The following is a 288358-nucleotide window of genomic DNA, read 5'->3' as shown; positions in this document are numbered from 1 at the left end:
CGCTTCGTCAGAGGTGTGGGTTCAAGGATGGGCACATGACCCGAGCCAGGCCAACAGAGTCAACAAGATTCATTTCTAGGCCTCTCTCTTAGGCTGCAGAGAAAGAGAAGCATTTATGCCCATGGGCGTTCTCAGAAGATGGGTGTGAGCCTGGAGCCTCCAGCAACTGTCTTGGCACCCCCGTGAGGACAACTTGGGTGAAGATGGAGCTTTCCCAGAGACAAGAGCGAGGCCGGGTCCCAACATCACTTGGAGCCCTGCAGCCACCTGTGCAGGAAGCCACCCTTGGCCTGTTTGGTTACAGGGATCTGCTCAAGCCGTTTGAGCTGGCTTTCTGTCACTTGCCACCAAGAGTCCTGATGAAGAACACAATCCACCCTGTAAGGTAAATATCAAGATTCAAAATGATCGAACACTGTCCATGTCGCTCAGGTGTCAGGAACAGAGCGGGAGCTGGAGCCGTTTGCCCGAGCCACTGGAGGGGACTGTCACCCGGGGCGTCTGCTCCACCTCCTTGTGCTCTGGCTCGGGATTCTGGCTGTTGTAAAGGGGTCGCGTCATTCCTCCCAGGCTGACCTGCTGGGACAGGGACATGAGATCAGCCAGGGCCGTTCTGGACTCTGTGGGCACAGGTGAGCCTCTTTGCCTTGGCTCACAACCCGAGGCCTCCCACCCCCATGCCCAGCCCTGCCTTGCCCTTGGCCAAAGGCCCCTGACCCTCAAACCCAGGCACTAAAGCTGTGTTCACTCAACTCAACCACTTCTAAAACCAGCCCATCTTCGGGCCGGCCCTCTGCACCTCATCCTGTAGGTCTGTGGGGCCGCAACAACCTCCTGTCCAAATTCTAAGCACACGCCAAGCCCCCAGACCGCTGTTCCCAGGCTGTCGCCAAGTCCTCTGCCTTCCTCGAACTCCCTGTCCCCGGCATCCAACCCTCCTACCCTGAGATTATTAAATATAACTCCCATTTGCAGGAAATATGCAAAAACTGTTTATCTTTGGAAACTAAAATATATGAAACTGAGTCATCAGGCAAATTATATGCATCAGTAAGTGATAAATGTTCAGGGCCAGCAATCCTGAAATAGCGCACGAAAGCCTTTTTGCTACTCCTCTTTCTGCCTACAGAGCACTTTTGAGCAAAGTTCATCACTGGCAGTACAAAGTCACGGCCCATGGAGCCTTTCATGTTGTTCCTGCCTGTGCAGAGGGGTGCTGGGGGGCTCTCCGGGCAGGGACAGCCCATGGACCACTGTCTCAGGTCACCATGTCTCCACCCCAGGACAAGACAGTCAGGACATCCCTTCGCTCCATCGGCAGCACCAAGCCCCTACAGCCTGGCTCCGTGGGACTAGAAAGAAGTCCACTCAATGTTCTCTTTCTTGACATTCCCTTGGTCCGTCTCCCCAGGGGCTGGCCACCCACAGCAAGTCCTCATACAGTATGGCCACCCTCAGGCGCCCAGAGCAGGGCCCTGTCTGCCAGCGTTTGCCCCCACTGAGGTCCCAAGAGGAACAACAACAGTGCCTGGCGGTGACCCTCCTGTCCCAGGTCCTCACTTGCTCTTTCTTATCACACAGACATGCACACCCTCTGCTTCCTTCCCCTCCCCTCACACCTGCTGACCATGCACTGGCCCTTGCCAATAAAAATGAAACCCCTTGAGGGATCCCCGGGTGGCTCAGCGGTTGAGCGCCTGCCTTCGGCCCAGGGCGCGATCCTGAAGTCCTGGGATCGAGTCCCACTTCGGGCTCCCTGCATGGAGCCTGCTTCTCCCTCTGCCTGTGTCTCTGCCTCTCTCTGTGTTTCTCATGAATAAATAAATAAAATCTTAAAAAAAAAAAAACGATCTTAGGACCTTCTCTATTTTAATCTATATTCTGAGGCCATCTGGCCTAAATCCCTTGTGGTTCCATTGCAGATTTTCTCATTCTAAGCAACTGGATAATCCAGCCACAGATACAGATGATCGTTCATTCATTCAACAAACACCAGCCGGGCGTCTCCTGTGTGCCACGCATGCACCAGGCCTGGGGGTGCTGCAGGCACCACAAGGTCCGGCCGCCAGGAGCCACTCGCAGTCTAGGCCCTGGGGCGCTCTCCAGTGAGGTGCAGCTGAACTAGAAATCCACGTCACCCCCTGGGCCCCACACTGGCCGTTGCTCCACTCCGTGACCTCTACGGGCCTGCTTTCTGCACAGAGGTCATGATTTCTGATAGCGTGATGGTGAGCATCTCTGGCAGATCCGAATTCCAAGGCCAAGGCCCCCACTTCTCTGAGCCTCTATTTCCTCCTGTGAAAATGAGAATAATAAAGAGTCTCCCAGGGACCCCTCGGATCGCGGGCGCTCATGCATCGTGTGCTGCGCAAAGCTGGCAGCTGAAGAGCGCTGTGGTTGTTGGCATCCCTGGAGGGAGCCGCTCCTCGCTGCCCCGGCGCTGGGCCGCACCGTCGGGGATCTCCAGCTCGGGGCGGCATCTCTCGTACCCTCTGCTGCCAGGTCCCAGGACGGCCCCGTCCTGCCCTCCGCTGTCCTCCAGCCCCTCCCTGCCGAGTCCGAGTTCTGCCTTCGGCCTTGGCTGTGGTCACCCGCTCTGTGGTCGCCACCAGGGCTGATGTGAGGGCATCCACAGAACCTGTCGCACCTTCGGGACCGCAAAGCTTGTGTTCCGTGGAAGCACCGAAGGATCCCGTGCAGGATCCACTGGGATGATCTGGGCTGCAAATAACAGAAAGACCCCGAGGCGGCACCAGCTTCACACCTGGGAGGCCCACCCACCAGCTTCCACATCGGGGGCACTGGGAACCTCAGACCAATCACACCTCACGGAGCCACAGCCGGTGGAGAAGGTGGACCCTGAACAAATCCGCATCCGCCAGCGGGCAGCGGGCAGTGGACAGACGAGGAAGAGATTCTGGGCAGGCAACCACAGTGCCCGCCTGCCACACCTGCTCACGCAAGGGCTGTGGGTGTGAACGTCTTTGTCCACTTGCAAAGCATTCTTGGCCCTTCCTTCGGACGTTGAGCAAATGAGTAATAACAATTGGTAAAACCTTGATTGGAAAGGCTGTTTCATGCCCAAGAGCCTCGGGCTCACATCTACCCAGAAGGAAGCATTTACCGCTCCCCCCTTCCCTGCTGCCCCCCACAACTCCAGTCACGCTCTTTGTCGTCCTGGAAGAGGCCTTCTGGGACCTTCCCCACCCTCCTGGCTCCTGGCGTGCTTCTGCTCTGATCACCCCGAGCGACCCACTCTCAGCCCCACGTCCTTGACAGAGGTGCACTCGCTGTCACCTTAGGGACTGGCTCCTGCACGGGCCTCGCTGGAATTACAGCCTCGGCTCCAGGGACGGCAACAGAGCTTGGCTCTCGGGCCACACTGCCTGGCCCGGGATGCACAGCCCAGCCTCAGCCCGGGACCCAACTCCCACCCGCGCCTGGCCCCTGTTAGCCAGGGCAGTCCCCACTGCCAAGAGCTCCGGAAACTGCCAGCCAAGGCCCCAGGTGTGCAGCCTTCACCCAGAGAACAGTCGGGGCGGCTCCAGAGCCCGGCACCCAGGCAGGGCCCAGCACCTCTCAGTGGTCACGGTTCCCGAAACAGGGCAAACGCAGACGGCCGTCAAGGTGTGCTCCCAGCAGGCCACGCTCCAGCGCTGGTCCCGGAGGTGAGCGAGGAGCTAGGGGTGAGGCCGGGAGCCAGCTGCGAGTGGGGAGAGCAGGCCCCCAGCTGTCCTGGTTTCCGGCCATCAAAGGACAGGTGCATCCTCTTCATAGCTGCCGCAGCGTGGCCACTGGCGCTCCATGGCTCTCTCCTTCTGGAAGCAGCTCCCAGTCTCGGGGCTGACCCTGAGCGGCCACATTTTGGTGTGCCCGCCCTCTCCCAGGAAGGACACCTGGGTGGCTGGGCCAAAGACCCTGCCCCCCAGGATGTGGAAACTGAGGCTTAGACTCATCATAGTGATGCCAAGACTCGGGGTGGGCAAGCCCCCCCCTGCCGCCGCCGCCCGGGTCCCCGTGGCTGCCCTGGTTCCCGGTCTTCCTGGGCCAGGGCTACCTCCCATCCCACAAAAGACCCTCTTCCTGCAGGACAAGTCCGTTTGTGGGGTACAACAGGCAGAGTCAGCGTCTGCTACCCCAAGAGTCTGCGTGAACACAGGGGCCTTAGCCACGCCCTCACTTTCCAGGTGGGAAGCCTGAGACCCAGGAGGCCGTGTGACTTCTCGGTGTCGCCCACCCACCCCCCCAGCATTCCCGGAGTCACATGGGGCTTGGCACCTTGCCCGCCCCCCACCCCGGGCTCTGGCCTCAGTGGGCCCTCCTGGCACCACACGCGCTGCGGTGGGAGGAGGGAAGGGAAGGCCACCGGCTCGCCACCTCCCGTCCCCTCCCCGGGGCCCTGTTGGAGGAGCTCTCCGAGCCCAGGGAGAGGCCCTGGGCGTGCCACGGCCCCAGGGGTGTGGGCACCCTAAGACCCCCAGGTAGAGACCGCGCAGAGGAGCCGGAGGCGGCTTCTGGTGTGCTTACTGCTCCCTTAGCCGGAAGGACGGAGTCGGCTTTCGGGAGTACATCAACTCCTGGCAAAGTTGGGTTTTCCATGGTTTGCTGAACTCCTGAACACAGATGTCCCATTTGTGTTTCATTAGTACATCAGCCGCTCTGCGGCTCTCGACCTCTGCACCAGGCAATAATTACCTGGCTCGGGCCCATCCCCTCACCAGCTGGCTGGGGACCTGCTCTGCCCGACCAGGGCTGTGTCTGCTGTCAGCCCTTTCCAGGCAACCGAACGGCTTCGTCATCACCCACGTCCCAGCTGGGCCCCGCGCTGGGGAGGGGAGGGCGAGGGGGGCCTGTAGCCTTGAGCAGACACCTCCAGAGGGACAGGAGACTTCCAGAGCACAGCTACCCCAGCAGGCTGGAGGAGGAGGGGGGGGGAGGAGGAGGGGGGAGGAGGGGGAGAGGAAGGGGAGGGGAAGGAGAGGGGAAGGAGGAGGAGGAGGAGGGGAAGGAGGGGGAGGGGAGAGGGAGGAGGGGAGGAGGGGAAGGAGGAGGAGGGGAAGGAGGGGGGAGGAGGAGGAGGGGAGGAAGGGGAGACAGAGGAGGGGAAGAGGAGGAGGAGGGGAGAGGGAGGAAGGGAAAGGGAGGAGGGGAAGGGAGAGGAGAGGAGGAAGGGGAGAGGGAGGAAGGGAAGAGGAGGGGAAGGGGAGGAGGAGGGGAGAGGGAGGAGGGGAAAGGGAGGAGGGGAAGGGAGAGGAGAGGAGAAAGGGGAGAGGGAGGAAGGGAAGAGGAGGGGAAAGGGGAGGAAGAGGGAAGAGGGAGGAGGGGAGGAAGAGGAGAGGAGAGGAAGGGGAGGGGGGAAGAGGGGAGGAGAAGAGGGGAGGAGGGGAGGAGGGAGGAGGGGAAGAGGGAAGCCAGAGAAACTGGGTAGGTAGGAGGCTGGAGGAGGAGCGAGGGAAGGGGGGCAGCAGGTAGGGGGAGGGGAAGGAGCAGGAGGGCAGCGGGCTGGAGGCCAGGGTCCTGGTGCCAAGGCCTCCCCTCTGAGCTGAGCAGGCTCAGGAGGACCTGGCCGGGCACGGGCTTCAGGATGGTCAGCTGCAGCCAGTGTGCCGGGGCGCCCTCTCTGTCTCAGGGCTGAGGGCACGCAGGGGAGCCCCAGGGGCACTTCCACCAAATTTCAAGGGCAGGAGAGGGGAGGGTAGGGCTGCCCCAAGCCGACAAACCCAGGCATGGTTGAATGGTTGAGGGAGGTCAGGGAGCCCTACGTCCACCTTCTCCCCCGCTCCCCTCCCCCTTACAGGGGGCCTCCAAGGAGGAGGCCATGGGGTCTAGGCCCCGAGCTCCAGCTCACAGCCTGAGATTCTCATGTGTGACCGGTGGGGATTTGCCGAGGTGCTAAGGCAGCTCCAGCTGGGGCCCCCTCGCTCCCCCAGGCCCCTTCCGTGGCCCTGAGCCTGAGACACAATGCATAGTTTTGTGAGAGGACACCCCAAATTGTTTAAACTCCACATTCCCCAAAACCTAGATCTGCCCCAGGTATACATTTTCAACACCTTTTCATCCACACCGAGGTTGGGGATCCAGACGCTGAAATCAAGAGCACGTCTAAGACGGGACGGACAGAGGCCAGGTCTTAAAATCTGAAAGGCATCAGCTGGGGGCCAGGGCCACACAGAGAAGGGCAGGGAGGGCAAGGGGAAGGGAGGGTCGGCATTCATCAGGCGCCTAATGTGTGCATTGAAGTCATGATCTCACCTGATCTCTCCAACAACCTGAGAGAAGCCGTTCTCCTGTCCGGCAGGTGAAAAGCCCAGGCCCCCAGGGCGTGAGTGGTCCCCGAGTGCAGCAGGGCTCCACGTCAGGCCTGCGGGTCGTGGGGGGCCACGTTCCTCCTGCACAGCTGGGGGGAGGCCGAGGAGACCTGTGCATGATCCGTTGAAAGCACCGGCATCCATGACCCTGACACTCTTCTCATGTGACAACTACCTGGAAATTCACTGTGTGGTACACTTCGTGACTAATGACAACCTGTCAAATGTCTCTGGTCATCTCTTTGGACTGCTGGGGGTTTTGCTTTTTTTTTTTTTCTTTTTACTATATAAATATGTATTTATTTATTTTGGGGGTGGGCAGCAAAGTTTATTTAGTGATAATAAAGTTTACTGAGCGACAGTACAAAGCTCCCAAAGAGGGAGGGGACCTGAGAGGGTTGCCCATACACGTGTGATCAGAGTTGCCCCTTGAACAACACGGGGGTTGGGGACACCGACCCTTCCTCCTAGTCCAAAATCTGAGTATAGCTATAATTTTGACTCCCCAAAAACTCACCTACTGATACCCAATGGTTGACCAGAAGCATTGCCGACTACATAAATAGTGGATTAACACACATTCTGTATGTTATATGTATTACATATCCTATTCTTTTTTTTAAGATTTTATTATTTATTCATGATTTTTTTTAAAGATTTCATTTATTTATTCTTGAGAGACACAGAGAGAGAGGCAGAGACACAGGCAGCGGGAGAAGCAGGCTCCATGCAGGGAGCCCGACGTGGGACTCGATCCCAGGACCCTGGCTTCACAACCTGAGTCAAAGGCAGGCACTCAACCACTGAGTCACCCAGGCACCCCTACATACCGTATTCTTACAATAAGGTAAGCTAGAGAAAAGAGGGGTTATTAAGAAAATCATAAGGAAGGGGCGCCTGGGTGGCTCAGTTGGTTAAGTGTCCAACTCTGGATTTGGGCTCAGGTCATGGTCGTAGGGTTGGGCTCCACATTGAGCAGGGAGTCTGCTTAGGATTCTCTCCCTCTTGCCCTTCTCCCACTCATGCACACACATTCTCTCTCTCTCTCTCTCTCTAAAAAAAATAATAATAAGTAAAAACTAATAAAAAGAAAAGAAAGGAAATCATAAGGAAGAGAAAGTACATTCAACAGGGCTGTGCTATATTTATTGAAAAAATCTGCCTACCGTTCAAGTCCGTGCTGTTCAGGGGTCAACGGCACATCCACAAATTCAGAGTTTTCTCTTGTGGTCTTGCCACCCTTAATACATGTTTCCCATGAGTCCACCAGCCCCCAATTCTCCCCCAGGAGACTTTCAAGCACAAACCCATCACCACCAAGGAGAGGAGAGGGGAGAAATGATATAGCCAACGGTGGCGAATTTCATTTTTTGGCCACCTCCAGTAAGTTGGCTGTGACGTCCTGAAGTCCTGTGTTAGAACGGGCCTCTGGTCTTGGCAGCTGAGGTCTGTTAGCAATGCCTGCCCCAGACGTGGGGAAGGAAGGAAGGGAGGGACCTCTCCGGCAGGGTATTGGTTAGCCCCTGAAAAGCCAACAGAAACCAGAAGGACCACCCTCCAGCCACAAAAAGTGAGTTTTCATCGGGATCTGTGACCAGACTCAAATGCCCTCTGCTGGACGCCTCTTGCCCCAAGGAGCTTCTGAGATGATAGATGCCCTGTTCGCTGGGGCAGCCACAGCCAGAGATGAGCAATGCCCAGCAGGGGTGAGGACAAAGGTCAGCCTTGGACAGCTGGGGAGTTGGCCTCACCCCTGTGTCAAGAAGTCAGCTCAGCCCCAAGCCCTGCCTGAGGAAGATCCACGTCCGCCTCTGTCTCCAGCTGCCCAGCCCCCCAGGTCATCTCACGCTGCGCCACCTTTGCTGTGCTGGCATCTACCTACATACTGAAAGCAGTGCTTCTCCTCCATTTCCACAAGAAAACACTCCCCACGTGAGGCCTTTGTCCGAGTGAGGGACTCTACCAACGTCAGGGCTGCAAGGGACCCCAGCAGCTGGGAGACAGCGAGACGTCCTATGGGGCCTTGGGACCACTGGCTTCCCAGGGCTGGGATCAGGGCCAGGCAAACGGGGTACCCGGCTTGGGCGCAGAATTTAAGGGGGGTGCAAAAAATCAAGATCAGTAATATTTTAATGCAAAAAATAATTGGGAAAAATTTGCATGCAAAATTTCCATGGAAAAAATCCACGATGAACAAAAACCAACATTTTAAACAGAGAAGGATCATTCCTACTGATTTTTCCTTTTGCCTCAGGCGCCAATATGGCTCTGCCTGGTTGATCCTGGCTTTGGAATTTTGATATTTCGTTCATCGTGGCTTTGTTCCCAGCAATTCTGAGGTTAAAATATGGCATTAAAATACTCTTTCCTGGGATCCCTGGGTGGCTCAGCAGTTTAGCACCTACCTTTGGCCCAGGGTGTGGTCCTGGAGTCCCGGGGTTGAGTCCTGCATCGGGCTCCCTGCAGCGAGCCTGCTTCTCCCTCTGCCTGTGTCTCTGCCTCTCTCTCTTTGTGTCTCTCATGAATAAATAAAATCTTTAAAAAAAATAAATTAAATTAAAAAATAAAATACTCTTTCCCTTGATTACTAAGATTTGGGGCAGCGGGGGTGGGGGTGCTTTGCAATCTGTGCCTGGGGCCAGTGCCTCCATCCCACCTCTCAGGAGCATCCACATGTTCTTCCTCCTATTTTCTCCGAGGCAGCTGAGCGCCTTCCATCCCTGAACCTTGGACATTCCTCTTGGCAAAGGACCACCCTCCTGAGACAGGAACGAGGGAGTCGATGCAGGAGGGGGTTCCCGTGGAGGTGAGGCAGCCCGCACACCTAGAGAGCTGTTGGGCAGAAGAGGGTCCACACTCTGGGAAAGGGCTACGAAGGCGGATGGATTGGGTGACGTCCTGAGCATGGAGATGAAAACCAGAGGCCAGTAGATAGGAACATGAGGTCTGGTTTGCATGGCTACGGGGTGAGCTGGAAGGGGAAGTCGAGTCAGGGTCCTGACCTTGACAGCTTTCCCCCGCATCTCCACATCTCAGGTGGGTGCTGCACCCTCTGTGCAGGACGCAGCACGATCCAGGGCTGGTTTGGAGCCAGAAGATCTCTGCTCTGGCTCTGGGACTTGGATTCCCCCAGGGCTCCCAGTGCCCCTCTGCTCTCCTGTTCTGCCCTTGGTGTGGGGGGCAGCCTGAGAGCCCTGAGTCCTGGCAGAGAGGGGTCCCCACATCCACGCTACTGCAGTATGGGCCACACAGACCAAGAGAGAGCCCCTGAGACCAAAGCCTGCACAGGGCCAGGCCCAGGGTCCCGAGGAGCACCTCAGTGTCAGGGCGATCGTCCCTAGTCCAGAGCAGAGGGAACAGAGCAGACCCCAGACTGAAGAACCCAGGCTCCATACCCATCAGGGCCAGCACCCACGTATCAGGTGGAAGAGCTGGGGGTCCCCGTGTGTCGCATCCACACAGACCATCCTCCAGGGGTGTGGGCCACCGAGCTCCAGGTCTCAAAGGCCTTCCCCAAGAGGGAGAGGGGGCTGGCCCTCCAGAGGCTTCCACGGTGCCAGGGAAAGGACTTCACGGATCACAGGCCTGCAGCGGGGTCTTGTCTCTGCTGCTCAGGAGCCGTGTGACCTCGGGCAAGTGCGTCTACCTGCATGCCTCAGTTTGCCCATCTGTAAAACGAGGATCATGACAGAGCCCACTCAGAGCATCGAGGAGCCTCCAAACACAAAGGTGGGAGGGTGGTGGCGGCACATGGCGGGGACTAGTCCTGGCCACACTTGGTAGCATCGCCAACGTGTAGGAAAGGCTAGTCTCGTTGTTGCATTTAATTTATAGTATAGCCTGCCGTTTCAGCCCCCCAGTCTGTGTTACGCTGTTAGAGCAGCCCGAACTAAGACACGCTTGTCTTCCTGGCGCACTCCTGATGTTCACATTCTAGAAGTTAAAGACCTGCTGTGGAAGAGGAGGGGAAGGAGAGAAGAAGGAAGAGCAAGTAGTAAATAACAAGTTCTAGGAACATGCAAGTTCTGCTTCGCTAGGCTGCCCAGCGGAGACCAGGCGGGAGGGCAGAGCTCGGGAGAGCGCCCCCTCAGAGCAGGTGAGAGGTAGGCCAGGTGCAGTTTACCTATGGGGTTGCCAGGTGGGTTTCCGGAGCCAGTAACATGAGCAAGTGTGGCCTCTCTTTTCCCATCTGTAAAATGGGATGATACAAATAGCTTGCCCTTATCTGTTTTATGAGGATGATATAAAAGCTTAAGGCTTCTGTAGATTGTGGCCGCCCTCCCGGAGTGTGTGGCCCGGGGACAGTCTCCTGTGTCATCGTTATCATGAGGGAGCGCCCCGGATGAAGCAAGAGCTAAGAGTCCTAAGTGCCTGAGCTTCTGAATCTCCCTCCCTTCAAAAGCCGTGATCCCGGACGAAGGAAGGGATAGTGAGGATGGGAAGGCAACGAGGACCAGGCAGCCCCAATCCCAGTCGTGGTCAGGTGGACACGTCCACCCAGGATGCGCCTCTTGCGGTTGTTCTGACTGAGATGATGAAACCCTAACCCAGGGCCAAGAGTCTTGGATCTTGGAAACATGACCCAGAACCAAGGACCTGGCAAGAAAATGGGGCTACAGAATACAACGTGCTAAAAAATAAAAATAAAAATAAAAATAAATAAAAAAATAAAAAAAGAATACAACGTGCTGAGGACGTGGAGAGATAGGGCAGCACCACGTCCGCAGCAGGGGAAGCTGCCTGTGGCCCTGGAGGGTCCGGATTCGGCAAACAGCTTGAGCCACTGAAGACATTCCAGGCTCTTCCTCACCCAGATAGCAGGCTCCTGGCCACCCGGCAGACGTGCTGGGGCTCGAGCCTTGAACTGGCCAAGTGACCCCAACAGCCCAGCGCTGGGAACATAGGCTCTGCCCCTTTCCAGAGCCCTGGCGGGGATGTTTCACCAACCTGAGCTGGGTTTCTCTTCTGCAAAATGCAAAAAACGAAATCCATCTCATAGGACCTTGCAAAGGTTAGGAAAACACATCAGGAGCTAGAAACGTTCAGAGGCTAAATAATGTGCACAAGGTTACACGCAGGTGGGGGGAGGACCCGAACACAGGCCTCCCCCCGCAGCCTAGTGTCCGTCCGGTAGGCCACCCCGCCCTCTGTGGTCTGACATCCTGTGGCTTTATTCATCTGCAGGACAGAAGTCACAAACGGTGGTCTAAGGGACAGTGGGTCTCCATAGCATTTAAATTGTCCTATTTTGTTGCCAGAGGTTTAAAAAAAAAAAAGAAGGAAATTTCACGTAAAAACATGGATTTTCTACCTTCCCCCCAAGAAATCATCACATCTATAATGCCAAGCCTATTCCTACATGGTGGCACCTGGCAGGCCCTGAGAGGCGGCCGCCCACCATGCCCCACCATCCACAACTTACACCAGGCCTGCTCCCCCCATTTCCTTTCCCTTCTGGCCCCATGAGCATTTGGACACAGGGACACGCAGCCTTTAGGAGGGACAGCCCCTCGCTGCGTGGAAGGAGCTAGGCCTCTCAACATCAGAGCCGATGAAAATTGCAAAGCATCCCTTGAAATGTGTACACAGTGATTAGCAGGCCGGAGACGTGATTTATGAAGAAGGATGAACACAGGAAATGTGCCGAGCTTGGCTGAACAGGGATGTGGCCAGAGATGCGCTTCGACCACCGGCCTCAGGAAGGGGAGCGGGGTCATTAGAGGAGCCCGAGCGGACGACTCAGAGACGCAGAAACTGAGCCACGGAAATTTTCAGCTGAATTATCAGGTAGGTATCCCTGGAGTCGTGAAGGCCGGGCAGAGGGAGGGAAATGCCTTTCCTGTTTCTGCCGGACTTCTCCAAAGAGGACACCAGATTGTTCGGAGGGCACAGGGGAAGCAGCCGTCCCGCGGAGAAGCTCGTGGACTGGAGGCGGCGGCCCCAGGAGGGATCTGACCAGGCTTCAGTCTTTAGCACCCGGAGGAAGCGGCAAAGCCGGGATCACGGGGCCTGGCCCGTCCAACAGTCAGGGATGGTTGTCAAAACAGGGCCGTGAGATCCTGGTTTTGGAAGAGCAACCCATTGGGTGGGTGTTTTCATCAAGACCCTCTTCGGTTGTGACAAAAACCCAACTCAATCTGGTTCACGTGAAAGGAAAAATTATTGGCTTCCATAAATGATCATTTCAGGGCTAGTACTGATTGCTTCAGGTGTGGCTGGATCTAGGGGTTCCACTGATGCCATCAGGACCTGGTGTCTGTCCGTCTCCAAACTCCGCTTTCTTCTACGTCCCCCTCATTGTCCGGCAGACTCTCCCCTGTGACAGTCAGCGGGAGAGCAGCAGCTCCAGGCTCACACCCCGGAGGCCTCAGGGGAAAGAAAGCACACTTCTTCCCCATGAATCCCAGCCGACGCCCCGAGATCGACTCTTACTGAAACAATTTTGGATCACGTGCCCCTCCCCATGGCAACCAATGAGACTGATCTGGGGGCTGTAATGCCCCGCCTGGTTAGCCAGCACCCTGAACCCATCACGGCACTGGGGTGGGGCGAGGCTGGTCCCTCTCAATCCAGAGGAGCTGCCTGTGGGGGAAGGACTCTCCATCGGATGGTTAACCTTCTGTTCCAGAAGTGGGAGGCGAGGAACCAGGAAGACAGAACCACACAGTAGGGCAGCGGAGCACAGCGGGCAGGGAAGGGGGCCACACAATGAGGCAGCCGTCTGGGGCCCACCCGAGCAGAACCCCCATGGAGGTTCCTGGGGCACACTGGAATTTGGGGATACCCCCACTGGGGTGCCCCAGGTCTCACGGAGGACTCCAGGATCCCCGCCGAGCTCTGAGGGACCGCTGACATTCTAGTCACTCGGTGAGGCTGCCTTGGGTTCTGAGTGAACCCGCTGCTTGAAGAAGTCAATGCTCGCAGCCTCGAGGGGCCTGCGGGAAGGTGGGGTGCAGGGGCTCGGGATTCCGAGCCCAGAAGGGTAAAGTGCACATCCCGAGGCAACCACAGTGCCCCCCACCCCTTCCCAGGTAGCTGTCAGCCTACAGAGGATGAGTCCCCTTCTTGCCAATGACTGGCTTAGGCACTAGCATGTGGGTCTAGCCACGGACAGGCCTGGCCTTCTGGAAAAGGAGGTCCTTGCTGACCAAATAAATAAATAAATAAATAAATAAATAAATAATCCCATTTGAAGAAACAGTTGCTTTTCCACCGTTGGCCTTGCTCGCGTCCAGATGGCATGCCTGGAGTGGGGGGCAGCCAATGCGCCCCGTGAGGGGAGGCAGGCTGGGTGGACAGCCGGAGACAGTCGCGGGTCCTTCGGCGATCTTGCCCAGCGGCTGAACCGGCCAACCTGGAACTGTCACCTCGGGGAATCTGTCATGTGACAGAGTCCGTGTCCTCGCCTTTGAAGCTGGCTGAGCCGGGGTTTTTGTTCCCCACGGCTGAACGCAGGACTGGTGGCAACTTGACTCAGGGCGGGAGAGGGACACGTGAGGCGGAGAGCCACACAGCCCGGGAGGGATGGGGACCCCAGGCCCCCGCTCCTAGGCACCCCGGCCGCGGTCGCCGGCTCCAGCCCCGGGGGGCTTGTCTTACTAAAGATGCCTGTCCCTGCTCAGGTGAAGAATCCGTGTTTTCTAGCCCCTGTGGGCCACAAAGGGAAATTTTTTCTAAGTAACTTTCTTGCTCTGGTTTAAATAGGCCTCCCTCTGAAGGGCCAGGGACACTTCCTTTGTACATGGTCAAAAAAAAAAAAAAAAAAAAGCTCTCACCTCGCTGCCCATCAATGGGAGCAATTAAATTCATTCAACTGCAGCCATCTGATGGCTGTGTGCGGCCGCTGCACGGACGCTGCCAAACGTGCTGGAAGACACAGGAGACGCTTTGTACGCACCATTCAAAGGGGGAAAAGAAGACAAAACAGTAGGTACAGTATGATCCCAATTTCATATATATATATATATTTTATATATATATTTTTATAAATATATATTTTTTATAAATAAATAAATATATATATATATATATTTTTTTTTTTTTTTAATGCACGCCCGTAGAAAAAAAAAGACTGGCAGAAAATCCAACACTGTCTCGCCCTGGACGGTAGAATTGGGGTGATATTATTTTCAACTTCATGCTTCCACGTAGTTTTCAAATGTTCTCCAGTGAACACATACTGTGATCATAGACCCCCGTACGCTAGTGGAACATTAAAAGTACCTAGCAGCATTCCCAAGAAAGCACCGGAAGGAGAGAAAAGTCTCCACTGCTCCCCGCCAAGGTCTGGGGGGGCGCCGCATCAGGCCAGCATGGGGCCATCCATCTGGGAGCTGCTGGGGCTGGCAGGGTCGGGGGGGTGGGGGCCACAAGGCCCAACCTGCTGAATAGAAGGGGACAGAAAATAAAAGAAAATAAGAAACTCGCATTCCTGGGCTCAGAAGCCTCCATCAAATCCACCTCCCGCCCCATCTGGAGAGTTTTCTCCCTGGAACCAAGGAGGCAGCAAAAAACACCCAGAAATGAGCTGGCGTTGGAGCTGACCCTACACCGGCCGGCTCCGGGGGAGCCTCTCACACTCAGGGAGTTTGGCATGCGGGAGGTTAATTCTCTTATCAAAACTGTACAAAATCCTAATTTTGCAGAGTGGCAATTTGGGGGAAAAAAAAAAAAAAACCCCAGCAATGGGAAAATGTTGGTTATGCAGCACTAGACATTCAGTTCTCGGGGGATCAATTATAAAAACACTCATTCAGCTATTTCTATTCAAATGAACACCTGAAGAGGAGGCCTCGATGGTTTTAAAAGTGTGTGGATATTACTGGATAAATGTTAGTCCAATAAAAGAGATCATCATCCGCTATTTGTGTACATTTAAGTTGACACTAAAAAGATCTTTGTGGAGGATGGCTGTGGCTGCTTCTTTTTCTGCACGCATCTTTTTATCTCCTATTCCCTTAACACTTTAGGGACTGAAGGAAACAGACCAAATGCGGCCGGTCACGGGTTTCCTTGTTTTCTCCTTTTTCTTCCTTCCCCGCCCGCGTGATTAAAGGGACACGGGTGCTGGGAAGGCCACACCTGACGTGGGGAGCCGAGGTGCCTCACACTGATGAATATGTAATGTCCTGCTTGGAGGCGCAGTCACGAACTGGTAATAAGAATTCACGAGTCTGTGTTTGAAAACAGACATTTGCATTTGCCCTGCGGTCACAGTACATGGACCATTCTTATTCAAAAATTTATTTTTCCTCCTTTTTTTTTTTTTTTTTTCAAGGCCTGGAAATACTCTCTGCCCTCGCTCCCCACCAGCACCCACACACGGGGCCTTCTTTCTCTGGTGTCTTTTGGCAGAAATTAAAGGAAGGGAGCCTGGGGCCAGCAGCCCCTTCCCCTGCAGCCGCTGGACCTCCGGGAGGGCCCCCCACCACCCAAATAGAGGCCCCCTCCCCAGAACCCGGTTTCAGCAGGTGTTTGTGTGTCCAGGGTGAAACCCAGAATTAAAAGGGGGAGCAAAACAAATGGGGCAGGGCCTGATGGGGCTCAGCCACCCCCAAAGAGCAGTGGGCAAGGCTTGGCTGCTGCCCTGCAGGCACCTGCCCTGGGGGACGGGAGGTGGCTGTGCCTGGGGTACCCGCTGGCCAGGGCGGGGTGTGGTTTCTGGGGTGAACTCCCTGAAAAACAGCAGCCACCTGGTCATTTCTGAAAACATGGACTTTTCAGAAGGAGCCTCTCTCATCCTGAGCACGAAGTTGTCCGTGGTGTGTGAGGGGGTGCGGTCGCCGTCTGAGGTCCCAAGAACGGGGGGGGGGGGGGGGGGAGGAGGGGGGAGGGGGGCACCCCTCTTTACTCGGGCCTCTCCTCCCTTGCTGGCTGCTAAAGAAAGGGAAAGGCGCTCTGTCTCTGCAGCTCAGCATCCCTGCCCAGCCCGGCCCCAGGTCCCCAGGGCCTCCGGGTGCCTCGACTGCATGGACGCGCCTGCAGGCCCACCCCACCCCGAGCGGCCCCCGGGGCTGTGGCCCCGAGGGGCGCCACACTTCAGGCCCCGCTGGTGGCGGACAGGCCCACCGGCCAGCAGCCAGCAGGCTCCTTTGTGGCCGCCCTGGGGCCGGGGAGCCCGAGCCCCCATTGCAGAGCTAACAGTGACACCTGCAGTTGAACGCGCCGCATGTCACGCTGGCGGACAGGCCTCGGGCCACCACTCCTGCACCCCTGAGCCAAACGGCAGGGCTGGCCGGGGCTCTCCAGGGAGGGGGTGAGGGGCCTCGGTCCTCTGGGCCTGCTGAAGGAAGGGGGCGGGGAGCTGGACAGCCACCCGCTGCCCTGGGGTTCCCAGCTCTGCACCCGCCTCCAGAACCCAGGCTGGTGCCGCCGCTGCACCCAGGGCCAGGGTCCCAGCAAGCAGCCCTCCACCCCCCTCCGGGGCAGCCAAAGGAGAGCGTTTGCTGGGCAGGGTGGCAGCAGGCCCCTATCAGGGGCCCCCCCGCAGCCGCCAAACACCCATTTCACAGATCCGAAGACTGAGGACCTCAGAGGGGACGCAGCTTGGTCAAGGTCACCCAAAGAAATGATACCTAAGCTCGGTCTCTGGCCTCTGACCCCAGAGCAGTGCTCGGGACCCCCGAGGGCCCCTCCGCTTTCCATGGAGCCACATGCCCCCTGGCACGGCCACTGCCGGAGAATGCACACGTAGCTCTGTCCGAGGTCATCTCTGCCACCATCCCCCGTCCGCCCTCCATGCTCACGCGCACGTGTGCACGCACGCGGGCGGCAGGTCGTGGTCGGATCACTGCTCGGCATCCAGCGCCTGGTCTCGGGGAGAGGCTGGCTTCCACAGCCCCGGTTCCACTTCCTCCCTTTCGCTCCCTCGCAAAAGTCTGAGCCAGGACTCGGGGAGCTGGGAATGAAAATGAAGCGTCGCGAAGATTTCTTTATAACTTTTCTCAATATTCTGCTGATTGCTAGCTCAGTAGCAGATGTGGTATGCTTAATGATGCATAGACAAGAAGCAGCCCCTAATCCCTAAATGAACTTCTTATCTCTAAATATATACAGGGGAAGCTATATAAACTCCATTAGCCCCTCAGCTCTTCCAGCTATCCGAATTGAGGAGTGGAGAGAGTGGCCGCCTAGGAGACCCGGCAGGGGCGGCTTCGGGGCAGGGAGGAGAGGGCGGGGAGGCAGCGCCCACCACCCCCAGGTGGCCAGCGGCCCTGGCAGACGGGCTGCCCGACTTCCCACCTGTTCCCCCACGGGGACCTGCCACCTTTCCTGGAAAGGAGCTTCGCTGGTGGCTGCAGCAAAAGCAGCACCCTGCACCGGCCCACCCTCTCCATTGAGTCTTTCCTTATCTCAGCCGCTGCAAAAGACACCTGTGGCAAGCTCAGGCAAGGTTTTAAAACTGAATTCTTGGTCAAGGGAGCGACCAGAGCACTGGCTCTGGGTCTTCTTCACTGTGTGCAGACACTGGGGGAGGGCTGGGGAGAGCCCAGGGGCCTGGGACCAGATGTGAGCTCCAAGTGCAGGTGTGTGCCAGAGGCAGACCACTGAGCTACAGGAACACCGAGGGGCCCCATGGGAGGGACAGAGAGAGGGGGAGGAGAGCCAGTGCAGAGGCCGGGAGGCCCGAGAAGGCCTGGCCTGTCTGGAGCTGGCAGGTGAGTCTGGATGAGCGGAGGACAGAGGTCATGGGAGGCCTGGGGGCAGACGGGGGAAAGGCCTCCAGCGCCAGGAAAGGAGCTTGACCTGTGTGCCGCAGGAGGTCAAGGGCCTGGCCCCTCGGGTTACCGCTGGCACACCAGAGATCCCAAGAGGCCCGGCCAGGGCCTGGCCAGGTCACTGCTCATCGTTGTTCAGCCCAGACGGCCTGCTGCTCTAGAAGGAAGCCCAAAGCAGCACAGGGAGACAGTGGGAAAGGGAGTGAAACCGCACTCCACCCACGCCCTAGCCAAAGCGGAGCTTATGCATATGCAACGCGGGCCCACTCAGAAAGCTTTTCCATTAGCCGCGTGGAGGAGCCGTGGCCGGGTTGGGGAATCTATATGTCACCTTACGCTGCACACAGCTGGGTTCAGACTGGCACCCGGGCTAATATGCAAAAAAGGCAGGATCTGTATTCATCAGAACTCCCTTAGAGAAGCCGGGCAGGGCCAGCTCCTTCTCCAGATCCAGAGCCTTCCAACAAAGGGCCATGGGTGGGGCAGGCCAGGGGGAGTACAGGGGCAGGCCAGGGCCTGGCAGGGTGGGAAGAGGCCACTGGGTTCGGAGGAGGGGCCAATTCTTCATCAAGTCACAGTTTTTGGAGGAAAGACATTCTTGATCAAAGAGGAGACTTAGAACCTAACGGAGCTTGGAACCCGAAGCTCCCTCAAGGACCTCAGGCAAACGACCCCCTTTCCTTGATGGACAAACTGAGGCCCAGAGTCTCTAAGAGACACACAGCCAGTCTTCCCTGGGGAAGAGGGGAGGGGAGTTCACATGCAAATACTTTTGTATTTTCTCTTTTGTTCACAGAGGGAAAGGAAGATCCAGCAGATCTTTGGCACAGAAGGTCAGTGCCAAAGCTGTGCTTTTCCCGCTCTGCACTGTGCTGAGAAAACATGAAGTCAAAGACCTGGTTCTCGCCCTCAAGCTGCTTACGTCCAGTGTGGGAGTAAAAGAACTGCAAGGGAGCCAACTGGAAGAACTTAAAATAGGGAACACGCTGCGTGTTCTCGGGGGGAAGCCACGTGACCACGAGCCCGCCAGGTGCGAGGTGCACGGGGACGCCCGAGCTGCGGGGCCCGCAGCATCTCAGGGCCTGGGGGCAGAGCTGTCAGCCGCCCCACTGCACACCCCCGCCTCCACCCTCCCTCCGCCTCACTCTGAGTCCCCCTCTGCCTCCTCTCTCCAATTCCCACCCGTTGGGATTTCTGGGAGAAAAGTGCAGGAAGCTCCCCCTGGGGCCCCAGGGCTGGATGCAGAGAAAGGACAAAGCTCCCGGGGTTCAAATGCTCGTCACTTAAAAAGGCAACAGAGACCCAAAGTGCTGTCCCCACCGGCCCCCCACTCCCTGCGATCAGCAAACCGATTAGCAAAGCGGCTGTGGGTGCTAGAGACACGCATCCTACAAGCTGCACACCTCTCACCTGCGCTCGTTTCCTCACCTGTAAAATGCAGTTAACAAGGCCGGCTTCCCAGGCTTCCTGTGAGGAGTACAGGGGTTCAGGTGTGGACGACGTCGAGGGGCGGACCTGGTGAACCTGAAGCGAGCTTAAGTTCAAGGCATCGAGGATGCCCCGGCGTGAGCTGTGCAAACGGACGCGTCGGTGCGGGTGTTGGCCGTGAATGCCATGTGGGAGCCGCCGAGAGCTGTGCCCCCAGGAGGACTGGGCGCCTTGGTGCGTGGGCTTAGAAGCCCCTCCCGCTCGCCACCCTGTTCAGAGATTCGGGGCTGATCCGGGGGACAGAGTATCTGCAAGTCGGGGGCCCAGGGGCGCGGGCTTCCGCCTGCAGAGGGCCGTCTGCCCTCCCTCCTGGGTCTGCCCTGCACCCCTCCATGCCAACCCCACTCGAGACGATCACCGGGGATCGCTCTAAGGACGAACCGCTGGGGCTGAACGTGAATCCGCATTGCTCTCTCCCGACACTCTCAGCGTCTAAAGATACGAGCATTAGGGCTGTGATAGCACGTTCATTTTTTATACAAATGAATCACAGGCTGAGATAGGGCTTGTTTTTTGTTTTTGTTTTTTTTCACCCATCACATAAATTACAGCTAAATTTCCCCGACCGCACTGGTCAGCCCTGGGCCGTGGTTGCTCTCGCCATACTCGCAAACCTGTTTGGCTCGTGTCATTTTATTCTACGAAGCCTGCCGTAGCCAGGAAGTCGGTGAACTGGAAGCTTTTGGGTAACCAGAAGTTAGCCCTAATCCAAGGAAAGGATTTTTTTTTTTGACAGTGACCCCTGAGATCTAGGAGGACCTTCTAGTTACCAACCACATCCCCATTAGCTGGGCTCCCTGTTGTGGTTTATTCCCTAAATGACCATAAGGATGCTCATGTCAGACAGAGTCTCTTCCCAGAAGGGTGGGAGAGACCACAGGCAGAAACAGCTCCTGCCTTGAGGGGCCCCTTGGCCTTCGGGGTCCTCCTCTCAGAACTGGTCAAAGGGCTTGAATTCAGGCCTGACGGCTCCCTCGCTGGTACCCTTGAACAAGACACCAAATTTCCCCAAACGCTTAGTTTCCAGGCAGCGACACTACTGCCACGGGGCTGCCTTGAGAACTGAGAGCTACAGAAGGTGCCCCCCTCCCCCTGCCCGGCCCTGAAGGCTCCCTTCATAGCTACGGGCTCCGTTCATCTGGGAGGCGTGGGACCTCCAACAAGTATTTAACTGCTCTGTGCCTCAGTTTCAGGGTCGATCGAATGGGGACTATAATATTTTCTGCTTGCAGGATTGTTGATTCCGTGAGGCGCTCAGCAGCATCTAGCACATCAAGAGGTCTTCGCACATGTTAGCTGGGATCCCCCAGGACATCGGGAGCTCCCCCAGGTGGGAATTGATCGGTCCTTCATCCCCAAATGTGCACCGACAGGTATCTACCGCTCTCCTGGGCTGTGACTACAGACCCGGATCAAGAAAAGGCCCCAGCCTTGAAGAGCTCGGTTTCCAGGTGGGGCAGGAAGGCAATCCAGCAGGTGCTAAGAAAGACTTCGCTGGAGGGCACTGTGGGAGTCGGGGGTGGGGGGGGGCGGTGTCTAACCCCAGCCAGAATGATCTTCTGATGTTCGTGAGAAGATGCTCCCCCAGCCGCAGTCTGCAGGGTGAGTGGAAGCCGGCCAGGCACCAAAGGGACGGACACTGAGCAGGTGGCGAGAGCGGGGCGTAGGGTGAGCATGCAGTGGCCGGTGAGACGGGGTGCTGCCTCCTTCCTCTGACACACCTGGAACTCTCGCCAGGCCCCTGGGACTCGGGGATGTGCTTGGGGGCAAGCAGCCAGCCGTGGTCAGTGCCTCCCTGTGTTTGCCTCACATCCCCACTCCCGAGCAGGTGCTGCTCCAGGTCCCCGGGAGGAGATGCGGCGCCCTAAGTAGGAGCAGGGGAGAAGCAGCCCCCGGAGAGCCTGGGGCGGCGGGGGGGCCTCGCGGGATATCCCAGGCCCGGCTGCTGTGGGAAGCCCCCTTCGGAGCCACTCACACGCCCCAGGCCCGGTGGCTCGGATTTGGGAGGAGGCGCCTACCTGGGGACGCAAGGCCCAGGAGGAGCAGGGTCTTGTCCCCAGGCTGTGCTCTCAATACTTTTTCGTGGCAGAGGTGCCCAGAGCTTAGTGCTCATGTCTTCCCTTTCCGTCCGCCCGCCCCCAGCCTCCCACCGCACCCCCCTGCAGCTCCTCCACTGCCGAGAAGTCTGCGGCAAGAGGACAGGCATGGCCCCAAATGCCTGTTAGGCTGTTTTCCCAGTGTCTTCCATTCAGGTTGCAAGTTGCCAAATGCCTCGGGACTGGGGTGCCCTTTGCAGCGTCTCCCACTAGCGGCGAGTGTGGAGGCCCTCGTGGCCGCCCCCCCCCCCAGGCTCGGGCACAGAGGAACCCAGGCTTGGCCTCCGTGACTGTGGGGTGGGCAGGGATCGGACTCTGGAGGTCAGGGAGCAGCGGAGCCCGGGCCGCAAGCAGGCTGGGGGCCGGTGGCGGGGAGGGCAACAGGGGGTCCCCGTGCTTAGCTATGAACGTAGGGAGAGCTGTTTCTAGCCTTAATTAAAGACTCCTCCATATTCAGCCTAGCAAAGCCGAGCCCCCACGGCGATGGGTGTCAAGGACTAGAAGGCCTCATGGGGGAGGACTCCGCAGAGACGCAGCCCGCGCCCTACCAGGTCACATCACGGCCCCCACGCACGTGTCGGAATGGAAGGGCACGCTGCTCGCAGCCGCCGGCGGCTTTGGTGACGAGCTCTTCCTTCCTGCCCTGCAGCCAGATGCACTTGCGTTTTAGGGACCTGGGGCCCCCAGAAGCCGGGGCGAGCTGCTGCTGCAGTCCTGGGGGTCACAGCCGAGGCACCCAGGCAGGGGGTGGGCAGCGCTGGAGCCGCCGACTGCGCCTGTTGGTCTCGGCGCTGGGCCCCACGCTCCGGCTCCGCGGGGGGGCAGGTCTTCAGGACCCGGGAGCTGCCCGCCTGCCGCCGTGGGGCTCTTGCAGGATCACGAGGTGGGCTCCACACAGCACTTGGTGTGAGCCTGGCCCTCGGAAGATCCGTGCTACCCCCTGGAACAGGGCACGGGGACTTGTCGCCGGATGCCCAGATCAGGGTCCACTGACTGGTCCCGGAGCGCAGCTGAGCCAGAAGCAAGCTGGAGGCCTCGGAAGCGGGTGTGGGTGACATGAGGAGCGCGGGGGAGGACATGGGAGCCCCAGGGGCCCGAGTGTCCCTGCACGGCTGGTGCTCTCGGCCACCCACTGGCCCGAAGCACAAGCCCGAGACGGCTGCACCGGGCCACCGGTTCGTTCTTTTGTGCTTTTCCTCCCCCTCTTAGGTCACAGCCTTGCTGAGTTGGGGCCACATCTTGGTCACGCTGAAATGTTTCCTGACCCTCAAGACCCCTGTGGGAGAGCTGCAGACCGCTGCCGGGGAACTGGGCACCATGCGTGCTGGCGCAGATCGCTTTCCCGGCCCTCCGAGCCTTCCCGACCGAGCCGGCCCCTCCTCGCAGAGGGCGCCTCCTGCTTCACCAGCCCCACGGGCTTCCCGTCGACGCACCTCCTCTCCCCCGGGAAGCTGCGATCCCCCGGCACCTCTGGGCCTCGCTGTCACGCTGTGACACCCCGGGGCACTGGCCGCTCTCTGCCCCAGCCCCCACTCACAGAGCTCCCCAGACTCTGGCTCCTTCCCCTTCCTCTGAAGTCACAGCCCCTGGCTGCCCGGGGAGCACGCTGCCCTCTCCCTCCGCACCTGCCTGAGGCTGCCATTCTCGGGATGCGCCTGTCCCTTCGGAAGCACTGGGGTCCTTCGGAGCCTTGGAGTGATGTGCACTTCAGCTGTCGTCTGCCATCCTCACCCCGTGAGCGGTACGCTGTCCCAAGGACCAGGGCGCCTGCCCGTTTTGTTTTCCAACGGACACTCAGGGCCTCTAGAGGACCGCTGAACCAACGAACGGTGGCTGACACCGAATAGGCCGGGCTCTGCAACCGGACGGGTTCGACCTATTGCTTCCTGCTTTAATGGCTCCTTAACTCACAGTTGTCATAGCAGCTAAGTGGGATGTCACCCAAGGCCCCCGAGCACCTAGTACTGTGGACACGGAGTCTCAGCAGAGTCCCTCCTGGCCTGAGTCCCTCCCGTAGCAGCACCCAGCGCAGGGTCACGGGGGGCCGGTGACCCTTGTTCGCCCAAAGAAGGAATCCTCCCAGGAAGCAGAAGGGCGGCGGCCGCTGGAATGACCTCACTACGTGGCAAAGACGAAGCAGGGAGGGACTGAGGGAAGAGCTGGCTAAATTAAGGCTTTCTGAACTTATTTGCTTTTTCCAACCATCTGATAGGGGTATTCATCTCAGCAGGACGCCAGTCGCCAGGGGGCTTGGCCATAATCCAGTTCTCCCCCAAAGAATTCCAAGGTTCCCGACCACTGCAGGGCCCGGCCTCCTCCCTGCTGCCCTCCTGGGTCCGGACACCACCACGTTTCTCCTTCAGGCCACACCACAAAGGGTGGCTCCTCCGGATGCATTCGGGAGATATCCCTGGGTTCCTCACTCAGTTTGTTCAACAGCCATGACAATGTGTAGGGAAGACGCTTATGACATTAAACTGCTTACCTAGTATGAGCTCAACTATGTTTTTAAAAAAAAAAAAGTCTCTAGAAGAAAGAAAATACAGGAGATTTTTATCTATTTATTTTTTAAGATTTCCCTTGCAGGGAGCCTGACGCGGGATTCGATTCCAGGACCCTGGGATCACAACCTGAGCTAAAGGCAGACGTTCAATCACTGAGCCACAGGGTGGGGGAGGGGCTGTGTGTGGCCCTCATAAGAGATTTTTAAAACTAACTTGGAGAGGTCGGATTTTGGATGATTTTTACTGTCTTCTTTATACTTTTACAAGTATTACAATAAATAGATATTCCTGTTATGATCAGAAAAAAAATTTTTTGATAGCATCAGATTTGCCTAAAATCCAATTCACCTAGTAATGAATTTGCTACATGACATGTTCACTCACAATCCATTCTGTGAACAAGGTTTACCATAGTCGTGGCATTTTATATACAACATAACAAAGTCCTGGGCACAAACAATTCATTTTTAGATACTGATTTCCATTTTTACTTTTTTCCTTAAAAAAAAAATTTACTGTTTTTATTTAATTCCTCTAAGGGTGCTGCTTCCTTAATCCTGTGTTTTCCATAAGATTTTTTTTTAAATACCTTCAAATAAGGTAGTTATAGCACTTCCTGAACAACCTATAAAGTATTGGTGTTAATATTTCTATTTGCTCTACTGATGAATTTAAATTTTTTAATCTTTTGTTCTAGGTACTCATCTTAATTGGTTTAAGAAAAATATATGAAAGCAAGCATGCTAGCTGTATGAAAAACATAATTTAAAACTCCAAATTTTTTTCAAAAATTTTATTTATTTTAGAGACAGTGAGCACAAGTGGGATAAGGGGCAGAAGGAGAAGCCGACTCCTCACTGAGCAGGGAGCCCTATGAGGAACTCCAGGATCATGACCTGAGCTGAAGGCAGACACTTAACTGACTGAGCCACCCAGGTGACACCCCCCAAATTTTAGGGAAACCAATCGATAAGTGAATTGGGTGTGAATAGGTCCACTCACCTGAAGTAGCCAGAGCTTTCCCAGTACTAATAAACACACCAGGTCCTGGCAGGTGTCTCCGCCTCCTCACCTGTGGTAGGCCAGCTTTGAGGGCATCCAAACAGCAGAAAGGATTTAGCTGTTCTGAAATTAGAAGCCTACACCAAAAAAGAGTGAATATCCCTGGCCTTTCCAGTGCCGAATTCCAAAGAGAATACTAAAAAGCAACATTGTAGAGCGGGAAAACACAAGGTGATATTTCAGGATTAAGTTTTGGAGGAAGGCAGGTTCAAATTCCAATCTACTGTGTGACCAGGGGTGAGGTGTGTCACAAACCATTCCTGGTTTTCTCATCTGTGGAATGGGGACATTTACTGAGTCAGCACCAGCCTCATGGTTTGCTGTAGCAATTAGACGTATGGCACGACACCAGCTACTGTCAGGAAGTTTACCCTGCTCCCCAAATTCAGTGCTGGAGCCCTCAGTAGAAGCAGACAGGCCGAAAAAAAAAAAAAAAAAAAGAAGCAGACAGGCCCACTCACCATCCCCAAAGCAGCTGTGCACTGCATTGGTCTTGGCACTAAGGCAGAGAGTTTTCTGATGAAGAGGTCACAGCAATTTGAAAAATAAAAAGGGCTTTGCCTGACTCCAGATTTTTTTCCCCCTTACTTTGGCCCTGCCCAAATTTCGTATCTGGAAGACAGCTTTGGGAAGGAGGGGTGGTTTGCAGATACTCCTTCGAAGTCTGCAACTGGCCTATGTGTCTGCCTTCTAACAAATTCAAATTAATTTTAACCTACCACTTAAAAAAAGAAAAATCTGATTCTCTTTACACTCTACTTAGTTGCTAATCCACATAAAATTCCAATAAAAAACAAAGATAATCCTAGAATGTATATGTAACCACAAAAGACCCCGAACAGTCAAAGCAATTTTTTTTTTTTTTAGCAATTTTGAAAAAAAAAAAAAAAGAAGAACAAAATTGGAGGTATCACAATCCCAGACTTCAAGATATACTACAAAGCTGTCGTAATCCAAACTGTCTGACCCTGGCACAAAAAAAAAAGACACACAGATCAAAGGAACAGAACAGAGAGACCAGAAATAAACCCGTGATTATATGGTCAACTAATCTTCAACAAAGGAGGAAAGAATGTGCAATGGGAAAATGTCTCTTCAATAAGTGGTGCTGGTAAAACTGGACGATGACATGCGAAAAAATGAAACTGGACCACTTTCTTACACCATACACAAAAATAAACTCAAAATGGATTACGGATCTAAGTGTGAGGCCTGAAATCATAAAAATCCTAAAAGAGAGCACAGCGATTTCTCTGACATTGGCCATAGCAACATTTTTCTAGATGTTTCCTGAGGCAAGGCAAAAATAAATTGTGAGGACTACATCAAAATAAAAAGCTTCTACACAGCAAAGAAAACAATCAACAAAACTAAAAGACAACCTATCAAATGGGAGAAGGTATTTGCAAATGACCTGATAAAAGAGTTAGTACCAAAATACATAAAGAATCGATAAAACTCAACACCAAAAAAAAAACCAAAAAAAAAAACAAGAATCCAAGACATTTTTCCAAATCAGACATCCAGATGGTCAACAGACACATCTGTTGATCCTCACCACCACTAATCATCAGGGAAATGCAAATCAAAACCACAATGAGATCCCACCTCACACCTGTCAGAATGGCTAAAATCAACACACAAGAAATAACAAGTGTTGGTGAGGACATGGAGAAAAAGGAACCCTTGTGCACTGTTGGTGGGAATGCAAGCCAGTGCAGCCACTGTGAAAAACAGTATGGAGTTTCCTCAAAAAATTAAAAATAGAATTACCATATAATCCAGTAATTCCACTACTGGATATTTATTTACCCAAAGAATACAAAAACACTAATTTGGAAGGATACATGCACTCCTATGTTTATTGCAGCATTACTTGCAATAGCTAAATTATGGAAGCAGCCCAAGTGTCTATGATAGATAAATGGATAAAGATATATATGGTGTATATCTACAATGGAATATTACTCAGCCAAGACAAAGAATGAAATCTTGCTATTTGTGACAACATGGCTGGACCTAGAGAGCATAATGCTAAGTAAGTCAGTAAGAGAAAGACAAATACCATATGATCTCACTCATGTGGTATTTAAGAAACAAATGAACAAAGGAAAAGTGACAAACCAAAAAAAAAAAAAAAAAAACAGATTCTTACTGTAGACAACAAATAGATAGTTACCAGAGGGGGATGGGTAAAATAGAACAAGGGGACTGAGAGTACATGAATCATGAGCACGGAGTAATATATGGAATTGTTGAATCGCTGTATTGTACACCTAAAACTAACATAGTTAACTGTATGTTGACTATACTGGATTTAAAATATATATATATTAGAAAGTAAATAAAATAAAAATGAAAAATAAATAAATAAATAAAAATGATCTATAAAACTGAAGAAAAAATAGGAGTGGTTCCTGATTGGGAACAGGAAAAAGAAAAGGCAGACTGGAGTAGTGATACTCTGAGTATGTATTTTAATATAAATTTGTGGAGACTCATAAATATACGTGCACAATAAAATTTTACAAATAAAAGCTGAATGAGTGATTTTAAAATTAAATAACTAGTTAAATTTTACTCAGAACCTCAATGTTAGTTAGAGGTGCCTGGGTGGCTCAGTCAGTTAAGCATCTGCCTTCGGCTCAGGTCATGATCCCAGGGTCCTGAGATCGAGTTCTGCCATTGGGCTCCCGGCTCGGGTTAAGTCTGCTTCTCCCTCTCCCTCTGCCTGCTGTGTCCCCTGCTTGTGCTGTCAAATAAGTAAATAAAATCTTTTAAGAGACTCAGTGTTAAACAATTTGCCTATGATCACCAGGCCCTGGTCGACAGAAAAGATCCGTCCTTCCTGAGACCTGGGCTTTTTCCTCTAATCACTGGACCAGCTTCACTTCTTAGTGCTAATAAAGCATCACACACTGCTGGTGGCTTCAGAAGCATAAAGCTCAAGACTGGATGCAAAGTGAAGTATTCAACTGACCTAAAAAGCCAAAGTTAGGCAATATTCAACCTATTAATCAGAAAAAAATTATCTACCAGAGTTTGGGGGCTTTTTCCCCTCCCACTATAACCTAGGAACCTTCAGTGAGGCCGGTTTTAGGCTACTTACACCAACTACATAGATAAAAATTTCAAGAAATTGGTGACAGTACTTGGCTGAAATATTTACAAACAAAATTCACCAAGGTGATCTGATAGAAACTTTAATGGAATCTTGGACACTTAACATCTTTCCAATGTTGGATTTCCTAAATCCTAGCTTGGACCAAAGCTCAAATTGCCATAGACCCTTTCGGCTAACCCAGCCAAGAGCTAAAATTGTGAGTAAAAACCTGAAGGCTGACGGGCTTTCCAGGCTGAATGCTGAAGTGCTGAAAGCCAAGGTCTGAATGAATATCTATGAAAACACTCTTTTCACTACCACACAGAAAAGGTGTTGGTTAAATGTTTGGAATTAGCTCAAGTGATAAAATGGCAAAGATGGATGGCTTAATGGACAATTTTGCTCAGTACCGTTTTTTAGCACATGCCAAGCCTGACATAGATCTAGTATCCTAAGGAATTCTCACACTAGGGACTAGGCACCAGATCACAATACTATGTCCTCTCTGGAGTGGCAGCTCAAGCTTTTCACTGAACAAAAAGCCTCGACCTCATCTTTTTCTCCATGGGGCCCCAACCTTCCAGTTGACTTGTGTTCATGCCTCAAACACACCGATGGGATTCTCCTTCCCATTTTCTCATGGCAACCAATATGGCATGTTTCAAGTAAAACACCACGCAACTCAGAGCCCCTCAAATGCTTCTGCTTCTAGTCCTTCATTCATGGAAACTCCATTGCTTTGGATGTTACAATCTTGACTAGTGACCAAAAATTACAAGTGAGAATTCCCTAATAATTCTGAATACAGTTTTCATAATATCTGTGGTTAGGCAACTAGCCATTACTAATAAAAAGATTAACAACAACAAAAAAAACATTAACTTTCCCTGGAATGTTAGTTCCATGGAGCCAGCAACTACACAAGTGTGGACACAATTTGAAAATACTTGAACAAGGGGAGGGCAGTATTATTATTATCTCTAGGTTCCTGGCTTCATTTTACAATACAATAATTTATTTTCCATTTATCTGAAATGCATTACCCTTTTTCAAAATTTCATTCTTAAAATGTGTATACATATAGACACTGGAATATTACACAGCTATGTAAAAGAATGAGAGCTTGACATTTGTGACCATGTGGATGGACCTAGAAGGTATTACGCTATGAAGTAAGTCAGGGAAAAGACAAACACTGTAGGATTTCATTCGTGTATGGAATCTAAAAAACACAAGAGTAGACAAAACGCAGAACCAGACATATAAATACAGAGTGAACAGATAATCACCAAAGGGAGGGAGAATGGGCAAAATGGGTGAAACGGAATGGAAGATGTAGGGTTCCTGTTATGAAACAAGTAAGTCATGGGAATGAAGGTACAGCAAAGGCAAGTTACACTTGTGGTGAGCACAGAGTAACTTGGATGTTGAATCACTTATGTTGTATATCTGAAACTAATGCAACATTGTGTCAATTATACTTTAAAACAATTTTTTAAAATTTAATTCTTAGCCATTTCAAACCCTTCTGGAAACGGGAGAATTTTCATGCTTTTCTACAACCTGTTTAACAATAGCCAAATCTAAAACTCTTCACTAGAAGTACCAGAAGGGCCAGAGGGAGCTAATGGAAAGTACCAGGAGTCCTCACAGCTCACCTTTCTTCCACCCACCACAGCATCCAAGTCTATTTTGTGGGGATCAGTTTACAGTTCTGTGACAGCACCAACCTTGGGAAACCAACCTGGGGAGTGTGTCCAACAAAACTTCTTGGGAGGTCCAGAGGCTAACAATCAACCTGACCTCAGAAAACAGTCTGTGAAACGTGCTACACAATTCAAGGACACCAGGAAGGCTCACTACACCATGGTCCTGCAAATGTTCTCTTTTTATTTCCTCCTCCTAAATCAAAGGTAAGTTGAGAACAATGTAGAATGATGGGGGGGGGGGGAACAAAACTCACTTTAGGGTCAGACATACAGGAGAGAAATTCACATGACCTTTGACAAATTACTTAAGCTAACTGATCTATTGCCAACTACTGGTTTATATCCATGCTCTGTATCAGTGGATTCCTGGCTTAGCAACAGCCCATGCTTAACATTAACCTCAAAAATGCCTACTAAAAAGGAGCTGGCGTAACTCTAAGGACATGTTGCCCCATTACTCCCAGAAGAAATTACTTCACTTGGAGGACTTGTCCTGATTATGAGTTTGAGCTAATTCCCCTCCAGTTGTCCAGTTCCTGGAGAATGCAGGTTAAGGGTTAGATCACCACTCCTCAAAGTTTAAGGAATGAGTGACATGCTAAGATCTTCTGGTCTGGTCTGGTCTGGCTTCACAGTCTTAACGCACTGACCATAAAACACCTGTCAGTGTAAGATTTGACTTGGGATAAACAAACAAAACTATCAGTGAAAATTCAGCCATCTGCTTTAAAGGTCTCCTGTTAAAGTAGAGACTGGTCAGAACTTCCATTAAGACTACCGGGAACAATCAAGGAAACCACCTTGAGTCCAATCTTCAGTTTTAAATAGGGCCCAGCAATGGAAATGATGAAATTTGGACTCCCCTACAGTGGAAATCATTGAGGTGGTCATGGATAGCAATGAACTAGTTATTTCATTAGGTTCCTTCTAACCTTGAGATCTTATGAACATATTTTTCAAGTTAAAAAAATACCTCATGAAAGGTGTATTTATTTATATCCATCCACCTAACAGTCGTGGCAGATGGCAAAAAACACATACTTCCAAAATTACACAAGAATTTTCATTGTCAAGAAACTTGTGTCCACATGTGGCTCACTTTACACGACAAAGGCCACACTGATATAGTAGTCTCTTCAAAAGACATCTGACCAATAACATAATTCTCATATAACCTAGGATGGTTGAAAATTTTTAGGCAAAATCTCTAAAGTCAGTCTTAGTGTGTCAAAAATTCTAGTGGACCATCAGGGAAACCACAAAGAGAAAACTTACCTGAATGGGAGCAGCCTAAGCTTCTAGCAGTGATAGGTGAAAAATACACACAATTACAATCATTATGACTAAGATAAATAACAACATAAACCAGTACTTACTGCAGCCAATGCTGCTTCTGGAGAATGTTAAACCTAACTCAGGATTTTGAAGAGGCTGCTGTCCAGAAGGAATAGGCTTTCTATAAAAATTGTAGTCATATTTTCTAAGTAAAACTTAATCTTACTAAACCAGATTAGGATGAATTATGCGTGCCTTTAAGAATCTGCAAAAATAATTATTGTACAGTGGGAAAGTGTGTGTGTCCTATTTGCAAATATGTCCTGAGCATTCATTTCATGAACTTGAGGATAAAAATGGGAATGGGAAGCAAGTCTAAATTAAAGAGACGTAGTAGTTTAATAGTGCAGTAAAGCTCCTTCTAATAGTCTTGGCACAGTGTCCAGGCACGGTAGGTTCTCTGCTGGGGGCGGCTTTCTTGGCTGTGAAGGCAGATCATGCCCTCTGTCACTCATGGGGAGCAGTTCTGCCCAACTGTCTCTTTTCAACAACTTTATCATCAATCTCTTTATTAACAGCTCCACTGCAGTCAGAAAACGCAAACAAGGACCAATTCTCATGCCAGATTTCTGGAAATCACATAGCACCAGGCACCACACAGTGTGAAAGTTTGTAAGGAGGGTGTTGTGCCAAGACAGAGACAGCATCCACAAGGAACAAGCACAAAGTTGGGACATTTTGCATTATTACAGTAAAATACATATACCTACTTTCTTATGCCTAAAATTTGAAAAGAACCCAAATATCCACATATGTGTGTATATATGTGGGATTCAGAGGGGAACAGCAGTGGCACGAGATCATTTTACTCCCCAGAAATAACTGCTATTTTGCATTTCCATAAGTCTTCTTAAAACAAAAATTGTATTATACTAAAAAAATTTTTTGACGATTTTAGGACTACGTGTCATTATTAGAAAACACACAAGACTCTGAGAACTGTCTGCAAGGAGCTGTAAGAAACCCATAAAACTAAAATTCTTGAATTATTCAAAATACATATTTTCAGATTGAAATCTGTTGAATCAGAAAATAGCATCTTACAAATTAATTAAATGAAATGCTTCTAAAAGGCTTACAAAGTATTTTTAAGAGACTTAGTTTGGGTGTGTTTTTAAAAATCAGGTCATAATCACATGACTAATACAAAATTTAAAACACCTAAGTTAGGTGAAAACAGATATATGGTCTGGATACTTCCAAATATTGAGATACCGAAGACTCACACTAGGTGATACTTCATCGTTTTCACTCTGTTAATTACATTATACTTAGAGCCTGAGACCTAAACCTTAAACTTAATGGTTTTCCGTTTAATCTGTATTTCAATCTACTGATGCAACAGTTTGAAAAGTATTCGGCAACTACAGGCAAAGCCATTTTTATAAAATGTGCTGAAAACTAGGATACTATGTAACTGAATTTATACTGTTCCAAATAATGTATTTTTGCAGTAGTCTGTCTCAGGTCTCTGATCTTATGGCTCTGAGGTCTGTGCTCAGGTGGGAAAAAGCAACTCTGCTGCCAAGACCAAATGTCAGTGGCAAGTTCAAGCCCAGGGTCAATCAGCTCTGGGGCTCCTAGACTCACCATTTATTCCACAATGTAAAACAAAACCCACATGCTCTGGAGCATGGTCCATGGTCCAGAGCATCTGGTCAATTTCTCTGGTCAATTCTGGCACTTAAGAAAAAAGGAGTGTGGAGGGTGTGGTATAAATCCATTCTTAGGGATCCCTGGGTGGCACAGCGGTTTAGCACCTGCCTTTGGCCCAGGGCGCGATCCTGGAGACCCGGGATCGAACCCCACATCGGGCTCCTGGTGCATGGAGCCTGCTTCTCCCTCTGCCTGTCTCTGCCTCTCTCTCTCTCTCTCTCTCTCTGTGACTATCATAAATAAATAAAAATTTAAAAAAATAAATAAATCCATTCTTAGCACGAAAAAACAAATAACACATATTAAACAAAGACCCTAAGCTAGGTGGCAAGGCGGAAACTATTTTTGATTAAGGGATTAGGCTGTACCTTAGAAACATAGCAAAAAACATAAAACTTTGATGAAAGCACACAACAGACTTCTATTTTTCATTTTGAAAGAAGATCCATTTCCCATCTTACTAGTGCAATTTAAAGATACCCCAAACAAGGGCACCTGGGTGGTTCTATTGCTTAAGCATCTGCCTTCAAATCAGGTCACAATCCCAGGGTTCTGGGATGGAGCCCCGAGTTTGGCTCCCTGCTCAGGGTAGTCCTGCTTCTCCCTTTCTCTCTCCTCCTGCCTCTCTGCCTGCTCATGCTTGCTCTCAAATAAGTAAAATCTTTAAAAAAGAAAGAAAAAGAAAGCACCCCAAATGGAAGGAAAGTAAGTGCAATAAAGTCTTATTTAAAGTATAGTATAGTAATCTTCAAAATTAACATTTTAAACAGTTAGTGCTTAAACTATAAACTCTAAACAACACTCACCCTTTGGAGGTATGATTTTTAAAGCTATCTGAAAATGCGAAGCATTTTTAAAAAGGGTAACTGCAGGAAAAAAGCACAATAACTACAATCACCACCTTTTGCACAAATGTGAGCTTTCTGATATGTGAACTTGAGCACAGCCTTAATTTTACCCTTTTGAGGAAAGGCCTGTGAATTGGAAGATGAAGAAAGAAAAAAAGTGCACCTAAAATTCCATCCCATTCAACAAAATACATGTACAATCGGCTGCAATAACGTCTGCAGAACATGGAAACAAAAGTATGTCTCAGGAAGAGAAGCAGAAGTTGAAAGGACTTCCCAAGTATATGAAATCACTTCTACGATAAAGTATATGCAACCACTTCTAAAATATACGGCGCAGAAATACTGATGCCATCTTTCCTGGTGCCAATAAACCTACAAAAGATGTCACAAGAATGTTTATACTGGTAAATACAGAGAAAGGATGAATAAATTGATTACACAAATATGAAAAACAGAATTAAACTGACCACTTGTTGCTATGTGACTGAAAGTCATGTTTATTACAGAACACATTTAATGTTTCATGTACCAAGTTCAGGTCTCAGTTAAGACAGCATCCATTTGTGATTCCGGTTCGAAGAAAAACTAACCGTAAAGGAATAAAGTGGAGAATTAAAAAACAAAACAAAACAAAAATATACAATTGAGGCTAAAAGCAACTAATTTTCCTTGTGCTGTTCTTTTATTAGAAGTAAAATAGGCAAAAGTATATCCAAAGGATTATTCAATGCCTTTTTAGATAAACAGTTTCTCTTTGCTTAAAATGCATTTAAGTGCACAAACAGCATTCCCAGGGCTTGGTCTACAAGCTTGTATAAGTTAATGATTTACCCTTTCATGCATCAATTACTACTTGGAGCTGCTGATCACTTATTGCCACCTTGAGTGCAGCCAGAATTAATACCTCGCAGAGCTCTAAAACATTTTTCTGTATGGAGAAAAAAAATAGGTGTTAATTAGAAAAATACAAACTTCATTCCAGAATATACCTAGAGCCATAAAACACACAACTTTCAAATGTTTTACTAATTCGGCAAGATGCATGAAAAGCCAAAAGACCATGTAGGTGATCAAAGTCTGAAAGTCAGCTATTCAGTACCGTGTTTAGGTGTCTATCGAGGTAGAGGAAGTCCAGCAAGTTCAACTTTGTAGTGTCCGGCAAGTTCAACTCTGTAGGTGTGAACAATGGAGTCATGGGTAATCTGTACGGTATTTTCCCTTTTACTGAATAGTCCCAAAAGCTTGTTAAAAAGTCATTAAGTGTTGCAGTCATATATTGCTTTATATATAAAAAAAGGTATCAGAATTTGGCATTTCAGGAAGGAAATATGCACAACTGCATGTTGTGCATGCAGTTAAGCCCAGTGACTTTTAACGTTAGAAGGTCTACCTCCACTCAAAGCACTTAAGATAGCCATACTCAGGAGTTGGCCATGACAAACATACAAAGCAGTTCCCTCCTAACCCATGACTTAAACATGCAATGTTGAGCACTTGGGGGTTTAAGAAAAGCAATATCTGGTCTGGGTTTAGTAAAATGAGAAACAGAAGATCCTGGACAGTTTGTGGTCTATAATCGTAAATTCACTGAAAAACAACAGTGCCACCTGCTGACAAAGAAATAAAGCACCAACTGCACTGAAAACTTTGAAAAGGGAATCATAATCAGCAGTACATGCACAAAACAATATAGAAAAGGCATAGAGTCTACTGTACACAAAATAAGTACTGTAGACAATGGGACAGCTGAGAGTGACTTATTAACTACATTTATGTTTTCCTCCTAAATGATCTTTTACATGAAAAATAGGGATCACAGAAGTTATCGATTAATACGAGGCTGCCACTAACAGCCTAAATTATCCGGAAGCAAGTCTTTTCTAAATGTAAGTAAATTCTTTTTGCAAACCTTCATTTACGGCCATACTATAAACTCATAAAGTAGAACCAAGTGATCACTGAAAAAAACAAGAGAAATAAGGTAAGTCAAAAGAAACCAGCCAAATGTGTATTGTGCTGTTTTTTTTTTTATTGTGTTTTCAATGGAGAAATACATCATCTGTTTACAAAATAGCTCTTGAAAAATACAAGGAGTACAGATACTATAAAACAAAGCAAACTCCAGTCATGAGACACTACATACATCATGCGAAAGCAACAGTCTGATCTCCAGGTTATGAAAACTAGAATTAAAAAGTCACTACACAGAAAAGGTCCAAGTTTCCAGCTTGGCAAAACTTGGGTGCAGTTACATGAAACGTTTAATAAACTGAATTTTTTTCCCCAATGTGTAAACAAAATGACAAGACTAAATCTGTGCCTGGCAATTTCAATCTAACTCTGAAGCTACACAAAACACACAGACACCTTGTACACTTCACCTGTTAGCATGACCATCTGTTTGTCTTAGGTGGTGGGAGGAAGGGCAAGGTGAGTGTGCGGAGCGAAGATGTGGGAAGCAGAAACACTGTCTACTAGACATCATAAGGTACGGTGAAAAGAAAGCCTCAATTAATGCATAGCCTAAGGGGAAAGACTACACTCCAACTTTGGAAAATTAATTTAGAAGGACAGGGGAAGAGTTTTAAGTAACTGCAGTTTGACATGAAAAATGCACATGTGATAGAATGGAACACAATGGAAGATTCATAAACATGCTCATCAGAAAATCTGTTAGGTCTGCTTTGTCCAGATTAGGAAAGAATAAGTTTATCAACATCTGGCACCCCTCATACTTCGTGAAGATGGATGCTCTGCTGCTTAATTATGAGGACTTCTTTTCTTTGCAGAAAGGAGTTCCTAATCTACTGATCGGATAAAACAAAATGAAAAAGGAGTAGAGAGCTGACTAGATGCCAAGTGCTTGCTAGAAGTGATTTTTAAAATGTTTCTACATGTAAAATTTACTGACAAATTTTGGTCAACCATTTTAAAAATAAAAATCCATTTAAAATTCTTGGAGAAAATGCCTTTTTGCCCACATGTTTAAAATTGAAAATCAACTTTACTACAGAGAGTTCTGTGGAGTGTACAAAATTCCGCATGTCCAGAGATCAAATGGCCGTCCCAGATAGGGCATCATGTTCCACACACATTTCTTTTAGTCACCCTAAAGTTTCAGCCATGGGACTGAAATTTAGTGTTCTCTGCCATGTGGCCACAGGATCATTGGTTTCACATCATGGCTTATGAAAATACTGGCATTTTGTTTCTTATGAAATTAAGTTCTATCTTATGCATACAAGCAAAAGGGAAAAAGAAAAGGGGTAAGGGGGCAAAAAGCTTTGTTTCAAAGACAACAGATTGAAGGCCAAAGAATATAGAGCTTTAATAAGCTCAAAGAAAAATATTTGCTGGCTGATCGCTGATTTGTATGCACTCTAAACAATTCTATAAATAAAACCAATATATCATTTCTTAATCATGACCCCATCAAAACCAACTATTTCCTAATTATCCTTTCAATGTCAAATATATACCCTAGAGTTGACATTTCATTTTTTAAGGGCTGCAGCTCCCACACAGGGACTGAACTAGATGTCCTCTTATCCTTTCTCTGAAGAACAGTACACCACTGCACAATGGTATCCAATTTGAAGACTAATGGTAAAGGAAATCTTTCAGGAAAAAATGAAAATCCATCAAGCTGAAAATCTAAAATTAGTTATACTTTTCTAATAAAAAAATACATAAAAGTGCATCATCGAACAAGGAATTCTTATGCCAGTTTGTATTGCAAATTTTCCAAACAATGCATCAAACATAAACCCAATCCAGATGTCAATTATGGATACAAATATAACTTGAGGTGTTTTTTTTTTAAAGGCAGTAATTTTTTGAAATAGTTAATGCAACTGTTGCTAACACAATAATAATAGTACTCCTGGCTTCACATACTAACCTGGACTTCCGATCAAGTGCTGATTAGCCCAGTAAGGGAGGTCACAAAAAAAACCTAAATCCATATTCAGTCATTTCTAGTCTTGTACCCTCCATGCTCCTTTTTTAGCATTTGAAGACAACAGGTTGAGTTGGCAGATATTGTTTATGGACCCCTGAGGTTGTTTTTACCGATTCAATCTCAGTTTTATTGAATTCTTGATAACAGGAATAGGATTTGCAGGGAGAGCAGGGATATCAGAAAGGTCTGTACTGGATGTTTTCTGAGAACGAAAGCAAAGAACACAACATTGTTCAAAGCACTGTAACTTAAAAATAAGATTTACTTTCCACTGCTTTAGTTTCTAAGACATGGATGGGACCTTACCATAGGAGTATTAAAACTTTAAAGAGAAACAAGAATGAAGTGCAAATAAATATAACTATTACTATAAAATTATTTGTTCTACACTTGTAATTGTCAAATAATAGGAGTATTTTAGCAATATACAGATAATTCCTAAGTAATTTTAAAATGCAGCTTTTACAGACACACTCCTCTAAGAATGACCTGTCATATAATTACTAAAGTCATGTTAAACTGTATTTACTTGTAGTAACACTCACAGCTGTAATATTAATTGGTGCTGGAGCACCCCCATGTGGGAGAACACTTAAGTTCATCTCACACACAGAAGCAGCAGTTACCAGGACATTATTTTCCCACCTTATAAATTATAAAATTAAACCTATACAACTCAGTACTAATTTAGTTATTCTAAATTTTAGGAAAACCCCATGTTAAAAAAGATTAAATTGTATGCCTTCTTTAACATTCAAAAACAGAGATAAATTTTTAAATGTTTTATTATGGGAAATTCCAAGCATCCACATAAGTAGAGCGCATTCTATGGTGAATCCCTTGTAGCCATTACCGAGCTTCGCCAGCAGCCCAACCAGAGCCATCCACCGTCCCCCCACCTTCACTCCCACGCTTACTCTGAAGCAAATCCCAGAGATGCTACCATTTTGTCTGTATCTCAAGTTATCTCAAAACAATAAGGATTCTTTTTTACACACAGCCACATTGTAATCATCTCCCCAGAAAGAAATCTACTCCTTTTAACACCAAATATAGGGATGTATATATATATTTTTTTATTCCATATCATCACTCTTTTTATTAACTGGGTGATTTTTCTCTCAATGGCTCTACAAATCTCTCCATCAGAAATTAAGTTCTACCTCACCATAAAAATACAAAAAGGCAAATACCCATGAGTACTCATCACCATGGGAATGAACAAACTTAAGACAAAACTATGAAAACAGTTCCCTGGAGTAATGTGGCAGGCCAAAAGACATGTAGTCACATACAGGAGCCGAAAACTGACAGACTACTTTGTCCATGTATCAATGCAAAGCACATTTCCTCGTGCTGTTTTAGTTACTTCCTCCATCCCAAATTTGTATTAGATCAAAGTTATGGAAATAAAAGACATTTCAGAAAGTCACCATGGTATTTCTCTCTTTAGAGGCTATGAGGGTTAATAGTTAGCAAAAACACATTTTAAAATTATCACATTAAAATAACTCTGAGAAACAAAGCAGCAAAATATCACTGCCTCAGTTCAGCAGCCTCACTGTGAGCAACAATGATCTGAGGGGTCTTGCAGAGTCACCAGGTCAATGGCTACTTAAAATATCTATTTTGTGTCAGAGTGTGACCTAGACTTTGAAGTATGCTCAATTTAAAAGGATTCAAAAAGAAAACCATTGTTTCACAAACAAAATGAAGGTTCACAATCAGTATTTAAAAAAAAAGAAAAGATTCAAGGTGCCTACTGTATGCAAGAGGGACTATCACAGAATTTCTAGGACAAATGAAAAAAATAATTTGAAAGAATTATGGGTTACATTAAATTAATAATTGAAAATCAGAAGTAAAATGTGAGACAAACACATTTTTAAAAGAAAAAAAATCATTTTAACTTCACAAAAAGATCCACAAAGAATGGTTTTTAGTTCTGTCATGATTTAAAATTCACTCTTTGATCTGTAGAGAAAACCTCTATATGAATACTGCATACTGCGACTAATGAGGATTTAAATAATTTGCAATATCAAATAATATATAAGGGGATGAGTTAAGTATCTTGACAGTGCCAAACAACCGTTCTATCAAATCTCGTGCTCTACCTTTAAACTACGATACACACATTGATAAGCTAGCAATTACTGTTATGGGGATCATTTTAATAGTCTTCTTCTGCATATGCTCATTTTAATTCATTACACCACACTAATCTTAACAACATTTATAAAACTCTCCTTGCTTTTTGCACTTAGTACCTGAGAGGCCAACAGAGAAGCCGCTGTGTGAATAGTTTCTGATTGAGTTGTACTTGTCTCTGTATCAAGTTGTTCCTGTGAGACAAAGAGGACGGGGGAGGAAAGAGACTTAAAAAAGAATAAAAGAACATGACTGGGTTTGGTGGCTAATAAAGAAGACAACTTGGAAGACAGGAGGGTCAAGAGAAAGATGGGACCATATCACAAAATCATCTAGTGAGCCTGGCCGCAGGCCGCCTCACCCTCATCACACACACATATATTTCTATGGGCCTACTTCAATTCTAGAGGCACAGAGTATCTTCTGACTTTCCAATGATCTCCAACTTGGACTTCTGGAGCAAATAATAATTAAAGACACACACAGGCACATTATGAAATGTTGCCCAGACAATAATGAACACACTAGAAGCCCAAGCCTTTAGCAATGTGAAAAAAACAAAACCCAGTAAATATTATAAAATAAAATTACCCACAAGGACAAAAACTGCTCCCACATCTTTAATTAAAAGAAGAAAAAAGCCCCTAAAACATTCCTTTATTTTTGTGGTTTCTATTCCTTTCCTCAATAATCAATACACTACTCTTAAGTATGATCAGAAAATACAGGGCAAACCATGTCATTCCACTACTCTAAATGCTTTTAAAGTTGTGCACAAAACAAAATACTACATATAACACAAACAAATGAAAATAAACATGTAAAAATTTGAATTTCTATAAAATATAGTAATAAAACAATGAAATGTCAATTTTCTCTTATGAAATGAAACAGGGTAAACAGGATGCAGGTAATAGAAATGGCAGTGCAGGCTTCCTGAAGCACAGACTGGAGTTATGTGTCAAGTTTTTTAAAAGTAAGCATACTATCTGCCTCAGTAATTCTATAATTTATTCTATAATTTATTCTAATAAATATAAATGGATAGCAGGGATTTAGCTAAAGTCAATTCTATAGTAAGAAAGAACTTCCTTTTTTTAACAGAAACAACTGCTAACAATTAGAAACTGGTTGAACAAAGTAAGGCAATAGCCCTAAGATAGCTGTAAATATTTTGTAAATCATATTATCAACAGGCACAATTTTTTCTGGTTTACAGTGAATAAAGATTTAAATGCAAAAGCCACTGCCATGTATGCCCAAATAAAGTCTATAAAGACACCAAAGAAATACTTGCAATTATAGGAATAATTTGGGAGGAGGAGGATTTCCAAATTTTCTACAATAAGAGGAAAAATGTTAAAAAGCCTTCAGTACATTTCAATTTCTGAAAAAATAATATTTGAAGTCTAATATAGTTTGGCTAAACCACTCCCTCTCACCTCATCTACCTCATTCTCAAGCCCCATGCACTCCAGAAGGTTCTGGCAAGAACAGATTCTCTAAACATACCATACGCTCACCCCAAGAGTCAGATGACCTCATCTTGGACAGCCCCAAATCCTTACATATCCTTGAAGGACTACATCAAATACTACATGGTCCTTCTACAAAGCCTGTTACTACTCTTTCTTCACTCAGAAATAACATTCCACTGGCTCCTGCCCCTCACCACCCCACAGTAGCCTCAATGATTTTGATCTCTGATAATGTAATGAGTTGCTTCTATATCTTATTTTCTCTACTTAATTATAAGTTTTTAAAGGCACAGGACATGCCTCACTCATCACCTTATTACATTCAGTGTCCACTCGGGCTACCTTGCATTTAGTAACACCTCAAACACTTGAGAAATTAAATTTCAGCATCATAAATTAACATTCAAAAGGGACAAACACTTCTCTAAAAACAATACTGGAAACAGTCTAAAACCTCTACAGAACAAAAGACAGTACAATATTCTAGAGACATTTCTAAAACATCTTCTGTACTCTTAATTGCGTATGTATTCCAAGGCTAAATTAGTATACCTTTGTTTCTGTTTTATCATGTCCACTCAAAGCAAGACAGTTAGCATCTTCGCTTGTTTCATCCTGTTTTTAAAAAAAAAAGCTTTATTCTCTAAAATGAACAATTTAGATTATTTGCCAATTAATGCTTTAATTGATAGAAATTTTTTAAATTATTAAGTAATTTAACCTGTAAGATCAACTATGACCTTAAAGTAGATCACTCGTTCACTTGAAAAAAAATTTTTAATGTAACATATTTAATTTGGCTTTGGTATCTTCCAAACTTAAGAAGAATATGAAGAAAGCGGTTACTATTGATCAACAACACCTAAAGTACATTCCTAAAATCACGAAGTTAATAAAAAAATTTTTTTTTGTAAGGAAGAGGGGAAAAAAAGTTCTTTGATCAAACAATTTAGAAACCTGGAATACTATCACCCCCATTCTAGAAAATTCACATACGTATTAACACATTTTATAAAAGGTTTTGAGAAGTTCTATCAAGAATATCTCTTAACTTTTCCCAAATTTAATTAACCACAGAATCCTCCTGCTTAGTAAAACTTGGTAACATCCTGAAGAATAGGAGGTTTGAGAAATGTTCTCTTCCTGTCTTAATTTTTTAAATTTATCCTTATATTCAAAAATAACTCATTTTCAGTAAAGAAGGGAAAGGAGAAGCCAAAAATGGCTACACTTTCCCATTCCTACAGTGACTTATAATTAACATCCCTTTAAGAAAAACTATTTAAACCTTAATTTCTCTGCTGTATTTACTAGGCAAAACTATCATTTTAAATGTGGCTTTATAACAAGACATAAAAACCATGTGAGATATAACAGTAATATAAACCAATTCTAAAAAGGACCTTATTTGTATCCTGCGAACATTATAAACCACGAACAGTAATTTGTCGTAACTGGGCAAATTTTAACCCTGACTCTATACGTAACACTTTGGAATTATTGTTAATACTGGTAAATACGATGATATATGTGTGTGTGTGTGTGTGTGTACACACACACACACACTCGCATATATATCAATACACACACATATATAGTGATAATATACTGTAGTTTGTTTTTCAGAAGTCTTTATCTTTAGATACACACAGAAATATTTATGGCTGAAATGATACGCCTGGGATTTGCTTCATAACAAGGGGAAAGGAAGTAGATGTGTAGATGAAACAGGCTGGCCGTAAGCTGTTAACTGCTGAAGCTAAGTGATGCAAACAGGACTGTATATTATAATTTCGTACATGTTTGAAATTTTCCATAAGAAAAAGTTTAAAAATACATATATAGCATCATTTAACCATACAATCCAAGGCTAACATTTGTCTATTTTTATTTCACATATTTGTAAAGCCTTCGCACATGATGCAAATTAAGCAGCAATATATGACCTAACCACACCTGAACCCCTACAGGTGTGTGGTGTAATGTCTCTACACATTAGTGCATTATTAATTAAGACCAGTGTTTCTTTCTGGCTTACTAAAATTTCTTATACCAAGTACTCATTAATAGAGAATAAAAGACCTAGTTTGGGAGAGCTCCAAAATGAGGATTCGTAAACAATCTTCTCCTTTAGCACCATGAGATTTAGGCCTGGGTTCTAATCCTGACTTTAATCAGCTTTATAAATGGAAAAGCCACTGAAACTCAAGATCTAAGATCTCTTCTATATCATAAAATTGGTTTTTTTGGTCAACTCCATGGAGCTGTGATAAACAAAACCCAGCCTGAGAGAAAACAAACAAACAAACAAAAAAAACTGCAAGGAAAAAAGGGAGGGAAATCTGTTTTAACGAATACTTAAGAGGAATCAATCAATAGCTGCACAGGGATCTTACCTAATTACAGAATGGAATGAACAAAAAGACTATTAAAAAAAATCAATGAGGGTCGCTTGAGCAGTGACTAGATACTTGATTCTTCTAAGTGGGACAAGTTTATTTTATTTATGCTTTTTTTTTTTTTTTTGTAATCCTTATCTTTTAGATACATGATTTTCAAAAAACTAATGAGATGATACAATGTCTGGATTTTCATCTCCATAGCCCAGGCAGAGGAAGATGGAAAAGGCCCAAAAATGAAGAGTGCAGGGCCTGGCACAGCCCAGTGTAACTGAAGCTGCACAGTGGGTACACAGGCATAGGAAATGACTCTCTACTTGTGCATAGATTTAAAATTGTCCATATGAAGTTAAAACATCCTATTCCTATTGCCTCTCCACCTAGACAGGAAACAGGAGTGTTTTCTATGACGTTAAGTGCAAATGAAACTACCAACATTGTGCCAGGATACCGGGAGTCAGAGCTCTCGGGAGCCATTAAGGGATTAAATCATCATCAGAAGTAGAACGAATAGGCATCTATAGTTATGCTTACGTGTTCTTTACTACAATAAAGAAATGTCAATTCTGCAATGCTGTCACCTCCAAACAAGTATCAATAGACACAATGTGGAGTTCCACCAGAACTAGTACATTGTTAGGTTGCTGCATAACATAGTCATGTAGCACTGAGGGGTCTGAGAAAAAGATTCCCTGGCCTAACTCCTCAAGTCTCTGATTCAGTGTATCTGGAAGAGGCCGTAAAATCTCTATTAGAAGAGGAGAGAAAAAAAATCACTCTGAAAAATTCTGATGTACAAGAGAGGCTTCAAATCTCTGCCTTAAAATAACTATACAGATGGGTTTTCAGAATACATGTTATAAAGTATGATATAATATAATCATTCTTCATTCAGCATCATTAGAGTGACAAAATTCATCAAATTATTCATATTTAGTTAATAATGACTATATCAAAAAAAAAATCTAAACCAAAAGTCTTCAGAATAAGCTGGGAAATAGAACACTTACAAATGAATAACAATGATTTTTTATGATTACAGATCAAAACACTCCTATGAGAAAAATCCAGATTTTTTACCCTTTCTAAAGAAACTTTGGTGACGTGAGTAAATTCATAAGTAACAAATTATCAACCAAAAATCAATGAGATTGGAGTTTTTGGACTGTCACATCTGGGACAACGATGACTGTCCCACTAACAGGAAAACAACTGAGAGTGACTCCAGGGAGCAATGAAATTTTTTAACAATTTAACTTACTTCTGTTTTGTATTTTCAAAGATACACCAGAATCAATGTACACTTTTAATGGTTTTCCTAAAATTATCTGAGACTTTGGCAAGGTAAACTGGCCACTATAAAAAGTTAAAGTATTGCTAAAAAAATTTCCTGAAGGGTTGGAGGAAGTAATCATTCAAGGTCTCAAAATTAGTCTGACTTTGCAAATTTGGCCAGTTATTCAATAAGAATTCCCTAAAAACCTCATATTCAATAACCCTGTAATACCACGTACAGTGTAAGAAACTCCAAAACTCCACTTGGATCACAGAACTGTGCCTGAATGGGCAACCATAGAATCAGTACACCTAAAATATAATAGTTATGAGAGAATAAGAAATTGGGACGACATGCTAAACTGTGTTACAGACTTGATGAGCTAACTTTATGTGAGAGGCACAGCTTTATGGAAGAGGTAGTCATCGAGAAGAGTAGGAAGGGTGAAGAGAGACTATGGCCCTAAACCACTACACTTAAACATTTTCTAAGAACTTTCTTCCTTTTGCTTCTCAATTTTGGCTCACAAAGATTTTCTTCTACTAGACAGGCTGGTATTCCCATGGCTAACTAATATATAGATACCTCTTCTGTTTTGGTTTTCTTGGGACTCTCTTCTTTATGAGGTGAGGATGTCCTCTTGACTCCTACTATAGGATTAGGTATTTTTGTTGCTGCATTTCCTGAAGGTCTAGGTGGTGGGTTTACCAGACGTGTTGAAGAAACAACTCTGGAGACCGTAGGCTTTGGTGGTGGTGAAATGGCTGGTTGTGTGGCAGTTTGAGGAATGCTTTCACTCGATGTACCTAAGTAGATAAGTACATGAACACATAAAAATTACAATAAATCCTATCAACAGAGGGTAAAGTAAAGCTTTAGGTCTCCGAGTTTAATTTCACATCAATGATAATAGCATTAAAAAACTGAATTCAAACCACTTAATCAATAAAGCCATCTTTCAAAATAAAGGCTAAAGCCAAATATGGTGTAAGGATTCTCAAGCCTGTCAACCCCATCTCCTTACCCCCTGAGCTTTCAGTGGAATTTACTTGTGGCACAGAAACTTCAGTAGCCTGTGGGTTGGTCACAGATGCTGCTGTTACAGCTGGAGCAGGACTGTTTCTGCTAAAAAAAAAAAAAAAAAAAGTAAAAAAAGTGACAAAGCAGAAGTATAAAATTCCGTAACAAAATTTAGTATGGGAAGTTATTTTCTAAAGGAAATGATTTTTTAGTTTTACTTCTATGAATACATCAGTAACTGACTTTATTTGATAAAATATAGCCAACAACCAAAAGCACACACTCAAAAGCAGTGCTGTCCAACAGAACCCTCTGGAACAATGTCCTATAGCTGTGCTATCCAGTATGGTAGTTACTATATAGATGCAGCTACTCTGCACTTGAAATATGGCTGGCGAGAAACTGAATATTTAATTTTATTTAATATTAATAAATTTAAATCACCACACATGGCTAGTGACATATTAAACAGTACAGTTCCAGAAACAATCTGTTCATATGATTTGGGGGAACAGACTTAACGGATTTGGGGTATAAGAAAATCCTGTCAAAGGCTATATAAGTAAGAAAATGGTCTGAGAAATAGAAAAAAGTTCTGCATATAAAATCTAAAGGTTTGTGACATCCTAAAAGACCACCTAGTGGCCCAAATAAACAACAAAAGCTTTCAAAGCCATCCCTTCTCTTCTGTGTTCTGGATCCTACTCCCTCCTATCATTTCAGGAAACTCGAATCATCCATCCTTTACTCTCCTTTCTCTTCAACTTTTCTGTCTCAAATAAATCTTATCACAGTTAAATAATCTTGTTTTAATTACTCCCTGAAAGAAAAATAAAAGCAGAAAGTCCTCTGTGGTCTACTCTCATTCCTTTGGCTGCAGCTTGCACTCTCCAACTGTGGATCAGTGATGCCATGAGAAGGTGGAGACATGAAAGGACTTAGACTTTGGATGCCCATGTGCTATTTACATGTAACCAGGGCAGTTTATTAAAGCTTTGGGAGTTCACAGGGCATCTAGGTGGCTCAGTCGATTAAGTGTCCAGCTGGTTTCAATTCAGGTCATGATCTTGGGGTCCTGGGATTGAGCCCCAAATCAGGCTCCATGCCCAGTGCACAGTCAGCTTTACATTTTCCTTCTGCCTCTGCCCTTGTCCCTCTTGCTTGTGCTCTCTCTCTCAAATAAATAAATCTTTAAAAAAAAAAAAAGCTTTGGAGTTCATTGGTACATGAAAATAAATGAAAACAAGCACAGGTGATCCCACTCCCCCAGGGAAAATACCAAGATGGAACAAGGACTGTGAAGAGGGCCCTCAAGGGCACACACATCTAATGATTTGAACAGAAAGGGAGAGCTGGCCAGAGAACAACTATAGATGCAAGAAGAAAACCAGAAAGAGCTAGCAAAATGGCTAGCGAATAAATACTCAAAATTTGCTAAGCAAATATACAATTACAAATTTACAATCCAGAAGTCTTATTTACAGAAGTTATTTAGTATTACATAAGAAACTAATATCATTTAAACTTCTGAAGTTACTTCATACATACACTTATTTTATGTACAGTGCATAAACTCAAAGTATAAGACTTTCTATAAAAATTCCTTTGAAGATCCCCCGGAATTTCCATTAAAAAAAAAAAAAAGATTCAAGGAAACACTAAAAATTTATAGAAGTTAAATATAAAATATGGCTTTTTGCATTCTAGTTGACACCACAGCCATGTATTTCTTTCATAACAAAAATGTTTAGCTTTGTTAAATATTTTTAAAGACACTTAGTTTTTTTTTGTTTTTTTTTTTTAAATTTATTTGAGAAAGAGAGATAGCCAGAAAGAGTATAAGCAGAGGGAGAAGCAGGCTCCCCACTGAGCAGGGAGCCCGATAAGTGGATTGATCCCAGGACCCTGGGATCATGATCTGAGCAGAAGGCAGATGCTTAATGGACTAAGCCATCCAGGTGCCCCAAAAGACACTTAATTCTTAAAAAAAAAAAAAAAAAAAAAAAAGGCAGCTTCCTGTAACTAAAACCAGCCCACAGAGACCTTCACTTTTTAGAAGGCCCCTAGTATTTCCAAAGATCTGTTCCCCTGCTACACAGATATAAGTAGCTCCAGGACAGAAAGGTGATTTTTGTCCCTCTTGTCCATTCCCCTTAGCACACCAGTTCACTGGAAGCAGGTAGAAGCCTCAGTACAGATCCTTCTTGACCTAAGATGGGATTACATACCATTAAACCCATCATAAATGAAAATATCTAAAGTCAAGAATGCATTTAATATATAAAACCACCTACCAAACACCACAGCTTAGCCTAGCCTACCTTAAACATGCTCAGGACACTTATGTTAGCCTACAATTGGGCAAAATCACCCAACACAAAGCCTATCTTCTAATAAAATGCTGTCTATCTCCTGTAATTTATTAACACTATACTGAAAGTGAAAAATAGAATGGCCATTTGGTGCAGAACGGTTTTCAGTATGGCTGCTGACCCTGTGAGCACAGGGCTGAAAGCAAATAGCAGCTCGCTGTTACTGCCAGGCATCACAAGACACTATGGTACAGTATACTGCTAGCCCTGGTCACAATTCAAACTTCAAAGTATGATTTCTACTATGTAGTGCTTTTGCACCACAGTAAAGTCAAAAAAGCTTAAGTTAAACGATACATGTCAGAGACCAACCTTTTATGAAATTTGAGGGATCACGGTACTAACATTTATTCGTATCTGAATTAAGATATACCTGTCCCGAAAAGGGAATACAAGTATGACACAATAGGACAAAAAAAAATTACTTTCCCCCCAAAATAGGTTTAATTGCTATATTTAAAAAAATTAGAAGATGGAATAAAAATAATATTCTAAATAGGTGACTTTAACAAGAGGATTCAGCAGGTATGTTTAGTGAATAGCCACTCCAATTCGTTCCCTTGTTTGCCTTACCCCTGAGAGCTGCCAGAACTGTTCAATGGACTGGTCTTCATAGCACTAGTAGGTGAAGGCACAGACATGCTGTTATCACTGTCCATAGACAAGTCGAGGCTGCTGTCATTCAGAGGTGTCAATCTGACACCTTCCGTCGAATGCTACAATTAATAAAATATTTAGTCAAATATATCTTTATTTTACCCGGATCTTTGAAACACAAACATAGTACTTTGATAAATGATTTCTACTACAAAGCAAAAATCAGTAAGTTCATGAAAACTCACAAGTGTCATGGTGAACTTATAACGCAAAGATTTGGTAGACACATCCTTCCTGACTTCTAAGAGGCCTGACTACACTACAGTTCTTCCAAGGGAGACAAAAAAGGACAAAGGAATGCTACATTAGACATACACACTCTTCATAAAACGGACTGCACACTAAAAAGCACTATAATGTGAAAAGACATGGATCTTAAATCAGAGAACTATAAATATATAGAAACATATATATTAGGAAAAAAGTCTTAATGATAAACACTATACCAGCAATGAGTATTTCTGGCTTTTGGGATTATGACCAATTTTTTTAAATCAATTTTCAATTATTCTACAATCCACATAAAATTGTGTGATTTCAAAAAAAACTATCAAGTAAGTATAGTGTAGTACCACTTCTAACATCTGTAAATCAATTCTCTCTCAAATAACTAACGGCTCTCTCAAAAGCGAGAATTTCTGCTCTTCTGACTGCCAACTCAGAATTCTAACATGGTTACATTTAATAGTATAAATTATCCTGCGAAAATAAAGCAGAAATAATTTTCTGAAAGTAAAATTTAATATCCCCATGTAAATCCTAATGCTAGTCCTGCTTCTTAAAAATCAAAGCATTTAAAATGTTACTTAACCTAGAAAAACCAAAATAAAGCTTAAGTTACAAATGTTTCTGTGAGGGAAAGTTGACTTCTAAAGAACTTAGTTTCCATTTCTACAATCAATCGTACTAAAGTATCAAATTGATTTCATTTTTTTCCAGAATCCTTTTTAGCCTTGATGCTCCGTTTACCTACAGAAACATTTTAATAGAAATGACTGCATTACTGACAAAAACCCATACCCCACACGTGTGTGTGTGTGTGCACGCTCTCTAGTTCCCCAAATTCAAGACATCCTTTGATCTACACTACAGAAATTACTTTTGTACATAAATCAATACTGATCAAATGGGAAAGATGAGATTTGGCAGAAGGGAGAGGAAGAGAGAGTAATGCCACTTGTTTATGAAGTCAGTTGTGAAATGAATTTTCTAATGAGCTTTTTTCCTACACAAAAATGCTACCAATTTCACTCTCCCCAAGACAAGGATTTGTAAAGTAAATTACCCTCAATCCTACATAGTTACCTGCCTGATCATGTGATCAAACATCTGTGAGACAACAGGGCACAGCTGAGGATGATCTGTGAACCTCAAGGTTTTAGCTGGCTGCTCTGCTTTGCCTGTGTTTTTTTTTTTTTTTTTTTTTTTTTTTTTGCCTGTGTTTATATCAAGTTTACCACAAGAGACTTCAATGCCAAAACATCATAAATGTTCTATCCAAACTTTCTAATAAAAGAAGAAGACAGAGCATACTACAGAGAGAAATAAACACACATGCTTTATACTGAGACCTAGGTCCAAATCACACCTACTATACAGCCCTGGGCAAGTTTATTAGCCACTTTGTTTCTTCTATAAAAGACAATACCTGTGGGTTGTTGTATCATTAAATATAGAAAAACATTCATACAGTGCCTTGCAAAGAGCAGCTGACAAAAGAAAGCTATTAATAAGAGTCTCAGAGAAAAGATTCATGGATCTAGATTTCTATATACCACTTCTGAAAATAAGAAAGTGCTGCTTTTCTAGTGGCAACTTAGAAATAATCCAAATGATGTCAAATAAAGGACAGACCTAATCATACTGTAGCCATACAAAGAAATACCAAGCAGCCACGTAGTGTTTGTGACATAATGTAATCTGGAGACATAATAAGCACCCAAAGAGCAGCACCACAATCATCAAAAACCTTTTAAAGATACATATGATATGTGGAAATTTCTATGTAGAAATACACACTGATATGTGAAAAGTAGCTGATGAGAATACAGTTAAGCTTTATTCGATAAATACAATGTTTGGACTAAAAAATTTCTGATCACTAAGAATTCTTTTTATATTCCAAAAGATTGTATTTAGATAGATAATATCTTAATAGAATAAAATTTATTTTAACTATACTTTCATTGTTCCAAATATGAACAATGATGCAAACAGGAATTTTAAAAAGGTAATCTAGGGGTGCCTGGTGGCTCAGTTAGTTGAAGCGTCTGCCTTCTGCTCAGGTCATGATCCTGGAGCCCTGCGATCGAGTCCCACATTGAGCTCCCTGCTCAATGGGGAGTCTGCTTCTCCCTCTGCCCTTTCAAATAAATATTTAATAAAATAAAATATTTAAAAATATTATAAATAAAATATTTAAATATTTTATTTAAATAAATATTTAAAAATTTTCTCAAATAAAATATTTAAAAATAAATTTAAAAAAAAGGTAATCTGAGAATTAAGGGTTCTGGAAAATCTAATTACCTCAGTTATAGCTGTGTTAATACAATAGAAATATACTAGTTAAGTGTTAAAGAATATAACAATCTATTTACATTCACTTCTGAAATCACACAAAAATATTTATATATTTTTACATGTAGAAAATACATACTTAAGTATGGCTGCTAAAACTCGTAACACCAAGGGACAATAAGAGGACAAATGTCTGACTTGACACTTTAGTTTAAAAATAAAATTCCTCAATTGTAAACTTTATGTATATTTTATGACAAATAAAATGGCTTAAGAACAGTACATTTTTGCCACTTTCTAGATTATTTAGTTAACTCCTAAAAACATTAGGTTGAGAAGAAAACAAGCCACATAAAAGCTTTAATGCACTAAGTTACTTTAAAAATGAAAATGCCTTTGAAAACTACATTTTAGAGCAAAATAAAAAAGCAAGTACCTCTACCCCCAAGTTATGGTGATAACAACAGAAACAAATATGAGCATTCGTTATGTGCCAAGCACTAGTCGAAACCATGTTGTATGGGTATTGACTCATTCCATCCTCATAAAATACCTAATGAGGTAGGTAAAAAATGTTATCTCCCTTTTTGAGAAGCAGCTAATCAAGAACATGGTGTTTGTTATATAACTGGCCCAACTCTCACAGCCGGGAAGGGGTGTACTCAAATCAACCCAGCTCTTGCCCTTGACTTAGATGCTTATACCATTATATATGCTATACTTTTCTTTCATATTCTCTTAAATAATATAATCTTTTACATTTTTTAAGCTTGTAAACCTTATAAAATTATTAAATAGTACATATTCATCAGAACCTTAACTGAATATATTAATATGTGCAGCTCTAATCCATTCATTTTCACTGCAGTGTGTAAGTATTCCATTATAGAAATAAGCTACCTATTCTTGAAATCAAGTATGATATAATTGTCATCTCATCTCTGCAGTAAAATTCTAATATATCCTCTCTAAGTCCAACTAAGAAAAACATAGGTGCAAGTTATTCAATAGGAAGCACTATTACCAGGAACAACATACTATAAAACATTAACTCTGGTCACCTCTTTGTGATCTTCTACCCAATAACTGGATTTTCCAATAATATACATGTAGAATTCTTAACAAAATAAAGCCATTTTTCTAAAAAAGCCACACAATTTACTTGATCCACATATAACCTAGGTTTACTTTTTAAAGGAAAGTAAATTAGATACTGATGTATTAAATGGGTAAGAACAGAAGACTTTGAAAGAGACAAAGTTTACATAAAATAAAGAGGAAAGTAAATTAGATACTGATGTGAGTATTAAATGGATAAGAACAGAAGACTTTGAAAGAGACAAAGTTTACATAAAATAAGGATAGGAAGCATCACCACTAATCTATCTGAGGTCTGCAAGTATGTGCAGGAAACACGACTGGGAGCAAGGTTTCACAGAGTGGAACTGCTGCCTGGAACAGATTTTTAAAATGCTATGATGTACTTCAAGCAGAACTTAAAATGATTCTAAGCGCTGGAGCTATTATTGATAGACTGAATACAGTAAAACATGTTACTAATCCTTTTGTTAAGTACATTCTACATTTACCTTTTTCTTTTTCTGGAGAACATGATTAGGTAGTAGTTGATGGAGTTGCTTTCTTTTTACATGCATTGCCGCAATTTTCATGTCCACCTCAAACATCTTGCTGTTTATTGCTTGCCTATAAACTACACAATTAGGAAATTGTTACAAGAAATAGAAACATTTTAACAAAGGCAGTAAAACTCACTCAGGAGAAGCCATTGTAAGTAGGGATCCTTCTCTATCAATCCTGTGCATGAAACTATTAGGCCAAAATTGATCTCTAATCTGACATAATCCATTGCTTGAGCAAACTCTAAGTACCTTTTACCACAAGGTCTATATATTGCATAGAAGCAAAAGTATACTAACTCTTCCAATGTAATTACTCTAAAAATAAAAACGTCAAAGAGTAACTCTTTAAGAAACAACAGGACTGGGGGAAAAAAGGTTTCTTTATACCCTTTTATGCTACCACAATTATTTAAAATTCTAGCCCAATTAGGTAACAAATGCAGCAATTATTGACTAAACCTAAAAATACCTTTTCAAAAATATGCAGGATAAAACTTTAAGACAAGTAGTAACATCTTCTATTATAGAAATAACTCAAATAGGGGTCACAGGAACAAAAAGAAAATGCTAAAAATAAATTCATTCAAGTAAGTTCCGGAGAATCCCCAAATGGAAAAATCCATTCACTCAGTCATATGACAATTTATTGAGCACCTATACTATATCATGCTGTTCTAGCCATAGGGGATACAGAAGAGATTGAGACCAAAAGAATTTCACACTGGGGAGCCTGGGTGGCTCAGTCAGTTAAGCCTCTGCCTTCTGCTCACGTCATGACCTCAGGGACCTATGACAGAGTCCCGCATCCCATTGGGCTCTCTGTTCAGCAGGGAATCTCCTTCTCCCTCTGCCCTTCCCCGCTGCTCATGATCACTCTCTAAAATAAATAAAATCTTTGAAGTATGTATATTTTAAAAAATTAAAAAACTACTTCACAGAGTCTACATTCTAGTAGGACAAACAGTAAACAGGAAAAATCAAAGTAAAAAATTACCCCTATCAGATAATAGTGCCATGGAAAAAAATAGAGTAGGGAAGACAAGCTTAGCCTGGAAACTGAGAAGACATCAAAATGGAGACTGAAATGAAAGTGAGGAAGTGAAAGAGATAAATGGTGGAACAGTATTTCAGCAGATCCAAGGTTAAGGGCAAAATTTCCTCAATTGAGCGGATGTTTGGAATGTTAGAGGAACAACAAAAGGACCACTGGAGAAAAGGAAAAGGCAAGGTGCATAACCCCCTAAGAATAATTCTGAAATCGCCAAAGCTCCAAACACGTAAGTTTTCCCTAAAATTGGCACCAAAACTCATCTGGCAACAACTAGCCTTGATCTAACCTCTTATCACTATTTGGTTTCTACCTTTGCTTAATATGAATCCTGAACAGTTCCCCGAAGAAATGTTACTGTCACTGACTACCAGATGTTGCTGCAAGCCCCACTAGGAATATTACTTACTAGCTTTATTACCTTTCTGGCTCCAAGACATATTGGATAAAGGACTCTAAACTTACAACAGGAAATGAGACCAGACATAATAAGAAGGCCAAATCAGGTAAAATCTTGCACACTAGAGTAAGGAAGGACTTGGACTTCTTTCCAAAAGAAATTGGTAGCCATTACAAGTTTTAACAAAGGAAGGCATGATTTGGCTTAGTATCATTTTGGATGCTGACTGAGAATAACTATTATCCCATTAATAGCTGGGCTAGGGCAAGCCAGGGAAACTAGTAATGCGAATACAACAGAGCAATGACAAATGAGCTTGGACTGTTGTGATAGCAGTAGAAATAGCCATTAGTAGCAGGAATCTCAAAAGACACTAAAAGTAGAGGCAAAAGGATTTTTTAATGCATTAACATCAAATTATGAAAAAAAAAAAGTCAAGGAGGACTCCAAGATTTCTAGCTTGAACAACTACAGGGATATAGCTGCCAATACCTGAGATCAAAAAGATTTGAAGAGAAGTTGGAAGAGACCGGAAGTAAGAATTTGAGTATTGAACTTATTAAAATATTTGTTTTATTAGAAAATCTCACAAAGGGGGTGCCTGGGTGGCTCAGTCAGTTAAGCATCCGCCTTCAACTCATGATCTCAGGGTCTCTGCTCAGGGGAGAGTCTATTTCTCCCTCTCCCTCTGCCCCTCCTCCCACTCATATGCATGCTGTCTCCTTCTCAAATTAAATCTTTAAAAAAAGAAAAGAAAAAGGAAGAAAAGAAAAAAGACAATCCTACAAAGCATTCCATTAAAATGTTTCAAGGTACAGGACAACTCAACATTTCCCTCCCAAAGTAACTAAAAATTCCTTGAAAATCTTGATGGTTCATTAGCACAATCTCTGATAAACAGCTCAATCGAGATGAGATGCACAAAAATTTTCTAATTCAAGTATCTCTACATGATTTGTTTACAGTTTAAGTTGACATCAAAATTTTTACTCTGGAAAATAACAGTTTTGTGATGTTCAGCAAGTGGAGTTACCACCCTCCAAATCACATCCTAAAAAATCTGTGTTTCTGTTGTCACAGCTACTAAGGGTTACTACTTGCTGGGACACTAAATATTCTTTGGTGTTTCTCATGATAAAGAATTGTGCCACATTCCACTTAATATTCCTAAAAATGAAAATCCTACTTATCAATTATTGGAACCAAGAAATCAACTCGATTTTCTATAAGAAAGAGTATTTTTCACCTGAATTTTCCAAGAAGGCAACTACCATGTGTCTCATTTACAGTTACCTTGTTTTAGTTGAAACTTTAACTGCTACTATATCATCAACTGCAAGGCTGCTGATGGTCATTCACAACAGACAGCTACCTGCACAGGAGCAGCTCCCAGATGTCACACTGTGAGGGATTCCACACACAGGTGCACCACCACCACCACCATCACCACCTCCCCCACCAACTACAGAAGTCAGGCCTTCTAGTCACTGGACGTGAGCATTTACATTCTCAAAGGCATACTCTTTTCCTTTTACTTCTTCTTCACACTTAGTATAGGACACTAACTTTTTAACAACTTGTACCACTTTCTGTCTCTCCTCTCAGGAGGTAAAAAAAATTGTTAATGTAAAAAAATTTGTTAATGTTAAATCCAAATGTTCTTAGGGGGAAACTTATTGGGGACAAGTGAAAATGACACACACTAAAAATGTTTTTAATGGGGAGAAAAGGAGAGATGTTCGAAAGAAAACAAGAGTCCCTAAAGAGGATGTATATTCGTAGTCTATGCATTTATGCATAGTCACCACTGCCTTGAAAAGTTGTGCATCTATAAATATAGGCTTAGCTTCTGTGAACTACACCCATTTGTTCTTTAAACTTCTATCTCAGTTATACCTCAGGGTATAGGTCAATCTGAAATGTAGCTCTAATCATCCTATTCTCTACCCATAAATCAATCAATACTTGAGTCTATATTTGACATAGAATAAAATTTCTTCACATCACCAAAAGCCTAGCTTTGTAAATATCTAAGGTTCACGATTATTGTGGCAGTCAGCAGTCAGACACAAATTCACTTTTTTACACAATCAAATACTCAGGTGGTTTCTAATTTCATAAATAATTGTGACCAAATTTAAAATGGTCCTACTTAACTTTAAATTTATAAAACAAAAAATCATATGTATTAGACATTACTAAAACTAGTAACTAATCCAAATTAAGATTATTTTGATAATCATCATTCAATACTCCCAAGTAAATTAACAGTTATTGCAAATATCACTATGGTACACATGAAGACAAATTCAAATATGCAAGTTACATGATCTGATCATCCAAGAAGAGGTATACCTGTATCTGTGAAAGACTGAATATCATAGGTGAGATCAACACTGAGATTTTCAGAGTTTTCTGTTTTTTTAAACACTAACCCAATCACCCACATCGTGCGAAATTCTTCCCTGCAAAGTAAGAAAAGTGTTACTAGTTTATCAAGATTTCATGAAAATGTTGTCAATGTGGTTAACAACCTGACGTATGTGGAAAAACTTGGAATCCAAGTGTATAAGCAAACTAAGTAGAGTTCTAAACTTAAACTCCATCAAAACTCAAAGTCCTCCACCATACATGTCCTTCATATTCCTATTACTATATAAACAAGGTACTGACAACCACTGTTAATGATCTCAAAGTACCAAAGGCACAATAAAAATCATGTTCAAACTAACAAGGGAAAAGAAGTAATACATTTTAGAAAGATCTGAAACAAAAAAAAGATTATTCTAGATAAAAAATTTTAACTAGAATGTAATATATACTCCTTAAAATTTAAAAACTCAATCAAAAAGGTCCCATGAGGGGCGCCTGGGTGGCACAGTCAGTTGAGCATCCAACTTACAGTTTCAGCTCAGGGTGTGATATTCATGGGTTGTGAGAGAGCTCCATGTTGGGTCTACACTCAGCATGGAGTCTGCTTGGGCTTCTCTCTCTCCCTCTCTGTTCCTTTTCCACCCAACCCCTGCCCACGCATGCATGCTCTCTCTCTCTAAAATAAATAAATATTTTTTTAAGAAAAGAAAAAGGAAAAAGATGACATGAGCAGCAATTTGACTACAAGCATAATAACAGAAACCAGGGTGATTCAGCTACTTTTGAACATTTAATAATCTAACTGAATGGATCAGTCTTCTAATAATTATGACTGCAGCAACAAAAAATTATAAAAAGCTCAAATAACAACTCTTTTACAGGACTGCAAAAGGAAATAACCTCTATCAACAATTCAGAGTAATGGCTATACACCAATGCAGCACAATATCAAATGATCAATTTACTTGTATTTTTCAATCTTTCTTTAATGATACATTTTTTTTTAAACAAGCTCATTACTAAAATTCCCCTCGCCATCCAAATGCAAATGAAGTATAGGCAAAGTAGAATCTCAGGTAAATAATTCAGTAACAACTGAACCAGAAATCGATCTATAAAAGACCCTTAAAAGAATAAGGTAAGCCTTTTATTAACATCTCTTCCCAATGTTCCAGAATCTATCACAAATCAGATTTTTGCAAGTTCAATTGAAAGCATGTTCTCTCTTTAAAAAAAAAATTAAGATGAGGGATCCCTGGGTGGCGCAGCGGTTTGGCGCCTGCCTTTGGCCCAGGGCGCGATCCTGGAGACCCGGGATTGAGTCCCACATCGGGCTCCTGGTGCGTGGAGCCTGCTTCTCCCTCTGCCTATGTCTCTGCCTCCCTCTCTTTCTCTCTATCATAAATAAATAAAAAAAAAAAAAATTAAGATGAAAAGCAAGACATATTTGGATAGTAGCTACTCTAATAACCACTGTATAGTATGGGTGAGAAGAAAAAAATTTTAAGAAATGCTAAAAGGCAGATCTGCAGAATTTGAACTCTAATTAATCATCCTTAGATTAGTATCAGAGAAAACTATTTCAGTGTTGATTTTTCTCAAGAAATACTTCTCTTTAATGTTTCTCATCAGGAAAACCTAACCCACTAATATTAAATAGGTTTTGTGTCATATGTGATCAATAGAATGGTGACTCTAGTTACTAAAAAATTGACTATAGAAAGCTTCTATGAGTAAAAGAAAGGAGAGAAGGAAACTAGATTAAATTAGAAGATTGCTTACTTGTCAGGATTTTCTTTGGGTGCTGGAAATGACTGGGGATTCACATGAGCCAGTGTAATAAATTCATTCTTCTCCAAACTTCCAACCAGGATTCGGATTTTTGACTCCACCAAGCCCACCCTGAACAAATGTCACTTAGTATTAATGAAAATTCTGGTTAATTCAAAAAATAAAATGCACAAAGTCAAATATGTTTATGCAAAGCAGTAATATGAAGATCATACTTAAACACGTGTGAGGGCAGTTCAACCATCTGAATTCCCATAGATAAAACCAGTCTTAGGCTCTAAACAAAAATGCTGAAGCAAAAACTGAGGAAGGATAATCAAGTAGCACTTCAAACTAGGAAGGTTACAAAAGACATCCCCACAATGATTTAAAGGAAAAAAAGCAGTAGGCTAAAACAAAGCACTTTAAATATACAGTTAACAATACATGGATATCCGTAAGGGAAACAAAAAACAAAGTTGTATATGAATCCCCAAATTCCTACACTTCCATTACAAATGGTAAAGTTCCATTTATGAATAAAACCAGACTGGATGGGAGGACAAACTTTCTCCCATCTCCTACTGCGTTCTGCAGCTATCTGATTGGATTTTGGCTTATTTTCTCTGTAAAGTCTAATCTTATACTCACCATTCTAGGCGTTGTTTTTCTGTTGGTGCACTTGCTAGAAGTACAATATAATGCCTTTGGAGATAAAGACAACATGCTATTTATTTTATTTAACTGCTTTGTGCTGGATATTAACACCATAATGTAATAGCTTTGTGACAGTTACAGATCAGCAACATTTTAGCAAGGGGGACTGCAAGCTCAAGATGTACATAAAATCATAAAAGCTAAATTCCACAAGTTTCTAACTACTGGTGAGTTTAATTCTTCTGAAAAAGAGTGATTTTATAAAAATTATTCCAAAATAACTTAATCCAAGAACAATGAATAAACATTAATTGATAGTTTGGTCCAAAAACTCCAGTGGAGTGCTTTAGATCTATAAGCTGTTCACTAAAATATATTCTATTAAAACAAAGTTGTTTTAATAGAAATAATGCACCAAGGCTTTAGCACAGAAACAGGATCACTAATTATACATATTACAACAGTAAGCTAAAAAAATAGTTCAAACACATCATGCTTTTTAACTCAAATTAATAGGCATCAAAAATTAAAACTGAATATTGAAGGTAGGCCTAATGATTTTTCTCAAGTAACAGTATAAATTTCTATAAAAAAAAGCAGATATCACTAATGTGAGAGCAAAGAAGAAATCTGATTTTCATGTGGAATCCAATTCCATTAAATTAGAGAAAAGGCAAATTTTATTTCACAAAATGCCATTATAACTATTTTAAGTCTTTTTAAAACAAACTAAAAGTATAATTCATGTTATTTTATATTTAAGAAGTTCAGTCCAATATACTCTTCTACAGAACCCATTTTAGAGGTGCTGCAAGCCAAACTTCTCACCAGAAACTACCTCACAAACGGCAAACTGAGATCACCTAAACACGGACACTAGTCTGAAAAACCAGAGTATGATGAGAATTTTTAAATTGGTTTACTCTTTTTTAAAAAGCCTGAAACTCTTATCTTTCATATCTTATAAATGAGGGTTTGGACTAAAACCAAATGTCTGACCTAGGCAAGAGAGAGAGAAATAGAGAGAGAGAGAGAGAGAGAGAGAGAAGACAATTCGGGAAGGGACAATGGAAATTTGGCAAATTAAGGCATTTTTTAACCATTCTTCCTTAAAATATTCCATTTGATTACTTACTTATGCTCATAAAGCATTTGAAAAATGGTTATGAGTCTTCATAGCTATATAACCTAGGTATGAGACTTGTATGTACCATCTGAACACAGGACAATGCCACTTACTGGTAGCGGGATAAATGAAGCTCAAATGAGCTTAACTTCAAGTACTTATCAACTTAAGGTAACAGATAATACGTATAAACATGAAAACATGTAGACAGATATGTGAATATGCAGCTCAAATCCATACAGACCAATACTTCCTTTACCACCAGTTTAAATTTGTTCAGCATTATTTGGATCGAACCAAATATACAGAACAAACACAGATGGCTCAAATAAATAAAAGTTACAAAAAAGCACTAAAAGCTCATGCATTTTACACACACATAAACCCACTCTCAGAGCCCTCAAATGCTCTTAAATGCATCCAAATCCTAACAAGCTCAGTATTCTGATTTCCAGTCCCTGGGAGATTGGAAATGGGCAGCCGATGGGGGAGGGAAGGAAAGGAAGATGGAGGAAGAGTTCTCTGACAGAAGTGCAACAAGTTACAACAGGAGACAACAAACTGTAAAAAGCAGGCATGTACACAAAAACAAAAAAAGCAAAGTTGTCTGTGTTCCCCTAGTAAAGGAACAAAACAATCTGTCTCTAAACTACTCTTTTATCACACTATTAAAATGGATGTTCTTAATTACCACTCAGTCTTCAACAAATGATGCACAACATTCTCTCTTCACAAAGGCAAAACATACAATCCATTTGAATATAATTTTGTTGGCAATTCAGTTTAAAGTTTTGAAGTCAAAGAGTTCAACTTTGGGTTCTTACTGAAATGAGGGGAACTAGGGGGGTGTGGTAATCTACTCTGTAGTTATGTCCTTTACTCAGCCACATTTAAGCAAATTTGAAGTAGGAGATATAAAATGCAATAAGTAAGTTTAACAGAAATAACCTGTCATTAGGAATCCATTTATAAAACAAAGACTCATCCAGCTAAGAAACTGAAACCAAATCCCACCTGAGTTTGTTAAGTTTTAAGAACCAGAACTTGTATTCAATTCCTAAGATTCCTATCATAGAAGAGAGGCACCAAGTACTTCTAAATTTAGACTCCATGTATTTGTATAGCTGTCCCAAAGAATGTGATCCCCAATTTCCAACTATCATCACCATTTGCTTAAGATGCTCAAATGCCTTAAGGAGACACTTTGAAATGTTAATGTAATAGTCATTAACTTTTCACCAAACTTAAAGATTTTCAGTTTCTAATAAAAAGCTTTTGCTATAAAAATGTATCCCAAATGAATTAAAACCTATTTAAAAATTCCTAAGAACAATTTAGTTGCTTTTATTACCTAATAACTGCTTATCCCCCAAAAAAGTATGTAAGTAGGTTTCCTGGCCATTTCATCACATTAATATTTTTCCCGGGTAGATAGAATATAGCTTAGATATGTGAATGGAAAAATGTAATTATCTTAGAGAAAACTCCTTATAATTCCATCTTTGCAAAACCTGGGACCAAGTTCAGTATTTTAAGTTTTTAAGACATTTTAAGGCTAAATTATTCTTTCACACCTACTCCTTGAAATTATAAGAGAACATGCGGGCCTCTTGCCACTATTACCTTTCCTTCCTTTTTTCCTAGTAAAATGGAATACCTGAAACAAGTATTCACATTTCCTAGGTCAATGATGACTTATTTTATTGCTACGTGTCAACTCGAATTACCTTAAAGGAAAAACATGAAAAATATCTTTAGTTATTAAAAACTGTACAAAGCACCGTTAATGCCTTTTTCTCAAGAACACTGAGATCTTCTCAAGATACTTTTCTGCTTTTTAAGACAAATGAAATTTCTCCTTTCCAAGAATGACACGCGGGCATATTACAACTTAAAATCCAATACATAACAAATGACACTACTTTCAGGATGTACTTCAAATAAGGCTTAACCAACTTTCACTCAAGAGAAAACTAAGAATTTCAATTCAGTTGTACAGCCAATTTGGGGGATATCATATGAAATGCTAAAAGAAAAATTCAAATCTGTGACTACCTCTACATTCTATTAATAATAAGCCCTAGATATTATAAAGAGGAAATTTTTTGGAGAAGTTAAAAATATAAATAAGATTTGGTATAGATAAATCTAGCCCATTACTATCACATTTTCAAATCTGTTTTTCTCAAGACTCACAGATAAAACTTAAAATTTTTCCTATACAATCTCTGCTATTTGTTGCTACTTCCTCATCCTTATTCATGCCTGAAGTTGTTTTTGATCATCTAAAATGATTTGTTTCAAGAGAATTCAGTAAAGAGAATAATCTATCATCTTTTACTCAGTCCACTGAAGACCTTTTAGGTACTGTTTGGCATAAAGATAGCTTAAAACTTCTAAAAGAAGATTAAGCAAGCTTTGAAAAAAAAACCCTTCAAAGTTCTAGTAATGCAAATTTATTTGAATAGATGACACTATCAAGGTTTCTATTTCAACGATTAATCTTTCTTCAAGTGAAGGAAGCCACTTAAGTACTTTCAAGACTTCATTCTACCCAGCTCTTAGTCCTATGAGGAAGTGAGACAGGAAAAAGAAAAACTAGCTTAGTCTTTGATTCTCAGGGATTAAAAGATGCTATTTTTCTACAAAACCAGTTTCTTCCTTATGCTCCATACAAGCAATTATGTATTCTGATGTTGTAGTTTTTTAAAAAAATATCTTAATATATGTTTATTAGTTTAAATATCCAAAGGTACTTCCTCAACACTGGTTAAAATAAAAAACAATAAAAAAATTATCTGCCAAATGGAAAAGCACAACTTATGGGGAATAAGTAATAAACAAGAGCATTCAATGTTATGCTATTTAAATTTTTACTGACAACGCAGTGCTCCCAGAACACAACAATTAAGCTGGCTCCATATTGCTTTTTCATGCAAAAGATACAGAAACAAAACACAGAGACATCATGAAGGTCATCAGTCTTGTTTTTAATTGGGGAAATAGCATAAAGCAATCTTGCTTAGATTATTACAAAACACAATCCAACACAAGATCAAATGGTCAGGAAAGTTTCAAGCATTAAAGAAAAAAAAATTTAAGTGGGACTTTGGCAGGTTTTCAGCTCAGGGCAAATAAAAGTGCAAGTCCATTTTTTTTTAAAAGTAAGATTTATTATAACTTACAATTTTCATCAAGATCAACACAATCAGGCTTTAACCTGTACTAAGGTATTAAATCATTATATTAAAACCATTAGTAAAAAATATTACACCCACTTAGATTCCAAGAAAATTATTTGTAGAAATATCTGAAGGGGCTTTATTAACATTAAGGGAAAACAGTAGGCCAATAGTGTGCTAGAACTACTGTAAACACTTCACTGACTGTTGAATAAAATGTTGACATTTTATTAGCTCTGCCTATGGTTATATATAGAATCTCAATGGTAAGTTTCCAGAACTGGCTGAAAATACTTAGTTTCCTAAGAGAGAACAATACTACATACAGACTTTAACTGCTCACTCCTTTGCCAAGGCATACGGATTGAGAGTTCTTGTGATGACTTAGGACGCCCACAGAACTGACACTGCTACAAACATAGTTTGGTTATACCGGGGAAGCAAACTATAGAGGCTACACTTCACAAAGAAAAAATACAGGGTCTACTAAGAACAGTACACCCTCTGTGACAGGAAGGAAAATTCTACGGAAGATGTTTAAAGAAAAATTAAAAACTCCGTTAGTCTAGCAAGAAGAGATGTCACATATGCTACCATTAAACCATTAATTTAAGAGAGCAACATGTCTGACATGCCTTAAAATACATACTTGTACTTTTGAAAGAAGTTTGGAGCTTCAAAAAGTTTGGACCACTCTGCCTTACTCAGCAAAATTTCATCTGTGATAGCAAGACCTAAATTAAAAACATATTAAAATGTTGGCATGCTTCAGTCTAACAATCTAGAATTTTAAAGATCTTAAACATACCACATGCAGTCACTATAATCCTAGAATCATAATTTTAACATAGCAATTTCATGACTTTGGAGCACAGAGATTTTCACATACATACACACTTTTCAAAAAGCTGGAGGATTTTTTGAGAGCCAGGTTTCTGGTAAATTACCATTACTCTAAATGCCTTGCTCACTGGATGACTCTCTCCAAAAACTGAAGCACTGTAGTTAACCAAGAAAAAAAATTTCCCATAAGCTCTGATTCTTGCCTTTCTAAAACAAGCTTCCTAATATTTCTAAGCAACATTCTCCTACGGAGAGCCTCTTCAGACTACAGAAAACAATTTTACACTTCTGAATTTGAAGTTGGTAGTGGTACAGCTAATTCTGTTTTCTTGACTATTATCAATCAAACAATCCTCTTTCAGCTACTTCCCTCAAAGACCATTTTTGGCAATGAAATTAGAAGAGTACTACTGGAATTCAAAAGTTTAACGGTTCCTCCAAAATAATAGGCACTTTGGCCCCAATCCTGCTCAAAGCTCTTTCCAAGCATATAGCTTGCTAAAAGCACCTCTCATGTCACCCAGTGGAGACAAACTGATAGCATTTTAAAATTTAACATGGCAACCGTATGGCACTAAAGCAGCCCAGCAAGAGCCAGCTAAGGGGATAGCTTTAAATTGGTTAATTTTCCAGTATATAATCAAAAATAATTTGCCTCAAAGGAACTATAAAATGAGTTTTTCAAGTCAGTTCTCAAATATATACTGTAATCAATCCCAACACCCACTTGAGTGAATGCTTTCTTCATTTTAAACTGCACAGCCAACTATGGGTCTACAGGTATGTAGATCCTGCGTGTATAAAGGAGAGCAGAAGGATAAACACTTACCTTGTTTAAACTCCTCAACCATGACCATCCGTGTTGAAACGGACACATTGTACGTGGAGTTCTGTTGTGGGTATGCTGGTGTAATTATAGGCATAAGATGGTACCTATCACTGGGGTTTACCTACATACAACAACAGCCAATCAGTTTCTTCAAGTACATATGCAACAGATACTTGGACTTTTTACCCCTTGTTAAACTGAACCAATGATTAAATTTTAGTTCATTCATAGCTGGGAGTTGAGAAAGAAAAACCATGTAAGGAGACAGTTTTTATAGGAATTCTTCATAGAATCAGAGATTTGGTCTAAACTAAAGATTTGCTTTGAGCATTTGGGCATGACTATTTTGGCAAGCTTACTAGAAAATAGTGTGCCTGTCAAGCAAAAAAGGTTCTAGTTGGGCATCTGTTGATGTTCAGTTTTTCTTTTTTCAACAGAAATGGGGATGCACACACAATTACACTTTTCAGAAATGTCATACTAAATAGTGTTCTGTGCAAAACAAATTTTAAACAAGATGGAAACATGGTTTTTAATATACCATTAACCTATTGGAAGTATAAGCTTCTTGACACATGCTGAGGCTATATTATCCATGTTGCTATCATTTTAGGAAAAAATGGAATGACTGAATAACTTAATCTTACTCTGTATACTAATGGTTAGTGACATATTTCCATGAAGGGAACTGTAAATTCACATTCCTCCAAAATTAAATGCCTGAGGTTTGGAAAACTTGAAAATAGCTTGATGTAATTAACAGACTTAAAAACTGACATTATTTTCGATGTTGTCATAAGATAGCAAATTAATGTAGAAAAATAGACCTTTATAGACCTAAAAGCCTTATTGGAACCTATATTTCTTTTATCAATTAATAAAGTGCATGTTGTTAACACTTAAACTGAGTAAGCAGTAAAGGTCATAACTTCCCAAAAAGCAGAACAGAAGCTCTTCTTTTATCCCAACCAGGTTTTTGTAATCTGAAATATCCAAACCAATTTTTACAATTACATCATAGTAATCAGAGTGATATTGCTTAGAAGTTATCTGCCACATGTAAACATTAAACAGTTTTCCTACTACAACCCAATTTTAACAGAATATTTAGATCAAATAAAAAAATACAGGGATTTTGAGTATCCTTTTATTTTTTTTTTTTTAAGCACAAATGCCCACACAACTTTGACTTACAAGGTAGTTCTATATAGAATTAAAATGTTAGTGAACTTGATATTATAAACTATGTACAATTAAATGGAGTTTACAGGGTACATAATTATGCTTCTCACATCAGAGGACAATTATAGTCGAGGTTATCTAAAAGAAAGTGTAATACGGACATGTCTACTCATACATAAAAGGATGGAAGTCTCCCTGAAGATTATGCAGATGATTTTTACTTGTTATTGCACAGTGCGAATTTGTAGGGGAAAAAATAATACACTAACCCTTGGGTCCCATACAGGCAAATTAAGATTGCATTCTTCAGGCTGTTTCAATAGCACTGGATTTGGCCATTCCCTGTTTAAAAAGATTGTAGCACTTGATAAGACTATTGGATATTACCAACTAAACGTATTTTGTTAAACATACAGCATTTGTGAATGTGATCCTTCTTCATTCATTTTGCCCTCTTGATATATATAAATCTTTTATTCCTATCTTTTGAGGTTAAGACTACTCAAGACTCTAACTATGAAATTAACTTAAACCATTTGGTAGCTTTCTCAGGCTGGTAAGTCAAACATCTTCTCTGCCTCTGAAGAACTGATAAAGCACTATTTAAGTAAAAAAAAAGTACTATCCCAAGACATCTGATGTGTTCACCTCAACCTTCCAACAAAATAAATTTCTCTTAAAAAACAAAAGTCCAATCCTTATACTAGCTATTTCCAAAGACAATTGAGGGTGAAAAAGTTAACTCATTTAAGCAGAAGAATAGGAGTAATTACAGAATTTGATTTAGGAAAATTTTATCTCATGACTTAAAGGTCCTAACATGGGTATGTGTGATGAAACTTTGTGATGTGAATACATTGTTTTCAAGACGCGATCTAGGATGTAGCTACCTCAGTCCTTTATGGAAGAGATCAAAAGCTGGAAAATATTTGCCATCCTTAGTATAGAGCTTAAGTTCTTAGAAATATTATTTTCTATGTATGTGTAGCATTACAGAAATTCTGACATTCTTTAGTCAATCTCACCAAAACTGATCATGTATGATTAAGTGCTATCCTGCAAATAACAGCATGTGTACTGAAAAATGTGGCACAGTTCTAAATTATAAAATTTCCAACTTAAATTTGTATTAAAAAACTAAAAAAGAACTATTTTTGCAGAGGGAGAAGGTACAAGGTTGGCAGGTATAGAGTGGGAAGACAAATCTCGAAGATCAATTTAATTAAAAATAAAAAAAAAACCTAACCTTTTAACCAAGGCAACTAATATGAATTGGAAATAATTCATCTTACTTTTCTTAAAGGAAATAATTGACAAATATGAGTATGCTGAAATGAGGAAGCTTAAAAAAAAAAAAGCTCTTCTGGGTTAATGACTAATCTCAAAAGGAGGACACTCTGCTATTTTTTTTTACACATCTGTAGTTCTTCTTAAAAGTTTTTTATACATACAAGTACATTTTTAATATTTTACCAAAGATAAATGGGCAGCTGAAAGCAAAAAAAAAAAAAAAAAAAAACAAAAACAATTCCAAGAAACTAATGACCTATAGATTTAGAAAAATCCAAAGAGTAAAAGAAGTGGTATATGTAAGTTTTATCCACCTTCCTGAAACTGGTATCAATTCACTGGATTTTAGCAGAAATGACAGCTAAAATTCAGGGTTTATTTAGAGGATAAGGAAGCACAAAAAAGCACCTGCCTTACTATCCTGGGAAAAGGGAAGGGAAAGGAAAGGAATTCAGGTTTGCCATTTTATACACATGATCTCCCCAAGGCTACCTAAATGGCTACATCATGAACTAAAATTTGAATCTGAAACCAGCTGCAGAAATGTCATAGAAATAAGACTAAACTTCAGTGTCTACAATCAATTTTATTTTAATATAATCTAAACACATACCATTTAGAAAATACCAAGAAAAATTTATGTACAAGAGTTGATGCTATTGCATTTGGATAAAGCTGGCAAGTTCTTGCTACTAGCATAGCCCAGGAAACACCACCGAGGAAACCTAATATATTGGAATAGATGTTGTGGCCTGTTGATAAGGGAAAAGCAAAAAGAAGAGTTAGTGCTGAACAAAAGTTGAAACATTTTTAATAAGCTAGCCAACAAATTCTGAACTCACGTTTGGCCCACAGTTTGATAGCTCTCAGAGTTAACCTGAAGTTGTCAATGTTTGGTACTAGATGTAAAATTTCATCGGTTACCCTGCAACCTGATTAACAGGGAGTGGAAAAAACAGAACATTAAATCATCAAAGTTTAATAATGTTTTTCTTCAATTTTCTAAGATTGATGTCAAACTCAAAAACTTATTTCATAGAAACAGTAATATTAATTCAATAAAAAAGGCAAATAAAACTCTTATCTCCTATCACACGCATTACTATAAACCAAAGAATCTGTAATCTGCCTAATCTCATCTCATCATGTAATTAAGACTTCTTCCAGTCCAGACACATTGACAATGGTTTAATCCACTTAAGTTTGCAAGAATTGTTCTTTGAGAGCATGGCAACAGCAAAGTAAATATGAAGGTGTTCAAAAGTAACCCCTTTAAACACAACAGTTGAAAAGGTTACAAAGAATATCATGACCACAGGGTAATGCAGTGAAACCTAATAAAGCACCTAATAAAGCATAAATGTCTTTAAATGTCCCAGAAACAAAAGAAATAACAGTGCAAGATACTAGTAAGATAAATTACCACATACTCCTCTGCAGTCTATTAAGTAAAGCATATTTTATTTAACTCACTATTAGTAAACAGCATGGCTATAAAAGGTTCCATAATCTATTTCATATTTGACAAAAACTGCTACTATGCAAATGGAAGTGGGTTTTATTTTTAACATACCGTTAAGACTTCTTATGCATCTTATATCTAAATTCTTAAGCAGACTATCGTCTCGTAAGTCCAAGTCTTCTGGAATCGTCTGCAGTGCTAATCTTGCAAACAAAATATCAATCTAAAACAAAAAGAGAAGTTAATATTCCATATCCATCAAACTATTTTAAGGCATTTCTTTAACAAAGAAAATACTTAATACTCTTTTAAGCCAGGATCTTCTCATCAACTACAAACATGACAATGCCTCCAGAACTCCAAAGTCCATTAATTTATATCATAGGTATTTTAGTCAGATGTCAAAACATGGAACTATTCAAGAGAACTTGAATACTTACTTATCACTTTAATTATGCTTACTAATTTTGATTTACTAAGTTTATTAATGTATCTACTGGCTATACTAAATTTATTAATGCATCTACTGCAAGACTATTTAAAATTAACTGTTTAGTCCTCCATCTATATAAACTGGAATTGATTATATATTAAAGGTGCCCCAACTATAAGGCCAACATTCTTATATTTAGCCCAAATATACCTCCCAGGAAAAAGGGGGCTCCTTATATTTAAGAACTTACATATCTATAACATTACAGTAGGTTTCCCCAACTTAGCTTTGACTAAATAGAAACAAAACAAAAAATAAACACTACAAATTCTGAAGGCTTATAGAATGCAACTGACCAAAATACCTCCCCTCACTTTTTTTAAGTGGGCTCCACGCCCATTACAGAGCCCAATGCAGGACCCAAACTCCTGACCAAGAGTCTGATGCTTAACCAGCTGAACCACACAGGCACCCCTCCTTTTTTTTTTTTTTTTTTCCCCAAGGAAAGGTGACAGTGTGAAGAAACTTAGCATGGATTTGGTCATTATTCCCGAGGGTAGGATTTCATGGTTCCAAAACTTTGGATGCTACCAGAAGTAAGCCTTCTACTTAGAAGATCACTTTAGAAGGCAGTATTTTAAAAGAGCTTATTGTGAAAACTCATTTAAACCTGCACCTACATAATAGGTGTACACTTTTATAAGAAAAACAGCTGTACACTTTTATAAGTAATTAACTTGTGGTATAGCATTAATGTTCCAATGAAACAGATTCCTAAGTCCAGTAGCTCCCCCAATTTAAACAGAAATAAAGATTATGTGCCTTCAAAAACTGGCAACTCAAAAAGCAAGTCGACAGAGATTGCCATTCCAAGTTAATATAAAATGCTTAAAATGTTCGAAGGTAAAGACATTCCCTAAGATAGTGTTATTTTATTTCAAGTAAACATCTGACTTTTCATCTGCATCCTGAAAAGTTCACTTTTTTTTTTTTTTTTGTGGATCTTCCACAAAAAAACAACCCCCTCTTCTTTGGTAATGTTCTTGTAGGGAAAGCAGGACATTGATACCTTACAGATTATTAAGTATATAAATATTTAATTTTATATTTATTTAAACATTGACAGCAAAATCTACCTGAACTTGACAAACCTTTACTAAGTTTAGCATTTTGTGTCTACTTAATTAAGGTTAATCATTCATATTCAACTTTTTAAGACAGATCTGGGCATCTTTATGCAACAATTATAGAAGTGGTCTTTTTTGCCTAACAGTGACATATTATTCTCCCAGTTTCCAAAATTTTATAATCTTCACTATCAGTGACTTTCCAGCACCATTATATATGACAGAAGTTATGTTAATAACTGAAGTTGCTTCACTGTCCTATCAGCTTTGTTCCAACTGCCTTCACTGTAAATGTAGAGAACAGCAGAAATAAATTCACCTCAAGAATCCGAACTCCTAAATCCTCCCCTATCAGAAAATACCTCAGCACACTAACAGGTCAGTTTCCTCTCAACTTCTTAAATACTTAATTTAAATGAAGTCAAGGCAAAGTTCCCTTTGTAAAAATATGTTGTTATTGCCTTAAGAAGACTAAAAGTATATCAATTTGTAAATGGAAAACCTACCAAATAAACCATTTTGTAGCAGCATTTCTTAGTTAATGTTTCATGGTCTATATGTTGGCTCTTAATTTCATGAGGCTCTTTGGGGTTTTTTTGTTTTTATTTTTGTTTTTTTGTTTTTTCCATGAGGCTCTTTGAAAAAAGACTAAAGGGCTTCTGGGTGGCTCAGTCAGATGATCCTCACTCTTGACCTCACGTCATGATCTCATGCTCATGGGCTCGAGCCTCACATTGGGTTCCAAACTCAGTGAGGAGTCTGAGATTCTCTCCCTCTGCCCCTGCCCCCAGCATGTCTCTCTCTAAAATAAATAAAATATCTTAAAAAAAAAATCCAACACTAAAAGTGTGGCACCTGGGTGGCTCAGGTGGTTAAACATCCAACTCTTGATTTTGGCCCAGGTCATGATCTCGGGGTCATGAGACCAAGCCCAGTGTGGAGCCTGCTTAGTATTCTCTCTCTCCCTTCCCCCTCCCTCTCTCTGAAAAAGTAAAACTAAAAGACTAGAACTGATATTCTACAAAGAATAGGGAGTCACTTCTATTGAAAAAAACTTAATTCTTTCTATCACATCAACTCACCAATTAAAATCATTTTTTAACCTACATCAATCAACATTACACATACCAAGAACTGTCTATTTGAATTATACCTTACCTCTATCCCATCAAAACACAGTTTGATAACTGGTACAAATGCCTCTTCAACAGCCTGTAAGAAAATTAAGTAAGTTCAGTGTCTCTGAAACTATAGATTAGACCTATACTAGTTTTAGTACTTCGAAGTGAATGAGACTTTTGAAATTGTTTAAACATAATTTAGCATAATGCCTGACATAGACTAGGTTCTCAGCAGCTGGCTGTAAGACTCTAGGCTCTTAAATCAGACAAATCTAGGTTCAAAACCTCAATTTCAGCCACTCAGATGTGATTGTGGCCACATTGCTTAATATTTATTTTGTTTGCCTAATTTCCTAACTCTGTGAGATGAAATTTATTTCAGGCTTGTAAAGAGTGAAATGCAAGCATATGTGTTAAGCACTTGAAAGGATCTGGTAAATTGCAAGAGTTCAATAAATGATGTCTATAGCATAAAATTCGCTGAATTTCACTAATTTTCATAATTCCTCCCCTTTCACCCCAAACATTTACGCACTCTTAAATCTTTTACTTCTTCCTGTAATTTCAACTTATCATAGAATGAGGTGAAAAAGTCACTTCGATCAACATGTCTTGGTGCAACACACAACGCATCAATATCGGCACCTAAAAAAAATTAAGCCCATCAACCACTAATTACTATTACAAGAAAATTATTTTGCATATTATGGCAGTACTTGATGTTGAGAATCTGTTAACATTATGCTGGTGAGCCTCTAAAAATGTGCCCTTCCCCTTAAAAAACATTACTGGTCAGTAGAGGAAAAACATGATCCTAATTGTTAAGCTATCTTTTTTCCTGCAGCATCCTATATTTGTAGTGGCCCAGGTGACCTGGGAGTCAAAGAAAGGGGACTCAGATGAGACTTTTATGTTAAAGTGAGGGAACTATTCAAGAATACACCCAACATCTTGATGTCATTGGTTATGACCATGTTCATTAGCAAACCAAATCAACCAAACAAAAACCGTTTTCTTCCACACATTATGTAAGTAGTGCTCACAGGCCTCTATCTGGCCCCTAAGTGGGACCTACAGAATAAACTCCAAAAAAGGATTACTGGCAAAAATCCAAAGAGGCAGACCATGGTAAGATATTTGTTACTAATTTAGTGCTTGAAAGGAGGCCAGCACTGAGTACACCTAGGGGGAACATGACAAAGATGACTTAAATCAATAACTGAGATCATAAAAGAATCAATGTGGAATCAGGTCAACACAGTCGTTTCCCTAGAAGACCCAAGAGCTAAGGCACTACTCTGAAGGCTGTATATTTAGCATGTACGTGAAAGGGAGAAAGGCATAGAGTGCACAGGATACATCAAGAATAAATGCACTAACTGCAGCTGGCACAGAGCAGTGGGACATGGGGAGAAGGAAGGATGCCAGAAAAAAGAGAACACTATCCTGGCAGAGCCTTTTAACATAGAAGCTGGTGGTTTATGGTCGAAGAATCCTAGTTCTGCCAAGAGATGGCTGGGAGAAACTGTTTAAGCCTACTGCCTCTCTTAAGTCTCACACATCTTTTTGTTACATTAGAATAAGAGAACTGAGTAATAAATAAGATAGTAATAAATAAGATAATAAAGACCAAAAGCTTCTTATCAGCTCAGTGCCCAGAAAGAATCCAGTAAATGTTCTCTGCCATGATAACATTTTCACCATGTATTTGCATAAAATAGTACAAGTGTAAGCCAGAAAATATGGACAGTGATCACCAACAGCTGCAGACACTGTCGTGGTTTGGTTTTTGCTCAACTATATTTTACAACTACTAAAAAAAACAAAAAAAAAAACAAGGATGGGGAAAAGAAGATCCACAGGTCTTTAGAAAAAGCTTTCATTCACTTTTTCTGATTTCCAGACTTGATATTCTTCAGGGAGAGGAAATGATACAGAAAGTAGCCCTGTCCAAAAGAACTCTCCAATGGAGAAAAAAGTTCTCTCTCTGCACTCTGCAGCACAGTAGCCATTAGCTAACATTACTGATCGACACTGAAAACGTATCTACTTCTATTGAGGAACTGAATTTACTACTTAAATTAAAGTATAGCTGACATACAATGTTACATGAGCCTCAGGTGTAAAACACAGTGATTCCACAAGTCTATACATTATGCTCTGCTCACCACTCTAAGTGTAGTTACCACCTCTTACTATATAACATCCTTACAATACTATGGACTATATTTCCTATGCTGTACAGAACTGATGTTTAATTTACTTAATACCGTATTAGACAGTGAAGGTTTAGAAGGCATTTTTTTTTATCTTCTTAACCAATTTTAAGCTCCTTGAAGTACTCTACCTTCCATGCAAACCTAAGCTGTATGATACACCACAAGTAATTTAAATGAACGTGTCATTACGATTTTTAGGAACTAAAAAAAGTATTCCTCCAAAATAATTAAAACAGTATTTACCTTTTGTATGTACTCCTAATCTGTAAGATCCAAATGTAAAAATTTTTCCTCCAACATTTTCAATTACAGATTGCGGAAGATTCTGTTTAAACAAAATATGGGTATTTTGTCAGTGGAGCATAAAAGAAACTATTTCAAGTAGCATTGTATAATAATAATAAAAAAAAAAGAATTCAGTGCAAACTTATGAAAGGTAAACAAACTCCATAAGCTCTACCAAATACCAGGTCTTCATATATCAACCAACTTTGAAATTCAAGCAATTTCTAGTGACCCATACCATTTTAGAATTTTGCCGCATTCCTGGAAACTGCTATAAAAGAGGTCTAGTGTACGGGAGAACATGTGGTTCCATACAAGCAATGTTACAAGCAGATTTTATTCGTGACCAAGATGCTGCACATATCATGAATGTTAAAATATAACAAAAACATATTCTGATTGCTTAAAAAATTACATTAAGATTATACTGAATATTCCATACTACATTAGATGTAATTTTACCATATCAAAAGTGACTTTAAGGCCAATACTGCTACATAATAGTTTAGATTCCAAAAGGTTTTGGTGGGATGACTTCGAACCGAACTAAAACTTACTGATAGTGTCTTAGAGTACAAACACCAAAAAAAAGGAGAAAGGAAAGCATTTAAAAATCATCTTCCTGACCCTGGTACTACTGTAAAGTACTATGGTGAGTACTTAATGCCACTGGTGATTAGGATGATACCTGTCCAAACAAAAAACAATTTTAATGTGTGCTTGGTCAATGTTTCTCTTCACTTTCTAATTCCTCAGTAAAGTCTTATTCAGTATCAAAATACCAATCACTCCTCACCTCCCCCAAGTAACATAAATCAAAGTGTTACTTCATATTCCCAAAACCTTAAAAATAAATTGTAATGATTCAGGGACTCCTCTTGTTTTTTTAAGGGCCTATTTAATCATCACTTATAGAAAAAGGACCATATCTATATACATAAAAAACATCTGTCTTCCTACATTTAGAAATCTAAAAACCTCACTTACAAAGTTGGCCTGGTTATTTAAATTAAGACAATAAGATGTTGCTGAAATAGGCCTACACCGGGAGTTAAAAAGAAACAACCTGAAAACAATGATCTACAGACTTCTCTAGTAAAACAGTCTTTTGGATAAGCGTGCTCTAACAAACTATCCAATATAATAGCCACTACAGTATGAAATAAATGAGTAAATAAATAAAAATACACACACACACACACACACCTATTATAGCTAGGCTGGCTGAGGAACGGATAGTAATTTTAGTTCAGTTAAGCTGAAATTAGCCACATGTTATTAATGGCTGTTGTATTAGACACTTTTAGACATTAGTATGTTTTACAGCCATCTCAACAACTGTAACCTATAAATTAAGATTCTTTAATTCAGGTCATAACAAAATATTTTAAATTGCAAAAATCTTTTTTTAAGTCTCAGACTGTTAGACAACAAATGAGACAACTGAAGTAAAATTCAAATTTTTTTTTTTTTTTTTTAAAGGCTGATCTTCTCAAGGCCTAATGTTATTTATTTTCCAGTGAAGGGATATGATTTTTATGCCAGGTACAGTTTTCCTTTAGCATTTTTAAGTGCCTGCTTTTTTTTTTTTTTTTTTTTTTTTTTTTTTTTTTTTATGATAGTCACAGAGAGAGAGAGAGAGGCAGAGACACAGGCAGAGGGAGAAGCAGGCTCCATGCACCGGGAGCCCGATGTGGGATTCGATCCCGGGTCTCCAGGATCGCGCCCTGGGCCAAAGGCAGGCGCTAAACCGCTGCGCCACCCAGGGATCCCAGTAAAATTCAAATTTTATGTAACTTCTCCCCCAAATACTGTAAAAATTAATTGGAACTGTATATTAAATCACTGGTTTTCAACCAGGGATGATTCCACTCCTCCAGGAATATAGGGCAGTGTCTGGAGATATTTTTGGTCATAATTTGGAGACACAGGGGGCAGACAGAGTCTATCTAGGAAAAAGGGGCCAGGGTTGTGTTTTGCTTAACATCTTACAATACACAGCATAGCACCCGAAAAAAAGACTTATCTGATCCCAAAATATCAACAGTGTCAACATCAAGAAATCCTGTATCAAGTCTTAAAACTAAGTAGCTGAGGAAGAAATTCTCTACAAAATGCAGACACAAAGGATCAAAACTTATGAAGCCTAATGTCATTCCCTTCCCTAACCAACTTACTACTTGCAGTTACGCTATAAAGAAAAGGACACCAATAAATGTAAACAGGAATGAGCATTAATTTCATTCATCCAAACACAAATTCTTATGCTCAGTAAAGCCAGCAGGAAGAATTGTATCAAGAATTACTGGTTAAAGAAACTTACTAAGTACCCGAAACAAGACCACTGATGAGGCAGTATTCACGTTTCATATTGAATAAATCTAAGTTCTGGCTTTGTCTACTTGACTATTGTTTTAAACATTTTAAAAATGCCATTAAAATGAAGTTGTATTTCCTATAGAAGGTTAAGGAAACACTAGATTCGATAAATGAGTACCAAATACTTCAATCTGGACATCTGCTGCTCATCTCAAAGAAAATTTCCTTTTTAACATTTCATTCGTGGGGCTCCTGGGTGGCACAGTCAGCTGAGGGGCCAACTCTTGATCTCAGCTCAAGTCATGATCTCGGGGTCCCAGGATCCAGCCCCACATAAGGTTCCACACTCATTCAAAATAGAAGTCCTGTTATCAATAGTCTACAACGGACTTTGCGTTCAAGACTCTAAATCCACTCAAAAAGGAAGAGCTTACTTAAGACTGCTGGTATTCAGTTGGCAAATTATTTCATATACAAATAAGTCATCTTACCTTGCTTTCACTGATTTCTCGTATCCACTCTTTTACCAGGTTATTTAATTTTCCCAAAATTAAAATCCTGTTGATAGAGCAAATATCAATCAAGTATCAAGTGGTTTCATTACTAATTAAAAATGAAAATCAGTTCTCAATAGGTTGCTCCCTAAATTTTAACCAGTTTTTAAGTTATCAGAAAGTAAGCACATAGTAGTTAACTGTATGTAGGCACTGTTAAACTGGATAAGGCATTCCTTTGGCTGAGTAAGCATTCCCCTATTGACAATTCTGTACTTTAATAAGCAAAAAAAGCATCAAAACCCCTTTTTTGGGAATAGAATTCTATGTAGAAAAAAAGGTTTTTTTCTAAGCATCATTCTTGTCTGAAAAAGATTTCAGAGAATAATTCTTAGACAATGTCTCAAAATTAGTTTATTACACTGATAAAAAATTATAAATTAAAAGAAAAATATGTATCTGTGTATTCACCTGCGCTGCAGTTCCTCTTCCTCTTCAAAAACCCCAAAGGGCTTCAGAGTCTCAATTAGTTTTTGTGTAAGCAGGCAGTCAGTCTCCTTGGGGGCTGCTAAGCTGATAGGAGAGGTAATGCCATAGTGCTTCTGGGGCGGCTGAGTTTGTTGTGATCCCTGCGTTGTAACTGGACTACAAACAAAATTAGATAAAATTACTGCCAAAGGATTTCTACAATCTGAAACAAGCTGTTTGACTAGAAAAACGGCTTTAGTAAATAAAATGCATTTCTACACAGTTGGTTTCCTGACATACCTAAAATGACTGCTTTTAAAAGGCATCTTACAACAAAAATTAACCAACTAAAGGCAAGTGACCAAAAAGAAAACTCCATTTCTCTTCCAAGTATTTTAATTTTGCCATGACCTAAATATCTAAATTAGCTGTAAGAATCCAGATCAAATATACTGGTAGAGAAAACACAATCTAGAACATAGTGAACTTCTGAGAAACTTTAGTTCTTGAAAAGGAGCCAAAATCTGTTATACTGTTATTTCTAAAGCAATGATAAACACACTACAAAAACACTATTTAACCAATATAAGAGACTCTCCACAAATAGAATTTAGTAATCTGACTCATAGTGAATAAAATTTGTAAAATAACAAAGATCAATTGCAGAATGGGGGGCACTATATTCATACTAAGCTTAATACACATTTCTGGAGAGATTTGTACTCCAATAGTGTTTTTTTCCCATTTTAAGAGAAAATCTAGATTTTTACAATCAGTATTTTAAATCTGTAATGATTTAAAAAGGCATGGCATGCTTGAAATGCTTTAGGATATTAAATTGACTAGTCATTTTTTTGTTGAATTACATACATCGAATGTATATACATACATACACACCCCTATTTTTCTTTCCAAGTTTTAAGTATGTTTTTTTTTTTTTACACTGAAAAGGGAAAAAATGAAGTGTAATAATCAACTTAAGCAATAATGTGCCAAATCCAAGAATCCTACACAGGAAGTCCCATTATGCATTTAATAACTATCAATTGGGTTCTGGTTTGTACTGTAACTGCTGGACAGTGTTCTATATTTTGTCTTCTGATATCAACACAGAACTAAGAATGCTAGGAAGCCTATACTGCTTGTTTCTAAGTTAGCCATTGGTCCATTTATTATCTAGTCAGTGTTTCCTGATCCAGTTATGCACGGTCTCAATTTTAATCCAGGTTTATAATAACATTTACTAAATAAATGTAAGTCAGATATATTATCTGTTACAGCAATTAATTCATGTCAGATCCTTTCTCCTACTCCTATAACCTGAACTGCAAAGCTATATAAATGCTATGTTAATTCACAGAGCTGGGGATCCACATGACCACCAATCACTGCCTCAGACCACATATATCTTACATTAATGTCCTATTTTTCAAATTCATGTAGCATCTCCCATGATTAAAATATACAAATTAACCTAAGTGTAAAGGCATTCATGTCTTGGCTAGTTCAGATTTTTGTCAATAAACACATAGTTATCGTCAGGTTCCATAAAACTGACCTCAGAAATGTAGCCCTCAAAACTGCCTAACCATTTGAGAATTCTCCTTCATACTCTAATTTCAGATAAATTAGGTACTAAACGGAAGAGTACACTTACTACATATCCCAAAGTGATTTTTCTCTCGTATTTTTCATTGCTTCATAGAAGTTTCTCCAAGTAAACTAGAACCCTTCGTGACTATCACACAGGATTACGAATACTTTAATAAAGTATTTTAACATTGAGTAAAGCCAGAAATGAAAACAAGTGCAAGCTCACTCTAGTCAGACTTCGTTCAAACAAGGAGAGATTTCAAGTCCAGTGTGAAATGAATTCACATTTTCGTAACTTCAGGTAATAAACCTCAACTGGATTGTTTGTTTTGTTTTGTTTTGTTTTGAGCAAGTAGTATGTTTCTCTGCATTCGTTCCTTTTCTGATGGGGAAATCCATTACCAGTTGAGTTGGGTCATCAAAATATGAATACCCACTCTCTGTGAAGTTAAGGCTCACTTATCTTCCCCATTTTTTTCTTTCTCAAATATTCAAGTTTTTCATTGTCACACAAAAAACAATGCTTGGAAAGGCCCTATCTACTTCAAAAATAACACCAGAATATTAGGATACAAACTAATGTTTCTAAATTCACATCAAATCTGCTCACCCTAATTTGAAAAATATGTTGATTTTTATGAGTTTCCACACTAACATTTTGATAGGGAAACAAATCAGATGCAAATTATAGCTTTCTATTTACTTTATTCAAAATATAGTCACATCATCTAAATTAAAATCACATTTATTTGTCCCATCTAATTCAGGAAAGAACATATATAGCATATATCTACACACATATATCTATATAGATAGAGCATATATCTAATTCACGTACACATATAGAATATATACCGATTCAGGGGCAGCCCGGGTGGCTCAGCGGTTTAGCGCAGCCTTCAGTCCAGGGTGCGATCCTGGAGACCTGGAATCAAGTCCCACGTCAGGCTCCCTGCATGGAGCCTGCTTCTCTCTCTGCCTGCGTCTCTGCCTCTCTCTCTCTCTGTCTCTCAAGAGTAAATAAATAAAATCTTTTAAAAATTAAAAAAAATTAAAAAAAGAACATACACGGATTCAAGAACACATCTAAGAGAATAAAAATAAATCAAAATCAAAGGGAAAAAAAGAAATACATGTTCTGAAAATTACAAAATAAAAAGCCAATAAAAAATGGCTTAATCTTAAGAAGCTGGACTAGAAATTCCAGGCTGACATATGCTTTGAATATCCAAAATGTCCCAAGTAGAAACATTAACCATGACAGTACTTCAAATGGAGAAAGTCAAGTTTTCCATTCAATTCTAATATTAGAAATCAAGTAGAGTGATAAAACAACTTAAAGATCTTTTATTTGCTGATTTGTTTCTAACAAAACAAAAATACATACTCCAATAGTGGGTAATTTAAAGGATTCTGCTTTACAGACCTTCTCCTGGAACAATACACCAGACAGCCATCAATCCTAACAATGCAAAGTTATTCCTCCCATTCTCAAACACATTAGAGATCATTTCTATAGACATTTTTACCAGCATTTAGTTTTCTTCAGATATTAGTCCATATTTAAAATAAAACTCTACAATTACATGAAACAAAAACCAGAGTAGATACAGAACTACATACAGTATTTGTGATTCATTAAAATGTCTTTCAGGTTTTTACTATGAAGAACACTTGTGCTTTTTCTGAGCAGCTTATTTTCATCTCACAAATAGGATTTATCTTTACTTTTAGGATACTCTGAATTCTCAGAGTGAAACGGGCCATCCGACAAGTTCTCTACAACAATACAAGTATCACTATCTGTAAGAACTTGTACCCTAATTTCTTGCTGTTTTGTATTTCTATCCTTTTTCCTTTTCACTCAACCTTTTATGCAAAACATTTTGCTGGGTTTTAACATGTGACTAAAGCATTCTGTCTTAATCTTTTCTGGATCAGAGTGAGATATAAATACATACCTACACTTATAGTACATATATGTACTTTGCTCCCTCTCAAAATCAAAAGAGAGGGCAAAACATTACTTCTCCATTCCACCTGTTTTGGTGAGCAGGAGAGTGGAGCCTAGGGCGGAGGCAGGTGGGAACAGTGTTAAGTATTTGCAGAATTTTTCTCTGCCTTAGAAAATGGGATTTTTTTTTTAAGGTTTTATTTATTTATTCATGAGAGGCAGAGAGAGAGAGGCAGAGACACAGGCAGAGTTCTCAGAGAAGCAGGCTCCATGTAGGGAGCCTAACGTGGGACTGGATCCAGGTCTCCAGGATCACGCCCTGAGCTGAAGGTGGCGCTAAACCAGCTGGGCCACCAGGGCTGCCTGGATATTTTCTTTGCAATATTTAAAACACTTTCATCAGGGGTGTCTGGCTAGCTCAGTCAGTTAAGCATCTGCCTTGGGCTCAGGTCATGACCTCGGAGTCCTGAGATTGAGCCCAGTCTGCTTCTCTATCACCCTCTGCCCCTCCCCTCTGCTCGTGCTCTCACATTCTCTCAAATAAATAAAATATTTTCATCAAAGCAAAGCTTACACAGGACATGTGCCCATTTTTCCCTTTCTTTCTTTTTTTAAGTTTTAACACTCTGTAACAATTCCATTCCGACTACACCAGCTTTGACTCTTGGCACCTTGTTCCCATTCTTCTTTCTCCCTTGCCATGCCAGTCCACCATCCACACTCCTACCAAGCATATCTTCCTAAAACAGCTTCCTTAAAAACTTCCATGATTTCTGGTATTGGAATTCAAAATTCTTTTTTTCTATAAGTTTGCTCTTAACTCAGAAGCCATCTGATAAAATAGAAAGAATGCAGACTTGATTTCACAGCTACTAGTTACATATCACTCTGGTTTCACTTCTGTCACTAGTTATAGTATTATCCAGAAGTTGTACCTCTAGGGACTTATATTAGACTTTACTAAATCTCTTCTTTACACTGGATGGCAAACCAGGAATTTAAAAACTATATCATATCTATTAACACTAAAGAGTAGTTTCCAGGGATCCCTGGGTGGCGCAGCGGTTTGGCGCCTGCCTTTGGCCCAGGGCGTGATCCCGGAGACCCGGGATCGAATCCCACATCGGGCTCCCGGTGCATGGAGCCTGCTTCTCCCTCTGCCTATGTCTCTGCCTCTCTCTCTCTCTCTGTGACTATCATAAATAAATAAAAAAAATTAAAAAAAAAAAAAAAGAGTAGTTTCCAAGCACAGTTTTAATCCAATACTCAAAGGAAAAGTCCTTTCCCGATGCTAGGCTGTAGGGTAACACAACTCACTTAGGATAAACATTTAGGTACTTAGAGTAGTACATTTTTGTGAAATTAGTGCATGACTGTAGGTTGCTTATTTCAGCTATATATTTACTTCAAAAGTTTAAGCATCTAACTTAATAGGTATACTTGAAATGTCAAGAACCACTCTGGTACGGTAATGATAGCGCTAATTAATATAAGTTCCTAGGATTTGTTAACTGTAGTTTAGTGGCTATATATACAAAGTATGATCAATCTCTGGATACATTATGCTAATAACCATTTCAAGTCACTGAGGAAAATAAGAACACTCAAATGGGTTTGGTTATCCATTTTAAAATCTAGATTCTAGATGCCATATTAAAGAACTAGAAATATTTCAAAATATTAAAAAATTAACACTATTTTAGAACCACATTTAAGCAAGACACACAAAACTCAAAAGCCATACACAAGATTTACCTACATAAAAAGATTTTAGCTTTTATACAACAAAAATATAAGCAAAGTTAAAACAAACGATAAGCGAGAAAAAATACATGCAATCTATCTCAAAAGACAAATAGTCTCAATGCATAGAGTTCTTAAATCAACTAAAAAAAGTTTCACTGCACATTAGGCAAGGAAACGAGGACAACTATTTTTCTGTCAGATTACAGAAAAACAAAGTTGATATACATCTATTAAAAATGAAAGATATAAACATACAATATTGGTAATAGTGTAAGAAAATGAGCACTCTTATCCAGCACAATGGAAATGAACATAAAAGCAATCTGACAATATTCATTAAAATTAAAAATGCATGTATCAATTTTAAAAGTTTATGTAGAGCAACTTCATCTCTAGTAATCTATCTTACAGGGCAGCCTGGGTGGCTCAGCGGTTTAGACCGCCTTCAGTCCAGGGCGTGATCCTGGAGACCGGGGATCAAGTCCCATGTCAGGCTCCCTGCATGGAGCCTGCTTCTCCCTCTGCCTGTGTCTCTGCCCCTCTCTCTCTCTGTGTGTCTCTCATGAATAAATAAATAAAATCTTAAAAAAAAAAAAAATCTATCTTACAGAAATACTAGGACACAAGATTCAAACCAAAGGACCCGAAGTTAGGGAAGCATTTTTTAATTCACAATACAGTTCCAATATATGAACTGTAACACAAAAATCCAAATTTCCAGCCACTGTAGGATAGGGGTACAATAGATAAGACAGGTCAAATACAGGCCCAAAATCCAACAATAAACTTGAAATAAGTAATGCCTATTATCTCAGAATTATCCTCTTTGAGGGGGTGGAGTAAGTACCTCTGTGACTCCAGAGGTTGTGGAATTTGACCGTTCTCATAGGAATAACACAAAAAGATGCCCAAGGTTGTTCACTGGAGCACTGTATACAATATACTAACTGGAAACCACCTAAATATCCACTAATATAATAGAGGACTGGTTAATTACAGTACATTCTAACAACATAATACCATGCCATATAAAAAGAATGAGGTGATTATTATATGTGAGTAGCATGGAAAGATGCCTACAAACATTATCAGCTGAAAAAAAGCCCTGGAATATAATTATGATAATAGTATTCACTGAAACCTCAACATATTCCAGACAACATGTCAAGTACTTTACAATATTCCCAATTGTTCTTAACAACTCTACTATTAACTGTCTCCATGTTAAAGATGAAGAACGTAGAGAAACAACGGCTTGCCTAAATTCATTGGACCAGATTAAGAACCGAGGCATCTAATCTCTATGCTGAAGTGTCTGTAACATCTTTCCTGATACGTAATTTTATATATTTGAAAAAAAAAATTGGCTATAGATACATAAAAGCACACCAAAAAGAACTAAGATATTTTCACTTTGCACTTTATAAAGGTTTATTTCAACTTGTTAAATTATTTTAAATAAATGATGTCATACAAAAGGTCAAAATCATCTAATTCTACCATTCACCATTAAACTAAGTGGTAGCAAGGAGGCAAAAATAACACCCTAAAATTAGTCCCTGGCAGCAAGGGACACAAAATAAATGTTCAATTTAAAATAATTAGCGTTTTGATTATTAAATTTTTAAAAATCAGTTTATGCTACTCAAAACACATCATTGTAAAAAGAAATAAACAAGACTTTAAAAATGGATTTCTCGGACACCTGGGTGGCTCAGCAGTTGAGCAGCTGCCTTAGGCTCAGGTCATGATCCCAGGGTACTGGAATAGAGTACGCATCCGGCTCCCTGCAGGGAGCCTGCTTCTCCCTCTGTCTATGTCTCTGCCTCTCTCTCTGTCTCTCATAAAAAAAATAAATAAAATCTTTTAGAAAAACTGGATTGATGAAGTTTGATAATCCTGATGCCTTAGCAGTTTCCTGGAGCAATAAATAAAGCATAGTTTGCTTTGCATTTACTATTTCTAATTGTAGTATTGCATGGAGAAATCCATTCTTTTCTTGAAGCACCTTTTTCTCATTTAACTTCATTTTGCCAGAAAGTATAGCATTTATTAGGCTGAAATTTACTGAACTCCTAAATATGTATGAAAGACAACACTAAACTCAGGAATAAAAAGACAGTCTCTGCTCTCAGTGACAATCTTAGATTCGGTCTAGGATTCAGATCCTTAAAACAAGTTAGTGTAACGTAAAAGCTTAAAATAAATACTACAGAAACAAAGAACCAAGGCTATCCCAAAAAATATCCTTAAGGAGGTGTGCACTCCAAATGGCTTTGATGGGGGTGGGAGGGAGAGCATCATCCAGACAGATGATTAACACAGGAAAGGAAAGAACAACAAATCACCAATGGAGTTTTCCCAAATAGCTAATGTTTAATGACTGTGCATCCCAACTATCGATGAATCCCTGCCTCCTCATATTGGACATGTGGAATATGTTGTCCCCTAGGGTATCAACAAAGTCAACTGCCTTAAAATTAATAGCTACTAGCCAACAGAAAACACTTATCATTTCTTCCCAGTTTTAGTCAAGTTAAAATTGAAGCATCACTTGCTGGACAGTCTTCGTTGGAAGCAATCAGACAAATCAAAAAACTAATGTAACAATTCACCGCAATATAATTTGCTGTAAAGAGGCTTTAACCCTAAACATAATGTGCCCACTGGGATTAAGCAGGAAAGAAAGGATACTGGATAGAAGAGGAATAAGAGATCTTTTTCTAAAGTACCTAAATGTACAGTCAATAATAATTCTTAACTCAAATAATACAATCTCTTTTACAAGAAGTTTAACATAGAACTTTTTAATTTTACTAGTAGCTTAGTCAAGCCAATAACCAAGACAATGTATTTGATCACCAAGAAATTTTACAAAGAATCACTAATTCACCCTCCATGTATTCTGTGTAAGTGGTACCAAACATATTTACGACCTCACTATATTCTTAAAAAACGTATTCCAGGGGCAGCCCCGGTGGCACAGCGGTTTAGCGCCGCCTGCAGCCCGGGGTGTGATCCTGGAGACCCGGGATTGAGTCCCACGTCGGGCTCCCTGCATGGAGCCTGCTTCTCCCTCTGCCTGTGTCTCTGCCTCTCTCTCTCTCTGAATGAATGAATGAATGAATGAATGAATGAATAAATAAATAAATCTTTAAAAAAAAAAAACGTATTCCAGGTCAATCAGCCAGTGTTTAATAGGCAGAGGCAGAGGGCCCAGTAATAATTTATGCTCGATGGGACTAAAGTCTAATGAATCTCAGGGCGAAACTTTGGAAATGCAAGGCTGATTATGCAGAGAAAGAGTACTTATTTCTCAGTTATAATAATGGCTAAGTTATTCTTCCTTCCTAAGGCCATTTCCAACTGCCCCCTTGCCCACTCTCCCCAAGGGGCTGGGAGAAGTAAAACAACAACCAGCCAGACTACAATACTCAAGCATCAGTTTGCCAAGTACAACTTGAAAATGAAGAAAATCTAAATAAAATAGAGAACCTGAAAAATTATAAAGATATATTAGAAAAGTATTAATAGTCAAAAATATGTTGTTATAGTATCAAAACACACTAACTCCACGAAATGCAAGATGTTTTTGATGACCAAAATGACAGGAACCCTATTCTGAAACAACCCAAAAACTATAAAAGCCATCATAAAATTCAAGAAGCTGATTTCTGGACAAAACACAGAAGGAATATAAATTTGAAAGACAATTCTGTGACAGAAGAGATAGACAAATAAGATATCTAACAAAATCCCTACTTTTTTCCTTCCCAAATCCTTAAATTTCCACAAATGTGAATCTCTAAATCCTAATTCTGCAGACCTACAACCCAAAGATTAAAAAATAACACAATCCACAGAACGCGGTGGTCACAAAGTGGGAGTATGTAGAGTAGTAAACCTGTACGTGGCTTTAAATAAATAAAACTAAAAATACATTCTAAGATCTTAGGTTCAGTAGTGTTTTATACTTTACATACCCTTCATGTATATAATACATGTCACCAGTAAAAAAAAAACAAAACAAAAAATCTTGAGATTCAAATATTCTACACACAAGAAATGTGATCTTGAAAATTAATTCTACCTAAGACTTTTAAACGGATTCCAACTGAGCTGATCAAACACAGTTCCCAACAAAGCCCACAGGAGACCGTATAGTACTGGAATGAGAACGGAACATAGAACCCACCGTGGAATTAAGTAAACCCCTATCTACAACTAAAGCACCCTTAAGACACTGGACATGTAACTACTTCAAGCCTCCATTTAACCAACTTAAAGGGAACTAATACCTCCTCCAATGCTGTTTTGTGAATCATAAACTGAGAATATGCAATATTTAAAAGCTGCTGAATAATCAGAGCAATGAACATACAGAAAAAAAAAAAAGATGCCTCCCACCCCACCAAAATATGAAAAAATAGGAATCCAAATGGCTTCATTCTGGCCAGAATGCTTTCACCTGGGAGGGGTGAGGGTAGGGGATGGGGGTGACTAGGGAATAGGAATAGGAACTGAATAGGCTCATAAATGTATTCAATTCCAATACCTTATCTTCTAACTTCTCCATCTAAACACATGAACTGACAACAGATTTAAGGTAAAACACTACATTCCAAAACCACAGCCAACATTTATTTGGCACCAAGTAATTCATTACACAATCTCTAAATCCTAAAATCTGAAACCCAAAATCACTGTTACCGTCCCTAAAGGTTATCCAGTTCTGCATCTACAACAACAAAAAAATTTAAACCACATGTGTGTCCATCCCTCCCAACTGTCCAAAAACCACCCAGAAATGCTACAATGACACCACCACTGGAAATAGCAGCTTGAGGCAGCACTTAGCTGTTCCTATATGGCAGCAATTCTCAAGTTCTCAAACTTTTTGGTCACAGACTCCTTTTACAACTCTTAAGACTTATTGAGGGCCCCAAGGATCTTTTGCTTATATGGATTATGTCTGCCAACATTTACTGCACTGGAATTATAATGGAGACCAATTTTTAAGTGTTTATGTAGTTAAGTACCAAGAAATCTGTTACATGTTAACATAAATAATTTTTAAAAACTTTTCTCCAAAACAAAAAATTTAGTGACACTAATCTCACTGTCTTACATTATTGCTAATCTCCTTAATTATAGCTTAATCAAAGACAGCTATATTCCTGTCTGCTTCTGCATTCAATCCTTTTGACAAGTTGTTTTGGTAGACATATATGAAGAAAACCTGATGTCACACTATTTCAATAGCCTTTTCAAATAGTTGTGGATATTCTTTTGATATTACCCCAAAACTCCACAAGTAGTAACTGATTAAAGGTTAATTACAGTATCAAAGATGAAATCACATCAATAAATCCCTTACATAAGTGCACTAAAATCCACCGATGTAGGGGTACTTTGCAGGTAGAGCCTGTAACTCTTAATCTCAGGGCTGTGGGTTCGAGCCCCACGTTGGGTGTACAAATTACTCAAAAATAAAATTCTAAAAAAAAATTCATAGGTCTACACTGCACTTTAAATGTGCCTTTTCTTGTCTGAGGAAAGCATCCTCAACCCACGGACCAACCAACGGGAAAGCGGCTTCTCCAGCCCAGCCGTCCGTGCTGCAGTCCGTCTGCCCCTACTGCCTACGTCCTCCGGTCTTGCCTGTTTCTCCTGCCTAAAGGACATCTGGACATTTCGAATTTTTCCATAAAACTGATCATTAAATCTTTTAGAACCGTTAGGAAACAAGGAAACAAGGCCTTCCCCTTAGACTTTTCCCTGATTCCAATTACCTTAAGTTTGCCCAAATTTGTGGGTGGCTTCATCCCCTCGACTAAACATTTAATCTTTTGTTTGGTTTACATCACAGAAGCACTGAAATCCAGTCCAATAAAATAAGAACCAGCCGTGAAAAAAATAAATAAATAAATGTGCCTTTTACCAATGTATGATTTTATTACATCAAAATTAGGATTATTTTCCAAATGTTGACATATTAGAAAATACGTATTTTTAAAAACATGGATCATTAATATCACTATCAACCTAACCAGAAACATTTTTTTTTTAACTACCAGGAAGCTGTCAGTCTCACAGTGACAGAGACAAGCTTTCCAAAATTCTAGTATTTATCTTAAAGTTCAAATTTATCATTTGGCCACCAATGTTGTCAGCTGTTTTCCTTAAAGAGACAGGCTCACTTCACTTTCAAGTAAATGTTAAATGGTCCAAGTGTCAAGACCCACAGCTCATTTTTTTTCCCCCAGATAAAAGAGCTCCAAGAGAGAAACACTACATTAGCTCACAAATCAATCAGGTGCTTTTCTCAAAACAACCATTCTACTTTTTAGCATACAGCTTTATGTGTACTTCCCATTTTAACATGGCTTATTTAAGACAGTCAGAATTTACTAAAATTAGCATGTCTTACTATTTCCACGAGAACTTTTTAAAATATGTGTGTGATGAATACAATGACTATTAGTCCAATATGGTGCCTCTGCCTCAATTTTCCCTAAGACAAGAACAGCATTATCCACTACTATTTTCACATCATTGATGAAAATGTCAATAAAAAAAGAGGTAACATTTTAGCACTATTATGAACATAGTTTGAATTTTATGTACTCCCTAAAAGGACCTCAGACACCTCCACTGAGACAGACACTCCACTCCTCAGACACACTGAGAATCACTGGTACCCATTACCACCCACCAAAAGGTCTCAGTTGTACCTGTTATGACTTCATGAAACTAATTTTTTCTGACAGCCCCAAGTATTTGGGAGTAAAGCTATTGTCTCCTCTGTTCCCCAAGTCTTGCTAAATATCTCTTCCAATAACTTCAACAACATTCTATGAATGTGGTAGGGATGATAGGTCACTGACAATGATTACTCTCCTCCAAATCTTTTTATTACACTTGTGATAGCCAGAACTGAACTGATTCGAATAATGGCTCTACCCAGTACAAGGTAGGGCAGAAATCAGAACACAGTTCCCAGAAAGGCGTTATACTCTATCAATGCAGTGATTCTCAACAAGGAGAATCTTGCCAGGGTACATCTGCCAACATGTGGAAATATTTTTTTGGTTATCACTACTGGAGAGATGGGGGCCGGGGCTCCTGCTGTTAAATTTACCTTACAACATACAAAACAGCCCCCTTCAAAGAATTATCTGACTGTGAATGTCAACAGTAGCTACAACAGCACCTGTATTAATGGATCCTAAAGACTACCAAAATTTCTGGAAGCTTCATCACTATGGCTCTTAAATCATACCAGTCTTTCAAAATTATATATGCTATTACGTATAACTTTTACACAAAACATGAACACTTGTTCACAATGTTGTAACGACCTAAACTTCAATAATCTATTTTTATTTAACCATCCTGACAGCTCAGCTATGGTCTATGCCACAGTCCCTCCCACCTAGATTTAACAGGACAAGCAAACTAAAATGCAAGTGAAAATCAAAACAATGGTAAGCCTAGAAAACACAATTCAAAACTTCAAAGAAACAAAATGAAAGACAATGTGACACCAGAACATGAAAAACAAAGAAAGCCAATTAATGAGGAAAAAGGCCTATTTAACTAGGCAGCCTGGCATTTTTGAAGTTTATCTAAGAATATTAGGGTTAAAAATGAGAGATAGCTAATGAAAAAAGTGGGCATATTGTTCACATTTCAAGAAACACACTGGAAAGCCAATTATCCATGTGTGAATCTGCTGTCTGAACTCTTCCATTTTATACATTTGAACTTCCAAAAAAATTTATGCTCTGAGGTCTTTAAGGAAAATGTACACCTCCCTTCCTCAAAGAAAACTGGGAAACAGCAGGCATAAAAGTATTTTTATTTTGTAGAGAAAAAGATACAATCACGTTATTTCTAATTAAAACCTCTTAAGGTGAACATTTCCTATCACTGATCAATTTGTAATACTGAGATGATCATCACAAAGTTGTTTTTCAAGCAGAGCAATAAAATGTGAGCTAACACAAAGAAGTCACATGGCATCACTAAAAACATTTAATTGCGCTGAACTGAAAAATGCCATAAAAATCAGTACTCCTAGTGTCTGTCTCCACCAGTCATAAAAGGATGAATGAATCAATTAACAGGGATTGCAGATTCTAAGATTTTAGGTCTGCATAATTAAAACAAATTCTCATTTACAGAAATATGTTGATAGGTCTCTCGAAAATGACAGGAGTGGTTGAGGAGCATGAAATCCTTTTTTAAAAAAATACTGTAAAGAGAAACGTATCAAAAGCTTGTGTCAAAGTTAGAGTCTCACCTGTAAAGAGAGACACACACACACACACACACACACACACAGGTACACAGTCATACAAGTAAAACTGTAAAACTATAATCAGCGATACTTGCTAAAAACAAATGGTCTCTACTCAAAAAACAGGTAACCCGACTGACTTATTTCACTCAGCATAATACCCTCCAATCGGAGAAGAACATTATATATATATATATATATATTATAAATAGTATACATATACATATATATATAATACGGTCTCATTCATTTGGGGAATATAATAAATAGTGAAAGGGAATAAAGGGGAAAGGAGAAAAAGTGAGTGGGAAATATCAGAAAGGGAGACAGAACATGAGAGACACCTAACTCTGGGAAACAAACATGGGGTGGTGGAACGGGAGGTGGGCGGGGGGTGGGGGTGACTGGGTGACGGGCACTGAGGGGGGCACTTGACTGGATGAGCACTGGGTGTTATGCTGTATGTTGGCAAATGGAACTCCGATTAAAAAAAAACAGGTAAACCTGAGGTGCTGCTATATTAGGTGTCTAGACGTCATAAAACCTTTACTTTGCATTTAGGTAAAACTTCGAGTGTCGATTACATAGTTTTGGGACTATTTTGGGACTACAAAGAAGAAAATTCGGCCCCTCGTCTCAAAAGGAAGGAGCACACTCACACTCGCATCTTCAAAAATGGAAGAAATGCAGTCTCACTATTGAGGCCTCTACACGGCTGGATATACGCAGGGAGGGGGAAAAAGAAAAAAAGAAAAGAGAAGAGAAGACAAGCTGTATAATCTACTTTCGGTCCCTTACAATGAGTTCTCAGATTACATCTCCCTCTTTGAAACACAGAAAAAGAAAAACTTTTCTAAAACGCTGCAAGGAAAAAAAAAAAAAAAAGTATAAAACGCAGACCTCGTGAGAGGAGAAGGCAAAAAAGGACGGACCAGCTTTTAAGCCTACAAATCAGAGAAATTAAAAGTACCCGTGGAGAAGGGAGGGAGGAGGCAAAAGGCGTTGAGGATCCTCCCAGGGCAGAACAGGGAGCACACACCCGACGCGACGCGCGGCGGAGGGACACCCCGGCAGGTGCCCCTCTGCGGGCGAGGGGAAGCCTCGGGGGGACCGGACGGAGGATGGGGAGGACGCGGAGGACCCGGGGAAGAGGGACCGGGGAGGATGGAGGGGAGGGCGCGGGGGGGGGGGGGATGGAGAGGACGGCGGGGGGGCTAGGATGGGGAGGACCAGGTGGGGGGAAGATGGAGAGGACCGGGGGGCGAGGATGGAGAGGACGGGGGGGGGGGAGATGGAGAGAACCGGGGGGGCGAGAATGAGGAGGACGGGGGGGCGGAGATGGGGAGGACCAGGTGGGGGGAAGATGGAGAGAACGGGGGGGGGGGTGTAGGATGGGGAGGACCGTGGGGGAGGATCCGGAGGAGAGGATGCGGAGGACCCGGGGGGGGGGGGGAGGATGGCGAGGATCGTGGGGAGGACCTGGAGGGGAGGGAGACCGAGGAGGACCGGGGGGAGGATGGCGAGGACCCGGGGAGGAGGAGAGGACCGCGGGGAGGCGGCGGCGGTGCAAACAGCGAGGCTCCTGGCTCTAAGCCGGGGTGTTAGCTGGAGCCCGCGCGGCCCCGGGCGCGGAGGTCCGTGGCCTCGGGAGCACGCCCGGGGCTTCCCGGGAACGAGAGGAAGCGAGGGGCGCGGCGGAGGCAGACACGCCGCGACGAGCCCGGGAGACGCCGGGAGCGAGCCCGGACCCCGCGCGCGGACCCCGCGGCCTGCCGTCCCCGCCGTCCCCGCCGTCCCCGTCCCCGCCGCCGGGCATTGTTTCCTCCTCCTCCTCTTTCTTTTTGTTTCTGGTTTCCGTCCCCGGACGGGGCGGGGAAGAGGCGCCCGGGGCTCAGGTCGCCCCGGCCCTTCCGGAAGGGGAAGGCCCCCGGCCCGACGGCCGCGCCGCCAGGAAGCGGGGGGGAAGCGCGGCGGCGAGCGGGCCAGGAAGCAGGAAGAGCCCGGTTCCCGCCGGCGTCCCCCGCGGGGCCGCGGCCCGGCCCTCGCGCCACCCCCTCCCTCCCGCCCTCCTCCCCTCCCCCTCCCCGACGCCCCCGAGGCCCCGCGGCGTGCCAAAGAAAACAGAATACACATCACTTACAACGGCATCGTCTCCTGCGCCGGCACCGCCCAGTCACTTCCCCCCCGCAACCGCCGCCGCTGCCGCCCTGGGCATGATCCACTGAGGCGGGAGGGAGGGGGGGGGGCCTGCCTCGGCCCTGGGTCCAACCCCACTCCCGCACCGCTCCCGCCGCTTTAAGCGCTTCTCCTCCTTCCCCTTCGTCCTAACATGGCGCCCGAGCGCTACCACAGCAACGTTCTAGAACCGCTGACGCCGCCACGCACGCCGAGCGCGCGCCTGCGCAAAGGCCGCCCGGCGCCGCGCAGCCTCACGGGAACCGTAGTTCGAGAGGCGGCCGGCGGCGCGGCCGTTTCCGCCCCAGCGCCGTCGCGCTTCCGCGGCGGGTGGCGGGCGTCGGCTGTCGGGTGCGAGCGGCGCGGTAGGCTCCGGGCGGCCGGCCGGCCGTCGAGCGGGGACGCTCCTGTCGCCGATGGGCGCGACGTGGCACCTCACAATGCGCCGCCGTTCCCGCCGCCCGAGGTCGCGGCGGCCGCGCTTCCCGTCGAACGGCGTCCGCGGCGGCGCTCGGAGGGCTCGGCCGACGGGCGAGGTGACGGGAAGCCCTGCCCCCGGGGTCGCGGCGACTGCGGTCCCCCGGGCGGCCTTCGGGCGAGGCGACGGGCGGGCTGCGCCGTGACGGCCGCGGGGCGGGACGCGAGCTGGCCTCCCCGGCAGCCCGGGCGCCGCAGCCTTCCGGTAAGTGGGGCGCCGACACCGCGCGCACCGCGGGGCTGTCGCGAGGCTTGGGGGCGGGGGGGGGGGGGGGGCGGGGCGCCAGGCGAGTACCCCGCACCCGGGGCGAAACCCGGAGAAAGGGCGTCTGAGGCCGGCCCGGACCCTCCCCCCTCCCCCCTCCTCCCCCCCTCCTCCCTCCTCCTCTCCCCTCCCCCCTCCTCCCCCTCCCCCCTCCTCCCCCTCACCCTCCTTCCTCTCCCCCTTCTCCCCCATCCCTCCCTCCCTCTCCATCCCTCTCCCTCCTCACCCTCCCTCCCCCTTCTCCATCCCTCTCCTCTCCATCCTTCCTCTTCCCCCCTCCTCCTTCCCCTCCCTCCCCTCCTCCTTCCCCTCACCCTCCTCCCCCCTCACCCTCCTTCCCCTCCCCCCTCCCCTCCCCCCTCCTCCTTCCCCTCCCTCCCCTCCTCCCCCCTCACCCTCCTTCCCCTCCCCCCTCCTCAGCCCATCCCTCCCCATCCCTCCCCCTCCCCTCTCCCCCCTCCTTCCCCCATCCATCCCCCCTCCCCCCCCCACTCCACGAACTAGAACACGTTCTAGAGTGTCAGGCAGAAGGTTCATGACGGGGTGGGATGGAGAAAGCTCTAAATTGTGCAAGTAAGTAGATTCGGACTTTTCTGAGCTCAGGAAATGCTACCGCGTGTTCACGGAACACCTAGGAGGAGCAGCGGTCCGGGACTTAAAGGCCCAGGGAAGGCCGCCCGGGACCCAAACCTGCGTCTGTCCTAATACCGTAGCCCTTTGTCACAGGTGACTTTTGGGCGCTTGAGAAGAGGCTGGTGCACTTTACGATGTACCGCTAGGTGCCAAAATAAGAGATTTCAGAGACCTCGGTAGGAACAAAATGATGAGATCCCTAATACGCATTCTCTATTCGTTGCACGCTGAAATCGTATTTTTCGGATATATGAAGGATGTCCTCAAAGGTAACGTTTTCTTCATCTGTTCCCTTTTAAAATGTAGCCCCTAGAAAATTTTGAATTATGTACGTGGCCCTCATTCCTCAAACAGCGCTGTTGGGGAGACGGACTGGCCCTAGACACTCCACTCTTCCATGGTTCCCTCACCCTCTTGTCCTCTAGATGGTGTGGGTTGCGGGCCCAGGAGCAGACCTGTCCTTAAAAGTCTGAAAATCTGAGCTCCAAGAGGAATCACTAAAATAAAATTAAGGCTGCGGTCTTAAAATTTGCCCATGCACAGAGGCACTGATGATGTATGTCACAAATTTAAGAATAGGAACTTGTGGGCACCCCCAGTAGCTCCGCGGTTTAGCACCAGCTTCAGAGGTTGGGGTGATCCCAGAGTCCAGGGATGGAGTCACAGGTCACGCTCCCTGCAGGGAGCCTGCTTCTCCCTCTGCCTGTCTCTGCCTGTCTGTGTGTCTCATGAAAAAATAAATAAAATCTTTAAAAAAAAAAAAAAAAAGAATAGGAACTTCTTGGGGTGCCTGGGTGGCTCTCAGTCCATTTCTCGTCTGTCTTCTACTCATGTCCTGGGATGGAGCCCGGGGGTCAGGCTCCCTGCTCAGCAGGGAGTGGGCTGCTCCCTCTCAGTCTGCCTCCTCCCCGCCCCCCCTTCATCGTGCATGTGCTCTCTCTCTATCTCAAATAAATAAATGAAATCTTATTTAAGAGGTGTGGGGGCTTCTGTACACCTGTAACTACAACGTAATCCAACCCAAACTTCACGAGCGAGTAACAAGCCAGGTGGTCACATATCCCCAGAATTTAGAATCCACTTAAGTATATAGCTTGAGCCGAGGAAGGTGGAGCAGGAGATGAAGCCAATGACCCCGAGAGCTGGTTAAGACAGGACCCTTATTGTTAGCTTTGCCTTGCTCCTCCTCAGAGCCCGGCCCCATCCCTCCAGCTGCTGCCCCAGCCCTGCAGCCCTCGCCTCCTTACCACAGTGCCTGTGTTCTACTGGCTGTGAAGACGGAGGAAGACATTTTTCTACCAGTATCTTAAGTGTCATTCAGATTTCATTTTCTATGGAGCAGTGTCATGAGTAGTGGGGAGAATTCCTAAGCTGGCTTTCATAGGTCCACAGTGCATTCAAATTTAAGAAATGCACAGAAATGTTTCTGAGAACAGAACCTCTTCATATATTGGAACTAGCAAGATTGTGTTTCAGTGTCATTTAGGAGGTGCTAATTAGAGATACTACGTTAATATGGAGATTTTTATCCCGATAATAAACTACAGTGATTTGTTTGGCAACTAATGATGCATCTGTTTAAAAACTTTTTAACCAGCATTAGAGACTCAACTCTAGAGAACAGAGGGTTGCTGGAGGGGAGGTGGTGGGGGGATGCGCTAAATGAGTGATGGGCATTAAGGGGAGGGCATTTGTGTTGAGTGCTGGGTATTATATGTAAGTGATGAATCACTGAATTCTGTTCCTGAAGCCAAGTTACACTGTATGCTAACTAACTAGAATATAAATAAAAATTTGGGGAAAATTTTTTTAACCAAGGTTAACTAGATCTAGGAGTTACTCGAGTAAAAATAGTAGCATTTTCATCTAATGAGTACTGTACCTTTTTAAATTCCCCTTAGATGTTTATTTATGAAGAATGTGTCTCCTGCCATTTGCATGAAAGGAAGAACAGCAATAGCACATTGAAAAGAACTAGCCCGAACCTGTGCCTCCTCTAGACTCTGCCTTTAGGTCAATGGCAAAAAAGTATTCCAGACTGAAGCCAAAAGGGCAAGTCAGTCTCCTCGATTCCTTCCTGTGATTCCTAACTATCTCTCGATACCTGTAGCCAACCCATCGCCAACTCCTGTGAATTGCACCTCCAAAATCCATCAGAAGTCACCCCCTTCTCCATCTCCTCTGCCACCACCCTCATCTCAGCCACTGTGTTGTCTAGCGTGGGGTAGCCTCGGTGTTCTTCCCCTGCTTCTGCTTGTGCTTTCCTTCCACTCATCCCCCCATACAGCAGCTGGACTTTGAAAACGTAACTCAGATTTTATCACGCTCCCATAAAATGCAGTTTGATGACTTCCTATTGCTCTTAGAATAAAGCCAAACTTGACTAGCTTACAAAGTCTTGCGTGACTTGGCTCTTGATTTTCCCTCTAACCTCCTCTCAAACTCTGCCCCTTCCTTGCTGTGCTTCAACCCTACTGGCCTTTATTCTTTTCCTTAACCATGTTCAGCTCCTTGCTGCCTCAGAGCCTCCATGCTTCACCCCCGTTGCACTGCTGTCCTAGCCCTTCCCGTGGCTGGCTTGTTCTCAGCCTCTCGAAGCTCAGATGTCAGTGCCTCCCAGATGCCATCCCAGACCACCGTATCTAAACTGTTTACTTGCATTAAAATCTTTATCACATAACCAGAACTTCCTCACTATTTTTTAAAATTTATTCTGTCATCCTCACTAAAATCTAAGCTCTATGAAGAAATAAACCGACTGTATTGTTCAAATTATTCTAAGCCCAAAGCACAGAACCGTGCCTGGCACATATTGGTACTTAAGAATTAAGTTGTTTCTGATTCTTTAAAAACAACTTAGATTTGCTTGGTATTTCCATTCAATTATTTTCTATTTTTTTCCATTTAGTTCTTTTCAATTCTGTAATTAATCTGGCTAGAACAAACAAAAACAGTTGGTAATTATCTTAGCATGAGCTGCCATAAGAAAAAAACCACAGAATTGGTAGTTTAAACAATAGAAATTTATCTCCCACAGTTCTGGAGGCTGGGAAGTCCAAGGTTAGTTAAGGTGCCAGCATGGCCAGTTTCTGGTAAGGACACTCTTCCTGACTCATAGGTGACAGCTTTCTCACTGTGCTCACATGGTGGGGAGAGGGACCCAGGGAGAGGTGATGGGAGGGAGAGGAAGAGAGAGGGAGAATAAGTTCTCTGGAGTCTCTTTTAAGAATATCCTACTGGATCATGGCCCCACCCTTATGGCTCCATTTAACCTTACTTCCTTAGAGGCCCCATCTCCAAATACAGTCTCATGGCTGCAATGGGGGGACGGGGGTAGTACTTCAACATATGAATTTGGGGACATTCAAAAGTTCATAACAATGATCACCTCAGCATCCTAACTCTTAGAAAGTAATGATGTCTATTCAGTGATACTAGTTTAGTGCTCGTAAAAATTTGCCACAAATTTTAAACTATTTAAAACATTTCAAAAAACAGAAAAACACATTTATTACTGAACATTTTCTGGGAGTCAGGAATTTGGCTATGAATTAGCTGTGTCCTCTGATTCAGGGTCTTGAACAAGGCTGCTTTTGTGGTGGGCTGGGGAGTCTCATCTGACGGCTCAACTGTGGAAGGACTGACTTCCACACGCATTTGTTGGCACAATTCCAGCCTTTGGAGCTGTTGGATTGAGGATGTCGGTGTCAGGATGTCAGTGTCTTGCTGGCTGCTTGCTAAGGGCCCTCTCAGTTCTTAGCCATGTGGGTCTCCAACAGCGCAGCTTGCTTCATCAAAACACATTAGCTCAAAAAGCAAAAGATTCTGCTAGCATGATTTCATAGTCTTATGTAACCTAAGATTTGCTGAATTCCATAGCATAGAAGGAAATCATGGGTTCCACCACACTCAGAGTCCAGAAAGGCATGAATTCCATCAGGCAGGGATCATGGAGGGCTGTCTTAGAATCTGCCTTCCTTCTCAACTAACCTGACTTTGTAAATAACACCTAATACAGTGTCATACACAAAAACACTCTATGTAATGAATTTGAATGGTATTGATTAATTTCAATTTTTTTAACAAAAGACTAATGTTTTTAAGTGGGAATTCAAATGGTATTTTTCTTTCCTGCAGTGGATCTAAGGAACTGTATGGGTATGAACAGGTCCACATTTTAAGGAATTGTTTTGTCTTGTTTTTAGTTTAGGACACATGGTATATTTCATTCTTTTAAGGTAGACTACTAATTCTTTTTTAAAAGATTATTAAAGTATAGTTATATAGTAATGTGTACAAGTATTAACTCCTTTGTGCTTGTGCCTCATAACACTGCCTATTGAGCTGTATGAATTTTATCCTGTGTACACTCTCATGTACTCTCGTTACTCATTACCACCACCACCATTGCCATGTAACCCCTATTTTTACCTCTATCACTATGGACTAATTATATCTGTTTCTCAATTTCATATACATGGCATCATATGCTATTCACCCTTGTATGTAACTTCTTTCACTCAGCGGTAGGTCTGTGAGACATTGTTGTGGGAATGAGGATTGATTCTTTTTCATTGCTGTGTACTATTCTCTACTGTCACACTATCTTTCTCCTGTTGTAAATATCACAGTATATCTTTCTCCTATTAAGGGATGTTAGGGTTTTTTTCCAGTTTGGGGCTTTTATGAGTAATATTACTTGTATATTCTTGTACATGCCTTTTTGTAGACATAAGCACTCATCCTTCTTGGGTATATACCCAAGAGTGGAATTGCTGGATCATGTGTATACCCATACTTACCTTTAGTAATACTTCCAAAGGTTATCACAGGGATAGGGCCAATCTGTAGTCCCACCAGCAACATACGTGTGTTCTAGTTGCTCTACATCCTCCCCAACACTTGATGTAAACAGTCCATTTAAATTCAGCCCTCTGGCAGCATTGTGCCCAAATCCCCCTACAGTTTTCATTTGCATTTCTCTCCTGCTTAATGCCTTTGAGCGCCTGTTAATATGCTAATTGTTCATTTGGATATTCCTCTTTATGAAGTAGTTTCTCAAGTCTTATTCCCCTTTTTTTTTTTTTTAAGGATTTTATTTATTTATTCATGAGAGACATAGAGAGGCAGAGACATAGGCAGAGGGAGAAGCAGGCTCCCTGAGAGAAGCCTGATGCGGGACTAGATCCCAAAACCTGGGGATCATGCCCTGAGCCAAAGGCAGACGCTCAACCACTGAGCCACCCAGACGTCCCTTGTTCCTATTTCTAAATTGGATTGTCAAAAAAAAATTTTAAAGGTGTCTTTGTTGTAAATCAGGTGATTTGTTAATGTGTAGATCTGTTTCTAGACTCCTTATTTTTCCATTGATCTTAACTACTGTAGCTTTATAATAAGTCTTGCTATCTGGACAGTGAAGTCCCTCAGGTTTTTGTTGTTCCCTGAGATTATCCTAAGTTCTGTTGTATTACCATATACATTTCTGAATCAGATGATCACTTCCCAGCAAAAAAAAAAAAAAAGAGAGAAAAGAAACACACTGGGGTTTTGCTTAGGATTGCATTGACTCTACAGATCATTATTTGGGGGAGGAATTGAAGTATTAACAATATTGAGTTTTACAAGCCATTAATATAGTTTATCCCTCCATTTCTTTCATTTTACCATTATCAGCAGTGTGTTATAATTTTCAATGTAGAGGCTTTACACATCTTTTTTAGATTGCAGCTGGGTATTTTATTGTAAATGATACCAGTCTTTTATTTTTTTTTCAGTCTTTTAAATAATATAACAAACTATGTTATATATAGTATAATACAAATATAAGTATAGTAAAACTACGGGATATATAATACGTTCATCCAAATTATAGTTCTATCAAGAGGATGCTTAGCAGTGACAAGCTGGATTGCTCAGATTTTAGGAGGAAAATTGCCTTCAGAGACCTTAACTGTAAAGTGACACTTTATGAATCAAACCAGAAAAATGAAAAGTCACCTTAAAGACAACGCCTCCTAACCTAAGACCTGAAAGAATGAATATATTAATATCTCCGAAGAGACAATGTGTCAAGAGGAGTCATGGAGATAAAAACTCACTGCTCATCCAAAGACCAGGTGAGTGCACCTTGTCAGGAGAACCCGAACACACAGGACAGGTATGGTGGGGGTAGTGGATCAAGCTAGTGGAAGCCACTGCCTTGTCCTCGTTTTGCACTCGCCAAGCACTCGGGATCATCTGGCTACTTACCCTGCTTCTAGGAAAAGAAAGTACTGGTGAAACGGGTGCAAATATCCACCCACTCAACAGTTACGTGTCTCATTGTAAGTGTCTCATTGTAAGTTCAGTCGGAATCCTGTCTTCTCTCCTGGTCTCCTAGGAGATTAATTAAGACAAATCAGCATCTCAGGGTCCTACCTGACCTAAGACATGGCTGAGGCTAGACTCAAGCGAGAATTTGCCAAAATCAGTGCCACTTCATGAAGCCTCTTAGTGACCCTCAGAGTTACTCAAGTATCCCATCCCAGCCTATGGAAATGTGTATAATGGACTTCATGAAAAGACCGGAGATTTGAATTAGTTATATAAAAAATAAATAAAAACAAACTTTCAGCTAAATAGCTTTCACTCACTAATATTTATTACATCTCTACTATGTGCTATGTACCTTTTTCATCTCTCGAGATACAGAAAAATACAAAATCCCCACCCCTGTGGAGCTTACATTTTAGTGGAAGAAAGAGCTAATAGTTTTATAAAATGATGTCAGTATAAGCAGAGAAAAGGAACAGAGTGAGATGTCATTGAGAGGATGGTCTGAGGAGGCCCCTCTGGGGCATGATATTTGATCCAAGCCAAGGATGAAGTAAGAGTGAGCCACAGGGTTATGTCTGGGCTGAGGACTCCAGGCAAAGGCCCCAAAGCAGCCTGCACTTGGCAATGAAGAGTGAAGTGAAGGGGCAGTGAAGCCATGAGGGGCCAGACTATCGGGCCTCGTAGGCTAGGTCAGGACTTTGCCTCCCACCCTGCATGAGATGGCAAGGCTTTGGAGGGCTTTGAGGGGATCTGTCATGTTTGAAAAAGATCCCCGTGCTGATATGTTGAGAGCTGTCACAGGAAGAGCAACCTAGTAACAGGTGACAGCAGCAATCCAGGTGGGAGACTTGGCCAGGACAGTAGCGCTAGAGGGGTGAGAAGCAGGCTGACTGGAGTTATGTTGCAAAATTAAGCCAGTACAATGCACTAGTGAACTGAGTATGGAATAAAAAAAAAAAAAAAAAAAGTAAAAGGTGATGCCAAGTGGGAGGCCTGAGCAACTGGAAGGATGAAATTGCCAATCCCTGAGGTGGGGACCTGGGGAGCAGCAGTGGAGGGAAGGGGTGAGTGATTAGAAATTAGATTGGCTATGCTTTAGACATTCAGGTGGAGGGAAGAGAAGGTTGTACAGAGGAAATGATAAAATGCTCAGAGAGGTCAAGTAAGAAGAGAGGTCAAGTAAATGCTCAGAGAAGTCAACTTGTCAAAGGCCAAGATTTGACAGTTGGATTTGGAGGTCACTGGTAACCTTGATCCTCTAAAGAGGAACATGGCTGGAGGAGGATACAGAGGTCTAGGAAGATTTTTGCATTTTAATCATTTTTGTCCTGTTTCGTTTTGAAGTTTAGAAGCTAGTACATTAAGTTGGAAGGAAAGGGTGATAATTCAGAAGAGAGGAAAAGAGCAGACTATGAGAAAGGAGAGACAATTCTAGGAGCAGCATCTGATGATGTGAGACGGGATGTCATCCAGGACACAAGTCAGGGGCTGGTCTCAGGTGGGAGCACAGGAAGGAAACAGCTAGTTTTGCAGTAGGAGGATAGAACAGCTCTTGATCGCTAGGTTTTCTTGGTGAACTAAGAAGCAAGGTCATGAAATGTAACCATCATGAAGGCATGAAAGGTAACTATTATAAAGGCCAATGACTTCAAACCTGAGGAGGTGTTCTCTCCATTAGTGTTTTCGATTAAAGTATAAAGGTCCAAAATAGTGCAGTGGAGCAAAAGAAAAAATAGGTAAATCCAACATCATCAAAATTAAGAGCTTTTTTTGCATTCAAGGGCACCCATCAGGAGAGTGAAAAGACAAGCCACAGAATAGGGGAAAATATTTGCAAATCATGTATCTGATAAGGGTTCATATCCGGAAAATATAAAGAACTCTTCAGTTCAATAGCAAAAAAACAACCCAAATACAAAGTGAGCAAAGGACAGGAATATACATTTCTCCAAAGAAGATACACAGATGGCCAGCAAGCATGTGCTTAGTTACACTGCGACCCACATCAGACCCATTTAGCATCACTGGCGTGTGCGCACACACACATGCACACAATAACAAGTGTTAGTAAAGATGCGGAGAAATTGGAATCCTCATGCATTGCTGATGGGAGTGGAAAATGACGCAGAGAAAGTTTGTTGATTCCTCAGCAAGTTAAACATAGACTTACTGTGTGATAGCAATTCCACGCCTAGGTATCCACCCCCCAAAATTGACACCAGGTGTTCAAACAAGAGCTTGTACACAAATGTTCATAGCAGCATTATTCACAATATCTAAAAGGTGAAAATGACCCAAATTGTCCAGCAATGAACGAATGGTTAAACAGCATGTGGTACATCTGTACAGTAGAATATTATTCAGCCACACAAAGGAATGAAGCCCTGATACATGAGCCTTGAAAATATGCCAGTGAAAGAAGACACAAAAGGCCATGTATTGTGATTCTGTTTATATAAATATCCAGAACAAACCAACCCATGGAGACTGGAAGCAGATTAGTTGTTGCCAGGATCTGTGTTGAAGGCATAGTACAGGGTAAGGATTTCCATTTGGGTGATAAAAAGGTTCTAAAACTAGGTAGTGATGATGAGTGTCCAAGACTGTGAAGCAGACTAGTGCCATCTTGGGCAAATGTGCCATTGATGACAGCTGTGTGACCCAAACTTTCTTGAGCACAGCCCCCCACACACACACACATACACATTCTTTCCTTTTGTTTAACCAGGCCTTTAAGTGATCTGTCCTAGAAATAGGACTATGACACACACCTATTCTTTTTGTTGTTGTTTTAAGGGAGAAGGGGGCAGAGAGAGAGGGAGAGAGAATCTCAAGCAGGCTCCACGCCCAGTGCAGAGCTCTATCTCACAACCCTGAGGTGATGACCTGAGCTGAAATCAAGAGCTCAACTGACTGAGCCACCTGGGCGTCCCAGCACACACTTATTCTTAACCATTCTTCCACTGGGTGGACTCCTGGCCCCTACGACTAGTAAAAGCAGGTCTTTTTTTTTTTTTTTTTAAGAAATTTATTTTATTTTTATTTATTTATGATAGTCACACAGAGAGAGAGGCAGAGACACAGGTAGAGGGAGAAGCAGGCTCCATGCACTGGGAGCCCGATGTGGGATTCGATCCCGGGTCTCCAGGATCGCGCCCTGGGCCAAAGGCAGGCGCCAAACCGCTGTGCCACCCAGGGATCCCGTAAAAGCAGTTCTTAAAGGAGGTGGGGTTTGGGAGATCTACTGGTCTTGGGGCAACCCTGGGATACACTTCTGTCTGTAAGTCTTCTAATAAACCATTACTTGTTAAGCTGGACTTGTCAGCCTTTTTCTTCGGTCTTCCTGCTTTCTCAGCCTTCAGAGGTCATTTTGCATAAACCCCCTTTCATGGAACAAACAGTGAATGTACTTTGCACCACTGATTTATACACTTTTAAAATGGTCACCAAGGTAAGTTTTATGTTATATATATATATATTACCGTAATAAAAAAAAAAAGTTCTGTTATATTCAGATGACATTATTTAAAGAGATGAAATATATTTTAATATATTTCTCATTCAGAGTAATTCTGGAAATTATGGGATTTTTTTCAAGCTGAAAAAGACCATAGGGATTAATGGCTTATGCCTGTATTGTAGTTTATTGAAAATATTCAGCAACTTTTAATTATCACAAATATTAGGATTCATTCTGTTATTGGAACTCTTCTACCAAGAGGTTTACAATTCTCTCTGACTCATTGTTTTGATACTGACTCTGAACTCAAAAATTAACCTAACAGAAACAAATGACATTTGATTAAGTGTGAGTCAGCAAAGCATAAACCATTTTCATTTCTTCCTGACCCCATTGGCATTGGGGCCATCGCAAATTGTGTAAAGTCATTAGCCTATGTGTTCAAATAATATATAGTCTGATTTTCTTCATGCTATAAATTACTGTAAATCCAAGTGTATAGAACACTTTGACTAAGAATATTAAATCAGTATTTGTCCCATGAGCTATGCATACTTTTATCAATTTACCTTTCAAATAAAGTTCTGTAACAAAGTCACTTGTTTGCCATACAGCTTTTTGTAATGATTCTACTTAATAAAACATTTGCAAAATTAATAATAAAGCATTTGCTTGTGGGGAAAACAAAGAATTTTCCAAAAACTGGAAAAGCATTTTTTTCAAGCAAAATTTCAAATTACAGTGTTAATCTCATCTTTAACTCTGTAAAGGTATATCACACACGATCTTTAAAGTTTCACTGCATTTCAGGATTGTTCTTGAAGAGATACTCTGCCTATAATCGAAAGAAAGAAAAAAAGACCAGTCAATTTAGAAAACACTACTACCAATGTTTACAATTTAAAAACAAAAGTACATAAATTTTTACTTTCAAATGAGTAATAAAATCTTACTATAGACTGTAAAGGTTTTAGAGGCTATTTCCCAAATAACCAGACACACATTTTCTCTATCTCAACTAGCTTTTTGTTTGGATTCAGGCATCGTTTCAAATTGATTTTTTTTTTAAAGATTTTATTTACTTATTCATGAGAGAGGCAGAGACACAAGCAGAGGGAGAAGCAGGCTCCCTGCAAGGAGCCTGATGTAGGACTCGATCCCGGGACCCTGGAGTCACACCCTGAGACGAAGGCAGACATTCCACCACTGAGCCACCCAGGTGCCCTTCAAATTGATATTTTTTTAAAAATTATCTCTTACCAGAAAATCAACAGGATCATCCGGTCTGACCTTACAACACTCGTTCAAACCCTGCATCAGTGTTGGCATAACGTGGGTCATCAAATAGTTTCTCAGGGGAATAGACTGGGCCTCTAGTAATTCTCTTTCTTCTCTTTTTACTTCCTCTAGCCGCTTATTCTACAAACAGAACATTTAGGGGTTAGGGTAAACAGATAGAAAGGGGAGAACACACTCACCTGATTCACCCCAGAGTGCATTAGAACCAGATATCTATGTGTGTGTTCACATTATGGTAAAGATGGCATTTCAAACAGTGGAGAAAAGATGTAAATGGTATTAAAACAACTGCTCAGTAATCTGGAAAATAATAAACTGGATCCCTGACTCATTTCTTAAATCAAGATAATTTTTAGCTGCCCAGATGAAGAAAGAGTGAGAAGATGAGTGCTAATAAAAAGTTAAGAAGGTATTTGTCTGGTGGATATGTTATTCCTTACTCAGCATATGGTCCCTTCTCTCTTGGAAATAGTAATTCCAGATTTCCTTTGAGCAGTCTCCCTTTTTAGCCTGGTGGTTTAGGTGGGACTTAAGCCCATCAGTCCAGCCTGCCTCCCAACTGTGGATGTTAGTAAAGGATAAGCACATCAGGTGGAACCTGAAGATGATGCCAACGTGGAGAGCAGAGCAGAGACAGGGACCCCAGGTCTTGGTGACATTTGAGCCACTATATCAAGCCTTGCCTGAAGCCAGCCCTACCCACTGGACTTCAGTGTAAATCCGTAAGTTTTCTTTATTTCTATGCCATTTTGAGCTTGCCTTTCTGTCACTTGCAAGATAAAGAGTCCTAACCAATATTATTTGTTCAGAAAGAGTCTTCCAGCAAGACAGCAAACCCAGAAATCAACATGGAGAAAGATTGATGGATTTGACTACATACAAAGACAGCAAATCCAGAAATCAACATGGGAGAAAGATTGATGGATTTGACTACATATAAACATAAAACTTCTTTATGTCCAGAAGAGACACCATAAATGCTGTCAAAAGATAAGTGATGAGCCAAGAAACACTCTTTGCAACATATTATAAGAAGCGAGGCTATTACGAGATTTGCCGGGCATTGATCACATACTTCTGCACAGGCTGACTCACCACCCCTGTTGCTGTATGAGGCAGGTGCTATCAGCTTCATTTTACAAATGGAAAAACTGAGAGAGAATAACTGACAAGGAGGAGGAGTGGGGCTTGGAGTCCAAGCAGCACAGCTTGGGAAACTGTTATCTCCCTAGGCCATTCCTGTTTCTATTACTTTACCTGATCAGAAGCTGTTCTTGCCAAATACTAAGGAAAGGAGACCCAGCCCAAAGTGAGCAGAGAAAACTTGCAACAGAGGAAGTATAAATGCCAACTAACATAGGAAGAGTTGAACATCCTGACCAGAGAGATGAACATTAAAGCAGTAGGATGGGGTTTTCTTTATCAGGTTGATATTCATGAGCACAACTGACCAAGCAGGGTTGGAGGAGGAGTAGAGAGAGCCACTGGTAGACAAGGTGTGAACTGCTTTACCCTTGCTGGAAGGGACTTTTGAAATAGGTATCAAAAATTAAGCCATGGGGATCCCTGGGTGGCGCAGCGGTTTGGCGCCTGCCTTTGGCCCGGGGCGCGATCCTGGAGACCCGGGATCGAGTCCCATGTCGGGCTCCCGGTGCATGGAGCCTACTTCTCCCTCTGCCTGTGTCTCTGCCTCTCTCTCTCTCTCTGTGTGACTATCATGAATAAATAAATAAAATCTTTAAAAAAAAAAATTAAGCCATGTATAGTCTGACCTAACAAAATTTAGGAATCCATTCTAAGGAGATAACAAGGCAACCCAAGATGTGTGCATAAGGACATCTTTCCTTCATCTCCCCTTCCTTCTGCAAATATTTGTTGAGTGTCTGTTATGTGCCAGGTACCATCCTTGGCATTGGAAATACAGCCACGAACAACATAGACAAAAGTCCTTGTCCTCATGTAATTTAAATTCTGTGCAGAGAAAAGACGACAAGATAAATATATAAAATATTTAGTCCTTTAGAATACGTGCAAAGAGGGAAACTGCAGAGTATAAAAGGAAGTATAACGTACTGTGGGGAGTGGCAGGGGTTGAAATCTTAAATATGGTGTCCGGGAAAGGCTTCATTGGAAAGATGACTGTACCAAAGACTTAAAGCAAGTAAGCAAGTTAGGCAGATGGTGTATTGTTCAAACGCATTGGGAAACATTAGAAGCAGCCAGGTCACCAAGAACCTTGAGAGCCGTGATGATGAGTTTGGACTTTGGTTTCACGGTGAAGGAAGCCTATAAAGTGTTTTCAACAGGGCATGGCCCGCGTGGATCTGTATGTTAGAAGGACTGCTGGGAACAGGCTGGGGAGGGACAGGAGCACGAGTGGCACCGTGGGAAGACCAATGAGTAGGCACCGTAATTCTGGTGAGAACCCCTGCCCCTGATCAGAAGTGAGGAGCTGTGGGTGGATCCGAGTGCAATTTTTGGAAGCAGAATAGATAAGACTCAGTGATTGGGATGAATTGAGAGGGTCAATGAGGCTGACCACCCAGGTGAGATGGGTCAATGGAGGAAAATCAGATGTAATCCTGAGGTTGGCATGAAGCACAATGTGACCCATTTACTAGGATCTGGGAAATCAATACTCCTGGTGATGGCTAGTTACTATTACTGTGATCACTCACACCAAGCAAAAGACCATGGGCATCTTTTAGGAAATGGTCATATGACAAAACAAACCAAAACCAAAAATAAACCAAAACCAAAATGTGTTGGGGTATTTCCATGATCTTTCACTACGAGCAGGATGGCAAGTGCAGCTGGCCTAAGTGGCTGGGCACCCCCACCCCAGACCCCCACACACACTCACTCACCCACTCCTCCCAGCGAGCCATCTTCTCGGCCATTTCCATGGCTTCCTTGTGCTCACGCTCTGCTTCCTCCATCATCTCCCTGGCCAGCCGTTCCTCGGCAGCCCTCCGCTCCTCTTCTGCCTTTTCTTCATCCGTTAAACCATAATTTCGAGGCTCCCCAATCTCTTTGATGAGCTGTTTGATGGCAAGTCTGTTCTGAGAGTCTTCAAGTTTTCCTACATCTTTAAAGACCAGGAGAGAGGAAGGAGGTCACCACATACTTAGATTCTGCAACATCCTCTGAGACCATATTCGGGAAAATTCTTTGTTAATATAAACATCCCATGGTAAGTTATGGAAATTACCACATTGGGCTTTCTTGTCCCAGTGGCCAGCACAATTCAGAATTTCTTATCTTGCTGGTGAGTAATCAGCCCTGTGTCTGGGAGTCATGGGGCGCGGGAAGGCTGAGGCTCAGTCTCTGAGCTGTGACAATGTTGATTTTGAATGGGGATCAGGGAGGGAATGGACCTCCTCAAAACAACCAACCAACCAAAAAAAAAAAAAAAAAAAAAGCTTCTCCATCCCTGGATGCTTCTGTGAGGGTTTCCACAGGAGGAAGTCCTGTACTTGCTGGAAGCCAAGCAGGCTTTCCCCCATGTTTCTTTTGTTTTCTGTTTCTAAGAATCAATGATTCTGGGACACATTTTTAATTCATAGAAAAACAAGCCATTTCAGTTAGCCTACTTGAATAGGCAAAAGTCCAAATTCCAGAATGTCTGAGTAATGTCAATATCAAGACCAAAAAAAAAAAAAAAAAGAAGAAAGAAAAAGAAAAAGAAAGCAGTTGTTGGTAAACAATGGGTTTCTCCACCAAGTAGGTACAGGAAATCCTACATCACCCTCTTGGGTTTGCTTGGAAGGTGCCTGCAAAGAAGGTTTTGCGGTGGAAGATTTTGGTTTTCAGCACCTCAGACCTTCCTACAGGAAAGGACCTTCTTGTCATCCTGCCCCCAGGCACACCCACTGCCATGCCCCCTTCCTATGTTCCTACAGTAGGACCTTGACCCAGACTAGAGGCACCTCAAGCTTCTGTGGGGGAAGAGGTGAAGAACTGAGCCAGTGTATCAGGTGGTGGTTGAGGAAGTAAGCCACCAAAAGCAAACAAAATAAAACTCATATATTACACCTGTTTCCTGCACTATGACATTTAAGTGTGTTTCTCCCGATTTCTCTAACAGAGTAATACAACTTCATGTCCTTGAAAGTGCTCTGAAACACTTTTGAAGAGGCTCACTTTTGGAGAATAGTGCTGCCCAAACCAGTACTTCCTCTGCCCTGACCCTGGTTGGGGGTGGGAATCTGCTCAAACCACGATCTCGGATTTGTCCTTCTAGGGATGTGTTATTAGGGCAGAAAGTCTGGTAGCTCTAGGCTTGGCTCCCAGGGTGATGTGGAAACCCTTGGGTTGTGGGGTGGCCCCCGTCCACTACATGGGTGAGGGAGGAGAGTTGCTGGTCCAAAGAGCCAGGGAAAGAGACTCCCAAGGGAGAAGAGGAGTCCAGAAGTGCAGAGGGAGAATGCAGATGCCAGCCCCGTTCCTGATCCTTCTGAGGCTTGTCTACATTCCTGACCTTGACACCTTCCCCCACATCCATCCCTAAGATCCATTTCTCCCTCCCCTTTTATGTCCTCTCCTGAGTGTCAGGGTGGAGACGAGGCCAAATGTGACAGGCACAGAATGAGACAGGAACATAATGACCACTCATCCATTCCTCCCCATCAGTTCTTTCTCAACACTTCTCCCGCGGGCGGGGGCGTGGCGGGGCGGGGTGGGGGGAGTCTCTTGATTCTCCATAAATAACTTTTTGAGCTTTACGGAAAAGACGGCAATCACTGTTTTTGTGAAATTTGCTCACCATTCTCTCCCAGTTCTCTAAGCAAACAAGGTGAGCTACTTTCCATACTGGTAGATTCAAATCCTAAGGTTTTATGTGTAAAATGTGTGTCCAGGGGCACCTCAGTGGGTGAAGCAACCACCTTCAACTCGGGGTCCTGGGATCGAGCCCCACATCAGGCTCCCTGCTCAGCGAGGAGCCTGCTTCTCCCTCTCCGTTGCTCCCACCACCACCTCCTCTCATGCTTTCTCTCACTCACTGTATCTCAAATAAATAAAATCTTAAAAAAATAAAAATAAAACACATTTCCAATGTGCACAGACACATCCAGATGAGGACAAAACCCACTCACTTCCACAGGTGTGAAGCAGATTTATAAATTGTGTTATCTTTTCATTGCTTAATAGCACACTATTTTGGGATGCCTGGGTGGCTCAGCAGTTGAGCATCTGCCTTTGGCTCAGGGCCTGATCCTGGATTCCCAGGATTGAGTCCCACATCGGGTTCCTTGTGGGGAGCCTGCTTCTCCCTCTGCCTGTGTCTCTGCCTCTCTTTCTGTGTCTCTCATGAATAAATAAATATTTTTTAAATAGCACATTATTTTATGCCTTAGTGTTGGTAGTAAATAACAAAGTTAGTTACCAGTGAATGAATTGTTGAATTTTCCGGTGTGCCAGACAATTCCTATCTCTGAGCTCACATTTGTAACAACTCTTACAGGCCAGGGATTACTTCCCTGTTCCACAGATGAGAACATTGAAGCAGAACCAGATCTGAAATCAGCTCTCCTGTCTCATGCAGACATGGTTCCTTGGCTCTACACCTCCCAGTACCCTAGGGTCAAAACGCTGTCCCATCTGGCTCTTGAGGGTAAAGAGAGACCCTGAGAGCCCCAAGGAGTCAGCCTGGCCACTAGGCTTCCACCAGGCTAGGGGTTTTCTACAAACCCAGGGGAGGAAGAAATGTCAAGATCCAGGAAACCAGAAAGGAAGTTCAGTGGTTCACCAAGCCAAGGGGACAGAAACACCTATGACAGCTGAGATTTGGAGCTAGGAACAATGATGACCACCATGAGGTTGATGACATGTCCTCCTATTTACTGAGTGCCTGCTGGGTGCTAAGATCTGAGTTAAGTGTTTACTGGAAACAAAGAGGAATGCCCTGAAAAACAAATTGCTTTCGGAGTAGTAGCTGTGGGGATCAGATGGCCAGTGTAAAGGCCAGGAGGCACTCTGTGATGAACACCAGTGCCCTACAGTGCTATGGGGACAAAATGCTGCCCCAAAGCAGTCAACAGCAAATACACGTATCTCTGAAGTGTCCTTTTAAAAAAATGCCAACTTGGCATTTGGTTTCATAACATATCCAATACATTTTCATATAACAATACCTGCTCCCCCCCACACACACACACCACCAAATCCTCAAGGAGAAGGATTCTCCAGGAGGAATGCCCTGCTGATCCTGTGACCTCCTGGCCCTGGGGACATAGTTAGGCTTCCCCATCACCCCCCAACCCTGTCAGCCCTATGATAGGCATGCACCAGGGGGTGCCTGGGGGTCCTGACACTTGGCAGTGGTTCTTCACATTCACCTTAGTCTTGGGTTCATTTCATACCAATATGTATCGGGTGGATTTCAATTTCATCGAAATAGTTCAAGACCGTCTCATCTTCAGTATTGAGATCCCGATAGTTGCTCAGAGCCCGGAGGAAGCGGTCCTGGCTGTAGTGGGTCCCCGCCACGATGCTCTCGGGAAGGTTCATCACCCGCTCCTTCAGGAACTCATCCGAGGCGTCCAGCGCACAAACGAACTCTAAGGGAGAGAGGCTCCTGAATTAACCCACAGATGAAAGGGCTGACTAGCAGGTGCTCGTGGCTGGGCCAGTGCTTACCTGAAATGTCTGGTAACCAGCCTGGACCTCATGACAAATTGGCCTTCTTGCTGCCTCTCATGGAGGATAAATAGATAAAAATCACTGACATTTCCAGACACCATCCCCTATGAGGCCCAACCATTGGCCATAGTATTTTATGAGATCTGTTATTTTTCTATTCTCCCCCTTTCTTCCTTCCTCTATCTTTCCTTCCTTCCCTCCTTTTAACAAAAGCAGCAGAAACTAGAAATAGCAAATATCTAATGACAATTAGTAGCAAATCTAATCATTGAATAAAAACAAATCCAGTAAGTAAAAGCAGCAGAAATCAGAATTAGTGCATCTCTGATAACCCTGTGACATCAACCACCTCCTCGTCAACCCCCACCCCACCTCCTTGCCAGCACAGCACCCAAGGCTGCCAGAGACTAGCAGCTGGGTGAACTGATGGCCAATTTGGCAAATTAATAAAAACAAGGACTCCCCTTGGGAATGTAATCCCCCAAGGATCCAGCTCTCTTCTCACTTTCTGCAATTGGCTAGGAAGCACCTGCCTTCCATTTAACACAGCACTTATCTGATGTTTGACGCGGGACTCAGATTAATGATGGGGATCATTTCACCCACCTATGATTTTCTTTTAAAATATGAAGGGGGAGCCCTGGTGGCTCAGCGGTTTAGCGCAGCCTTCAGCCCAGGGCATGATCCTGGAGACCCAGGATCAAGTCCCATATCGGGCTCCCTGCATGGAGCCTGCTCCCCCTCTGCATGTGTCTCTGCCTCTCTCTCTCCCTGTGTCTCTCATGAATAAATAAATAACATATTTTTAAAAATAAATTATGAAACCAGCTGTTCCTCCAGCTTCTAGTATAAGTTCAGTGGACATTTGTTGAGTGAACGAATGATTAAAGTGCACATCAGTGAAAAAGACTTTCTAGGTGAGTTACTATTCTCAGGTGTTCTCAACATGGTCAGAGTACGTGGGTGCCCCGATCATTAACCACGTGTATCCCAAATAACTTGCTACCTGTAAGAGTCACAAAGCATGGGACTGTTTTCATTTTTATCCTAGGATTGTATTGGCTCCCCGTGGGCCAAATCCGGCCCATCATCTGATTTTGTTAATCAAGTTTTATTGGAACATTTAAAGATAAATAAGTTAATAAATTAAATTGTATTAGTTTGCCACCTAATAAATGCCACTTTCACTCAAATGCATTCTAACAAGATTTTTTGAGTGAGTGAGAAAAGAAGAGTATTACTGAGCAGATCCCAGAGCAGAATGTGCCCATGGGGCAAGTGGACACCCCTTGGTACCATCTGCTTCGTGTGAACAATGAAAATAAAGGTTGAGGACAGAACTGGTGGAAAGATCCAATAAATTCATAATTGGTAGTCTGATCCTGCCACTATTCTGACCTATTTTCATTTAGTTTAGATGCTCATCTTTGATCATTTGATTTTCATGAATGGCTATATTTTGAAAAGGAGAGGAGGTAGCTGGACCTCCAAAATGCTGGTATAGTATTTAGATTGAAATTATGTCAATGGGGATGCCAGGGTGGCTCAGTCGGTTAAGCGTCTGCCTTTGGCTCAGGTCATGATCCCGGGATCCTGGGATTGAGCCCAGAGTTGGGCTCCCTGCTCAGCGGTGAGCCTGCTTCTCCCTCTCCTCCCCACTCAATCTTTCTCTCCCTATCTCTGTCGTGATCTCTGTCTCTCTCTCTCAAATAAATAAAAAAATCTTTAAAAAGAAAATATGTCCATAAAATCACTGGAATTTGAATCTAGTTAAGCTCCATGATGCCAGGCATTTAGATGAAAAATTAATAATTCTGGGGGATCCCTGGGTGGCTCAGCGGTTTAGCGCCTGCCTTCAGCCCGGGGCGCGATCCTGGAGTCCCAGGATCAAGTCCCACATTGGGCTCCTGGCATGGAGCCTGCTTCTCCCTCTGCCTGTGTCTCTGCCTCTCTCTCTCTCTCTATCATGAATAAATAAATAAATCTTTTTTAAAAAAAAGAAAAATTAATAATTCTGTTTGTAATCTAAGAATTTTAAAATATGATGCTGGGGGTCCCTGGGTGGCTCAGTAGGGTAAGCATCTGCCTTCGGTTTGGGTCATGATCTCGGGGTCCTGGAATTGAGCCCCTTGTCGGGCTCCCTGCTCAGTGGGGAGTCTGCTTCTCCTTCTCCCTCTGCCTCTGTGTGCTTGTGTCCTCTCTCAAATAAATCTTAAACAAAAAATACAAGGCTGTATTTCTTTTCCCCAGTGATTGGAAGAAGGAAGATTCCAAATAATCAAATAACTATGAACACTGAGTGATGTATTTTGCTTCCAACTTTCAGAGAATTTTAGCATGATGAAATATATTTCCCAATGGATGATTGATTGATTGATTGATTGATAAGCTCTACACCCAAGGTGGGGCTTGAACTCATGATCCCAAGATCAAGAGTTGAGTGCTGTACTGACTGAGCCAGCCAGGTGCCCCCAGATGATATTAAAAGTCCTTTCTCTCTCTCTTTTTTTTTTTTTTTTTAAGTCCTTTCTCTCTTATGATTCAGACAGAACTTCAGGATTTTGCAGTATCTCAAGATAATTATTCAGAACATCTACTGGCTGGCTCAGTCAGTTGAGCATCCAATTCTGGATTTTGGCTCGGGTCATGATCTCAGGATTGTGAGACTGAACCCCATGTTCACTTCCCACTTAGCTCAGAGTGTGCTTGGGATTCTTTTTTTCTCTCTGCTCCTCCCCCTGCTCATGCGCTCTCTCTCAAATAAACAAATAAATAAGTCTTTAAAATATAGGAACATCTATTGTCTTTGTACTGGCTAACTACAAATAGCAAGTAACAGATTTTTGCTTGGTAAGATTGTACTTAACAAGGAGGTCACTGTGTTTGACTATCTAGAGTGATATGAAAATCTGTACTTTTTTTTTTTAAGATTTTCTTTATTTATTCATGAGAGAGACACAGAGAGAGAGAGGCACAGACACAGGCAGAGGGAGAAGCAGGCTCCATGCAGGGAGCCCGATGTGGGACTCGATCCCGGGTTTCCAGGATCACACCCTGGGCCGAAGGCAGGCGCCAAACCGCTGAGCCACCCAGGCTGCCCTGTACTTTTTTTTAAAAAAAGATTTATTTACTTGAAAGGGAGAGAAAGCATCTCAAGCAAACTCCCCACTGAGCTTGACACAGGGCTTGACTTAATGACCCATGAGATCAATGACCTGAGCCAAAATTATGATTTGGACACTTAACCAACTGAGCCACCCAGGTGCCCCTGAAAATTTGTGGGGTTTTGTTTTTGTTTTTTAAATATTTTATTTATTTATTCATGAGAGACATACAGAGAGAGGCAGAGTTACAGGCAGAAGGAGAAGCAGGCTCCCTGCAGGGAGCCTGACGTGGAACTTGATCCCAGGACCCTGGGATCATGACCTGAGTTGAAGGCAGATGCTCAAAAACTAAGCAACCCAGGTGCCCCCAAAATCTGTGTTTTAAAACATTTTTTCCATATTCATCAAGCAGGCACAAATGTACTTATTTATTTATACTTAAAGTAGGCTCCATCTCCAATGTGGAAATCCATGACCCTGAGATCAAGAGTGGTGTGGTCTACCAGCGAAGCCAGGCACCCCAAGCAGGTATAACTTTAATCTTGTCTACTTCAGTGAGGAGATTTGAAAATAACTGAGCTGGATGCAGGCTAGCAGCAGTTGTAAAATGCAATGGTTTATCAAGGAGAGATAATACCACCTATAACTGCATCACCATAGATTCAAATGTTTTGTCACTCAAGTCAAGCATGGAGACTTGTATTAATTATGTTATTTTCTATATCTAATGATATTCTGATTTCAGGGGAGCCTTACAGACCTGGAGGGAGACTGCCCTTTTCAGGACTGGATAATTCCTAAAGATACTCCACTACTTACTCAGGATCATGCCCCTCATATACAGGATGACTACCCCATATTTATTTCTTTTTCTTTTCTTTTTTTTTGAAGATTTTACTCCATATTTATAAGTCACACATACCAAGCCAATATTTACCCTGCCTCAAATCATCCCAGAGCCAGGTACCAGGCAACTAGAGAGCAAAAGCTACTGGAATTGGCTCAAACTAGCCAATCCTCTAAAAAATACTGTTTACTTGGCCCCGCCTTGCCTTTCCCACAGAAACTCCAATAAGGCAATGGCCTAGACATCCCTCCTGCTTCTTCCTGCCTCTTGAGCAAGCCTGGCACTTCCCGCACGCGACAGCATGGTGCGGACCCCCCCCTGCTCTGGGAACCCTCCTTTCAATGGCATTAACCTCTTGTGTTCTCACTTAGCCACATCCCTGTATTAAAATCCCACAGTTACAAATGAGGCAATCCTCTAATTTCTTCCAGGAAGACAGAAAATAATGACAATTTCCAGAAAGAGGATAATTTACTAGGAACAAACTAAACATTCCAAACAGAGGACATGTTCAACACGTTTGGACCACATCCAACAGAGAGAGGGCATCCCAGTGGATCAAGGTTAAGAACCTTTTACCGTTGCACACTTGTGATTCCATTTCCTGGAGGGGTTTCATTAATTCTGTGTTTTGGAGGCAGTGCAAAGAGAAAACCGAGTTTGAATTTAAGCCATTCCATTTACCAGAGCAGTGGCGTTCGGTAAGTCTCTGGGCTTTGGCTTCTGGATCAGGTAACCATGGGAGTAACTCCGGCCTGGCAGGACCGTGCAAAGGTTCAACTAGTTCCTATTTTGTGCAATTCCCAGCACAGGACCAATGAATGGTCAGGTTCACTGCCCCAGTGAGGGTGTGAGGATTTACGATGGGATTTGCAATGAATGAATGTTGCCCAGAAGTGATAGATGCTTATAAACTAGACAGGACTGTGTTATTTAATCAATTTTACTTTTTAACTTTCTCTGAGCCCAATGCATACATTAATGGAACTCCCAAACAACCCACCCCTTTGGTATTGCAAGTTCCCACTCCAGGCTTCAGGGCCCCCAGGCAAACAACCCTAAGTGTCCATCCCGAGGATGACTGCTTTCTCGTGGTCCCCAGTGCTGCCAGAAGCTCCATGGAAAACTGTTCCTGGACCAAGGGGAGAGGATAACAGCCATACACTCACTCCTGTGGGGACTCTGACGTAGGTGAGCAGTGATCCCCGCTGCCCAAGTGATCACCTTGGGCTCAGTTGCTGAAAAAAACTGTTTTTGTGTTTCCTATGATGATACTGCATGCAAACTGATTAAAACAACAACAACAACAACTTTAGGGGCATCTGGGTGGCTCAGTCAGTTGGGCATCTCCCTTCAGCTCAGGTCATGATCCCAGAGTCCCAGATTGAGCCCCCGCATCCAGCTCCCTGCTCAGTAGGGAATCTGCTTCTCCCTCTCCCTCTGCTGCTCCCCTGCTCATGCTCTCTCTCTCTCCCAAATGAATAAATAAATAAATAAGATTAAAATAAAGATTAAAAATAAAATAAATTTTTTTAAAAGATTAAAATAAAGATTAAAAAAAAAAAAAAAACCTTTAGGGTCCCTGGGTGGCTCAGTAGTTGAATGTCTGTCTGCCTTTGGCTCAGGTTGTGATTCCAGGATCCTGGGATCGAGTCCTGCATCAGGCTCCCTGCAGGGAGCCTGCTTCTCCCTTTGCCTCTCTCTCTCTCTCTGTGTCACTAATGAATAAATAAATAAACTCTTAAAAAAAAAACTTTAAAAGTTCAAGGCAAGGTCACAAGAAATGACTGCCGTGTACTCAGCAAATCTTTTTTCATGGAATAAATTGTTTACACTTTACTTCCAAGAGGACATTGTGCAATGTCTATTTACAAGAATAGTGAACTTAGAAGCTCTGCACCTGCCCAGTCTCAATCCTGGATTTGGGAAAGAGGGAGCAGATGATGGCATGGCTAGCACCTAAAACAGTAGGAAGGGTCTAGTCCCTGGTGGTCTTGCCAACTGACTCTGAAGTCAAGATATCAGGGGACCGGCCACCCTGTGCTTTGTTCCTGGAGGCAGCAGCAGAAAAGAACATTCTCAAAGGGGCTTCTGTCCGTTTCAGAATTTGGTATTCCTGATGTGTGCCCTCCATACATTCTCTAGTTTGAGAATTTTGTTTAAGAGTATCGCTGTACCTTTTTTCTTTAAAAGAGAGAGAGATCTGCTAAAAGATGGTTCAGGTATACAATAGCATTCTTTTAAATATGACCTTCAAGAAATACTCTAAACTTACCAGGTATGATTAATTTATCAAAGGGCAACATTTTGCCTCTGACTTCTTCTTCTTCTTCCTCATCTTCTTCTAACAAAACAAAATTTACATCGTTGTGTTTATTACATGTTATCAGTACAGACAGCATGGCAAAAAATTTTAAATATTTTAACTAGAAGTCACTGATGAAAACTAACCATAAATAGAAAAGCATGTATTTCAGCCACAGTCTCTCTCTGATTTTCAATTTTTAACTGAGTATTACGATGATACATTGCAACTAATCTGAATGTAAACACTCAAATGAAGGAGGGACACCTGGTTGGCTCAGTCCACAAAGCAGGGGGCTCTTGATCTTGGGGTAGTGAGTTCAAGCCCCATGTTGGAGGTAGAGTTTACACAAAGAAAGAAAGAAAAGTTTAATAAAAATAAAGAGAACAGGGGGATCCCTGGGTGGCTTAGCAGTTTAGCGCCTGCCTTTGGCCCAGGGCGCGATCCTGAAGTCCCGGGATCAAGTCCTACGTCAGGCTCCCTGTATGGAGCCTGCTTCTCCCTCTGCCTGTGTCTCTGCCTCTTTCTCTCTCTCTATGTCTATTGTGAAAAAATAAATAAAATCTTAAAATAAAAATAAAAATAAAGAGAACACTTAAACTTACGATTGAACAGGTCTTTAGCTTGATCATAGGTCTTTGGGAATCCATCCAAAATATAACCTTGATTCCTGCAAGGCATAGATTTCACTTTTTCTTTAATAAATCGAATTATATATTGATCTTCTAGTCGGCCTGGCAAAAAAGAAAAAAATATATTATTAGGAAGTCACATTCTACATGGGGGTTACATTCAAAGTCATCTCAAAAATTGTTTTGTGGGGGGCACCTGGGTGGCTCAGTTAGTTAAGCCTCTGCCTTTGGCTCAGGTCATGATCTCAGAGTCCTGGGATCAAGCCCCACATTGGGCTCCCAGCAGAGACAGAAGCCTCTGCCTGCTGCTCCCCCTACTTGGGCTCTCTCTTTTCTCTGTCAAATAAATAAAATCTTCTTAAAAAAATTAAAAAGAAAATTGTTGTGCAAAGTTACTACTGAAAATCCTTTATTTTCCCTTAAAGTTAAAAATACGTGGTTTTGTATTTTAAACAAGATCTGTGAATTTTAATGTGACAGCAAAATAGGAGAATCCAATGAGCTCATCTGCAATAAAGAACAGAAGCAATTACTGATGTCTGCAGTTCCTGGTTCTTCTGCAGTCACAACCTCCTGGTGAAGCTGAACAAGGAGCAAGTGGAGACATCTGAGTGCTCCCACTTCTCAGCAGGGTTCACTAAATTCTGTTTTGATATTATGCCTCAATACATAGGCTTATAGCCTTAAGACACAGTAATAATAGCCTCAATACATAGCAATAAATGTTTCTATTATAAGATTTAAGTGAGATAGTATTCATGTGTTGTCAACACACGACCTATTAATAGTGTAATAATAGCAATAAATATTTGCTGCATTAGAATAAAAATCACAGTTGGGGTGCCTGACTGGCTCAGTGGGTAGAGCATGCAACTCTTGATCTCAGGGTTATGAGTTCAAGCTCCATGTTGGGTGGAGATGACTTAAAAATAAAAATCTAAAACATTAAGTAAAAGTAAAAGTCAAGCTTGATCTGTCAAAGGCACTATTCTCTTTAAAGCTGCGGGAAAGAACACCCTTTCCACCCCCGTCTCTCCAAATCCGCATTCTCGACCTTGGCCCTACTACATAGTTCCCTCTCCAGCCTTGGATTCTGGGTTCCTGCGATGGCGTGACATCATGGAGGAGGGAGGAGTCTGTTTTTAAACTGGCCCAATGGCTAAAGGACAATAGGACGCAGCTTCACTAGGATACTCATTTATTGTTCTATCATAATCATCAAACAACTACAGTTTCTGAGACACGGCCCGCCCTTACATGGCTTAACGAATGCATTACAGCACGTGAGTTTAGCAAGTTTGGGTAATTGAGCTACAAATTTCTTTTTAGTTTCATAACATACTTTTAGTTTATCAGTGTGTCTACAATGTAAAATAGTTTTGGTCTCTTCTAAAAAAAATTTTTTTTTGAGAGAGAGAGAGAAGCAGAGGGAGAGAATCCCCAGCAGGCTCCACAGCCAGCACACAGCCCAACACAGGGCTCGATCTCCTGACCCTGAGATCATGACCTGAGTCGAAATCAAGAGTCAGATGCTTAACTGACGGAGCCACCCAAGCAGGAGCCCAGGTTTTTGGTGTCTTTTAATCACTGTATTAATTCAATAAAATGATGTAATTAAAACACCCCCACTTTCTTCTACCTTTCATTGCCACACCACTCATTAGACACTGATTCAAAACTATTTGTGTCTTCCAGAAATTTAAATGTGAGGGCTGAGACAAAAAAAAAAAAAAGAAAAGAAAAAGAAAAGAAAAGAAAATCAAAGGAGTTATCTCACATCATGAAATTCCTCGAAATGATTTGACATTCTTTCCCAGTAGGGTTCACAGTGGTGCAAAGAAATAAAGGCAAATAAAAAAAAAAAAAGTCGGATTCAGCAAAATTCAAAGACCAGTGTTATCTAAGCAGTCTATTTCCGATTTTCTAAGGCTCTGTTGCTGAGGCAAAGGCAAAGGCACATACATACTCAGAAATCAAGCTTAGGCACCTCCATGCATCCCTCGGTTTATTTCAGGCAGCGAGCTCTGCTATCTGTTCCTGTTTGTTCCAGAGCTGACGCGTTCAGGATGCAAGAAGGGACCTCTAGCAGCAGCTTCTGATAATTATGGAATGTGAGTACACAAAGGGCCAAGCCCAAGTGGCTCTCTCTAGAGAAGTGTGACCTCCAAGACATGCACCCATGACCTTGGTAGTGTGGAGCTCCTTGGAAGGGAACTGTCACTTCTGCTTTGAAATGAATGAACACAGAACCTTTGAAACACCACCTGCTTTTTTTTTTTATTCTAAGTCTATCTTTCACATTCAAGTAATATTTAAAATGCTCATCTTAATCCATATTCGTAATTATGAAAACACGGTTCAAAAATAGATAGGTGTATCCAAGGTTTTAAAAGAATCCATGCAGAGGAGGGATACCTGGGTGGCTGGGTAGGTCATGTGTGTCTGCCTTTGGCTCAGGTGCTAATCCCAGAGTCCTGGGGTCAAACCCTACATCTTGAGCTCCCTGCTCAGCGGGGAGCCTGCTTCTCCTTCTGCCTCTGCTGCTCCCCCTGCTATCCTCTCTCTCTTGCTCTCTCTCAAATAAATAAAATCTTAAAAAAAAAAAAATCCATGCACAGTATAAACACGAGGAACTTGGCACATTTACATATATCCTCCCTCTTCTCCCTACCGATTTTTATTTTCAAACTCACAGAAAGGTTCAAAGACCAGTCCAATGACCACCCGGAAGCCAACCAACCAGTTTCATTCATCCCACAATGCTTCTGAAACACATAAAGTGAGCACAAGGGGGATCCTTGGGTGGCGCAGCAGTTTAGCGCCTGCCTTTGGCCCAGGGCGCGATCCTGGAGATCCGGGATCAAATCCCACGTTGGGCTCCCGGTGCATGGAGCCTGCTTCTCCCTCTGCCTGTGTCTCTGCCTCTCTCTGTGTGACTATCATAAATAAATAAAAATTAAGAAAAAAAAATAAAAATAAAAAAAAGTGAGCACAAGGAACCTGCAACTGGTGCGTTCCAGGTTAGGCGAGCCCCTGCTTTGGCCGCATGGTCAGGGGCTGGGCCAGAATGGATTGTCAGGACACGGAGGTGCCCACTGCGGGATTGTGAAATCTGTCCCGCTGGAATCGTTAGGGTTGTTTAGTAACAAATCGGGTCACGGGAGGGGAGAGTGAGCTACCCTCTGTGTCCTTGCTTGGGCGGTGACATTCCTTTGGAGGTCTGTGCTGTGAGTTCAAAGGTCTGGTTTTGTCCAAACACAATAATCAAGATCCATGTTCTAGTTTCAGGTAAATACGAATGAGAAGGATTTGAGGACAAACTTGGGGAAGAAAGAAAGAGAAGGAAGGAAGGAAAGAAGAAAGAAAGAAGAAAGAAAGAAAGAAAGAAAGAAAGAAAGAAAGAAAGAAAGAAGAAAGAAAGAAGAAAGAAAGAAAGAAAGAAAGAAGAAAAGAAAGAAAAGAAAAAAAGAAAAGAAAAGAAAAGAAAAGAAAAGAAAGAAAAGAAAAGAAAAGAAAAGAAAAGAAAAGAAAAGAAAAGAAAAGAAAAGAAAAGAAAAGAAAAGAAAAGAAAAGACCTTCCTAAGGTCAAAGGGAATGGAATGAACTCTTCCAATCTTATAGGAAGCAGGTGGGTGGCCAAAGGCCACCTCCTCTGCCCTCTTCCTATGGCCCCTGAACGCAGACACTTCCGACCCAGGGGCCTCTCTTTACATCGGGGGCGGGGGGGTTAGGGGGTGGGGGAGAACAGAGTCCCCCTGCCAGGGACAGGCCCTTCTCGGCTCGGCTCTGGAATCCTTGTCGGGCGGGCACAGAAAGCCCTGTTGGCACTTCACACCGTCCTTTTCCACACTTGGACACTTTGCATACAATTTTGCAGTTCTTGCAAAGATCAATTACATAAGTCTCGGTCCAATAAATATTGTCCAGTGTTTGTCTCATCCCGTTAGTCTGGATCCTAGATGTCCCCCCCTGTTCCCTTGGGGTGGCATTGTTCACGGTTCCCAGGGCCCTGCTCTGGCCTTACACCTCAGGCCTGAGGTATATACACATGGCTGTGTATACCTATAGATTCCTGAAAACCCCAGCCTTCCGCCTTCTAATGTGGCCTCGCCAGATTTCCTTCCATGGGTGTCCCCACAGCAGGATGTCTTATCTCGGGTTGTTTCCCCTCCCCCGAGGGGTGGGACCCAGGATGCTGTTAGTATCTCAAAACCCAGCACCCGGCACCTGGGTGGCTCAGCCCTTGAGCCACCTTGAGCATCTGCCTTTGGCTCAGGTCGTGATCCCCAGGGTCCTGGGGTCAAGTCCCACATCAGGCTTCCTGCAGGGAGGCTCTGCCTGTGTCTCTGCCTCTCTGTGTCTCTCATGAATAAATAAGTAAAATCTTTAAAAACAAAACAAAAAACCAGCATAACAGCTCCCAAGTATCTCGTAGGTGAGGCAGAGGCAATGTTTTATCTCAAAGTATTAAACTGGGTTTCCTAGAGTCAGTAGAGCATGCTACTCTTGATCTCAAGTTCGTGAGTTCAAGCTCCATGTTAGATGTGGAGATTACTTAAAAAAAAAAAATTAAGGGCTTCTGGGTGGCTCAGTCAGTTGGGCATCTGCCTTTGGCTCAGGTCATGATCTCAGGACCCTGGGATCTAGTCCCTCACTGGGCTTTCTGCTTAGCAGAGAGTCGCTTCTCCTTCTCCCTCTGCCTGCTGCTCTGCCTACTTATGCTCTCTCTCTCTGTGTGTCAAATAAATAAATAAAATCTTTAAAAGATACATTTAAAAAATTAAAAAACAAAAGGGTCACCTGGCTGATTCAGTCAGTAGAGCATGCAACACTCGATCTCAGGGTCATGAATTCAAGCCCTACATTGGGTGTGGAGCCTACTTAATTAAAATAAATGAATAAATAATTTTAATTAAAAAAATTTAAAACCATAAACTGGGTTTTCCGTGTACCTTCCTTTTCCTCTGGGGCATTTCTGGGATTCTCAATTCCATTTCTTCCCGGCCCAGCCCATACCAAAGCAGAAACCAAGCCACAGATAATCAGCCACCTGCTTTAAGTGGACATCCAGGGTGTGATGCAAGCCTATGTTCTCTACCCCTAAAAACCAGACTAGAGCGTCCTGGGCAAGAAGAGGGGAAGAGGCACCCTGACTTCAGAGGAAGGTGTAGAGGGACTAGAATTCTCGAAGGTGAGTGGCTGGGGAGAGGACACCTGTAGGAACGAAGGGCTGAGGCCAGAAGACCAGAGATGGGGAGGGCAGTCAAGAGCTGTGGTCGAAGGAATGCAGTGGGGGAGTCCTCCAGGGCAGGGTCTGTGAAAGACAACACTAGGAAGGGGCCCTCTGTCACCCAGGGCTGGCTTATACCTCTAACCTTCTTCCCTGATTCCCACCTGCCCAGCCCATCCCCGGAAGATCAGAAACAGCCACCAGCAAAGATGAAAAGAGGAGGTAAGAGGAAAGAAGCCGAACGTGCTTGAGAGGGTGGCAAGGGGAGAAACTACGTTGGATAAGTCGCATGTTGGACAACTCTATAGACGATCCCAGTAAAACCAGTTTGATGGAGGATCTCAACTGTCTAACTATCAGAATGAAATGGTTTTAGTTTCTGAATAATTGCTCCTGACTGTTTTTCTGCCAAGTGGCAAGGTCCCTTGGAAATATCTAAATTTACAACCCAGCTTGCAATTATTTGATTGGAATGGACTTCTTCTAAACAAAAAGACTACTTATTTATTATCTAGGAGTTGCAATGGAACCAGCCTGAAACTCTGTCCACAGGTAGGGAAAGAATGAGTCCAGGGTTTGTGTTCAAGGTGACATCTCACTCTGATGAGTTTGTTCAACAAACTGGTTGAAGTTACCAAATGAGTAAGGATATTTTTCCATTTATTTGTATTTCTTCCTGCAGAAATTATGGCTCCACATTATTCGCCCATTTTTTTCTATTGAGGATTGAATGATTTTCTTATTAGCTTGCCTGAGCATTTTATATATGAAGGATATTAAATCTTTATCATATTAGTGGCAAATATCTTTTCCTGGTTTATCCTTTGCCTTTTAATTAATGAATTTTGATGTTTACAAACTATTTATGACTACACATTTGATCTTTTACTATTATTACTTTAAATATTTTAATTTATTTGACAGAAAGAGAGCGTATAAGGGGGGGAGCAGCAGAGGGAGAGGGAGAAGCAGGCTCCCCGCTGAGCAGGGAGCCCCATGCAGGGCTCAATCCTAGGACCCCAGGATCATGACCTGAGCCAAAGGCACATGCTCAACCACTGAGCCTGTGCCATGTGTGCTACCTGCGTTCTGCTCCATGTTTTCCTTGATGCCATCCAAGAGCTCCTGCGCATCTTCCACATTCTCCTCTTCTTCCTCTTCACCTTCCTCTTCTTCTTCCCCTTCATCCTTAGGTGTGACAATCGCCTCCTACATACCACAGGGATATTTAAATTGGATGATGCCCTCCATGGATCTGCTACTCGCAAACTACCTAGCCAGTGATCCTAAAAAGGCTGGTGCCTGAATAGGGAATACGCTCACCCAATCATTGTGCAAGTTGTCAGGATGTGAGTATCTACAAAGATGGATGAGAGCCTCGAGGTTTTTCTTACTCTATTTTAGAAGAATCCATTTCTGTTTTAACACCAGGACTGCTTAAGAATCAACACTTTTCTAGTTGGCAGGTTTTATCTTACTTGAAGAAAACACATTTTGTAGAAATTAAGACTATCAGTAACCATTGAAGGAAATGTATCAGAGTAGCTACCGTTTCCAATAAAATTATAAAAAGCAGTTAGTTGATGGGGAGGGGGATAAATAGGCAGAGCACAGAGGATTTTTAGGGCAGTGAAACTAGTCTGTATGATACTATAATGGTAAATACATGTCATTATACATTTGTCCAAACCCATAGGAATGTATAACACCAATAAAAAACCCTAAAGTAAACAATGGGCTTGGATGATAACCAAGTGTCAGCGTAGATCTATCAGTTGTAACTAATGTAACCACTCTGATGGAGAGGCTGATAATACAAGAGGTTATGCATGCAAAGGGCAGGGGGTATATGGAAAATCCCCGTACCTACCTCTCAGTCTTGCTCTGAACTGAAAGCTTCTCTAAGAAAATAGTCTCTCTCTCTTTCTCTTTTTTAAGAGAAAGTGTGCATGTGCATGCAATGGGCAGGGGATGGGCCAGAGCAAGTCAGAGAGTGAGAGAGAGAGAAAGAAAGAGAGAAACTTAAGCAGGCTCCACATCCACACAGAGCCCGACTTGAGGCTCAATCTCATGACCCCCGAGATCATGACCTGAGCCAAAATTAACAATTGGAAGCTTAATCGCCTAACCCATGCAGGTGTGCCCCAATAGTTTCCTTTTTTAAAAAGTAGTTAATAAATAGTCTGATAATATTCTGAGAAATGTACATCAAGAATTAAAAAAAAAAACTAAAAATTGGGGTGCCTGGGTGGGGCAGTCGGTTAAGCATCCTACTCTTGATCTCAGCTCAGGTGTTGATCCGGGGATTCAGACCCCAAGTTGGACTCCACTCTGGGTGTGGAGCCTACTTAAAAAAAAAAAAAAAAAAAAAAAACTAACTAAAAATGTGCAGTCAACAGAGAGAATACTAGATATATTTTTTAGCAACAGCTGGAGACAGACTAAATTTCAAGGGCACCCCATGAAAGATGCTTCCATCTCCCAGAGGAAAGTTCTGTGGGATGCTTTCTTTTCATAACTGGGGCCAAGAACAAAATCCAATTAAAATAACAAATCTCTTTGCAGGATGCCACCTAAAATTAGTGGCTTCCTTCTTACAAGACCAAGGAGAGTATTTTTAAGATACAAAAATTCCCAGTGAAGTAGTTAGGAACATTACCAGTTTTGCTATGGCTTCAGAAATAACATCCTTCAATTTAATGTGATGCAGCTTGTAGTGCTTTGACAAGGCTTCAGCAATACTGGATTTTCCCACAGCAGGAGGACCAAGAATGCAAATCTTGATCGGCTGCAGAAGGAGCATAAGGACCATACAGTAAGTCATGAACAATCTGTGGCTCGATAGAGTGTTTTTTATTTCAGGGGAAGGGGGGGTCTTTTCTGAATGTCTCTGGATCCTGTGGGCTAATGCTCTTCTCTCAAGTCTCCAGAGTCATTCTTCCACTGCCAGCCTCTGTGGTCAGTGGCACATTGTCCCAACAGCTCAATCTGTTGGGACAATGCTGCTGTCCCATCATCAGGGAGTGGCTATTCATGTCCATTCATTCAGCAGGTACTTAGTGAGCACCTACTATGTGCACTGACCAACCATGGGGGACACAACACTCAACAAGATGTACTTAGGAACGGCCCCAAAAGTACTAAAAAGTAAAGTACTCAAGTGTAGGGACACCTGGGTGGCTCAGGGGTTGAGCATCTGCCTTCGGCTCAAGGTGTGATCCCGGGGTCCAGGGATCGAGTCCTACATCAATCTCTCCAGCAGGGAGCCTGCTTCTCCCTCTGCCTGTGTCTCTGCCTCTATGTCTTTCATGAATAAATAAATATACTCTTAAAAAAATGTACTCAAGTGCTATATACTACCATATTAGTCTTTTTAAAAAATGTTTAATTTAAAATTCAATTTAATTAACATACAGAGGTTAACATTTCAGAGGTAGAGGTCAGTTATCCATCAGTCTTATATAACACCTAGTGTTCATTCCGTCACGTGCCCTCCTTAATGCTCATCACTCAGTAACCCCATCTCCCCACCCCCCTCCCCTCCAGCAACCCTCAGTTTGTTTCCTAGAGTTAAGAGTCTCTTATGGTTTGTCTCCCTCTCTGATTTCATCTTATTTTATTTTTCCTTTTCTCCTCTGTTCATCTGTTTTGTTTCTTAAATTCCACATATGAGTCATATTACTCTTATAAAGACAACAAAGACATAGAATTTCTGGTCCAGTGTGTGGCGGCTTAGATTATGCCTCATGAATCTTGTTTCTGGACTAACTGGATCTTTAATCATACTTTACTATTTAGCACAGTATTTTTTTTCTAGTTTTAAAAAAATATACTCATTAAAATAAAACAAAACAAAAAAAAACAGCCCCACCATTTCTTCTGCTGAAACTTGTTTGAATGTTCCAGAAGCTCTGTGACATTCAAAACCAGGGAGTAAATGTATAATACTGAATTTAAAAAATTGCTAGTGGTCATTTCTTTCAATGTGGTCCCAATAGTTGAACTGAGGCCTCGTACTTTGTAAGGGAAATTAATAACAAAAATCAGGCTGATGGGAAGAATTCCCATTGGCAGAGTGTCCATGCGCTTAAAAGTTATCTAACTTGAGCCACAAAGTTGGTTGTAGTTATTATTACCACCACTTGACAGATGAAGGGACCAAGGCTGTGAAGGAAATAAGCAGGCACACTGCAGGCGGTGCTGGATGACAATGGTGAACATGACTGATCTTAACTGGTGAGAGACACTTTTGGGGTGATGATGATGACCAAGATGGCGGGCAGGGGAGGGCAGGTGTCTGAGAAAGCAGCTCAAACTACTTGAGTCCCAATAGGCAGGGCTGTGCTCCTTGGTGGACCTGGTGTGTTCACCACAGCCTGAGGTCCCCTGTCTACTGAACATGTTCACTAGCACCATTTTGTCCACACACCGATGGCAGATCTGTCTCCTGGGATGGGCGCACCTCAGCCAGGTAAAAAAACAGAATGACAGTGGATCCACTTAATAGTGAGAAGTATTGGGGCACCTGGGTGGCTCAATTGCTTAAGCATTTGCATTTGGCTCAGGTCATGATCGCAGGGTGCTGGGATCGAGCCCCATATGGGGCTGGCTCCCTGCTCAGTGGGGAATCTGCTTCTCCCTCTGCCCTCTGCCCTTCTCCCTTGCTCATGCTTTCTTTCTCTCTCTCTCTTTCTCTCAAATAAATAAATAAAATCTTTTAAAAAATAGAAGTATGACTCCCACTGAACTCAGAACTCCAAGTGCACTTGTCTGGTACATATGCTCCCTCGGAGAAAACAGGCATGGAGGGTTGTTGATGAGCATCATGTGGAACATGAAGAGTTAGAGGAACAGGCTACTTAATGGCATCCAGTCACATTAGCTTGATGCATCAGTCTTCAGCAGGGACCAGCTTGCCTTGCTAAAGGACCCGGAATCGCGGAAGCCCTTGGCTTAAGGCTCCATGTTTTGGGATGTCACTGGTATGGCACTGTCTACCTTACCCTCTATAGTTTCCTGTCCTATGCTTTTACATGACCAATACCCCCAGGGATGTATAGACTGTTCAATTATCAGAGATGCTTGGAGCACCAGGGTGGCTCAGTTGGTTGTGTCTGCCTTCAGCTCAGGTCGTGATCCCAGGCTCCTGGGATCTAGCCTCGCATGAGGCTCCCTGCTTGGCGGGGAGTCTCCCTCACCCTCTGCCCCTCCCTCTCCACCCCCCTCTTACGGTCTCTCTCTCTCTCTCTCTCTCACACTCTCTCTCTCTGTCTCAAATAAATAAATAAAATCTTAAAAAAATTTTTTTTAGATGTGCTTATTCCCTCTATCATGGTCTACCCAGTCTTGTTAATTGGGAACCATGAGATCTCTTTAAGGTGTCTTGTTTTATTTATTTATTTATTTATTTATTTATTTATTTACTTATTAAGGTGTCTTGTTCTTATACTTTAACTGTGTTGATTTACATTTGACCCACAGAAGACAACACTAGTTTCACCATTTGAGTTGGGTCTTGTGCGTCTCAGGATAGGCTCCAGGTACAGCCACCATGGGTATCTCAGATGCTTAAAGAAATCATTGTTCTTTTGCTGAGAGGCACATCTTCTACTTACTCTTAACTAGGCATGTTTTTCAGGAGAATATGGTTCTTAGGACACAATGGTGATACTGTTCTTGCTCATATGGAGCCTCCCATGCACAGTGGTAGCTATGGTTAGGATAGCACCTGTTCCTCATAAGGTCTCCCATAGTTTTCAACACATGTTCTCACGTACGAGCCACTCTTATCTTTGGGATACTTCCCTGGGATAAATCATGGTCCTGGGCAAGGGCTACATATACCTGATTTCAGGTAGGGAGGTGTGAAGACGCTTCAGTTAGGCTCTTCTAGCTAAGTTTGCATGCCAGCTAGTTTGAATCTCTGATTAGCTGTGGGACCTTGAAGAAATTGCTCAATCTCTCTGAGCCTCAGTTTCATCATCTATAATGTGGAGATAAACACATCTACTTTGAAGAGTTTGATGTTTATTTTATTTTATTTTTTTATTTATGATAATCACAGAGAGAGAGAGAGAGAGGCAGAGACACAGGCAGAGGGAGAAGCAGGCTCCATGCACCGGGAGCCCGACGTGGGATTCGATCCCGGGTCTCCAGGATCGCGCCCTGGGCCAAAGGCAGGCGCCAAACCGCTGCGCCACCCAGGGATCCCGAAGAGTTTGATGTTTAAAAAAAAAAAGATTTTAGTTATTCATGAGAGACATGGAGAGAGAGGCAGAGACATAGGCAGAGGGAGAAGCAGGCTCCCTGCGGGGACCCCGATGTGGGACTCGATCCCGGGACCCATAGGTAACCCAGGCTGAAACAGGCCAGGAGGCACCTGTTATTTTTCTGTATATAGACAGTGCTGTGGCAGTCAGCCTTGAGCTTAAGATTGTGTTCAATTTGTGTCAAACATAACAGTCATTATCTGTGTTACCTTTAAAATGTTTAATATTTGATTGACAGAATCAATATAATATACTTACAGATGGTTAGACAGGGACAAGTGGGTCATATTTTTTTTTTTTAAGGAGAGTAATTCTGTTTTGTTTTTTTTTTAATTTTATTTATTTATGATAGTCACACACACACACAGAGAGAGAGAGAGAGAGGCAGAGACACAGGAGGAGGGAGAAGCAGGCTCCATGCACCGGGAGCCCGACGTGGGATTCCATCCCGGGTCTCCAGGATCGCGCCCTGGGCCAAAGGCAGGCGCTAAACCGCTGCGCCACTCAGGGATCCCCAAGTGGGTCATATTTTAAAAAGAACTTGATTTTAGAAATTGGCACATTTGAAAAAGAAAATATTTTCATTGGTGTGATTATACTAAAAGTTTCATCCACATTGCTTAAGTCAGAATTTAAAACAAGAAACGAAATCGTTAAGTTGAATTGAAACAGGAAATCGTTATAGTTACCAATAATCTTCTGCTTTGCTTGTACTCTTTGAGGATATTGTTGATATTTTCCACGAATCCTGTTTGGGCAACCCAGCGAATGTTAAAATTCTCCTTCACAAAAAGTGCTTCCATTCTCAAGTTGACCAGTAAATGGTCAAGGCATTCTTGCTAAGAGATAAAGGAATATTAGAGATTGGAGAATCATCTTGAGATTTTCTTTCATCTTGAAGGTTATAACAGACCCAAATCGCTGCTATTAAAGAAAAATATATACATTCACAAAACATGGAAGCCAGTCAATGGTGGCACCCACAATGGTGTTGACCGAGCACCCCTTGTGGGCATCTGTGACACTTCCAAACTCACCCCACGTCTGCGTCAGGATGGGCAGCATCTTGGTTCTCAGACAAGCAGCTCAAAGAGCTAGAAGATGCTGGAAGCCCTAGTGTAAGGCTTCTTCATCTTTTTTTTTTTTTTAAACAAATTGTAATTGTATCTATTCTTTGAATAGTGGAATCTCATGGCTCAAAATCCAAAAGAAAAAAATACAAAGGAAAGCATTCTCTGTGACCCCCATCACCACCCACCCAGCTCTGCTCCCCGGAGGCAACCAGTGATACTAGTCCTTTCAGAAGCATTCTCAAAGGTAGTGTTTTGATGCAATTTATTCCTAGAAAGAAAAAAAAATTATGTCCTAAAGCAAGTTCAAAGGGCACACTGCTGACAAAAGCTGTTGTAACGGGATCAGAAATCCCAGGTTCCTGTGTGAATTATACAAGGAGGCCAAAGAGAAGGACATCCAGTGTCTGTCTGTAAAGCATTTACGTATCAAACAGTTTTCAAATACATCTTCTGACCAGGACCTCTGAGGGTTTTTCAGAAAAGAAACAGAAGCTCTCAGAAGAGAAGGGGAAATTGCTTTGGGGGAAAATGTTTAGCTGTGCAGGAAGAGCAAAGATGAACCTGGAAGCCAGCTATTCTGACTCCAAATCCCTCAAGAACCAATACATTAGGGAAAAGAATCTCTTATCTACTTACCGTTAAGTCCTTGGTTAGGAAAGCATTTTCTTTGGGTATTTTCTGGATTTTCCCAGGGCCAGTGTTTTTACTGATGCACTGTTGGAGAAAAAATAGAAATACTATAGTTTGCCTGTAAGATTTTAATACACAATTTCTCGAATGAATGACAATATAAGTAAATAATCTCTTTTTTCTTTTCTTTTTTTCTTTTGGCTGAACAGAGGAGGAATACCCTGAGGGTATATATTGATTCATTTCGTTTGCAAATATTCAAGTTCACCACCAGGAGTCAGGGAGGGACTGGAAACAGAGATGAGTCAGGGGGCGATCCCTGCCCTCAAGGGACTCTCAGTCTGAAAGGGAGGGAGTCAGCCTGAGTATACAGATGATTATGCTGGATCCCTCTGCAGTTTGCAGAGGGGCCCCTGGGAAAAGAGGCGCCTGGCCTGTGCAGGATGTGGGAAGGAGGCAGGGAGGTTTTCCGAGGATGAAATCTGAGCTGAATGTTAAAGATGAGTAGGGGGCAGTCAGGGCAAGGCCACACTTGATGGACCAGCAGGGCTACAAGATAACAAGTGGCCTGTATTGGAGAGACAGCTCCCATAGACCTAGAGGCCCTGGAATCTGCCAGTAGGTTTGGGGAACCTGACCGTATCAGGATTTTGGAGCAAGTGTCCAGTACACATTTTAGTAACCCTTCCATGTGATTCGTGTGTGTCTTGGTCCCACAGCGGTCTCTCCTGTTCCCTTCCAGGCACAGACTGCAGAAAGGCCATCTTGATTGTAAATATCCCAACACATACACTGCAAATGCAGACAGTGACTTTGGTTTTAAGAATATTCCATTTGGGGAGTCCCCAGTCTTGTTAGCACACCCAATCCCAGAGCAATATTTTAGAGACGAACACACTTTCAGAAAAGCCATCAAATATGGGATGGAACAGCAGTACCTTGACCAAGTCTTCCAGGGTATGAACAGACTCGTCCACGGCAACCAGGTAATGAAGCTTCGGCACGTGGTCTATTATGTTTTGTATCACTCTGCAGCCCACCAGGAAAAACCATCACCGAGGGAAAAAGCAAAAGGGACGGAGTCAAGTACAATCCACTGATCACCACTGCCAGGGGCCAGACAGCATCTCACTTCATTTCCAACACGGTTAGGGTTGGGACAATGATCTCTGCTGATGGAGAAGCTGGGAAAGTTCAAGCCCCCATGTTGGCTGTACAGATAACTTAAGTAAATAAATAATTCTTTTTAAAGCAACCTATTAGAAAAAATCCGACCGAAAGGAGCTTGGGTCCCTCTGTAATAGGAACAATTGAACTCTGATTTTTTAAAAGTTTTATTTATGTAAGTAATCTCTACTCAACGTGGGGCTCAAACTCACACCCCAAGATCAAGAGTCACATGCTCTTCCAATGAGCCAGTTCAGGACCCCTGAACTCTGATTTATCTCTTTGGAAGAAAGATGTTAAGAAATAATGCTAAGTATTTTGTTTTACTTACTTTAAAGATGTAAAAGATTCTTTTACATCTTTAAAACCTGAAAAGGTAATGCAAAATCTCTGCGGGAAAGAAGGGTACATTTCAGCTCCTCCATGTCCAGTGTTAAATGCTGGCTGGAGTTTGAAGCTTATATTATTTAGAGGACCCTTCTTTAAGAAAAATCATAAAAATTAAATTTGGGGCCTTGGAAGAGACTTATGCAGGGGTGGGTCTTGAAGGTTAAACTTCATTATTTCCCAGCAAATTTGTAAACCTACCTGTGGATGACTAATTTACTAGCCACCAGTGGAATCTAGAAGCCAGAATCTCAGGGAAGTGCCAAAACTGCTCATTTCTTGCAGGGGAGTCATGGGGGTGTTAGAATAAAGTCCCTGGAACCTGAAGTGTGGAACTGACAAACCACAAATATAGCAAACCCTCTCTTTGACACAGTGTCCAAGTCAAGGTCTACAAGGAAAGAGGGTCTTCAGACCTACCTGGAGCCTTTTGCTGGGATACTCTGAGTGTAAAAAAATAGGAGTTCAAGTTCACCCACAATTGCCAAACAAACAAAAAAACGCTTTGGTTTAGATAGAGGTCACTGTCTAATTTCTGGAATTTAAGTCAGTAGGCTGAATATACCAAGCTTACCCAGGACAAAGGTCCCCAGAATGCATGTAACAAATTCTTTCTTTTCCAAAATCGGAAGACATGCTATTTTGCTGATAAACTTTCTAAAAGATGAACTTGAACTTGTCATCCGAAGCACGGTACTTTTAGATGGTGGATACTATTCCACCAGCTGCAAAACAGAGATAATAACCAGACATTGTGCGTAGGATTGTCATGAAGAACAAATAGTGACACACGTAAGGGTCTTGGAGCTTGGTAGGTGCTCTCTAAGTGTTCACTTAAACACAAACATATCAGTCAATTACTTTCGGGGAAGTCCTAGCCGGAAAACACTTACCCTGCTAGATCAAGAACATGAATTGCTGGAATTACATTTGTTCCATCTCCAAACACTGGTAATGCAGGGACCTCACCCAACCAAGCTATCTGAAAGAAAAGCAAAAGCATATTTTTCTCTGGTTGTATGTTAATTATATATTAATTGTCTATTACACCTTACACACAGCTATAGTAAGGGGCGTTCAAAAGACTCTGCTGTCTGTGAAGTCATCGCCTAAAGGGGATTTTTGAGAATCAGTTCTGATGAGATTACGTTGCTGATCAAATTCTATTAAGAGTTGAGGAAGGGGAAAAAAAAAGAGTTGAGGAAGGGGAGGTGGGTTGGGGGATGGGGTAACTGGGTGACGGGCACTTAAAAGGGCACTTGATGGGATGAGCACTGGGTGTTATACTATATGTTGGCAAGTTGAATTTAAATTAAAAAAAAAAATCCTAGTAAGAGAAATAGTGTAACCTCAGGACTGAAATACTTTTCAAGAAGTCTACAATCTCATTGGTGATCTCCAGTGGTCATCTGAATGGTGTCTACAGAGAAATGAAATGCTTTCAAATGCATGACACGTTCCATTATTACAAAAAAAAAATGAGATTGATAGTCTAAAATTACTCCATGGGTCAGGGGTAATTATTATCAGTTCATAGATGAAATGCTTAGTAGATAAATGCAAGAGGTTGTACAAATAATGATTCGCTGAGCCTGGATTTGAACCCTGATCTTCAGAGTCCAAATCCTTGTCTTTTCGCTGCATTTACGTATTTCAGTAAAGAAACAGTCTGGATACTGTTAAGCTGTCAGGTACTAGATGATTTTAAATTGCTTTTCAAGAGTGAAAGAGGTAGGAGTGGGGACCATAGCAGATGAATATTGTAAGATATTTTGGATTTTGGGAAACCATTTAAGGGGTTTTTATTAATTTAAATTCAATTAATTGGGATTCCTGGGTAGCTCGGTGGTTGAGCGTCTCCGTTCCGCTCAGGTCGTGATCCCAGGTCTGGGGATTGGGTCCTGTATCCGGCTCCCTGTGAGAAACCTGCTTCTCCCTCTGTCTCTGCCTCTCTCTGTGTGTCTCTCATGAGTAAATAAATAAAATCTTAAAAAACAAATAAATACAATCAATTAATTAACATTTAATGTATTATTGGTTTCAGAGGTAGAGGTCAGTGATTTATCAGTTGTGTATAACAACACTCAGTGCTCATCACATCATGTGCCCTCCTTAATGCCCATGACCCAGTTACCCCATCCCCCAACCCCCCTCCCCTCCAGCGACCCTCAGTTTGTGTAAGAGTCTGTGATTAAGAGTCTCTTATAGTTTGTCTCCTTCTCTGATTTTATCTTGCCTTATTTTTTCCTCTCTTCCCCTACGATCTTCTGTTGTGTTTCTTAAATTCCACATATGAGTGAAATCATATAATAGTCTTTCTCTGATTGACATTTCACTTACCATAATACCCTCTATTTCCACACATGTCATTGCAAACGGCAAGATTTCAATTTTTTTGATGGCAAAGTATTATTCCATGGTATACATACAGCACATCTTTATCCGTTCATCTGTCAATGGACATTTGGGCTCTTCCCACAGTGTGGCTATGTGGACATTGCTGCCATAAACATCAGGGTGTACATTCCCCTTCAGATCATTACATTTGTATCTTTGGCATAAATGCCCAGTAATACAATTGCTAGGTCATAAGGTAGCTCTACTTTCAACTTTTTGAGGAACCTCCACACTGTTTTCCAGAGTGGTTGCACCAGCTTGCATACCTACCAATAGCATGTGAGGGTTCCCCTTTTTCTGCACCAATATCTGTCATTTCTTGACTTGTTAATTTTAGCCATACTGACCAGTGAGGTGGTATCTCATTGTGGTTTTGACTTGTATTTGCCTGACGCTGAGTGACAAGCATTTTTTCATGTGTCTATTGGCCATTTGTATCTCATCTTTGGAGAAATGTCTGTTCCTGTCTTCTGCTCATTTCTTGGTTGGATAATTTGTTCTTTGGGTGTTGAGTTTGATCAGTTCTTTATGGATTTTGGATATTAATCCTTTATCTGACATGTCATTTGCAAATATCTTCTCCCATTCTGTTGGTTGTCCTTTGGTTTTGTCAACGGTTTTCCCTTGTTATACAAAAGCTTTTTATCTTGATGAAGTCCTAATAGTTCATTTTTGCCTTTGTTTCACTTGCCTTTGGGGACATGTCTAAATAAGTTGTTGTGGGGTTGCTGCCTGTGTTCTCCTCTAGGATTTTGATGGACTTCTATCTCACATTTAAGTGTTTCAACCATTTTGAGTTTATTTCTGTGAATGGTGTGAGGAAACGGTCCAGTTTCATTCTTCTGCTTATGGCTGCCTGACTCCCAACACAATTTGTTGAAGAGATTGTCTTTTTTCCTTTGGATATTCCTTCCTGCTTTGTTGAAGATCAGTTAACCATTTAGTGGTGGGTCCATTTCTGGGTTTTCTATTCTGTTCTATTGGTTTATAGGTTTGTTTTTGTCCAGTACCATACTGTCTTGATGATTACAGCTCTGTAATATAACTTAAGTCCAGAATCGTGATGCCACCAGTTTTGGTTTTCTTTTTCAACATTCCTTTGGCTATTTGGGATCTTTTTGGGTTCCATACAAACTTTAGGATTATTTGTTCCAGCTCTTATTTGTGAAATAAGTTGATGGCATTTTGATAGGGCATTGAAGGGTTCTAAGCAGTGAACTGACATCATTAGATTTGCTTTTGTTGCCTCGTGAAGGAATGATGGGAAGTAAGAATCTAAATGGGCAGCTGGAGGCCAGGATAGTTGTGTGGACAAGAGTTGTCTGCCCTACCTAGCCTGTGGGTAGGGGGTTGGGGGAGTGGGGTTGGAGAGGAGGAGATACTGAGGAGGTTGGCTGTATAGTTCTGGGGGATTTTGTGTTGGATGAGAAAGAAGGAGGAGTTGGATTCTGGTTGGTGAAGCTGGGTGGAAGAAGGTCCCACTTTCTGAGATGGGGTCCTGGAGCAGGTTTGGGGATGACTGTAGGTAGAGTTTGGGTTTATGGAACATCCAAAGTGAGGCGCTAAATAGATAGCTAGATTGACAGAGCTCAGATTCAGGAGAGAGCCCTGCTGTAGAAACTAATGTTTGAGAGTCATTGGTACCAGTCATGGGAATGGACAGACCAACCCAGGAAAGAGCGTAGATAGAGAAGACAAGAAAGAGGTGTCTGTGTGGTGAAGTCAGTTGAGTGTCCAGCTCTTAGTTTCAGCTCAGGTGGTGATCTTAGGATTGTGAGATCAAGCCCTGCATCCAGCTCTCCTCTTGGCAGGGAATCTGCTTCAGATTCTCTCTCTTCTTCTGTCTCTCCTACTTGTGCGCTCTCTCTCTCTCTCAAATACATAAATACATCTTAGAAAAAAAAAGACAAGAGGATCTCAGGCAGGAACCTGAGAAAGCCAACATTCAGTGGTCAAGTAGGTGAGGAGCAGCTGAGAATGGTTAAGGACAAATTGACTTCATCACCTACCAGTCTCCTATAATTTGGCCACACTCATCTATTTGCTGTTCCTTAACACAACCCACACATTTCTGCCTCAGGTCTTTGCACTTATAGTTCCTACCACCTTTCCTCCAGAAAGCAAAGTAGCCAGCTCCCTTGTAACTTTCTGTTCAAATGTCATATCATGGGAAAGGCCTTCCCTGACCATCATAATCAAGATACAACTTGAGAGCCTACCACTGGCTCTGTTTCTATCTTTCTCTGTTTTGTTGCTTTCCATCTTATTTTTCAACATCTGAAATACTCTATGTGTGTGGGTTAATGGGGTTCTTATCTCTGGCTCTCCTCCTCTATGCCACTGGAATGCAACCTCACAAATGTGAGGACTTTATTATTATGGTATCCGATTCCCAGAATCTACAATGTTTTCTGGCACACGATGGGCATCAATGTCTGTCTCATGAATGAAAGGAAATCCAACTTTCTCCTTATTATCCGGAGAGTGGTATATACAGGTTGCTAATAATTAGAAAGAAAAATAGAAAAAGAAAAAAAATCTTCAAATTATATAACCTTACTCTAAGACATTTTTAAAAACCCTCATAGTCACTGAAAAGTCATACCTTAAAAAAATAATGTAAGATGCCTTCTTCTACTCCATATTGAAGTCCAGCAGCAACCACATAAGTCGTGAGTTTTTTGGCCTATTAGACAAAGTAGAGGAAAAAAGCTAAATATAATATTATTACTCATACTGAACCAGATTATTTAGTGGTTAAAATGAATGAATGCCTCTGACCACTACCGAAATTTATTTGGGACTTTTAATTAAATGAAAGCCAGAGATAATAATTTGTGAAGACTTAACACCTGCATGCTCTACACTGGTGTCTATGAGATATAAAAATGAGTCTTTTCACGATGACGTTTAGTTACCCAGTAGGGGAGGCAGACATACATAGGGAATTTTTAGTAATGGGCCTCAATACAAGGTGTGATATTGTGATTCATAATAAGAAATATATATTTGGTCTTCATCTCCATATTTGGCACTGAGATCCTAAAACCATGGCAATTTTCAAGCAAATGGAGTGACAACGGTGCCTTTTATGTTAACCAGGTGATTTTTGGATCCAGCCTGAAGATGTGGGTTAATTGCCAGTTTCCAGTTCCCTCCACTATCTCCAGGGAGCGATGGGGGTGGGGGGCGGTGGTGGAGATCGAGTTCAACCACCAACAGCCAATGATTTATTTAAACATGATGAAGCCTCCATAAAAACCCAAAAGGAGAAGGTGTGGAGAGCTTCTGGGTTGGTGAACATGTGGAGGTTTGGGGAGAGCAGAGAAGCTCCATGCCTTTCTCCAAACCTTGCCCTGTGCATTGCTTCCATCTGGCTATTGATGAGCTATATTCTTTTATAACACACTGGTCATCTAATAAGTAAAATGTTTCTCTGAATTCTGTGAGTCACTCTTAGCAAACTAATTAAACCTAAGGCTCAGGGAGGTGAGAGGGGTCATTGGAACCTTCAATCTATAAGGGTTGGTCAGAAGCCACAGGTGATGGCCTGAGCTTGCAACTGATGAAGGATAGAAGCAAAAAAAATGTCCACCTTTAGCCCAAGAGACTGTCCTACCTTACATAGTTTTGGTAAAGATCAAATACGATCTGGTTGCTACATTTTTTTTTTAAAGATTTATTTATTTTTTTTAAATTTTTTTTTTAATTTTATTTATTTATGATAGTCACATAGAGAGAGAGAGAGAGAGAGGCAGAGACATAGGCAGAGGGAGAAGCAGGCTCCATGCACCGGGAGCCTGACGTGGGATTCGATCCGGGGTTTCCAGGATCGCGCCCTGGGCCAAAGGTAGGCGCCAAACCACTGCGCCACCCAGGGATCCCAAAGATTTATTTATTTATTCATTCAGAGAGAGCGAAGAGAGAGGCAGAGACACAGGCAGAGGGAGAAGCAGGCTCCGCACAACAAGCCCAATGTGGGACTCGATCCCAGGTCTCCAGGATCACACCCCGGGCTGCAGGCAGCGCTAAACCACTGCGCCACCAGGGCTGCCCTTTTTTTTTTTTTTTTTTTTTTTTTTTTTTTTTTAAGTAGGCTCCATGTTCAACATGGAGCTCAAGGTGGGGCTTGTATTTACAATACTGAGATCAAGGCCTGACATGAGAGCTTATTCAATTGAGCCACCCAGATGCCCCCTGGTTGCTACATTTTAAAAGGGTCTCATGACTGCTCATATATTTCACTGATGGTTAATATTGAACTGTATGAAAAACACCAGAGAAATCTTGCAAAAGTAGTTTTACAATTAGAAATTCAAAGAAACATTTATGATCTCATACCCTCTGCACATTCCCTTCCTCTTGAACACGAAGTGTATAAATACCAGCTTCATACAGCAAAAAAGCAGCCCTTTCTTCCCATAAGTCCTGTCTTCATGCTACTTAAAAAAAACTTACTAAGTTATATCATACAATGTCTCAAGAATTCTTTCTTGACTGTTGTGCTCAGCAACCCCACACGTGTCTGAAGCAGGGAACAGTCTTGTAGGACTGAGTCCTAAACCCATGGGATTTAATGGGTTAAATCTTCTTTCTAAGAAGACAGCGTCAGAATTGAGTTGAAATGTAGGATACCGGGCAGGTGCCCAAGAATTGCTTGGTGTTGTGGAAACCCCTCCCAGAGTAGATGCGCACACATGATGGAATTGGGTCCAAAGCCTTTATCAGGAATGTGAGTCTCTCTTCTGCTCCAGGTAATCCATGGCAGATTAAAAAAAATCCAAAACCTAGTGTAAATACTTAGAAATGCCAAATAAAACATTATTAATGTCCTTCTAGGATGGCACAATTCTCAAGGGCATAAGAGCTATCCTTAGGGGCCAGAAACAGAAGTGAAAACAAGAGTGGTGAGAGTGGACAGTGTGGGCACCCTGGGAGGTTGAGGGTCTCAATCTAGGAGTATGCATTTTATTTTATTTTATTTTATTATTTTATTTTTTTTAGGAGTATGCATTTTAAAATCCATGTGAGTAGAGGAGACAAAGCACTCCATCTGGTGAGGTGAGGAGTTGGGTCACTATATGAAAGGATTCATCTACCACAAAAGGGTGAACTAGAAAGAAGTCCACCCTGTGGCGGAAGAAGGTGGCAAGGAATTGTGTCAAACCTAGCCAAGGCTTCCTTGAGAATTTTATCCTTGGCCTTGTACTGCTCAATGGTTTGTCTTTCACATTGAAATTACCTGTTTAGTCCAGGGATTCCAGAACCAAAAATTAACATTAAAAGCATTTCAGGCAGTGAGATTCTTGGGGCATTTTAGGGAGGCAAATACAAAGCCCCCTGTACCCCCACCTAGGGACTTCCCCTTTCCTTAAAAGCCCCAGTAAAGGGATGATAGCTGGGGCAAGGATGGTGACCTCATTGCAGCAGATGGGGTGCTGGTCTGAGGGCACAGCATGGGCTGTCAAGCCAATTACAAACTGTAAGGAATGTTCTTTTTTTTTAAGATTTTATTTATTTATTCATGAGAGACAGAGAGAGAGGCAGAGACACAGGCAGAGGGAGAAGCAGGCTCCCTGTGGGGAGCCTGATGCAGGACTCGATCCCAGGACCCAGGGTTCACAACCTGAGCCAAAAGCAGATGTTCAACCACTAAGCCACCCAGGTGGCCCTGTAAGACATATTCTCATTGTGAATTCCCATTTCACACTGACCAACATGAATTTTGAAGGCATCCGATTCATGAATACACTTGAGACTCTTATAGCAGCCCTTTTGGAAGATACACATTGCACTAGCTCATTTTTCCCTGAGAATTCATTTACGTGAGGTTTTTAGGGGTGATGAGTTATAAAGAAATGGATATTGAAAATTTAAAGAGATGCTATTTTTAAAAATCCATGTCAAATTACAGGATTATTTTTATAAGTGGAGTTCCAGAAATCACAAGAAAATATGCACACTCATAGAGTGTGCACACTACAGATGAGCTCACAAACCAAAATTACAAAATTTATGAGGGCACAAGCTGCTGTGAGTGAAATCAGACTCACATTACCTTCAGAAAAAAAGATAGTAGAGATTATGAAATGAATATGTTTACAATAATGAAAAATTAAGAAATAGGAAACAAAGAAAAAGAACAAGATGATCAGGATGGTGATGATGATGAAGAACAGGCAGGTGGTAGAGCATGGGATAGAGAACAGGAAATAAGGGACCTGACTAAAGGTGGCAGAAGGAGGAGAGCTGACCACATCTTAGCCTCCCTCCATCCTGCATTCATCTGAGCCTGAGTCAGGCTGGGCTGGCAGGAGAGAAGTTGAAAATTAAATGAAAGACTAGTGGCTTTAGTATTAAACTTGTCTGAGCCTTTATAAGAACTAGATAAGACTCTGCTAATCCCTGGGAATGGAATGGTCTGTAAAGCTCTGGACTTGACTACAGGTCAATTATAAAAATTATAAATTTAATTATAAAAAAAAATGATTTTCTAGTTTCATTCTAGCAATGTCTAACACTGTGAAGGGGTTATAGGACTGTGCCTCCAGATGAACAAGGCAAAAATCTAACATGATTTCAAGGAGAGGGGCACCTGGGTGGCTCAGTGGTTGTGTGTCTGCCTTCAGCTCAGGGCGTGATCCTGGGGTCCTGGGATCAAGTCCCACATTGGGCTTTCCACAGGGAGCCTGCTTCTCTCTCTGCCTGTGTCTCTGCCTCTCCCTCGTTGTGTCTCTCATGAATAAATAAATAAAATCTTAAAAAAATAAATCAAAGATTGTAATGAGAGATGAAGAAGGACACTATATCATAATTAAGGGGTCTATCCAACAAGAAGATCTAACAATTGTAAATATTTATGCCCTCAGCTTGGAAGCAGTCAAAATTACAAATCAACTGATAACAAACATAAAGAACTCATTGATAATAATACCATAGTAGTAGGGGACTTTACCCCACTCACAGCAAAAGACAGATCATGGAAGCAGAAAATTAACAAGGGAACAATGGCTTTGAATGATACACTGGAGCAGATGGACTTAACAGATATATTCAAAGCATTTCATCCTAAAGCAGCAGAATACACATTCTTTTTGAGTGCATATGGAACATTCTCCAGAATAGATCACATTCTGGGTCACAAATCAGCCCTCAACAAGCACAAAAAGACTGAGCCTATACCATGCATATTTTCAAACCACAATGCTATGAAATTTGAAGTCAATCACAAGAAAAAATTTGGAAAGACCACAAATATATGGAGGGTAAAGGACATCCAACTAAAGAATAAATGGGTTAGGGGACCTGGGTGGCTCAGTCAGTTAAGCATCTGCTTTCAGCTCAGGTCATGATCTCTGGGATCCTAGGATCCTAGGATTCCATGTCCAGCTGCCTGCTCAGCAGAGAATTTGCTTCCCCCTCTCCCTCTGTTCCTCCTCCCTGTTCATGCGCTCTCTCTCTCTCTCTCTCTCTCTCACTCTCTCTCAAATAAACAAAAAATTTGGGATGCCTGGGTGGCTTGGTGGTTGAGCATCTGCCCTTGGCTCAGGGTATGATCCTGAGGTCCCAGGATCGAGTCCCACATTGGGCTCCCTGCAAGAAGCCTGCTTCTCCCTCTGCCTGTGTCTCTGCCTCTCTCTGTGTGTCTTTCATGAATTAATAAATCAAATCTTCTAAAAATAAACAAAAAAATTAAAAATGAATGGGTTAACCAGCAAATCAAAAAAGAAATTAAAAAAAATACATGGAATCAAATGAAAACGAAAACTTAACAGTCCAAAGCCTTTGTGATGCAGCAAAGGCAGTCCTAAGAGGGAAGTATATAGCAATATAGGTCTACATCAAGAAGCACAAAACGTCTCAAATACACAACCTAACTTTACACCTAAGGGAACTAGAAATGAAACTGCAAATAAAGCCTGAAGCCAGCATTAGAAGGGAAATCATAAAAATTAGAGCAGAAATAAATGAAATAGAAACAAAACCGGTAGAACAGAACTAAGAGCTTTGAAAGAATTATTAAAATTGATAAACCCCTAGCCAGATTTATCAAAAAGAAAAGAGAAAGGACCCAAATAAATAAAATCATGAGTGAAAGAAGAGAGATTGTGGGGCGCCTGGGTGGCTCAATCAGTTAAGCATCTGCCTTCGGCTCAGGTCATGATCCCAGGTCCTGGGATCGAACCCCAAGTCAGGCTCCCTGCTCAGCAGGAAGTCTGTTTCTCCCTCTCCCTCTGTGCTCTCTCTCTCTCTTGCTCACTCACTCTCTCTCAAATAAATAGATCACAACCAACATCACAGAAATGCAATCATGAGAATATTATTTTTTAAAAGAGTTTATTTATTCATGAGAGACATAGAGAGAGAGAGAGGCAAAGACACAGGAAGAGGGAGAAGCAGGCTCCCTGCAGGGAGCCCAATGCAGGACTCCATCCCAGGACCCTGGGATCACGCCGTGAGCTGAAAGCAAATGCTCAAGCACTGAGCCACCCAGGCATCCCTAATTATGAGAATATTGTGAAAACTTATATGCCAACAAACTAAGCAGTCTGGAAGAAATGGATAAATTCCTAGAAACATGAAAACTACTAAAACTGAAACAGGGGAGAAATAGAAAATTTGAATAGACCCATAATCAGCAAAGAAATTGAATCAGTAATCAAAAATCTCCCAACAAACAAAAGTCCAGGGCCAGATGGCTTCCCAGGGGAATTTTACCAAGCATTTAAAGAAGAGATGATACTAATTCTTCTCAAACTGTTCCAAAAAATAGAAATGGAAGGAAAACTTCCAAACTCATTCTACAAAGCCAGTATTACCTTGATTCCAAAGCCAAAGGCTCCATTAAAAAGAATTAAAGGCCAATATCCCTGATGAACATGGATGCAAAAAGTCTCAACAATATACCAGCAAGTAAAATCCAACAGTACACCAAAAGAATTATTCACCATGATCAAGCGGGATTTATTCCTGGGCTGCAGAGGCAATTCAGTATTTGCAAATCAATCAGCGTGACGCACCACATCAATAAAAGAAAGGATAAGAATTATATGATCCTCTTAATAGATACAGAAAAAGCATTTGACAAAATACAGCATCCATTCTTGTTAAAAACTCTGGACACAGTAGGGATAGAAGGAACATACTTCAACATCATAAAGCCTATATAAGAAAGACCCACAGCAAATATCGTCCTCAATGGGGAAAAACTGAGAACTTTTCCTCTCTGCTCAGGAACAAGACAAGGATATCCACTCTCATGTTATTTAGGATAGTACTGGAAGTCTTAGCCTCAGCAATCAGACAACAAAAAGAAATAAAAGCCATCCCAATCAGCAAGGAAGGGGTTAAACTTTCACTATTCACAGATGACATGAATATCATGTCATTTCAGAAAACCTGAAAGACTGAAAGACTCCACCAAAAAATTACTAGAACAGATACACAAATTCAGCAAAGTTGCAAGATATAAAATCAATTATAAAAATCTGTTGCATTCCTTTATTATTATTTGAGAGAGAGAGAGAGAGCAGAGGAGCAGAGAGAGAGGGACAAGCCAACTCTGCACTGAGCATGAAGCCCGACACAGGCTTGATCTCATGACCCTGAGATCATGACATGAGCCAAAATCAAGAGTTGGATGCTTAAATGACTGAGTCACCCAGAAGCTCCTGTTGCATTTCTATACACCAATAATGAAGTAGTAGAAAGAGAAATCAAGGCATTGATCCCACTCAAATTGTATCAAAAAGCTACCTAGGAGTAAACTTAACCAAAAAGGTCAAAGATCTGTACTCTGAAAAGTATAGAATGCTTATAAAAGACATTGAGGAGGACACAAAGAAATGGAAAAACATCCCATGCTCATGGATTAGAACAACAAATATTGTTAAAGCGTCCATACTACCCAAAGCAACTATATATTTAATGCAATCTCTACCAAAATACCACCAGCACTTTTCACAGAGCTGGAACAAACAATCCTAAAATTTGTATGGAACTACAAAGACCCCAAATAGCCAAAGGAATGTTGAAAAAGGAAAGCAAAACTGGAGGCATCAAATTCTGGGCTTCAAGCTCTATTATAAAGCTATAGTCATAGTCATCAAGACAGCGTGATACTGGCACGAAAATAGACACATAAACCAATAAAATTGAAAAGAAAACCCAGAAGTGGAGCCACTGTTAAATGGTCAACTAATCTTCAACAAAGCAGGGAAGAATATCCAATGGAAAAAAGACAGTTTCTTCAACAAATGGTGTTGGGAAAACTGGACAGTGACATACAGAAGAAGGAAACTGGACCACATGCTTATACCACAAAAAATAAATTCAAAATGGACAAATGATCTAAATGTGAGACAGGAATTCATCAAAATTGTAGACAAGCAGCAAACTCTTTGACTTTGCCTGTAGCAACTTCTTATTAGACACACCTCTGGAGGCAAGGGAAACAAAAGCAAAAATGAACTATTGGGATAATAGATAAAAAGCTTCTGCACAGTGAAGGAAATAATCAACAAAACTAAGGGACAGCCTATGGAATGGGAGAAGATATTTGCAAATGGCACATTGGATTAAGGGCTAGTCTCCAAGATCTATAAGAACTCATCAAACTCAATACCCCCAAAATAAGTAATCCAGTTTAAAAAAAAAGGGGCAGAAGATATTAGCAGACATTTTTCCAAAGAAGACATACATATGGCTAGTAGACACGTGAAAAGATGCTCAACATCCCTCATCATCAGGGAAATACAAATCAAAACCACAATGAGGTTATCACCTCACACTTGTCAGAATGGCTAAAATTAACAGCGCAGGAAACAACAGATGTTGACAAAGATGTGGAGAAAGGGGAACCCTCTTGCACTGTTGGTGGGAATGACAATTGGTACAGCCGCCCTAGAAGACATTATGGAGGTTCCTCAAAAGTCAAAAATATAATTACCCTAAAAAAATAGAACTATCCTATGACCCAGCAATTGCACTGCTAGGTATTTACTGAAAGGATACAAAAATACTAACTCAAAGGGGCAAATGCACCCCAATATGTATAGCAGCATTATCAATAATAGCCAAATTATAGAAAGCCTAAATTTCCACAGACTGATGAATGGATAAAGAAGACATGGTACCTACATATACATATCCATATATGTATGTGTATATATATATATAATGGAATATTACTCAGGCAACAAAAAGAATGAAATCTTGCCTTTTGCAAAGATATAGATGGGGCTAGAGTGTAAAATGTTAAGTGAAATCAGTCAGTCAGAGAAAGACAAGTACCATATGATTTCACTCATATGTGGAATTTAAGAAACAAAACAGATGAACATATGGGAATAAGGAAAAGAGAAAAAGCAGAGAGGGAAACAAGCCACAAGAAACTCTTAATGACAGAGAACAAACCAAGGATTGACGGAGGGAAGTGGGTGTGCAATGGACATGATGGGTATTAAGGAGGGCACTTTTTATGATGAGCACTGGCTGTTGTATGTAAGTGAAGAATCACTGAATCCTACTCCAGAAACCAATATTGCACTGTATGTTAATCACCTAAAATTTAAATAAAAAAAATAAAAATAAAAAAAGCCCAAATTTTCATGTTAGTAGACATGGAACAGATAAAGATTTCAAATAAAGTCCTGTATTGAGAAAGAAGAAGAAGGAGGAGGAGGAGGAGGGGGAGGAGGAGGAGGAGGAGAAGGAGAAAAGAAATAAAGGAAGGCACTTGTGATGAGCACTGAGTGTTATATTTAAGTGATGAATCACTATATTCTACACCTGAGACCAAAAAGAAGAAAGAGAAGCAGAAGGCATTACTATCTTCACTAAAAAAGGAGTCTTTGAATGGTTAAATCACCAGCCTAACGTAAAAAAAAAAAAAAAAAAAATCATAAGTGGCTTAATGTGGACTTGAACCCAGATCACTCCACACCATATACAATGCTCTTTCTACAATATCACAATTGCCTTATAAGGGTTTTCTGTGTTTTACACAATATAAACACTCTAGAACCAAAAGGTATAGACATACCTTATAGCCATTAGCTCACTAAAGAGTAATTAGTATAGAGCTGAGCTTTGGATCTCTACTTTCATAAGAATTTAATTTAGTTATATTACATTAGGTAAATATAAAACAATTACAAATATAAAAAAGAACAAAAAGGTAACACCTTTTCCAGATGTTTGGAAATTAAAACAAAAATTTCTCAATAATTCGTGGCCCCCCAAAAATTCTAAGGGCCACTAGAAAATTTGTAGAAATTAATAACAACTCAAGTAGCATTTAGGGCACTTCAAAACTTGGGGAATGCTGCCGAAACCATACTTGGCAAATTTGTGGCATGAAGTGGTTATATCAGAAAAACAAAGACTTGAATATTAATGATCTTAGCGTCTAACCCCAAGCAGCATAAACCCGAATTAGAAGGAAGAAGAATAAAGACAGAGACATTGGGGGATCCCTGGGTGGCGCAGCGGTTTAGCGCCTGCCTTTGGCCCAGGACGCGATCCTGGAGACCCGGGATCGAATCCCACGTCGGGCTCCCGGTGCATGGAGCCTGCTTCTCCCTCTGCCTGTGTCTCTCTGCCTCTCTCTCTCTCTCTCTCTCTGTGTGACTATCATAAATTAAAAAAAAAAAAAAAAAAGACAGAGACATTGGTTTATTAGAAAACAAAGATACAGACAGAACACACACAGCAAAAGCCACTTCTTGAATAATAATAATAATAATATTAATAATAATAGTAAAACTGGAAAAAGGATTCAGAGTGATGAAGAAAAGGGATGGGACACAAGTAAACATGGAATTTTTAAAATATTCTATTTATTTATTCATGAGAGACACACAGAGAGAGGCAGAGACACAGGCAGAGGGAGAAGCAGGCTCCACGCAGGGAGCCCGAGGCAGGACTCGATCCCAGGACCCTGGGGTCACGACCTGAGCTGAAGGCAGCTGCTAAACCGCTGAGCCACCCGGGCGGCCCTAAACATTGGCATTTGAGGCGCTGAAACGGACACTCTTTTCCTTTTTGGGGTTTGGAAGATTTACAAAAAGAGTTAAGAGTTCTCAATATTTAAAGAAGGCAGGTGGAGCCCCAAGCCTCTCCCGTTTGCTAAAGACCTGGTTCAGGCTGCAGGACAGGCCTCAAGCGGGCAGTGATGCGGGGCTTCCCGTCCCTGAACCCCAGAACAAGACAAGCTTTCCCAACCAGTCACAGGCAGCACCCGAAAGCCATGGGGTGGCTCTCCCGTGGGGGCCTGCGCCCGCGACCCAGGGCACGGAGCCGCCCAAGGCAAGGACCGCCACGACCCGGGGGAGCCCCGAGCAGGGGACGGGAGGCGGGGCCAGCGCGGGTGGCCACGCCCCCCGCCGCAGCCGCCAATCACGGAGCTCGCTTGAGGGGCGGGAGGCGGGGCAACAGGTGCGGCGAGGAGGCCGCGGCCCGCAGGGTCTCCTGGGCTCCTCCTCCCGGACCGCGGAGGGGCGCGGGGTGGGGGGGGGCGGAGCTGGGAAACAGTGACCCCGAAAAGGGGCAGCCTAACTACAAAGAGAAATTTGTTAAAGGTCTGAAGAAAGTCTTACGGGCAATTTTTGCCGGTTAATTTGAAAACAGCCTAAAGGGCTAATTTCTTGACACCCCCTCCCTCCAAGCCCCCCACTGCTTTCATACACCCCAAGATGGTCTTACAGGCAGATTCTGTTCTCAGTTAGTTGTATGAGAATAGTTTTTTTAATTTTTTTTATTGGAGTTTAATTTGCCAACATATAGCATATCACCCAGTGCTCATCCCATCAAGTTCCCCCCCAGTGCCCATCACCCAGTCACCCCCACCCCCCGCCTACCTCCCCTTCCACCACCTCATGTTTGTTTCCCAGAGTTAGGAGTCTCTCATGTTCTGTCTCCCTCACTGATATTTTCACTCATTTTCTCTCCTTTCCCTTTATTCCCTATCACTAATTTTTATATTCCCCGAATGAATGAGACCATATAATGTCTGTCCTTCTCTGATTGACTTATTTCACTCAGCATAATACCCTCCAGCTCCATCCACCTCGAAGCAAATGGTGAGTATTTGTCGCTTCTAATGGCTGAGGAATATTCCATTGTTGTATGAGAATAGTTAAACCAGGAAACTAAACCCCGAAAAATACAGTATGTCAAAGGCAGATTATAGGCCATTTTCACTTGTAGATTTGAATAGTTGTGCGAGAATCTCCCAACATGACATTATTAAAGCCAATCCAGAAACGTTTTGTATTAAAAAAAAAATTATCAGGAGCAACTTGGGTTGATCAAGTCAGTGTGGTCATTCTTACAATAAATTATTAAAATAAATTTCATACATTGCTGTTTTGATAGGTTTTTTTTTTTTCCAGCAGTGATCACACAATAGGTGCTCAGGGACCCACTTAATGATTTAAGTAACTTGCAAGACAAACAGGCAATTCCGGCTAATTCAAAATACTAAAGTCAATATAATTGTATTTTTAAATACAAGATTTTAGGGATGCCTGGGTGGCTCGGCGGTTGAGCATTACCTTCCGCTCAGGTTGTGACCCTGGGGTCCCAGGATCCACTCCCACATCAGGCTCCCTGCATGGAGCCAGCTTCTCCATCTGTCCCTCTGCCTGTGTCTCTGCCTCTCTCTCTCTCTCTCTCTCTCTGTGTGTGTGTGTGTGTCTCATGAATAAATAAGTAAATCAAAAATCTAAAAAAAAAAAAAAAAAGATTTGGCATTGGAAGACATTTAGACCTATCTAGTCTAGAGTCTTTATTCATTTATTTTAACTCCAAAATTTTAATGACTTAGCAAAGGTCATAAATTAATGAGTGGAAAAGGGGCTAGAACTCTGAATCCCACTGGTCCTTCAAATATTTTATATTTGCAGCATTTGTATCGCCAAATTAAAACAAGAAAGAAAGAAAGAAAGAAAGAAAGAAAGAAAGAAAGAAAGAAAGAAGAAAGAAAGAAAGAAAAAGAAAAAGAAAGAAAGAAAGAAAAAGAAAGAAAAGAAAGAAAAAAGTTTTTAATAGGACAGTTGGGGACAAAGTTCCTACCGTAATATCTTCTGAGACCAGTAGGTGTCACCTTAAAGCCGTTATTCCATATCACTGCTGTGGGTTCTCTGCTCATGGGAAAAGCCTGGTGGATGGAACCTTTAGAGGTTTGGGTGTTCTATGTAAGTTCTACAGAAGTTAAATGAGGATGATGATAACCCTTGATAGAATTTTGATGATTTTATAGGAGATACACGAGGATTACATGAACTACCATAAGTAAAACGTTTAGTGCAGTGCCTGGCATGTAGTGAGCAAACCCTCAATAATTCTTAGGTGTAGTACACTTATTCATCATCACCAGGGCATTCCTATCATCTATCTTGACTAAAGATAGGAAATACTATATATATATATATATATATCAAAATGATAAATTTTGCTTCAACAGAAGGCTGAGAAGCTGTCAGTGTTTACAAAAGTTTTTCAGCTGTAGGTTTGTCTTTTTAAAATTTTATTTTATGAAAAATAAAATAAAATAAAATAAAATAAAATTTTATGTATTTGAGAGGGAAAGTGCGAGTGAGAAAGAGCACAAGAGGGATCCCTGGGTGGCGCAGCGGTTTGGCGCCTGCCTTTGGCCCAGGGCACGATCCTGAAGACCCAGGATCGAATCCCACGTTGGGCTCCCGGTGCATGGAGCCTGCTTCTCCCTCTGCCTGTGTCTCTGCCTCTCTCTCTCTGTGTGACTATCATAAATAAATAAAAATGTATTAAAAAAAAGAAAAAAGAAAGAGCACAAGAGGGGCGGGGAGAGGGGAGAAGCAGACTCCTCACTGAGCAGGGAGTCTCATGTGGGACTCAATACCAGGACCCTGGGATCATGGGATCATGGCCTGAGACCAAGGCAGATGCTTAACGGACTGAGCCACCTAAGTGCCCAAGCTGTAGGTATATGTTTTTTTTTTTTTTTTTTAAGATTTACTTATTTATTCATGAGAGACACACAGAGAGAGGCAGAGACACACAGAGGGAGAAGCAGGCTCCATGCAGGGAACCCAATGTAGGACTTGATTCTGGGACCCCGGGATCATGACCTGAGTCAAAGGCAGATGCTCAATGCTGAGCCACCCAGGTGTCCCTGTAGGTGTATCTTAATAACTAGTGACCGTGCCTGTGTCCAGATCAACTCTATTGAATGATGGAGCTTTGGAATCAAGAAAAAATAAAAATAAGCCCTGCTGTCTTTGTGGTCTGGTGGATTTGGGTTGGAACCACAGCTCTACCACTTGACACCTCTTTCCCCCAGTGCCCACATCTGTAAAATAGGGATAATTATGTACATATACATGACACCGTTGTTGTACAGAGTGAATCAGACAAGGCCAGGAAGTGCTCAGAAAGGTGCTCAGCAGATCCCTAGTTATGTGACCTTGAGCTAGTTATACACACTTTTCCACTATAAGAAACAAAGGAGAGAGATTCTGGAAAAAGGGGAAATGTGGCTCCCCCTCCTCACCACTCGAACTCTGAGTTATTTGTCTCTTCTGAGCCAAGGGACTTCTTGGACCCATACCTTAGAGGGTGAGGGCTTGAGCTCTGCTGGGACCTAACACAAGGCTCTCAACTTAGTGGGCTACACCTGCATCAGGACCAGAACCTAAGGACAGCGCATCTCGGGGTGAGCCTGAAGCTCAAAGATCTGTGGGTGTGAGGACGAGGAAACTAGACACAGAGGCATGTAATGAGTTGAGATGATGTAACGTACATGCGCGGCTGCCCTGGCCGTGCACACTGCGCGCTGCCTTAGAAGAGCTTCCCAGGGCACCTGGGGGGCTCAGCGCTTGAGAATCTGCCTTCGGCTCAGGTCATGATCCCGGGGTCCTGGGATCAAGTTCCACCTCGAGCTCCCCGAAGGGAGCCTGCTTCTCCCTCTGCCGGTGTCTCTGCCTCTCTCTCTGTGTCTCTCATGAAAAAATAAATAAAATCATAAGAAAGAAAGGAAGAAAGAAAGAAGAAAGAACTTCCCTTACCCCAAATGCTTTACTACTCCGTACTTACTTTTTTTCCAAATTTGAGAACCATTTTTTCAGCATTTATGTGGTCCAAAAAATTTGGATGGGGTTTTCTTCTTCGATAATCCTCTTCAGTGAATGGAATCTCAGAATCATCCTATGAAAGACAAAAAGCCAGACTTGGATACATAAAGCTTAGAGTTACATAACACTCCTAAGCCCCAAAGGCTGGCTCGCCTGCATTCCAGAGAGCTCAAAGAAAACATTTGAAAAGCTACTGCTTACTTTTACAGTGATTCACCTCCCTTGAAAACGTTTAGCTGGTCAAATTTTATTATTTGTCCTGACTTCAAGCAAAATAAAAAATTTAAATGTCTTTCTTCTAAAGACATTAAATAATCCATTTCTTTTTCAAAATTTTGTTTTAATTCAATTGATTAACATATGGTATATTATTAGTTTCAGAGGTAGACATCAGTGATTCATCAGGTGCATATAACCCTGTGCTCATCACATCCCATGCCCTCCTTCATGCCCATCACCCAGTTACCCCATCCCCCCACCTCCACTCCTCCAGCAACCCTCTGTGTGTTTCCCAGAGTTAAGAGTCTCTTACGGTTTGCCTCCTTCTCTGTTTTCATCTGATTTGATTTTTCCTTCCCCTCATGTTCATCTGTTTCTTCTTAAATTCCACATATAAGTGAGATCATAATCGTCTTTCTCTGATTGACTTACTTTGCTTAGCATCATACTCTCTAGTTCCATTCATATTGTTGGAAATGGTAAGATTTCTTTTTTTGATGGCTGAGTAATATTCCATTGTATATACACCCCACATCATCTTTATCCATTCATCTGTCAATGGACACCGAGGCTCTTACCACAGTTTGGCTATTGTGGACATTGCTGCTATGAACATTGGGGTGCAGGTGCCCCTTCGGATCGCTATGTCTGTATTCTTTGGGTAAATAAAATAACCTCTTTCTCAATAGTTCTTGCAATGTATAGAGCTTCTTTTTTTTATTTTATTTTTTAATTTTTTTAATTTTATTTATTATTTTTTAAAGATTTTTTTTTTCTTTTATGAGAGACACAGAGAGAGAGAGAGAGGCAGAGACATAGGCAGAGGGAGAAGCAGGCTCCCTGCAAGGAGCCCGATGTGAGGCTCAATCCTGGGACTCCAGGATCATGCCTTGAGCCGAAGGCAGATGCTCAACCGCTGAGCCACCCAGGCATCCCTTAGAGTTTCCTTTTTTTAAAAAAATTATCTAAATTCAATTTGGCAACATATAGTATAACTCCCAGGGCTAGAGTTTCCTGTTTTAATCTCACCAGTGGGTTCTTCTTTTCTGTCACGTTGCCCTTTCCCCTGCAATCAACCTCATGTAAATAAGAGCAGTCCACATACAAATTTCTGTAAGATAAAGTGCAATATCAACTTGCTTTGGGAATCAGGGATGAAAAATATTTCTTGACAACCCATTGGTGGCCCATCATGTTAATTCCTTTCTTTTTTTTTAATTTTTATTTATTTATGATAATCACACACAGAGAGAGAGAGAGAGAGAGGGGCAGAGACACAGGCAGAGGGAGAAGCAGGCCCCATGCACCGGGAACCCGATGTGGGATTCGATCCCAGGGTCTCCAGGATCGCACCCTGGGCCAAAGGCAGGCGCTAAACCGCTGCGCCACCCAGGGATCCCTGTTAATTCCTTTCATGGCCTACCCTCCTGTGCAGACCCCCTAGAAGGATCCTTCTAGAACAATAAAATGAAAACTTTCTGAAACTCATGGTACAGAGTGACTTCCCCAGATCCATGTAGATGCAGAGGTCCTAGTAATTGGAGAAGGATTTTTTTTTTAAGATTTTATTTATTTATTCATAGAGATGCAGAGAGAGAGAGAGGCAGAGACACAGGCAGAGGGAGAAGCAGGCTCCATACAGGGAGCCTGACATGGGACTCGATCCAGGGTCTCCAGATCACGCCCCGGGGCTGCAGGCGGCGCTAAAGCGCTGCGCCACGGGGGCTGCCCCTGGAGAAGGATTTTTAAAACAGTTTTAGATAAGGAGGCTTTCATTTTTTTATATGTGTATTTTTTTTTACTGGAGTTCAATTTGCCAACATAGAGTATAGCACCCAGTGCTCATCCCGTCAGTGCCCATCACCCAGTCACCCCATCCTCCTGCCCACCTCTCCTTCCACTACTCCTCATTTGTTTCCCAGAGTTAGGAGTCTCTCATGGTTTGTCACCCTCTCGGATTTTTCTCACTCATTTTCCCTCCTTTCCCCTATAATCTGTTCCACTATTTCTTATATTCCCCATATGAGTGAAACCATTTAATGATTGTCCTTCGATAAGGAGACTTTCAACCTCATCACAGTGATCCAAGTTAGATAATCAATCCAAAGCACTTGAGTCCTGAGTTCTGTGAGTGAATCAGGGAGACAGCAGAAACACAAGGGTGAGGATCCCAGAGGTGGCACAACTGTTGGCAGGAAGGGCCCAAATGACCAGGGCCAAGCTGGGAATTGGTAGAGGATGAGGCAGTCACCAGCCCGTTGATCAGGGCTTGTAGATCATGTTGAGGAATTTAGATTTATTCTAGGAGCATAAAAAAGTATTGAAGGATTCTGAGTGTTTTAAACAGAACGGAAGCATGATCTGAATTATAATTTAATAGGATCACTTAGGCTGTTCCTTGAAGATGGGATTGGAAGGAAGTGATGGCAGGCACCAGTTACCAGGCTGCTTTTGTAGCAGGAGGGGTAAAGGCTGAGGCTCAGGCTAACGTCGCCATGGATACAAAGAGAGAAAGATGGATTAGGACACATTCTGGGTGATGAGTTAATAAGATGTACTGATGGGTTGGCTGGTGGGTGGAAGGGAGTGAGGCTGGAGCAGCTGGAATGGTGGTATTGCTATGGGGAGGAAGACCAGGAGAGAGCCAGTGTTGGTGGGGAAGATCAAGCTAACCCATCTCATTTCTGGGTCCATGGTAGACACTCAATGAGTCCATGTTACCTGATTAGCTGACCTCTAGAGTATGTCCAGTGGCTCAGACACACAGTTGCCAGAGAAAAATACAGGATACTTAGCTAAATTTGAATTTCAGATAAACAAACAAATTATTTTTTAGTGTTAAGTATGTCTTAAATACCCCACAGGATGTACTTATGCTAAACATTATTCGTGGTTTATCTAAAATTCTAATTTAACTGGACATCCTGTATTTGCATTTGCTAAATCTGGCAATCCTACTCACGTGGGGTCTGGAAACAGTGGAATCAGCTTTGCCTTCAAGAGGAATTGAGTCTTGGCATCTCCAGAGCCCTGGCTGTCATGACGGGGTGGCCAGCCTGCCTGCCTGCCTGGCCCTCCTGGGCTCCCTGGGTGCCTAGCACTCTTCTTCTATGATTTGCTTCAGCTTCTGTCCTCTTGGCTGCAGAAGAGGCAGTTATATCCCTGGTGCTCTGGTTCTCTGGCCACAGGTTTTGATGACCAGTCGACCTCTTCTGTGGCATTCTGAGGGTGAGAAGATCACCATCTCCCTGGCCAGCTACACCGTTGCCCATCAATGTGCACCAGGCTGGGCTGCAGTTTCTGAGCTATCATCCAGATTCCTGGTCGGGACAGAGACCTGGCTTGCACACCATGAACCTTCACCACTGGTCATTGGACTGTGTTCCCTCTTGTCCTTAATAGTCACTTGTTACAAATAGATGACAAATAAAGTATATTTTAATTCTGGGTCTTTCATAGAAGTTTTGGTTCCTTGCAACTGTTTGCATCTCTGCTTTTCCAAGAAATGATGAGTCGACTTTCTGTTGGCATTATATCCATTATCATTTGGTTGTTACACAGTGGTTTCTGGTAGCATTCCTGGAAGCTTGGCCTGTCTCGTTAACATCTCAGTACAATCAATAAGCTTTTTTAAAAAAGATTTATTTATTTATTCATGAGAGACACAGAGAGAGAGGCAGAGACACAGGCAGAGGGAGAAGCAGGCTCCTCTCAGGGAGCCTGATGTGGGACTCGATCCCAGGCTCTGGGATCACAACCTGAGCCAAAGGCAGATGCTCCACCACTGAGCCACTCAGGAGCCCCTCAATAAGCTTGTTTAGAGTCTTCAATCTTCCATGAGGTGAAGAACCAACCCTGCAGAGTGATCTCCCCCTTTTTGTTTAGGATTGGGTAAAATCCGCTGTCTTGTAATATAGTGTTAGACCTGCTTTTTGATTGGTCATTGTGTTCGACTGCTTGTGTGGATCACCTGTTGAACTCTTCCTACCTGGTTATTCCAAGTGACATCAGAGCACATCTGCCCTTTTTCCTTTGGGCTATTTGGTTGATTAACAGTCACCCCTCTTTACTCACACATAAACTTTTAAGACAGAGTTTTAAAACAGACAGGTTACTATCTATCTATAGAAAAAAAGCCCCATAAATATTAAGATTCTCCCACTTATTAAAATAAATACAAATGAAAATATTCTATTTACCCTTCTTTTGTATTAAAACATGCTCTGTATACAGTTTTGTATCCATTTGGATGCTTTGGCTACAAGGAACAGAAAGCCAAATTCAAAGTGGCCTCAACACTGCTGGGATTCATCATCTTCCAAAAAAACATTCAAAAATGGGTTGGCCCCAGGGGTTCCTGGGTGGCTCAGTTAAATAAATATCTAATTCTTGTTCTTGGCTCAATTCTCAATCTCATGGTTGTGAGTTCAAGTCCCACATTGGGTTCCCAATGCTGGATGTGGAGCCTACTTAAAACAACACAAAAAGCCAGGGTGGCTCCAGGTGCCACATGCTGGGCTTCTCTGCTCTTTTGATGCCCTCTTAGCTCCACCTCCTTCAGGTGTGCCCTTCAGACTCATAGCAAGACTGACTGGCAGCAGCAGTTCTGAGTGTCATATCCAGAGTGGACAATATCTCCAGTGGGAAGAAGGTTGCATCTTCCTCAAAGTCTCTCTTAATCAGGGATGAACCCTTCCCAGAGGTCTCCCAGCAGACTTCTCTCTGTGCCAGAGCCTGGACCACACCGATTTCCTGGGCACAGAGCTGGATGACATCTCCCAGGCTCTCTTGCAGGTGGGTGTGGTCGTGTGACTGGCGATTCATCAAAGGGATTTAGAGAAGGGATGCACATGTCTTCCACATCTGGCTTGGAAAGCTTACTGCACATGATCTTTTGTGCCTTCTATCCTTGGGTCCCTAGGCTTGGAGTAGATTTGCATAATGGCTCTGAAAGCCACTCTGGAAGATGGTCAAGCCATCCAATGGAAGGAGCCTGGGTCTGGATTCAGAGTTGGAAGGATACTTACTCATTCATCAGGAACACCTGTCATATGTTTCACATGAGTGAGGAATAAACCTTCCCCATGGCTAAGACATTCTATGGGCTTGGGGTCTGGCTGTTACTCCCTGGCATCCTGGGATTAGATTGTATGCCTGCCCTTAACCCATCGTTGGCAAGAGGAATGGGACCATCACAGTTCATTGTGATTAATAAGGATTTCCCCCGGGAGCTGGGGATAGCGTCTCCCTTCCCTACCTCATGGACAGTGTAGCCACCTGAACAAATCAAGACTCTGCTGGCAAGGAAGATGGGGCAGGGGGGTGACTGCCAGAGGACCAGCAGTGTTTATACCAATCCATGTTCACCTTTCCCTTTTGAGTTGCATAACAAAGTCATGGATTTTCATCAACTCAGTGGATTTTAGTTAACCACAATATGTTGAGCAGGGTCTTAGCAGGAGAGAAAGCACACTCGAAGTGGGCAATCTGAGGAGAGTTTAAAAACAAGACTATTTACAAAAATGTGGACAGGGTGTAGGGAAGTCAGATACCCTGGAGTCAGTAATGGGGTGCTCTGGACCACTCCTAGGTCCCTAAGTCAAGAGGAAGACAGCAACAATTAGGGCCTAGAGAGGAGTGGACAGGCTGCCAGACAGGCACAGTGACTTCGACTGAGGAGCTCGACCTGCCAACAGCATGTCTATTGAAGGGAGTTTGCAGAATAAATACCCTGACCTCTTTCTTCTCCTTTCTCTCATCCTCTCACGCTGCTCCCATTGGCCAAACCCAGTGGGCAAAGGAGGGTAAAGGCTGCTCACTGTTCTAGCCTGTGAGGCCAGAGCAGGGTGGAGAAAAGTGGAGACTGGATCTGAAGATGCAGATGGGAAATGCTCAGCACGCGTGACTATTTTCAAGACACCACCCTTCACAACGGGGCTACGGGGAGCCCTCTATGTCCTCTCGGCACTGCCCGTGGCATCTCTGAAAATGTCTCAGCTTTCTAGCACCAAAAATATGTTCCAGGCCTACCCAGGTTTTTACCCACCCAAAACATGGAATCCACTACCTTCTATGGTGTCCTGGAGCTAGTTTTGCCAAAAAGCAGCTTAAGAGATGAACATTTATGTCTTAGAGAGGCCCAGGAGGGCTGCTGGTGGGCCCTTTTTCCTGACAGAGCTGAAGATCTGTTTTCCTTGAAGTCGTGAGTTGGCAATGATTTATTCTAACTTAACATATCTTGTTAAAGACCCCTACTTCACTTGGACCGGGTTCCATTGGCTGTTCAGATTTCCTGGGATGATGCCAAAAAGACAATCAGAGAAGAGCAGGGGGACAGGTGCACAGGGCGTGCCCAGCTCCCCAGTCTCTGATGCCCAACGGCATCTCTGTCTGTGGATTTTTGTAAGACAGTGCTTATATCTTTATAACAACGTCCTCCTTCTGTGTCAGCTAGCTCTAGCTGGGTTCTGATACTTGCAACCCGAAGGCTCAGATTTCCATAATCGCACCCTGACTTCCTCAACCAAACATGGATGCTGAAGTCTTCCTCTGCCCCACATCTTCAATTAGATTTTTGGGGGACAAGCTGGCCTTCAGATCAGCTTGGGCTCAGATTGCTTCATTTTCCCTAGAAAAGGGGGAAACTTCTCTAATCTCTGTGGCCAGACACTGAGGACAGATACTCAAATTCCCTATTCCAACCATAACCGTAACTGGGATAGTGACCATCTCTGGGCAAGGAAGCAGTCACAGGCCTTAAGGGAAGTCAAGAAGTGGTTGCACTCAAATGGTCTTATTCAAGGCTTGTGCGGGGCCGGGCGACAAAGACAGGCACATCAGCAGGGCCTCACGTCTAACAGACCCGCCAGATGTCCTGCCCTTACCGATTTAGCTGAGCCCAATGCATAATTACAAGTCACCTGTGACATGCATAGACCCCTAGACTATCAGTGCAACTGTGCCTCAAAGAGGGAAAACTCAGGGGCACCTGGGTGGCACAGGTGGCCCTGAGCTTCGGACTCTTGGTTTCAGCTCAGTTCCTGATCTCAGGGTCGTGGGATGGAGCCCTGCATTGGGCTTTGTGATCAGTGAGGAGTCTGCTTGAGTTTTTCTAACCCTCTCCCTCTGCCCCTCCCCACCCCCTGCCACTGTGTGCGCACTGCGCGCGTGCACACACACACACACTCTCTCTCTCTCAAATAAATAAATCTTTAAAAAAGAAAAACAGGGAAAAATGAAATCCCACTGGGCTTTCTTCTGCTCCCACAATGCTTCTACTACATTTTACTTATTTGTGAATTTCTACACTGACATAATTTCACATTTAAGAAAGTTTGCAAAAAACAGTATGGAGAACTCCTGTATATTTTTCCCCCTCAGATCCACTAATGTTTAAACTTTTATCGTATTGTTTTTTCCTATTTGTATGTATATATTTTTAAAGATCCTATTTATTCCTAAGAGACACAGAGAGAGGCAGAGACATAGAGGGAGAGGCAGGCTCCCTGCAGGGAGCTTGATGCAGGACCCAATCCCAGGACCCTGGGATCACAACCTGAGCCGAAGGTCGATGCTCAACTACTGAGCCACCCAGGCATCCCTTGTATGTATATTTTAAGGACAAATACAAATAAAAAACAAGAAACTTAATTTTCCCTGTTGACAGCAAGGGAAGAGATTTCTCTCCCATCCTTTTTCTTAAAGCATTATGCTTTAAGACATTTGTAAGTTGTTCTCTGTCTCTTTGAAATGTGTGTAAGGTCTTTCTTTTTTAAGATTTTGTTTATTTGAGAGAGAGAGAGAGCCAGAGAGAGAGAGAGCGCACAAGCATGGGGAGCAGCAGAGGGAGAAGGAGAGATAAAATCTTAAGCAGACTCCACGCTGGCCTCGGAGCCCCACGTGGGGTGGAATCCCAAGACCCTGAGATCATGACCTGAGCCAAAATCACAGGTTGGATGCTTAACTGACTGAGCTACTCAGGCACCCCAAGAGTGTGAGTTTTTTAGAAGCAAAATCAACCTCTTGCCAGCTTTATTATCAATAAACATCCTTCTCTAAGAACTGGGAGATATCTCTTTGAAATGGACACATCGGGGATACCTGGGTGGCTCAGTGGTTTGGCGCCTGCCTTTGGCCCAGGGCGTGATCCTGGAGTCTCGGGATCGAGTCCCACGTCAGGCTCCCTGCATGGAGCCTGCTTCTCCCTCTGGCTGTGTCTCTGCCTCTCTCTCTCTCTCTCTCTCTCTCTCTCTCTGTGTGTGTGTGTGTGTCTCTCATGAATAAATAAATAAAATCTTAAAAAAAAAAAAAAGAAATAGACACCTCAAGGGGGAGAGCACCTCTGTCTTCCAGTTTCCGTGGGAATGTAGGAGCCTAACTTCGCTGTGCACCTTGCTCTCAACTACACAACAACCTCCTGCCATAAAGACATGAAAGATTGCTTTTCCTCTGGATAAAGACAATTAGCTAATACAGATGGCCACCCAAATTACGAGGTGAATCGAGGACGAATCTGTGACAGATGGCCCTGTCAAGTCCTCTTACCCAAGAACTAGTTATTGTTCATCAGGAAACATGTATGTAATGGACCGAATCTGCTTGGCTATAGAAAAAGGTGAGATTTCCTTCTACCTCTGCAATCTCTTACTGGATAGCCCATGACACGCATGACATTCCATTTTAATGCTTGTTCAGTAATAAAGCTGTTTTCTTTCTCTACTACCATGTGTAGGGATTTTCTAGGTTGGGTGAAGATTTTGTTTTGAATTTTATTTCCCCACAGCAGACACATGTTATTTCTTTTTTCTGAACCATTTGAGAGCAAGCTGCATACACCATGCCCCCTTTCTCTTAAATTTTCAGTGCATATCTCCTAAGAACATTCTCCCAAGAAACCATAGAATTTTCCTGACAAAATTAAGGAAATTCAATATTGATATAAGTACTTTTATCCAATCTACAGTCCATGCTCCAATTTTGTCAGTTGTCCCAATCATGCCCTTTATAGCACTTTTCCTCCAGCGTAGGGTCCAGTCCAGGATCACATCTGGCCCTGAATGTCATGTCTTGTTCATCTTTATTTGGAGCAGTACTTCTGTTTTCTGTCTTTTATTGCCATTTTTATTGCCATTTTATTTATTATTTATTTATTTATTTTTATTATTGCCATTTTTAAAGCATATGGGCCAACTCTTTAACAGAACATCCTTCGATTTGGGTTGTGTGATGGTTCCACATGATTCGATTCAGATTCCTTACATAGCAAACCTGGTTTCCTCTCTGCCCCGCATCTATTTCCTCATCCCAGGGAGATTTCCAAGCAAATCTCACACAGTATCATTTCATCCATAAATACCTCATTCGTTGCATTGCAGTTGGATTTATTCATTTTGGGGTCTTAGCATTACTAGATCCTGTTTAAGAACCCTATAAGTTCTGTTAATTTTTCTCTAAAAAAAATTAATAGAAGAGCTCACTGGAACTGAGTACCTGCGTGGTGTGGGGTAGAGAATTTTGGGGGCAGAGTGATTAAAACCCCCCAAAATTGGTTCTCTATCTTGATTGCTCTGGTGGGTTACACAACTGTGTGCATTTGTCAAAGCTCATAGAACTGTCCAAGAAAGAGGGTGACCCGTACTCCATGTAAGTTATACCTTCATAAGCCTCACTTCAAGCCATCATGAGGAAAAAGAAGTTAAAACCACAGTGAGAGGATATGGACATGCCATAGGACATAGGAGCTGACTCGGCAGCCATTTCCCTGTATTTCCTTAGGGGGGTACCCATCTCTTCTCCATTCTCAGCCCATGTAGGTTAGGGGCTGATCATCCCACCTCTGACCTGGCCACACCTCCTGTGCTCCATGCTCCCTGGCCACAGTGATTGGCTCAAGTTTAGGTCCAAGACTTACACAAACAGCATGTTCCAGTCCTGGGATGACACACGACCAAAGTGGAAAATGGAATTGAAGCTGTGGGATGGAAGCCCAGAAGCTGCTGGGGGCCAGCAAGAGGGGGAGCCTAGCTGAGAATGAGGCCTACTCAGGACGTAAGAAGCAACAGAAGAGAGAAAGAGAGCAGTGAGCTCTGAGGACATGTTTTAAGCTTCTAGCTCCAGCTGTGCCTAAAGTCCACCTTTGGAATTACCAGTTATGAGTCATATATTCCCGTTTTGCTTAATTCAGCCTGAGTTAGTTTATCACTGAAGGAGTGAGCACAATCAGTCAGGCCAGCAGCCAATCAAGTGACCAGGGATTGTTTTCCAGCAGGTACTTTGCTAGGCAGTCTGAAGGAAGGAACCAGAATGGGAGTCAAATGCCTGGCCTGGTCCTTGAGGTGATGGCAACCAGATAGAGCGGGTGAGTGCACTTGGCAAGAAAAGGACAGAAAGCCTCGGGTCTCTGATCGCAAGGATCTCCCGGTTCACCAAGATGAGAGACAATTAAACAAACAAATGGCCTTTGACACAATGTGTGATAAATCCCTAAACGTCTCCTCATTCTAAGTAACGCATTCCCTTGATTCTAACATGTGCATTTCCCTCCCCACATTCTGACATCTCTGAAGGTCGAATATGCCTTGCCATCAGTGGCTCCTTAAGGTGGTGCTCGGCCAGGAAGCATTGATACTGTCCTTGTCGGTTCCCCGGGTGACCTTGAGCACAACTGCTCTACTGCCATCCCTTCAAATGCAATTAGGTACCAGGCATGCTCACGGAACTGCCCTTCTAAATGTCTTTTGCAAGATTACACTGTGATTCAGCACTGGAGTGAAAAGGTGGTTCCCAGGCACAAAGGGCCTGGGGCAGAACGGCAAATGGAAATCTGACATCAGTATAGATAATAAGCAACCTCAGAAGTCGGACTGCAAGTCAGTCCACATCTTCCTGCAGAGGAATAACCACGTGCTTTATGGAAAAGGAAGCAAATGACACGAGGCAGCTTTCAGACTGTGTTATTGTGTGGACAAAGACAGAAGGCAGGTGTGGAGCAGACACCTGGCCCCTGAAGAGGAAGGGGTTAGAAGGTTCCTACGACAACTGTATGTGGCTTCCATTTCCCTTTTCATTTCTACACAAGAAGGTGTATGACAGGAATCGAGGTCTAAATACATCTAAAGGAGAGCTTTTTTGGATAAGAAGTGTAAGTGGTAAGTAAGGATGGTTATGATTTAATAGGCATCATTTATCTTTTCCTTTCCAAGTGGCACATAACACAGTGAGGCCCCCTAGAATGGAGTGTGCTCAGAGTCACTGATTTCTGCTGAATGCTTATTACGGGATGGGGTTCAGGAGGGCAAGCATACAGGTGCACTGTCGAAAGTTCTCTCCATACACAGATCACAAGGTATTAAGGGTGAAATATTGCATAAAGGAAGAGCTACCATATGGGTGCCTGGACGGCTTAGCTGGCTGAGCATCCCACTCTTGATTTCAGCTCATGTCATGATCTTGGGGTCCTGTGATGGAGCCCTGTGTCAGGATCCAAGCTCAGTGGGGAGTCTACTTGGGATTCTCTTTCCCTCTCCCTCTGCCCCTCTCCTCATTTACTCTCTCTCTCTCTCAAATAAATACACACATCTTAAAAAAAAAAAAAAAAAAAAAGGAAAAGCTGGTGCATTACTTACAGCGTCCAGGGGTTTGGATCGTGCCCAGGTCATCACCGTGGATACTAAAATAAACACCTTCCGCTTCTCAAAGTGGTTGACTTCTTCGTTCAGTGCTGTAGGGCCAAAAAATGGAGCAGTTACGTGGATCTACAAAGTCCTCATTTTCTCAGTCACATGTGGGACCTGGAATTAAGAGAGGTGTCACCTCTGTGCTTCCCTGACCCATCCCCCTGCCCTCACTGTTCTCGGCATTCTCCTTCCAGCCAGCCGAACTCTTCTGCACCCAGCTCACACGTGTAGCCCTCCTTTCTGCCTCCTGGCCGGTAGCAGTGTGCTTCTACTTCTACGGGGTGCCAGTGGGAGTATGGATCCTAGCTAGTGTGGACCGGAACACTTCTCGGGCTTGACTGCATCCTTACCGTCATGAGATAGGTGCTACTATTATGTCTGTTTTACAGATGAGGGACCTGGGGTGCAGTTTGTCCAGATCTATGGAGGAGAGGTAGGGACACAGTCTGATCCAGGCAGCCTGGTGGCAAGGGCAGTGCTCTCCCCAGTAAGCCCAACAGTCAGCCAGCTGGGTGGAGAATGGACCAGGAGGCTCTAGGGGCGTGGGGATGCAAAGGCTCCAATTCAGAAGACAAGAACCCCTCCCTTACGATTTCACAGAAAGCACTCCTGTGTAGCTTGTGATGTTGCAGAAGGAAGGAATTGTGGGTGCGCCCACCCTTCCCACTCCACTTGGCCTGGGGAAGGGAGCCCATCAACGGGCCCTGTGGACTGGGGCCGGAGGGCCTTTGGTAGGATGGGGATGGGTGATGATGAGCATTCTGTAGAACAGTGTTCTGTAGAACAGTGGTGGACAGAAGGACGAGCACTTGATTTCTAGAAGGTTTATCACCTCCCAGGGGTGGGGGTGGGGGTGGCTCTCCACACACGGAACCATTAAGTCTCCTTAAATACTTTTGGCATGTGATTCCATTACAATATTTTTCATGACATATGATTTTCCAGAAGATCTAAAGGGAGGTCTAATTAGATTGTCAGAGGAGCTGAGGGACACGGTTGTCATGGCACAATTGTATTCTCATGTGCTGATTCCCTATAGAATCAAAACAATAAAGTGCTGATATCTTGAATCTAATAAGCACGTGGATTCTGACCCTAAGTTGAGAATAGGTTACTGGCTAAAGCGCGAGAACACCACGTCCACAGATTCATCTCTGACTCAAATGTTAATTTTAGTTCCAGTTTCATCTCATTAACCAAAATGGCCTCTTCAATTTCATTTTGCCCTTTTACCCTTTCTGCTCTACTGTGCTCCAGCCTGGCCTATTTTGTGACTGCTTGGCACACTTAGAGGTCCTCAAAATGGGTTATCCTTTCCTTTATGATCATTTTAATGGGCCTAAAATAATCTCCTTGTTCACTTGTGAGCAAGCACATTTTATCCTTATATGCAAATGTTTGCTCTTATTTCTAATACTTTATTCCCTTCTCCCGTGTCATTTTGTCTTCCTTTAATAGCATCGGTGAAAGGCAAGGTTGGAGAATCCTTTTATATTAAAACATTTTAGAATTACTTAATAAAACATTATGAAGAAGTAATACACATCCTTTGCAAACAGCCACAACAACAACAGCAACAAAAACCCACAACACACAAACAGACAAAGAAACCCCAAACAAAAAACAAACCCCAAATCTAAGAATGTGCACACTAGGTCAAACGACAAAATTCCCAAAGCGCCACCAAACTCACCCCCCCAGGTGACCCTGATGGCAGATTGAAGGCCTCTGACTGTCCTTTCTTGCAGACACCAACACTCTGTACCTCAGAAATGAGGTAAGACAGTTAAAACCTCTCCACCAAATAGAGAAGTAAAATTTTCTTAATTATTTAAAGCTCTTTATTAGAAAGAAGAAGGAGGCAGTAAAACACAGTCTCCATTTTAAAGCTCATGAAAGGAGACGCAGCGTCAAAGTCTGGGAAACCATTATGTTCCCTCGAGGAGCAGTGGGGGTCCTATGAGGAGCTGCGGCTCATCTGTCACAGCAGGAGGGCAGGGGCTAATGTCTAAAATTCATAATCAGAGGACAGCAGTGCAGGCATTTTTATGCATTAAAAGGTACACGTGGGTTAAATGAGGTTCCTTTTGGGGCGTAGGGATGGGGTGAAAGGGAAATACATGGAGTCGTACCTTTTTAGTCTAAGCCCTATTGTGCTTTTTATTTATTTTTATTTTATTTAAATATTTTTTTGAGAGACACAGAGAAAGAGCATGAGTGGGAAGGGCAGAGGGAGGAGAGAGAGAGAGAGAGAATCTGTAGCAGACTTCTCTCCCTGAGCATGGAGCCCGACGTGGGGCTCAATCTCACAACCCTGAGATCACGACCTGAGCTGAAACTAAGACTCAGATGCTTAACTGACTGCACCACCCAGGCACCCCAGCCCTACTGTGCCTTTTAATTTTCAAAACATGTCCAGCTTTTATTCCAGAAAAAAACATTTTTTAATTGCAAGAATATATTATATGGAAAAATCAATTTTCAAAGCCTGACACAACATCGGAACTCAATAAACGTGAGCTCTGATTATGATTTTATTTTATTTTTTTTTTCTGATTATGATTTTAAATGGTGCAATTCTTTTAGAAGGTGCAATTATAATCATCTGTAAATATCTGCAAAGGGACAAAATGCAGAAAGTAGGCTTTCAAAAAAACCTCTGCTTCAAAAGATGATACAATGCTCACATTTTTTATTTGCTTCTCACTGGATGAAATCTAGGCACAAAGTCACAAAAGGGACATCAAGCATTCTCAGCTCCTAAGGAATCCCACACCTCCGCACCCACAAGACAGCACTTTTCCATCATTTCCCTGAGTGCGGTACAGGCATTCCTGAGGCTCCTCCATTTCTTTGAATTTAAGCCAAAATATTGCTTTCCTGTTGATCTCGTTCAAGGGGTGGCAAAGTCCTGCCTCTTTTTATAATATAAAGTTTTATTGGAACCTAGCTGCATATCCTCGATGGCTGCGTTGCTACAACGGCACCGTACTTGGCTCGAAGGGCCAAAAATATTGATTTACTCTCTGGCCCTTGACAGAAAGCGTTTGCTGACCTCTGATCTAATCCGCCTGGAACAAAAATGCTGATGTGCATAAAACACTGAAATGTAAGGTGGCCCTGTGTCTTTTTGGCTGGCCCGCTGGTCTAGAAGGGTGATCCAGATAAGCCACTTTGCTTTCTCCTTTGCTCCCAACTTAATCAGAGGATGAATCGTCACAGCAACAAATGGCCAAATGTCACCTTGCTGTCTTAGACCTGCGGGCCTTAGAGGTCATGATAGTTTTGAGAGCATTCTAGAAATGCAAACACTCGCCCTGGGCCCTCTCCTGGCCCTTGCTACCAGGGGACCCCCGCTGAATTGAATCAAATCCTGTCTTGTTAAAGGTACATCCCTCATGGATCTGTTTCTCGAGAACCTGCAGTTCTCTGTCCTGCATTACAGTCCCCGGCGTGTGCCTCAGCTCTCCCACGGGACTGCAGGCACTTGGAGGGTGGAAGCTGTCTCATTTGTCCTGGTGTCTTCCCAATGCATTCAACCCCACCGCCTTAAGCAAGGGCCGCAGAATGAACAAAGGGTGAATTTTGAAAGTTACGGTTTCATTTATTTTTTTAATTTTTTTAATTTTTATTTTTTTAAGCTAGATTTATTTATTTATTTATTTATTTATTTATTTATTTATTTATGAGAGAGAGAGGCAGAGACACAGGCAAAGAGAGAAGCAGGCTCCATGCAGGGAGCCTGACATGGGACTCGATCACGGGACTCCAGGATCGCGCCCTGGGCCAAAGGCAGCCGCCAAACTGCTGAGCCACCCAGGGATCCCCTATTTCTTTTTTTTAGGATCAAAACGATTCCGTTCTTGGGAAGCACGCATCGTTTCATTAATTCAACAAGGGGCCATGAAGTCTCGGGTGGCTCTGAGGCTGTGGCAGTCCGGGTAAGCAAACCAGAACCCAAGACTGTAAATGCCGCAAGGTTAGAAAATCAAAACTTGAGGACCACTAACCACGATAGCCAACTAGGCTCTTCCAGGTGGGGCAAATGCTTAAGCTATACCCAAATAATTCCCTTGCTTTGCAATGCCTTTGCTCTGCCAGTGTTTCCCCCGGCTCCTGCTGGAGAACTCCTAACCACTTCCAGAGTGGCGTGCCCTCATGAATCGATTTGTGCTCAAATAAACTCTTGAAGACTTTCATATGCCTCAGCTTCTCTTTTTTTTTTTCCCCAAGATTTTATTTATTTATTCATAAGAGACACACAGAGAGAGGCAGAGACACAGGCAGAGGGAGAAGCAGGCTCCATGCAGGGAGCCCGATGTGGGACTCGATCCCGGGACTCCAGGATCACACCCTGGGCCAAAGGCAGGTGCCAAACCGCTGAGCCACCCAGGGATCCCGAGGTTCTCTTTTTTATGCTATCCAAAGGCATCTTCATTAGCCTAATTTCATTTCACATTTTAGAGAAGTCTCAGATCGGTTTTCTCATGCTCCTAATTTGCCTCGTGGTCATTAGATGGCTCTTAGGTTAAATAAGTTGCCGCAAAGCAGGGTCCCTGGTGACAGAAGGGAGCGGTTCACTGACCAGAGACTGCCCAGATGGCCTCCTCAGCTTGCTGTGGGTTCTCAGTGATGTTATAAACAATGACGTCACACTCCAGGAGGCGCATGAGGAGGTCTTCCCGAGAGATGACCTGAAAAAGAGAATTGACAGTCGTTTGTTGTGAGGAGCCGATCTTAATATTTAGTCAGAATGACAACTTTCAAATTAGATTCACTGCAGATGGAAGTGTCCTACAGGAAACATTCGCAGGATTTCTATTTAAAATGAAATGTTGGCTCTCTGCTGTATGTAGTTTCCAAGTAACAAATAAGTCTATGAAAATAGCTGGGAACAGATGATTAAAAAAAAATGCACGATGATCTTAGGTACTATTTCTGCGGGCTGTTGAAGCTCCAATTCCGAAGGGAAGGATTACAACACACTGGAAGAAAATGTGTGAGGCATTTGAAACTAACTCCAACTCTAGGCAAGATTAGTTATGTGTCATGAATCATTCGGAAGTGCTGATGAGTGATTAATGTGGATTGTTGCACAGTCCTCAAGATGGAATTAATCCGTCCCTCTTAGTAGAGGTAAGGTGCCTTATGACAGTTGACAGTGGGGAATATTTTAAAAATATGGAAACTTTTAATGGGTAAAAATATAAAGTTCTTACATTAGGCAAAAGTAACTTTGGTGATCATTTGTGTTTTGAGTAGTCACTCCTTCCTACGTGGATGCCAGCACGGTCCCTAGGACTCCTGCACCATGGGCACGTATTACCAGAACCGTGAGAGGATCCTGCATTTCCAAATCAGGATTTGCATTTGCTATTACTTCAGTTACCGGGAGGATCAGAGATGCCCCCACAGTTCTTTGACCGGTTGCTTTAAAGCAGAACATTTCAGATCAGACGCGGTCTCTCACCACATACCTTGGTTAGAGAACAAAAGCAAAGTGAATGCCTTTCCATATAAAGAGAGGACCACCCTGGCAGGGTTAATGCATCCCTGCTAAACCCACTGCTGCAGACAGCCAGGTTCCCTAAGGCCTTTTGCATCTAGCTGTACTCACTCCTGAGGGCTGCTGTCACTTAGTGTCACAAACGGAGTGGCTTAAATAACGGAAATCCACGTCCCACAGTCTGGGGGCTGCAAGTGTTGGTGTTTGTGATTGTAAGGCTCCGGACTGCTGCAGCCTTGCTGCCAGGCTGCGAATGAAGTCACCCTTAGAGGAAGGCAGAGCCCAGGATGGGGTAGGAAAAGCAGCAGCTGCCCCTGGATCATGCCAGCCCTGAAGCTGTATCTTTCTTTAGACCACCAGCCACATAAACTGAAGAATTTCCTTATTTACTAAGCCAGTTTATGTTGCCTTTTCCCCCTAGGATTTGCAACCCCAAACAGCCCAAACTGTTAAAGAGAACAAGGTCTTGAATAAAAATGAGGAGGAAGGCACCCGCATGGCTCAGTCGATTAAGCGTCTGCCTTCGGCTCAGGTCATGATCCTGAGGTCCTGGGATCGAGTCCTGCATTGGGCTCCCTGCCCAGTGGGGAGTCTGCTTCTCCTTCTGTCCCTAGCCCCTGCTCATGCTGTTTTTCATGCTCTCAAATAAATAAATAAATAAAATCTTTTTAAAAAACTAAATAAAAACAAGGAGGCTAAAAGACAGAGTGGTCTTGCAGAGGAGTATAATAAATTTGATTTGGGGTACGCTGATTCAGAAATGCCGGCAGGACTCCTGGGGGAGGGCGCCAGAGGGCAGCTGGGTTTGGAGGTCAACAGGGCTGGCAACAGATTTGAATGGCATTGCCTCCTATAGGGGCGCTGAAGCCATAGGACTGGACAAGATTTAGGAGGGATGTCCATTAGGAGAAAGGAGAGTGCTGTGGGGAAAACTGAATTTAAAGGGGGCCTCCAGGGATGCCTGGGTGGCTCAGTGGTTGAGCGTACGCCTTTGACTAAGGGTGTGATCCCAGGGTCCTGGGATCGAGTCCCGCACTGGACTCCCTGCAGGGAGCCTGCTTCTCCCTCTGCCTGGGTCTCTGCCTCTTTCTCTGCATCTCTCATGAATAAATAAAATCTTTTTCTTTTTTTTTTTTAAAAAGCAGCCTCAGATGCACAAGGGAAGTCAGGGTGTGAAGGCAGCAGAAAGGGGAAGGAGACTTTCTCCTGGAAGCCAGGGAAGACAGGACTTTGGGAATTAGGAGCTCACTGGTGACACTGGCCAGGGCCTTTCCTGTGATGTGGTAGGGACAGAGCCTGATGGCATTGGGCTGACAAATGACCAGGGAGTGCAGGAGTGAGCCTGGCAAGGGTGCAGTGGTGGCAAGGGCTGGGGGCGGGGGTGCAGAGGAAGAGGCCTGTAGCCAGCAGGGAGGCCAAATGCTATTCTCAAAGGGCTGATGGTTATACTCTGTGTGACCCCAATAGACAATAACCATGTCAACCATGAAGGGTGACATGTGTGATGATGTAGGCGAGTAAAGCTGCTATGGGAGTACAAGAAAAGAGCTTGGAGGCCAAACGAGGCGTGGGGAAGAAATGGGAAACACTGAGGGCTTCCTGGAGGAGGTGACATCCTGCGTGCAATCTCGATGAATAGGCCCGGGGTGGGGTTGGAAGAGGACAGGCTGTTGCAGGATGCGGTGCGTGCAAAGCCAGACGGTAGGGTCTGAAGAGCGGCAGGCAGGGTGATGAGAGGTGTCTCTTCTCATCCTCTCAGGGATGTCTAAATGTCTCATGAGGATGATTGCGTTGCATCTGTCACGGGGAAGCAGTGAAACCACTGGAGAAATGTAAAGATGGGTCGAAATTTAGATGGACATACTAGTGCTTCAGCAAGACTTGGCTTTTTTTTTTTTTTCAAGATTTTATTTATTTATTTATTCATGGGAGACACAGAGAGAGAGAGAGGCAGAGACACAGGCAGAGGGAGAAGCAGGCTCCATGCAGGGAGCCCGACGTGGGACTCGATTCCGGGACTCCAGGGTCACGCCCTGGACTGAAGGCAGGTGCTCAGCCACTGAGCCACCAGGTGACCTTTTTTTTTTTTTTTTTTTTTTAAAGGCTTGGCTTTAGACTGAACATTTTTCTCTTCTTCATTCTTGCAGCCTCCCTCCCCCCCTTTATTTGCTTTTCTATAGAATCCTTTGTTCCAGGAACTTGGTATCGGTATCGATATTGACGTCCTGTTGACCTCAACGTGTACTTAGCACCGAGACTGGCGCCAGCGCTGTCAGGAGACCACCTTGACGGGAGGAGGCAGGCTGGCAGCCCCGACCCGACCCTTCACATGCGCTGTTTTCCTGTAAAACCTCTCAGCCTTTTGCCCCCAGTGGGTCTGCAGGGTTTTTTCCATTTTTTCAAGTTTTTATTTAAACTCCAGTTGGTTGACATACACTGTAAAATTAGTTTCAGGTGCAGGATTTCTTGATTCTTCACTTACATGTGACACCCAGTGCACATCATGGCAAGTGCCTCCCCTTAACGCCCATCACCCAGTTGCCCCATCCCTCCACCCACCTCCCCTCCAGCAACCCTCAGTTTCTCTTCTATAGTTAACAGTCTGTTTTCTGGTTTGCTTCTCTTTCTCCAACCCCCCTCCCCTGGGTTCATCTGTTTTGTTTCTTAAATTCCACATGTGAGTGAGCTCATATGGTATTTGTTTTTCTCTGACAGACTTATTTCGCTTAGCATGATACTCTCTAGCTCCAACCACGTTGTTGTAAATGGCAAGATTTCGTTCCTTTGGATGGCTGAGTAATATTCCAGTGTATTTATATACCACATCTTCTTTATGCATTCACCTGTCCATGGACATTTGGGCCCTCTCCATAATTTGGCTCTCGTAGATAATGCTGCTATGAACACTGGATGCATATATCTCTTGGAATCTGTATTTTTTGCATCCTATGGGTAAATGCCTAGTAGTGCACTTGCTGGCTTGTAGAGTAATTCTATTTTTAACTTTTTGAGCAAACTCCGTAGTGTTTTCCAGAGTGGCTGCACCTCTTTGCATCCCCACTAACAGTGCATGAGGGTTCCCCCTTCTCTGCATCCTCACCAACATCTGGTATTTCCTGCGCTGTGGATTTTAGTCATTCTGACATATCGGAGGTATCTTATTGTGGTTTTGACTTGTATCGCCCTCATGATGAGCGATGTTGAGCATCTTTTCATGTGCCTGTTAGCCATCTGGATGTCTTCTTTGGAAAAATGTCGGTTCACATCTTCTGCCCGTTTTTAAACTGGGTCTGCAGTTTTGAAGGCATTAGCCTGTTGCAGCCTCCTTTGCCTGGCAAAGTAATAAAACTATTGTTCCTCTTTATCCCCAAATTCTGTCTTCATGTAATATTTCACCTCCAGAGCACAGAGGTAGGTTTTCAATGACAGTAGCACTGTTGCTCAATAAGCCAGCAATATCTATTACTATTGAGTGGTTTATTACCAAAGGAGGTTTTTCTTTCACAGAAAGTACCCACTGGACCCAGGGTAGTTGGGTAATGTAGAATCATATACATTTTATTTTATTTTTTAAAGACTTTATTTATTTATTCATAAGAGACACACAGAGAGAGAGAGAGAGAGAGAGGAGAGATACAGGCAGAGGGAGAAGCAAGCTCCATGCTGGGAGCCTGATGTGGGACTCGATCCCGGGACCCCAGGATCATGCCCAGGGCTGAAGGCAGATGCTCAACCACTGAGCCGCCAGGCGTCCCAGGGGTCAGATGCATTTTAAACACAGTTTGGAAATTTTGGGAAGAAGTAGAGGGAGAGAGAAAATCTTAAGCAGGCTCTGTGCTGTGTGCAGCACAGAGCCTGACACAGGTCTCAATCTCACAACCCTGAGATCATGACCTGAGCCGAAATTAAGAATCTGATGCTTAACAGACTGAGCCACCCCAGCGCCCTAAGATTAGAAATTTTATGAGTCTAAAAGTCCAGATTAGATCCATCCCTTCCAAGAATATCTAATTTAAATTCTTTGCTCCAGGCAAGGCAAACATTTAAAGTAGAGACGATGGTGGTCCTCCGTCAGAGGAGAAACACCTGTCTCCACCTGTCCCTCACCCACTCCCACCCCCATGTTTGTGGAAGAGAGAAGGAGAAGCAAAGAATAAGAGCATAGTGTGAAGGTGTAGGAGCCCAGGTGACTCTGCCCTTGGGTCTCCTCTTAGCAAAAGCCACCAGGACTTACATCGTATGTCTCCAGGGCAAAGTCGGGCCGAACGCTTTCGAGCTTGGAGAGCGTGCCCACGATCTGGAACATGCCTTCCTTCAGTTTGGCTGATGAGGCTTCAGGCATGGTTGACTTATTTTCATCTTCTTCCTCCTCCTCCTCTGTAATTTCTTCGAGAGAAGCCCCAACTACACAGTTAGACAGAAACTGCAAGAAAACACACAGTGACTAAGAAAATGCTAAGAACAACTTAAAGTGAGGGCAGTCGGTGAAATGATTCTAAAAACTGACTTCTCTTGAGGGTTTGCAAGAGCCAGTGTGTTGTACGTTGTTCTCTTGCTAAAATTAACAATAACCACAGTGACATGGTGAAGTGGGTACTGTTAGGACGCTCTATTTTTATGGATGAGGAACTCAGGCTCAGAGGGCTTAAAGAATGTGGTTAAGGGGGCACCTGGGAGGCTCAGTGGTTGAGAGTCTGCCTTTGGCTCAGGTCGTGATCTCAGGGTCCCAGGATCGAGTCCCGCATCTGGATCCCTGCATGGAGCCTGCTTCTTCCTCTGCCTGTCTCTGCCTCTCTCTCTGTGTCTCTCATGAATAGATGGATAGAGTCTTAAAAAAAAAAAAAAAGAAAAAAAAAAAAGAATGTGGTAAGGACATTCCCTGCTCTGGCAACAGGCTGGGCAGGGCTGCAGTCACTATATTGGTCTTGTCTCATAGAAATGTAGAAATGGAAATACTATCCACTCAGGTCAATTAAATTGGCTCGTAGCTACAGTAACAGAAGTAAAAAGAAACCAGTGAAATGAATTTAAATAATGTTTTATTTAGCCCAACAGATTTGAAATATTACTAATTTAACATGTAATCGATACAAAAATGATTAATGAGAACCTTTAGGGTCCTTTTTGTTTATACTAAGTCTTTGAAATGCAGTGTGCACTTCACACTGAGCTCAGGCACGGTTCCCTTTGGACTTGCCACATTGGAAGATTCAATAGCCACATGTGGTCCTCAGTGGCTACCTTAATGACTAATGAAATAGAATCAAGCTGGCAAAAAGCAAAAACAAAACCCCAAAACCAAAGAGGGGCGCCTGGGTGGTTTAGTCAGTTAAGTGTGTGACTCCTGATTTCGGCTCAGGTCATGATCTCAGGATCATGAGATCAATCGAGCTTCCACTACTGGCCTCTGTGCTGGGCATGGAGCCTGCTTAAGATTCTCTCTCTCTCTCCCCCCCCTGCCCCTTCCCCCTCACCTTGCTAGAATGTGATCTCTCTCTCTCTCAAAAGGAAAAGAAAAAAAAAAAGAATAAGGTTGGCAAAGTTCTGTTTCTTATTTACACAAGTTATCCTTGGGAATGATTTTGTAATGTTTAAGTTTCATATATACATATGTGCATATATATTATATACATATATACTTACACGTTTATCATTATTTATATATAAATAATGATTTCATTTTAATTTGCAATTTAAGCATCTGTAAGTAATCATGGCATTATCACATGTTGGGAGGAAAAAAAAAAATACCGAAACCAAACAAACCAGAAGTCCCACCTCATTTATTTCGATAAAAATCAGTTTGAGTTCGTAATGCAAGATTATCAGGTTCGACCACTTATGGGAATATATTTCTTCCAAGTATGTCATATATTTTCATTTCTTGCTCAAACATACATATTCAATTTTATTATCCCACTTCCCAAAGACACTGATGTCCGGCTGTAAGGAACTTCCCAGAGATTGCACGGGCAGGGTGGGGTGCAACTAGACCTTCTGATCCCCAAGGCAGCATGTGTGCCACAACTGCCACCCTATTCTCTCCCAGGGATGAGTGGGGGAGAGGCACCGGGGGCAGGGGACCTGGTGGTGTTGCGCAGCTGGGTGGGGGGCCTGAAGACTAGAGACCCAGCCTCCATTTCTTTTAAATGCTCCATATCCCCACTCCCCTGTTGCTTGCTATGGAGAACAATTCCCTAAAATTTTGGAATTAGAGATCCAAAATTTTGGAACTAGTCAAGGAATAACCGAAAAATTCTGTTATTGATAAGCTTTTGGACAAGATCTCTACACACTAAAAGAAAATGGTTTGTTCTAAAAATACTATGCTGTAAAAAAATAATCAGAGCTCAAAAGAGGGTAAAGGAAAAGGTAAATTCTCTTGCCTCCCACCATCCTAATCTCAATCAGGACACCTCCCTTTTTAAAATAATCCAGGGGGGACCTGGGTGGCTCAGTCCGTTAAGCACTAAGCACCCAACTGTTGATTTTGGCTCAGGTCATGATCTCAGAGTCGTGGGATCCAGTCCCACGTGGGCCTTATGCTCTGCACTGTGTCGGCTTGTTCCTCTCCGTTTGCTCCTCCCAGTCCCCCCACCCCCTTAAACAAATACAACCTTTAAAAAAAAAATCCAATAGTTTTCATTGGAGCTAGAATATAAACCAAACTCCTGACCCTCCTCCTCACCCCCATTCTGGATCCTGCTTTGTTAATTTATGCAACAGAAATCACTGGAGTTCTGATCACACGTGGGGCAGCAGTTAGCTGCTAGGCAGGGCCACCTTCTGACTTTCATGGGCCCTTTTCTCCAAGAAAAAAAATACTAAAAATTTTATTTTGGGGCATCTGGGTAGCTCAGTTGGTTAAGCATCTGCCTTCGGCTCAGGTCTTGATCTTAGGATCCTGGGATCAAGTCCTGCATTGGGCTCCCTGCTCAGCGGGGAGCCCTCCACACCCACTCTCTCTTTCTCTGCTCCTCCCCCCGGCCCCCTACTTGTGTTCTCTCTCTCTGTCAAATAAACAAATAAAAATCTTAAAAATAAATAAAAATTGTATTTCATGACTGTATTGCCCCTGAAGACCCATAATCTTTGGCTCTAAAATTTCATTTGCTTCCTCCTGATTTTAAAAGAAAAAAATTTTAAACCATTTTTCTTTCTTCTTTTTTAAGATTTTATTTATTTATTCATGAGAGACACAGAGAGAGGCAGAGACACAGCAGAGGGAGAAGCAGGCTCGCTGCGGGGAGCCCAATGCAGGACTCGATCCTGGGACTCCAGGATCACACCCTGGGCTGAACGCAGACACTTGACCGCTGAGCCACCAGGGCGTCCCTGATTTTAAAAGATATTAAGACATTTTTGTGGGCCGCCAAGTTTTGTGGGCTCTGGGCACTGTGCCTGCTGGCCGGGGGCCCCGATTTCCTGCACCCTCACCTCCCTGTCCTCCGACTCCCACCTCAGAACCTCTGCCTCTGCTGTGCCCTGAGCCCTGGCTCCTCTGGCTCGATCCTCATCTAAAGGTTGAGGTTAAGGCCAGCTTTAAGGAGAGCCCTTTCTGAGACTTGAAAGCAGCTGCCCTCTCGCACCAGCCAATCTTCTCTCTTTCTTTCAAAGTACCTATCACAATAGAAATGCTGCATTTGCTCAAAAAATTGTGACTCCTTCCAGAGAGGCAAGGTCATCAAAGACAGCACCTGCTTTCTTATCCACTGTGTAGTTCTCTATGCCTGCTACTCAGCAGGTGTTCATGAAGGTATGAGGCAGTAATAGTGATGTGTCTTGTCTATATTTTGAGACTTTTTTTTTTTTACTTTAGTTTTTAAAAAAGATTTATTTATTTGAGAGAGAGAGAATGGAGGGAGGGGCCCAGAGAGAATCTTCAAACAGACTCCCCGTAGGGTGTGGAGCTCACTATCCTGAGATCATGAGCTGAGCTGAAACCAAGAGTTGGAAGCTCAATCGACTGAGCCACCCAGGTGTCTCTATTTTGAGACATTTCCTGTGTATAGATCATCTCTATTTATTTTTATTTTTTTGATCATCTCTATTTATTTATCTACCTACCTATATTCTATTTGTATCTATCTTTTTGAAAGACATGAATCACTACATACCACATCTGTCTTTTTAATGCTTCCTTTCTTTAAATAATTTTTTTTTTACTGTATTTTTTCATTTTGTCTCCTGGTTCTTTCTCAGCCCCCCTTACTTTTCCAGTAATGTAGAAGATAGAGCATGTATTTTTAGTCTCTTGCAGTAGATACATATTATATACGATGGACATACTGTTAAAAAGACAAAATTCCACTGAGAACACTTGAAGATATAATTGCCTTTACTAAGTCATGAATTGAGCAGCCACTCCATCTAGCAAGCTAGGGAGCTCTGAGAAGCTGCTCAAAATGGAAAGTTTTTATAGGAAGGAGGGTGGGGTGAGGAGTTATTAGCACAAAAAGAAAGGATTGTTTTAGCTAGGTCACCTTGCCTTAGGGAAGAGGGGAGTCTAACGCAGATTGCTTCATCTTCCTTTGGGGAATGGAGAGAGCCTTGTGACAGATAACTCATGGGTGCCAACCAGGGAATTCCAGACTGATTGTGTTAAAATTCCACTCCTGGAGAGGTTGAAACTACAGTGGAGTCTAGGTTTGCTGTCCTGAGGGCAAATGACTCCACCATGGGCCCGCGTGGCTTCCTTTTTAACAACACCATCACGTATAAATACATGTTATTGCATGCCATATATACAATATCCTATTTTTACATATAAATGATCTTCCTAAATCTCTATTTTTTTTTGGACTGATCAACTTTAGATGGTGTACTGGGTTGAATAGTGGTCCCCTACTCCCTTCCCATCCCCCATTTGGAAATTGGGTCTTTGCAGATGTAATCAAGTTAAAATGAGGTCATATTGGATTAGAGTGGGCTCTAATCTAATGACTGGTGTCCTAACAAGGGGGAAATTTGGCCAGAGGGACCCTTGAGGAGAACCCCATGGGAAGGCAGAGGCCGAGGTTGGAGTGATGAGTCTACAAGCCAAGAGGTGTGAGAATTGCCGGCAAGCACCTGAATCTTCCTCACAGATTTTATAAGGAACCAACACTTTGCCAACACTTTGACTCCAGGCTTCTGGCCTCCAGAACCAAGACAGAATAAAGTGTGTTGTTTTAAGCCACCCAGCGTAAGGTAATTTGTGATCACAGCCCTAGGAAACCAGTACAGGTGGTATAGGCTGTGGCCACATCCTATTTTAGGAAGCCTATGTTGTCTGAAAATGCGATCATTAGCCTCAGAGAAGTCCGCCCCGGGGAGGTTGCGCTTCTGTGTAGCTCTGGAGGGTAGGGTTGAGATGAAGGAGTCCTGCGGGCAAGTGATAAAATTATGGCTTCTTTTGATTACTGAGTATTTTAAGATGAAGGGCCTCGGGATCCCCTCCTAGAATAATATCCTCACTTCTCAGGGCTAAAGATGAAGGGTGGGGAGTTTAGTGGGACTCGGGGCCCAAACAGCGCCTGGCACATAATAGACCCTCAAACTGTATGTTGAAGGGATGGACGAATGAATACGCTTGGTTGGGCCACATAACCACTGGACTTACCTGCCGGTTGCCTGCCTAGATGCGGTGCGTGGGGAAGGAGAACCGGAGGCCTGGGCTCTGGGTCCAGGTCAGGCCCCCAACTTCCTATGTGAACTGAGGCAAGTTCCTTCCTCCCTCTGAGCCTCAGTTTCCTTTCATTAACGGGGGAGGAGCCAGCGCTGGACTGGCCATCTCCAGACACCTGGGCTTCCAGCTGGGGCTCTGCGTGAGGACTGGTACCCGGGACACGAGGGACCCTCCTTTCGGGAAGGCTGTGGCGCGGACTCTCCCTGGGTTCGGGGGGCTCGGGAGCTGCGGGCGGGGGGCTGCGGGAGGGGGGCTCGGGGCTTGGAGCTGGGGCAGGGGGCTGGGGCGGGGGGCTCAGGAGCTGGGGCTGGGGGCTGCGGGAGGGGGGCTCGGGGCTTGGAGCTGGGGCAGGGGGCTTGGGCGGGGGGCTCGGGAGCTGCGGGCGGGGGGCTGCGGGAGGGGGGCTCGGGAGCTGGGGGCCTGGGTGTTGGGGGCGGGGCGCTGGGGCCGCGGGCTGGGGCTCGGCTCTGACCCGCCGCCGCTCACCTTCCCGATGTTCCCGCTGCTGTATGAATCCAGGTGGTTTACAAACACCCTCTGGACGCGGATAACTTTCTCGGTGGCTGCAGTAACTTCCTCCTCCTCAGCCATGGCGGGAGCCTCACTGGTTGCTAAGGAGGAAGCGTCCGTCTGGTTGCCAAGGAGGCAGGGAGGGGGCGGGCCCTCCGGGGGCGGGGCCTCAGCGCGGGGCGGGCCCTCCGGGGGCGGGGCCCTAGGCGCGGGGCGGGGCCTCCGAGGGCGGGCTCTAGGCGCGGGCGGGCCTTCCGGGGGCGGGGCCTCGGCGCGGGGCGGGCCCTTCGGGAGCGGGGCTCCAGGCGCGGGGCGGGGCCTCCGGGGGCGGGGCCGGGCCTCCGGGGCGGGGTCTAGACGCGGGGCGGGCCCTCTGGGGGCGGGGTCTAGGCGCGGGGCGGGCCCTCTGGGGGCGGGGCCTCAGCGCGGGGCGGGCCCTCCGAGGGCGGGCTCTAGGCGCGGGGCGGGCCTTTCGGGGGCGGGGCCTCGGCGCGGGGCGGGCCCTTCGGGAGCGGGGCTCCAGGCGCGGGGCGGGGCCTCCGGGGGCGGGGCCGGGCCTCCGGGGCGGGGTCTAGACGCGGGGCGGGCCCTCTGGGGGCGGGGTCTAGGCGCGGGGCGGGCCTTCCGGGGGCGGGGCCTCGGCGCGAGACGGGGCCGCCGGGGGCGGGGACTCGGCGCGGGGCGGGCCCTTCGGGAGCGGGGCTCCAGGCGCGGGGCGGGGCCTCCAGGGGCGGGGTCTAGACGCGGGGCGGGGCCTCTGGGGGCGGAGCCTCTGGGGGCGGAGCCTCTGGGGGCGTGGTCTAGACGCGGGGGCCGGGCCTCTGGGGGCGGGGCCTCGGCGCGGGGCGGGGGCCTCTGGGGGCGGGGTCTAGACGCAGGGCGGGGCCTCCGGGGGCGGGGCCTCGGCGCGGGGCGGGGTCCTCCGGGGGCGGGGCCTAGACGCGGGGCGGGGCCTCTAGGGGCGGGGCCTCGGCGCGGGGCGGGGCCTCCGGTTTCCCGCCTGGGGGTCTCCCCGCCCCGCTCCCCGCGGGCTTGGCTCCCCGCCCGCTGCTCTCCCGCGCGGCGAGTCCTCCTTCCGAGCCTCTTGGGGCCCGGCCACGGGGCCACGTGACCCCCACCCCCTTTCATCGCTTTAGTCCGACCCTCGCCAAACCCGCAGGACTCTGCCGAACGAGGGGACCCCGAGCCCGCCCCGTGGGTGTCCGACCCGAGGGGTGAGCGTCCTCCCGCGGGAGCAGCTGCGGCCGCGCATCCCGGGTCCAGGATGCCCGAGGGACGGCGTGCGCCGCCTCCCCGCGCCTGTCCTGGGGCTGCGACCCCGCGGGCGCAGGGGTCACCCCATTCTCGACGGGCTGGGATTTAGGCTTTTGACCTTTCCAGATGAGATTATACACGCAGGTGCTCAGCTAAGCCGACACATTAAAAGATGACGTTCAGTTTGTCCTATCACCGGACCACAAGCGTCCTGGTGGACATCCTCCTGCCCGTGGCTCGGAATAGTCAGGTTCTATTGAAATACTTCGTGCTCTGAACAATAACTTGTTAAATGTAAATGTTTAACACATATACCAATTAAAAAAATTTTTTTTTCTTTAACTGATTGCCTCAAAAAAAAAAAAAATGTGTCCCAGGAGTTCCAGCCAGCTTGGAGGCTCTGGGCGTTCAGCAGATCTGGCCTTGAATTCCATTTGTGGGAGGTTGGGATAAATCGGCTGTAAAACAGGAGTGAAATCACCAGCCTCACAGGGCTATTAGGATTAAATAAGAAATACATGACAGCCTTTGCTGAAGGGGTGTCCAAAGGCGAACTTGCCTTTCTTTTTCCTGCAACGGTAAGGCCCATTTCTGTAAATGGGAGACTTTCATGCCTTTTTTTTGTCTCCACCCGTTTTCAATTAATTGGTTATTAATTTATTATTAGTTCATTAATTAATGGTGGATGAGAGGGAGAGAGAATCTTAGGCAGGATCCACAGAGGATCCAGTACAGAGCCTGATGCTGGGCTGGATCACAACCCTGAGACTTGAGCCAAAATCAAGAGTTGGATGCTTAACTGACTGAGCCTCCCTGGCACCCCCCGCCTTCTTTTTTATACAGGTCTCATAAAACTTGTTTTGGTAAAATAATTAACACTTTGAAATTTTGCATTCAATCTGGGAACAGCTTGCTCATAGCAACATTCTATTTTTAAAATTATCAACAAGATGTAAAAATATTCATGCAGGACCTGTGCAAAGCTTGATGGAGTGGGTATTCTTTGACATTCTTTCAAATAACTTGTTAGTTCAAATTCTCTAGAATTCACTGGATGCCTCCTTTTGATTTTTAGTTTGTCCTTGTTGATATGCGGCTCAGCAGGTAAGTATTCTGAAAGCTCTTCAACTGTATGCGTTACTAGAAAATATTTCACCTTGTTTCATTCTTGTTTATACTCCTAGTAACAGCTAAAAGAGCTAGCACCATAGTTTTTTAAGTGGATGGCTTCGAACAAATTTTACATCTATCATATTGGTAGGTGAAAAAATGAGATTCTATTATATCAACAAGTAATGTACCTTTCTTTTACTATTACTCCCTTCTTTTTTCAAAGTCAGCTTTCATATACAGGCATACCTTGGAGAATTTTGGTTTCCAGACCACCACAATAAAGTGAATATTGCAACAAAGCTAGTGCAATGAATTTTTTGGTTTTCAAGTGCATATAAAAATTATGTTTGCCTTATACTGTAGTTAAGTGTTCTGTAGGAGTATGTCTAAAAAACTAATGTCCATGCCATAATTAAATAATACTTTATTGCTAAAAAAAATGCTATCATTTGAGCTCTCAGCAAGGGTCTTGCCTCAATGTTGATGGCTGTTGACTGATCAGGATGGTGGGTGCTGAAGGCTGGGGAGGCTGGGGCGATATCTTAAAATAAGACAATTAAGTTTGCAGCTCAATGGACACTTCAAGAATGATTTCTCTACCATGTGATGCCGTTTGATATAGTGTTTTGCCCACAGTAGAACTTCTTTCAAAATTGGAGTCAATCCTCTCAAACCCTGCTGCTGCTCTATCAACTAAGTTTATGAAATATACTAGACCTTTTGTTGTCATTTCAACAATCTTCACCAGTAGATTCCATCTGAAGAGACTCACTTTCTTAGCTCATCCATAAGAAGCGACACATTTGTTCAAGTTTTGTTGTGAGACTGAAGCAATTCAGTCCCATCTTCATGCTCCTTGCTGTTTCCACCCCCATCTGCAGTTTCTTCCTCTCCTGAAGTCTTGAACCCCTCAGTCATCCATGGGGGTTAGAATGAACTTCTTCCAAACTCCTATTAATGTTGGTCTTTTGACCTCTTCTCGTGAGTCACGGATGTTTTTCATGGCATCTAGAATGGTGAATCCTTTTTAGGTTTTCAATTTACTTTGTCCAGATCCATCAGAGGTATAAGGCAGCTACACCTTTTTGAAATGTTTCTTAAGATTTGAAAGTCGAAATGACTTCTTGATCCACGGGCTGCAGAAGAGATACGGTAGCAGGCACGAGAGTAACATTCATCTGAGTGCAGATCTCCATCCGAATTCTTGGGTGACCAGGTACATTGTCAATGAGCAGGAATATTTTGAAATGAATTGTGCTTTTCTGAACAGTAGGTCTCAACAGGGGCTTAAAATATTTAGCAAACCATGCTGTAAACAGATGTGCTGCCACTCAGGCTTAGTTGTTCCATTTATAGAGCAGACAGTGTAATTCTTTTTTAAAAAAGATTTTATTATTTATTTGAAAGAGAGCGAGTGAGCATGGGGAGGGGCAGAGGGATAAGCAGACTCCACGCTGAGCCTGGAGCCCCATGCAGAGCTCAATCCCAAGACCCCAGGATCATGACCTGAGCCACCTAGGCGTCTCTAGCATAATTCTTCGGTGCCCTACGATTTTGGAATGAAAACGAGTATTGGCTTCCTCTTAAAGTCACTGGAGCATTAGCTCCTGACAAGTCAGCCCGTCCTTGGAAGCCAGAGATTGACTTCTCTCTAGCTATCATAGTCCTAGAAGGTATCTTCTTCCAACAGAAGGCTGTTTCATCTACATTGAAAATATTTAGCGTAGCCACCTTCATTCATCTTAGCTAGGTCTTCTGGAGAGCTGGCTGCTTTGATTTGTACTTTATGTTATGGAGACATTGTCTTTCCTTAAAGCTCCTGACCAACCTCTACCAGCTCTGAACTTTTCTTCTGCAGCTTCTTCACCTCTCTCAATCTTCATAGAATTGAAGAGTTAAGGCTTTGCTCTGGATTAGGTTTTAGTATAAGGTAATGTGGTTGGTTGGTCCTCTCTCTACACTAACACTTTCTCCCCAAGAGCAATCAGGCTGTTTTGCTTTATCCTTGTGTATTCACTGGAGTAGCATTTTTTCCTTCAACTTTTCCTTTGCGTTCACATATGGGGTAACCTGGTGCAAGAGGCAGAGCTTTTGGCCTTTCTTGGCTTCCCACTTTTCCTTCACTAAATTTAATCATTTTTAGCTTTTGATATAAAGGGAGAGATGTGCAATCCTTCCTCTCATTTGAATACTTAAGAGGCCACTGTAGGGTTATTAATTGGCCTAATTTCAATATTGTTGTGTCTCAGGGAATACGGAGGTGCAAAGAGAGACAGAAAGAGGACAATGGCCCATTGGTGGAGCCCCAGGACGCAATTTATTAGTTAAGTTCACTACCCTTTATGGGCGTGGTTTGTGACACTGCCTAAAATTATAGCAGCATCAAAGATCACTGATTACCGTAGCAGATAGACCTTTGTGACAAAAAATCCTGCATTATGTATAAAGTGCAGTAAAATGAGGTGTGCCCGTAACCACAAAGTTCAGGTGATGCTTTTATCAACACACACACACACACGATGGTTATAGTTGGTGGAGACAGAAGACTGGGTTCTGACCCAACTCCAGTGTTCACAGGTGGGCTGCTGAGCATGCCCCTCTGTCTGTCCAAGAGTCAGCTGTCATCCACAAGATAAATGGGTTGAAGGTAGAGTTCTGAAGTCGATGCGCACACGTCAGAAACTGTATTTCTATCCTGCTCCCCTCGACAGCCAAACAGTACATTCTGTTTCTGAACCCTGTACAGAACTGCAGTGAGCGAGGGGAGGAAGCCAACCATCAGGACACCATTGGTGGCTGATTTGCTGTTGGTGACCTGGAGTAAAGGTGGGGAGGGTGTCGTCGTGGGAAAGGAGGTGGGCATTCTTTGTCTCTTCAAGGATCCTGGGAGTGAACACTCAACCCAGCTTGGTGCTTTTGCTAGAGAAACGTTCTTTAGCTGGTTGAAACCCTGGATCTGTTGTATTTCCCCTTCAATTAGTGCATACAGGCTAACGCAGAAATTGAGAGTATGAAGGGGATGAAAATGACCTATCTCATCACCTAGTGAGAGCTACTACTAACATTGTAGATTTTCCAGGAATAGATCATAGTTTTATATCCTTTTCTAAATCATGCAGTGTATTTTCCTATTGCCATTTTTTCATGATTTTTTAATGGCTGCATATTTTTCCATCAAGAGCACATGATGTGCTTTTTAGAGCCTTTCCAACTCTCCATTAAAGAAAATGAATATTCTTGTAGTGTATCTTCTGCTGAATCTTTTCTCCATGCTAGATTGCTAGGATATTACCAGTACAGAAGTTACAAGCTTTGTAAAGGCTCTATTACCCAATATTTTCTGGAAAGGTTTCATTGAATGCCCCTCACTAAATCCTTATTGATATCATTATATTTAAATAACGAAGATTATTAAGTTGTTAGGTTAAATACAGAGCTAAACTCTTTTCCTTTCTTGAATTACTGGTCAGGTTGAATATCTTTCAAGTGGTTACTGGACATCCATACATTTTTTTTCAAGTTGTTTGTTTATATTACATGCCCACTGTTCTTGTTTTCTTATTGACTTGTAAGAGTTACTTATTTAGAGGCTTTTTCTTTTTTTCCCCTTTTGGAAGTGACATCAATGATTAATTTATCTGATTAAATTCTTTAAACAAGCTAGATGAAATGGAAGTTTCAGTATCTGTATAGTTTTATTAATGTCTTTTCACTCTGTTCCTCTTTCATAATGATAAAAAGAGCAAATCACTTCACAGCAAAATGTAACCATACAGAATTCAAAAATGGACATGGAAGCTCCTGGAACCAGTCATTTATCACAAAATGAACAAAGTCAATTTTTGAATGTACAATCACTTTTCTTCATACTTAACTCGAAATGAGTAAACAGAATTTTATTCGAACTTTACAAATATCCTTTACATTTATTTAGCCTGAGATTAAGCGTGAGAAAATCTGACCTGCAGTTAGATATCACTGCCCAAACAGTTAGCATCTGAAAATAAAGCTGCAAATGGACATGCATTTACCAAACACAAATAAATCATCCTGATGGACTCTGACAATGAATACTGACCCAAACCGAACTTCAATGTGGTTCTACATGATCTTCGGAGCCCAAAAGTGTCTATTACTAAATAATGATTAAAAAAAAAAAAGTCTGCAAATGACAAATTATGAAGGTGTGTCCCAATGCAGAATTTTACTTCAACATTTCTACAGCTGCTGCTTTAGTAGTACTACTAAAAAATCGACTCCCCAATCCTTAGTATTCAATATGTACTTGAAAACATGTAGCAGCATGGTACGATTCATTTTTATAAATATTAGTACCTGTAATAAAATATAAAAAGAGAGTCTCCCTTTTTCAAATATCAAGTCTCTGAATGCTTCATTCATCCTTTGGTTTCAAACCCATACAATGCAGGCATATTACATTGTAGATTTAGCTTTGAGAAAGAATACTGTGCATCTGTTGGGGAGGGAGGGGTGCTAGGGAATACCAAAGCACTACAGTATAGAAAGGAAACATTGAAGCAAAAATACTTTCTGAATATATACTGTACATCATGTAAACAAACATTCATAATAAGAATCAACACAGGCCAAAATATTGTTTTCTGGGAATTCAGAATCTTCTTCCTTTTGAATCACACACACACTGAAGATGATTTTTGTTAAGAAAAATGGTGCCTGTTCCTATATTTGCTTATGTGCTTAAATATCTTGGAAACAATTATTACATTCATTTGCTAACGGTTTGTCCTCTTAGTTGGCTGGCTGTTGCAAACAAGGAATACAGAACTATTATTTCAGTACCTGTTTTCCATTTAATACTAGCTAAGTAATATATATAATTAATTCATCTTTATCAGTCCCTATTAGTAATATAAATAGATTAAGTGAAGCAGTGAATTTCAAAATTTGTGCAGGGGAAACTAGTTGATAATTTGTTTCCAATAAGGCTAGTAGCAAAATAATTACTACAAAGTCAGTCCAAGCTAGTAGTAAACCCCTGATTTAGCAAGCTGAATCCATGTAGGTCATTTTAATTCCTGTTATATTACTGTGCAAATCTAGAATTTCCTATGTAAAAGAGAGTGCTGGTAGCATCAAAATCCTGTAATAACAGAATGAAATACTGATTAGGTTTTGAAATGCAGAGCTACTATATGAAGAAATCTGAATGTCTTAACGACAGTATCACAGCAATGGCCTCAGGATTCCCTTAAGGAATCCGAAACTAAGAAAGACAATTCATTAGTCAGTAATGTTCTGAGGCAGAAGCCTAAATTTGAAGCAAGGAATGGACATAAAACCAAAAATGCGTTTTCTACTATGACCATATGCAAGTATTTCAAGCTTTATGTCAACATTTTGTACCAGCAGCAGCCCCCTCTAGAAGGAAACAGCTTGGTCACGACTATCCATCCCTCTTCAAAGCTTCCAGTCTTTGAAGGAGTGCGTTTCCAAATGCTTCCCGGTAGGCAGGGCTGAGTGTATCCAGCAACGAGTAGACAGTTTCATGATAGGGAGTGTGTAAGTGATCATCCACTTGGTCAAAAGCATAACCTACCACCTACAAGAGAAATGCAACAGTGGATCAAATAACTAGATTTAACTTGGTACAGAAAACAAAAATGTGTTTACTGGGGCCATTCTTCAATGACTCAATTTCTCAATCAATAGAATATGCATATTTCTTTTTAAGATTTATTTATTTATTTGATAGAGAGAAAGAGAGAGAGATATCACAAGCAGAGGGAGTGGCAGAGGGAGAGGCATGCCCCTATCTGAGCAGGAAGCCTGATGTGGGGCTTATGACCTGAGCCAAAGGCAGATGCTCAACCCACTGAGCCATCCAGGCACCCTAAGTGTATTTCTAAGCAGTCTGAAACTTAAAGGAACATCATAAACAAAATGCCCTCTTTATCATCTTTTTCTCAAAATGTAAAAGGTTTAATTTACCTACTCCTGAACCTAAAAAGGGATGTCAGAAGAAATGTCAGAAGGAATGTAAAAGCCTACACAGAACAGGTATTTCATTTTCATAGACTGAAACGTGCTTCTATTTATTCCCACACCTACTGAGGACCAACCATACAAAGGCACCAGAACAGATACTATATTATCAGTCCATATTTTTATTATTTATTTAAACTCTTTTATAGAGTCCTAAAAACTGCTTATAGTTTCAATCCTGCTTTACAATTAGTTACATTACTAATTCAACATTACTAACACATTACTTATCTGACAGGGAAACAAATGCTCAACTCTGTGAGATCAAAGGGAATGCTATTCTGTGTGTGTGTTTTCTCTAAACACCGTGAAAGCTTTTGTCCCCAACAAGATCTATCTTGGTTCACCAGCAGTGTTGGGCAAAATCAACTTAGCTTTTGTTGACTAAAGCTGGTGAATTCCCTATATAAACTAATTTTTTAAGACATCTATCCAAGAAGACTCACCTTTAAGTTACAAGTGGCTTTGTTGTTGTTTTAAATGAAAGCAGAGGCAGATGTGTCAGGATGATGAATCACAGCTCTCTGCAACCATGCTGTGTTGTAGCACTTTCTACACCACACTACCACTGTTTGCCCCTCCTTTCCCTGCTAGCCTACAGTCTATTTCTAATTCCCAACACAGGATAGTTGCTCAGTAAAAGCTAACTGAGTAAGACTGCAAAGACAAATATTGGAATATCTACGTGCCAGGTTTCTAAGGGCTCTAGACCTTTCTGCAAACTATTCATATAAGCATCCTTCAAATCCTTTTTAGCTTTTTTTCCTGATCTCTAAGCTATAGATAAAGAAGCAGGGTGCAGACAGGTTGAATGACTCACCCAAGATCCCTCAAATTCACATGTTCGGCTTCTGACTCTGATCAGAATGCTTCCTACCTTCCATAGTCACCTCAGAACTAATCAGTGTAAGACTGAATTAATATACACAGGATGATTGATCTCTACTTTGGATTTGCCTATTTCTATTTAAGATGCATCCACTTCTAAGACTACCTGCTTGTAGCACAATGTCAGGGATTTAGGAAGGAGAGCACAAAGACTGGTTAATCTAGGTACTACTCCCAAAGCAAAGGAGCTACCGGTGCAGCAGTTATGAGGAACTGGAAGTAGTGAAGATGCCAGATTGGCAATTTATTTCAGTGGAGGTGACTGCCAGTCAATGGATACATAGAACACATAGTTTGAGCAAACTGAATCTAGCGAAATAAAAAGATATTTGTGTGTTTAACATTGTCTGACATTCTTACCTACTCAGGCCTTGCCCTGTACCTTAGGATACTCTGCAACTTTGCAGGGCTACTCTTAGGTATACAAACAAAAGTCAGAGATCTTTTGGCCAAGGTTGACAATTATTAAAGTCAAACTAAATTTTGGAATTTCTAATATCTATTCCTTTGTTCAGGTCAGAAATTTTCCTAACAGCGAGTTTTGGGTTGTTTATTTATTTATTATTTTTGAAGGACTTTATTCTCAAGCAATCACTATACCCAATGTGGGGCTCCAACCTACAACCAGGAGATCAAGGTGCCCCAGTGAGTTTTGTTGTTTTAATGGTAAGTTGCTCTTGGCCAGGGATTTCTACTCTCCTAAATTCAAGATTCTGTTTCAAAGGTTGCAGAGGGGTCAATCTAGAAAAGCTCACACACAAGAAAAGACACTCTTGCAAATCTGGAGGCAGGATATTCTGCTGTGACTTAATTCTGACCTAACAGCTGGAGGACAGAGCAATCAGGTATGTTGTTTTAGTAGAAGAGACATTTTATAAGAGGTGGGAAAAGATCCTCTCAACACGATGATTGCAAAGCTCACCTAAGCACAGAATGCCTACTTTTGGTGAATATATTTAGCTATAGGCAAGAAATAAATTAATTTGGGGGGTTATGTTCAAAACAAAGTAACACTGTAAATCAAATGTTTTTCTTTTTCAAAAAACCCAAAGACTTTAGAATTAATAAGAATAACTAGAGAAAAAGAGCTTTTCTTACAAAGATCTTGGACCTGAGGCACTTGGGTGGTGTAGTTGGTTGAGTGCCTCCTTCTTGGTTTTGGCTCAGGTTGTGATCTCAGAGTTGTGAGATGGAGCTCCCCTTCCGGGTTCCAGGCTCAGCAGGGAGCCTCCTTGAGATGCTCTCTCTCTCCCTCTCCCCCCAAACCCCTGCTCTCTTTAAAAATAAATAAATAAATCTTAAAAAACTTTTTTGGATGTTGTGTTCTCAGTTAACAATCTTCTTGCCCCCCAGCCCCTGCCCCCTAAAGTGGTAAAAATAACAATAAGAAGGTTTTTTTTTTTTTCTATAAAGAAAAGCGACTTACCCTTAGCCCTGCTTCAGTGAGCTCGAGGCAGTATCTGTTCCTCTCTCTTGTTTCCACATTGATATAGGCAACATCATCAGCACAGCGCAGGTTTTTGGAGACAAACATGTTATTAACAGCAAAGAGAACGTCATTTACAACTGCTTCAGCTTCTAGCTTCATGTCTTTCATATCAGCTTCTTCAAAACCATTAAGCTCCGCATCTTCTTCAAACCCTGACATGCTACTCAGCTCCATGGGATTACAGTCTGTTTCCATTCTGCAAAGGAGTAGATATAAAACATGTTTACAGAGAGACATTCCAAATACTGTTGTTTGACTAAGAGGAGCTATGCCTTAATAGAAAACATTAACTAGCTAACAACTTTTAAGGAAAATACTGTCTAAAACTATTTCCAGGGGGATCCCTGGGTGGCTCAGCAGTTTGGCGCCTGCCTTTGGCCCAGGGCGTGATCCTGGAGTCCTGGGATCGGGTCCCGCGCCGGGCTCCCGGCATGGAGCCTGCTTATCCCTCTGCCTGTGTCTCTGCCTCTCTCTCTCTCTGTCTATCATAAATTAAAAAACAAAAAAACCCCAAAACCATTTCCAGGTTGTTTTTCACAGACATGTATAGATTTTCAAAAAAAGAGGTTTTCTACTCTTCCCCTAAAGGTTAATTCCCATAGTGATATAATTCAGAATATTAGCTTTCAGTTTTTTTTCAGTAAAAATCCTGGTACATAACTCTTTTTAATGTGTATTTTTCTAGGATAGATATTTAAAATAGGAATTGCTGAGTCAAAGTGTATGCTCATTTTAACTTTCAACAGATACTGCTGATTCACCTTCACAAAAAGGGCTGTACTGATTTATCCTCCACAAATAGAATATGAGAGACTATATTCTTTTTCATTATCCTCTTTACAATCTTTGTCAATCTGAGAGGCAAAGAATGATGCCTCATTGTCTGAATATGTATTTCTTTGATTAAACATCTTTTTGATATTTATAGAATATTCTTAGTTCCAAGATCATACAGCTGTAAAAAGCAGAAATGGAAATGAACTCAGATTGTTAAATCAGAATTGAAATCTTCACCTACTATAGTGCATGACTTCTCAATGGCTCTTTTTAGGACTTCTGGATTTGAGGTTTTGCATACAAGGGTCTTTTCCACCCCATGATTACTTTTTTTTTTTTTTCCCCATGATTACATTTTAAAAACCTCTTAGGTTGTCTTCTGAGTTCCCATTCTCTACATGGATGGTTAACTTTCTGATCCATCTAGAATTTATTTTGTATAGCTTTGTTTTTGAAATGGATGGCTTACTGTCCAAACACCATTTATTAAATGACTCATGTTTTCACCACTTCTTTGAACTGATCCGAATACTATAATTGGAAAAATATCATTTCTCAGGCTAACTCAATCCAACGTTACTGCCAGGTTGCTATGGAGTTCTAGCTTCTCTTCTGTGATGTGGTAGCAGTGAGTATTGTTAAAATTCAAAATGTATGAATGAGAAAAGTTAATGAATGTCAAAATGCACTGGAATGCAGGAATTTTCAGAAGAAAACATGCTTTCTTTTTAGCTGCAGGCTTTAAAAGTAAATTCAGATTTCATTTCTCTGAACTGGATTGCGCATTCATTGTCCTGAATGTAGTAGGACTCTTCAACTTGTTATGAGCAATTTTTTTAGTACCTTAAAAATTCCATCTCTTTTTCTATAGTACTGACTTGTGCCCTATTTGTAATTTTCAAAATCCTCTAAGTTAGTGGTTTTTACCATGGCCACTGACCCCACCTCAGAGAAACTGAATAAAAATCTCTGGGAGATTTTTCTGCATATTTTTCAGAGTTTATAGATTCTATTGTATGGCCACTGCTCTAAAATTATTCGCAAAAATCTTAAGGAGTTAAAGAGTTTCTGTAGCTGTACATCGTTTGCCATCATAAAAGGCAAACTAGTTGCTAAAGGCAGTTTATGACAAACTATGTCTAACCATTTAAAAAACTGCATAGCAAATGTACTAGTAATATATTCTTCCAATCCTGTTCCAACTAATGATGTTTATGGTTCCTTTACCTTGAGTCCTGTAGCACTCTACAGAATTAGTCCCTCATTCCTAGCAAGTTAATTTTATCAATTATTGCTGGGGCAATTTGTCAGATAACTGGAATCTAATATTGACTTATATATATGAAAGTGAAAACATTTGTTTTTCTTTTTCTTTTTTTTAAAAGATTTTATTTATTTATTCATAGACAGAGAGAGAAAGAGGCAGAGACGCAGGCAGAGGGAGAAGCAGGCTCCATGCAGGGAGCCCGATGTGGGACTCGATCCTGGGTCCCCAGGATCACACCCCAGGCTGCAGGCAGCGCCAAACCGCTGCGCCACCGGGGCTGCCCAACATTTGTTTTTCTAAAACTTTCTACCTTATCCTAAAAATAATCATTCTATATAATAATTGGTTTCATGTGTAAGAAGATAATCCATTTTATTGTTTTACAGAGTCAGTGTTGAAGATTTTGAAATGGAACTGTCCATTATTCTCTTACTATCATGAATACCATATATCTTTGTTTTGCTTAAGTGATCAAGTACCTCAATTATGGATGTCAGGAAATAATAATCACTACATTAAAAAGATGATGAGAAAGCTTGACAAGCTTTTAAAGCAAGAGTCTAATTCACTGCAATTAGGACCTTAATGATGGAGAAAGATGAAGAATCCAACATCAAAATGGAAGAAACCCTTACAGGTCCATGAAGTATGTCATCAAGTTGCTGCTGTGTAATAATTAGCACCAATGGGCATAAAAGAGAGACAACTTTCCTAACTGCAAAGTTTTAGAAGATTTTTTCTAAAATGTCTTGGGGCACCCTAGATGGCACAGTTAGTTGAGCGTCTGACTCTAGATTTTATGATCTCAGGGTCATAAATTTGAGCACTGTGTCAGGCTCTATGCTGGGCATGGGAGCTGCTTGGGATTCTCTCTCTCCTCCTCCCTCTTTACCCCCTCCTGCCCGCTGCCATGCTCACTCGCTTGCGCTCTCTCTCTCAAATAAATGACTTTACATGATGCATATAAAAGACACATTCAGAACTTCAGGTAATGATACATACACATGAAAATGATACGTTTTAGTACTGTAGCATTATGTAAGCTAATATTTTACACTAGTATTATTTCAAGATACTATAATTTATCTTTTATGCATTGTAACAGGATCCTGATTATTACCAATATCCTCTTCCATTCCTAATAGCACCCTGATTTTCTTAGGGGAATCATAACACCTTCTTGCCTTACTGAGTAAAGCAACCAGGCAACATGAGGGAGATTGACTCCAATCCTGGCTAGAGACTATGCTGATAATCACCACATGAATTCCTCCCAGTCGCTCCAATCCAGATCAGCTTCAGTACACAGCCCCAGTTGTTCCTGGTAGCCATTCCAGATGGGGAAACTAGCCCAAGGATGCAGCTAACGGTGGGAAAGAAGAGAGCCAAGAGATTCACAGGGAAATGGAGCCACGGTCTTGACACCTGACCAATCTTCACATTTTTCAGTTACTGAATCCAACAAATTCCCATTCTTTTACTAGCAACTAAAAGCATCCTAATTGATTTAGAAGCCTACTCAAAATGAAAAGCAGTGATTGATCTAGCTCTTCAACAGCTTTATAAAAGTAAAGAGATTTTAAAAAATGGAACTCTGATTATATTTTTGTGCCGGTCATTCAGAAAATGCTTAATAAAAGCTCTGTAGAATGTGAATAATTAGCAGTATGTGTCTGTATTAGTTTCCTCTTGCTGCTGTAACAAATTACCACAAACCTGTGGCTTAAAACAATACAAGTTAATTTTCTTTTAATTCTAGAGGTGAGAAATCTAAAATCGAGGTAGCAGCAGGGATGTATTACTTCTGGAGCCTTCAGTGGAGAATGTTTCCTTGCCTTTTCTGCTTCTAGACGCTGACTGCATTTCTTGGCTCATGGTCCCCTCCTCTACCTTCAAAACACATCACTACATCCTCTGGATTGGTGGTAACACCTCCTTTTTCTGACTCTTGACACGGGCACCTCTTTTACAAGGAGTCTCGTGCTTACATTGGGATATGTCCCTGTTTGAGGTCCTAAAGTTAATCAATAGGCAAAGTTCCTTTTACCATATAAGGTAATGCATTCAGTTTCTGGGATTAAGATACAGACATCTTTGGGGGCCTCTTCTGTCTACCACAGTGTCTGTAGCCTATTAGCAGATAAGGAATACAAAGGTAGTTAAAGAGACTTCGTTTTCTGACCTTACTTTTAGGAAGCTGTAGTTTATTTTTAATAAACACATTGCAAGGCAGTGTAAAGTACTAGACAGTTTACAGTGCTCTCTTAAAAGAAGGCCCAGAGTACTTGCCAAGTTTAGTGCCTTCTTTGCAAAGATTCCTTGACAATAGTTTCATGCTTTGTATTCTGTAACTCCAGTACCATGATCACCACAAAATGTACTCGGGGTAGCGTTTCAATTAAAGGTAGCATCTCAAGGCTGACAAGGGGTTTATTAAGGATCCTGAATTAAGAGCTCTGTCCAGCTACTTGATTCTAGATGGTGACTGGCCTATCCAATTAGATCCTCTCTTGAGGAGACTGAACACAGAGCCATGAAGGTCCCACCAAACATGAAGGCAGTTGGTGGTGATGGTGCTAGAACTACGGCAGTCAGGGTGGCTTGATCAATGGGACACTAAAGAAGTGGCATCTACATTTCTGATTATGCATCTCATTAACTAAAAATACTTTAAACAGATACCTTGTTATATGTATATGTATTTACATACACATTCTACTATAATTAAAATATTAAAAACATGTAAATACGAATTTAAACAGAAGCTAAAATATGAACTATAAACTTATTTTCTCTTACTTCTCAACGGATTATCTCATGTACTTGAGTGTGGAGGCCAGCATCACAGAGGAGGAGATGGGTGTCCATTTCAGGGAAGAGAAATTACTAGAATTACTACTCACACATTAGAGCTGCTGTCTGGTTACTGGAATGACTTTCTCATCAGTAGGAATCTGGTAAAAATCCTTGATTTCTCTCTTTCTGCAGGCAAAACAATTTATCATTGTACAAGAAATTCTAGACCAACACAACTTTGTGCAATGAAAGAAACATTCTTTATCAGTGCTGTCAAAGACAGTAGCTACAGCTACTGGTTAAAGTGACTAAGGAACTCAATCTCAAATTTCAGTTAATTTTCATTCATATAAGTTTAAATAGGTAATGGCTCTTGTATCAGAGTGGGTATAGACTTTTGGGAATACTTTTGGATACACGGTAACCAACTCCATTTACGTTACAGTTGGAAAAAAAATCAGTAGATATAAAGGAACTAAATTAAACTTATTTTATATATGAGTAGCAAGATTTGGAAATACATGTTAAAAAAAATTCTGAATCTCAGTACTCTATGGAGAGGAATTAACCATCTTGTTTCAAATGGCAAAAGGTAATGAAGTACTTATGTTTTGTGATCTTGTCAATTTAGACTCTAAGTTTATTATCATATATTGTAATTATTAAATATAATCCACCATACATCTTCATATACAGCATTTCTCTAAGCATCAGAATACTAATTAAAGGGGTCTACTGGTTTGTGATCTTGTCAATTTAGACTCTAAGTTTATTATCATATATTGTAATTATTAAATATAATCCACCGTACATCTACATATCCAGCATTTCTCTAAGCATCAGAATACTAATTAAAGGGGTCTACTGGTGGGGCGCCTGGGTGGCTCAGTTGGTTGGACGTCCAACTCTTAATTTCAGCTCAAGTCATTATCTTGGGAGCCTGAGACTGAGTCCTGAGTTGGGTTCTGCACCCAGTGGGGAGTCTGCTTGAGATGCTCTCTTTCTATCCCCGACCCTTGGTGGCACTCTGTCTAATATAAATGAATCTTAAAAAAAAAAAAAAAGGTGTCTATTGGTATTATAGCTTAATTTGGGAAGTAAGACAAGCTCATTAAATATGTACATAAATATTAACGCTACACACATGCATCATAATCATAACCTAAGAAGTGTACTTAATTGTGAGTGACAGGTAGGTAGAGAAAGCAATGGTATGTTTGGTCTTATTACAAACTTACCACTAAAGTTGTATGAGCCTGGGCTGGCCACGTAACCTCACTGGACTCATGATTTTCTCAGCTATGAAATAAGGGGAACAGACAAGAAACTCTTTACTGTTCTTGAGAGCTCTGATATTCTGTGATCTATGACATAATTGTTAGTTATGATGGGGCTTGACTTTGACTCATGGAAGAGGTCAGTCAAAACTGGTCTTGAATGAGCACAGGTGAAATTATGGATGAAGCAGAAAGGACTTGAGAGTTGTAAAGAATTCTTCACAGGGAACAAAGCATAAGCAATAACCTGCATGGGGTGTGGCAGGAATTCTAAGGAGACTAGCCTAACTAGTCCAATGCAAGGACAATGTTAGGAGAGTAATTGAGGGGTGCCTGGGTAGCTCAGTGGTTGAGTGCCTGCTTTCAACTCAGGTTGCGATTGGGATTGGGTCCCTTATCAGGCTCCCTGTGGGGAGCCTGCTTCTCCCTCTGCTTCTGTCTCTGTGTCTCTCATGAATTAATACTTTTTTTTTTTAAAGGAGAGTAATAGCCCAATTTGAAGTGTGCTGATATCCAGAGAGGAGAATTTGATTTTGGTATAATAGCCTCCTTTAAACTCTTTGAGAATGGTAACAGCAACAGTCTACATTTCAAGTGGGTTTCTTTCAGGCAGCATGTGGTTTGGTCCTGCTTTTATATGAAATCTGGCAATTTCTACCTTTTAATTGTAGTGTTTAGGCCTTTTATATTTAACATGACTGCTATAATTACTGATGTGGTTACTATCTATTTTGCTATTATCTATTTGTACCATCTGTATTCTCTTCGCTTTTCCTTATTTTTCTGTCTACTTTTGGACTGACCACTTTTTAGGACTCTATTTTACATCCTTTGGTGGCTTATGAACTCTGTTCTTAGTGGTTAGTTTACACGATACATCTGTAATTACACTATACATCTGTAATTATCACAGTCTACCTTTAACCTTGAAGTGATATGCTACTTCATGTAGAGCATAAGAACTTTACAAGAGTATACTATATTGCCTTTTTAATATTTTTGTCATATTTTACTTCTACGTGCTACAAACTTCGTAATACATACTTTTGTTATAAACAGTATAATTTTTCAGCAATTTAGATAAGAAAGAAGTATTTTATATTCAACCACATAATTACTATTTCTGGTGCTCTGTGTTCCTTTGTGTTTACTTATACTCACATCTATGATCTGTATCACATCCTCTGCCTGATGGATTTCTTATAACATTTCCTGAGTGCAGACCTGCTGTTAATGAATTCTTTCAGCTTTATTTATGAGAGAGAGAATGCACGTGCACATGAGGGGGTAGATGGAGAGGGAGAAGCAGGCTCCTTCCTGAGCAGGGAGCCTGATGCGAGACCTGTGTCAAAGGCGGATGCTTAACAACTGAGCCACTCAGGTGTCTCTTTCGGCTTCTGTATATCTAAACAAGTCTTCTTTTCACCTTCAGTTTTGAAAGATATTTTTGCTGGGTATAGAATCCTGGGTTGACAGTCTCCCCACTCTAAGATTTTAAAGCTCTCTCTCTACTATTATTTTGCTTACATTATTTCCTGTGAAAAATCTAATGTCATTACTGTCTTTGTTCCTCTGGGTGTATTTTTCCTGATTTCTTTTGCTTGGGGCTTTTCAAACATTAATTTGTCCCTCCTCTTTTTGGGGACTCCAATTTCATGAATATTAGGTTTAAGTGAAGTTGTCCTACTCTTCTTTTTTCATGTTCTTAGTTTCTTCTCTCTTTGTTTCACTTTGAATAGCTTCTATTGCTGTCTTTGAATTCACTAATCTTTTCTTCTGCAGCGTCTTATCTCTACTTGTCTTTTTAAAAAACCTTTTCCACGTCTCTACTTAATTTGCTCAGTTTTTCCCTCTAGCTTTTTAAACATACGGGTTTTTAATGTCCTTGTCTACTAATTTCATAGTTATTTATGGGTAAATTTCAAATTACAGATTTTTCTTACTATGGGTTGTATACTGCTGCTTTGTATGTATGGTAATTTTTAATTGGATGCCAAACAATGTGTATTTTACCTTATACAGTCCTATTTTAATATGCCTATAAATATTATTGAGCATTCTTTTGGGATATAGTTATTGGAAATAGCTTGATCCTTTTGGTTTATTTATTTTTTAAAGATTTTATTTATTTATTTATTTATTTATTTATTTATTTATTTATTTATTTATTCATTCATTCATTCATTCATTCATGAGAGACACACAGAGAGAGGCAGAGACATATGCAGAGGGAAAAATAGGCTCACTGTGGGAAGCCTGATACAGGACTTGATCCCAGGACCCCAGGATCAGGACCCGAGCTGAAGGGAAATGGTCAACCACTGGGCCACCCAGGCACCCCACCTGATCCTTTTGAGTTTTGCTTTTAGACTTTTTAAGGCAGTATCAAACCTACATTTAGTTTCTGGTTAATTCTGACCCACTATGGAGTCAATAACCTTTCTGAAAATTCTGATATCCTATGGATTATGAGGATTTTCCATTTTTGGTGATAGGAACAGGAACATCCCTGGTCCTGTACTTTTTTTGGGTAGTTTCTTCACACCTATGTGTTGATCAGTATTTATTCAGCTGCAGGCTGGAGGGGGATCCTCTGTACATTTCCACAGCTCTTGCTTTCTGTGAAGCTCTCTAATTTCTAGTACTCTGTCCTGGTTGACTTGGCCTTTCTGAACTTGAAGCTCCATATCCTTAATTCAGGGAGACTACTGGGTTCTACCTGGGTTTCTTTTCCCAGTGTCATGCCTAGAAATTCTCTCCAGGCAATAAACTGGGGCAATGGGCTCACCTCATTTGTATATCACAGCATTAGACAATGAAGGACACTGATCCTTCAATGTCCCAGTGATCAGCGTCCTTCATTGTCTAATCCCCAACATCTTAAAAGCCTTTTCTCCCCAGATGTTTTTGCCCACTTTCTTATTGTTTCAGGTGGAAAGGTAATCTGGGCCCTGTCCCTCTGTCTTTGCCAGGAATGCACAACCGAGTGCATTCCAGTTTTGAACAAACCTTGTGATCTTATTTCATAAATTTTTCTTTCAGTAATTTTGGTCTCTCTCATATTACCTTTTTTTTTTTTTTTTAAGATTTTATTTGTAAGTAATCTCTACACCCAACATGGGGCTCAAATTCACAATCCTGAGATCAAGAGTCACACATTCCACTGGCCAAGCCAGCCAGGGTGCCCCTCTCCCATATTACTTTGGAAAAACTTTACCACCTTGCCAATTCCTTCATTAATGGGTTAAATACATTTCTTAAAAAGTTGAGTATAGTCAACACACAAAATTTAATTAGTTTCAGGTGTACAAATTAGTGATTTGACAAGTTCATACACTAGGCTGTTTTTACCACAAGTGTAGCTACCATCTATCCTGTTACATCACTAAAACAATACCATTAACTGCATTCCTTAGGCTCTGCCTTTTATTCTCATGACTTATTCATTCCATAGAGTTAAATATATTTTTTACACATGCTTACTATGTTTGTATAAGACCTATGTTTCTAACTTAAAAAAAAAATTGTACTTTGACATTATAGGTGACCCTTGAACAACATGGGTTTGAACTGCATGGTTCCATTTATATGTAGATTTTTAAAAAAATTTTTTTTAATTTTTTAATTTTTATTTTTTTTTTAATTTTTTTTATTATTATTTATCTCTGATAGTCATACAGAGAGAGAGAGAGAGAGAGAGAGGCAGAGACACAGGCAGAGGGAGAAGCAGGCTCCTCATGGGGAGCCCAATGCGGGACTTGATCCTAGGACCCGGGGATCATGACCTGAGCCGAAGGCAGATCTTCAACCACTGAGCCACCTAGCTATCCCTATATGTAGATTTTTTTCAATACATACAGTATTGTACTGTAAATATATTTTCTCTTCCTTATGATTCTCTTAAAAAAAATATTTATCTTAGAGACAGCATGGACAGGGGAAGGGAGGAGAGGCAGAGTCTTAAGTAGAGCCTGAGTGCAGAGCCCCACATAGCTCCCAATCCCATAACCCAGAGATCACACCCTGAGCTGAAACCAAGAGCAGGAGTCTTAACTGACTGTGACACCCTGGCACCCCTCCTCCTTATAATTTTCTGAATAATATCTTTTCTTTATTGTTAAGAATACAGTACATAATGCATATAATATACACAATATCTGTTAATTAGCTGTTTATATAAGTGGTAAGGCTTCTGGTCAACAGTAGGCTATTAGTTAAGAGTTTGGGGAATCAAAAGTTATACTTGGATTTTCAACTACACGGGAGTTGGTGACTGGAATGTCCAAAGCTCAGCTGTATTTTAGACTTTCAGTTCTTCAAAATTCAGCTCGACACATTTATTTCAGCATTCGGTATCTGATCTCAAGAAAGAGTTAATCACTACATCCTTCTTCCTTTGCATTAGTATTGCTGTAGATTTTCATACTTCTTTGGAAATCAGGGCCTGTGATGTCTACATCACCAGCACAGGGTCCCACCTAAGGCAGGTGTTCACTGAATATATGTTTTAAAGTTTATTTGTTTATAATCTATACACCCAACGTGGAGCTAGAACTCCACTACGAGATCAAGAGTCGCATGAACTCTACCGACTGAGCCAGCCAGGTGCTCCTTCACCAAATACTTTCTGAATGAATAAATCAAAGAAAAAATTCTAACTCACTGCTTCTCAAGCTGTGATACTTGGCCCTGTGACAATGGGCATACAACTGGATAAATAAGAATATACACTGTAGAGATTCTTCCCCAAATACACATCACTGTTATAGTAACAATATTATGAAGTGTGATGTAAAATTGCCTAGAACTTTTTAAAAACAAATAGATGTCTTAAGCTATGCCTTCTTCAGGTTATGCCTCTACACTCCTAGGATTTCCTTTGCTTCTGATAAAAAATTTGAGTGAGAAGTAAAAGGAGTACTGCACTTACCTAAGAAATTAACTCAGAAAGCTTAAAATTCTAGGCATTGGGCCTGGGGGTATGAGGTTAATGAGCAGAGGTGGAAGCTAGTAGAAGCGCAGCAGATTCATACTGAGTTAGACTAAGTCTTTATACTTCTTCCCACTTCAGTTAGGGTATTGTTTTTTTGTAAAAAGTTAAGGAAATTCAATAGCTCTTATTCCATCTGTTGGTATGATTTAGGGGCTGTGGTAAGTGTTTTTGGAAGATTCATGAAACTGGTTATCAAGATATTGATTACTAAGTCCTTTATTCCTTCCCTATTTTTTATCTTCTAATTTTTTTTTTCTATGGCAAAAAGAAAATGTATTGTTTGCAGCAAAACAAAAGTCTTTTGAAAATGTGATATATTAGAAAGTACAAGGGATAGAAGCAGAAACGTTCTTCTAAAAGAAGCCAAGCTATTGAGATAGTTAAAATAACTGGTAGCTTCAGTTCCAAGTGGAATGAGAGGTTTGAATTTATCTGCATTTCAAACAAGAGTTTTGAAAGTAAAGATGAATCAAGTTGATTAATTATAATTAGCAACTTTTAGAAATTATCCAAAGCTAAAGCTAGTTTAATCTTTATTTGCTGTTAACACGTAACATTTAATGTTTTCAATAGCTCTACAAAGTATGAGTTTTGAAATTAAAAAAGTTATTTTTTTAAAAAGACTTTATTTATTTGAGAGAGAGAGAAGAGAGGGAGAGCATGAGCTGGGGTGGGGAGAGGCAGAGGCAGAGGGAGAAGCAGGCTCCCTGCCGAGCAGGGAGTCTGACTCAGGGTTCCATCCCAAGACCTTGAGATTATTACCTGAGCCAAGGGCAGATGCTTAACCAACTGAGTCACCCAGCTGCCCCCCAAATTTTAAAATTTAAAATCAGATTCATCATATATTACAGTATTTGTAATTCAAATAAAATTGCATACTTTATCCATTTATACACTGATGCATAAAATTATTCTGCACCCTACTTGCAATGACAGAGACACATATAGATGACTAACAACAAATCAATTATAGGGGGAGCTAACAGTGAGGAAATATACAGATAGTGTTAATTTGACAAGCCTTGTAAACTGTAAATAAGCAGCAACACCACATCCCTGTAAACACCCTTTCCTTCAAAACCAGAAACTAAATGAGATTCTAAGAAAAGACTCAAAATTTGAAGGCTTAAAAAAACGTCCAGGCATTACTTTTTTTGTTTCCAAGTAATCCTCTAGGTTACACAGAGGATTGGGTACTATATTTAATATAAAGTACATTACAAGCAAAATAAGACAAATCAATATCTGAAGAATACAAAATAGAAAACCTCTTTGCTTTCCATTTTGATTCTAAATTGGCTCCCTACCAGGTTCTGAGTAATATTCCGTTGCCAGTACCTTCAAAAAACTGGAATACCTTACGGGTGCTATTAGTTATTCTGGTCAGATGACTGTGTCATCTGGTAGAAAGTTTCCAAAATGATTCCTTATAACATCATACATCAATTATTTAGGAACCAGCTCTAACTTCATCTGTGGGTATAATTTTTGTGCTATGTTAGTGTTCTGGAGGATTGATAAACTGGTTATCAAGGAATTTATCACTAAGTTCTTTATTCTCTACTTAATTTAATAGACTTTGTTGTGTTTCATCACAGATTTACAGCATCAAAGAGCTGAAAAAAGATTGTAGATTTGTCCTTAATGACAACAGTCATATATATATATATAGCATGACAAAACAATAGAAGCAGAGTGGCTCAGTGGTTAAGTGTCTGCCTTTGGCTCAGGTCATGAACTCAGGGTTCTGGGCTGAGTCACCATCCAGCTTCCTGCTCAGTGCGGAGTCTGCTTCTTCCTCTTTCTCTGCTTCCCCCTGCCCGTACTCTCTCTCAAATACATAAAATCTTAAAAAAAAATAATAGAGGCAGAATGATTTCAAGAGCAGTATACAGATTTCCAATTTTCACTTTGAGAATCTGACAAGTGACATCCCAACAGTCAGCAGAGGGCTAGAACACGGTATCTTAATCAGGATGACTTTTTATTTGTATCATATCTCATAGCCTGAAAAATCCTCTCAATATGAACAAGTGGCCAGTAGGCTGTAGTGGTTAAAGGGTCTTGAACACAGCAAGAATCTCTGCTCTAGGTATTCTGGGACTTGGGGCAGGATACTTGAATCTCTCTGGTCACACATTCCTCCTCTTTAAAATGAAGCTAACCATAGCATCACATAAAGGGATACCACAAGTACATATGGAAAGTGCTCAGCACGGTGCTAAGCTCAAAAAATAGTATGTTTATTATTATATACTGAAAAGATGGTTAAGGAAAAGCTGACCCTGAAACTCAAGCCATTTAACTTTGAGTTTGGTGCTTTTAACATCACGTGAAGTGCTGTGGCTGCTGCTGTCTTTTACAGCTCCCAGAATCATGAGATACGGGAGCCCTAAGGGAGCCCTAACATCATATTCCGGTTACGAGTGCAAGTCTTAAAAAGCCAAAAGTATGTCACGCATTTTTCTTTTGTTTCACACATTAACATGGATTTCTTTGAAGGATGTATACAGCTCTGCTATGTAGCTTCTAACCAGTCACTTCAAAGCCTTTTACGGAAGTCTTAAAAAGTTGACAATGTTTCTTCACCTTCCTCATTTAATTAACACTAGGTGTTAACATTTTGTGATAGTACTCTGTCTTTGATAAAACATAAAAATAGAACTATGAGTTAAAATGAGTATCATACTCTAATTGAGCTCCAGGTATAAAAATGCTAGGTCCCAAGCCTGAAAATGCACGTGGACTTTCTCCTAGAAAGCATAACACATACGAGGCAACATTCGAAGGGAGCATGCCTGTTATCATAATAAAATCTTCTGATTTTTATTTTCCTTTCCCGATGGTTGATATTTCAGGCATTTCGTGGACATCCTGTATGCAATTCTCTATTCCAAAGGAAATCACTTAACATTTGGCCTTGAAAGAAGTCGACTGTATCCATTTGTCAAAAGTCCAGTTGGAACCTTCCAAGGCCTATGCTAATTCCCCGCCCAGATGATTCCGCTTTTTCGTCGCTTTGTTTATATTCCTTTTATTGATAAATGTAATCATTATTCACAAACATGTCTTACTTATATCTTCAAAATATATCCAGAACCTAACCGCTTCCTACCTCCTCGACCACGACTACTCTAAGTCCAAGCTACTGCCTTCTGCTGCCTGGATTCCTACAATAATCTCTAACTGTTCTGGCTTTTTCTCCTTTGGTCCTCCCACCTCCACACCGCAGTTAGCATGATTCTGTAGAAACTCAGGCCAGATCATGTCACTCCTCTCCTCGAACCCATTCACCTACCCAAGTAAGAGCCCAAAGTCCTACAGGGCCTGTGCCCCCAAGCCCCCAGCTTCTCCTCCTCCTTACTTTACTCTCTGCTCCTGTTCCTTGAACTCATCAATCCTGCCCTTGCTGTTCCCCTGCCACGGAAGTCAACATGCCTTGCTCCCTGGCTTTCTCCAAGACTCTGCTAAAACATCACCTTATTAAATAAGAGAGGCCTTCTCTTACCCCTCTGTATACAAGTGGCAAATAACTTCCCTCTCCATTCGCTTTATATCACTTTACCTTTTTCAACAGCACGTACCAGCCCACGGCCTATGATATATTTAATTACTGTTGGTTTCCCTTCCCTTCAACAAGAGGTAAGCTCCATGAGGCCAGAAACTTAACTCTGCTCACTGCTGTATCCCCAGCACACCAGCAGGCAACAACACAAATGCTTACTGAATAAAGGAATAGCCCTTTCACCATAGAACATAAACTCCCTGAGTTCTTTTCTACCTTTTCCATCTCTCCAACCGCGGAGACTTTCCTTTAACGGGCCCTTAACGAATATTTCTGAATGAGCGAAGAGCACGGGAACTGAGGTTACCGACAATGCTTCGGACAAGTCTACAAAGAACGGGGGCGGGGGGGGGGGCGGGGAGGACACAACAATCCAAGCGACTACATACACACACGCGAGAGCGAGCACACTGGCTCTCAAAAGAGTGTGGCTGTGGAAAGGGGACCCGGAGCCTTCCTGGGTCAACATTTCCGGGCGGTCTTGGTGCGAGTTACCAACCTGCCAATAACCCGCCGTCTTCACTGTGTATCCCTGGATGCAACCGTCTGTGCTCGGGGCTCGGTTTGGGTTCGTCCCCTACCGCAGCTCGGCAAGTCTCGGGGCGCCGAAGCCCGGCTCGCAGGCCTCTCAGGGCTGGCGGAGCTAGCGGGCGGCTCGGCCTCCGCCGGAGATGCCCCCCCCCCCCCCGCCCCAAAAGGCAGAACTAGGATCGCGCTGCTTCCCGGAGCGGCACGAGCGCTTGGCTCAGGTTTCCGCGGGGTCCGGAGCCTCTGGCGTTGAGCACAGAAAGCAGTTCTGCCCGCAGATGCCTCCAAGACTCAAGTTTCCCGGAGCCGGGGTGGGGGGCGGGGGCAGCACGCCCCGCACGAAGAAAGCGCTCTGCAAACCGCCAAGCCGCTGGGCAAACCGGAGCTTCGGAAACAATACCTCGGAGAGGCGGGGAGGGGGCCAACAACTTGCCGACCATGGGCGCCGGCCGCTGCCGGGGGACGGGGTGGAGGGTGGAGGGTGGAGGGGGGCGCGGTGGCGGGAAGGGCCAGGCGCTGCTGCAGCCCCCCCCCCCCCGCGGCCCGCGCGCTCCGAGAGCCCGTTTCCGGGGTCGGGGTCCCAGGTGACCGCACGACCCAGGCCAGCCGCGCCCCCGACCCCTGTCGGCCAGTCCCGGTCGCAGCCCCCCCTCCCTCCGCCCCCCGGGCAGCCCCCGCCGGCTCACCTGCGCGCGCCCGGCGTCCTCCGCTTCCCCCCTCGGGAGGCGTCTGGAGCCGACCCGCGGCGCCGTCCCGCCTCCCGCGCTCGCCCCGCCCCCTCCGAGCCGGAACCGCGGGCTTCCGGGCTCTTCTCCCCGCCCCCTCGCCCCTAGTGTGGCGTCACTTCCGCCAGCGCCCGGCCGCGCGCCGCGAGCGTGGGCGTCGCGCACGCGCCGGGAGCGCCCCAGAGTCGGGAGCGCGCCCCGCGGATGACAACAAATTCGTCGCGCGGCGGCGGCGGTGGAGGAGTCCGCCTCGGTACCTGCCGCGGGCCGTGCCGCGTGCGCCCCTGCATCCTGCCTGCGTGACGACTGGGGCCCTCGCGGAGGCCTCCCCACGCCCCCACACCCCCCCGGGCCTGGGGCGTCGGGTCCCCGCCGGGCCTAGCGCGAGCCGCGCGGCGCGGGCCATGGGGTCGCCCTGAGGGACGCCCGGCGCCCAGCGGGCATGGAGGGGCCGTCCCGGGCTTAGGCCCCGCCGCCGGGACTCGAGCCGCCGCCGCCGCCGCCGCCGCCGCCGCGGCCTGGAGCCGGAGCCGGAGCCGGAGCCTGGGCCCCAGGGCCGGAGCCGCCGCCGCCGCCTGCAGCCCCCGCGGGCCCCGTTGCCGGCGCTCACCATGCCGTGGCCGTTCTCGGAGTCCATCAAGAAGAGGGCATGTCGCTACCTCCTGCAGAGATACCTGGGCCACTTCCTGCAGGAGAAGCTGAGCCTGGAGCAGCTCAGCCTGGACCTGTACCAGGGCACCGGCTCCCTCGCCCAAGTCCCCTTGGACAAATGGGTAAGAGCCGCCGGCGGCCGGCCGGGAGGGTCTCGCTCCCCCTCCTCGGGGATCGGCGGGCGGGTGTCACCCGTCACCCGCGCTGGGTGACGTCCACCCCCTCCCCCTCCCCCTCCCCCTCCGCCTCCCGCTCCCCGGGGATTGTTTGGATCCCAGCGTGGCAGGGCTCACGGAAATGTGTTCTAGTGTTTATAGTCTGTTTCTAGCAAGTTGCGCCCCCCCCCCCCCCATCACGTGTTTCGGAAACTTAACGGAGGGGATGGAGTCTACACTGCGGGGAGCGGTTGCGTCGGGGGTTGGGGGGGGCCCTGCGAGGAGGTGACCGGGCTGCCCCTTGGGTAGCGAGGGTCGCAGGGTTCCGCGGCGAACACATCCTGTTTCAGGACATGACAGTCCGGGAAGATTAAGGGTCGGGGAGGACGTTTGGGGATGTCAGGCTTCCTCGTCATCCCTTCACTTGGTTTGGGAGGGCCGCCTGTGCAGCGCCTGCCATCTGGGAGGAAGGAGGCGAAGGCCGCCGGCCGCTCTGCCTGTTTTGGCTTAATGATACCTACGCCGGCGAGGCCCACCTGTGAGTGCCTGTGTGTGGCCCTAGTAGGGCGCTTCGGTTTTGCTTATTGGCCTCACGTGACCGAGCGTGAAAGCAGGTGTTGCAGAAGCACTGACGCTGCGGCGTTTGAAAACCTGCTTTCTACTTGTCAGCGGGAGGCTGTGCGCGGACTCGGTGTGTCTTACAGGTGCTTCAGCCCGGACGGTTGTACCTGCATTTGTAGGTGCGACGCGGAGCGCTTCACTTAAACTGTATTCAGCCGGGAGTTGAACAAGAACCGACCGGCTTTTTTTTTTTTTAACATTTCTTTTTTTTTTTTTTTAATTTTTTAAGATTTTATTTATTCATGAGAGACACACAGAGAGGCAGAGACACAGGCAGAGGGAGAAGCAGGCTCCATGCGGGGAGCCCGATGTGGGACTCGATCCCGGGTCTCCAGGGCCACATCCTGGGCTGCAGGCAGCGCTAAACCGCTGGGCCACTCAGGGATCCCCCTGACCAGCTTTTCTCCTGCCCCCAACCCTTCATTTTTTTGCGCTGGAGTTTGCTGCTAGCGGTTTGGATTGGTTTGTGGCGTTTTAGAGGTTTACTATCCTAAATGCATTCGTACACAGGTTACGTTTAGGACGTTATAAACATAGTGACTTTCCCGGTAGTGATAGTTGAGCAAAACAAAAGGAAACCTCCCCGTGCACCATGGGGAGGTGCTGTGTGAAAAGCTAAACTATTTTCTTTTATATAAAAGTGTTAACAGTAATGACTTCTTAGCCACAGAAACCTGAAAAACTCAAATTATGGTAACATCTTATTATGACCCTTCAATTAATTGCACTTGTATGAATAAACGTTTTCTTTTTTAATACGTAGATGACTTAACTAGGAAGAGTACACATAGTGGAAAGAGTTTGAGTAGATCCAGTCCCACATGAGGCTAAATCACACTAATCCAGGCTGCCAGTTAGCTAAGTGACAGTGGGCATAGTAATTCACCTCAGATTAATAAACCTTAATGGAGTATACATTCCATGCCAGGCACTGTGTCAGGACAGTGTATTGCTGTAATTCTTCGCTGAAGATAAGGATTCTGATGGATATTTTTCAGTTCAGTGACCCAGGAGTCTATACTTTTAGTATAGGTATGAAAAAGCGATCTTAGAGGAGGAGGATTGGAGATCTATTCATTGTCTTTTGTGGGTTGAATGATCTTATGCATTATTTCTAAATGACTTTTCACATTAACCCTGTAACGCAGGTACTATTATTTCTATTTTAAAGTTGGAGTTAAATAATGTGCCCCAAGTCACACAGCTAGCAAATGGTACTGTGAGAAATCAGACCTAATTTTTAAGCCCCTTGTTTCTTCACTAATCACATGGCTGCAAGCCAGGGAAATGGTTGTTACTGTTTATTGGGCATCTATTTCAGGTACTGTGCGCACTAGGCATTCTTATTTGTGTTTTTAATCTTCATGGGAAATCAGGCAGCGATTTTTTTTTAATGTTCTGTTTTGTTTTCTCATTTGTTTTTTTTTTAGAGAGAGCGCGAGCGCGTGCGTATGCACACACGTGTGTGCAGGAGAGGGGAAGGGCAGAGGGAGACGGGGAGAGAGAAACTTAAGCGAACTCCACACAGCACAGAGCCTAATTGGAGCCTGACCTCCATCTCAGGACCCTGAGATCATAACTTGAGCCGAAATCAAGAGTCAGGTGCCTAACTGACTGAGCCACGTAGGTGCCTCAGGTGGTGGAGATTGAATTTACAACTTCAGGATTGTTAAGAAAACAATTTATGGTTAGACCTAATCTGAGGATTATGGTTCTGTTCCTCGAAGGCAAAGAATATGGCCAAATGTCAAAGCATTCAGTAAATATTTGCTGTTGCTGATTATCTGTTAATAGTATGCTGTGTTTGAACTAGTCTAAATTTTGATGTGACACTTAGCTATAACTCTTCAAAGCTCTGATTCCAAATTCAGTTGCTTTTGACTCTTGATTTTAATGATTTTCATGAGTGGAAAAAAAAGATACCTCAAGAAGATTCATAGGTCCAAATGGAAGAATCACATCATTGGCGACGTTAGTAACGGTTCAATTCTCAGCCATCAGTTATGCACAAGATTGTGTTGAAATTCCCTTCTTCCTTGATCTCAGTTTTCTTGCTATTTAATTAGAAGTTGTTGCATTTTTATATATTAAAAATTAACTTTAAAACCTTTTTTAAAAAACTAAGACTTTTAGATTCACTTGGATAATCTTTTCATGTTTTCAGATCTTTTATAATGTATGTAGATGACTTTAAAAAATAGACAATATTTTTAACATGTTTCAGTAACAAAATCATGTATGAATGGAAACATTTCCAAATATAATTTTCCAAAATGTCTACTCTATAATGCAAATATCCTTTAGAAAACAGTTTTTCCTTTTTTTTTTTTTAAGATTTTATTTTTAAGTATTTTCTACACCCAACATGGGGTTCAAACTCAGAACCCTGAGATCAAAAGTCAGATGCTCTGCCGATTGAGTCAGCCAGGTGCCCTGAAAAGCAGTTATTTTCTCATTATTAAAGTGATATCTTTAACTACCCGCCCCCCCCCCCCCTTTTTTTAGGTCAGGGGAGGGCAAAGGGAAAGGGAGAGGGATCATCTCAGGGAGACTCCATGCTGAGCTTGGAGTCCAACAAAGGGCTCAATCTCATGACCCTGAGATCAGGACCTGATATCAAGAGTCAGATATTTAACCAGCTGAGCCACCCAGGCGCCCCTAAAGTGATATCTTTACTTTAGAAAAGTGAAATGTTTTGTTTTTTGGACTCTCCCTGCTAGGTAGCATATGCTACTGATAGCCATGGATCATCACATAAATCATTAGTATATTTGGAACTCTGTAGAAGAAAACTTTATCTTTAAATTCAACTCTTAAATATTTGGCCATAAGAAAACCAGGAAATCAGGAAGTTATTGTCACATTCTGTCTCTTTACAAAGGTTCTACTGTTTAAAGGTCTATTTTTATTATAATCTGTGCTCAAATAAGTTTCAGTATTCTGAAATGGAATATCCGAGTATATTTAACTCTTAACATTTCCCCAACGTGGAACTACTGTTCTTCCCTTTGTTCTAATCTGATGCATGGCCTGAGTGACCGTGCCAATGCCCATTTGTCTTCTAAATGTTAGTAGGACTTTTAAAGCTAAAAGTGTGAAAAATTGAATATAGAATGTCTAACTTCTCACATACCTATAGATCACCTGCTAACACTCTCTGGGATGCATACACCTCACTTTGGAGATTACTACCTTGAAGGGCTTGAAGTGGGAGGGAGGAATAGAACCAAGGGGCTTGAAACTATTCCACAACTGTAGTGGGTTCATACATTTATGAATTCTTTTCCCAAGGAAATGTTTGAAAATGCAAAATGTTGAAAGAAGGAAATTCTACTGGGTAGGAGGTTGCATTTGATGACTTACCTTTTCTAGCTTTCTAAGACTATGACTTTATTCTTATTTTTTTAATTGAAGTTTTGTCATCAGTTGGTTTGTTACATTTATTGAGTTCTTAGCATGTGCCACTATGAGGGGCTGGGGGGATATAGCAATGGGTGAAGATCCTTTCCTCACAGTGGTTCAGTATGTCCAGGAGGATAGACATTAAGACATTGAAGCCTTTTAATTTTTACTTAATAATCTTTCTACTGCTTTCTTGCTTACTGGTATATATAGTAAAAATCTTCAGTTTAAGGAATATTGATTACTAATTCTTTGCCAGATGGTGTATTAGACTAGAGTTACCTTTTTCTATGTATATGTGAAACTCATTGATAACTGAAAGCAAAATGGCCTTCAACATTAAAATTCTAAGGTAATCTAAAATAGGACACTTGCTGAGCACTTCAGGTGGCTCTGCTTTTAGGTTAAGAAGTACTCAATCACAAGGATATACTTCAGGCTAATGAGGAAAATGTTGCCTAAGTAGATAACAGGGTATCAATTTAGCCAAGTAGGCTGAGATTTTGTCCTATTCATATACTGGCTGTAGTAGATCTTGGGATTTCTCAGAATGAGGGAATTTCTAAATACTTTATGATACTGGATATAGGGAATTTTACCCAAGTGCATATAGGACTATATGTAAGTATGACCTGTTCAAACATCTTATATAGAGCCATTATTTTGTACCTTAGTGGCACAGTGTAAATTCTCGAACTGTTGATTCTCTCCAGAACTATTTCCTTAACATTACCATATTATTTCTTTTTTTGTATTAGTTCTTTTAATACTGTTCTTCAATGCCATAATAAAACTTTCTGAACTGTTACAGGTTTAAGGTAGCCACAAAATTGAGACAAATGAAAAGTTGATATTTATTGAGAAGGGAATTTTATCAAATCCATATTCCTAGATAGTTGTCTAATATTGACAATCCCCATGGTACAGAAGCTGTCATTGCCTATATACAGTTTAAAACTTTGGTATGTTTTAGTTACTTTTATTATATGATTAACATACTCATTGCAAAAATTTCAAATGGTAAAGAGGAAACACAATACACACACACAAACATATAAAAAGAAATGTATTGAATATGAAGTAATAGCCCTTAATCCCTTCTCTTCCAAAGATACCAATATGGTACAAAAATTTAAGAAATAACCCATGAAATAAACTGTTCTGAACTTTTTTTCCCCTCTTGTATGATGCATCCTTTCCTTTTTAAGAGTCAAACATTCTAAATTTTTCCTTTGAAATTGACTTGAAAATATGAAAACCAGGAGTAGAGGGATGAATCTTGAATGACTATAGCTTACTGCACTTGTTCTAGTTAGTTGGTTTAGTATGAAATACTAGAAATGGAGAAGGTTGTATTTGTTGTTTCCCTCCCCATCCCTCTAGGAGAGGAAAGGAGGAGATTGAGATGGGGGGGGGGCTTAAGTTTCAACATGGATTTTTTTTTTTTTTTTTTTTTAAGGGGAATTTGGAACTTCCAGACAGAGATGCTCAGGAGGCAGTGAGAGCTATATATTGTTAACCTTAAAAATAAAACTGCCGGTTGCTTTCCTAGCAAAAATTGGTTTATTTGGGAATAGCAGAGAATTGCAATCTGGGACAAGTAAGCTACAGCAAAACCCGTAGAACAAAGAAGTAAGCTCTTGTATAGAGGAAAGGGAGAAGTTGGAAGGGTTGTTAGAGACAAAAAGTCCATTGGAGTAAACTGGGAGTTTGCAGTAGCATGGCTCTTCATTGGCTGAGCTGTTACTGTCTTTCCCCCCTCTGGGTGGTTGTGGGGGCCAGGGTATGGGGGGGTGCGGAGGAAACTTTCCTCCCTCTTGCTGGGATAGGAAGATAGTAGCTGAAGTAGGATGGACTTGCAAGTTAGGTATCTCCTTGTTAGGTCTGTAATCGACCGCCAGTGGTAGGGCCTGAGGTCTCTCCCTGCTGTCTTCCTGACTCCATTTATTTTTATTTATTTTTATTTTTTATTTTTAAATATTTATTCATGATAGAGGCAGAGACACAGGCAGAGGCAGAAGCAGGCTCCATGCAGGCAGCCTGATGCGGGACTCGATCTTGGGACTCCAGGATCGCCCCCTGAGCCAAAGGCAGGTGCTAAACCACTGAGCCACCCAGAGATCCCCTGTTTTATTTTTTAACATTTATTTTTTATTTACTTAAGAGAGAGAGAGTGCCTGAGCCCACTAGTGAGAATGCCTGTGGGAGGAGGGGCAGAGGGCAATAGATGGAATCCCAGCTGACTCCCTGATGAGTGTGGAGTCCCATCTCATGACCTAAAGATCACAACCTGAGCCTAAATCAGGATTCAGATGCGCAATCAGCTAAGCCACCATTGCCCACCCCCACCCCCCATAATAGGTGAGGTTTCCTTTTATTAATTCTCACAACATACATAGTATGGGAGTTGAGGAAAAGCTGAAGATAAAATTTGGAAGTTATCAGTGTCAGTACTGACTGAAACCAGAACCGCACAAAGTTCATGGGTAGTATGTGCATGGGGCTGAGGTGAATACCACCATCTAAGTGGTAAAGGACCGGAAGGGAGAGTGAGAGCATGAAGAGTGTTATGGAAGCCGAAGGAAGTTAGAATTTCAGACAGGGAAGCTGCCATAGGAATTAGAGATGAAAATTCAAGGAAGGTGAGGACTGAACATTGTTCTTTGCGTTTGGTAGTTCTTTTTGGAAGTTAAGAGGAATGTTTTAGGAGCTGCAGTTAGGAGGCAGGTAGTAGTTGGTGGTTCCAGTGAATCTCTGCCTTGGCTATGAGAGAAGAGGTTGATGACTTGAGGGGACACGGAGTCAAGGTAAGGGATTTTAGTTTGCTTTTGAGCATAATAGCATCTTTTTTTTTTTTTAAGCATGTTCCATCTCTGTATACTGTACTGGGTGCTTTTATATACATTTTCTTGCTCTAAGTTGGGTGCTACATTTCTATTTTATGAGATTAAGTAACTTACTCAGGCTTAATATTAGCAGTACAGCAAGATTTTATACCGAAGTCTTTCTAACTCCTATGTTCTTTTTGTACCTCACACTGGCTCAAAAGGGTTAAGAAACCTGAGCTACTAAAACACTAGAAGTACTGGGTTCACCTAGGAAGTTTGCTAGGATGCAGACTTCTAGCCCCTTCCCTATAGATTTGTGTTCTAAAGACTCAAGAATCTGAATTTTTAGGAAGTATTCTAGGAGAGTCATGCATATTGTCCTTGATTGCATTTTGGAAAACAGTAGTACGAAGGGATTGAGAATTTTTCTGTCCTAGAAAGCTTGTTCGATAAGCCAGCTCCTAAGCCCAAATCTTGCATTTTAGAGACTTACTGATGTTAGCACATGATTTTGATGAGCCTCTGCAAAATTTTCCATTGTGAAAATATATATTTCTCTTTCATATATAGTTTTGTTTCTGCAGTGATGAACTGAGGAGCTTTTGAAAGTACTTAACTCTTCTGATCTCAGTTACCTTATCTGTAAAATGGGCACAAAAATACCTAGTTCAGAGGGCTATTGTGATGATTTAGTGTAGTAACATAGGTTTAAATAGTGTAGTGCAGTGTCCTGTATGTATTAAGTGCTAATGAAATGTTAATTGGTTTAAGTTTGGTCTTGCTAATTTTTATGCTGTGTTTTAGCTCTTTTTGAATTCTGATGCCTTGGTTTAAACTAATAAGCTGTATTTTCCTAGTTACTCTTATGGTACCTATTAAAGAGAAACATAACTTCATGTTTTTCTTCATAATGTCAGACACACCTTGAATTCCCAATAGTGCTCATCATTGCACTAGGTAGGCACTGTGCAAGATAAAGAACAATAGTCAGCATTTATAAAGTGCATCCTTGGTATCAGGAACTATGTTAGCATCTTTACATGTTAATATCTCATTTATGCTCACAATAACCCTATGAAATAGATACTATCCTATTTTATGGATGAGGAAATTGGGACTCAAGAACTTGTCCAAAGCCACTCAGCTAATAAAGTGACTGAGCTAGGACCTGACTACATGATATTTTAAAGGATTGTTCTTCAAACATGTTTGCCCAATCTTAAAATGTTTAAAAAATTACTGCATTCTTTGTGTATTTTAAAATTAAAATTTTTTCGTAATAAAATTTTGTTAAAAAACAAAATTCACCCAAGAGCATTTGAAAATCTAATTGGCTGAATTGGGTAGCGTCCACCTAGCAGGTAGAGGGGAGCTCCAAAGTTGTGCAAAAGGGAAGGTTTTTATTGGAAGGAGGGAGAGTAGGGCAAAAAGTTATTAGTGAAAGAAAAGATTATTTCAGCCTTGGACTTCTTTCCTTAGGGGGAAGAACATGGAGTCATAGGTGGATTACCTCATCTTTTCTTTGGGGGAGAGACCCCAGGTTACCTTGTTGGTGCCAACCAGAAAATCCAGTTTGTTTGGCTTAAAATTTCACTCCTGGAGAGGTTGAGACTGCAATTAAATCTTGATTTGCTGTCCTGGGGGACAAGTGACTCTACCTTGGCCTTTAGTTTTCTTTTTAACAGTTTAAATAGTTGTAAAGAATAATTCTTATTGTGTTGTAAATATTGATATAAAAAATACATGCTTTCACCCAGTAGGATCTAAATACCCACTATTATAATTTAAAAATGCTTGAACAAGCTCTTCATCAGTAGTTGGAGACAACATTGTATCTTTTCCGCGTTGAACTCCTATGTCCATCTTTCTTTGCAGAACTTTATCTTAATTTATATATTTTATGCTTAAGTCTTCTATTGATCTTGCTATGATTTCTCTTCAATAAAAACATGTAACTAAGTTGAAATTGATCATATTTAAAAATTTACTGTTAGTGTCCAGCTTTATTTTGTATTTAAGTAAATATTTCCTTTTAATTCCCTTTTAAACTTTAATTCCTTTTAATTCTCATTTTAATTCCTTTAATGATTTCTTCACTTGATGTCTTCTAAGTTTTTTAAGTGATTTCCTTAATTCCTCTAAGGTCTTACCATATTGATCTTATTAGTGTTTCCATCAGATAATCATTAGGCTTTAAGTATTAACATTTTTTCTCTGGATTGTGTTGTAACAAGTGTGCCATTGATCAAAACCATATAAATATATGTTTGAAAAATTGAACATAAAAACTTCTATTGGAAATACATTTTTTTAACGATGTAGGTAGGTGGTTTCTGCCTTTTCCGGATTAGTTCGTGTGCCCATAAATGAATATACTTACTAGAATTTGATAGGGTACCATAAATTTCATTCTAAATTTTTTAAATAACTGTAAGCTTGAGGCATAAATAAGTAGATGAGAATTGAAGGGATTTTGTAGTAGCAACTTCACTTAGTTCTTTGACTTGTAGTGTTCTGGCCAAAATACATTCTAGCAAACGTATTGCTTGTGCTGCCTGGAGATTTTCATACCTAGGCAGAGCACAAAAGGAGGATTCGGGAAGGGAAATGATAGGCCTTGTTGGATAAGTAGAAGATGGGAAATTGTACAAGGGAATATGGGAATGGAGATCCAACATAGTGCTATTGTTAAATACTCTTCTCAGGAAGGTCAGTTGTAGAACAGAATATATTTTTGGATTGAGGATCTGGATGTGTTTACCTTAAAACCACCCATGCCTGTGTGCTTTGCAGAAAGTGTAGGATTACACAAACACCAGCATGAAGAGAGCCTTTTAAAGTAGTAACTTCCAGTGATAAAATGTGAGTTGGTTTAATGTCAACATTCAACATTATGTTGTAGGCCAAGAATTATGACACTGCTATTCGTCATAGTATGCAGGAGGTACCTTACATATAAACTGTCATTTAATAAACATTTGTTATTTAATTTTAAAAAGTACCTTGTCTGGGACACCTGGGTGGCTCGGCGGTTGAGCTTCTGCCTTTGGCTCAGGGTGTGATCCTGGAGTCCCGGGATTAAGTCCCACATCGGGCTCCTTGCATGGAGCCTGCATCTCCTCCCTCTGCCTGTGTCTCTGCCTCTTTTTCCGTGTCTCTCATGAATAAATAAAATCTTAAAAAAAAAAAAAAGTACATTGTCAAGAAATATATTTATTCTATTAACTATATTTACATCCATTCTGTCTTCTGCTGTAGTCTGGTTTGCCTTATCACGCCATGGAAACTGCTCTCAGTGGGATCACCCATACCCTAAATATCACAAAATCCAGTGGATATTTAAAAATCTTTGGCCTCTTGTTACCTTTTATTGCACTGGAGCACTCTTTTTATAATTGTCTTTCCATGATTTTCTGGGATGTAAGACTTTCTTGATTTTTCCTTCTTACTCTCCATTTGCTTTTTTCTAGTTTATTTCGCAGGTTCCTCAAGCAGGCTCTACACCCAACCTGATCATGACCTGAGCTGAAATAAAGAGTCAGATGACCAACTGACTCTTAATTCTAAAAACGTTGTCTCTCCTCATCCTAGGGCTTCATTGACCCCTTGGATTCATAATGCCCTTCCATATCATCAACCCAGATGACTCTCCTGACATCTAGATCAGAATATCTGGCTGCCTTATGGACATCTCCGCCCAAATGTCTCCTCACATGTACTCTTTGGAACTGAGCTCTTGAGCTTCCCCTAACCTGCTTCTCCAGGTTTTTTCCTCAGTAAATGGCACTACTAGCTAACCTGTTGTCTAAGCCTCCAACCCAGAAGTCGTTCTTCATTCCTCCTTTATTTCTCATGACGCCAATTAATTCTACTTCCTAATATTCTACAAAAATCTGTGCACTTCTGACTCTCCTCAGTGTCACTGTCCTCACCCAACCAAATTCCCTGGCTTCCCTGGCTCAGAACGGTTTTGTGCCTGAGTTTTACTTTCTTCCCATGCATGCAACTCAGTGTGTTCGCAGAAGTGGTTCACCAAAAGTTCTAATCTCCTCATGGTGCCCTTGCTTAAAATCTTTCAGTGGCTTCACTTTGCTCTTGAGGTAAATGTCAGACTTCTTAGCATGAATTATAAGGCCATTTGGATTTCATTGTCCCTTATCTATGTAGTCTTATCTCTGGCTCATCACCATAACACTAGCACACTACGATAGGGCCTAATTTCCCTCTCAGAAAGTTTTGTGTTTCAAATATGTGGGCTTGCACTCTCTGACCTCTGCTTTCTTTGAATCCTCCACATGTTATTATCTCTGTGTGGACTCCTTTGCTTGGTTAACTCCTCAGCCTTCTCTGGTCTCACCTTTAAATAGCACTTCCTCAATGTGGCCTATCTTGGATCTCTAGATTAGGTTCTTTTACATGCTCAAATAGTACTGTATTTCCTTTTTCATGTAGCTTCATCACACCTTGATGCATGTGTCTGTCACAGTAAAGCTATTTTGTAAACTTCATAAGGATGGGGAGTCTTTACTATGGACTCTGCTTTCCTTATCCCTAGTGTCTGACTTACATATGAGCATATTCAGCATCTTTGAATAAGTTAACAATTTTGAGTTCTTGTTTCTGTGATTTCAAAATGCACTTGGTTTTTCTCTTTAGTGTCTCAATGAGATCCTGGAGTCGGCAGATGCACCTTTAGAAGTCACTGAAGGATTCATACAGTCAATTTCTCTGTCAGTTCCATGGGGCTCCTTGCTGCAGGATAATTGTGCACTGGAAGTGAAAGGGCTAGAAATGGTCTTCCGGCCTAGACCCCGCCTAGGTAGGTGTGTTATGTGTTTCTGTTCTGTTTGTTTCTATTTGTATTCTTCACAGATTGGGAAAGTAACCTAATTGCATTAAACCCGGTATTACTTAACATTATATTTGTGAGATTTTCAGCAGATAAAATATTAGGACTTGGTGTGTGATTTTATATTTAGAGTTACTTCTTGCCTTACTTACCCATGGTAACTTTAGTATACTGATGATTTGGTTTAATTATTTGTTACCGATCATATAAAGTGACTGTTCTAAAATTTCAAAGTATTGTGCCAGAAACAAGGGAAATGCTTAAAGATTAATGGAGAAATGTTAAAAGGACTGAGGATTGGGTTTATAGGTGCTCTTGTTGGCCAAATCTGGAATAATGACAATAAGTGGATTATAAATTAAAAAAACAACTCTAAGTCCATATTGTTACAAATAAGTAATCCGTATGTAAGGGAGGCAGGAAGAAGGGAAAGCTCTGTATGCAGTAGAATATCTACTTACTAGAGTAGAAAAATTGATAGATCATCACCATGTTTTGGCCACCATGGTAAAAAAAAAAAATTGGTACAGGTGGTAATCATCAATGAATGCTAATCTCATTTGGTGAAAAGTTGTTGAGGAACTTGATATTGAGATATATCAACATACTTCATTGATTACGTGTTATTTAGAGAGAGAAATGTTTCTTTGACGGTGGAGGAAATTGATAGTCCCCACAACAACCTAGTGATCAAACTTAATCTCATCAATAGTGGGCCAAACTGCCATGATGTATGTCCTGATGTGATGGCTGAAAAGGACACATCATATTATATACTGCTCTTGCTAAAAGTGCTTAATCTGAATCAAATCATAAGACTTCAAGCAAATCCAAAATAAGGGAAATTCTCTAGATTAACTGGGTGATACTCTTTAGAAGTTTCAGTTCATGAAAGACAAGAAAATAGAGTAATTGTGCCAGATTAAAGAAGAGTAAGACATGAGAAACTGCAGTAGATAATCCTGTGTTTTTGTTATGAAGGATGTTATTGGGCAGCTGGGAAATTTGGATGTGGAATGTATAGAAAATAGTATTTTGTCAGTGCTAGGTTTGTTGGGTGTGTTCATGTTATTGAGCATTTGCAGGGGAATGTTCATATTTCTAGGAGTTACCTGCTGAAGTATTTAGGAGTGAGTGAGTGGGTGTTAGGATGCCTGCAGTTTGCCTTCAGATAGTTCAGCAAAATAATGAGAATGGATGTGTATTTGTGAGTGTGTGTATAGTTTTGACGAATCTAAGTGAAAGCTATGCAGGTGTTCATTATACTGTTTTTTCACCTCTTCCTTAGGATCGAAAACATTTAAAAGGACAGTTTAAGAGGGAAAAGCTTTAAAGTAGTAGCAAGTCATTATTTATAGGTATATCCATGTGGTAGCTTTAGTCACATATATGCTGTTTTCTGACTTACCAAACACATATATAGTGCTTCTTGCATGCCAGATGCTGTTGTGAGTGCTCTGCCAATATTATTTTACCGTAGCTCTTTGAAATAGATACTGTTCTCTCCATTTTATGGAGCCAGACATTGAAGCACGGGTAGATTCAGTAACTTGTCCACAGTCATTGCTCATTAAGTGGAAACTTGGGATCTCAACCCAGGCAGTCTAGTTCTGGAGTCCCTTCTTAACCGCTGTGCCCTGTTGTAGTTCAGATTTTCTACATTGGAGTGAGTGTGTGTGTGTGTATATGTGTGTTTTATAAGCCAGTAAGAGTCATGATGTAAATCATCTTAACTTCTGAATTTAAATTCTTTGAGTGGCAAGTGAAGTTGGTCAAGACATACTTGAGGAATGATAATCCTAAGTGTTGTCTGAAACACCAGAGTTTAAATTATGCTTACTCGAATTAATAGCCCCTGTACTTTGAAAATTGGTAGTCTGTGTGTGGAAATTCTCCTTGATAATGGCATTTAATTAACAAGAATATTTTATTATTTTTAACCATGATGAGTAGAAAGAATAATACTTTCTTATGGAAAATCAAATATTCTCCCTTGCTTGAAAAAATACTCTGTGAAAAGAGGTTTTAAATTCCATTTTGGAAGACAGTAATTCTAACAATCTCAGTTTGTTTTGAATAATGTTAAGGAAGTAAGTTCAATTCTCTGATGAGGGAATATCTGGAAAGGATTTTTCCCAGTTCATGTATCCCTCCCAGGATGTTCTTCTGTTTTATCTACATTTATACTGACCTTCTACAGCCTAGGTCAGGTGCCACCTTAACCAGATTTCCTGTTAACTTCAGTTTGTGGGAAGAATTAACCTCCTAATTTAGCTGCCAGTATTTTCTGTTGACATTGCATAGTTGTTTACTAATCCTTCTTAAACATCTCCTTTCTTTCACTATATTGTAGGCTCTCAGAGGGCAGAATTAATGATTTTTCTGTCCCTACAGCAGGGTCAGCTAACAATGGCCTACAGGCCAACTTTGATCTGACATTTTTTGTAAATAAATTTGTATTGGAACACTACCATACTCATTCATTTCCTTGTTCTCTCTGCCTGCTTTTGCACTAGAGTGAGAGAGTAGTCAGAGTAGACTGTAGGAACCACGGGGTCTAAACTGTTGACCATCTGATGCTCACCAAAAAATCTGTTGACCCCATTCTATAGTATTTTGTTTTTTTTTTTTTTTTGTTTTTTTTTTTTTTTTTGTTTTTTTTTTTTTTTTTTTTTTTTAAATTTTTATTTATTTATGATAGTCACAGAGAGAGAGAGAGAGAGGCAGAGACACAGGCAGAGGGAGAAGCAGGCTCCATGCACCGGGAGCCTGATGTGGGATTCGATCCTGGGTCTCCAGGATCACGCCCTGGGCCAAAGGCAGGCGCCAAACCGCTGCGCCACCCAGGGATCCCTATAGTATTTTGAATAGTACCATGCATGCATTAAATACTTCTTGAATGAATTCATGAATTAATATTAGACATACATATCATTTAATGAGAGCACACGTCTCTGTACTTATTCCTGTGATTTTTCGTTATTTCTTCTCAGTTATTCTAAGGTGATATTTAAATCTCAAGAGTAATTTTTAGATTATCGTATGCCTAGGTAATACTGTGATGTTAAATGTCTCTTGGAGGGTTAAGAGTTTATTTCAAATGTGGCATTTTAAGAAATAACTTTGTTGTAACTATGAGAAGTTATCTAGGATTAATCTATATTTTCTGCAGCAACTGGTTCTGAGCCTATGTATTGGTCAAGTTTCATGACCAGCAGTATGCAATTGGCAAAAGAATGTCTTAGCCAGAAATTAACAGATGAACAAGGAGAAGGATCTCAGCCTTTTGAAGGACTTGAAAAGTTTGCTGAAACCATTGAAACAGGTTTGGCATTATTGAGTATTTTCAAAAATTTTAGGGTTTGTGTGTGTGTGTGTGTGTGTGTGTAGGTGTGTGCACGCATGTGTGTGAATTAGTACTGTTATTTAATAAGCCTTGTATAAGGAAAATCCATTGGAGTGATTTTTTTTTTTTTTTAAGAAGTTACTGTTCTCCAAAACTTTGAGATTGAGGTTATTTTAAATATATCCAATTTAATTTCATGTTCTTTCATTCCTTAGTTTCTACTATTTATTTTGCCTGTGTAATGAAGGGTTTAGATTTCAGCAGAGAGTGTTAGGCCTTGCCCAGGTGTCTGTTGAGGTGTGTTGGCATGGGTGCTCAGTGTAAGACACAATGGTTTTTACCAAACTTAAGATTTTGGAATTTTGAAGGAAAAAAATACAACTTTTGTATTTTCTAAGTTCTGTGTAAGGTAGCATTTATTCCTTTCATTAGAAGTTTTTATTGAGTATATGTGCGGTGTCATGTTGACAGTTACCTGTTTGTTCTAGTACTAAGAAGAGTAACAGTCACTTTTATAGACACAGTCTTGAGAATTGAACACGTGCCAGACAATTCCAAAACTGGAACTGCGCTTGAGATTCGAATAGAAAGGTAAGATTTCTTATATCTGAGAATAAGTGGCCCTATTTCCTTTGATAAATAGTAAGATCTGACTTTCATCAGATACTTTTAGAGATTAGAAATGATGCTATTCAGTTACCATGTTGTGTGGTTTCTGGGTAAAGCACGGCTCTCCAAGATACATTTTAAGCCTATAATTGAAAACTTAAGGTACCAGTCGGGGTATAAGTATATAATACTGTGTGGAATTCAGAGCATATGATTCTCTTTTAGTAATATCAAGTAAAAATCATGAATAGATGAATACTGCTAAATTTAAGGCACTTCTGTTGGGAGTTTTTTCATATGAGTGACACCCTGTTTTGCCATGTCTCATTAACTCGAAGGGCTTCTTTGCTTTCCTGTGCTTGATTTAAGTGCTGCTTACATGAGAAAGGCTGACTGGTTTTCTTTGAGAGGATTCTATGAGAGTATCTTAAGGTCAATATGTGTGATAGTGATTTACTTAAAAAGAAACCACACTTAGTTTTCTGTGTATGCTCACTTGGAACCCTATATTATCTCCAAAACAGAGATTGATTCATATACATACTCCTGAGTGTCAATCTGAGGTAGTCACTGTTTTTTTGTTTTCATTTTTGGTGGGCCCAAAGCAAAGTTTATTTAGAGTACGGTAACATACAGATAGTACGAAGCACACAGAGTGGGAGGGGACCCAAGAGGGTTGCCCTTGAGGCAGTCAGTGTTCATCTGTGTCTTAATGTGATTTGAATGCCAACAGAAATGCATGGAATGAAGTGTGTGCACTGAGCACTAAAGACACTCTGTATAGGGATCTGTTGGGGGCTTTTACCAAATTTTAAGCAGATATGCTATGGTTTCTGTCTTTCTATCATAAAATTACCTATTAGTGAAATGGTTATTGTTAACAGATTTTTAAAATTAGGTTGCATTTCCTGAAATGGATGGTATATTAAAAAGTATGTAAAATTTCTTGTAGAACTATATTCTGTTTTTTGTTGAAACTGAAGTGTAGTCATAAAAACTCAGAGTGGTCATAAGAATTCAAGAAATGTCATTCATGTCAGACTTAATGACTTGGAGCCAAATGCTGTCTCACTTTACCAGGAGCTATTCATAAGGGAGCACAGGAGTTGTTTTCCTTGAGGCTAACTTTAGGAAGTTATTAATTTTTTTCCCCCAATAGGAGCCCCATAAAATTATCCTTCTTGAGGGTGAGGTCTCTTGGTCAAAACATTTCCTGTAGTAAAGCACAGTGATGCTGACCACATTCTAGACATTTTCTAAGGAGTGCCAATGCTTGAAAACACCTTTACTTTAAAAGTTACGTGTTTCTTTATATTTGCAAGTAGATTTTCTTAGGAGTTTATGGGATGCCTGGATGGCTCAGCGAGCTCTGCTTTCGGCTCAGGGTGTGATCCTAGAGTTCAGGGATCGAGTCCCACATCAGGTCCCTGAGGGGAGCCTGCTTCTCCTCCCTCTCCCTCTCCCTCTGCCTATGTCTCTGCCCCTCTCTCTCTCTCTGTAATGAATAAATAAAATCTTAAAAAAAAAAGTTTTATGCCAGTGCTTTTTTGTCTTGAACTTTTAGAACTGTCTACTGTGATGAAGCTGCTGACGAGTCCTCAGGAATTAATGTGCATCAGCCCACAGCCTTTGCTCACAAGTTACTTCAGCTCTCCGGAGTATCTCTCTTCTGGGAGGAGTTTTCTGCGTCAGCAAAATCTTCCCCAGTGTGTTCAACTGCGCCAGTGGTGAGAAAAACAAAAACACCAAACACTAAATGATAAATCTTTAAAATTAGGGGTATTTGGGTGGCTCAGTCAGTTGAGCATCTGACTTGATTTTGGCTTAGGTCATGATCTCAGGGTTGTGAGATCAAGCCCATTATCAGGCTCTGCACTGAGAATGGAGCCTGCTTAAGAGTCTATTTCTCCCTCTTCAAAAAACAAAACAAAGTAAATAAATAAATGTTTAAAGGAGGACTATTAAATTGTGCTAGGATATAAAATATGTGTGAGTTTCCGGCTGATCTGAAGTTAACTAAAATATTCAGTAGTGGAGACCCACATTTCAGAATTTTTAAAATACTCATCTTTATGATCAGTGCCTTTCCTACCAGTGCTGGGTATAACATTGGGTACTGTGTCTTGAGGGGAAATGGTATTATTAACAACTAACACTCTTTTATTATAAAAACAAAAGCAATGTTCATATTTACCTTACAGAATGAATGTATTATTGAAAACTTATAAATCATATCTTAAAATTTTGTAATTAAGGAACTTTTTATTAATCCTTTCTAAGAGTAGAGTCCTTTTATAAATCAGTCCTTCCATAGTTTATCTTTTACATTATTTCAGATTTTCGTTATAGAATTTTGTTTTCTTATTGTTGTAATTTGAATAGATATTGTTTTTGTTTTTTTTTTTTCATAAAATCCTTTTCCATGATTTTCCTTTATTACTACTGTGTTCCATGCTAGCTATAAGACACTGGTTTATTCATTGTCACATAATGAAATTTTTCATGTCCTATATTTTACTCTTCTTGACATTTGTATTTTGCATTTCAGTATATTTACACTAAGGTGTTTTAAAGAATTGCTTTATTCTTACTGCCTCATTGTAGGAAACTGAGCCAAAGCTGTCACCTAGCTGGAATCCCAAAATTGTTTATGAGCCACACCCACAGCTAACTAGAAATTTACCAGAGGTAGCACCCTCTGACCCAGTGCAGATTGGAGGGTTAATTGGTAGGCTGGAGTTGAGTCTCACATTGAAACAGAATGAAGTACTTCCTGGAGCTAAGGTCAGTATTTGTTTTATTTTCTATAGTTAAAAACAAAAGAAAAGTATAAGTATTCTGTAATGTGTGCAATGACCCACGGATTGACTACTGTGTGTTGTCCTGTAACTATGGCACCCTCTGTCCTGGAGTCTGTGTTCTTACTCTCTGCTGTCTCTGACCTTAGGTCTTAGGGCCTCATGTGAGGACTCTCTCTCACACTTGTGCTTAGGCTCAGGTGTTATTAGCAGTGTCTCCTGCACTCACTTTCCCCCATTCTAGCAGTTCAGAAACATTTGTGAGTTAATAAGGAATTTATTAAAGACTCTATCATAACATTCAGTTTAAAGGAGAAGAGATTTGGAAAGTAAGAAGTTGACCGTAGAAGGTGTTTAATTGTATGCATGTAAAAATGCCGCCTAGATGGGTTTTGAACGGAATGGCCGTTTTTATAGTTGTATACTATTTATGAAAAGAGATTTATCATTTTTTCATATCTCGGCTTTTTGAAGACACTGTAAAGACAACTGCACTTATTTCTCACAGAAAAGTATTGAATAGTCTGCTGGAGAATCAGGAAGCCTATATTTAGTCTGTTAAAACTGTTTGTGAAGTGTTATTTTTACACTTTGAAAACTAATTTTTTATATAATCTCTGTAAAATGTAGTTTAAATTAAGAAAATATCAGGATTTCATTTGTTTACCCACTGGGCTAACTAGCTATAGGTGTTTGAGGGACTACTCTATGCCAGGCTCTGATATAGACAAGAGTGGAATACTATCTTTGCCTTAATACAATGTATATAGTAAGGGGTATAGAAATTGCTGTGGGGACCTGGAAGAGGGAGCAGCTGAGTACAGAGGATTGAGGATCTCCAGCAATCCATCCTTGGATTGGCAGGCCTGGCTATAGTTGGAGTCAGAGGATGGTGGTGATCAGAATGCCAACCTTCCTCTTGCTGAGGACTCCCTCTCCTTTGTTTACTGCTGTCTCCTACCTCAGGCAGTATGAAATCCTTTCACCAGGTCTTAAGCCTGTTCATAGAATAACATGAAAGCCATATAAGTATGTTTAAACACTACAGGGAATCCCATGATTGGCTAATAACATCCTTCGGAACCTAACACACCCATGTCTCTGGGGAATGCATTAGCTATTTCTCTAAGAAGGAAGAACCACAGCAGTCACTTTTATAGTTCTGTTTTAAATTTTGTATGTTTGATCTTTGCACAAACCTGAACTTTTGCACATTATATGTTGATTTGTAGAAGTACCTTTTAGATGTTACTTTTGGACAGATGTGTATTAGGTGACAAATGAACATCTGGAATTCTAGCATGGCATTTTTTGCCAGCTAGTATTTGATATTCGGAGATTGTACTCTCCTTGCCTACATGGTAACATTTGTGTAGTAACTTGAGTTTGAGTACCTTTTGTTCTTATTTAAGGAAAATGAAGGCTAAATGGAAAAATAAAAGTTCTAGATACTAGCTTTGAGAAATGTAAATCACATAAATACTGTGTAGTTAAAGGTGGCATTGGTTACGGATGCTCAGGTGTCAGATCTTTAGTCTCTCTGGGGTTCATTAGATCCACAAATCTTAACTGTGGGATCAAAATGTTATGAAAGATTTGGGGAGTGGCTCCTGGGTGACTGAGTCAGTTAAGCGTTGGACTCTTGATCTTGGCCCAGGTCATGATCTCAGGGTCATGAGATTGAGCCCCGGGTCAGGCTCCACACTTGGCATGGAGTCTGCTTGAAATTCTCTCCCTCTCCACCCCTTGCATGTGTGTGCACATGTACTCTCTTTCCCTCTTAAATAAATTAATCTTTAAAAAAGATTTTTTTTTTAAGTTCTCTGAGATGGTACGTATCCCAAATGATGTGTCAGCCTGATGTTCACATGTTCAGTTTTAGCATATACTTTCAGGAATGCATCATGTAAGAAAATAGAGGAACTGTATGGACTGAATTTATAGATCTCTTGTTTAGTTACTGTGTCATATTGAATTTGAAATTCGTTATTTTAGTTATGTCCTATCTTTTCTATTTCCAGAGGAAAGTAATAGGTACTTTGTTCTTTGTATGCCAAACTTAGGATGTGCAAATAATATTCATGAACATTAGAAGTGAAATTCTTGATCATTCATCCTAATAAAGGTCAGAGATTATGTTTTCAATACAAGAAATTAAAAATCAAATTTTAAATTTGGCATTTAAGGTATGCCTGGGTGGCTCAGTGGTTGAGCATAATAGGGCTCAGGTCATAATCCCGGGGTCCTGGGTTTGAGTCCCACATCATGCTCCCTGTGGGGAGCCTGCTTCTCCCTCTGCCTGTGTCTTTGCCTCTCTGTCTTTCATGAATAGATAAATAAAATCTTAAAAAAAAAAAAATTTGGTGTGTTAATCAGAAAGAGATTTTCCCACTGTCCTCAGCCTAAACTCTTTGCTAATTCATGGTCTGGGATGGCAGCCGTCAGTAAGGAGTCCCATAAAAGAAATCTTCCATGGGCAGCTAGATAGCCATACCCTGAGAGGATGAGGACTTCCCATCTGGGTCAGCCGAGGTTAAAATCCTGGCTCTGGGTCTGTAGATGGCCTTGTGTTGTAAATCTTTGTGAGCCTGTGTCCTTGTCTATAAAACAGGAACTTTATTAGAACAAATGGAAATGTAATAAAAACATAGTGCCCCAACACTCAGAAAAAGGTGATAGTGATGATTATTACTGGAGAATGTATTATATTCTCAGATCAAGGAAGCTTCTTGGCATTATCATGTAATATTTTGTTTTTACAATCAGAAGAAATCCCCCTCCTCCCAACAGGAAGATACCATTTTCCAAATATAAATGTATTAATTCTTTTTAAATTGCAAAATAGCATAAGGATAATAGGAGTGTTAGCATTAGAACTAAGAGGAGGAGAGTGAAAAGTAAGGTAGACATACTCACCTTGTTAAAATGTGATGTAGAAAATAGAGTAATTGCTCTGTCAGAATATATACTCCATAGGAATAGATATGAGACTTGCTGGGGCTTTTATTTCTAGGAGGATAAGTGGACAACGATTTGGAAATGAGCAAGGCAGTCCACATGGCACTCATTTCGTGGGCATCTCTGCTGTGGCCTGCACTGTCCTGCCCAGCAGAGAGTAGGCTTTGTGGGACACTGGGCATGTGCAAGGGCACACTGTTGGTAGGGGAGGGCCTCACATGTTCTGCTAGGGAGTTTTATCCATGGGCAGACTTGGGAAAGCCAACTTTATTTGCTCTGGTTTGAATCCCACTTTGAGGATTATAAGTTGAGTCTTGAGATCCTGATGGGAATGTATTCTGTGCTACTATCTTCAGTGTCTTCCACTGACTGTGACACAGGGACTCCTCAAATACCTGAAATACTCAGAAAACTCAGACAAAAAGTAAGACATTGGACTTGCCAACGTGAAATTTCTCAGGAGTATTTTCCCTCTTAGAATAACAGTTTGGTGACCTTCAAGTGTTTTCATTTAGATTGAATTAGTGGAGGGAATCTTAGGTGAAGGAATCCGAGACTAATCAGTGTTCATCTCAGTACATTAAAGTATACTGGGATTTGTGGTGATGAGGTTTTAAAGAGTGTTTATCCTGAATGGCTTTTTTTTTTTTTTTTTTGAAGTTGGATATTGATGGACAGATAGACTCTATTCATCTATTCCTGTCACCAAGGCAGGTGCACTTGCTTTTGGATATGTTAGCAGCTATTGCTGGACCAGGCAAGTATGGCAATAGGCAACTCTGTTGTTATTGTTTTTAATTATTTAAAACTTTTTAGATTCTGTGATTCCTAGCTAGCTGCTTAAAGCTACTACATAGCCCTTATTAATATTAAATAGTGGTAGTTCTGCGTTAACTGTGGCACGAAGTTGCTGTTGGTATTGGACAAGTGGGTTTTGGGAGAGAGATGATTAAGTAACTCCAAATTTAATTACTGTTTTGCTTTCCTTTCTATTCTTGTAGAAAATTCTAGCAAAATAGGGTTAGCTAATAAAGATAGAAAAAACCGACCCATGCAGCAGGAAGACGAATATCGAATTCAGATGGAATTAAACCGGTATTATTTGAGAAAAGATTCCCTTTCGGTGGGTGTGTCTTCAGAGCAAAGTTTTTATGAGACAGAATCTGCTCGTACACCTTCTAGCCGTGGTAAGCAACTAAAACAATTGACACTAGATTTCTACAGTGTCCTCCTAGAGCAAAGTAAACTTAATTTGGCTGTTGCGAAATGGAGTTTAGTAATGAAAGAACAAGTTCCATGCTCTAAGAAGAACATTTCTAAGTTGATGTAACCACAGCATTACAGGGAAGCACTGGCACAAATATCTTTCTGATTATGTATCTCATGTCTTGTAAATCAGGATTTTTAAAAAAATTTTTATTCTAAGGACAATTTACAAAAATGCAGATTTACACAAGATAAATAGGATATTTATTCATTTTTGTCAAATTCTTACATGCTTGTATAATGTATGGTTAGATGCCATTAAATATAAATCTTCTGTCAATTGTATATAGTCTTTACCCAGTTTACTTTGCATTTATAGGTGTTTTAGACTGTTTAAGCACTAATACCTTAAATAATAAGAATCAAGTACAGAATGTTGAACTCAATAAATTAAAAACTAAAAAATTAAAGTCTGTAAGAAATTTTGGCCATAATAAACCTCATTTGCTTGAGGGTAAAACAACCTCCAGAAAGAAGTGAAATGTAAATAGAATTCGAAATAATATATTCAGGTTTTTTTTTTTTTTTAAAGAAAGAGTTGTATCCATACGAAACCAGAGATTACAAGATCTTTATACTATTTTAAAGTTGGATTTTAACTTCTAAATTGTCATATGACACTTAAAAATACACCATGTAGTCCTGCAAATCCTATATTTAAGGAAAAAAAAAACCAAGTTCACCAGTAGGATAGCATAACCGTTTTTGTTAACTTGTATTTGGTTGAGTTTTTACTATGCCTTTTATATCTTGGATCCTCACAGATTATCCCTTCAGAAGTAATGTAAAATGTAGGGCATCACTCTACTTCAGATAATTTGAAGGAAGTATATTAATGTATGTTAACTTACTTTAAAGATGTTGAAAAAAAAAAAGATGTGAATTATACAATTGACAAGGTTAATTCTCTCTAGAAGAAGAAGTTTTCTTCTCCATGGCTGATATGGACATGTCTCATAGTCTCTCTTCTCTTCCACCTCTGGGAGACCCTCCAAATATGGACCTTGAGTTATCATTAACTAGTACATACACAAATACTCCAGCAGGATCTCCATTAAGTGCTACTGTGGTAAAGTATTATTTAAGTTTTGTTCGATTCTTGAAAGTGGCTTCTGAAATTCTACACTTTATTCATGTGATTTAAAAAAAATTGTTTTACAGCTTCAGCCAACGTGGGGAGATTTCCTTGATCATCATAAAGAACAACCAGTAAGAGGGTCCACCTTGCCATCCAACCTAGTTCACCCACCAAATTTACAGAAGACTTGTAAGTAGTGTAAGACATTTTTTGATAGTTTCCCATTGGAATTTTAAGAAAATAAAAAATTAAAACAAATGGTTTCTAGAAAATGCCATTGTACTGCTGCTTTTCTCTCCATATTTTTTTTTGATCTGGGCCATTTAACAAAGTTTAGGAAGAAAATGTGAAGCATGGATTAACAGCTCACTGAAGTAATTTAAAATAGTTGCCGATTTGTTGTAATCTTTACATATTTAAATAATTTTAGTAAGTTTCATATTATTGCAGTTTGTCCCATTGTTTACATTTCCCTTGAAAGAGAACCTCCAGTCTCTTCTCTGCAAAATTTAATTAAAATAGACACAAGGCTTAGAGGAAAATGTGGTGAGCAGCTTTTGGTTAATCTGCTACTTTTCCAATATAGTTTCGTTAATGCAAAACTTTTGTTCATATGTTTCTTTTTGATGCTTCAAGTATCAAGGATCCTGGATGTCAGATGTAGAAAGATAACAGTTTATCTTGTCTAATATCAAATATCTTCAAACTGTTGTGTGATTCATCACCTGCTTTTTAAAACTAACGTATGAGTAAATGTCTTATAATTTTGATATAATGGATTGTTTTTAAATATCAAATTATATGCATAATTTTAACCCATGTGTTTCAGCTCTCCCATCTAGATCTATTTCAGTGGATGAATCCAGGCCTGAACTTATTTTTAGACTAGCTGTGGGAACCTTGTCCATCTCTGTGCTTCACATCGATCCTTTATCACCACCTGAAACATCACTCAACCTCAATCCATTGACACCTTTGGCGATAGCTTTCTTTACCTGCATAGAAAATATTGACCCAGCAAGATTTTCAGCAGATGATTTTAAGTCTCTCCGAGCAGTATTTGCGGAAGCTTGCAAACACGATCACCTTCGGTAAATTCTCTCATGTTTATTAATGATGCTTGAAAAAGAATCAGATGTGGACTCTTGTATCTACCTATCTCTGGTTTTCTGATTCACATTTTATTTGTAAATGAGGAAATGAACAAGGTTTTCTTGCAATGCTACAGAAATGCTTACCATTTCGAATTTAGATTAGTTGGCACGTGAAACTAGGACACTGAGATAATCAGGAGTTTTCTCTGCTCATGACAAGTTTTTTTTTTTTTTTTTTTTTTATTTATTTATTTATGATAGGCACACAGTGAGAGAGAGAGGCAGAGACACAGGCAGAGGGAGAAGCAGGCTCCATGCACCGGGAGCCTGACGTGGGATTTGATCCTGGGTCTCCAGGATCGCGCCCTGGGCCAAAGGCAGGCGCTAAACCGCTGCGCCACCCAGGGATCCCCATGACAAGTTTTTTTGACCACATCTTGCCATTTAAAATATTGACACCGTTAAAATCATAAAAATAGTTCTTACTGTCACTACTCGCTCAGCAGAGATGATAGTGGTGGGTGAGAGTGGAGTGAGCTAATGAGAGGGGCCGCGGACACAACATGAACCCTGTGACATGGTCTTTGAGGTGGGGAACGGCACCAAGGCTGATCCTAAGCATGGATGCTGTACTTTCAACTTCTGCTTTAAAAAAGTAAAGCTGTCCGGGGGCACCTGGGTGGCTCAGTCCATTAAATGTCCAACCCTTGATCTCAGTTCAGGTCTTGCTCTCACTGTTGTGAGTTCAGGCCCTGAATTAACAACAACAACAAAACTTTATTAAAAAAGTTAAGCCCTCCAAATAGCCAAAGACTTTTTCATGAGTTGAGTCCTGGTAGGTGAGGAGATAATTAAATTTGAAGGTATAATATTGTTAATAAGTAGGGACGCTTGGGTGGCTCAGTGGTTGAGCATCTGCCTTTAAGGCATGATCCTGGAGTTCTGGGGTCAAGTTTCACATCAGGCTCCCTACAGGGTGCCTGCTTCTCCTCTGCCTATGTGTCTGCCTTCTCTCTGTGTCTCTTATGGATTAAAAAAAAAAAAAAAAAAAAACTTAAAAAAATATTGTTAATAAATAAACATTGCTCATTTTAACATGAAAGTGATCTTTTGATCATATTTTATAAAGTGGTTTAGGCACATATATTAATAATTTGATAAAACAGTTTTGGCCTTTTATTTTTTGAAGTATTAAAATTAGTATACAGGGTAGTTTCTATATGTAGCTAAAGAAACTGTATAGGTTAGGATCATAGTATTTACTTTATTAAAAATTTTTTTCTTTTAAAGATTTTATTTATTTGACCCAGAGAGAGAGAAAACAAGCAGGGGGAGTGGTAGGCAGAAGTAGAGGGAGGAGAGGGTATCTGCTGAGCAAACAGCCTAATGCGGTTGGTGCTCAATCCTAGGACCCTGGGATCATGACCTGAACCAAAGGCAGATGCTTAACGGACTGAGCCACCTAGGCGTCCTGTGGACTGTAGTATTTATAATTAAACTGTAAAAACATTTTGGACAAGGTTTCAAATGTCTGCTAGTAGAAAATACAACAAAAACAGCAAAAACAGGAGGACGACTTTCACTTGGGATCCAATGATTGAAGGTTTTAAAATGTTAAGAATCTACATATATTTTACAGATTTGAAAGATTTTTGTCCACTGCAGTGTAAATTTTAAAATGTCAAGGGAGGGCAGTGTTGGGAAATAAATATATCCTGGATAATTTCTTATCAACAGAGCTGCTGTCTTATGTCAGGGAATGGGAAATTGGAAGCAGTCTTTCTGGTTAATACTCTTTGGAATATTAGTTATTACTAACAACTTGAACTTGTCAGAATAGGTGGACAGTTGTGCTTTATTAACACTTGTGTACTATTCTTTGACATTGGTTAACCTACAAGAAATGAGTACTCTTAAATGCTTCATTTTTTTGTAATAGATTTATAGGTACTGGCATCAAAGTGTCCTATGAACAAAGACAAAGATCAGCTTCCCGATATTTTAGTACTGACATGTCCATCGGGCAAATGGAACTTTTGGAGTGCCTATTTCCCACGGATTTTCATTCTGTTCCTCCTCACTACACAGAGGTAAATTATACGAGATATTTTTCCTTTAGGATTTTTCTTTAAATCGGCTTTGCAAAAATAAATAAATAAAAAAAAATCGGCTTTGCTTTTAAAGAGTTGTATTAACAGCAGTGATTTTCTTAAAAAAAAGTAGAGGAAGTCACAGAGGAAGTGTGTGTGCGCACACGCTCACATGCGTGCACACACATTTGTATTTTGTTGAAACATTTTAAAGTGGCATTCAAGGTCATTGTAAGAGTCTGGTAGAATTTTTAGAGTTGACTTGTTTTAGAGTGGCAGACAGTTTATGGAATAGATGACTTCATTTCACTGATTTTCCAAGCACTATTAATTTTAGAAGAAGTCTGTTAAATACTGAATGCCCACAGTGTGCTAAAAAGCACTGTTTAAGACAAGCAAAATGTCTTTTGTTCATTTATTAGTCTGATTTTTATTTTTTTTTCCAATTCTAAAAGTGTGTGCTAGAGAAACTTTCCAAAGTTATCAAGATAACCTATATTGCTGTTACTTTGCCCTTGTTCATTATTTTATTTTCAAAGTACTTTCTTGGGCATTAATTTACTTGAATTCTCATGTACATTCTGCAGATGAGATACTAAGTATCTCATCTCATTCTTAAGAAATTAACTTAAGATTTACATTGTTTGTAAGTGACCAAAATGAAATGTAAAATCAGCTTTCCTGGCTTTGAAAAGGTCTTTTGACTGTTAGCCCCTCTATTAATTCATGTGATGAGTTACAGTTTAATATCTTACATTTAATTTATTTTTGTCTTTGTAAGCTTTTAATGTTCCATTCCAAAGAACGAACTGATTCCCATTCACCTGTATGTCTTCAGCTTCATTATAAGCATTCTGAGAATAAAGGACCCCAGGTAAGAAGCCATATTGTGTGATTACCACCTGTAAATTTTCATTTGATACGTATTTTGTCATAGTTATACAGTTTTTGTTTAGTCATATTCCTACAGTTTTCACTTAATTTTGTAGTACTCTTAGTGATCATGTTAATGTTTTCCTTTTTTTTTTTTTTTTTTGCTTTTAAAGGGCAATCAAGCAAGACTTAGTTCTGTTCCTCAGAAGGCAGAATTACAAATTAAGTTGAATCCTGTGTTTTGTGAGCTGGATATCAGTATTGTGGACAGGTTAAATTCCTTGCTCCAACCACAAAAGCTTACCACAGTAGAGATGATGGCATCTCACATGTATACTTCATACAATAAACATATTAGTCTGGTAAGTATTCAGAATGTTACAAATACTAATCCTAATTATAGCTAACTAATGGGCTTATTGGAATCATTTCTGAGCTTAAGTGTTCTTAATAGATTATGGAGAAACTTATGTCTAGATCATAGACTAGCTGAATAAGTTTTGCTAATATATCAAGTGAAATTTTATGTGGCCATTTTGAATGATAGTTATAAAAATGGTGAAGCAACATGAAGAAAGCTCATGAAGGAGTATTAAGAGAAAAAGTGAAACATACTACTCTAAATTTTTATCACAGCTGTGTAAATAAAATTGAGGTACAGGGGCGCCTGGCTGGTTCAGTTGGTTAAGTGCATACCTTTGGCTCAGGTCATGATCCCAGGGTCCTGGGTTGGAGCCTCACATTGGGTTCCCTGCTTAGTGGGAAGTCTGCCTTTCCCTCTCCATCTGCTCCGCCCCCCCATGCTCGCTCTCTCTCTCTCTCTCTTTCTCCCTCCCTCCCTTCCTCCCTCTCCCTCTCCCTCTTTTAAACAATAAAAATCTTAAAAAGAAATTGAATATTGAAAAAGAATGGCTAGAAATACACCAGTTGGTAGCTTTGATTATGTTAAAGTGTAGAATTAGATTTCCTTTCCCTCTCTGTGTTTTCTGAATTTTATAAACTGCGATTGTAATATCTGCCCAAAATTTATTCACACATTTAGTAAACAACCTGATCTGCATATAAAATGTAGCCCAGATAATGTAAGGTACACTTTTGAAAGTGGGAACATAATTTATGGCATTGTTACCAAGCATCACATTAGGTGACTTATACTTAGTTCTGTCTGGTGCATGGTGTTTTTTTCTAAGCATTTCAAATAAGTCAGATTTGCAAGAAATCTGTTAGAAATTTTGGGCTGGAATTTGGGGGCTTTGACCCCTTCGGTTAAAAAGAAAAGGGAGATTCACTGTTTTTCTACTTACTTGTTTGTTCCTTAATTAGTGGTGGATATTTACGTTAAATCAGCATTCTTTATTTTTTGTTGCCACCAATTACTAGTTATTTCAAGTTCTCTGGGACTAGTATGCATATTTGCTATTAGCCATTGATGTACTGGGATGATGGTTTAATCTCTTCGGTTATTTTTGCTGAGGTAGGGATTAGTATTACAGAGTCCAATAGGGGAGAAAAAGAATAGTGCTAAAAATCCCAGTCTAGGGGAAGAAGGGAACTCCTAAATCCAGGAGGTTAGACGCTGATTCATAAAGTGGAGGAGTGTTAATACCTGCAGTGTTCTCTGGGCTAAAGCCTTATAAGCTTCAGCACATTTTAGGGAAAAACAAAACAAAACATAAATGACTTTTATCTGAAGGGCATGTTCTTTTGAGCAGAGGGTACATATGTGTCTTGGTTTTTAAGAGCCATTTGATGGGCTCATAACCCTTGGGAGCTCAGAGTGAGTCATTTGGTGAATATTTAGAACTTATGCTGTGCCAGGCTCTAGACTTCGTCTTGGAAATACAAAGTTAAGTCAGAGATGGACCTTGCATTTGGCATAATCTTATTTCACACCAAGTCTTTAAAGTAGCATATTGGTAGATAAATCCTTCAAATTGAATGTTGAATTGATTTTTAACTCTATTGGATTTACTGATAACCTAATGTACACGCTATTGTCTTTTAGTCTATAGTAATATGTTTATACATCTCTAGCACCTGTGTCTTCATTTTGGTTCAGTGTTTGTTTTGATTGATTTTGATTTATTTGGTTTAACTTTTGCCAGTTATTTGAAGTTTTGTCAGTAGCTGCTACTGCATTATAAAATTTCATTACACTAAATTAATATGGTAGTAGTAAATTTGAATTGTATTTTAGTACATTATACTGAATGAGGAAATAGTGATTATATATATTGTAATGTTCAATACTAATATCATTTATGTTTCTTTGATATTCTGGCATATTTTTGATTTGTGTTTTAGCACAAGGCTTTCACTGAAGTATTTCTGGATGATTCACATAATCCTGCAAATTGTCGGATATCCGTACAAGTTGCCACACCAGCTTTAAACCTTTCTGTTCGCTTCCCAATACCTGATCTTCGGTCAGATCAAGAAAGAGGACCATGGTTTAAGAAGTCACTTCAGAAGGAGATGCTTCATTTAGCATTCACAGACCTAGAATTTAAGACTGAATTTATAGGCGGATCAACCCCAGAGCAAATTAAATTGGAACTTACCTTTAGAGAACTAGTTGGTAAGATTGAATATGCCTATAAGAGCTAGACCAGAAACCACCAACTACTACTCAAGCAAACATCATGAAAAAGCATACGGCAGTCCCCAATATAGTAACATTAGACACTGTTAGAAAACAAGAGTAATGGCCTTTTTCCAGTATTGTATAGGAATATGTGATTATAATTAACTTTTAAAAAATTACTAAGCATGATTATTCACATTCTTAAAATACTTCTTTTCTACAGGGTAATATAGTACTCTAGCTTATGTTTTTAATGCCACATGACTGACTTGTATAGCTAAAAGTAACCGGAATTTTTTGAGTGCCAGTCTGTTAGGTACTGTGCTGAGCACTTCTCTTATGTTACTGGTTTCCTTTCGTTATCATGGTTATAGTAGGCTTATTATTTCCAGTTCTTTTTATCATTTATAATTTATAAGTGAGGAGTCCACAGACTTAAGAAGAGGTACCTTCTAAGACCATGTAAATGACAGAATCAGATTCAAACCTAAGTCTCACACTTGAACTGTCACTCATCAGACTAATCTCTGGTGACTTTTCTTTGTAAAACCTGTTTAACAGTTTTTCTGTATTTGCTTTTGTTATCTAACAGAATATATATTCATGTAGGGTGAACCAAGTCTGTGAGGAACTCTAGAAGATTCTGATGCTTTATTCTGTGGTTCCTAAACGACCTACCTCTGCCACCACACCTCCTCTAACCACACCTCCCCCTGTCACCATATCCTGCTCCTCCATCTCAGGAAATAGGCTGCACATTTTTTTTTCCCTTTGTTCTGAGTTTTACACATCTTCAGAGATATTTACAATGGACTTGCTGATTAGGACTTTGTGAAAGAGCCTTTAGGGGTTCTGATCTTATCTATAGTGGGGAAAAAACTATTATTCTGGAGGAAAGTCATTCTTTGTAAAATGGACTGAAAAAGCATGCATTCAATTTTTGTGAATGGAAGTAATTTTTACAGTGCTTGGTACAAAACATTTAAGAAATAGAGTTATTATCTGTGTGTTCCTAGATTAACTGCATAAACTTCTATGTAGAATAACTATTCAGTGGCAGCAAGTGGCAACTGCTCTATTTACGTTATGATGATGTACCTTATAGATTAAACTTGGTACCTAAGAATTTGAGTTTGAACAGAAAACATCATCTTTATATGCTGTCTCCCCGTATGTACCCAAGAAATAGGAACAAAGGAATAAGTGCTATAGTATTTATTACACTGTGTCCCAGATGTAGAAGATCTTTGCTTATTATGTAAGGAGGAAACTATCTTTTCTTTCAGCACTTGAGAAGAAATGTAGTTCAGTTAACCAGTCTTGTTTTATTAGGATCATTCCAGGAAGATAGAGGAGAACCATCTATTAAGTTTTTCCATGTGTCTAGTGGAGTAGATGGAGATACAGCATCATCCGATGACTTTGACTGGCCACGGTGAGTAAGCAGGTATACATGATAGATTTTAATGAGATTATCCTTGCAAAAATAAATTGCTGTGGTACTTTATTATTTTTTAAATTAATTTCGAGAGAGAACGTGTGGGTGGGAGAAGGCGCAGAGGGAGACGGGGAGAGTGAATCTTAAGCAGACTCTGAGCTGAGTGTGGAGCCCCACATGGGGCTCCATCTCAGGACCCTGAGGTCATGACCTGAGCCAAAACCAAGAGTAGGATGCTTAACCGATTGTACCACCCAGGTGCCCCTGCTGTAGTACTTTTAATTGACATTTTGGCTATTAATTTAAAAATATTCAGCCCTGATGAGAGAAGGCAGAGAAAGATGGACAAATTAAATTCAAAAATCCATATTAAGTGTACTAACATATGAAAGATGTCTGTCTATATTGTGAGAGATGAAAGTATAAAATGTATTCCCTGGTCCAAAGTTACCCTGTTTAATTAGAGGGACAAAAGGATCATTAACCATTTAAAAAAATAGTTCAGTGCTACAGTGGAAGAGTTATATGGCACCATTTGATTAGTTATCAAATGAATTTTATAGTCTGTGATTGCTTTAGGACACTTTTTCAGACGTGGGGAGCTTTTACAAAATTCTGATTCACTGGCCCCACCCTGAGATTTTGGGATAGAGCCTGGGCATCAGGATAGTCTAAAAATTACACCAGGTGATCTGATGTGCAGGTGGATGTTAAGAACCACTGCTTCAGGATTTCTTAGAATTAATAAAGTAATTATTCATTATATATAATTGTTCATTAACATACTTAATTACTCATTATTGTATATTAAAACATTAATTAAACTAATAGCCTGATAGTAGGCTTGGATATATTTAAAAGGACTTTGTTTACTTGAAATAGTGATTTTTTTTTTTTTTTTTTTTTTTTTGTACATTGAAAACTGAATATTTGACAACTGAGAATTAAAGTGACTTTTTTTTTGGGGGGGGGGTGCTATTTTCCCTCCTGCCTTTTTTACATCCACCCCTGTGTATCAGACCTAGCAGGCTTTTAGGTGTGACCAGTACATGCCTGATAATGAGCGGTTTAGTACATGGGTTTTCATCATAAGAAATGGATCTACTGGAGTTAATTTTGTAGCACAGTTTGCATTAGGGTGTCCATAAATCAGGAAACAGTCATGATCGTTCAAAATGGGAACCATTATGTACCATCTACTTAGGGGAATAACCCGTTACAGATGCCTCACAGCTGTTTGGTTTGAGGGCACCAGGCTTCTCACAATAGTGTTGGGAAGGAGACAGCAAAGCCTTTGCTCCTGATGTGTGGGGAGTAGTAGGAAAGCAGGGGCCCAGAATTCCTTTACTTGTGGTTTGTAGCTTCAATGCACCAACAAGCCTTTTGTTATTGAAATTCCTGAAGGAAAATGCTACTTTGTTGTTGCAGTTCTAAGTTAATCTCTTATCAGTCTGTCTTTTCTACTTGAACAATTTCTATGATACAAGGTCTCTTAGGTGTGCACATCTTCTTTAATAGCAGAACAGACCCCAGAAGGGTTTGGTTTCACTTCATGAAAACAAATAGAATTCTTAGGCAAAATTTGCCAGTTGTTAATGAAATTGAAAGATAACCTTTTGTCCTTTTGTCACAAGATCAGATTTTCAGTTAGCCAAGTATGCAGTGGTGATGCCCTTCCTTTATTTGTTTCATCCATTCAACATTTTCAAGTTTGGAGTACACTCCGAAGTGGTTACATGAGACATAACTAGATTTTGTGGAGAAGCTGAATCCTATCATCAGTAGTCTTTGTAGTAGAGTGTGGAAAAGTTACAGCTGTGCTGGTTGCACTGAGACCTTGATTTTTTAAATTGTCTTTGCTGTCAGAATTGTACTCAAATTAAATCCGCCAGCTGTGCATTCCATTTTGGAGCGAATAGCTGCGGAGGAAGAAGAGAGTGATGGCCGCTACCAGGAAGAGGAGGAAGGGGGTGCTCATTCCCTGAAGGATGTTTGTGATCTGCGAAGACCGGCCCCATCTCCCTTCTCCTCTCGGAGAGTCATGTTTGAAAATGAGCAGGTAAAATGCCAACGTGCAACCAAAGAATTACCTGTTCCATACAGCAGTCGTTTTCATTCTTTGTTTTTGAAGTACTTTGCTGTTTTTGTTAGGCATTTAGCTCTAAGACTGAATAGTATTTTTCTTTAAAAGTTACACTCTTCTCTGTTTACAATATCGAGTCCACGGATAAGGCAGAAGGTGCTACTATTATTTTAAACATGAAATGGTTATTTGGTGCTTTTTTTTTTTTTTTCCACTAAACTATTCTATTTTAGATGGTGATGCCTGGAGACCCTGTAGAAATGACAGAGTTTCAGGATAAAGCAATCAGCAATTCTCACTATGTGCTGGAACTTACGTTACCCAACATTCATATAACACTACCTAATAAAAGCTTTTATGAGAAGCTTTATAATAGGTGAGTTTAAGCACATTTAGTTGAGTTTTTGGGATTGGACTTTTCTGCCTAACTGCTTCCCTGTTTCCCCACTTCCCCTTTTTCTGTCCTTGCTTTAATAGTATCTACAACCTCTGGGTACTTTGTGTGGTGTTGATTACAAAACCGTTAACTGTTATGTGGGGCTGTTGTCACAGCGGAATTTCCTAATCAGTGTGTCTGGTAACTGGGTTACTTGTACGTGAGATGTTTATTCCATCCACCTTTGTTGGCTGGTTGCTCTCCATCACATTTTCATAGAGTACTGAGCAAATATGTCTCCTGTGTGTGCAGCGACATGAAGAGAGTTGAGAGACGCCTGTATGGAGGGCCAGCAGGTGCTGCGGTGGGTGGGGGGGGGTGGGTTCAGTTGTCTTGATGACGAGATTTACGGGATAGTCCATTGAGGTGTAGGAAGAAAATGTTCTTCTATTTAACTTTTTGAAAAGTCTTATTTATTTTTTAAAGACTTATTTATTTTTGCATATTTTCTTTGGAGTTCAATTTGCCAACATCTAGCATAACACCCAGTGCTCATTCCATCAAGTGCTCCCCTCTGTGCCCATTACCCAGTCACCCCATCCCCCCACCCACCTCCCCTTCCACTAGCACCCCTTGTTCATTTCCCAGAGTTAGGAGTCTCTCATGTTTTGTCACCCTGTCTGATTTTTCTCTCCTTTTTTCTACAATCTTCAGTTTCTGAAAAAGGTTTTTTTTTTTTTTAAGATTTTATTTATTTACATGAAAGACACAGAGGCAGAGACGGGGCAGAGGGAGAAGCAGGCTCCATGCAGGGAGCCCGATATGGGACTCGATCCCAGGATTGTGGGATCATGCCCGAGCCAAAGGCAGATGCCCAACCGCTGAGCCACCCAGGTGTCCCTGAAAAAATAGTTTCAAAGGAATTTGAGTGCAAAATCTTCGATTTTTAAAGATTTTTTCCACTTCAGTCTCTCTCTCTCTCTATATATATATGTATATATATAATTTATTATTTATATATGTATATATATAATTTATTAAATTTTTTTCAGTCTATATATTTAAAAGTCACCTATTAGTACAATTTAGAATTGAAACTCTACTTAAAACAATAGAGATGAGCATAGTAGAGGCCAAATACAATTGTCATTTGGTGAATATACAGAACATAGAGCTCACACTATGGGAGCTGACTTCTTAGGTGTGCTAGAAAGCAGTCCCAAGGAGCCAGCGGTTAGCACATAGGGAGAGCACATGGGGAGGTCAGTTGGGATGGCTGGTGGGGCTGTTGATTGCTCAGAGGAGGGAACAGGAGAGTGTTCTTTTGGGGAGTTGGTTACATAGTGGTTGCTGGAAAGCGTTACTGTTCTACTCTGCTCTATCTCTGGCTCTCAGGTGCCTACACTTACATAAAAGCTGAAGTTCTCCTTCACCCTGTGGATCTTATAAATGATGTATCTAAGTTCTTGGTATCAATTCTTGGCCCCTTATTTGGCTTTGAATATGTATTTATTATGAAGTTAATATTTTTTAAAGTATTTGAATATTCTCAAACTTAGAGAAGTTGCAAGTATAGCGCAAAGAGCTTTTCTTTTTTTTTTTTTTTCTCCAAACCCTGAACCATTTGAGAGTGAGCTGCTGACCTAATGCCCTTCCCTGAGCACTTGAGTGTGTATTTCCCATAGACATTCTTCTACATAATCATAATTCAGCCCTCAAAATGAGAAAATTAATATTGTTACCTAATCATCACACCCCATTTGAGTTTTGCTAAATGTTTTAGTGTTGCCTCTTTATCCATATAATTTTTATTTTTATTTTCATACATTAAAGAAAGTAACTTTCTGAGCAGGGTTATAACCACTCTGCCTTAACTTCATATACTGTAAGATCTTGGTTTATTCCTTTAGTGCCTTGGTCAACTGGCTCTTTTTAGATGGTCTTAGGTACAGGAGAACTTTTTTCTATTTCAAAATTTCTTTAGAATATAAAAGAATTTTTACTAGCTTTGTTACATGAGGTATTTATTACCTGTTATATTTCAGGCTCATAACCACAGAATCATGGTGATACGTCCTTAAATATCTTCTTTTAAAAGATATTTTAGAGAGAGCAAGAGCAGGGGAAGGGGCAAATAGAGAGGGAGAGCAAGAATCCTCAAGCAAACTCCCTGCTGAGTGAGGAGCCTGACACAGGGCTCACTTCCATGATCCTGACCTGAGCCGAAATCAGGAGTTGGCCGCTTAATTGATTGAGCCATCCAGGCACCCGCTCTGTCCTTAAATATCTTAAATGTTTTTTTGGGTATTAGAAACATCATCTAATATTTTACAGTATTAATGATATCAAGACCATGTTTAGATCAAAATGTAAATAAGGAAAATGCAAAGTCATATGAAACATATTTACAGCTCAGATTTTACATAAAGTAGTAGTTTCTCTTTAACCTGTAAAGTTAAGAGAATGGTTATAGGGAATAACGTATAGGAAGGGCATTTCCAGAAAATTCATTTTTATATCTTCATTATTTATTTACAAAGGAGTTTAGAGTAAGATCTGGGCTTAGACTCTTGTTTCTTTGTCCTGTGAGCAATATACCCAAGAAGCAGTGACCCAATAAGTATCACACAGTTTGGGGGCAGAGTTGTCATTGGTTCTGAGAGGAGACTTGTTTTTGCCCTGTATCTCTGGTATTCTTCACCTACTGATAGTTCCAAATGGAGAGCTTTTGGAGTGGGGATTTCAGTCTACTGAGAGTCATGGCACTCAGTCCTGGTTTATACTTTCTAGGGCTTCAGAAGCTTAGGAATTGGCCCAGGAAGTTCCTAGACAAGTGGCTTCTCACAGGAAGGGCCAGCCTGCCTCATTGCTTGGCACCTTGATTGGTATTCACACTAGGCTTTACGACGAGGCTGTGCCTTTGGCAGTCCTGCCATGTGAGTCATCCACTGGTTGTCTCATCATCAAATGCCTGCTTAATGACAGCCACTGTGCTAGGCACATAGAAATATGACCAAGACCTAAGGCCCTCTCTCTGAGAGGCTATGGTCTAGGAAGGGGAAGCGAGAAAATACTGTTACAGGCGTGTGATTGAGTTAGGTTTGTGAAGGATTCACTGTGGGTCCAAATCTAACAGCAGGCTTCAGAGAGGACATTGTAAAAGTCTGAATTTCTATGAAAATGTGGAGCAGAGGTAATTGCAGTGGGGAAGATAGGAGCAGCAAGACATCTGAGTCATGACAGAGTAGGATGTGCTAGAAACCTAGATTGATGTGTATCACCCATTAATCACCAGTATTGACTTGGTCGTGCAGCCAGTTAGAGGATTTCCTGCCTTTATTTCCTGTTTCTGTTGCATTTCTTATGCATTCTTCTCCCATGCACATTTCCTAGGGAAGCTGTGCTTTCTGTGGGAGAGAGACAAAAAGCAGTTATCCCTAGGAACAGTGAGTAATGAGGAGAGCTGAACTGGGAGCTGGACAAGATCTGGGCTATGGTCTGGTCCTCCCCCAAATTAGCTCTGTGACTTTGGGCAGGGCACTTAACCTTTATGAGGCAGTTTCTCCCCAGTGTGAAGTGAGAGTAATGATTCTTCCATGGGCTGCCCCATGGGTGGGTGGGTGGGTCAGATGAGGGTGCATGGTGTGTTCCAGTTTACAGAGAGCTCTCCTATGTGAACAGTGTTTCCTTTTTTTTTTTTTTTTTTTTTTTTTTATATAAGTTTTTAACTTCCTCCTTTAAGGTGCATTTAGGTGTATGTAATTGATGCACACAACACAGGTAAAACTAGGCTGATAGCTCATTAAGTACCTAATTGTACAGATTCCTTTCTCCTTGCCCTGTAGTTGAGCCGTATCAGTACTTTTCCTATTGAAAGAATGTATTTGATGCTTAAAAAAAAAACTCCTTTGTAGGATCTAATTTCTGTTTTCCATTTAGAAAAACTATTATGCATGTGACTTCTTAAAGGTTATGTTCTTGAGATTACTTTTAGCTGAAGTAGGAGTTATGTATTTTTCAACTTCTGTCTTCTGTAGGATCTTTAATGACTTGCTGCTGTGGGAACCAACAGCTCCTTCACCAGTGGAGACATTTGAAAATATTTCTTATGGTCTTGGTCTTTCTGTAGCCAGTCAGCTGATTAACACCTTCAACAAAGAGAGTTTTAGTCCATTTAAATCCACAGTTCACTATGGTAATGTATTTAACTTTGTTTTGACTTTAAAATGTCGGGTTTATCAATAAACAGAGTAGTAACCTTTACATTCGATAGATTTTAAAATGTTTCTTGGGTATTTCCCCTGGTAATTATATTTTATAATGTCTTCTAATAACAGTATTTCCCCCCTTTTATCTACACATTGAATATTGTCAATTATATATGTTACCTTTATAGTGGTAGTATATATAAAGTTCAGTGGGGAGGAGAAAATAAATAGAAAGTACATTTTTATTGTCATGCCAGATTCTTGGTAAAAAAAAAAAAAAAAAAGGTTGTAAAATATTTTAAAAAATTTTTTTGTAAAATATTTTTGTGATATTGTTTTAGTTGCTATTATATTTCCATAGCTGTTAGCACCATATTTCCTGTGACCTTTGTTTCTCACAGATGAGGAAAGTGGATCTGAGGAGGAGACGTTGCAGTATTTTTCTACAGTGGATCCCAACTATCGTTCCCGTAGGAAAAAAAAATTAGACTCTCAGAACAAGAACTCACAGAGTTTTCTCTCTGTTCTTCTGAGTATCAATCATGGATTAATGGCAGTGTTTACAGATGTCAGGGTAAGGATTTGCAAAGCCGAAGTATTGTTTCAGGTATATTTTATTTTAAATGTGCCATGATTTACACATGCTGTCATTGAGGTAGTGGGAGGTTGTTTCACTGCCTGAGGAAGGTCTGCAGTGACAGCAGCTTCCGAGAGTGAGCGTTTCACTGCGGATCAGAAGACAAACCTAGTATGGACCTTCTTTTGGCAAATGTACTGGTTCTGCTGCTGAGGTGATCACTAGCAATTTACGTACTATAAAGGAGAGTGAAATGCAGGGGTTCATTCAGCAGAGGAGACCCTGCACAGCATTTCATGGCACCTCATGTAGGGTGGTTTGAGAATCTGAGTGCTTTGCTGCCACATGGGCAAGTCCTGTCGGCTGAATCAGGAAGGAGCAACTCAAGAGGCATTTTGACTTTTCTGCATTTAAGTAATGACTTCTGCGTTTTTCTGGTCTTTTTATTAGCAAGATAATGGAGAGCTGTTGGAAAATAAGCATGGCGAGTTCTGGTTAGAGTTCAACAGTGGTTCCTTGTTTTGTGTGACCAAGTATGAAGGCTGTGATGACAAGCACTACATCTGCCTTCATGCCAGCAGTCTCAGTCTATACCACAAAGGTAGGACACATGTTGAATGTGTGTTCTGTTCACCTGTTTAGACCCATTTAAATTTTAATAAAGTTTTTAAAAAATTATTGATTTTATTTGAGAGAGAGTGAGAAAGAGAACTCACAAGTGTAGAGAGCCGCAGAGGGAGAGGAAGAAGACTCCCCGCTGAGCAGGGAGCCTGATGTGGGGCTCGATTTCAGAACTCCGGGATCAGGGGATCCCTGGATGGCTCAGTGGTTTGGTGCCTGCCTTTGGCCTGGGGCGCAATCCTGGAGTCCCGGGATCGAGTCCTGTGTTGGGCTCCCGGCATGGAGCCTGCTTCTCCCTCTGCCTGTGTCTCTGCCTCTCTCTCTTTCTCTCTCTCACTCTGTGTCTATCATAAATAAATAAATCTTAAAAAACCAAAACTCCGAGATCATGATCTGAGCTGAAGACACTTAACTAACTGCCCCCTAATAATAAGGAAAATCTATTTTGAGAACAAAACTCTGATAATAGAAATTATTTTCTGTGGGTTCTGATTCACTGACAAAGTAATACTGTAAATTGGGAGTAGACTTTATGGTTTTTCTGGGCAATAATTTCTATACTTTGCGATATAGTAGTTCATATTCCATATAATTCACCTATTCAAACTATACATTTCACTGGTTTTCAAAATTCTACAGAATTGGAACCATCATCACAACATTAGAACCTTTCTATCACCCCCAGAAGAAGCTATGTACCCTTTTAGGTGTAACCCTGCCATGGCCCTCTGACCTCCCACCCTCCAGCACTAAATAACCTCTAATCTACTTTGCCTCTGTGGATTGTGTATTCTGGATGTTTATGGAATCATATGATATATGGTCTTTTGTGACTGGCATCTTTCATTTGGCATGATGTTTTCTTTTTTCTTTTCTTTTTTTTTTTTTTAAAGATTTATTTATTTATTCATAGCGAAGAGAGAGGCAGAGACACAGGCAGAGGGAGAAGCAGGCTCCATGCAGGGAGCCCAATGTGGGACTCGATCCTGGGTCTCCAGGATCACACCCTGGGCTGCAGGCGGCGTTAAACCGCTGTGCCACCGGGGCTGCCCTGACATGATGTTTTCAAGGGTCATCCAAGTGTAATAGTATTTTGTTCCTTTTATTGCCAGATAATATTCCATTTTATGGATGTACTGTATCTTATTATCCTCTGATGAATTGATAGGACTTTACATTTGTTACTTAAGCAGCATTTCCTTTTGGTAACAAAAACAGAATTTACCATCTTTTGAGCATATTCCCTATTATCTTGTGAATGGAAGATACATGTTCTTTTTTCCCCCCAAAGTCTAGAAAACAATACTTGCACAGTCTTAGTATTTTAGATTTTTCTATTTAATTTCCTAGCGTTTCATATCTTAATTTTTTTTAGGTAGGGTATGGTCAGTTGTACCAACATTAGCAGAGAGGGTACAGATTAATAACGTCAAGCTGGTTTTTGATCAGTTTGCCTCCAGAATTATATTCAGTGGAAGCCTATGGATTTTTGTTTTGAGTCGTCAAAATCTGTGAACTAATTCAGTTTATCATTTTGTTATATTGTCACCTCCTTGTCAATGTAGGCGTAGTAGATGGAGTGATTCTTCCTACAGAAACACGACTGCCCAGTTCAACCCGCCCACACTGGTTGGAACCTACTATTTATTCCTCTGAAGAAGATGGCCTCAGTAGAGCTTCTTCAGATGGTGTTGGAGGAGACACTTTGAATATGCTCTCTGTTGCAGTTAAAATACTTTCTGATAAATCAGAGTCCAATACAAAGGTTTGTGTTTTACACTTTTATACCATTAAATACTTGCCGTTCATTTGGTTACTAGCTAAACGTGATTGCGTAAAAGGCAGCACATTTATTTTCTTAGGAAAACTTTTCAGGTTTTCACCTAGTGATATACGGGTGATCAATGTAACTTTTTGTGTTATTCTGTATAGGAATTTCTCATTGCTGTGGGGTTGAAAGGAGCCACACTCCAGCACAGAATACTTCCTTCTGGGCTTAGCTGGCACGAGCAGGTAAGAGAGTTGTTAGGTACATATTGATTTTACTTTTTACTTTATACAGATATGTAATACTGTAAAGTCACAAATCGTAAATAATCAGTGTGCATTGAATTATCATTGAAGTAAACACTCCTGTATAACTAGCCACCTCTTAGGTTAGTAAATAGAACGTTATCACCACTCCAGAATGAAATTGATTTTTTTTTTTACCTTTAAGTTTCGACCCTAAACATCTCAAAACAGTTATCTTTTATGTCATTTAAGGGAAGGGATTCTATTGAGTCCCTGGTGTAGAGGAACAATAAATGATGTATTGACTTGTACTTACTCTTGTAGGTGCCAGAATTTCAGAGTTATTCCCTAGGCCAGTAACATGCTTTGAGACATTTCTAAGGATTAATGAAATGCAGTTGGTTTTTGATTAATGAAGTGCAGTTGGTTCTTTTGAGAGTGAAAATTAATGCACTGTGATTCTTGTTTATTTTCCTTAGAGGAACTTTTTCTTTGTGTTGAGAAAATAATAAAATATTTTATACCTTAAAGTTTTCAGAGAGCTTTCATAAAAGCATTTAGGAAACCTGAGAAGACCTAGATCTGTGTAGTGAGGGTCGAGAGATGGTTGGTGCAAATCCTGAGCTCTGCTGTAAAGGGAAGATTTTAGTCTAACCTCATAGAGATAGAAATAGAGGAGAGTGGATGTTGGTAAGAGGATCTGGTTTTAGACTGAGCTAGGTATAGTTTAAGGAAAAGTAACTTTTCCCAAAAGTGGATTACATAGAAAAGCAGATGGAGTAGAAGGAATTTATAATGATTTTCATATAAATCGTATCTTTGAGAAGATAGGATTTTTCTAAGACTTCTGTAACACTGCAATTGTCAGATGGGGCTCTCTCTTCATTTCAGAAATACTTCAAAAGTAGTTTTGCAAATACTTTTTTTTAAAACTTTTTTTTTTTAAAGATTTTATTCATTTATTAATGAGAGACATAGAGAGAGGCAGAGACACAGGCAGAGGGAGAAGCAGGCTCCATGCAGGGAGCCCGGCGTGGGACTCGATCCCGGGTCTCCAGGATCATGTCCGGGGCTGAAGGTGGCACTAAACCACTGAGCCACTGGGGCTGCCCAGTTTTGCAAATACTTTTTGAGATGAATTGCTTCAAAATGATTTTTTTTCTTTTAGCATTAATTTTGTCAATAAATGGTTGCTTTTTCTGTGAGATGTTTTATGTTGGTATTAGGGATATCATATCAAAACTTTTTTTTTCTTCTAAAGCAGGGCATTTTGTATTTTTGTGATTATAGATTTTATACTTCTTGAATATTGCTGATGAACCTGTTCTGGGATATAATCCTCCAACTTCGTTTACAACTTTTCATGTTCATCTCTGGAGCTGCGCACTTGATTACAGGTCAGTTCACGGAGCAAAATAAAGCTTTATTTGAAGTATATACTAAGTTTTGAAAAAATACATAATTCAAATTTTAGGGTTAAGGTTCAAAATGATCTTTTAAGGGAGTTTCTGTTGTTGCAGCAGACTGATATTCTTTGTTTCCTTTTGATATCAGGCCTCTTTATTTGCCGATCCGATCTCTTCTCACTGTGGAAACCTTCAGCGTTTCAAGTAGCGTGGCCTTGGACAAATCCTCGTCTACTCTCAGGTGCCTGGGTAAACTTTAATGTCTGCTAAATGCAGCTGTTCTAAACATGCTGATATTTAGCTGAAGTCTTTGACTAAAGTCCCAACCTTTTGTTAAAATCAGCATTCTTTTTTTTTTTTTTTTTTTTTAAAGATTATTTATGAGAGACAGAGAGGCAGAGACACAGGCAGAGGGAGAAATAGGCTCCCTGTGGGATTGTACCCTAAGCTGAAGGCAGATGCTCAACTGCTGAGCCATCCAGGCATTGCTAAAATCAGCATTCTTTTACTTGTAGTCATGTCCCTTTATCCAGGTTTTCAATTTTTCATTTGAAAAAATGGATTTGTCTCATTTCTTCCATTTATCACTGTTTCTCACTTTTAGGGAGGAAATGAATTATTAAGATTGATAGTTTACTTTTAAAAACAGAAATCTAAACTTCCCATACTACCTGATAACACTTTATTTTCACAATTTAGATTTATGAATGTGGGCATCTATTAAAAAATGCTGAAAATTTGAAATTAATTTAGGAAATAATTCAGTCTCATTCTTAACACCATTTAAATATTTCTAGCACTCAGAAATCATGAGTTTTAGGGATGTTAGATGCCACTTGTAAGAAACCACCAGTGACTTTCATAGCTTGTAAATCAGAAGAATGATACAACTAAAGATGTTGTGGTCACATGTCATGTATTCAAAGTTAATATTTTGGATATTGTTTTTATATTGTTTCCTCAGGATAATCTTGGATGAAGCTGCTTTACATCTGTCTGACAAGTGTAATACTGTCACTATTAATTTGAGTAGAGGTAAGAGTTAAAAAACAAAGTCTGGGATGGATGAATGCTCTTTATTTTTTTATGTGACTATTTTAAAGTGTTTGAACTCTGAAATAATGCCATTGAACTAAGAATCTTATTAAATACCAGTTTGAGATTGTAATGTCCTTAGAACTTTAGTTAAGTGCATCAAGTTACATATACTCTATTTAATATAAGATTAATTTTGTTCCTAAATAAAAGGAATTATAGGACTTTCATAAGGTGAAGCTGTATTTCTGTTGCATTCTAAATGTTTGTACCACTAACTGCCATGAATTTTAAAGAGATGCTAGTTTTATTACATGTTGGTTGGATAAGTATTTTGTGGAACCTTTACTCAGATTATTTTGTTAATTAAAAAAATTCTAGATTACGTTCGTGTGATGGATATGGGGCTTTTGGAATTAACCATAACTGCAATGAAATCTGATTCTGATGGAGAGCAAGTAAGCTATTAAAATAAATGGAAATTTTTATGTAACTCCTATTGTTTATAGGAGCAACTAAAGAATTGAATTTACTGTAAAATTATTTTGGTTAAAAGTAGATAAAATGTTTTAAGATTTAGTTATAAATATACATTTCCTGTGGCAAGTAAAATTCTATTTTATTTAATGTAAACCTATGCAAAACAGGAAATTTTTATCTCTTGTTTGGAAAACCTGTTATTCCTTTTCCCTTGTGTCCATCCAGACTGAGCCACGCTTCGAGCTACACTGTTCTAGTGACATTGTCCATATCCGAACGTGCTCAGACTCTTGTGCTGCGTTAATGAACCTCATTCAATACATTGCAAGCTATGGGGACTTACATGCAGCGAGCAAGGTAGAGATGAAGCCTGGAGCCCCTCACCGAAAGATGAAGGTAGAGCCAGCAGCGTCGTTCATTAGAACTAACTCACCCCTGACACCTTGCAGCCACGTGAGTGATGTGTGTGTGCCAGTGAGGTCCTCATGACAGTCATGAGGTAGAAAAGAAACTTTGAGAAATCAGCTAGTTGTTATTTACCTTCAGAGTGATAGGGTCCGGAAAGGTGACTCCATGGGCCTTTTTGGAAAACCATTCTACTGTTTGATATTCTTTGTTTTGGAACATTCGTCTTCTGGGCCAATGCAGTACTTTCTTCCAGACTTGAGTTATTTTCATCTCCCCTCTGGAAGAAAGAAAACACTTAGCAAGAGCTTATTCTCTGCTAGTCGTTTATGTAAAAATGCTTCTGAGAAGATAGATATAAGGGTTGGTATTATTACCAGACGACTAATGCTACCTTTTGTTACATATGGTTCTATTCGATTTTCGGTATATTTTCTCGTTTCTGATTTTCTTTAGCTCTGTGTGATAGGTTAAAGAGGATCACTTCTGTTTTAGAGATTAATAAATTAAAACCCAGAGAATTAGGCGATTTGCCCAAATTAGCAAAAACAGCAACAAAACTCAGATACTTTGATTTCTGGGTCAGTGCTTTCTTACACTCTCATGTGCTTTCTTATGTATAGATTGAGCAATGTCTGGTTTGCTTAGCATTTTTAACTTGTTAGTGCTGCTTCATTGTCTTTCATGAACTGCTCCGTGAACAGGATTCAGTCTCTGAGGTAACAGAGCCTCTAGTATGGGTCTGACTGGTCATGCATTGTCTCTGGTTTAGATGCTCTGACACTTCATTCGTGTTATTGCTTCAGGTTTGGACTTCTTGCTCCTATTGTCTTCTCACTGTTAAGGTGATTTATGAGACTCCCTCTCTCTACTGTTTATTCTCTTTTAAAAAACATTCTCCGGTTTATTAAAAGTTATTTTGAATTATCCCTTTCAAATTGGATCTTTCCATGTTAAAGTCATGCTCCCATTTAAAAAGCATGGTCTGGATTTCATGAATGCACAGTTCACTAAAATGATTAAGCACCAGTGCTGGAGTTGAACCCCATGAATCTTCACTTAGTAGATTTCCCCTGTTGTGTATGCCCCCTGATGTCTTTGGGTGTCTATTCATTCCAAGCCACAAGGCTCTGACCTCCAGCTGCTTTGTGCCATGGAGTGGTTGGTGTAGCTGCCAGATTTGAGCAGTTCCTACTCTGCAGAGAAAGACTGCCTCTCCCCAGGCCTCACTGTAGTGTTCTTAGCTTCTGAATCTTCTAGGGTGCTTTCTCTCCACCATCCCAGCTTACCATCCTGGCTTTGAGACGATGGCACATTTATTTGTTTGCCAGTAGTTGTTGGGGTGGTGATGATGCTAACAGCTTAAAATGTAATAGCTTCCAGGCAGAAGGTAGAACAACAGCTGTGTTCTGTTTCTGCTGTAAACTGTAGTGTGTTTCTAGGACAAAATCATGCTAACTAGTTTACTTCTTAGAGTATTTTCAGTTATTTTTAATTAGGTGTTTTGGGTGTAGGTAGATTCCAGTGGTCGTTCATCCTCACGAGGTCCAGTCCTTCCTGAAGCCGACCAGCAGATGTTACGTGATTTGATGAGTGACGCTATGGAAGAGGTTGATCTGCAACAGACTGCTACGTCTACGCAAGCCCAGGCTAACGGTAGGACAGGCCAGGTCTTCCTCCCTGGGAGCACTGGGGCCACACTTGAAGCTTATGTTATTTGTCTGCTTATAAAATCTGCAGTGAGCAACTTATTAAAGAAAAGACAAGTCCAAGTTTGGGTAGATATTTATTAGTCAATCCACTTGTGTGATCAAGCGACTAGTAGATAAATAACCACTGGCCAGGGTGTTGTGGGGGATACAGATTAAATGAAAGACAAAGCTTATCTTTTCTGTTAGCTTAGAGTTTCGTAAAACAGATTGGCACCAAGCCAGACTGATGCTCTTACTTAGAATGATTGAGAAATGACATGAGAAAGTGCTTGGGAGTGGGTAACGTTCTCAACTATTGGAATTGTCTCATTAGATTTCAGTAAAAGTGAGAGGAGTTGGCTTTTAAAGAGTGGTATGTGGGAAAAAAAAAGTGGTATGTGGAGTGGGGAGAGAAGGTAGTCTTGGCAAGATCATGAATGTTGAAAGAGGCGCAGAAGCCTTATCTTACAGCTTTGGCTCTTACTGGAACAACAACTCCCTTCTCATTGGAAAGAATTGGCCAGCAAAGGGAGGGACCAGCCAGTGGGAGAGCCTTCAAAACCAACTGGAAGCATCTAAGTACTTTGAAGCATCTATCTAAAAATATTTTTTTTCTAATTGGTTGAACAAAGTCATTTCTATATGTTATGAAATCTTAATTTTTAAAAATTATCTCCTGGTATCACAAAATTTATGGTTAAATTGTTGATTTCATTCTAATTTAGCATAAATTAGAACTCAGGAACAAATAGGAACTTTTAGCAGCTAACCTACTTCTGTGGGAAAGAATATTTCATGAATATTTACTGAGCAGCTTCAACTCAGGTGCACTGGGCACTTTTTTTCTTTTTTTTTTTAAGATTTTATTTGTTTATTCATATAAGAGAGAGAGAGAGACAGGCAGAGGGAGAAGCAGGCTTCATGCAGGGCTCCTGATGTGGGACTTGATCCCAGGACTCCAGGATCACACTCTGGGCCAAAGGCAAGTGCTAAACCACTGAGCCACCCAGGGATCCCCCAGCACTGGGCACTTATAAAGGATGAGTAACTCCAAGGTGCTGCCATAGAAGAATTTAAAATCTGATCTATGAGCCTCTTGAGTCTAAGATGTCACTTTATTCATCTTCACATTCCGAGTCCATATTACAGTGGTTTGGAATGACCGAATGGAGAAAGAATTAGTGGATCTAATATGTAATAAAAATGTATATTCACATTCCAGATTTTGGCACATGTGCAGTCTTTTGTGAACCACATTAAGAGCTCCCTGAGAACAGGTGGCCTATTTGGGTATCGAGCGCCCTGTTGAGTAGTCTGTTTATTGTAGGGGACCACTCCCTGGCCAAGGACCCACTTGGACACTGTTTCTGCCACCTCCCCTCTATAAGCAGAGATTTCCTATAGTTTTAGGGGAGGCTCTGCCAAATGTAACCAGTTGTTCCTCGGTGTTGTTCCAGAAGTTTCCAGATCTCTGCCCACAGGACAGAGTTGTCAGTATGCAATTCTGGTTTAAACAAAACTCTAGTCAACACTAACCAGCTGCTGCTCAATTTCTGAGCTGCTCTAGTGCGAAATAACGAAGAGGAGACTTGCTATGACTTTATGAGACCGTCATTTACTGTTCTCATAGAGAACTTCAAACTTATTATCACTCTTTTTATTAGTAGTCAGAAGGTTATTGTAAGAAATGAGATGTAGGTGAAAACTGTGTCTGACATGTAGTTAAAATGTTTGTTAAGTGTTATTGTTGATGTTTCAGAATGTGCCAGGTTGAGTGTTGTATTCTTTTTTACCTAGGTGTTTTGGATGAAAAATCTCAAATTCAGGAGCCTTGTTGTTCAGACCTCTTCCTGTTTCCAGATGAGAGTGGGAATGTGTCCCAGGAGCCTGGCCCTCCTTATACCTCATTCACACCCCACTCGATTAGTGATGCAATGGCAGGTGTGCCTACTGAGAATGATGACTTTTGCATTCTTTTTGCACCAAGAGCAAACAGTCAGGTAATAAATGGATAATACAACTGAGGCCTTTAGGTAGTGTTACAAATTGAATTGACCAAAGGGTACCTGAGAAGGAGTCTCTAGATTTTTTTTTTTTTTAAATAATTCTTGGCACTTTACAGTGACTTCATTTTGTAACTTATTATTGAGGCTTTGCAAATGTTTGCTGTACTTCACTATTTATTTCTGTGACACATTGCTCCAAAACTCAAAGATGCTCTATATTTGCAAAATTAAAAAAAAATTTATTTAAAAATTTTTTTAGATTTAAATTCAAGTTAGTTAACATATAATGTATTAGTTTGAGGGCAAAATTTTCTACATAGATTATTAAACTACAGATGTTGAATGTAGTAAGATAGCTTTTAGGGCAAGGAAATGGCGAAAGGAGTGCTATCCAGAGTTGCTAGTCCAAGAATTGGGAAAGGTAAGACGTGGTTTGTGTGAAGACTGATGGATGGTTGATGAGTGTAATTGCCATGTGAGAGTCATGCTCACATTTAAAAAGTATGATCTAGATGTAATGAATACACAGTTCAACTAGAATAGTTAAGCATTAATGCTGGAGTTGAACTTCATGAGTCACCATTTAGTCTATACACATATTAAACTGCTTACTAATAACTTGGTGAATGTATTTGTTTTACTTCATCCTAGGAAATTAAAAACATAAAAGCAGTTAAACATGGTAATTTGGTCAGTATATTGAAGTATGTTCAATTTGGAAGGTAGTATTGATTTTGAATTAAAGAACTATACACACAGACACACATCCACAACAATACACACCCACTAAATTTGTGCCTTTTTATTATCAAATAGTAAAGGCCAAATTGAAGAATATGAAGACTCCTTGTGGAGTGATTTACATAGAACAGTAATTCCATTTGATGCTGAATAATGCAGGGTATGCAGTGTGGTATTAATGTCAGTACTTGCCCAATTCATATATTGATATTAGAAAGAATGCAGAATCAAGAAATTTTGAGTTATGCAGTATTAATAATCAGTAATTTCTGAGACAAGACTGTGTGTTCCCTGTTTATTTTAGGATAAGGAAGAAGAGCCCATTGTAAAAGTAATGGTTGATGATGCAATTGTAATAAGAGAGAATTACTTTAGTCAGCCTGTTAAGAAGACCGATACAAGCAAAGCCCCATTGCATTTTCCGGTCCCTGTCATCCGCTATGTTGTTAAAGAAGTCTCTCTTGTTTGGCATCTTTATGGAGGAAAGGATTTTGGAACAGCCCCTCCTACTTCTCCAGCTAAAAGTTACATGTAAGTTGAATTCTACATAAGCTTATTTATTTTTTTACCGGCACTATATTCTTTTCATAGAGAAATACATAGAATTTGTCATTTTAAGAATTAAGGCGCCCCTGGGTGGCTTCATTGGTTAAGCATCTGCCTCTGGCTCAGGTCATGATCTCAGGGTCCTGGGATGGATCCCTGCATTGGGCTCTCTGCTCAGCAGGGAGTCTGCTGCTCCCTCTGCTCATGCGCGCTCTCTCTCTCAAATAAAATCTTTAAAAAAACTTTTTAACAAAGTAGTATTGAAAACTATGTAATTTAGGGGCAACCTGGTGGCTCAGTGATTGAGCTTCTGCCTTTGGCTTAGGTTGTGATCCTGAGGTCCTAGGATCGAGTCCCACATGTGGGGAGCCTGCTTCTCCCTCTGCCTGTGTCTCTGCCTCTCTCTCATGAATAAATAAATAAAATCTTTACAAAGAAAGAAAACTAATTTAAATGTTACTCTATTAATGTTAAAGCTTTTCATTTCTAAACATCGTTGCATTGTTTGTATATTTACTAAAACGTGACTTAAGTGATTGCCGTTCAGCAAAATATTTTGGATATTTACCAAGTGCCAGAGCTTGTGTTAGAGGCACATTCACTAAAATGAGTAAGACTCAGAATCTGCCCTCTGTTCAAAAGGATCATTATGTAAGCAGATGAGGGCAATGAAGTGAAGTGTATGCCTCGAGAGGCAGGGACCACGCCTGGCCCTGAATCTCCTGCATCCAGTAGACTGCCAGGCAAGAGGCGATGCTCCTGAAGTACTTGTTAAATGAGTGCATTGTTCGGGGGGGTCTAGAAGAGGTCTACAGAGACTAGGTGCAGTGGGGTGAATATTCTTATCAGGGTGGGAGGATCAGAGAAGGCTTCAGGGAATGATAACCTCTGGCACAACAGTGTATAGACTTTCTATTTAAAAGTGATTTTTAAGAACTTACAACTTCAATTCTCTTCTGTATTGATTGGGATATTTAGGATTTGTACTCTGACTGTAAGAAGTTTCTGATGTACTAAAGAATTTCTCAAGAGTTCTCATTTTTACATGTCTTGTTATATGAATGCCAACACCATAGTTAGTTTTTCCAGAGTCGTAAATATTTAGCAGGCAGATGATTGCCACAATGGCAGTAATAAAATTCACGTTCTCAGTGTCTCTAAAGCATAAAGATGTAGATTTGATATAGAGAAACAGTTTGTGGCCATGTGTTGATAGTTCTATAATCTTATTTTCTCTTTTTATCTTGCTGTTTTTCCTGAGGTTATTCATTACCTTTCTTTAAATATTTCCTTTAACAAAAGGTTTATTTATTCTTATTTTTTATTTTTATTTTTCCATTTATAGCAGTCCTCACAGCTCACCTTCTCACACACCCACAAGGCATGGACGCAACATGGTATGTGGGGGAAAAGGAAGAAACCATGACTTTTTAATGGAAATACAATTAAGCAAGGTAAGGTGGCATTTTGAAAGGAAAAAGCCACTGAAGTAAGAGCATTAATAGTGGTTCTTTGGTTACTCCCCAACCTTGTGGTCTTGAGTCATAAGTCCCAGCCCTTTGGATTGGAAAAGTGCAGGGGGTTTGTAGAACTTTTACTTTTTCTTTCTCAGGTGTTCTGAGAAGTTTGAGGGGTTTTGTTTCATTTTTGTTTTCCCAGGCTGTCCCTAGAGAAGTCTCTTTCAGAGTTGAGCAAGCATCAGAATCCTCTTGAGGGCTTATTAAAACAAGTTGCTGGGCCCCAGAATTTCTGAATCAGTAGGTCTGAGGTGGGGCTCATGAATTTGCATTTTTTTTTTTTTAATTTATTTATGATAGTCACACACACAGAGAGAGAGAGGCAGAGACACAGGCAGAGAGAGAAGCAGGCTCCATGCACCGGGAGCCCGATGTGGGATTCGATCCCAGGTCTCCAGGATCGCGCCCTGGGCCAAAGGCAGGCGCTAAACCGCTGCGCCACCCAGGGATCCCTGAATTTGCATTTTTAATGAGTTCCCAGGTGATTCTGATAATACCTTTCCCAGGACTACACTTGGGAAACCACTGCCCTGGGATATGTCTGGAAGGGCCTGCTATTGGATAGGACCTGTGTGATCAGATCCTTCATGAATGTCTAGAGACCAGTATGTTCAGGTCACCAATGACATTATATGCATTCAATTCTTCCAGCTTATCTGGGATTGTGCCAAGTGTCATATATATATTAGGGTACTTAACATGGAGATATTGTAGTGATGAAGATTCCATGCATTTGCTTGTATCCTTGCCCCCCTTTGGAACTTGAGCCCTGCCTCCACTGGTTCTTTCTCAAGTGGTTTCATAGGTATGCAAGATGATAATTTTGTGTATTATTCCTATGGAGGGTTTTGCTTGAAAAGGATAGGGATTTTGCCAAGATTGAATAAGAAATGTCATTTGAGCTTATCCTCGTGTGGTGGGGCATACGTAGATCAATATAGTGAACAAATGAAGGAATGTTCTGTTCTCTGAAAGTGGAGTGGAAGCTGAGAATTCAAAGAAAATGATGGGTGATACTTTGCATTTTAAAGAGGAAAAGTAATTTAAATAAAAGGTAAAAATTGTTGTGTGTGGTTTTTTTGTCTGTGTAGGTGAAGTTTCAGCACGAGGTCTACCCGCCTTGCAAGCCAGAGTGTGATTCTGGCCTCATAGAGCACCCAGTCTCCCGGCAGGTGTTCATTGTGCAGGATCTTGAAATTCGAGATCGTCTGGCAACATCACAAATGAATAAGTTTTTGTACCTGTATTGTAGTAAAGAAATGCCTCGAAAAGCTCATTCCAACATGGTAAGATTTAAGACCTCATGTTTTCTGTTGTGTATTTTTCAAAAAGTGTGTTTATTGTATCTAACTGCAGAAGATTTAGATTGGAGAAAATTGAAGGTTTTTTTTTTTTCATGCTAATATGAAAATCCCTTTTAAATATGCCGCTTAATGTTTTATTATTTAAAAATTATTTTACATGTCACTTTTAGGGTCCATTAATTATTATTGCTGACGATACATGAGGAAAACCAGAAGTCCATAGTGATCTACACAAAATATTTAGTATTGCTGGAAGTTTTCCGGATTTCTAACACTTTCTGAATTTTAGTGGAATAGGAATGATTCAGGATTGCTGGAAGAAATGTCCTAGAAAGCCATCTTTGGAGGGTGGCTCTACAGGTTCGCTTCAGGGGCCCTGTGGGCTCCCAGGACACTATGTGTACAGCACTGTCATTTGCATCTTTCCCACTAAAGAGAATCCATCTCTCTCATGAGGTTTTTCCGGGAGTGTATGACCCAGAAAAGTGTGATTCAGGCTTTTAAGGAAAAGGGGGGAAACCATTCCACTATTAGTTCTCCTCTAAAGAGTAACATTGGGATTTTTTGTTTGTTTGTTTCTTTTCTTTTCTTTTTTTTTTTAAATGAAAACAAGGTTGTAATTTCATTGGGGAAAAAATATTCTTCTTATCTTGTAGCTGACAGTGAAAGCATTACATGTGCGACCGGAGTCTGGCAGGTCACCACAGGAATGCTGCTTGAGAGTATCCCTAATGCCACTTCGCCTCAATATTGACCAGGTTTGTATTGCATGCATCGTCTATGAAGTTACGCTTATATGTCCCAGATTCAGAAGGAGAGGTGTAATTTCATTGAATTAAAATGTTTATTGTTACTTAACTGTTAGGAAAGTTACATAATTAAAGCAGAGTTCTGCTGGTAAGGAACAGGGCCAATTCATCAGGCATTTGGGATCTGAACTGTTGGAGAGTAAACATTAGTAGGTGTTGTGCTCCGGTCTTCTCATTTTCTACGTGACCTAGCACTCACTACATGCTTCCCATTTTCCCATGCTCACGTACGCACACTCGTGAAGGTACTCAGGTATTTTCAGAGAGTAGGAAATGACTTCCTGACATCTGTGATGGAAAGATCAGAGGGCTTGTCTCTCTCTATTTTTTTTTTTTTAAGATTTTATTTATTTATTCATGAGAAACACAGAGAGAGAGGCAAAAACACAGGCAGAGGGAGAAGCAGGCTCCATGCAGGGAGCCCGACGTGGAACTCCATCCCAGGTCTCCCAAGATCACACCCTGGGCTGAAGGTGGCGCTAAACTGCCGAGCCACCAGGGCTGCCCTTCTGCCCTGGGCAAGATGACAAATGAGTAAATTTGGTACTTAAACGGGTCACAACAGAGATTTGTGGAAAGGCATAAATCCACTTTGCCATGTTCTAGCAAATATTCCATCAAATTATTCTGGGTTTTGCTTTGACTCAGCTGCTTAAAACTTAGTTGGTGCCTCTTATGCAGACTTGACTCAGGGTGTATGAACACGTGATGCTCTGCCGTCGTGCACTATAGCAGTGAGGCATATGGGCTGGGGAGTCAGACTGGGGTTTATACCCACTGTTGTCTTTCCCTAGTTAGGTGGCTTTGGGGAAGTTACTTCTCTAAGCCTCACTTTCTTCACTGACAAAATCCAAGTAATAGCAGTAGATACAGCTTCATTTTTTTAAAAAAATGAGGATCGAATGAGACTAGCATTTATTAAATATTTAGCTTGGTGCCTGGCACAGTGTTAAAGATCAGAAGTTGTTAGCTGTTGTTCTTATTAACTGAAGCACGTCACAGCTGACGAAAATAAATGGAAAATAGCCTGCTTTTGAAATAACAGAATTGCCCTGTTGCACCTTATATTGGTGTGAAAAGTAGAGTATATGTGGGATAGCACTCTTTGCTTAAGTGGTGTAGATTCATAATGTTGACTTGTTATTTAAATAAGAAACAGAGGAGCAATTTTCATCTAGGGAAGGGCAAGTAGATGATGAAGGTCGTGTAACTGGGCAGTTTGAGAACTGAACTGTGAAGAGGCCAGTTTTCCTGACTCTTCTAGTCTGGTATCTATTTCAGTGTTGTACTGTCTGGAAATAAGTGTAGGGAAGATATGCTTGTTAATCCCAAATGATTTGTGGAATGCCAGCCTCTTTCCAGGTCCTATAGTAGGATGCTGAGGATACAAAGATAAGTGAACATCCCCATCCTAAAAGATCTATGTATGGGGTAGATACTGACATAAAACAGATTACTTTAATACCTTGTGGTGAGGACCAGTGGTAAAGATAGACATAGTCTATAGTCTATAGTATGTCCCAGTAGAGGGGGCTCCAAAGCCAGGCAGGGAATTCAGAAGAATAAGGGGTAATCAGGAAGGGCTTTCTGAAGGAGATGACACTTGAAGTGAGTCTTAAAGGAATGCAGGGTCTTATGGAATGTGGTGGAGTTAGTTGCATTAAGATTTTTGTACAGGCACTGAAGGCCTAATTCAGGTTGTGAGAAGAGATGTGAAGCTGTTCTGGTAAGTTATGTGCTTGGCTGTGGCTGGAGATGGTGAATACATAGCAGTACTAGTTTGCACATTTGTGGGGTTTTTTTTTTTTTTTTTTAGCATCATTACTTGATTGCCTCAATACGGCATTTTAATTATTTTAACACTTTAAGTCTTACTGTACTGTTAGTATCTTCTATCATAGGACCTTAAATAAACTAGAAATAGCTATAGTTGAAGTTTGTAAAAATAAACCAAATTTTTTAAAGTTTTAAGAAGTTGATTGTATGGAGGTATAATTTGCATATAATAAAGTGCCAGGATTTTCGGTGTAAGGTTTGAGCTTGACAGGTACACGCACTTGAGTAACCACTGCATCAGTTGAAATAGCATCCTCTGTTCCCCTCAGAGTCATCCCCTCCCCCTCCATTGTGGTTGGTCTCCACACCCCCTAAAGCCACCATTGACCTTCCTATCGCCATAGGTTAGCTAAATGGAAATGTATTTGGCTTCCTGTGCCAGGAGCTTCATCTTTGTGTGATCATCTGAGGCATATCTCTTCATTTCTTTCAGTCTGTTCATTGTGCTGAGTACACATTTCATTGTATGGCTGTGCCCCAATTTGTGTATCCATTTGGGTGGTTTTCTTGTTTGGGGCTGTTACAAATAAAGCTGTTATGAAGTTTGCATACAAGTTTTTTATGGACCTATGTTTTCAGTATTATAAACAGTTTCCAGGCCATAAGGTAGATAGGTGTTTGAGCATTGTAAGAAACTGCCAGTTTCCCACCGTGGTCATACCCTTGTGGATTCCCTCCTTGAGAGCTGCTGCTACTTCACATTCTCACCAAACCTGATATTTTTAATTTTAATGATTTTTATTTGGTGTTCATTGTGGTTTTAATTTGGATTTCCTTGATGACTAGTGATGCTATAAGCATCTTTTTATATGCTTGACAATTGTATACCCTTCTGTAAAGTGTCTGTGTCTTGCTAGTTTTAAAATTAGATTGTTTTATTGAGTTGTAAAGAGTTTAGCAGAAATACCAGATCAAAACTTCTGAGAGCATAATGAAACGCTGATGATTAGTATCTCCTCTTCTGTTGTTTTGTCCATTTGTAGTGAAAGTGCGCACACACACACAAAGCCACTGTTTCTATAGTCTTTTTTTCAAGAGCAATTTATACTTGGAATTTTCTTGTGGGTTTAAAAAAAATTTTTTTTGAAGGCAGTTATAGAGTCAAAGCATTTATTGCATTAAAATATCACCATCTAGTGGTCAAAGAGTAACATTTTAGGTATTAACCTTGTAAACATCTAATATTTGATATAAATATATATCAAATGTGTAGGTATATGTACACACATGTATCTATATAGTAATATGTGTGTAATGTGAATAGCAAAATATATACATATATAAATGTAAAGCATAATGTAATGAGCAATTCTATGAACTCACTGCCTTACTGTGGAACCAAAATATTTTTGGTACTGTTGAAACTACTTGCTTGTTTTTCAGTTTCATCCCTCAGGCTCCCATATGCAATGGTGGCTAGAAAAATACCTTTCTTGTGTGGGAAATATCAGAAAGGGAGACAGAACATAAAGACTCCTAACTCTGGGAAACGAACTAGGGGTGGTGGAAGGGGAGGTGGGCGGGGGGTGGGGGTGACTGGGTGACGGGCACTGAGGGGGGCACTTGACGGGATGAGCACTGGGTGTTATTCTGTATGTTGGTAAATTGAACACCAATAAAAAATAAATTTATTAAAGAAATACCTTTCTGACTTTCATCATTTATGCTTCTGACCAATGTGATTGATAGTTGATCAGATCCTTTGGAATTACCAAACTTATGGCATACTGTGAAATAACATGACCCTGTAATTCCCCACCACACTGCATTCTGGTACAATATTAATGTTTTATATTAAAGAATTTTTTTAAATGAAAGGGAAATACAAGAAGAGGCTCAGGTATTTAATTTTTGTATTTTACAACAGGGATTTGTTAGTATGAATGAGGTAGGTAAAATAAAGCTGCTAGTATTGGGACAATGTGGCTTGCTTGGACAACATTAAGACAAGTCCATGCAGTTTTGTCCTTATATAATTTCAAAAGACCACACACTGGGTGATTTTTACTGATTTTAATTTTGAAGATCACATCCAATGAAGAAAATGTATTAACGCAATATAACAGTGGTAAAGGTGGAAATAAGATAGATCTTGCAGGGTACACAGAAGTATCTAGTCTGCCAGCTGCTATTACTTGTGTTGGTAATATCCCCACTACCAGTTCAAGTGAGAAGTGATGTTGAAGAATAAGAACATTGTATTTCTAAGAAAACTGAAGTGTACTTTGATTTAGAAATAGCTATGTAATTTTTAATTTCTCTGTGTCTTAATTTCACATCTATAATTTTCTCAGAGTTGTGAGAATTAACAAGGAAGTGTGTGTGTGTGTGTGTGTGTGAGTGAGCGAGCGAGCGATGGGACTAGGAACAGTGCCTCACACAGAGTAAGAACTAGCAAATTATAGTGCTGGATGAATAATGAGTAAAATATGGGACCTTAAGATACTTTTTAGTTTTAGAAATAGATGTCTCCCCTCTCCACCTCCGCCTTTTGCTTATAATTACATCTTTTCATTTTAGGATGCCTTGTTCTTCCTGAAGGATTTCTTCACAAGTCTTTCTACGGAAGTAGAGCTTCTAATGGCTCCAGATCCAGAAGGTATTAAATGTGTATAGTTTGATAAAGTCTGTAACAAGTACTTGGATTGATTTTGATTGTTATGAGACCTTTTTGAGAGTGTACTTACAGTCTTTATTTTCATTTATATAAATGTGTTTTGTATTTATTTTTTTAATATTTTACAAATGCAGTTTATGTCAGAGTAATAATTTAAAAGGCAGAAGTCAATTTTCTCTGTAGCAGTAATTATGTTTATTAAATGAAATGTAGCAAAACAAGTTAAATCCACATTAATTTTAAATGGTTGCTCTGTAGAAGGGTTCCTCATTTTTCAAATGTGCATATTACTTTTTCAGTTAAAAAGTCTCCTGGAGCTGATGTTACCTGCAGTTTGCCAAGGCACTTAAGCGCCTCCAAGGAGCCAAATCTAGTTCTGTCTTTCCCTGGGCCAAAGCAGCCTTCCCAAGATGATAGTGCCAATTCAGCGGAAGTGGTTAATGGGGAAGAAGAGAAGGACTTCTCAGCTGAAGAAACATCATTTAGTGATCAGCCCGTGTTTTTTAGGTAAGTCACTTGATTTTGATAACAAATGAAGTATTTTAGAGCTTTGTAGTTGGTTATTGAATGTGTTCATGTACCACTAATCATGAGGTTACAACAGGTTTTCTTTGTGCTGTCAAACAGTAACTGGTATCTACGTGTGGGCTCCATGCATCATGCACCCCTTCATGCACATAGTAACCCTGGTTCAGGAGTCCTTTCTCTTGATTCTGGAGCAGAAATATTCTTTTCCTCTAGCTGCTTCATTTTTCCTCCTGTCCCTCTTCCCAGTTTCTGTTACAGCTTATTTGTACCTCCTGATGTCCTTTCCTCTTTTCCTTTACACACCTGGGCTTCCCTGTGCTCCCCTTCTCCCGTGTGGGAATTTTCTGTCTGGTTTTCCATCTGTTCTTCCCCATCACTGTTCTTTCCTGACCCTTCAGTCTCTGGCTCAGTGGGCACTCTTAGGAGAGACAGGTCTGCTGTGCTGGTGCTGTGTGCTCTCACTATTGCCCTACAACTCAGCTAGCTGCTTGCATGCTGGCATTTATTCTCATTCCCAGACCCATTCATGTTTCCCGTCTTCATTCTTTCCTGGCCTTTCATGGGGGGCTTGGAGTCTTGGCTCTGTCGGAAGGAGTAAGGAGGAAGACCCATGCCACCAGTATTGTGAGGGGCAGTTAGTTACTTCCCCTCATTTCCTGTACTCTCGCTGATATCCATGGGCCTCACATTCTGTCTTTTCAAGCCGACTTTAGGTTAGACATTAGGTATGGCCCAAAGCACAATTTAACTATTTAAAGTGCTTTCATGTTTTATATATCTTGTATACTGTAGAAAAGAGAAAAAAAGAACTATGAGAATTGGAAAGATCCTGGGATAGAGGGTCTCTGGCAGTTCTAAACCTTTTACCAGGAAAGAAGAATCTCTTTTATTATTTTCCCACATTGATCTTTAAAAGTTTTTTGCTACCAAAAAATTGTGTATCAGAAGTAGGAATTTGAATTCTCATTTTATATTAATCACACCTGAACTCTTTGTTTTTTGTGAACACTGGATAACCAGTCCAAAGGAAATTGAATTGTTAACAGTTGTGGTCTGAAAACAAATAAATTTGACACTTTTTTGTCAGTTTGTGTAGTCTTAGGTAAATGTTGTGGGTTTTTTTTTTTTTTTCCATTAGACTATTTAAAATAGCTTATGGATTTCTGTTTCTACTCTCGAAAGCTCCTAGAAGTCCTAGGATGCAGGAGTGGCAGTCAGTGGTATAATCCAGATTACTCACTTCACAGACAAGGAACTTTAATGTCCAGAGAAATAAGTTGACTTGCTCAAGACCACACAGCTAGTGGCCGAGTCAGGACCAAAACATTGATCGTAATCCCCAGTCTAGTGCATTTTCTAAGTGACGGTCCAACCATTCCACAAATATTCATTGAGCTCTTCTTACTCTGTGTATGCCAGGTTTTGGCACAGTGAACAAAATCAAGAAAAATCCCTATGTTATTGAGCTTACAAATAATTATCTGATCTGTCATATTATGTACCATGAAGAAAACAAAGAATAAGAAAGGAAGAGAACCAAAATGCCCAGAGAACCAAATGGAGATGGGTTTTTGGAAGATGAATTACCTGGGGTCTCAGGCTTCTTTAGTAACTAATGTTTAAATACAGCATTTCCATTTCACTGTGGGCTAAATTAGACTTCTGTGGAATGGCTTAGGATATAAATGCAGACATTAATTCTGTAGAAAAACTGTGTTTTGAGTCTAATTTAACAGTCCAGTTTTGGGAAGCCAGCTCCTTTTGTTTGTTGTATACCATTGGTATATAATTATGATTTCATTCTCACAGAATTCCCAATGTTTGTGTGTCAAACATTAATTTCAAGAATGCTCACTAAAATTTACCAACATAGGTGGCATATTAAAGATTTACTAAGATGTGTGGTAGGCTCAGAGTTTAAGTTCTTTCTCATGGTACACCACATATACCTGGTAAAACTGAGATTTGTGGCTGGCTTTTCTAGCACTTTCTGCTTCGTGATGGAGCTGAAATAAATCCCCCCCCCCCTTTTTTTTTAAACTTCTTGGTAATGATTATATTATTTGGTTTAATCTTGAAGGTTGCTTTTATTATTTCTCCATATAAATTGAGAATATCTGCCAGAATAAATTCTTCAAGGGTAAACATCTAGTAAGCTAGATGTTTTTTGTGAAGATTTAAATAAAATAAATACAACGTATAAGATGATTAACATTAGTTTAGTAATATTACTTTAAGAAAAAAGTAGAGCTAAAAGACATTGCCCTTTATTTAGGCTTTGAGATCTTCACATTATTAATCTTGTGGCTTTGTTTTTATTATCCATTTGAACAAATTATATCTAATCTCAACTATTAGTACTTTTGAATATAAGTAACTCTCCTCCTTTTTTTTTTTATCTTCAGAGAATTTAGATTCACATCAGAAGTACCTATTCGACTTGATTATCATGGCAAACACGTATCAATGGATCAGGTTTGGAAACTTTATATAAATATACTCTATAAGATTATCTCCCTCGTTTTCTCTAATGGAGTTAATTTTTAAACTTTTCTCTCACGGTTTATATGTTTGAAATGACATGCAAGATTTTAAAATTTAACTCTTTCTAAAGTAAACATAATTTACTTTAACCTGTGAGTAAAATTTAGTATAAATTGGGTTATATATATTATTATGTATTTTTTTTTGCTGTAAATATTTTGTTTTAGCTGCATTAGTGAATGAATATTACTTTGACTTGCCCAAATAACTATTTTAAATGTTAGCTCTTAATTACACATTAATCTGGCTTTTTAAAATTTTTAAGGGTACACTAGCTGGGATTCTGATTGGTCTGGCCCAGTTAAACTGTTCAGAACTGAAGCTAAAGAGGCTTTTCTACCGGCATGGGTAGGTCAGTTTAAATCCTATAAGGCTTTACGGTATAGTGACTGCAATTAGTTTACAACACATCAAACATTGATTTTTCTTAGCAAACATAAATCATTATTTTACATTATTGTGTGCAGAGAGCTCGTTTTCAGAGGAGGCTTACTGATTAGGAGCTACTAATAACAGAGTATTTTTCAAAAATAGCTATAGTTATTTTTTAATAATTTCCCGAGTCATAAAAATTCATTCATTTAGTGAAAAGGCTGGAAGTTCACAATATAATGACTGTTAATAGCTGAGAACCATGTAGCAATTTGTAGACATTGAGTTAATCCTGTGCTAGAGCTTTAAGGGTTTTATTGTTTTGAGAGAGTGAGCGTGCACACGTGCGTACATGCAAGTGTGGGGAAGAGCGGAGGGGGGAGGAAGGGAGACAGAGAATCTCAAGCAGACTTTGCATTGAGTATGGAGCCTGACATGGGGCTCAATCTTAGGACTCTGGGATCATGACCTGAGCTGAAACCAAGAGTCTGCTGCTCAACCGACTGAGCCACCCAAGTGCCCCCTATGCTAGAGCTTTAGATGTTCAAGAAATAGGAACAGTGGAAGAACACATTTATACATGTTACTGAAGCCTTGTAGAAATTACTAACATTAAGCTGGATTATATATATGTACATATACGTGTGTGTGTGTGTGTGTGTGTGTGTATATATATATTTAGCTCAAACATCTATACTATTTTGTCTTTGTAACTGGTAAATTTTCTTTTAAGTTAAAAAATCCCAACATATTTTTTCCCCCAACATATTATTATGCTAAGCGAGATAAGTCAGAGAGACAAATACTGTATGATTTCACTCATGTGATGAAGATGAACATACGGGAACAGAAGGAAAAATAAAATAACAGAGAGGGAGACAAACCATAAGAGACTCAACTCCAGGAAACAAACTAAGGGTCTCTGGAGGGGAGGCAGGGGCTGGGGGCAGTGGGGAATGGGGTAACTGGATAATGGGCATTAAGGAGGGCACATGATAGAAGGAGTACTGGGTGTTACATGCCAGTGATGAATCACTAAATTCTACCCCTAAAACTTAAAAAAACAAAAAACCCCAACTTACCTGAAACTACAAATTTCTTTCTTTTTTCTGTATACTAATAGTTATTTGCTCTAGCTTGCTAGGTGTTGACAAATTGTTTTCATATGCAATCACCGAATGGCTTACTGACATTAAGAAGAATCAGCTACCAGGAATCCTGGGAGGTGTGGGGCCTATGCATTCACTAGTACAATTAGGTGAGTTTTCTTTTTTAATCAAAAGATGATTTATTGCTTGATCTGTGATTCTTAACCCATTTGGAGTTATGAGTGCCTTTGGGACAGTCTCTGTGAGGACATGTGTGCATGACCACACATGTAAGAGCACTTGGCATCCCATTTGAGGTTAAAAACCCCAGGGTTAAAATGATGGCAGGGTTCTGATCTCCAGCACTCCTGCTGATCTCTCTGTATTGACTGTTGTTCTAGTGCAAGGCCTAAAGGACTTGGTCTGGTTACCGATAGAGCAATACCGGAAGGACGGTCGTATTGTCAGAGGGTTCCAGAGAGGCGCTGCCTCCTTTGGCACCTCAACAGCGATGGCTGCTCTTGAGCTCACAAACAGAATGGTTCAGACTATACAGGTATTCTCCACAGACTGCCTTACTTACTGTACAGAGAGGAATAGCTACTGTAAAATGGTTGTTTTTTTTTGTTTATTAAAAGATATTTTGATTAAAAAAGTATTTTTAAATATACAAATGTTGAGAATAGAGGTTTTATTTATGATTTAATGTTTTTGTTTTATTGCTCAGCTGTTCAGTGTTAAGTAATTCGTAATTAAGTAATATAAATTCTCATTTATATGAATAGATCATAGCCAAATGTGAAGAAAGCATTACAGATCAAACAGTAGACGAATTAAGGTTTGTTAAGTATGAGGCTCTGGTTGACCTTATCCAGTTGTTCACAGACAGGGCATTCTGATTCACCTGGTAACATGGAGAGTGTTCTCAGAAGGACAGAGGAGCGACTGAGAAAGTCCCCTCAATCCATGTACTAGTTCTCAGCATGCACTTCTATATTCTTGTTCTAAAAGTGCTAAGTTTTTATTGTGAACAACTCCTGATACTGCAGAAGTGCCTGCGTTAGGGCCTGCAAGTCCCTCTGTTCTTCCTCACTCCCGATGAGAAGTGCATTATTGAAGCATAACTCTGCAGACTTCCTTCTGATTCGTTTCTTTCTTTATGATAAAATGATCCAGGCAGCAGCAGAGACTGCTTATGATATGGTATCTCCTGGGACCCTTTCTATTGAGCCCAAGAAGATCAAAAGGTTTCCTCATCACCGCTTAGCCCACCAGCCAGTGGACCTGCGAGAAGGTGTGGCCAAGGCCTACAGTGTTGTGAAAGAGGTGAGTGCTTACCTGAGTGGGCGGGCCAGAGCCAGCTGGCCTGCTTCCTGGCTTTTAGCACTTTAAAGTTAGCACAATGCCTGCCTGATTTAATCTACATTCATTTGAAAAAAATATTTATCCGCTTACTTTGTGCCAGCAAAGTAACAGCAACTGTTAAAGGTAGGTGGTGTTCCTCACTTGCCCATGAGGACACCAGCTCAGCAGGAATGGCTCCCCAGTGTAGTCGGGTGAATCACTCTTGGGCCACGATTGGACCCTGGGAAATCGGATCTGCCATGTGGTTCTTTCTCTAAAACTGTCAATGTGAAGAATGGGGTGAGAACGGAAGGTGAGAACAGTGAGCGGGATTGAGATAGTAGGGTGTGCTTGATTAGATGGAATCTGACTTCTGTGTTAAAAACTTTTTAAAATAGAGGCTTCCTACATGGTGATAATTTGTCTTTTCCCTTCTAGATGTTAGTAATTCAAAAGATTGAGAGAAAACATTCCAGATGTTTCACAGATACGCTCGTCCTTTAGACCTGGGCGCTCGGCACAGCAATAGATTATAGGTCACATCTGGCCCAGACTTGTTTTTTGTGGCCCTACTAGCTCAGAATTATCTTAACAATTTTAAAGGATTGTAAAAAATGAAAGAAAAAGCATATGTGATAGAAACTGTATGCCCACAAATATTTGCCATCCTTTCCAGAGAAAGTTGGCTGATCCCTGCTTTACATCATTCCCCTTGGTGGCAGACAGGTAGCTGTGGTGAGGGTGGCAGTGGTCCAGGCATGCTTCCCGAGCACTGCATGCCTGCCGTGCTGTGCCACGGTCTCTGGGTGCATTGTGTCATTGAAGTCTGACACTCACCACAGAATTTTAATTCCCCATTGAAAGGACTTGACCAACAAAAGAATGAAAGAAAGGACTGCTAAGGTAACACACTTAAGTGATGGAGCTGAGATATTAATTCACTTGTGTTGTCTCCAGACTCAGTATGGTACTCACTCTCACTACATTATAATCAACTAGTACCTGTTTATTATTTGTGGGCTAGGGAGGGGAGCTGAGAGAGGAGGGAGAATGGTGATGGGGATGAGTGGATCCAACCATGAGCATTTTCTTTATTGTTTTGGTTTCTCTTATTGTCGATAGTTTTAAAAATAACACTTGTTTTTTTGTTTTTTTGTTTTTTTTTTAGTTCTGTACTTTTTCTTGGTATTACATATTTTTGCTGCCGTGTCAGGAAGAAATGATACTCTTGTTAGCTTGTCGGAACGATGGCTGGGTTCTGGGTTCAGACAAGGTTCCTCGGTTTCCCTGGAGAGCCCAGAGTTCCTTGTTGCCACTCACTGAAACGGTCACAAAGTCCCTCGTGTACCCTGAGGAATTGAGTTAGACCAATGGGAGATTCAAAAGTCACGTGAAGTTTTACCACTTTGGCTTGATTGACACTCTTATATATTCAGCTTTAAAGCATTTTAGCAGTCATGATTATTTTAATGTTACACAGTTTTAAGAAAATGAAAAATGCTACAGAAACTTTTTAATTTTTAAACATGTCCCTGCTTTATGTTCTTAGAATTTTTTTCTATTTAATTTATTAAGATGTTCTATTTAGCCTTTTATCTTAATTGAATATTCCATAATTATCTTTTCTAGTACATAGCCAGTAATTTAAAAACAATTTTCTGGAGCTTCATAGGATTCGATTTTTCTGTTACAGTTGAATCAAAGGAACTATCACCGTGTTCCTTTTGTGATTATATTTATTCTAGAAGCTTTGTTTGCTAAGTTTAACTAGAGTGATTAATAGTGCCAGGAAAGCTACTCTTGGATCATTAAATATTTCTTTGCACTTCCCTACATGAACTGGTAGCTTAGCTACATTTTCTACATGCACATGTCACAACAAAATGCTAAATCATAATAATTGCCTCTTATTTTCCCTTACAATTATAATTTTGTCATAATTATCCGGGGTTATCTCAAAAGCACAGTGGGTTTTGTTTTGTTTGTTTGTTTGTTTGTTTTTTGTCTTGTTACAAGCATAATGTTGATGAACTCTGCTAAAGTTGTATACAATAGGATAATTTAGAGATTTTTCTGACCTTCTTTCCTCTCCCCCCTTTAGGGACTTACAGACACAGCTCAGACGATTTATGAAACTGCAGCACGAGAACATGAGAGCAGAGGCGTCACTGGTGCTGTGGGCGAGGTCCTGCGCCAGATTCCTCCCGCAGTGGTGAAACCTCTGATTGTGGCCACAGAAGCAACATCAAATGTATTAGGTGGCATGAGAAACCAGATTAGACCAGATGTTCGGCAAGACGAGTCACAGAAATGGCGCCATGGGGAAGACTGATATTTCCGACACAATTCTTTATGAAGATATTATGAGGGTGGAAATAAGGAGTGATGTCCCATTGGCAGCTTTAGAGGTTATTCATTTAACTTTATTGTGCTCATCTCAGGAACAAAAGCATTTCTTAGCTAAATAATTTAATATCAAAGCAACATGCAACCAAAAACTTGTGACATTTTAGGGCTAGTTTGGTACTTGCCTAGAGAAATGTTTGGTGGCTAGTGTCAAAAGTCCTTCAGTGTTTGCTGCCAAGTGAGTGGAATCCTTGCTTTTATTAAAATGGCTGTACTTCTCCTTGGTATAGATAAGAGATCATTGGAAGCCTGTTACAGTACAGAGTGCTCAGAAACATTTGCGTACTTTGAAAGCACTATTTATGTTGCCCTGAGGAGTTGATTTATTTCTCAAGGTTTAAAAAAGAATCACAGCTTCAAAACTCTCATTGAGAATGAGAGACAGAAGCCACAGGGAAAGCACAGCAAATAGGATTTTAATATAAATATCACTGAGGAATAAATAACTTAGTCTGCTGGATTTAGTGTCCGTGCACTTGAGAACATTATTTCCATTCCCTCAGAAAATCTTTCTGTGGGCATTTGAGGACGTGAATGTTGCAGACATGTTCTGTTGTGTTGCACTTTATCGTGTGTGTGTGTGTGTGTGTGTGTCACGCGCGTGCGCGTTTAGATTAATACAAGTCGTGATATATTCGTTATGTAATTTACAAATCTTCACAATATAGAGTAAGACTGAATGTTTTTGGCAAAGGAAGCTAACTCAAATGTAACTTCCGTTTATTTTAAGTATCAATGAAAATATGCGTTCTATAATGAACTGGGGCCCATATGATTGTTTATGCGTTCACTTTTGAGCGTATAGAGTGCAAGCTTGTTAGGAATGTGTGGAAAGGGAGATTGGAAATGATTTTTACTTTTCTGAAATTAACCAAAAATCCTCCAAATATGCCCTAGTCAGCTATTTCAAAGTACCGTTTTTACTTGGTTAACAATGTACGTTTTGATAACCTGTCAGGAATGAATAAAGTATTTTTATTTAAAGGTAAAATTGTTTTATGCTTCCATGAATATTTTGCTTCTCTTAGAGCATATTCATAGATGCAATACTGGGATCCCTCCCAAGACACTTGGGAATACTTTCTCAGAACTGATTTTGGCTGATATCAAGTAAATCATTACCTAGGAGCGAGAGGGAAATTGTTAAGAACTCACTTTTTGCTTTAGGTTAATCTAGCAGAAAGAAGTGCAAGGCTTTGTGTTCATCCACTGTTTAAAGTTGAATGATGTGAATTCTCATTTTCTGAAGTGGGGAGAATGCCATCAACATCAGTTTGAATTTCAAAACTACAGTTTAGGGTTTAAAAAAATGATCCAGAATCAATTCCATTCTCTAGATTTTCTGAACAAGAAAGCAATGTAAAGCAGACATCTGGACATTTAAAATTTATAAAAATTGCATTAAACAGCATTTAATATTTGTTTCCTTTTTACTGCTGAAAAACTTTAAAAAGGGATTGCTCAGACAACCATGTGTTCAAGTGTCATGGAACCATCTATTACTCTCTCCAATTAAATGGAACCCATGTAGAATGTGATCCTGAGTAAACAGTAGCCACGCCTGTTCACTATCACGAAGGCTCAGCCTGCTTGGGGGCATGTTTTGACCACCTTGCTCACTGACCCCGTGATTCTCCATGTTTCCTTAAAACAGCATAGTAGGTATGTTATCTCTGATGGTTAATCAAATTGAACAGCCCTTGATCAAACTTAAAGATACAAAATCTCTTTGATTTTTAAATATATTTTCTATAGTTTTACTAATTATTTAAGTTCAGTTAGATATAGCATAGGGGGAAAGAGCCCTCCTCATCTTTGCACTTGGAGTTGCAAACAGACCTGTCTTTTGACAGATTCGGTGTATAAATCCTATTTTAACATATATCTTCATAATGTAATCTCCATGGTCCTTTCGCTCTCTGTGCTCCTGTACCTGCTAGCCACAGAATCTGGGTTTGGGAACCAGAAACCTGCCTCAGAAAGGCTCAGTATCAAGGCTCCGTGTGTTGCCAGTTTAACCGAGATGCTCTTGTTTTGAGGTGTTGATGTAAATTGTGTTTGAACACTTCTGCATTATTAAGTATCCTCAGTTTTTTCTTTTTTAAAAATGTCTTTTCCAGCTTTATGTCACAGTGACATAGTAAGAAGAGGGTCAGGGAGGACCCTTGGGCTGCCAGGTCGGCACTCACTCAGTAGATAACTTGGCCAAGACGTTACATTTCTCTAAGCCTCAGGGTCTGTCTGTAAACTAAGGGGTTTTGTATGATAAGGCCCAGCAGAGGTTTTTGGATGTTCAGGGTGTGTGTGTGTGAGAGAGAATGATGGTGTGAGATGTAGTGCTCAGTAGAGTGTTCCAGACTGGTGACACCTCAGGTGGTGGCGCTGAAGGGGAGCATTGAGGTCACACCACACACGGTTGCCACGGCCCCAAAGAACTCTTGGATCTCCCAGAGTACTGCGTGTCTGAGTGGCCACAGTACCTGTGTGGTTGACTTTTGATGTGCTCTTCTGCATGGAGTAGACTGTGTTTGTCCACTTGTCACTGCATGGAGGCCGTACAGGTGTCTCCCCCAGGAGTCCAGGTGAAGCGAGGTTTAGAACAGCACAGTGTTACAGAGACTTGTGAAGACCACTTTATAAAGGCAGTGAAGGCCCTGGCAGTCCCTCCTCTTGAATGGCGTGCACCCTCAGTGTCCCTTCCTGTCTCTCCCCAGATCGCTATTATTTACGAGTAGAATATCTTGTAATACTTGCCTTTTAGGATAGACGTAATACAGCATTTCTTCTGGGCATAGCAATAAACTTTCATTTTAGTGAGGTTTGGGTCTACTTTGGATTCCCACTTTAAGCACATGTATTTAACATCAATATTTTTATAATGCAAGACTCACTTTAGGAAATCTTGCCAAGTCGCAATGTGCCTAGAATAGCATAAATACTAAAAACCAGTGTTTCCTGTGTCACTTTTAAATGGTATTAAATATTTCCAGGAGGAATATTTCTGGTCCTCTCATTTAAAAAAGGGTGTTCTGTAGGGTCGGTTCCTTTGTTCAGTTTCAGAACCGCCTAGACCACCGTGTCTGCTCCGGTGCAGGGGCCGCTGGTCCAGAGGTGTCCTGCCTCCCACGGGTGGGTTTGGGATTGGGTTCTGGGCACTGTGTGTACCCAGGCCAGAGCGGACAGGCGGCAGGCAGTGCTGACTTCCAGCAGTTGTAAATGAGCACCCTCCACTACGTGGTTTCAGGGTTAACAACTGTCGTAACATTAAATTCTGTAGATGTGAAAAGCATCGTGACTTCAGAGAAATCAGTGGCCTTTGCTTCCATTTTCTTACACCTGCATCGGATCGTATTCCTCAGAGAGAGATGGGGAGGCGTGTGGCAGGGCTGGTGTTCATGGTGAGCAGTTACTCTGTGTCCCCTCACGTCGTCTTGACCTACCTAAGACATTAGGGCCGGTGTCCATAAAGTTCTTTGAGCTTGAGAGTAAGGGACCATCAAAAACAAAGTGATACTCTTTTGTACCTGCAGATGCATCCATTGGACGTACCAGTTAGTGTCAAGTAGAATAAATCAATTAGAAATTTGTGAATCTTAGGTTTAACTAGGAAGGTTATTCGTATAGAGTATAGTTCACGTAGGGGGGGAAATCTTTTATCAAGCAATCTTCTGTTTACTGGAAGGTATAGTCAGTCTTTCCAGAGAAGCCTAGTTGAGTGCTTTAATGCCAATTTATTTTTATCTCCATATTTCCAGGACCTCGTAGGCACACCACCCCCTTTAATAGTCCTCGTAAAGCAGAGCTGCCGTAAGTCCCCACCTTCCGTGGGGAGTACACCTTCCTTAGATCCTGTTACTGTATGTCAGACACAGAAAAGGTTTTTCTAACGCACTGTCAGGACGGGCTGCTTTGGGGATGGGAAATTTGAGTTTCAACAATTCACACTTTGAGATGTCGGTGGTTTTCAAAAAACACGGTGTTAGGGATTTTTGCCTCCCGTACCAACCGTGGGCACTGTGGTCCCAAGCGGGTGGCTTTGTAGCAGGTGCCAGAGTGCTCGCCGCTGTGTGTCACGAGATGGCAGATGTGTCGTCGGCGGGCCCCGTGACCCCTCTAGTGCTGCGGGCGGTGGAAATAGCGGCCCCTCCTTTAAGAAATATGTTTACTTTGCCGTTTCACATGTATTCCGTACCTATGACATATGGCAGCTTCCAGCTTCCAGTTGGATTGGTCTTACATTGTAGAAGTCGCCGGTCACACGGGACTGGTTGCTCTTTCACTGTGGAATTCGGGAGGGGCCCCGAGTTCGGCTCTTCTGCGAATCCATCCTGAGTTACTTTAGAGACTGAACTTAACCTCACCACGGTGTTGTATCCTCGTTGCTAAGTTTCCTAATTTCCCTGCTTAAGATAATTTTGGATGTGAGAATTTAAGAATACTGCTGCTGTACGAGTATTTTTGTGGAAATGTAACTTGTCAGTGTGACTATTGGAAATATTATGAAATGAGTACCTTGGAAGAAAATTAAAATATTTACTCTTTGGAGTTTGGTTTACACACTATTGTCTTTCGCCAAGAACTGTTCCCAAAGCCTGTGTGAAACACTTCTCGGGGCGGGACGTAGGTCTGTGTCCGATCCTGTTACTGAGAAACTGTTCCTATGACCCCGGTGCTTGTGATGGCAAATCATGTGTCCTGCTTCCTGTTTCTGCGATACCTAGGGCATGTGGTGTCAAAGTTCGCCACCCCACGCCACGTATTAATCACTCTGTTATCTCAGCCCTACAGGGTGGACTCGGGGCAGACGTACCTTGTAGTGTTGATCTGAGGGACCTAGGTAAATACTTGATTAATCCATTCTATATGGGGGAATGTTTTTACTTGTAAAAGAGAAATTTTAAATACTTATAAAGGCAGTGCTTTAAAAGAGGTTTTGATATGACCGGTGTCACTATGTAAAACCACTCTGAGCTATCAGGGAAACACCACACGTGGCTCCTGAAGGAGGGATGGGAACCTCTGTGGGTGTTGTGCGCGGGCTCCTTCCGTAACCTCCGGGGCAGTTGGTGTAGTAACTGTTTTCCAGAGGAGGAGGCCGGTTCAGAGAGGTCAGGAACCTTGCTGTGGTCACGTGGTGTGACCCCCCAAACCCCACGCTCCTCCTAGGACTTCATTTAAGGGGAGGCTGCACAGTTGTCTGAATTAGTGAAAACTCCTCAGTAATTAGGAAACTGAGAAAGGAATTTTGCTAGAAGATTAAGATTCACAATTCCTAGAACACTCAAGCCAAAGGCAACAACAAACTTGTTTCTCCATCTCTCACCTGCATCTCCAGCCCTGCTCCCCTCTCCTGGCTTGGACCAGCTGCTCTAGTTGCTGATTCTGCCCACATTCCTGTATGAAGGGGTTAGAGCCACTTGGAGGTTTTTTTCTTCTCTTTCTTTTCTTCCTTTTCTCTCTCTCATCTCAGGCCCCACTCAGCATCAGTTAAATAAAAATCTACGGACAGGGCTAAGTCATGGTCTCTCCACCTTAGCAATCTTGATGTTTGGGGCTGGATAATCCTCCATTGGGGAGGGGACATGTTGTGCACTGCAAGATGCCTAGGTGCACCCTTGGCCTTACCCAGTAGATGGAAGTAGCACCCCTCCCCAACTGTGAAAACCAGAATGTCCACGGATAGGGCCAAACGTTCCCTGGGTGCAAAATCCACCTGGAGCAACCACTGGGCTCACAGTGCCTCCTCTGGGGGGAATAATGTGCCTCTTGGAGCTAGAACCGTGCCTGAGAGCCTTCCCAACATTCCTTTCTAGAATGCTCCCTCTGCCTGCTTCCTCGTCCTTTTCAGACAGGGCCAGCCACCCTACCTCTTTATTCTCCATTGTAGCACATGTTCCTATAAACATAACAAACCTTTGTGGCCCTCCTCTCATCAGTCCACACTGACTTGCCTCAGGGTTTTGTCTGACACCCTCCGTGAGGGCAGGGCACACACAACCTGGCACAGGGCCTTGCCCAGAATCAAGGCTTCGGGGCCTAGTGAGTGAATGAAGGAACGAATGAACTTAGTCCTGCACAGTCACTTTGCAGTCGAGGATGAAGTCCAGAGAGGCAAAGTTATGTGCCCAAGATCACATGGTTAGTGCTCGGAGATGCCCTCTATTCAGTGCAGTTTTACTGTTCCTTGGCTTTAGCAATGAGAAGTCATACAAATACACGTAGACGAAGTAGGTGACGACTGCGTGTGTTCAGTATTTACTCTGTGACTGATGTGCTCAGCATCCATCCGTGTGGCCTGCACACTCCGCGTCAACAAGGGCCTTGCAGACAGCCACACGGACAACTATAGGGAGGCCGTAAGGGACTGGCTGGCCTAGCATCGGTGGACATGGCCCCTGGGAGCCTCTTTGACTCTCAGCTCTGGGTCTGTCCTGGGCCTCAGCCAGGAGTCCGTGGTGATTTCTCTCCTCCCGAGAAGCAAGTGGAGCAACACTAAAGCCTCCTGGCAGGCTGGGAGAAAGTGCGAGAGACTCCAGAACCTGCAGCTGAAGGATGGGCCGTCTGGTGGCAACGATGACCTTGCATGCAGGGAAGTAACCAGAGGGGCCAGAGGAATAAATGCCACCCTCAGGCTCCTACCCTCCCATCTGCTGCTGGAGCCTCCGGAGCAGCAGGTCAGAGCCTCCCAGCACTCGGGCATCATCTTGTGTCTGCGCTATTCACCCTGCAAGTGACCTGCCCAAAGCCACACGGTCTACCAGCCAAGGAACGCTTGTCACTAACGACAGAGGAACCCCCCAATCCCAGCCACGTTTCATTCACGTAAAGTCCAGCTGCTGCTCCTGAGTATCTGGTAGTTCTCCTCAGGTGGTGATGGGGGAGCCCAGGCTCCCCCTACCTTATGGCTCTGCCTCCCCCGGAATAGGATGGGGGCTGGGGAGAGGGAGAAGGCAGCTCCGAGCTAGAGACGTCCGCCCGCGTACTGTTGGTCAGAATCCTGGCACGTCATGGCACCCAGCATGAAGGGAACCTGGCAGCTGGTTCCCGTTGGTCTAGGAAGGAAGGAAATTGGGGTTGACGAGCACCTGGCTTGACTGCTAACACGTAGCTTGTAATTGAAAATTTGAGTCCGGGAATGTCTGACTGCAGCCCCACACTTAGCAGTACCCTACTGGGATTATAAGTAGTTGCACTCGTAGATCATTTACCACTATTGGAGTTGGATTTTTTTTTTTCCTCCTGGACTTGTTTATATTCCTGAAAGCAGTTCCACATGGAGCAAATTAAATTCAGCAAACAAATCTGCTGAGTTGTGAGGCAGGGTAGTATAATGCAGTAGTCCCCACAACTTGTCTGCATATTGGAGGCGCTGGGCCATCTTTTAACAGTTCCAAAATTCAGGCCACACCCGAGATAAATTAAATCACAATACCTGGGACTTATTTTTAGAGGTCCCCCAAGTGATTTGTGCACAGGCAACTTTGGGTACTACTGGTATAATGGCTAAAAATACAGATTTTAGAGACTGTCTAGGGCTGAACCCAGGCTTCAGTACTTGTTAGCCGTGTGGCCTTGGGGAAGTTGCTTAAACTCTGTGCTTCAGTTTCTTCTATGAAACAGAGATAATACGATTGGCATGAGGATCCTGTGACTTAATACATGCAAAGTGCTTAGAATAGGGTCTCCTACACTTGAAGTATCGTGTGAGCATTAGAGTTACTGTTTGCTGAATGCCTACTATGTGCTATGTCCCAGAGTTGAAAGGTGCCCCCTTGCTCTTGGGGAGCTCAGAACCCAGTGGGAGGACATCAGTTAGACCCAGCTAATCATTCCAGCCATTTGTCCCTTATAAAATGGAAATGAGAAAGCAAGTGATATTTTGCAAAGCTGAGACAGAAACCACACAGGGGCGCTGTAGACTTGGAATTCCTGCTTCTAAGACACCACCTGGTCTCCCTTTTTCCCCAGCCATTCAGATGTCTTGCTTCCCTGGCATTAAACACAGATCTGGGGAAGCCTTGGGATTGTGGGGGGAACTGGCTCCCTTTCAACCTGATGTCCAGGATTCCCTGGTTACAGGGAAATTTGACATGGAGTGTCCATCTGGGGTAGCATTTGGAAATGAAGGTCAAAGAAGGTGCTGGTGGCACAGTCGTTTGGGTTCAGGGGCGGCTGAGAAAAGCCAACCCTGCCATGTCCTTACCGTAAGAATTTCTAGACTATCTGCAGAGGGCAAACCAATCTGTTAGATTCAGATTCCACTGAGGAATAAAGGAAAGCATGGCTGCTTGGTGCAAGGTACTAATTCCGCTTCCAAAACCCTAATGTGAGCATTTGTCCACCCAGATGGGGCCCAGTTATTTTTAGGCTCTACCTCCAAAATGCGTTTAACGCTTAGCAAAAGTTAAGTGCAGCCCCTCTCCCTGCTCCACTCTGCTTTTAACATCAGTATCGATGTCACAGTTCCATACAGTCTCCCCTTTCATTTATGACGGACACTCCTCTAATGCCAAATCAACACCTCTCTTCTCCATCTCAGCTTGAAGTTTTATTTTAAAAATTTTCCCCTTCATAATACACTATTGTCTTCAAAACCCTTTTAAGGATCTCTGCATGGCTCAGTGGTTGAACATCTGCCTTCGGCCCAGGGTGTGATCCTGGGGTACCGGGATCGAGCCCTGCATCGGGCTCCCTGCATGGAGCCTGCTTCTCCCTCTGCCTGTGTCTCTGCCTCTCTCTGTGTGTCTCTATAAATGAATGAATGAATGAATGAATGAATGAATGAATAAATAATAAATAAAATCTTTTAAAAAAATGCTTTTTGGTTCTAAAGGCTTTTCTTAGCCTTTTGTGCCCTATTTTGGAGTTTTAGCCACTCTCCATCCCAAAGACTAAGTCACTTACCTTTGCTGCATCCCGGTTTCCCCGTGATTCACCTGCCCGATAGATCCTGCCCAGGGGAAACACCGAGTCCGTGATACACCCGCTTAGATGTGCGAGTCTGTTGACCGTTTTGCTCTTGCACAAGTGGTACCTACTAACACCCCCCCCCCAAAAAAACCCCAAACCAATCATTCAAACATTTTATTTTGAAGAGCTCTTTAAACAACCGTGTTCCAGAGAAATCGTTGCCTTTTCCCATTTCTACGTCCCAAGAAGCTCTGGAACCGGCTGGTTGGGAACCTACCGGGGCCCCGGGAACGTGTGCGACGTCCGAGGGGAACCCGGCTGTGCCCCGGCCGTGCCCTCGAGGTCGGCGGCTCTGCTCAAATTGCAGAGACGTCCGTTGAGCTTCACGACTGACCTCGCCCCACAGAGTCCCCTGGGGGGTGTCGCTGCAGGCTAGGGGACAGTTTGGGGCATCAGGTCATCGAAGTGCGCTTTATATTCAGAGGAAGGCTGGGGGGGCGCTTTTCCTGCAGGGGGCGCTGAAGGTGAGCCCGAGCCGGAGCCCAGTAGGCCTCTGTGCTGCAGGTGTGGCTGCCCCAGAGGCCCCCCAGGCAGGAGGGTGCGGGAGGGCGCGGGGGTGGGGTGGGGGTGGGGTGGGGTGGGGAGGGGGGCTCAGGGCGTACCGCCCAGTGCATCTGCAATCAAGATTAGCATTGATTTAACCCCATATGAATACACAAACATCCACGATGCACAGAACGTCACATTTCATTTTTTGCTTTTGTTTGTTTTTAGGAATTTTATCCATTTATTTGACAGAATGAGCAGGGGAGGGACAGAGGGAGAGGGAGGAGTGGACTCCCCGCTGAGCGAGGGTGGGGGTGGGGGGCTCCATCCCAGGACGCTGGGGTCATGACCTGAGCCCAAGGCAGTTGCTCAACCCACTTGGCCACCTAAGGCACCCCTGTTTTTATTTTTATTTTTTAAAAATAGGTAATGCCTTAATTTTTTAACAATAAGCTCCTGCCCAATATGGGCAGTAACCGTGAGACCAAGAGCTGCATCCTCCACTGACAGAGCCACTCAAGCATCCAAAACAGTAGCATTTTATTTATTATTTATTGATTTATATATAAAAAAAGATTCATTTGCAAGAGAGAGAGAGAGAGAGAGAGCATGGTGGGGGGCGCAGAGGGAGAGGGAGAGAGAGCGTCTGCAGCAAACCCAGGCACCAAAAAACATCAGCATTTTTTTAAAAGATTTTCTTTATTTATTTGAGCGAGAGATAACAAGAGAGAGCACACTTGGGAGGGAGGAGCAGACTCCCCACTGAGCAGGGAGCCCCATGTGGGGCTCGACCCCAGGACCCCGGGTCGTGACCTGAGCGGATGGCAGGCGCCTCCCGACGGAGCCCCAAACCTCAGCATTGTGAGTAAAGACCTGAGCCTGCCCCCCAGCTCCTAATACCTCACCTCTGGCCGCCCGTTGGGGCCCTGCCTTGACTTACCAGGGCACATCTGGCCGTTGTGACCGAGTCGTCCTTCCCTCCCTTCGCCCCCCCTTCCCGCGCCTCACCCCTCTGCCCGCCCCAAGGTTGGCAACAGGATGATGGAGGGAATGTAACTGGGAGAAGGCACAGCCGCTGACGGGAGCAATTTCTTGTTAAAGGCCAGGGAATGACGCCAAAATCAATAGTGACGAGTTGCTGCAAACACTGTCACTATTTGGGCTGGGCGCGAGGATGGCGGTAGTGACAGCAGCAAACGTTAGCTGCGCAGTGTGGGCCGCAGGTCGTTCTGCGCGCTTCCCTGTTTGGCCACCCGGTCCTGGGTCCTGCCGACCCGCCTTTGTGCAGACTTGCCGCTCTGCTGCCACCCCCGGGGGTGCCCGCCTCCACGTCCCCCTCTGTCTTGCCGTCCTGGCACCGTGGCTTCTCCGCGGCCCTTCAGACCTTCGAGGGCTGACATCCCGCCACCTCCAAGAAGTCCCCCCAGACCACCAGCCTCTCCCAGAGGCCGTGGCTGGATAACTAGGTCACATGAGCTGAAATGTGGTTCTCAGTTGGGGGTGGAGGGTGATCTTGCTCCCGGAGGATGGAGGACATTTGGGTTGTCGTGGTGGTGGTGGTGGTGGTGGGGCTTCTGGAATCTAGTGGCAGCGGGGAGGGGTCTGAGATGCTGCTGGACGTCCTATGATGGATGCCCCAGACAGCCCCCCACGCCACAGAGCCGTGTGGCCCAAAGTGTCCCCAGTGCCAAGAAACCCGGAATCAAAACTGGCTAAGGTATTACTGTGGGTTTTGTGAAAGGTCTCTCGGGAATCAGGTTTGCGTTTCGCCACTGGGCTTTCGTGTTTTTGCCCACGAGTGATGGACATTTGGATTGTGAGTCCCTTGGAGTCAGAGATGGGCAAGATAATAGGAGCTGGGGTTCGAGGACACGATTTGCCTGCCTGAGTTTGGAACTAAATGAGGCAGACAGGGGTCAGCAGTTGGGGGCCACAATGTCACCTTCATGACCAAGGAGGGCTTGGCTGGGTGATGTCACTTAGATGTGTGGCATCAAAAAGCCTCTTAACCCTGAACCGCAGAGGCAGGCCCACTTACCCAGGAGGCCCTGGCAGTGCCGGCATCTTCCCCCACTGAGGCAGAGCCTCTAGCGCTAAGTTCACCTCACGACTGAGAGAAGACCAGTCTGCAGACAGACACTTCCCAAAGAGGGAGAATGGGGGAAAGGCAGTGAGTGCTATAGGCTCAGTTCTTGTTTTGAGACCTGTCAGAGAGAGAAGCAAGGGGTGGGCAAGGGGTGTAGGGAGTAGGGAGCTATCCCTCCCCAGCGAAGCCTGGTGGATCAGTCAGGATGGAAGGGGTTCTGCTGTGTAACAAACATCCCCCAATACTCTGCAGCTCTGAAACCTCCAAGGTTGATTTCTTGCTCATACTGCATACTTAATGCAGCTGGGGTCAGAGGTCTGCTCTTCTACTAACTGAGGGGCCCAGGCTCTTGGGTCTCCACATCTTAGTGACACCACCGTCTTGATACAAGCCTTTGGGGTTTGCTACAGCGGAAGAAGAGAGGATTGCTTCTGCCAAGAAGTGAATCCAGGTCCTCTTGCATTGGCCAACGGAGTTGAGAAAACCGCTCTTGGCCTCCACAGCATGAGGAAGTTCAATCCCTGCTTCCCAGAAGGACAGGAGGACTGGAACTGTCACTGGACAGCAGAAACATCTCTTACAGGAGACCAAGGATGAGAATGGCCCACCCCTGCCCTCACCTGGTCAGCACTGGGCAAAGGTACTTCTGTTTGAAAGACCTGGTGTTTGAAGCCCCCAGGGGCTCAGTCACTTAAGTGTCAGACTCTTGGTTTCAGCTCAGGTTGTGATCTTAGAGTCATGAGATCGAGCCCTGAGTCGGGCTCTGTGCTTAGCAGGGAGTCTGCTTGAGTTTCTCCCTCTCTCTCCCTCAAATAAATAAATCTTTTTTAAAAAAGACAAAAGACAAGGTGATCTTAGGAAGCATTTTCTGGGGAGCCACTGTACAGGGGGAGAGGGCTGGACAGGGTAGGAGAGCTGGTGCCTCATCCAGACTTCACATCAGTGGTGTCATTTCGTGATGGGGCAAAGCATTTAGAGCCTCAGGTTTTCCATCTGTAAACTGGGCAGCCGGCATGAGGTGATCTCTTCCACGCCTGTGAGCTCTCTGAGAGGACGGGGCCTCACTATCCTCTGCATCCGAGCCTCACACCATCCCTGTCCTGTATCAAACACAAAATAAGTGCAGTCAAAGCTGTGGATGATTCAGTTGCTCTGATTCTGTCTTAGATCGGGGAAATCAGAATGGGGGTACTCCCCGGCCTACACCTAATCTACAGTGATTCTTAAATTATCTGAGGCTCGCTCTGTGCCTGCTGCTCCCTCCTGCTCAACCCCCAGGAGCAGAGCTGGCTGGGTGGCTGCTGATCACAGATGCTTCTGTGAATGCAGCCAAGACCAGCAGAAGAACCATCAGCAGAACCCAGCCCACGTGGTCGACTACGGAACTGTGAGCTCGGGTGGTC

General features: G+C 41.9%; 5 protein-coding genes and 2 long non-coding RNA genes across 32 annotated transcripts; 4 read left to right on the top strand and 3 right to left on the bottom strand.

The window, feature by feature from the left end:
* Positions 1–26052: 26052 nt before the first annotated feature.
* On the bottom strand, positions 26053–93904 carry PAPOLA (poly(A) polymerase alpha). Of its 12 annotated transcripts, XR_007412538.1 has the most exons (25): positions 93667–93904; positions 77935–78108; positions 77461–77527; positions 74609–74690; positions 72682–72791; positions 72184–72237; positions 69577–69688; positions 68846–68935; positions 68617–68755; positions 66983–67055; positions 65532–65652; positions 64509–64593; positions 59546–59599; positions 58907–59026; positions 57107–57216; positions 53253–53374; positions 49060–49202; positions 46119–46219; positions 45680–45900; positions 41972–42034; positions 40061–40135; positions 37731–37992; positions 34929–34999; positions 34661–34757; positions 26053–34414 (listed from the first exon to the last, which is right to left on the bottom strand). XR_007412538.1 is itself a non-coding variant. In XM_035719887.2 (23 exons), exons 10-23 carry the CDS (start codon positions 68700–68702, stop codon positions 37897–37899), a joined length of 1470 nt encoding a protein of 489 aa, XP_035575780.1. In that variant the 5' UTR covers positions 68703–68755; positions 68846–68935; positions 69577–69688; positions 72184–72237; positions 72682–72791; positions 74609–74690; positions 77461–77527; positions 77935–78108; positions 80363–80449; positions 93667–93894; the 3' UTR covers positions 35837–37896. The 12 variants fall into 12 exon arrangements, 9 of the variants coding, with proteins under 9 accessions (XP_035575780.1, XP_035575779.1, XP_025298725.1 ...); XR_007412539.1 differs by lacking the exon at positions 34929–34999; XR_007412540.1 differs by lacking the exons at positions 26053–34414; positions 34661–34757 and adding an exon at positions 35739–35787 and having other exon boundaries at positions 34837–34999.
* Positions 93856–100611, top strand: LOC112657117 (uncharacterized). Its single transcript, XM_049112998.1, has 2 exons — positions 93856–94383; positions 96978–100611. The coding sequence occupies exons 1-2, from the start codon at positions 93856–93858 to the stop codon at positions 97074–97076; spliced, it is 627 nt and encodes a 208-aa protein (XP_048968955.1). The 3' UTR covers positions 97077–100611.
* A 4383-nt stretch (positions 100612–104994) lies between these two features.
* On the bottom strand, positions 104995–181656 carry AK7 (adenylate kinase 7). Of its 4 annotated transcripts, none has more exons than XM_049113452.1 (19): positions 181501–181637; positions 176018–176175; positions 175582–175770; positions 170427–170535; positions 165791–165885; positions 153910–154020; positions 139439–139519; positions 135330–135418; positions 133821–133911; positions 132889–132966; positions 131869–132018; positions 127570–127698; positions 125993–126119; positions 119654–119782; positions 119019–119087; positions 112513–112710; positions 109018–109238; positions 106112–106270; positions 104995–105686 (listed from the first exon to the last, which is right to left on the bottom strand). In XM_049113452.1, the coding sequence occupies exons 3-19, from the start codon at positions 175687–175689 to the stop codon at positions 105648–105650; spliced, it is 1983 nt and encodes a 660-aa protein (XP_048969409.1). In that variant the 5' UTR covers positions 175690–175770; positions 176018–176175; positions 181501–181637; the 3' UTR covers positions 104995–105647. The 4 variants fall into 4 exon arrangements, with proteins under 4 accessions (XP_048969409.1, XP_035575778.2, XP_025298731.3 ...); XM_035719885.2 differs by lacking the exon at positions 181501–181637 and adding an exon at positions 180949–180964; XM_025442946.3 differs by lacking the exon at positions 176018–176175 and having other exon boundaries at positions 181501–181656.
* On the top strand, positions 115858–123028 carry LOC118355495 (uncharacterized). Its single transcript, XR_004818056.2, has 3 exons — positions 115858–116424; positions 117175–117934; positions 122963–123028. It is a non-coding gene; the product is annotated as an uncharacterized LOC118355495 (long non-coding RNA).
* Positions 126051–134306, top strand: LOC125755613 (uncharacterized). The gene is made up of 3 exons (XR_007412542.1): positions 126051–126259; positions 127621–127725; positions 132362–134306. It is a non-coding gene; the product is annotated as an uncharacterized LOC125755613 (long non-coding RNA).
* Positions 181657–187567: 5911 nt separating the features above from the next.
* On the bottom strand, positions 187568–208970 carry LOC112657715 (GSK3B interacting protein). 7 transcript variants are annotated; one of them, XM_025443814.3, is made up of 5 exons: positions 208831–208970; positions 198371–198431; positions 197240–197318; positions 192230–192488; positions 187568–189472 (listed from the first exon to the last, which is right to left on the bottom strand). In XM_025443814.3, exons 4-5 carry the CDS (start codon positions 192485–192487, stop codon positions 189317–189319), a joined length of 414 nt encoding a protein of 137 aa, XP_025299599.1. In that variant the 5' UTR covers position 192488; positions 197240–197318; positions 198371–198431; positions 208831–208970; the 3' UTR covers positions 187568–189316. The 7 variants fall into 7 exon arrangements, with proteins under 7 accessions (XP_025299599.1, XP_048969406.1, XP_025299598.1 ...); XM_049113449.1 differs by lacking the exon at positions 208831–208970 and adding an exon at positions 208182–208290 and having other exon boundaries at positions 197136–197318; XM_025443813.3 differs by lacking the exon at positions 208831–208970 and adding an exon at positions 208182–208290.
* Positions 208388–279958, top strand: ATG2B (autophagy related 2B). 6 transcript variants are annotated; one of them, XM_025443806.3, is made up of 42 exons: positions 208392–208993; positions 220534–220696; positions 223899–224051; positions 224561–224663; positions 226246–226408; positions 227286–227465; positions 231098–231194; positions 231439–231624; positions 232621–232772; positions 232865–232970; positions 233611–233872; positions 235815–235965; positions 236747–236839; positions 237012–237200; positions 239143–239416; positions 240755–240857; positions 242727–242919; positions 243177–243319; positions 247357–247514; positions 247929–248101; positions 248555–248705; positions 250291–250490; positions 250658–250738; positions 252029–252135; positions 252293–252385; positions 253109–253179; positions 253561–253637; positions 253885–254112; positions 255579–255720; positions 257553–257755; positions 258807–259033; positions 260394–260502; positions 261657–261851; positions 262526–262627; positions 267035–267113; positions 267431–267638; positions 270065–270134; positions 270469–270551; positions 271712–271833; positions 272065–272219; positions 272840–272989; positions 275109–279958. In XM_025443806.3, exons 1-42 carry the CDS (start codon positions 208832–208834, stop codon positions 275337–275339), a joined length of 6288 nt encoding a protein of 2095 aa, XP_025299591.1. In that variant the 5' UTR covers positions 208392–208831; the 3' UTR covers positions 275340–279958. The 6 variants fall into 6 exon arrangements, with proteins under 6 accessions (XP_025299596.1, XP_025299591.1, XP_025299593.1 ...); XM_025443808.3 differs by having other exon boundaries at positions 232618–232772; positions 260397–260502; XM_025443810.3 differs by having other exon boundaries at positions 208393–208993; positions 232618–232772; positions 253885–254055; positions 260397–260502.
* Positions 279959–288358: the final 8400 nt, after the last annotated feature.

Source organism: Canis lupus, chromosome 8 (genome assembly GCF_003254725.2).
Source record: "Canis lupus dingo isolate Sandy chromosome 8, ASM325472v2, whole genome shotgun sequence".
Taxonomy (NCBI): domain Eukaryota; kingdom Metazoa; phylum Chordata; class Mammalia; order Carnivora; family Canidae; genus Canis; species Canis lupus.
Note: the sequence above shows the minus strand (reverse complement) of the source record. Positions and strands in the feature narration are given on the sequence as shown.

Bases quoted from the DNA above. Each gene is read 5' to 3' on its own strand.
- PAPOLA (XM_025442940.3), bottom strand. The intron at 72,238-72,681 runs GTGCGTAAATGT...ATTTTCTTACAG, and splicing joins AAGAAGTAAAAGATTTAAGA to GCTGTTGAAGAGGCATTTGT. The intron at 46,220-49,059 runs GTAAGGCAAACA...TTTTTTTTTTAG, and splicing joins AGTTCTGGCAGCTCTCAGGG to CAGAAACAGTCCTGCTCCAG.
- LOC112657117 (XM_049112998.1), top strand. From the start codon at position 93,856: ATGGCGCCCGAGCGCTACCACAGCAACGTTCTAGAACCGCTGACGCCG. The intron at 94,384-96,977 runs GTAAGTGGGGCG...AATTCCCCTTAG, and splicing joins CCGGGCGCCGCAGCCTTCCG to ATGTTTATTTATGAAGAATG.
- LOC112657715 (XM_025443814.3), bottom strand. From the start codon at position 192,487: ATGGAAACAGACTGTAATCCCATGGAGCTGAGTAGCATGTCAGGGTTT. The intron at 189,473-192,229 runs GTAAGTCGCTTT...TTTCTCTTGTAG, and splicing joins TCACTGAAGCAGGGCTAAGG to GTGGTAGGTTATGCTTTTGA.
- AK7 (XM_025442946.3), bottom strand. From the start codon at position 181,605: ATGGCTGAGGAGGAGGAAGTTACTGCAGCCACCGAGAAAGTTATCCGC. The intron at 139,520-153,909 runs GTAAGTACGGAG...TTTGTCTAATAG, and splicing joins TTCTCAAATTTGGAAAAAAA to GCCAAAAAACTCACGACTTA. The intron at 132,967-133,820 runs GTACTGCTGTTC...TTTCTCCAACAG, and splicing joins CCCTGGAAGACTTGGTCAAG to TGCATCAGTAAAAACACTGG.
- ATG2B (XM_025443805.3), top strand. From the start codon at position 208,832: ATGCCGTGGCCGTTCTCGGAGTCCATCAAGAAGAGGGCATGTCGCTAC. The intron at 253,638-253,884 runs GTAAGCTATTAA...GTGTCCATCCAG, and splicing joins CTGATTCTGATGGAGAGCAA to ACTGAGCCACGCTTCGAGCT. The intron at 270,552-271,711 runs GTAGGTCAGTTT...TATTTGCTCTAG, and splicing joins AGGCTTTTCTACCGGCATGG to CTTGCTAGGTGTTGACAAAT.